Raw genomic sequence first — 288,358 nt, 5'->3', positions numbered from 1 at the left:
GCGGCAGAGCATGAAGCACAGCCTTCCAGATGGATGATATTCCAACTTTGTTCCAAGTTGGCAGTCTGAGCCAGTCCAACACATTTAGGGGCCAAATGTATTTGTGGTAAACAATGGAGGTCCATAAACTGTGTGTTGTCATCAGGGCCCAGCCCATCTTGGCTGCCAGAGCACAGGCGAAAGTGGGAAGATCCTTTAAACCCCAACCACCCCATTTCTTGGGGAGGGCAATCGAATTCCATCTAACCCAAGCGAAGGTGCGCTTTTCTTTGTTGCCAGCCCATAGATATCTGTTACAAAGTCTCTGAAGCTTTGATAAAATGTTTCGGGGTATCCAAGCGAGCGCCATCCAAAAAACCGGTGTTGCTTCCAGCACGGATTTGATCAAGGTTAATCTACCGGCCCTGGATAGATATCTAAAGCTCCAGCAAGAGATCCTTTTCTCCACTTTTGCTACCAGCCACACCCAGTCCGCGATCTTTTGAGAGGTAGGTTTAAGCCAGTATCCCAGGTATTTTAGCCCCCTGTCCAGAGGATGGGTGGAAAAAGGAAAAGCTTGGCTTGCAGCATATGATTCATTTACTGAAGTGCCAACCAGAGTGATAGAAGATTTTGTCCGGTTTACCTCCATCCCTGTTGCTTGAGCGAAGAGCTTTAGAATTCTGTTGAAGGTGGAGGTATCCTGTATGCTGCCATCTAGCATGATAAGCACATCATCGACGAACAGAAGATGAGTAAGAAAACACTCATCTGAGATTTTTAGGCCCCTGATGGATCCATCCCTTTTTGCTGAGATAATTAATCGACTCAGGGCTTCCATCACCAGGAGGAAAAGTAGGGGTGACAGAGGACAGCCCTGGCGAAGACCTCTTTCGGAGTGGAAGAAGTGGGAAGCAGCACCGTTGATAAGGATGCTAAAAGTAGGGGATGTGATGCAAGCCATAATCCAGTTGATGAAGTGGAGGGGAAATCCCAAATGAATGAGGATCATTTTGATAAAGAGCCAGCTTACACGATCAAAAGCCTTTGAGAGGTCAATCTTGAGGAGAATGCATTTGAGTCGCTTGGTCCAGATGGAGTGGATTGCTTCCTGGGCAGATCCAATGGCTTCATGGATCTGTCTGTCTTCCAGGAAAGCAAACTGTTGGGGGGCAATATGCTTGGACAGAATAGGCCGGATCCGGTTGGCGATGATTTTCGAGATGATTTTATAGAGGACATTGCACAAAGAAATGGGCCGGAAGTCATCGAAGGATGAAGGGGAGTCTGATTTGGGGATGAGGGCAATGAAGGTGGAGTTTATAGCATGATAGATTTGTCCCGATATTCTACTCTCCTCAACCACCCTCAGGATATCTCCGCCAAGTATTTCAAAAAAGGCTGAGTAAAACTCAATAGTCCATCCATCTGGTCCAGGGCTCTTTTCCTTCTGAAACCACTTGATGGTGCTCTCCAGTTCTTCCATAGTGACCGGGTCAGTGAGCGGATCTATGTCCTCCTCGTTTACAAATCTGGGAAAATGCGAAGCCACCCTGATGATTTCAGCCAGATTTGTGCCAGCAGGACTTTTATAAATACCTCTGAAATGAGATGTACCTAGATGAGAGAGCTTGTTGAAAGTGTCCGCCACTCCTCCATCAGGCAGGGGAATATTCCATATGGTGTTTGCCAATCTCCTCCCTTTTGCAAAATTGTGAAAAAATCTTGAATTCTCATCCCCTGCTTTGAGCCAGACAGCCCTGCTCCGAAGTCTAAGAGATTCCTCCCTGAGCTTTAGAATGTTCTGCTTTTGGTTCTCTAATTCAATCAAGCGTGTCTTGTCCTCCATAGATCCAAATGCCAGATTTCTGTCATCCTGGAGGGCTTTGAGCTCTTCTTCCACTCTGATGAGATGTTCGTCCTCCCTAATCTTCTTTGCTTTAGCCCATTCTATCACCATGTGCTTGAGTTCTGTCAAATTTTTGACAAACCCCCTTGCCATCGATGATTCCCGGTCAATAGGATGGGATTTCCAGAAATCTGATACAAGATTTGAGAAGCTTTGATCCTTGAGCCAGTGATGATTGAATTTGAATGGAGCTTTCGGCTTTGGGAGGGGGCCCATGATCTCCATTAAGATTGGGGAGTGATCTGAAATGCCTCCGGATCCTACCCATTGTTTGTACCGGTGGAGATTGTGGATCAAAGGTCCTTTTAGCAGGAATCTATCAAGTCTGCGAGCGAGTGCCGCTCGACCTACCCTTCTATTTCTCCACGTAGGTAGGGGCTTCTGCATAGGGATGTCAATATAGTCATATTGCTCCAAGAGGCTTCTCATGAAGTCAGTAATGGAATCTATCTGCGCCATAGAGCCCCATGATTCACGGAAACCCAATGAAAAATTTAGGTCACCTCCCAAGATGATGCGGTCCAGGGACATCAGTCTGCTGCTGAGGAGCTGTCTCCAAAATATCTCCCTCTGATGGCATGGCCCATATGTATTGACAATGCGCAGATTAATCCCTAGTTCAGCTGAGAAGATATCAATCCCCATAAATCCAGGACCACCCCAGGAAGAGTCCAGTCTGATGGTTTTTGGGTTGAAGCCAATTGCCAAACCCCCTGATCTACCATTGGCATCCAGGGCAATGTAGTTCCATCGAGACGAGATGTGGCTGAGAGTGAGGGTGATGGACTCAGCAGGTCCTAGGGTTTCTTGAAGTAGGATAATATCAGGGGTTTCGACCTCAAAAAGTCGCTTGATGGCTAGTTTTTTGGGGGACTAGCCAGACCCCTGCAGTTGAAAGAGAGACACTTCATGAGGGTCCCCGCTTTGGGGGTTTTGATGCTCTAAGGACCCCGTCAATGGTGGACTGTCGCCCTGATGCGACTTCGACACCGGCGCGTTTGATAGCTTTGTTAAGATCAGATTTCCTACCCCTTGTGGAGATTGTTCCCATCCCCGGGGAAACAATACCCAGCCCGATCAGAGGATCAGAATGATCCGCATGAGAAGTCCGAGGGCGAAGGGAATATGAATGGGGAGGAGGTTTCCTGGGGGATGATTCCGATGGGGGAGATGGAGATCGAGTCAAAGAGGGGGGGGCAGTGGAGGATACTAAGGGAGGTGGAGGGATAATGCAATGCGCCATGGAACATGATACTGAATTTAAAAATTCAATTGATTGCTCATTTGAGATAGGGGAAGAGATATGATAAGTACCCGATGCCTGTGCGGCTGCTGCAGCTGCCCGCGCCCGAGTCATGGGAGGGGAGGGCACATCCTTCTTGATCTGCTCAGTTTTTCCGGTGTCGCCCTTTTGTTCAGCTTGCTTCTGGACCGCTTGTGGAGTGAGAGGAGAGTTCCCTCTGGATGCAATGGGCGAGATCTTTGGAGAGCTGACAGGACTATTGACCAGTGGGCAGTCCCTGTAGAGGTGACCCACTTGATGGCACCGATTGCAGCGGAAGGGGACTCCTTCATAGTCCAGAATCTGTGAGCGCCTGTGCTTTCCCGATTTCAGGGTGATTTTCTCTTCCAAACCTTCTCTAGTGTCCAGGTGCACCAGAATTCGAGCCACCGTTTGCTTCCCCGAGTCAATATAGGATCGGTCATGGTCCAGATATGTACCTAAAGCATTACCGATTCTGATAAATGCTTCGTCTCTCCAGAATTGCATAGGTAATCCTGGCAATCGGACCCATAGTGGCCCTGCTGCAATTTGTTCTCGCTCCGGATCGAAGAGCGGACTCCATCGCTTCAATAGGACCGGTGCTGTTTCTATGTGCCAAAATTTTTCGAGTACGGTGTCCGTGTGTTCCTCATGAGCGAAGCGAAGGGAGAACCACCCTCGTGGGAGAACCCGGACTGCTGGCATCTGTGTGAACATGCCTCCCCAAATTTCCTTAACCCATCGCTTCAGCCTTTCCGTCGTGTAAGTGCGCCCCCGCACATGTCCAACCAGCACTGTACGTGCTATAACCATGGTTTCTTCAAAATCCGCAGGGTTGCCGAACTCCACAGTGATGTCCTTCGAGGTTGCTCTTACACACTTTGTTTTCCGTTTCTTCGATCTAGGAGCCGATGGATGTTCAGCAAGCGGATCTGAAACCCTAGGCTGTGTTGAGGGTTTCGGGGGATTTACATTTACCGTGGGGGTGCCGAAGAAACCAGAAGATTTTACCCCTGTATCCGGGCTAGGGTTTGGCGCGATCCCCGCTTGATTCGCTTGTACCTCTGGAGTGCCCGGAAGCGGGGAGGAGATAGGGTCGAAATTCAGAGCATCGGGCGAGAGCGAGGTGAGAAGGAGGGCAGTACCTGGGGAGAGGGGCGGTGCCTCCAAGCCGATTGCTGTGTTTGCGGGTTCCGGCAGAGAAACCACCGGGAAAACATCCTGTGCGCGTGACCCCTCAGAAAACGGTGGAGCGAAACCCGGCGTAGCTAGGCTAGGGTTTTGGAAAACTGTCTGTCCCTCGAACGGATCCTCGGTGAAATCCACGAGGTCCGTTACCTGTTGACCCTCCATGACGGTTAGAGTCTTCTTCCCTGTCGCAAGCTGCAGTCGATCTGTCAACTATTCGCTTGTCCAGCTCCCGATCCGTCGCCTAACTGTGGTCCTGTGCTGCGGTCTGCGACTTAACCCAGTCCTTTTCGAAACGCCGTCAGAGCCTCCATCCCCGCCCTATTATAAATTCTTTCATATCTTTCTATCTAGCATCTATTATTATGCTTTTGAATAAAACAAGGGAACCAAGAAAGATTAGGCCTAACATGAATTAGGAGGGAAATTTGAGTTGATAAATGAACTAGGATCAAGTGGTTTTATGAGGTTTGGTACTACCAATTAGATGGATAACTATACTTGTAATAGCAATGTTGGGTGAAATAATTCACAAAGAATTACTCAACATTTAATTTGTCAATCTAGGATTATATGCTTTGAGACACTACATTATTTGTTAGAGACAGAGACAATAATTATCTTCTACACTAGTTCATTGCCTAAGGAAAGTATCACATAGGAAAGAACATGAAAAACTTGCATTATTATGAGTTTCCATTGCAGGGTCTATCCACAAGACCTCAAGCAATTAGAATACCTTTAGTGGTATTATACCACATGTAACTCAAATAGGAAACCTATCTAAGGACCACTGCGCCTTTACAACTAGGCCCTCCTGGATTGAATTCCCCTCAAGTCTTCAGGTAGTCACAAAGCTCAAGAACTCACTGTAAGTCCAAAACCAACCTTGCATGAAAGGAAGTCAAGGCATTAAAAGGATGACTCCTAAAAACTATCTAGCATTGCTACTACAAGGTTGAAGGAAGAAAAGTGTAAGACTAAATTTCCCCGGGGCATGCAATTGTTATATACTCATTTTGTGATTTAGATATAAAATAAATAAGATCAAGTGTGAAGTATGTAAATAAAAATACCGAACCATATATCAAACCACGAGAATGTTGATCAAATCTACAAATTATTATTCATAAAACGATGTACGTAGATCACTCCTTTAAAAGAGAAGGAACAAAGCATTATCATTTCCCCACACTCAGATATTCAACCCAATCAATTCATGACCTACGAATAACACACAACCTTTGTTAGTCTTTATATATATGTGTGTGTGTTTGTCTGTATGGGGGGGGGGAGGTGGGGGGAGATGAAGGGGGGCACAAGAAGATACCTAACATGCTCAAACTGAGTGATATCTTTTAAGAATAATGAACTCTTTGCATTAATGTTTGCAAAGCATAGACAATAGACATGAATAAAATAGTAAATAGCTAACTAGGTTGATCTCGCACACATAAAATAGAGATATCATGGCATAATAACAATACAAAGTGATAGAGGATATTAAAACATGACCCTATAGTCAATCACTTAGTTTGTGTGTTTTCAAACCAGTGATCCATATGTTAAATAACAAAAAAATGCAAACTTAATTAATTTTTTAAGATATAATATCAAATCTGAGACAGGGGTTCAAATATACTCCAAGTCCAAACCATGTATATAAAACCAACTGTTATTGTATTGTCTGTGATCAAAATGAAGCAATCTATATGCAAATAAATTAGATATCGGTCCTTTATACAAGTGGATTTACTGAAATAGAGCATTAATCAAAATATTCAAACCATAGATACAATAATCTAACATTAGATCACATAGAATGAAGGGGGAAATGCATTGGATTGGTGGGCTCAAACAACCCAGAAATGTTTCCTCCTAGAGAAAACTTAAATCACATTGAAATCAACACCACAAATAACAAAACTTGAGTATCAACAATTTATATTGATAAATCCATAGTTTATTTGAGAGCAGTATGAAAAGGTTCAACCCAGCGGTTGCACAAGTGAGCGGAAGTACAAATCTGAAATGACAAGGAAGCCTATTGATCTTGCTGCTAACCTAGCTTAGGGCCAGAAGTAGGCTTTTATAAGAGAAAATATGTAATATTTCTAATACATGCAATGTCCATGTCCTATTTGGAGCAAAGGTTTGAGAGATTCAATGGCCTCTAAAGGCATCAGATCAATGTAACAACTAGAGCATGTAAAACAAGTGTGATTCAATTGAAGAAACTTGAGCAATGGAACCATGAATCTCGACTTTAACACTAAACATACTTCCATAGTGGAAAACCAACCAGGCGTGCAAAGTTGACCAAAGATCTACTTTGATGGGTGACGAAGCATAATAATATTATGTTCTAGAGAACCTGTGTGCTACTTTTTAATTAGAGGTTGTGCACACAAGCCAAGCTTGTACTCTAGTTACCAGACCCCTTTAAGGTTTGCAAAACCTGCAAAACCTTCATCAATAAACCCTAATAATAATAATTAAGCCTAACAATGCATCCAAAACATAGATTTTTGACATAAATTAAAGATTTACCTTGTAACCCTCTAATTGTCTTAATGTAGCATGATATCCTTTTGTTAAATGTGAAAGAGATTTGTATCAGGGTAAAATTAGGGCTTGGAGGTGTCAAAAAAGGCATTTAACAACAAAAAAAGCTCTTCAATTTCTAGCCTCAACATATCCCCTAGTTCTAAGGCTTTGTGTGTCTTCACATAAAATAAATGAAACTATACATAATATTTTCTAACCTCTACTTGATGCTCTTACACAAAAATGTACAAAACTTACCAAATTTGAAGCACAATCCCCATTAACTTCCAATGTTGATGTCAACACCTTCCCTGCCTATCTTCTAAACATACTTCAATTTATTCTTCAAATTCTTATTACAAACCAAAAAATAGAAGTTTTGCATGTGCCATCTCTAGGTGATCTTGGCATGCTTCTTCCTCTCTTTAGAAAGTCCCTAAATTTCCCCCTGAAGCTCTTAATTTTGGGCCTCCAATACAACATTTTCACTCTTGACACGTCTGTAAAGAATCTTATGTCTTTGATTTTAAGTTGTATCTTCTTAATATTTTTAATCTTCTCCTTTAACTTCTTGCCCGCATATCCATAATGTAGGGATTCATGAAAGTCATAAGAAAACTCAAAGTCCTAGGTTGGTGGATCCATAAAAGTTGTGGCTATAAAAGCATATGACTTTATCTTAGGCCTTTTAAGTGTAGGTCTCTTCTTTTGGATAGAATAATGATCAGTAATAGTAGCGTTTTGAGAATAATTTGCTAACATCGGGGAATTCTCCTATGGGAGAAAGGTCACAAACAACAATTTTATTCTTAGTAAAGAACTTACACATATATGAGATGAAGGTTTTAAGCATGGGACTTGACTCATTCATAGAATGAGAAGGGGATGCAACAGTAGGATAATCCATAGAAACAGAGTGTTTAGGGGAATTTGGAACAATGATACATGCCGCTAGAGAGGATGGGAAACACTTTTTCTCTTTGTCATAGTCCTCATCAGGCTTTATGGTGCAAAAAAATATTGTTTTGATGCCTTCACCTTCTTCGAATCATTCGTGACCATCTTCCGATTGTCATCTACGAAAACATTTTCTTGTTCATTACCACTGGGATTCACAGGTTCCTATTAGCCTTCCACATGGGTTTCTCTAATTTCTTCATCCTTTGATATTATCTTAGGTATAAAATGAGGGTTACCAAACTAATTTACTGCCACAAATTTGTCCCAAGTAATTTTTCTCTTCTTTAACTCCTCAATTATTAACATTTTCATAAGGTTATGGTAATACAACCTACGACTAGCACTCGTCACGCTCCTTTGGATTTCTTGAGCCATACACCCAAGGATTTCACACAGAAAATAAGGAAAATTCATGTATTCATTTGCCTAAAAGTGCATCAGAAACCTAATGTGGTAGAGAAAAGTGATTGTATATTGCCCTTTGCAAGTAACAATTTTATATGGAATGTAGAGTAAATTCCACCAATTCTCCATGATATAGTGCTGAGGTAACCCCTTCTTCAAATCAAGCTCTAAATTGGGTGTGTTAATGAACTTGCTTCACACCCCTTGCTCAACTTGTTTATTTTGGAACCACTTATCCCCATGTTGTGGAAGGCCTATGGCTTGGGCCACAAACTCTTTTGTCATCATCATCACCAAATCACTAATATAAGTTATCTTCCCATCAAACCCTTAGGAAAATTCCATATCCACCTGAGAAATGGAAGCGAGCATGCAACTTTCAAAATAGGCTTGCTAGTGTTAAACTTGGGAGAACCATCCAATTCTACCAATGACTAGGGTTCATGTTTTCTAGGCCCTATCTTCCCCGTTGAAATTATGTCAAGAGCTTGATTTATCGGTATTTTGTAGCCAATTAGGGTAATGGATGCTGAATTTGAGGCAATGGTTATAATGTTGGCATAGGAGCGATATAATACACAATAAAGGCGTGAGAAATATGCAACAGGGAGTGAAATAGGGTGTAAAATTGAAGTCAAGATGGTGTTTGAGTAAACTATTAAATGCCATAAATTCCTCATTAAGCAATGTAATGCCAGAGTGCTCTATAATGTCAGGATATGGGGCGCATACAATCTATTAATAACACACTAGGAAAATTAGAATGAATAGGTTATAATTTGAGGGGAAAGATGGAAAATGTTATCCCCTTGAGGATCTAGCACTTATTCAAATGATTACAACAACAAAAAGGGAAAGCATGCATACTTATATTTAATATTAGAGTTAAAGGTTATAAATGTTGAATAATTTCTAAGTTTGAAATACAATGTAGAACTTATGAAATGATAGGTATTACCTCGGTTACCTTTCACTTGAAAATCCTTGCAAGGCTTTGTGCAACCAAAATTGTTTTTTATCACCATACAAGTGCCATACCAAACTAAAGGAAAACTGAGAACGTAGAACATGGATAGTATTTGAATTTGACCACTATAGAAACTGATTTGACAAATAATACAAAGGTTGATTTCAACTTATAGAACATTTTAAAAGATGAAGAATCAGGACACCAAACCTATTCGACAATGTTTAATCATCCCAAAGCTATAGATTTAATTTTTTGAGCATGTACAGGTAGTTCTATAACCACTATGAATATCCTATAACCACTGCATATAAACCTGAATACTCGGAAAACCATTAAAGTTACCATGCTTTCCTTGAGTGACTTTGAGAGATGTGTTGAATAAACTTTAAGAACTAGGTCGTTATCAAAATCAAAGAAAATTCTAGAGGCCAAGTAATGCAAATGAGATAAAGATACTGAGAAAAACAAGAAACTTGGCCTTCACATATAAACTACTTCACTTGCTAGCACAATTTTCTATTGTTGATGCTAAGGTTGCCATTGTTCATGATGTTAATGTTGAAGCTGATAATGATGATGATGATGCTAATGCTAAAGCTAATGATGATAAAAATGATGATGCTAAAAATATGAGATGGAAATGTTAGTGGTGGAAATGATGGTGATGATGGCGAAGATGATGATGGTAGAAATGATGATGATGATGATGCTGATAATGATGAAGATGGTGAAGATGATGATGAAAGTGAAGATGGTGGAAGTGATAATGAGATTGGACACAATGAACACAGTGATCATACTAAAAGTGATGAGGATGATGAAAATGATGATGGTGAATGTGGTGATATTGATCAAAGTAACTACAAAAAAGGGCGTTGTGCTAACTGTTGTAAATATTTGGCAAGATGGTCACCCCAAGCTCTATAATGAGGAGGTATTCATAGATCTACTTTTATTCCACTAAAAACTAAACGCATAAATACCACCTCTTTTTGGAATCAAATTATTTTTTAAATAATAGTTAACACCCCCATTTTAGTAGAAAATCAAGAGAGAACCTGCCCATCAATTGCCTTGTTTTCAAGCACACCTCATGTCTAATTGCACCAACAAATTGATTTTCACAACTGAACCTTATTTTTCTCTTTAATTTTGATATTTTTTATTAAATATATATCTATATATATATATATATATATATATATATATATATATATATATGTATATATATAGATATATATTTTATTAAATATATATATCTATATATATATATATATATATATATATATATATATATATATATATATATATTTTATTAAATATATATATATATCTATATATATATATATATATATATATATATATATATATATATATATATATATATATATATATATATATATATATATATATATATATATATATATATATATATATATATATATATATATATATATATATATATATATATATATATATATATATATATATATATATATATATATATATTTTATTAAAGATATATATATATATATATATATATATTTTCTTTTTCTTGTTACAATAATTTCAAGATAAGGGACATATTAAGATGAAATTTCAGTAGGTTGGAGGTCCTCCTTGCCTACCATCTCCAACTCGTGTTGTTGCAACACTTGTTGAATGAACTCCTTTGGTTAACAGGCTTATGTTATGGCTTATGTCTACGAATATTAACAAAGAAGGAAGTACCATAATCATTAATAGCCTTGATCGTCAGAAATCCATTATCAAAGGCATCCACGACCTCATATGGACCTAATCATTGTGTATGGAGCTCTCCTTTGAAATGATTGAATTTGGAATCGAAAAGGAAAGCCCAATCACTTAGCTTTAGCTACTTATTTCATATAAGCTTGTCATGTCACTTCTCTGCTACTGGACAATAATAGTTTGTTGAAAAACATCCATCCTTAGTTCATCCAGTTCATTAAGTTGTTGAAGTATCTATTGTCGGGCCTCATAAATCTCTAATCCCAGCTGAACTGCAATTATAAAAGTTTTCACTTAGAACTTAAGAATTTCTTTCCATACACCAACTCATACAAAGTGTGTCTGGTGGTGTTCCTCTATGTGATCTTTTATGCCCAAAATGCCTCTGAAAGTTGATTTGCCCAATCTCTATGATGCGTTTGTACTATATTGGTCAAAATAGCCTCAACAACTTTGTTGGTTGACTCCACCTGAACATTGGCATGTGGATGATATGGCGATGATTTTTGGTACCTGATCTTGTATTGTTCAGTGATGGCCTTCACAAGTCTTGAGGTAAAATGCATCCCCTCAATTGTAACAATTTATCTAGGAACATTAAAATGCGTAAATATGTCCTAAAACAAAAAAATGTACAATTGACTTTTTAGTAGCATGAGAAAGTGATTTTTCTTCTACCCACTTAGTTATGTAATCAATAGAGACTAGGAAATACCTTCTTTTCTGAGATGTTGGAGTGATCAGTTTGACAAAGTCAAGGGCCCATTTTTCAAAGGGCTCTACAAGTACCTATGCTTGTAAAGGAATTTCATCATCCTGCACTGAGTGACCCATCAACTGATAATTATCACATCTATGAACATACTCCTTTACATCCCTAAAAATAGTAGGCTAATAGTAGCCCGAATGAATGACCTTATAAGTAGTCCCTTTATCACCGATGTGACCCCCACATGGTTTGTTATGGGAATCCCTCAATATGTCAAACACTTCATATTCTCGCACACATCTTCGGATGATCAAATCACAACCAGTTTGAAAGAGTTCTCCCTCAACCTAGGAGTAGGAGGCACTAGACTTGATGATTTGTTGCTTCTCTATGGAGGATATATGTGACTATACTTTCCCTATAATAAATAGTTAGCTATATATACAAACCATAGAGAGTTAGTAGATACAAAAAACAAATTCTCATCAGGAAAAATGTCATCTACAGGAACTACTTGACCTTCATTATTCATTCGAGAAAGAAAATCAACTACAAGGTTAGCTTTACTAGGTCTATCTAAAACAGTAATATTGAATTCTTGTAGAAACAATAACCATTTAGTCACTCATCTATTAGTTATTGATCTATTCATTAAGTACTTGATGAAAAAATTATTTGTATGCACAAATACCTCATATCATGTAATGTAGTTTCTAAGCTTATCGACTGCATAAATTACAATTGAAAACTCTTTCTCTGTTACTATATAATTCAACTCAGTACGTGTAATTTTTTTACTAGCAAAATAAATGGCATAAGAAGATTTTCCTTCCTATTGTCCTAAAGGTTCCCCATATTGTCCTAAAGGTTCCCCAACAATTGTATCTGAGGCATCCATAGAAATGTGAAATGGAAGAGATCAATTGGATCCCCTCAAAACAAGTTCCTAAGTAAGTTTATCTTTAAGCTCCTCAAAAGCATGTTGGTAGCCATCATTTGAGGAAAAGTCAATATTCTTAGAAAGAAAACAAAACAAAGGTGCAACTATCATAGAAAAATTCTCAATAAATATCCTATAATGGCTTGCATGGCCTAAGAAACTTCTTACCTCCTTTTTTGACTTTGGTACTGAAAGATGCACAATGACCTCAACTTTTGTAGGATCCACCTATATACTTGCACTAGAAATAAGATGACCAAGCACTATTCTAGATTTTGCATCATATGACATTTAACATTACTCAAAGCAAGGTTAGCCTCTTGACATCTTATCAAAACTTTTTCCAAATTTTCTAAGGCTTCATGAAAATAATTACCATAAATAGAAAAATCATCCATGTATATTTCAACGCGCTCAATGTGATATCCCCTAGCTTGATGTTTTTTTGTAATTAATTGTGCATATGTGTAATTCATTTTTTTAATGTTTAAGTCTAAAAGACATTTGAAGAATTTAATTATCAATAATTTATTACTAATAATGACTGATAAAAAATATGTAATTATGATGGTTTTTTTTTTTATTTTTTATTTTTTAATTTTTTTTATTATAAAGAAATATAGAAAAATAATTGTTGAGTACATGTGGTTGAAAGAGATGAGGCTGCAAAATTATTGCAAAAATTTAATTACCTATCAATAATATAATTCCTAATCATCTAATCTCGATGATTTGATTTATTGAGAAATTATGAAATTTGCCAATTAATTGTTTCCTTAAAAGATAGGAGGTTTCCTTTAGGAGTGGGAAACAAAAGCTCATTAATGAGCTAGTAACTACCTGCCATCTATTGGTGAGGTGGAGGTAGTTACTAACCACCAAAAGGGTGTTAGATGGGTAATTCTTAAAAATCCTTTTGTTTGCATGTTTTTCTTTCATTTTGGAGAAAAAGAAGAGAGATTGAAGAGAAGCAAGAGTGAATAGGACCAAAAGGAATTTGTAGACCCGTTTTTCTCTATGGGATACTAGCTGAATGTAGTATGAAGGTTGGGTGGAACCAAGAACTTATCTATTAATTTTCCAGACTATCAATTTCAAGTTGGTATTCTTACCTACAATGTTTGATTTTCTAAAAAGAAAAGAGCTATCTAAGTTTTCATTTATAGATTTTATACATTGGAAAATGAATAGGATTATCTGTGTTTTCATTTATATATCCTAAACAATAGGAAAACAAATAAAATTTATGATTTCATTTACAAATTTTGTACATCGAAAGGAAAGAGAATATCTTTGTTTTTATTAATATATATATATATATATATATATATAGACACACATACACACATAAGACCAAGCACTGGCCATGTTTAGAGAAGTTCTATGTATGAATAGTAGAATATGTTATACACACACACACACACACATAAGACCAAGCACTGGCCATGTTTAGAGAATTTCTATGTATAAACAGTAGACTATGTGTTAACATATATATAATTATGTTTAATTAAATTGACATGTATATATATGTACTGTGTGTATACAAACTATATAGTATTAATTTAAATTTCATATACAATATTTTTGTACGAAGAAGGGTGAAAAAAAAATAGGGGTATATGTTGGATACTTGGAATGAATAACAAACAATTTTATTTATGAACCTTAATGGTATAATTTCTAAATATTAAAGTTACCCTTTTCTACAATATATGTTTTCATAATAAAGATAAGCATAGAACGAAAGACTAGAATTCTAGAAAGCATAAGTAAAGAGTTAGCACATTAGCTTATAACTAAACATGTGATTCTAGAAATAACAATTTTAGTTAACATATAACAAGTGTAACACTCTCCTCACACATCTACCCAAGTAACTAGCCAACCGGGTAAACATGTGACAAGAGGCTATTATTATTGGATTCGACCTCCTATGTGACCTTAAGGAAGTGGAATCGACGGAACACATCAACCAACCTATCCACATCAACAACAAAACCCTCAAGAGACATGTCAGCCACTCAAACATCCTGTCCATGGGTCCCACTGATGTTTTGGACATCTTAAGCCTCAGTCGCTCTCATGCTATAGGCATGGTAGCGTCTAGAAACCCAAAGTCGCTCTCACAGGATTTCCTACCATCGTGCAAAGACCCATTTTTCGAGTGTTATGCCAGTGACCCTAGAATTTGAGCCATTTTTCAGGCCCAGAGCCTAGGTCATTGCCCAGAATGGAATGATAACTTAATATCAGTCAAAGAACAGGGAAACAATGATGCAAAAGAAATACGTTAAACAACACCTTAATCAGATCCCTATTAGCTATGATAGGCATTTCGTCAAACATATCATCGACATGTAACCTACTAGTGTAAACAACATAATTACGTGTAGGGATCTCATACTTATACGAGAATTGATATGACCCATTGTTCCCTCATGCCATTTGCTGAATTACCATCTACTAGGCCATATATACATTATCCATTCCTTTACAAGCAAAAACATGTTGAGACCCATACATAGACGTTGTCATAAAAAACACATATAACCAACATAATAATAGCAGAAATACTCATGAAAATACGACCATATAAACCACATATAATCCATCAAAATGCTCAGAGAAATACAAGGAGAAATAGCCTTTAATTAATGATGCAAAAACCAAACCCGGGATGGTACTTCCATGTTCCACCTGACCATAGAATGGATGAGCCAAATCTCTCTTCAGCCATTCACCCCCGTTCCATATTCCAAGCATGAATGTGGGACTTAAACCAAAAGAGCCAACTAGGGCATATCGAGGCTAAACCACGTCACCCTAATCAATAGAAACTAGGCTTTACTATAATCCATCCCATATCACTAGGCCAACACAATGAACACATCATAATATGCTTTGTCGTGATCTCCACTCGATCATTAAGCCAAACAAGCATTAATGCCACCAGATTTCTCCACCTACACTATGAGGAATTTTCCTGCCTCCTAGTCTCTCAGGCTTTACCGCAATCCAAATACGGATCACTAGGCCCTAAACTGAGATCCACTCTCTACGCTTTACCACATATCCCAAAACCATGATTACTAGGCCCAACAGAGAGCAATCCACCTCTTGGTTTTACCGTATATCCTGCCATTCACCGAAAAGGATTCCTAGGCTCACCGAGGCAACACAATCTTGGCTTTACTGCAATATAAAGTCTGTCTCAGGGGTCACTAGGCCAGTGGCTTTACCGTGATTCACAGTCCGGTTCAGGGACCATTAGGCCATGTGATCTATCATTTCGATATTCACCCCACTCAGCTTTGAATCCATCCGTAAATCTAGCTCATTGAAAAAATGAGAACCCCATCACACCATGGCTATCTGGAAATGGCAAGGTTAGGCTAAAAACACTATTACACCTGGGAAAACGCATGCCACAACAACAAAAGAACCACATGCAATACCATGCATGCCAAATATAGCAAGGAAAATACACATGCAAGTCAATACATGCAATGAAGCCTATTAGAGCTGCTTGATCCTGCCTTTCCCTGTTTGATCTTTGCTTCCTCTTGCCTTCTTTGCCTTTCTTGATCCAATGCCAAAATTCTCTAAGAAAACTCTAAGTGTCCAAGAATAACAGTGCTACCCATAAGCTTGTACAGATTTCCAATCCGAACTCCCCGCATCAATACCAGGGCTCCCTGAACCATCTTTTAGGTATCTTTCTCGAACACTATTTTTACACTTGCATCATCCATATTGCTTATAGAAATAAGATTTCTGGCTAATGCAGGAATATGCAAAACACCAGAAAGTTTTTTAATCCTTTCACCTTGCAACTTTAGCTTAACTTTTATGCATCTGACGATTCTAGCCTTCTGTCATCCCCTAAGAAGACATAACCACCATCATATTTCTCATACTCGCAGAACCACTCCCTATGGGGAGTGAAGTGAAAGGATGCACCTGAGTCAATCAACCATGCCTCATGATCTACATGTGTACTTGAAGAAGAAGCCAAGTACACATCCCCACCTTCATCTGAGGTGGTTTTCGCCTCTGCATAAGGAGAATGATTAGATCCCTTTCCTTTCACAGGAGCTTTAGATCTACATTCCTTTTTGAAGTGTCATTCCTTTTCGCATTTCCAACATACCTTTACAGGTTTTGCTGGAGATTTAGATATCCCTCTAGATTTAGGTCTCCCAATCGAGGACTTATTTTTGTTTATGTTTTGGGACCGTCCTCATAGAGACAAGGCATCTCTATTTTGGCTCTCCATATTTTTCCATCTCATCTCCTTTGACAACAAGGATGAGACTATCTCATCAAACTTCAAGGTAGTTGTATTACTACCTATAGCAACAACCAGACTATCCCACGAATTTGGTAGAGAACACAACAAACTGATGCATTTATCTTCATCTGGAATTTTTATATCAATTAACAACAACTGGCTTAGCATAGTATTAAAGGAATTCAGATGCTCTGTCACCAAGTCTCCATCCTCCATCCTTAGGTTATACAACTTTTTTCGTAGGAATAGTTTGTTCACCAAAGACTTAGATTGGTACAAATTCCCTAACTTGTCCCAAAAATCCTTCGTCATAGCTTCCCTTGATACATTCAACAATACTGAATCTGAGATACACAACTATATTTTGCTCTTTGCCTTTCGATCCAACTTCGCCCAGTATTCTGCTGACATTGTCGTTGGTTTAGTACTTGGATCCACTGCGATCCACAGATCTTTATCCACTAGTAGATCCTCCATATTCAGCTTCCACAACTAAAAAATATAACCATTAAATTTCTCGATCTCTATCTTTCCACCACTCACCATCTTCTTTCACCGTAAGAATCGATCCTGCAGATGTCCCACTAAACAGGGTCTACCATAGGCCCGAGAAAAACCGCTCAGCAGCAAAGGCATCTCCTTGAAACCAAAACAACTCTAATACTAAATGTAGCTTTTAACCATGTACAAAAATTACCTGCATATGAATTCTAAAAACAAAAAATAAACAATGGCGAGCACATAAAAAAAATACACATAGGATTTCCCCTGGATCCCAAAATCGGGACTACCAGATTGATTTTTCATTATGTTCCTTTCAATGTTACATCTATATATATCCATGTTGAAGCATTCATAAACCCCAATCCATTAACCCTGGATTACAACATAACTGTAGTTCCCTTGACCAGATCTACAAAATACCATGGGCAGAAAACCATCATGCCGAAAACCATGTGCGACACCCATGCACAAAGCCATAGGTAGGTATGCCCCTGTGACACCCCCCATGTGTGTCACTAGTTGTGGAAAGAATATAACACACACCCAAAATGTACCTCCAATTTTCGCATATTTTTTTAGGTTAGAGACGTGTTTCGATGTCTTTAAACCATAGGATCTCTCGTTGAGCAAATAAACCTGCAGATTGGGGAGGGATGCACACAAAAACTACAAGAGGTGGTCATGCTTGTTGGACTCCTTTGTAACCCCCATGGGTACCGCTTCAAGTAGTAGCGCATTAGACAAAACCGTGCATGGACTTCACTTCCATTGATCAAGTGCTCAATATTTAGCTCAAAAATCAAAGTTCTCAGATTGGCTCAAAAACTATACGACTGCGTCTGTCTCATCAAGATGATCACAATGAAATGCGTTTCATCGAAAACTGAGTCCGGATGAAGGAGAAAAGGCCTTGTTGTTCATTTTCCTGAACATCGAAAAAAATTGAAGAATGGGACAAAATGATGACACGCAGTCCAGTCAGCAAGGGGAATCTTCTTCAGTTTTCGCCCAATGGGGCTGTGACAAATGTCGCCTTTGGATTCGCCAATTTGGCTCAGAGAAGGTGGAATTGCCTAATTGGCTCCAAGGTGGAATTCGAATTTGTTTTTATTTAAATATTATTATATATTATATATAGTTATTATTTATATTATATAGTTTTTTAACTATATATATATATATATATTAAACATTATTTATACAAATCTGCATATTCCAAATTTCATATTAATCCAAAGGCATCGAATTACATAAATGGTTCAAATGGAAAATATATATTATGGTAAAAATATATATGGGTTGGGCGGAGGCGGGTTTGAATCCATAACCTCCCCCACCTGAATTAATTGCTTTACTGTTGGACCACTGAAGAAGGATTTGAAATACATAGCCATGAAATGATATTTAAATACTGTAGTTATGTGCGACGACGGGGGTGGTGGGAACCAACCGTGCAGGCCAACCCCCACCCCATTTGACCATGCACTAGAAAACCAAGGGCCAGTGGATAGGCGCTTAGAGTGCTAATCACACTTAGTTTATTTAATTTCGTTTATAATTTAATTAAACCGTTGATTAAGTTAGAGGCGCGCCAAATTAGGCGGAACTACCAGTTTTGGCGGACTTAACTGGAGTCTCTCTAGATTTAGCGGGGATTCCTAGGAAAAATTGAATGCAACATAACTTGAGAAATTTTCGACCAAATTGAGCTCAGAAAGAAGTGTTCTTAGCTAATTTGGACATTCTAAACACATTGGTGCAGGTATCAGGAGCCATAGAGCTTTGTAAACAACATTTTTTCCACATTGAGCTAATATAGAGGCCCAAGCCATGGAAGCTGGACCAAGGAGATGTAGCCTAGGAGGGGTGAACTCCTTCATCAAAATACTGTGTTAATGTGTCTCTTTGATGGTTTGTTGCACTGTACATGTTTGCTGTTCATTATTAGTTTCTGAAGCTATTTTTCTCATGAATGTCTTGTTTAACTTAAGGAAATTTACCTATTTGTAATTACCAACAACTAAGGAAACCTCAACACAAAAGCAAGAAGCAAGCACATGTTTATAAATCTGTAATTGTTATTAGCACAACAAAACTAATCATACGAAACATATCAAGTTGGTATCATAGCACAAGGTTGAATTGCTTGATTGATTGAGCTTGTACAATTAGGATTTTAATGGTTGCAAAATTGTGATGCTTACAAGGTTAAAGTTGCAGAGAGGAGAAGGGAAGCTATTGGTTGCATCTCCTAAGGTAATGCTTAGAAGAAGGAGAGCCACAAGGCCATAGTCTCCACCACTGAAAGTTCCAATTCCAGCTGCACTTGAAGCTCCTCAAGTTTTGCCTTCAATTGAGATTGAAGAGGTACAATCAGTACAAATTTCTGAGCCTGAATCCATAGCCATTATGTATGGAAAAAGAGAGCCTGAAGGTCCCTCTTCAAAAGAGGAAGAATTTAAGAAAATTTTTGATACTTTGACTGAGATGGTTAAAGTTATCTACGAAGAGAGGAACACTAGAATGGTTGGAGAGAGTTATAAACTCCACATGGAGAATGAAGCTCAGAGGACAAAAAATATGAGAATAAGGATTCCAAAGGGAATGGTAGAAAGCTACCTCCATATCCACCATCCTAATCATCTTCCTCATCATCTCCATCACACAACATCATCTTCCACTACCACCACTGAAACTTCCCATACTCATTTCAAAACCACAAAAGGAAAAACTCCATTACTGAAATTGGACATAAAATTTGAACTTCCCATGTACAATGGAGAGGTGAATGCAGAAAATTTGGACAATTGGATTTGACAGTTGGAGGTATACTGCATAATTCAGAACCTTCAAGAAGATGACATAAATATTTAGTTAGCTTCACTAAGGCTAGAAGGCGTTGCACTAGTTTGGTGGGAAGAAAATACTCAAGAGGAAATGAGAATCCATGGTAAGATATCCATCACTTGGGTTGAATTTGTTTCTGCAATTAAAAGACAATTTCATCCTTTAGCATATATGCAAAAATCCATTATGAGTTGGCAGAATTTTAGGCAGCTTAAAGGCCAAACAGTCCAAGATTAAACACATGAGTTTAGAAAAAGGGCTTTGTTATTAGGAGCGAATTTGAATTCCCAAGATACACTGTTGAAATATATTGGGGGTTTACATTCCTATTTGAAACATACTATCCTTATGTTTAACCCAAAAAATTTAGATGAGGTATGTGTGCAAGCCATGCATCTTGAATCTAGAGGGAAGAACACTTATGAATAGAATAGTAATAAAAAGTCACCTAAGGGTAAGGAGAAAGGGAAAGGAGGAAAATGGAAGGGAAAGAAGAATGCAAATGTGAAGAAAGAAGGGGAGAAAATCACATGCAAACACTGTTCCAAAGAGGGGCATGATGAAGTCCACTGCTGGAAATTGCATCCAGAAATGAGACCAAATAAGTTCAACAATAAAGGGAAATATAAAACCACTGCTATCACTCAAGAATATTTAGGTTCTGAATCAGGTGATGAAAATAAAATCACTATCACGGGAATCAAAGGAAAACAAGATATTGCAAGCACCAGTTCATAAAACTGTAACTCTACTACTACTCCAGATGAAAAGAGACGAATTGAGTTATTTCATGTTAGGGTCATATCTAAACACACGAAGATTGACACACTCTTCGATAGTGGGTCATAAGCGAATCTAATCTCTGAGTACTTAGTCAACAGATTGAATCTTGAAACTGTACCTCACCATAAACCATACCCTTTGGGATGGATAACAAGAGACACAATTTTACAGGTTCCAAGAAAATGTTTGTTTAAGTTTTCAATCATTGCAAATTTTGTTGATGAAGTAGAGTGAGATGTGGTACCGCTTGATATTTTAGGTGTGGTGTTGGGTAGTCCATATTTGTATGACCGGAAAGCAATCTTTTACCGCCATGAAAACAAGTATCACTTTTTCAAGGATGGTGTGGAGTACATAGTGAGAGCCCATCGCAAAAAGTTGAACATTTCTTTGGTTAATGCAGGGGAGGCAAAAATACTAGTGAATTCAAGTAAAAGTTTAGTACTTCTCATGTTCAAGCCAAATGATGATATTGTTTATGAAAATTTTGTTGCATGTAATGCAAGTTTCAATTCTGATTTGGTTGGTTCAGTTCATCAGAGTGATGAAGTATTTTAGGTTGTGAAAGAATCGTCCTTCAAGGAGAAAGAAACTTCACATGAAATATCTTTGTAGCAAGAGGTTTCTCTTTGTGATGTTAGCATGCAAGGGTTGACAAAATTGCAAAGTGTAGAGACACCAATGCAATGCAAAAGTTTGTTGAAAAATGGGCTCATTCAATCATCCCTTACGCCATGTTGTGCACCGATGGTTATGGTTCCAAAAAGGAATGGTAAGTATTTCAAGAAAGAGGACAAAAAGAGTAGTTTTCGCCACAACAAAGTTGTAAAAATATGTCAGTGCAAGAATATAGATAACACCAAACAAGAATGGTTTGTATGGCTTTTAATGTTGTATTTTATTTGTAGCACTTCTACTACATACATGTATTTGAGTTATGGCAAAAAAAGTCCTTGTCCACTTGGGTGACATACACATGTTTAGAAAGTTTTCTTATTCACATGTCATCTATGAAGGGAAATTGTTTGATGTTTTGAAGATATCAAAGTACAAGTTGGGTTTCACTTCTTTGATACATTTGGGCCATGATATTGGAGGAGGTAAGTTAAAGGCAAGCCTCTCCAAGTTAGATGCCATTGTTGATTGGTCAACGCCCAAGATGTCATTTTGATAAGAGATTTTTTGGGAGTAGCCCAATGTTGGAGGAGAGTTTTGTTGACATTTATTCTTTCAAAGCTCCTTGGCATGCATTGTAATGTGTGTGCAAAGTCTTCCAGTGGGGAGGCAAACATCAAGATGCATGTGTTGCTTCAAACCAAAAGATCAGTTCAATTCTTTTTTATGCTCTTTCAAACTTGAAAGGTTTGTTTGAGTTTCAGGTTTATGTAAGTAACTTCACCATCTTATTTCATTCAAAATATTTTCATAGTGTAAAGATTAAGTTGCAGTGATCCATGCACTTTCATTGGATGGATACTTGTCAAAAAGTTCACTTGGTTTGAAGGTACAAAGGAGGTATAAGCAACGAGTTTATTGTTATGCCTTTTAGGCCTATTGGTTATCTAGATGTTGTATTCAAGGATCATTATGTTTTACATGAAAGTTATGTTCAAAAGATTTCATACTTTCAAGATGTACAATTGGGCTTGAGTCAAGAAAATCAAATAGTGAAATTTGTCATCCATTTGCATTATATTTTGTTATGTCGTCTTGGTAACAAGGATGTTGCTTTTGATGGCGACATGGACAAAACCATGAGTTTCTATGAACGACTAAAAATGGTGCAACAAAAAATGAAATATCATCTTGAAAAGGGAAAAGACAAGTACAGGTATAGAATGGGGTCCTCAAGGCAAGTGAATGTTGATTTCCTGAGAGAGGATCTCAAGGAAACAAATTTGTTAAAAGAAAATTGGATCGAGCTCGGAAAGGTGAGGGGGTTGTACCCTCATCTACTTGTCAGATAATAGTATCTTTTGGGGTCCAAAAGGCTTCTAGTGGAGAGGAATGATCAGGTGCTCAGTATTTAGCTCAAAAATCAAAGTTCTCAGATTGGCTAAAAAACTGTATGACAACGTCCATCTCATCAAGACGATCGAAACACAATGCGTTTCATAAAAAATGGAGTCCGGATGAAGGAGAAAAGGCCTGTTGTTCATTTTCCTAAACAATTAAAAAAATAATAGAATGGGACAGAAAGATGACATGGCAATCCAGTCAGCAAGGGGAATCTTCTTCAGTTTTCGCCTAATGGGGCTATGACAAGTGTCACCTCCGGATTCGCCAATTTGGCTCAGAGAAGGTGAAATTTCCTAGTTAGCTCCAAGGCCGAATTCAAATTTGTTTTTATTTAAATATTATTATATATTATATATAGTTATTATTTATATTATATAGTTTTTAAACTATATATATATATATATATATATATATATATATATATATATATATATATATATATATATATATATATATATATATATATTAAACATTATTTATACAAATTGGCATATTCCAAATTTTGTATTAATCCAAAGGCATCGAATTAACCTCCCCCACCTGAATTACATGCTCTATCGTTGGACCATCGACTGAGGATTTGAAACACATAGCCATGAAATGATATTTAAATGCCACAGTTATGTCCGATGGTGGGGGTGGTGGGAGCCATCCTTGCGGTCCAGCCCCCACTCCATGTGATCGCGCACCAGAAAACCAAGGGCTAGCAGATATGAGCTTAGCGCGCTTAGTTTAATTAATTTTGTTTAGCATTTAATTAAACTGTTGATTAAGTTGGCGACGGATTTGGTGACTTGAAAAATTAGGCGGAACTTCCAGTTTTGGCGGACTTAACTGGAGTCTCTCCAGATTTAATAGGGATTCTTAGGAAAAATTGAATGTAGCATAACTTGAGAAATTTTCGACCAAATTGAACTCAGAAAGAAGTGTTATTGGCTAATTTGGACATTCTGAACACATTAGTGTAGGTATGAGGAGCGATAGAGCTTTGTAAACAATTTTTTTTGCCACATTGAGCTAATACAAAGACCCAAGCCATGGAAGTTGGACTAAGGAGATGTAGCCCAGGAGGGGTGAACTCCTTCATCAAAATACTGCGTTAATGTGTCTCTTTGATGGTTTGTTGCACTGTACATGTTTGCTATTCATTATTAGTTTCTGAAGCTATTTTTCTCATGAATGTCTTGTCTAACTTAAAGAAATTTACCTGTTTGTAAGCACCAACAACTAAGGAAAACTCAACACAAAAAGCAAGAAGCAAGCACATGTTTATAAATCTGTAATTGTTATTAGCACAACAAAACTAATCATACAAACACAGATCATCCATGTACCCTTGGGTATATCGGAAGGCCCCGGGGTAGCATGAAACCTAACCTTAGATAAGTCATCATTCATCTTACTACTACAATACACTGAGAACAACACTCGGGGAGATTACTCACATGTACATTAGGATAGTCAGGTAGTATGGCTAAGGGTACAGTCTAGCCTCCTTAGTCAGCGTTGTGAAAGATTGGGCCAAGTACTATTGTTGGACCCTTGTGTATATCACGATCTGTAGCACCTGACGCTCCTTTGTGACCATAGTTCACTTAGCTATCTCAAGATCACCCCCTACCTTTCTGTCCATATCAGATCCAACAGTTGTGGTTTGGATGTAGTTGTACAAATCATATCCAACAATTGGGGTTATGTAGCCACAGTACAGATTAGAGTCAACAGTTGGGGTTTTCACAACATAGATCATACTCTTTGTGCAGTGAGGGTTTTGGCCACCATAGTCCAGATCATATTGTTGCAGCAAATTTGGCAGTGCCAAGACTTTGGGGTTTCGGTTACTACAGTCTAGGCAATATTTTCGTAGGATATTGGGCAATATCAAGCATTCTAGATTTTGGCCACCACAATATTTCTCAGCTCGGGGTAAAACTCCTTTCAGAGTATAAAAAAAAAGTTTGGGGCCATCATGGGACGCTTGCAAGATACCTATCTCATAAGATTCAGGATGACAAGTTGATCACAGTGGTACCATTCACCTATAAGCAACAAATTTTCATGTGGTCCCAAATTTTTCTCGACGTGACTTCAAGTGACCCACATCACTAGACTCTTGGGTTTTCCCTCTTTCCAACCATACTAATCTCAAGTAAGCTCAAAAATTTGACCGAAACTAGTTGATGTACGATACCAGGTCTCAAGTTATGGTTGCAGATAAGGCAGTGGAGATAGTCGAAGCCCTCGAGAAAAAAATTGAGGGCTTCCAAACATCCATTGAAAAGTCACAAAAGCATTGACTTCCATGCAGATGTCTCTCGAGCCCATAAGGGAAGAACATAGTGTTGATGCACATGTAGAAGGAAAATCCAACCGTCACATTCATTTCCATAGAGGTCACCAATATTCGAGCCACCAAACACCTAAGTTGGACATGTACAAATTTGATGGCTCTAACACGACAATATGGGTGGCATAAATGGAACAATATCTCCGCCTTAACAATATCTGGGAAGATGATACTAACTACATGTGGGAAATATTTACTTGGACCAAGAGTAGTGGTAGTGGTGGAAGTGGAATTAGAAATGTTATCCAGGGAGGCCAACTTGTAACATGTTCTCAAAAGCCATTTATGACCACTTTGATCGAGAATCTCACTTTCTAGGTCATCTCACTAAGGTTAGGCAAACAGATACAGTACGGAAATACACTGCATCCTTTGAACAATTGGCCATCCGGACTGAGGGACTTGGAGATGCTTCAGGTACACAAATTGGTGTAGTATTAATGCAGGAAGGTAGATAATTAAATTTCATGAGTCAATAAATCAGTGGAAAGCATTTGGGTCAATCTACATATGAGAAATAAATGATGGCTATCTTACATACAGTAGAAACTTGGTGACCATACTCATTGGGGCGTCATTTCCAAATCCACACTGACTAAAAATATTTCCTCGAGTAACATTTATCGTCACCACAACAAAATAAATGGCTTGAAAAAATGTTGGGATATGATTATGAGATAATTTACAAAAGGGGGCATGCCAATGTAGTGGTTGATGCCTTATGGCGCCAATTTGAGGCTGAGGGCACCCTTTTATCCCTCTCTCTACCCATACCATATTGGATTGAAGAAGCTTGTCATGAATGGTTCTCCCATCCCTCTCTGTCCTAACTTATTAATAGATTAAGGGGAAATCCTAATTCCTCAGAGGACTACTCTTGGAAGGATGATTTTCTTTGCTACAAGGACTGGGTAGTGTTGTCCCCGACCTCCGCCCTCAAAACCCACATCTTGGAAGAACTGCACTCCTCTCTGGTCACAGGACATTCAGGCTTTCAAAATCCTTATGCACGAGCATACTGCTATTTTTTTTGGACCAACATGAAGAATGACATTCTTACTTTTTGTAGTTGAATGTGATGTATTCCAGCACAACAATGGGGAAATTATCAAGCTACCAAGAACCTTAAAACCATTTCCGCTCCCTAATTTCGTCTGGAAATATGCTTCCATGGATTTCATTACAATTTTCCCAAAGTTCGGAAACAAATCAGTCATCATGGTGGTTGTTGAAATTTTTTCTAAATATGCTCATTTTTGCACTCTACCACACCCATTTACCCCAACATTGGTGGCTCAAGTTTTCATGGACCAAATCTTCAAACTGCATGGAATGCCGACTTCCATTGTGTTTGATCAATACCTCAATTTCACTAGCAAATTTTGGCAAGAAATTTTCAAGATACAGGGCATGCAACTCCAACTGAGTACAATACATCATCCCCAAACCAATGGTCAAACAAAAGCAGTCAACAAATGTTTGGAAACCTATCTACAGTGCTTCAATTCAAACAAGAAACATCAATGGGTACATTAGTTGCCTTTATTTGAATGGTGTTATAATACTAACTATTATGAAGCCACCAAGATGATGCCATATCAGGCAGTGTATGGCCAATTCCCACCTTCACCAACTTCTTATATCCCCAGATGTTCCAAAGTATAGGAATTTGATCAACTCCTATAGAACCGTGCCACCATGATTGCTGATCTGAAAGATAATCTACATCGAGCTTAGAATAGAATGAAACAACAGGTCGAAGAACATCGTTCTGAGTGGTCATTTCAAGTAGGTGATCAAGTGTTCCTGTGACTCCAACCTTATAAGAAAACTTCTGTCAAAGAATAGGGTTGTTAGAAACCAACACCAAAATTCTATGGTCCTTAAAAGTACTTCAACGCATAGGAGAAGTCATTTACAAACTGGCCCTATTCACTACTTCAAAAATCCACCCAGTCTTCCATGTATCTTGCCTCAAGAAAGTTGTGGGGAACAATTGCAAGGTTGAAACCAGTGTGTCATAATTGGATGAGGAAGGTTCAATTTTTCTTCGACCCGAACAAGTCCTCAATACTCGTGAAAGACATCTCTGTGGCCACACGATCAAGGAGATCATCATCAAGTGATAAGACACCTCTCTAGAAGATGTGACATGGGAACCAACCATAATTCTTCAGCAGTTTCTGCAGCTTCAACCTTGAGGATAGGGCTACTTTTGATGGGGGAGGGCATGTTAGGGTCCAACCCTAACCCTTTTATTTATGTAATAATCCCAAGGGGCCTAGTCAGAGCCATAGTTAGTTAGTTGAGTCAATAAAGCCTGTAAGCAATTATTCACATTAATAATAATTGTAAGTGGTTGACCTTCATTATAGAAAAGGGACCACAATTAGTTATAAACGGAGCATAGTTAATAAATAAAGTGGATAACCTCTATTATGTAAGCAACCACTAGTAGTTAAGGTCTTGGATGTCATAAAGCTATAAATAATCTTAGATAGTAAGGGAAGAATCATCGAATCCTATTGTAATTGAGCTCTGCTCTGTTGGAGGTTACCCCTTGAAAAGGCAAGTGAACATTGTAATTTGCTTCTAAATAATAAAATATCTTTGCAACTTGTCTCAATGCATGTGATATTTCTGTGTTTCTGGCAATATTGTTTCATATTTCTGGCATTTTGTTATTTTCGCAGGTCAAGTGCATAACATATATATATAACTAATATATATATATATATATATATATATATATATATATTAGTTATTGGTTATATATATAACTAATATATATATATATATATATATTAGTTATTGGTTATATATATAGATATATATATAACTATATATATATATATATATATATATATATAACTAATAACTAATATATATATATATATATATATAACTAATAACTAATATATATATAAAACTAATAACTAATAACTAATATATATATATATATATATATATTAGTTATATATATATCTATATATATAACCAATAACTAATATATATATATATATATTAGTTATTGGTTATATATATATATATTAGTTATTGGTTATATATATAGATATATATATAACTAATATATATATATATATTAGTTATTAGTTTTATATATATATATATATATGGTTAATAAAATTTAATTAAATAACAAAAAATATTCGTTTTGGAGTTTTAATTTTGTTAATATTTTTTTAGGTACAATTAATTTTTTATGATTAAAAAATATTTAAATTATAAATCTATTTAAATTTAAAATAAAAAATAAAATAATTTTTTTATTTGATTTAATAGAGGTTCACCATGAGCTAAAGCTACTAATTTATTTATTTATTGGTTATAATTTAATTGTTTTCTGTTTTGAAATTTTATTGGACATATTTCTAGTCTTTTTTTTTTTTTCAATTTAAAATGCATTTTTAATAACAAAAATTCTTTTTTTTTTTTTCACTAAATTCCTAAAAAAAACTTTAAAACCTAAAATAATTAAAAAATAAAATTTTTACCATAGAAAATATTTATAATAAACATGCTACCATTGCAGATAACTTATACAATGAAATTAAAAGAAAAAACCTAAATTATAGTCTTTTTTGGGTGGTTTTCAAGGGTTTTCTTGGTGGTTTTCTGTGGTTTTCGTGATTGTTTTTTGTAGTTTTTGTATGATAGTTTCTTTTCAAATTAATTTATTTTATTTTGCAAAAAAATAAAATAAAACATACATAAATGATAGGAAACCTACCTTGGCTTGAGACTCTAGGTCATTGGCGAGGTTGATGGGCAACTAGATTGAGTTCCTATAGCTTGGTTAAGCTTAGAAATCTTTTGTCGAACTCCTTTTTTTCTCGCAGTCTGAGAAAAATGACTTGGGAAGGTTGCGGCTAAGGTTTTCAATAAGAAATAATGCTTGATCGATCCAAAGTGCTCAATCGAACCATAACTCTTGATCGAGCCTCTAACTCGGGTTAGAAAATGGCTCAATCGAGGATTTGTTTAAACCCTAGATTGAGCTATTTTTAAGCACCTAAATAACTCGATCGAGTGCTTAAAAAATTCTCAATCAAGCGTCCTGTTTTCACCAAAACACGCCCCGCTTTGCCAAAAAGTGTAACCAAGCTCCATGTGCTCACCCCTAACTGAAAGGTATTTCGATGAAAAAGCTAGAGTTTCATGAGTTAATATTGAGAAAATCTACTATGGATGCGTTTGTTAACAATTTTATGAGTTTGTTGAGGTATGTGTCGTACTTGAAGTAGTAAAAGTAAAAAATACAAATATTTTTTAGATGTTTACCTTTCTTATACAAAGAAAGAATTGAGTTTGACAATCCAAAAACCATGGATGAAACTATAATAAAGGATTAATTGGGTTTTGATAAAAATCAAAAGAAAGGTGACAACTCAAAAAGTTGGATGGCTAAAAAGCCTAAGAAGTTTTACACTAAGAAGAAGCGGTTCAAGTAATCGAATTTTCCAAATACTCCGAAAAGTAACCAAGGAGAAAATTATAGCATAAGTATGAATAATCTAAGGAATTTTGGACAGAAAAATGGACAAGGATTTGGAGAAGGGAATAAAAGATTCTTGGAAGAAACCATACCACCAATTAAATGTTGGGGTTGTAGTGAAAATCACATGTGGAGAGACTATCCACAAAATCTAGCAAACAAAAGGGGTATGGTGAAAAAATTGCAGGAAGCTTCAACAATTAATGGCATTTTTTACAATATTTTGTGGATCGTGCAACATTAGATGGAAGACAGGCAGACCTCCAATCTATAATAGTGGAAGTCCATTGAAAAATTTCTGAACAAAATGTTTTTGTATTAATAGACCCTGGATCTACCTTAAGTTACATTTCCCTTGCTATAATTGAGAATTGTGAATTTAGGAAGGAAAAACAAAGCAAACCTTGGTTAGTACAACTAGCCACAGGAACAAAAAGGAAAGTAATTGAAATTAGCAAAAAATGTTTATTGAATTTGAATGGAATGAACACTCAACTGAGTCTAAATGTTTTACCTCTGGGGTCATATGATGTGCTAATTGGAATGGATTGGTTAGAATCTCATAAAGTAATTTTGAATTGCTTAGAGAAATATTTCACATGTGTTAATGATGATGGAGAGAAATACATAGTTAAAGGGGTACCAAGAGTTATTTCAGTGAGGCATATTTCTACCTTACAACTGAAGAAATGTGTTCACAAAGGATGTCAAATGTTTGATGTTCAGGTTGAGGATTTAGTTGAAAATAAACAAAAGCCATCTTTAGAGGAATACCCTATTTTACAACAGTATAAAGATGTCTTTCTAGAGGAGATACCAGGACTTCCTCCAAGGAGAGATATAGATTTCACTATTGATCTCATTCTTGGAGTTGTTTCGGTGTCCAAAGCTCCATATAGGATGAGTATTCCTGAGTTAATGGAACTAAAGATTCAATTGCAAGAGTTGTTGGATAAAAAGTACATAAGGCCTAGTGTGTCTCCTTGGGGTGCACCAGTTTTATTCGTCAAAAAGAAAGATGGGACAATGAGGCTTTGTATTGACTATAGACAGCTGAATAAAATGACCATTAAAAACAAATACCCTTTACCTTAAATTGATGACTTGTTTGATCAAGTTCAAGGAGCATCAATCTTTTCAAAAATTGATCTAAGGTCAAGATATCATCAAATAAGAATCAAGGATGAAGATATACATAAGACAACATTTAGAACAAGATATGGACACTATGAATTTGTAGTGTTTCCATTTGGACTCACTAATGCACCAACAACTTTCATGTGCTTGATGAATAGTGTATTGAGTCCTTTTCTTAACAAATTTTTCATAGTATTTATAGATGATATTTTGGTTTACTCTAAGAGTAAGGAAGAACATGATCAACACTTGTAGATTGTTCTTCAAACACTTAGAGAGAATGAGCTATATGCTAAGTTTAGCAAGTGCTCATTCTATCAAGAACAAATTTAATATTTGGGGCATGTAGTGTCTAAAGAAGGGATTGTTGTGGATCCATAAAAGATTAAATCCATTATTGAGTGGTCAGTGCCTAAAGATGTAGTTGATGTCAGGTCATTTATGGGAATTATAGGTTACTATAGAATATTTATAAAGGGTTTTTCTAAATTGGCCTATCTTATTACTTCTTTGCAAAAGAAGGGGACAAAATTTGAATGGAGTCAAAAGTGTTAGGATAGTTTTGAGAAACTAAAGTAATTATTAACCATTGCCCCCATCCTAAAACTAGTTGACCCCAATAAAGAGTTTATTGTGTGCACAAATCTTGTAAAGAAGGATTGGGAGGTGTTTTAATGCAAGAGGGTCATGTAATCAATTATGAGTCTAGAAAGCTAAAGGACCATGAAAATAATTATGCTACACATGATTTGGAATTGGAAGCCATAATACATGATTTAAAAATGTGGAGACATTACTTAATTGGGAGGAAATTTTAGCTAAGAATGAATAATATTATCCTTAAATATATTTTTGACCAACCAAACCTAAATGCTAGGCAAGCCAGATGGTTAACATTTCTTAGTGAGTATGATTTTGAAATTATACATATTAAAGGCAAGGAGAATAAAATTGTTGATGCTTTGAGCAGAAAACTACATCAAATCTACTCATTTTTAACAACAATTTGGAAGAGAGATTTGATTAGAAGGATAAAAATAACAACATAAATTGATGAATAATACTTATAGATCAAAAAGAAATTGCAGAAAATTGAATAATTAAGTGAATATGAAACTGATTTTTCAGTAAATAATGCATCATTAGAGAAATTTTGAGGTCTAAAATGGGCCTCCTAAGGAAACTATAAAATAATCGCGGAAATAATAAAATAAGATTATATTACATCATCAAATTTTAGAGGGAAAAATAAAAAAACTACTTTTTCAACTCGTATTTTCAACTTATCTCCTTATGGGTTTACTCAAATTTTGAGTGGGAATACTCGTTGGATGTAGAATTTGATTCCTCATTCAAGGAGTACCAATGTTTCATACTTTTGATGGACCCTGCTACACGAAAAATGAGCAATAAATGAAAAATGTATTTCTCATTTTCGTGTAGCAGGGTCCATCAAAAATATGAAACATGGGTACTCCTTAGATGAGGAATTATTTTTTTTATCCAACGAGTACTCCCACTCAAAATTTGAGTAAAACCTTAGTGATATAAGTTGAAAATACGAGTTGAAAAAGTTGTTTTATTATTTTATTATTTTTTAATCTTTTTACTTTTTTACTCCAAAAATGGTGAATCATCCCCATGGTTGAAATCATCATCTTGAATCTTATTTGTTCTTATAAAGTGTATTTTGGTTGTACATTTTTCTTAAGAGGCCCATTTTAGGCCTCAAAATTTCTCTAATGATTTGTTGTTGTTTAAATGAAGAATTTACATGCCTAATTGATCTGAAAATGAGATCTTAGACTAATATTAAGGTATTACAGACTCATGTGCAGGATTTGCCTATATTACTTAGTGCAACGGATCGAAAAGTTTGCGAATAATATAGATAATCAGCAGTTAGAGAAACATAACAGATACACACATAACACAGCAAATAATCAAGGAGTTCACTCAAAACTCTTGGGCTACGTCTCCTGGTCCAGCTTTCAGTGGTGGCCTCTCTATTATGTCTTCAAGAGAAGAGTTTTTACAAATGTGAGCTCAAATTGAGTCTCAACACAACAGGAACAAACAACAGGGGTTTTACTTGAATCCATCAAGCCTTTCTGAGTACACAGATTCTCCCTTTCGCTCTCTGTCTTAGCACTGCTTGCTCCTGTCTCTGTCATTCAGTGGCTTTTAAGCCAATCAACACTTGTCTGTTCGTTTTCCCTTTCGGGCTCTCTGGCTTCCGGTCTCTATCCGTTCAAATCCCCTCTGAGCGTTAACCAATCATGGTGTAACGTCTTCAGGTATGGTGGCCACCTGTTTTGTAACGGAAGGGACTATCGGCGCGTTGAAATCCCAAAAATGTCGTTTCTCTATTTACACAGAGAAATACATAGAAACGCTGTAAAATCCGCCAAACTGCCGTTTATCAGACTTCAAATATTATCAATTTCGCCCTATAATCCTTTCGGATCCGTCTTTGGGTGCTATCGCAAGTCCACCGTTGATCTATATGATCATTGATCCAATGGTTGCTATTCATTTCGGGTGGCTTATGCTCCTGGAGATTACCCGCCCGAAAAGGTGACTTTCTCTCTCCGGTGCCTAACCACGTGTCGGCCAGTGTATGGGCTCAGGCGGAGCCCATCCAATACCGCTTACTGCTTGAGGCCCGCCTAAAATCCCGCTCATTACGGAACTCAAAATATATATCGTTGCATGTATAAACCCTTTCGGGTCCGTTTTATCGCTTTGTTTGCATTTCCTTTGTTTTTCGTTTATTTAATGAAAATGCGAATTTACATAGAAAAACCCTTTTCTTCCAGAACTCAAAATATATATATATTTGCACCCATAAAACCCGTCGGGTCCGGCTTTATCACAAGTCGCATATGTATCGGCCCCGCTCCTCTGTATTGTCACAATGCGATTTTGCGATGCGATATATCGCAATCGCATATCGCATAGTCCTTGGGCCCCGGTAAGTCCTTCTATGTGTGTATTGGTGATGCGATAGCACGAGTAGATCTGGACCGTTGATCTGTGCGCTTGATCAATGACCCTCGTTTAATCGCGTTGATCGCTATTACGATTTCCCATAAGGCTGCGCTCGATTAACTCCGCCTGCTACTGCCGATTGCGATATGCCGATCAGATCTGGACCGTTGATCGGCCAGATCCGACGACTCCTGTGCGATGTTGCTTAAGCCTCCGTTTAACTCTGTTTTCGCCATTTCTTCTTGTTTTTCCTTTGTGATAGTGTTTTCCACCATTTTCTAATGTTTTCCCCTTGCGATAGTTTTTAAGTATATGAAGACTTAGAGGGTTTTAGGATCCATTTTGGATCACGCCTTCCCACTGAAAAAGCTTTTGGACCACCAAAAGTTGGTTTTTAAGCATCGATCAAGTGAGGATACAACTTCCTCACTTGTCCAATCTCTATCCATCGTGCATTGCTTGGTTTTGAACCTTTGAGTTCGATTCTCAGGTACTCAACATCCCCTCTGCGCGTAGTTCTCACCTTCCTGTCCAGAACTGTGTCTTCCTACAACTCATTGAGATATTCAGGCAACAGATCATCAATAGAAGGCAACTGAATTTGCTCTTCGGGATCTTCAATCAATGAAGGTTCATATAGTCTCAAGTTCTCTGCATTAACGACTGAATAGATATGCATATAAGCTAGCAAATCAAGGCGAAAAGAGTTTTCACCAATTTTCTCAAGTATCTTGAAAGGCCCATACCTTATTGGTTTCAGCTTCTTACCTTCGCCTTGCATTCTGTCTTTGCTGCTGTACAGCCAGACTTGATCACCAACTTGGAAGTTATGCTCAATTCGATGCTTGTCATGCCTTGCCTTGTACTTGGCCTGGCTTCTTTCCAACTGTTCTTGCACTGCTTGATGAATTTCTTGGATCTGTTCAATGAACTTGGTTGCTTTGTCCACATCACTGTGTCCATCAACTACTATGTCTTTACTAAAAACAAAATCCAAGGGAGACTTTGGTATAAAACCAAAACAAGTCTCAAAAGGAGATCTCTAAGTAGACGAGTGGTTGGTACGATTGTAAGCATGTTGCACATAACACAAATGTCCATCCCAAAGCTTGGGATGCTTGCTGCAATAGCCTCTGAGCAACTGGATCACTGTCCTATTGACCACCTCTGTTTGGCCATCTATTTGTGGCTGAAATGTTGTGCTCTTCTTCAATCTGGTGTCCATAAACTCCCATAGACTTGACTAAAACTTCCCAACAAATCGGGAATCTCGATCAGATACAATAGAAGTGGGTAACCCAAAATGAACCCATACATGCTGAAAGAACAACTTTGCTATTTGTTCAACTGTAACCTGCTTGTTACAAGGTATCAAAATACACATTTTGCTGAACCTATCCACAATAACATATAAATAATCATGACCTTTTCTAGATTTTGGAAATCCCCCAACAAAGTCCATGGAAACACTTTCCCAAGGACGAGAAGGAACTGGAAGTGGAGTGTACAAGCCTATTTTTCTATTACTGGGCTTGCTTATAGCACACATGGTACACCCTTTAATATATCTAGAAATTGTTTCATGCATTCTTGGCCAATAACAAAATCTTTGCAACTGTGCAACTGTTTTACTTACACCAAAATGACCTGATATAAGAGAAGTATGTGCTTCTCGGATTATGTTAACTCTTTCAGTTTGTGGAATGCATAACTTTCCCAAATGATACAAGAGTTGGTCCTTAACATGATAATCCAATTCTTCTACTTGTTTGCCCTGACTTAAAGTTGCATATACATATTTAAAATCTACATCTTGAGCATAAAGTTCAATGTAGCTTTCATGCAATACTGAGTTATGCTTAAGTATAGTACATGCATTTATGATTGGTCTTGATAGCATATCTGCAACCTTATTGTGTATGCCTTTCTTATATCTGATGACAAGATGAAATTGCTGTAGAAAACCCATCCACCTATAATGTCTTGATTGCTACAATTTAGTTTCTGAGTGTAAATATTGAAGTGGTTGATGATCTGTACATATGATTGTTTCCTTGCCCATTAGGTAATGTTTCCACTTTTTCACACTCTGTACTAATGCATACAATTATTTATCATATGTGGGATAATTAACTATTGCAGAAGTAAATGTCTCAGAATGATAACATATGGGTTTACCGTGTTGCATCAACACTGCTCCCATGGCATAGTCACTGGCATCTGTTTCAATCTCAAATGGCCGTTGAATATTTCGCAGTGCTAGTACTGGTGCTGTACTAATTTTTTCTTTTAAGGTGTCGAAGGCTTTCTGCTGTTTTCCTTTCCACTGAAGCACCTTGTTCAATCCTGTTAAAGCATGTAAGGGGGCTGTAATCAAGGAAAAGTTAGCAATAAACTTTCTCCAATATTGTGCTGCTCCTAGGAAACTCCTAACTTCTGTAGCAGATTTGGGTTTAGGCCAGTTCACAATGACTTCAACCTTAGAGGGATCTATCTTCAATTCACCACCCCCTACAATATGACCCAAATAATTTAAAGATGTTTTGCAAATTCACATTTTGATAACTTCACATAGAGATTTTCTCTTTTCAAAACATCTAAAGTCTTCTTTACATGCTTCAAATGTTCTTCCCATGTTTTACTGAAAACAAGAATGTCATCTAAATATACAATTACAAAATCATCAATAAAAGGTCTGAGTACATCATTCATAACTCTCATGAAAGTGGCAAGAGCATTAGTTAAGCCAAAAGGCATAACCAGCCATTCATACAACCCTTGCTTTGTCTTGAAAGCAGTCTTCCATGCATCTTGTTCTACAACTCTGACTTGATGATAGCCACTACGCAAGTCTAACTTGGAAAAGTAAACTGCTTCTTTCAACTGATCTAATAGATCATCAATGCGAGGAAGAGGATAACGATTCTTGATCATTATTTTATTCAGTGCTCTATAATCAATGCACATCTTCCACGAACCATCTTTCTTTCTCACCAGTATGATTGGAGATCTACATGGTGATGTGCTTGGTCTTATGAACCCTTTATCGAGCAGCTCATACACCTGCTTCTTGATCTCTGCATTCTCTAAAGTGGATAACCTATACATTCTGATGTTAGGTAATGGAGCATCTTGCTGCAAATGAATATCAAGTACTATTTCCAATTGTTTCAGAAATCAAGTTTACTTGTGATCCACTATCAAATAAAGTATCAATCTTTTGGCTCTTGGAAATAACTCTAGTATGAAAAAGCTCATGTCTTTTCCTCTCATTATCTTCATTATCAATATATTGTGTAGAATTACTTGTAGATGCTTCAGAATTTTTACCTTTTATACCTGTGGTTGTGACTGTTGTTTCGTCACCAGAGTCTGAGCCCAAGTCTTTCTGAATAACAACAATAGTATTCTTCTTCTTACCACCGAACTTCTTAGGTTTCAGCTCCGAATGCAAAGACTAGAAATGTTCATCATTGTGTCCATCCTTCTTGCAATGAGTGCATGAAGGTTTGTCTTTCTGTACAACATTTGTCTTCCTCTCCTTCCATTTCAGCTTCTTCTTTTCCTTGTTCTTGCTTGCAGAGGGTTTTGATGATCCCCCAACCTTTGGGTTCACATTCTTGCCTCTAGCTTCTAGATGTGTAGCCTGAACTGATACATCAGCTAGACTAGTGGGATTAAACATGAGAATGGTGTGCTTCAAATAGATATGCAGACCACCTATATACTTCAGCAAAGTTTCAAGTGAGTCTAGAGATATGCCTAGAGTTAAAGCTCCTTTTCTAAATTCCTGGGTATAACTTTGTACACTTTGGCCCTTTAATTGGCGAAGAGTTTGCCAACTCATCATTACTTGCTACATATAAGCTAGAGGATATAATTGTTTTTTGATGGCAGAATCAAATTCATTCCAGGTAGAAAGAATTTTACCATGTCTCTTTAGACCAACTTGTGTCTTACCTTCCCACCACACTAGTGTAGTTCCTCCAAGGCGAAGGCTAGCCAGCTGAATCTTTCTCCTTTCTGAATCAATGTTCTACACCCTGCAATATACATCAATCTGTCTAATCCAGTTATCTAGCTTTTCTGCATTTAATTCTCCATCATAGATTGGCAAATCAAACTTTACATCTAATTTAATCAAAGATGTTTTCTTCTTTTTCTTTTCAGGGTTAGGAGATGAGGATGATGGAGTTGATGGTGGAGGAGATGATGGAGGAGGCTTTTCCCCTTTCCCTTTGACCTCTAGATGGGCATCTATAGAAGGTTCCTCTGCTCCTTTGTCTTGTTTGGGTGTTGAAGTACTTTCACCTCGACCCTTCTTGAATTCCCAATACATCTCTTTGACCATGGCTCGCATGGCCATAAAACTGTCCATGAATTGAGATTCTGATTCCAATGGGACTTCTCCAGCCATTCTCCTCTGAGAGTAGACTCTTCCAATCTCCGGATTAGCCTCAACAAGTTCTCCTTATCCTAGTTTGAGCTTTGACATAGTTTGCATTCAAAAATCCAGCACAAGCTTGTCTAACCTTAGCAAACCTAAAGCTCTGATACCAATTGATCTGAAAATGAGATCTTAGACTAATATTAAGGTATTACAGACTCATGTGCATGATTTTCCTATATTACTTAATGCAATAGATCGAAAAGATTGAGAATAATATAGACAATCAGCAGTTAGAGAAACATAACAAATACACACATAACACAACAAATAATCAAGGAGTTCACTCAAAACTCTTGGGCTACGTCTCTTGGTCTAGATTTCAGTGGTGGCCTTTCTATTATGTCTTCAAGAGCAGAGTTTTTACAAATGTGAGCTCAAATTGAGTCTCAACACAACAAGAATAAACAACAGGGGTTTTACTTGAATCCCTCAAGCCTTTCTGAGTACACAGACTCTCCCTCTCGCTCTCTATCTCTGTCTTCTCTCTGTCTCAACATTGCTTGCTCCTGTCTTTGTCATTTAGTGGCTTTTAAGCCAATCGACGCTTGTCTGTTCATTTTCCCCTTTCAGGATCTCTGGCTTCCAGTCTCTATCCATCCAAATCCCCTCTGAGTGTTAACCAATCATGGTGTAACGTCTTCAAGTATGGTGGCCACCTGTTTTGTAATGGAAGGGATTATCGGCGCGTTGAAATCCTAAAAATGTCGCTTCTCTGTTTACACAGAGAGATACATAGAAACACTACAAAATCCGCCAAACTGCCGTTTATCGGACTTCAAATATTATCAATTCTTCCCTATAATCCTTTCGGATCCGTCTTTGGGTGCTATTGCAAGTCCACTGTTGATTTATATTATCGTTGATCCAACGGTTGCTATTCATTTTGGGTGGCTTATGCGCCTGGAGATTACCCGCCCGAAAAGGCAATTTTCTCTCTCCGGCGCCAAGCCACGTGTCAGCCAGTGTATGGGCTCGAGCGGAGCCCATCCAATACCGCTTACCGCCTGAGGCCCGCCCAAAATCCCACTCATTACGGAACTCAAAATATATATCGCTGCATGTATAAATGCTTTCGGGTCCATTTTATCGCTTCATTAGCATTTCCTTTGTTTTTTGTTTATTTAATGAAAATGCGAATTTACATTGAAAAGCCCTTTTCTTTTGGAACTCAAAATATATATATTTGCACCCATAAAGCCCGTTGGGTCCGGCTTTATCGCAAGTCACATATGAATCAGCCCCGCTCCTCTGTATTGTCACAATGCGATATATCGCAATCGCATAGTCCCCGGGCCCCGGTAAGTCCTTCTATGTGTGTATTGGCGATGCGATAGCATGAGTAGATCTGGGCCATTGATCTATGTGCTTGATCAATGGCCCTCGTTTAATCGCGCTGATCGCTATCGCTATTTCCCATAAGGCCGCGCTCGATTAACTCCACCTACTACCGCCGATTGCGATATGCCGATCAGATCTGGACCGTTGATTGGCCAGATCCGATGGGTCCTGTGCAATGTTGCTTAAGCCTCTATTTAACTCTGTTTTCACCAATTCTTCTTGTTTTTCCTTTACGATATTTTTTTCCACCATTTGCTAATGTTTTCCCCTTGCGATAGTTTTTAAGTATATGAAGACTTAGAGGGTTTTTGGATCCATTTTGGATCACTAATGAACTAGAATTGAAAACATTTGTGTTAGATGAGTTGCATAAGAAACCAATAACAGGTCATCTTGGGTATCAAAGATTGATAACTATACTAAGAAAGGATTATAATTGGCCGTGGCTGGGTGTTTAGAATGCCTAAAAGTCAAGGCTTCCCATCAGTACCTAGTGGGATTGTTACAACCCTTCTCAATTATAGAATGGAAATAGGAAACCATATCCATAGATTCCATTACCATATTTCCAAGGACTAGAAAGTAACATGACTCAATCATGGTAGTGGTAGATAAACTTAGCAAAGATGCACATTTTATCCCTATTAAATATACTTTTAAAGCTATCAACATCGAAAACAAATTATGAAGGAAATATTCAAGCTTCATGGTATGCCCAAAATAGTAATTTCAGACCGTGATGTTAAATTCAATTCAAAATTTTAGAAGGTTCTATTTGAAAGAATGGGGACAAATTTGAATTTTAGTACAACTTATCACCCTCAAACTGATGGAAAAATAGAATGAACTAACTAGATCTTAGAGGATATGTTAAGAATGTATGTTATGGACAAACCAACTAAGTGGGAAGATTACCTTCACCTAGTTGAGTTTGCTTATAACAATGGGTACCAAAATTCTTTAAAGATGAGTCCTTTTGAAGTACTTTATGGTTGAAAATGCAAAGTACCTTTAAGTTGGGACAATGCTAAAATTTAGTTACTGTTGGGGTTAGATATGTTAAAGGAAATGGAAAAAGTGGTTAAAGAGGTTAGACACAATTTAAAAACAACACAAGACCAATAAGAGAATTATGAATATTTGAAAATACTTCAAAAGGAAGTTAACGTGGGATATCATGTGTATTTAAAAGTAAAACCAAAGAAGAGTACACTTAGACTTGGCACCTATGCTAAATTACCACCTAGATATTGTGGACCTTTTGAAGTTTTAGTTAGAATTGGATCAATTGCTTACACCCTAACCCTTCTAACAAACATGAAAGTTCACAATGTATTTCATGTGTCTTTATTAAATAAGTATGTGCATGATCTTGCTCATATAGTTGATTGGAATGTTGTACAGGTGAAACTAGAAGGAGAGTTCCTAGAAAAACCACTATGTATTCTAGACCGTAAGGCAGTCACTCTCCGGAATATAGACATAGCACAATTGAAGTTTCAATGGAAACATTTCAATACAAAAGAAGCAACTTGGGAGCTGGAGTATTAAAAAAAAAAGAATATCCTTCTCTATTTTAACAAACTAGGAAGTGCTTTAGAAAAATTGTGATTAGACACCAAGAGAGTGTCAAATTCAAGAAGGGGAGGATGTGATATCCCCTAGATTCATGTTTTTGTGTAATTAATTGTGCATATGTTTGTTTCCTTTTTTAATGTTTAAGTTTGAAAGACATTTGAATAATTTAATTATTAGTAATTTATTACTGATAATGATTGATTAAAAATCTGTAGTTAGTGAAATTTAATTACCCATTAATATGTCTTATGCATCTAATTTGGATGATTAGATTTATTGGGAAATTATGGAATTGGCCAATTAATTGTTTCCCTAAAAGACATGATATTGTCTTTAAGGGTGGGAAACAAAAGCTCATTAATGAGCTAGTAACTACCTTCCACCTATTGGCGAGGTGGATATAATTACTAACCACAAAAAGAGTTGTAGATGGGTAATTCATAAAAATCATTTTGTGTGCACGTTTTTGTCTCATTATGGAGAAAAATAAGAGATATTGAAGAGAAGCAGGAGTGAAGAAAATAAGAAGGAATTTGCAGACATGTTGGGAGGAGCCAAGTACTTATCTATTAATTTTCTAGACTATCAATTTCAAGTTGATGTTTTTACATATAATGTTTAACTTTTTGAAAGAAAGAAAAAAGAAAACAAAACAATCCAAGTTTTCATTTATAGATTCTATATAACGGAAAAATAATAGGATTATCTATGTTTTCATTTATAGATCCTTAACAAACAAAAAAAAAGGATTATTTATGATTTCATTTATAAATTATGTGCATCGAAAAGAAAGATAATATCTTTGCTTTTATTGATAAATTTGTGTAGAGTGTTGCAAAATAATGAAGAATAAAATATTATGCTAAAGAAAGCAACACATTATGGTGTATATATATATATAAACGGGGCACTTGCTATGCTTAGAGAACTTCTCTGTATGAACAATAGACTATGTGTTAACATATATATAATTATGTTTAATTACATATGTGTGTATGTACAAACTATATAGTAGTAATTTAAATGGTATATAAAGTATTTTTGTACGAAGAAGAGTGAAAAAAATAAGAGTATATGTTGAATACTAATGGCAATGAATAACAAACAGTTTTATTTTTGAACCTTAATGGTAGAATTTGTAAATAGTAAAGTTACCTTTTTCTACACTATATGTTTTCATAACAAGGATAAACATAGAACGAAAGACCAGAATTTTGGAAAGCATGAGTAAATACTCAGTACATTAGCTTATAACTAAATGTTAATTCCAAAAATAACATTTTTAGATAACATATAACATGCGTGTAAACATAAAGATATCCTAGGATTGGACCAAGAAAATTCTACGAGCACATCTAACAAGAAGAGGCCAAATGTTACAAAAATATTCATGTCTATTTTACAAAGACAACACGAATTCGTAAATGTAAACCTTATACAATATTTTTTTTTAAAATTACATCTTGGAAAAGAAGTTTATGTGAGAAATATGTGCTATCCCAAGACATATAAACATGTAAATATAAAATTTCTAATAATCAAAGACTTTATTCGTAAGGAGAGAGAATAATATTATTACATAAAGAGAAATTAAGTCTTTCATCAATTACTTCCACTTAGGAAGAATACCATATCACAAAAATACTAAAGAAAAACTAAACAATAAACACATCAGAATTTTAGAAGATATGGAGGAATGTCTTTGAACATAGTATTCACGCTAGGAGACCAAGGGTTTACAACGTCCAACTTGGAAAGGTGAGGAGCCAATCTTCAATATGCCAAAAGAACATTTCCTAAATATTATTCGGAAACATCGAAGGGAAAAAAATGAGAAATTCCCTTATGTATCAATTATGTACCTGGGAAATTGAAAATATATAAACAAAAATTAATAAATGGCAAACAAACAGTCACAGGAATACAATAAATATATAAAAAATAATATTTTTCTTTTTAAACACATTTAAACAATAATGATCTGTAAAAACTCCATAGCAACTGCATAGTGAAGAAATAAAATCAATATGAATTAAGGAAATTCAAAGGGAATTATATATATATATCTATATATATATATATATATATATATATATATATAATAAAGAAAACAAATACAGTCATTTAAAATATTCGGTACAAAACTATCCACAATGTTTATTTGGGATAAAAAAAAACAAAGGGATATTAATGTACAGAGAGAGAAGATTATCTTTTGTAAATTCAAATGACCGGTCAAGGAGTAAAAATAATTCTAATGAATATACTAAATAAGGTTTGTGTTATGTATCGAATTCCATTATATTACATTTGTTAATAGAGAACTTGCACTTAGTGCTGAAAGTAAGGTCGAAGCCTATGCGAGAGTTTAATTAAATCCCGTGTCATAATAAACTATAAACTCGAGAAATAACACAATATTTTTGAGAAGTTATATTTAATTGTAAGGAACAAAGAGGAAGTTATCGACATTATAACACAATTAGGTGATAGAAAATAACCTTTGTGGAGGTGATAAAAAATAACATGTATACACATATAAGGCTCTAGAAAACATTACACATAGAGCATTATACATCATAGTTAACTATGATGCCAGGACTTAAGATTAATTATACCACATTCAAGTAGCGGATGCAATAAAGGTTGCAATAATATAGAACTATGCTACGTATCATGTAATGAAAAATGATATATATACTATGCTACGTATCATGAAAAATGATATATCTATATATATATATTTCGTACATAATTAAACCCTATTGGGAGGTGGTAACATAAATTTGAAATAAAATCCGAGGAGTATATGTACATAAGCCTAAAAATGGGTAAATGTATATAAAGATCAAGTATGATAGTGGCTAAAGAAACATTATATTTTTTTATTAAAGATCAAGTATGATAGTGGCTAAAGAAACATTATATTTTTTTATTAAGATCAATTATTAAAGATCAAGTATGATAGTGGCTAAAGAAACATTATATTTTTTTATTAAGATCAATTTTTTTTAACCAATATACCTTTTTTAGGTGTAAAACACAATAGATTTATGAGTTTAATAGTAGTAGGTAAAATCTAAATAAGTATGATACAATAAAAGAAAAGACTATCATGATAAGTGATATTATAATCTCTTTTTTGGAATAGAATGCTCAAAGAAGAGGAGAGCCTTTAAAAGATAGTTTCATGTTTTTAGGGAAGAGAATCAAAGGATAGTATTAAAACAATATTAGAAAGGCTTCTAATTCTGATTCAAAAAGAAGCATATCAATAGTGGAAAAGTCATAGAAAGTGGTGAATACAGAAAAGTGAAATGTATGAAGTCTTTATAGTTAAAAGTTCTTTAAAAAACAATTGTTTTGTAAATGAGGCGTATTACATTAAATATCAAAGAAAATAGTTAATACTTCTTATTGAAAAGTGTCAGGGGAGTTACACAAAACAAAGGGAAGAACCCTATAAGGGTACGTTCCATAGGGGCATGTAAAGGTGGTATTTTCTGGATCTTCTAGTGTGACTTGTATCTAGTTGTATCCACTGAAGCCATTGAAAAAGGAAAAGTAATTTTGTCAACCAAGGTGTCTAGTACCTGCTCTATAAATGGGAGGGGAAAATAGTCCTTGAGGGTGGCTTTGTTAAGCTCTCTATAACCTGTGAAGATATTCCATGTACCATCATTTTTTAGGACTATTACAAGAGGTGAAACCCAACGACTATCAAATATAGGGTAAATGAAATTGGCATCAAGGATATTTTGATGTTCTTCTTTAACAATGTTTCTAAGTGTAGGGTTCATCTTCCTTTTGGGATATTGAACAGGTCGGGCTCCCTCCTGAATATATATATATAGATATATGATGCATTCATGTTTGAGGAGGAATACCTTTCACATCCCTCTAACTCCAAGAAAAGGCACTAATATGTTTTTGTCGCATTTTAATAAGCTACTCTTGCTGAGATGGTTCAAGTTGATCGTTTATGTATAGATATTTGCACAGATTGATCTCAATAAAGGAACCATCAGATTTTGATGTATCTATGGCTATCAATAAATTCTACAATAATTATGAGGTCTTAGGACCACAATTCTCCCGAAAAACAAAACTAAAAATACGATTAAATAAACCAAAATTTTGCACAAATCAAGATTAACAGGGAAATAATGGGTATGACTATCTTCAGTACATTCATAAATTAAGATGTTTGATTGATAACAAAAATGGACTGAATGTATTCATCACTATTACCTTCTTCAAACCATAGAGTATTTGCATGTTCTTGAGTGGATTTGGCAAGGGGATATAAAGCTACCTTCTTTCTTAACCCCCCATGTGAAATAAGCATGTCACCATAGCAACAACCAATGTAAGCATCTATCGTGGCAAGCCATGGTCACCCTAGAATCAAGGGATGCCTCCTATATAGGATTCTTAGGTTGCAAGACTATAAAATTTGTGGGGTATTCCAAAGAGTCTAGTGAAATAATCACATCATCCAACACACCCTTTGGTTTGATTTTAGATATCTCTGCTAGTTCCAAAATGGTGGATGCAGGGAAAAGGTGAAACAATTGTAGTTTTTCTATGATTGTCTAGTCATAACATTTATCATGGCCCCCAAATCAATAAAAATATTAGGGAATTGGATTACCAGGGTGTGTATATTTTCTACAGGGGCTCATCCTATCATCAAATCAACTATATTTCGAATGAACTGAATATTCTATGGTTCTTCTCTCTTCCTCCCCATTTTCTTCATGTAAAGTTCCATAAGGGTTTTAGTGTAAATAGGAATATCGTTTATAACATGCAGTAGAGAAACTTTAATGCAAATGCTACTAAGCTCAAAAACCAAGTAAAATTTAGGGTGCGGGTCAGATTTCTCCAAGGTTAACCTCTTTGGATAGGGAGGTGAACTGGAAGATGGTAAAGGCTCTAAATTTTGAAAAGCATGTGTTATTGCAACATTTTTATTTGTATGATCAAGAGTCTCCTTTCATTTCCTCCTCAATAATGATAGGGTAAATTTTTTTTTCAAGGACCCTTCCTGATCTTTGTTAGATGTCATGCACCACAACTTAGTATTAAAAATATATTGAGTTGCCTTATTATTAGGGCTAGGGACTCATTGGAAACATAATTGTGTGGGTCTAGGAGGTTGAGTAGGTGGTAATTAAGGTAGTGAGGGTTGCATTTTCTAAGGGAAAGCAACATGTTCAGACTATTGAGTTTTTGGATATAATGGATAATGCATGGGGTATGATTGTTGGGATGGCATAGGGTAGGAAAAGGATAGGATGTTTCCATAATTGGTACCTCACCACCCTTGTTTCCATTGGTGACTCTAGACCTGTTGTTGAGGATATGCCTGCCAAGGTATATAATAATTCCAATATTGAAAATAATTTTGATGTCCATGAAAATTAGAATAATGAGGTGTAGGTTTAGATTGTATATATGAGCTTCTAGACTACAAAGGATTCATTGTACCCACTGTATGTAGATTCTCTAGTGCTTGACTTCCTGCTTGGTATATTTCTTTCAAGCCAAGAAATAGTGGACAATGCTTTATTGTATGGTTTTTTGCACAAATGGCACACCCATTTGTGACATCTAAAGGAAATTCGTGTAAGGAGTTTGTTTGTCTACATTTAGAACAAAAAATAGAAAGCGTTGTTATATCTTCCTCTTGCTTCTTTTAAAATTTCAACACATTTAGTTGTAAATTAAGGTTTTCAAGCAAGTCACTCTTAAATATTTCTAATAGATGTCCTAATTCATTTTTGGTTACACCATTGGTCATGGAATTGGAATTTTTTGCGAGAAGATCACTAACTTCTTTGCTAGATCTTTCTTGACTACAAGAGTATCTCCTGCACAAATCACAAAATTAATCAAAAGGTAATTGAGGAACATCACTAGATCCTAACAAATTTAACACATTAATAGATCATCTAAAAGACCCCTAAAAAATTTATTCCTAATAGTATCAGGGTCTAGTTTATGCTACTTGGATCATTGAAGATTATTAAAATACCTTTCGATATAATCCTAAAGACTCTCATCTTCTCTCTGTGTCATTTTAAATATTTATTCTCTCAAATCCTAGTCTTTATAATACTCCTAATATTTCTCAAGGAATGTTCGACGCATTCCATCCCATGCCTGGATAGTGCTTCCCCCCAACCCTATGAACCAACGTAATATTTCATCCTTAAGGGTAGTAGGAAATAGTTTAATCTTATGAGAATTATTCGAGTAATAATACCTCCTACACAAAATGTCAAACTTGAATAAAAATGCACCAAGGTCCTCATGAATCTTATCATAAAAATGTAATAGGACTGATGGGGGAATGTTCTTCATTTGCATTGTTGTATTAGGGTCCACGATTGGGAATCCAAATTTTGTTTCATCTTCTGCAATTTTCTCTCCCCATCCTTTACCATGTCCTTTATTAATCACTTCTCTTCATCAATCATATTGTTGTATCCAATCAAATTGTACTCAGTCTCCAGAGGTGTTGGTTGAGTATGATCGGTTTATGCCTTTAGATTTGTCTTCCCTTCCAACTCAGCCAATACATAAGAGTGAACCCCCTTTATCAGTTGTAGGTTTATGTACTTTGGAGATGCTTTCCTCAGGCTCCAAATGCAAGCTTATGGCTTTGTTTATTTGGGTCTTCTTTGACAATCTTCTTATAACCGATCCACATTAGAAAAAGAGATTTCAAAAATATAATATTTACCCTTACCCTTAGCTTTGCACTTATGACATTTTCCCTTATTCATACATATTTAAAAAAATAAAAATTATAGGAGGAAAACAAGGTAAAAAAAGCAAACTAAGTTTATGATCTCTTTGGTAATCATGACCTAGTATGATCAGCAAGATTTTTTCTTGCTAAAAAGGAGAATCTGTTGGGTCCCTATAATACTAGTGATTACCCCATTACTATTGTAGTTATACCCCTTATTTATACTGTTGCGCCCCTATTACCCCCATATTGTTATTTCTGTGCCCCATAGAATCCCTCTATTGTTATTTTTGTGGCTTTATATTATTATTGTTAGGTCGGCTGGATTATATTGTGACTCCTTAGACTCCTATATATAGAAAGGAGGTTTTGTCATTTGTATCATCCAAGAATTGTTCATTTATGTAATGTAAAGGAGGTTGCCCCCTCGAAGAGGCTGAATTCTAAGGCGTTGATCTATCTTTTCTATCTTTTCTTGAGCTGGTTTCATAACATTTGGGATCAGAGCTTTGGATTCTAGGGTTTCGCTGCTCCAAACAGGTCATCGTGAAATTTTCGCTATAATTTTTTTTTCTGTGACGTTTTAGAAGTCGCAAAAAAAACCCATTTGAGAAGAAATCGTGCTGAACCTTGGGTCCGAATTTCAGAGCTTTTCGCGCGATATTTGCGGAGATATGATCTGAGGAAGTTGGTCTTTTTGCAGACTCCTGAATGACATTCAAAATAGGTGACCTGGGGAAAATCGTCATAACTTTCTCTCTGGGGATCGGATTGAAATTTCGTAAGAAGGTACAGAAAGAGGACGAATTCTAGTTTCTTGTGTGTGTGTTTTAGATTCAAAGGTTGAAACAGTGACTCGTGGTATGTCGTACAAGTTCGCTCTATTGAACCAGTCTAAAAGCAAGTCACTGTGGGAGATTTCACATAACTCTTCCTTGGAGAATCCAATTTGGCTCAGACTTGTGGCATTGGAAAGAGGACACAGAAGGCTACTACAGGTAGCCATTTTAGAACTGGATGATCCGAAATTACAGAGATACATCAGATTCAATATCAGGCTTCTATAAAGTGAAAAAAGGTGTGTAGCTTTTTTTTAAATTTTTGTGTAAGCTTGGTTTAACGAAATTCAAAGGGCATAGTAAAGAATTATTATCGGTAACTGATGCCCCGAGGAAATAAAATGAAAACACCTAGTAAGGAACCTGAAATCTCTAGCATGACTCATGAAGAAGAGGAAGAAATGCTACATGATATATCAAAATTACAAGAACAAGTGCAACAAATGTAACGCTCACAAAAGCTAATAGAAGCTAAGATAAGTGGCGTGGAATCTAAGATAAATGGCATGGAATCTAAGATAAAGGGCATGGAAGCTAAGATGGATGATTCGAAGACAGATTTGAAGAGAGACATGGCAGATTTGAAGATAGATTTGAAGACAGACATGGAAGAATTGAAGAAGTTGCTACAAGAAAGGGTCACTAATGGTGAAAAGGTAGTAAAGGAAACTCATGATGAGAACAAAAGAAATGTTAATCATGATTCCATAAACACTAATGTTGGATCAAAGAATCACCATATTCCAAAAATCGATATGAGGAAGTTTGATGGCAAGGATCCCGCCACATGGATATTACAAATGGAGCAATTCTTCGATCTCAATAATGTGCAAAACGCACAAAAGGTACGTATGGCAATTGTATATTTGGAACCAAATCAGTTTGTATGGTATCAATGGCTTTGCTCTCGTAAACAATTTATCACTTGGGCAATTTTTACGGAAGAATTGATAGCACATTATGAAGATACAAAAAGCAACACTTTTTTTAGCCAATTGATAAGTCTCAAACAAAAGGGTTCAGTAATGGAGCACATTGAGGAGTTCCAAAAATTGAACATAAGGGTAAAAGATATTCCAGAGGAGCATAGGATTGATGTGTTCATAGGGTCTTTAAAGGATAATATCCAACATGATGTTCGCCTTTGGGAACCTGATTCATTAGAGAAGGCATTCAGGTTAGCAAGAAAAATGGAAAGCAAAATTATGGAAACCAGGAAGCATACCACTCACAACTATAAAGACGGAAGTGTTGTTGCCCCTAGTCTTCCACAACCTATAAGGTTGACACCACAACAATTGGAAGAAAAAAGAGCAAAAGGGCTTTGTTACAGTTGTGATAGCAAATACACTAAAGGTCATAAGTGTGCTGAGAAGAAATTATTCTACATAGATTGTGAAGAGGAAGAAGAAAAGGAGCAAGAAAGGTCAAAAGAAGAAGATATACTCCAGGAACAAAGCCTAGATGAAGAACAAATATATCCGACCATATCTTGTAATGCATTGGCGGGAATTACCACTCCTTAAACCATCAAGATAAAGGACAAATCAAGAAGAAAAAGGTAATAGTGTTGATTGATTCAGGAAGCACCCACAATTTTATTCATTGTAGGGTAGCAAAAGAATTGAATTGCTTCCTATATCCAGCACCAGAGTGTCAAGTGATGATTGCTAATGGAGGAACAATAAATTGCTCTGGAAAGTGCCATAATATCAAGCTATCCATGGGAGAATATGTATTGACTAGCCCAATGCTTTCCATTCCAATGGGAGGTGCTGATGTTGTACTAGGAGTCCAATGGCTACAATCCTTGGGTACAATAGATTTTAATTTTCAAGAACTTTTCATCAAATTTTCTACGGAAGGAAAGGAAGTTGAATTAAGGGCTTTTGCAAGGAAACCAGGAAAGATAATCAGCTCTAATGGCATGACAAAGCTTCTAAAAAAGGAGCAAAGAGGTGTAATTGCACAATTATGTTCGCTAGATGTTTCCACATTGGAATCATCTATTTCTCCAGATCTCCAAAAAGTCCTGGACAATCATTCCAAGGTATTTGAGACTCCAAAAGGTCTCCCACCTATGCGTGATCATGATCATGCTATTCATCTGATTCCAGGAAGTGTTTCTCCAAATATCAGGCCGTACAGATATCCCTATGTCCAAAAAAGTGAAATTGAACGTATGGTTGCAGAAATGCTAGAGGCTGGTATAATTCAACCTAGTCAAAGTTCTTTCTCAGCTCCAGTAGTATTGGTGCACAAGAAGGATGGATCATGGCGCATGTGTCCGGATTATAGGGAGCTCAACAAGCTCACTATTAAAGATAAGTTCCCCATTCCTGTTATTGATGAATTACTGGATGAATTGCATGGATCAATTTACTTCACCAAGTTGGATCTTCGTTCGGGATATCATCAAATCAGAATGAAGATTGAAGACATTCCGAAAATGGCATTTAGAACTCATGAGGGTCATTATGAATTTTTGGTCATGCCTTTTGGCCTTACCAATGCACCTTCAACATTTCAAGGTTTGATGAATTCAATTTTCAAACCATTCCTTAGAAAATTTGTGTTAGTATTTTTTGTTGATATACTAATCTACAGCAAGTCTTGGAAGGATCATGTTGAACATGTTGACAGGGTGCTACAATTATTGGAGGAGAAACAATTATATGCAAAAAGATCCAAATGTTTCTTTGGAGTCCAGGAGGTGGAATATTTGGGTCATATTGTATCTCATGAAGGAGTTAAGGTAGACCCTAGCAAAATTAAAGCCATTAAGGAATGGAAAATTCCCACATCCATAAAGAATCTGCGAGGATTTCTTGGGTTGATAGGGTATTATCGCAAGTTTGTTAAGAATTATGGGAGAATAGCAGCACCTCTAACAACATTATTGAAGAAAGATTCATTTTCATGGACTCCGGAAGCAACAAAGGCCTTTGAACATCTTAAAGAGGCAATGTGCCAAGCACCAGTCTTAGCTACACCGGACTTCACAAAAACCTTTATTGTGGAATGTGATGCTTCAGGAAATGGAATTGGTGCTGTTCTAATGCAAGATGAAAGACCCATTGCTTTTGAAAGTCGTCCAATCAAGGGAAAGTTTTTAAGCAAAGCTATTTATGAGAAGGAAATGTTGGCAATACTCCATGCACTTAAGAAATGGCGACCCTACCTAATGGGAAGACACTTCAAGGTAAAAATGGATCATGATAGCCTTAAATAATTTTTAGAACAAAGATTATCCTCTGAAGAGCAACAAAAGTGGGTCACAAAGATGTTTGGTTATGACTTTGAAATCATCTACAAAAAAGGGAAGCAAAATGTGGTGGCAGATGCACTCTCAAGAAAGGATGAGGATGTGGAAGCATTGTTGTGTGCCATTTCTATTATCCAACCAGATTGGATAAACGAAGCAAGGGAGGAATGGAAGAATGACAAAGAAGTGTGGGCACTTATTCGAAAGCTACAACAAGATTCTAGTACTTCTGATACATTTAGCTGGCAAAATGATTCGTTATGGTACAAAGATCGCTTATACCTCTGTAAGAATTCCCAGCTAAAACAAAAGATTCTTATGGAATTGCACATTTCTCCCTTAGGAGGGCACTCAGGATTTTTAAAAAATTACCACAGGGTTAAGAAGGAATTTTTTTGGGATGGCCTTAAATCAGATATTCAAAAGTTTGTGGCAGAATGTTTGGTTTGCCAGCAAAATAAAGTTGAAACAATTAAGACACCGGGTATATTACAACCTTTATCCATTCCAAGCCAACGTTGGGAGGAGGTTTCAATGGATTTTATCACAGGTTTACCCAAGTCTGAGGGAAAGAGTGTCATCATGGTGGTAGTTGACAGACTTACCAAGTATGCACACTTTTGTGCATTATCACATCCATTTAAAGCCAGTATAGTTTCTACTGCATTTATGGAAACAATTCAAAAGCTACATGGAAACCCAAAGATTATTGTAAGTGACAGAGATCCCATTTTCACTGGAAATTTTTGGACATAATTATTTTCTTGTCTTGGTACTCAGTTAGCTCATAGCTCATCGTATCATCCTCAATCTGATGGGCAAACTGAGATAGTAAACAAATGCTTGGAAGGATATCTTCGTTGCTTTGTATTTGATAAACAGACACAATGGGTCAAATGGTTGCCTCTGGCTGAATGGTGGTATAACACTTACTTCCATACATCAACAAAAATGACCCCATTTATGGCACTTTATGGGCATCAACCACCATCCATCACATCATATTTAAGAGAAAATTCTAAGGTTCAGGCAGTGGAACATCACATCGAACATCAACAACAAGTCCTCCAACTCTTAAAGGATAACCTCGTGTTGGCACAAAATAGAATGAAACAACAGGCAGATCAACATCGCAGTGAACGAAGTTTTGATGTAGGTGATTGGGTATTCCTACGGCTACAACCATATAAGCAAATGTCCCTAAAGCAAGCTAAGAAGGATAATAAATTATCACCAAAGTATTATGGTCCGTACAAGGTGTTGCAAAAGATTGGTACTATGGCATACAAATTGGAGCTTCCTGCAGCTTCTCGATTGCACCCAGTTTTCCATGTTTCATGTTTAAAGAAGGTTATAGGTGACAAGCTCCCAATTCAAAAAATATTGCCAGAACTTGACGAGGAAGGAAAAATTATATTGGAACCGGAAGCAGTCACAAAAACAAGAACTCGACAGCTACGAAATCGATCAATTTCAGAGTATCTTATCAAGTGGAAGAACTTATCCGCTGAAGATTCCACATGGGAGAATGAGAATTTTATGCAGAAGTATCCAGAACTACTGAAGCGTTGAGGACAACACTTTTTTGAAGGAGAGGGGCATGTTGGGTCCCTATAATACTAGTGATTACCCCATTACTATTGTAGTTATACCCCTTATTTATACTGTTGTGCCCCTATTACCCCCATATTGTTATTTCTGTGCCCCATAGAATCCCTCTATTGTTATTTTTGTGGCTTTATATTATTATTGTTAGGTCGGCTGGATTATATTGTGACTCCTTAGATTCCTATATATAGAAAGGAGGTTTTGTCATTTGTATCATCCAAGAATTGTTCATTTATGTAATGTAAAGGAGGTTGCCCCCTCGAAGAGGCTGAATTCTAAGGCGTTGATCTATCTTTTCTATCTTTTCTTGAGCTGGTTTCATAACAGAATCACAACAAACTGCAAGCTTCTAGCACTACTTGAGATGTGTCTCTTCACCCAGTAAACTTGACAATGGGTAAAAAAAACCTCACTTGAAAGGATAAACAAAACTTGCAATTACCAGTATGATAAGGGTTTGTGGGGCACATGTAAGGTGGTTTTCGAGGTTATTACCTCATGTATTACCTACCCTCATCCTCTTAGTCTTAAGTGATGGGGAATATAATATAGAAAAAAATAGATCACCAATTTTCTATCTCTCAATTGCATCCCCAACAATGATGCCAAAATGTTGGGTGAAATAAATGACAAAGAATTACTCAACATTTAATTGTTAATATAGGATCGTACACTTTGATACCTTGCAATGTTTATGTGAATATGGAGACAATAGTGATATGCTACACTAATTCACTACCTAAGAAAATTCTCACAGGAAGAAGCATCAAAAACTTACATTACATTGAGTTTCCATTGCAGGGTCTATCCACAAGACCTCAGGTAATTAGAATACCTTCAGTGGTAGAACATCACATGTAAACTCAAATAGGAAAATTATCTAAGGACCACTAGGCTCTTGCAATGTGCTTGCAACTAGGACCTCCTGGATTGATGCCCCTTAAGTCTTCAGGTAGTCACCAAGCTCAAGAACTCACTGTGGGTCGAAAACCAATATTGCATGAAAGGAAACCAAGGAATTAAAAGGAAAATTGCTATCAATTATCCAACGCTGCTACTACAAGGTTGAAGGAAGAAAAGAGTAGGCCTAAATTTTCCACAAGGTATACAACTGTTATATACTCATTTTGTGATTTAGATATAAAATAAATAAGATCAAGTGTGAAGTTTGCAAATAAAAAAATGAAACCCTATTTCAAACCACGAGAACAATGATTAGTCTAAAAATTATTAGTCATCAAATAATGCACATAAATCACTACTTTAATAAAGAGAAGGAACATACCATTATTGTTTCCCCAAACTCAAATCTTCAACCCAATCAACTCATGATTTACAAATAACACACAACCACTGTTCATATATATATATATATATATATATAGACACACACACACACATAAGGTACATGAAGAGATCTAACATGCTCGAACCAAGTGATATCTTTCAAGAATGAACCCTCCACGTTAATGTTTGCAAAGCATAGACAATAGACATGGATAAAACATTACATAGATAACCAAGTTGATCTTGCATACACAAAACAAATTTATCATAGGTTAATAATAATACACGAGGACATAATATATTAAAAAACGATCCCACAATCAATCACTTAGTCTGTGCATTTTCGAACTAGTGATCCATATGTTAAATAATAGAAATGTAGAGACTTGAATTAATATTTAATATTTAAGATCTAATATGAGATATGAGACAAGGGTTCAAATATAATCCAGGTCTAAACCATGTATATAAAACCAATCATTAATCTATTGTCTACTATCAAAATGAAGCAATCTTTATGAAAATAACTTAGGTATCCACCAATAAACAACATGATTAGTCCTATATACAAGTGGATCTACTAAAAAAAATAATTAATCAAAATATTCAAAACACACACACACAATAATCTAATATTAAATCACATAGAATGAAGGAGGAAACACTCTGGATTGGTGGGCTCAGGCCAACTAGTAGCATTTCCTCTTGGCGAAAACTAACATCACAATGAAATCAACACAACAAATAAAAAAATTTGAACATCAACAATCTATATTGACAGATCCATAATTTACATGAGAGTAGTATGAAAAGGTTCAATTGATTGGCCGCACTAGTGAGCAGAAGTACAGGTCTGAAATGAAAAAGAAACCTAATGATCCTGCCACTAACCTGGCTCACGGCTATAATTAGGCTTTTATAAGAAATACAATACATAATAGTTTTGATACATTCCATGTTCAGGTCCTACTTTGATCATAGGTTTGAGAGATCCAACGACCTCTCAAGATCTTATATTAGTGCAACAATTATAAAATCTAAAACAAGAGTAAACAAGTGTGATTTGGTTGAAGAAACTCAAGAAATGAAACAATGATCCTTGGCCTTAATGTTGAACTAACTACCAAAGTGGCAAACTAACTAAGTGCACAATGTTGACCAAATATCAACTTTGATGGGTGGCATAACACACTAATATTGTGTTCTAGAGAACTGATCCAGACTTATGCAGGAACACAATAGAATACAGATATAAACATAAACACAGATATGCAGAATAAATAAATCTTCATTTCATTAATATCAACGAACTAAAATATGCTTACAAGTAGAATGGAGATAAACTAGCTCGAGTGATGGTAGATTATTTCTGAGAAGGGATGTGGCGGCTACATGCCTCCAAACTATGTTACAATGAGGCTCAAGGGACTTTTTATTATTGAACAACAAAGAGAAACCCTAAACAAACAAAACCCTTACCCCAGGAGATGGAATGCCAAGAGTTTGTGGGCCTCGTTGGGGTTGGTTGGGCATTCAGCTTCTTGGGCTCGTAACTTGGTCATATGATCTTTGTTTGGAACATACGATATCTTGTTGGAAATATCTCTCCGAGTACTACGATATTTATGGAAGGCTTTTGCCTACTGTGGACCTCAAAAAAATGTCGTTTAAGGGGTCAAAACAACTCTAGAAGTTCAAGACCTAAAAAACTGCTAACAATAGTAAATGCTGCTATAATCAAGGAAACTAATGAAACTGATTAGAGGTCTAGGTGGAATAGGTGGGTGGCCACCAATATCCACCTAGATCAATCTTGCCCCCTTAGGAAGCAATGGACCCCATTGCATGCAAAGCCTACATGAGGTGAGGAAAATTCTATTGAACCTGGTCTCTGGTGAACCACTTGCCCTAGTGAAGGAGTTGGCCTGCTTTGAAAACTTGATATAGTTGAATCCTCTGCTGGAGAGTGTTCTTGACCTTTGTTTCCATAATCATGTCAATTGTGTCTTGTTCAATGCAGCTTGGGTTGAGCTCCATTGGTGTCAGTTGCTCAGCAACGTTGGATGTGTCCAACAACGGGGGAAAGTATGGTCGTAGTCGGCCCACATTAAATACTAGGTGTGGGCCAAGGAACGGTGGAACACTGAGCTTCAAGGAATTCCCCCCTACAGCCTTGGTGATGGTGTACGACCCATATTGTAGTGGGCGAAGCTTGCGGTGGGGCCCAACAAAGCGTTCCTTTTGTAAATGTAACCAAACTTTTTGGCCCACCTGGAACTTGTGTGGCCCTCGATGTTGATCATGACGTTGCTTGTACTTAATGTTGACTTTGTCCAATATGTAATGGGCCTACTAAAGGATGCGTTGAATGTTCTCAATGAAGTTGTTAGCCCCGTCAGTGTCAGACTGGACATTAGCTGAATCTACGTGAGTAGGTGCAAATGGTATGGCCACATCAATGGGATAGTGGTTGGAATCCCAACCCCACCTGAAAGGGGTTACAGCTAGTTTGTTGTAGTTGTGGTGGACATAGGGGAGGCTTTCATCCCATGTGCATGGATGCTTCGAGTTGTACATGTGCAAAATGTGCACGATCATCCTATTGACGACCTCTGCTTGGCCATCAATATGGGGGTGGAAGGTCGTGGACTTAGTGAGCTTGGTATCTAGCATCGACCAGAGGCTTGACAAAAATGTACTCAAGAACCTGTTGTCTCGATCTGAGATAATGGATTGTGGGATCCCAAAGTGTACCCACACTCGTTCAAAGAAGAGCTTAGTAGTGACTTCTGTTGCGATACTTTTCTTGCAGGCTGCCAGAATGGCCATCTTAAAGAATCTATCGATGACCATGAAAACATAGCCATTTTCATGCTTATAGAAGGAAGGCCCAACATGTAATCCATGGAGATGGATTCCCAAGGCCAAACAGGAATAGGCAGAGGAGTATATAGGCCTTGCTTCTTGATTGTCAGTTTGGTAATAACGGAGGCAGTGCAGGATCTGATGTACTTCCCAACATCATGTCAAAGGTTCGTCCAATAAAAATACTTCTACAACACTGCCACTATTTTCTCTACTCCGAAATGCCCAACAAATCGACTGTAGTGCGCCTCCCAAATCAGCTTGGCATGCTCACTTCAAGGAATAAAGAGTTGTCCAAGGTGGCATAAAAGTGTGCCCCAGAGTCGAAAATATGGAATTTGCTTGCCTTCCAGGAGGATCTGGTATGTGTTCCCGAATTCTGGATCACTCTTATAAAGATTCGGCCACCCTGAAGTCTCGTGTCCATAAGAGTAGAGCACAGTGGCCAGCGCCATAACCAGTGGTCGGCTAAGACAATCTGAAACATTATTGGTGCTGCCCTTCTTGTACTTGATGTTCAAATGGAACTGTTGCAGATATGTGGACCATTTATGATGGCGATCATTCTACAACTTTCCTTGTGTTTGTATTAACTGCAGGGATTGGTGGTCTATGTGGATGATTGTTTCCTTCCCTAGAATTTATTGCTTCCATTGAAGGTAGACCTGCACAATCGAATACATCTCTTTGTCATAGGTGGGATACTTTCAGACTGTGTCTGAAAGTGTCTCACTGTGATATGTCATCATATGCCCCTGCTGAGCAAGAACTGTCTTGATAGCATAGTCGGAGGCATCTGTCTCAATCTCAAATGGTTGTTGCAGGTCTGGTAATGTGAGCACTGGTGCAGAGAAGAGGTGATGCTTAAACTTGGAAAATACATTTTGTTGGGATTTAGATCAGGAGAACTTTTCTTTCACTCCGCCCTTGGTGACTTGACTCAAAGGCCAAGTGATATGAGAGAAACAAAACATGAACGTACAGTAGAAATTGGCAAGACCTAGAAAGTTGCGCATCTCTGTTAGAGTGGTTAGGGATGGACAACCTCGAATAATGTGTATCTTGGTTGGGTCCACATTCACACCCCACTCATCAATGATGTACCCCAGATATTGAACTTGGCCTCATGAAGGTTGAAGGGGCATTTGTCAACCTGAAAGGAATGACCAACCATTTGAAAAGGCCCCCCTTGGATTTGAATGCAATCTTCCACACATCGAAGGGTTCGATTGGCACTTAGTGATAATAAAACTTCAAATCAATCTTGCTGAAACATTTTCCCCCCTTGAGATGGTCGAGAAGGTCATCAATCCATGGGATTGGATACCTATTATGGACATTGATCTTATTCAATGCTCAATAGTCAATATGATCCAAGTGGATATTGGTGGCCACCCGCCAATTCCACTTGGACCCCCACCATTGCTTATTTCAGTTTCCTTAATTGTAGCACAATTTACTATTTTTAGCAGTTTTTCGAGTCCTAAACTGTCGGAGCCGTTTTGAGGCCCTAAACGACGTTTTTTTGGAAATCTACCGCCAACGATTACTTACATAAAATCATTTTTTTTTGTCGTAGTCCTCAGAGAGATCTTTCCAACGGGTTATCATGCACGTCAAATGGAGATAATATGACCAAGTCACGACCCCGGGAAGTTGGCTATCCAACTCACCTCAACGAGGCCCATAAACCCTTGGTGTTACATCTCCTCAGGTTAGGGTTTTGGTTGTTTAGGGTTTGATCTTATTGTTCAATAATAAAAAGGCCCTTGAGCCTCATTGTAGTTCAGTTCAGAGGCGTGTAGACGCCACATATCTTCTCTGAGATAAGCTACCATCACCCTAGCTGGTGTATTTCCATTTTTGTTTGTAAGCATATTTCAGTATTTTACATTAATGAAATGAATTATTATTTCCACTTCATCTCTGTGTTTATGGCTATCTTTGTAATTTGTTGCATTCTTGTTTAAATCCGGATCACAATATAGAGTCTCTAGGTGTCATCTTTCTTCTATACCAACACGATCATGATCCCAAAGGGTGATGAACTTGGCCTGATATTCCCTTTCTGCAACAACTCCTCAATTTCCCTCTTAATTTCATCATTCTCCATAACAAAGCATCGGTAGATCATTCCATTGGGTAGCAACATGCCCAGGGTCAGATCGATGGAGTGCTTGACCTAACAGTGTAGGGGTACCCTTATGGGTGAGGTGAAAATGTCCCTGTACTCCTCCATGACCTTGTCCATTTGTTGTTCTCGTGCAGAGGATCCTTGTTTGGAGGCAGTGGATGTAGCCATAGTCTTCTTATTTCCCTGAGTGCGTGTTATCACTCATATTTTCCTTGAAGTTGTTGGGAGGAGGAAAGGGGTCCGAGGTAACCACAAACCAACTTTCAGACGCAGAATCTAGCCAATCTGTGTCCAGAGAGGGCTCTCTCTTTATGATTTAGCTTTGTTTTGAAAGATATTAGGCTAGTTATGAAAGTTTAGGAGTTTTGTTTGAGTTTGGGTGGTGAGATTCAATAGCAGAGATCTAGGACTGAGTAGTTGAGGCCATTGGGCTAATGGAGTAAAAAAGATGGCTTAACTGGATTTGGTTTCTTAACAAAGGATGGTTTCACAGAGCAAGGGAACAAATAAAGACTTAGGATAGATGGAATGGACTCAAATTGGGTGAAAAGCAATTAAGAATTCTTCAACCTATCTGAAAAGAGGGAACTTGAATGATTACTAACAAAGAGCAGTTGAGTATTCTTTACTAAATAATCAAAATGAATGAACTGGAAAACAGGAGCAATTAAGATTTCACTGTTTATCCTAATTCAGAAGAAAACATAGAGAATAATAATGATTGAAAACAAAGTGCAATCAAGCATATTCTGAATTACTCTTTTTCGTTTATCATTCATATATGAAACATAGATGATATAATAAACAAGGAAAACTTTAAAACATAAGGTATAAAGAACTTATTGATCCGGTATTTGATTCGATAAATCTATGGAAAGTCCTTTGCATCAATTCATTATCCAGCAAGCCATACAAAAGTTGGTCCAACAACACTTTATTCCAAAATAATCAATATTACAACAATGTCTAAGAATCCAACATCAATAATCCAATTGAGAGAGTATTTATACAAAAAACTTTACCATGAAATATCTCATAACAAAGTGAGATATAAACTGGGATGACTAATCATATCTTTCAAGAAAATAGGGCCAGAAGACCTCGTAGATGACAGATAAGGCGACCGAATGGTTTGCTGTCCCTTTTCTTGAGAATGTGCTGGAATTAGGCCCTATGATTTGGCCTCTTGCTGTCCTTGGTGTAATTATGTGCTGGCTACTCTGTTTTGATCTTTCTACTGATACACTTTACCTGGATCTGATACTCTTTACCTGTTGATCTCTTTTCATCTTTGTTCATCTCCTTTACCATTATTTACTAAAGTAAATAATCAAAATTTACCTTTTACCTAGAATAAATTACAAAATTTCAAGCATTTCTTCCCACCATTTTGGCTGTGGTATTATGCTTTTATGAAGCTTTCTGAGTGTTTCATCTATTTCTGTATACCTGAAAAATGTAGGCTGAATTAGGAATTGTTATCACTCAGGTTGTCCTTAAGCTTCGGAAAGGATACGACCGAGGTAACCACTAACCAACTTTGGACTGCAGGTTCTAGCCCACCCGCAGTCAGAGAGGGCTCTCTCTTTCAGATTTAGCTTTGTTGATGATGATATTAGGCTAGCTATTGAGTTCAAGGGGTTTTGGTTTGTAATTTGGTGGGAAGGAGGATGCTTTCAAACAGAGAGGCAATGCATAGTGTGGTAAGTTTCAAACCATTGGGCATGGAGTCATGGAGTAAGACTGCTAGTGCGTTTTCTTGGTGACAAGAGGAATATGGAGCGAGATAGCTGCATATGAAACAACTTTCAAGGTAAAAGAGATGGGTTGGAGGCTAAGGAATGAGAGGCAACAAAGAATCTCTCAAACAAGTTAGCAAAGGGAAGATGAATGAACTCTATCTAGGAGCAGCTAATTATTCTTAGACAACAGTCATTCATATGTGAAATAGATTAAACATGAGCCATAAAGGAATTCATATTTATGCCTAAATCAAGGAGAAAACATAAAGAGCCACAGAAACTGAGCATAGAGTGCAGCTAAGCAAATTCTAAGCCAATCTTTCGTTCTGTGACTTGAGCATGTTTGAAATTGAGATAACAGAGGTGAGAGACACTTATTGATCCATATAGCAGCACATGAATTCCATCATCCACTCTTCAACCATTAACAACACATCAAACAGTCCATCCTCCAAGCTTTTAGCAGTCTTTGATTAAAGAAAACATATCAGATACAGAGCGAGTCTCTAGAGGAGTCATACAACCAACCAACCCTTAGAACAGTGCAGAGGGTGGTATATATAGAAGAAATAGCTACAGACTTTCTTTGAACAGGTGTCAAGGGGAAAAATATCCCAAAAAATATCTCTGAAAACAGATCAAAAGAGATCTGTGCAATCACTATCTTTGAACCTAATCTATGCTAGAAATAAATGCATGAAACATCAGAAACAGCTGTGTTGGGGTAGCTGGCATCTCAAGTCATGTAGACCAGGACCGCACATGAGGCAGCAACCTCAAAAATGAGTGGAGAGAGGTCCTCGAGCCGTGTGCTAGCCTCATGGCCATAACTGTGCATGGGCTGAGCAGCGCCACCCCAAAATGTGGCCTCATACAATGTTTTTGCAATAAATCTGCTTTGAAATCCTTTATCTGTGCCTTCAAGTGGTCCTGCTACCTTAAATGGCAAAAATTGCAAGCTGGTGAGCCATTACAGCTCAATGATGCTTTGCTGAATCTTCTGGGGCCCCTTTTCCTTCATCTGCCTTGGAAAATCTTCACTGAAACACTCTGCCGCTTCCTGATATTCTTTGGCACACACCTGGGCTATCTTGGTTTCAAAAATGCACTTAAACTGTCAAATCAACACTTACTGGCCGCTGATCGGCCCAAATATCTGCTGTGAGGCCTTCTGCCGCTTTTGGGTGGTTGTCGGCCCTTGGCCGACTCAAAATGCTTCAGCAACACTTAAAATCACGAACTGGATGAGTAAAGGGTCCTTGAAGGCTTGCTGCGGTGAAAACCTGCTATTTGGGGCAATTTGGGCCTGCAGCGATCCAAGAATGGCCTGAGAAAACCATGATTTCTTTATACCTGGGCGGGCACGGGCGCCGCACACAAAACCTTTGAAAATGGCCCATTTCCGAATAACACAGAAAATGTGCCAAAAACATGAAATTTTAATGAAAAATTGGCTTTTGTCGGGCACTGTAGCAGCCTTTAAATCCTGGCCGTTGGATCCGGCGCGGGCCGATCCAACGACTATCGCTAAATCGCATCGGGGGGGACCAGGGGGCGGCACATAAAAAATCGCCGAAAGCGCGGACCCGATATGCTTATAGGCCCTTTCTTTATTTGAATCGGGTCCGGCCCATCGACGATGTCAATCGGCAGATTTAATAAAAAAGGGTTAGCGGACCCGAAATCGATATATGCTGCAATTTATTATATTTCAGCTCCGCCCCGTCGGAGCCTTCCCTTTTCGCTGTGTAATGCCCCCTTACAGACCCGAAATCCTTTATACACCGCACCTTAATTTTATTTCGGCTCCGCTGGTCGGAGCCATATACTTGGGGTGACCGCCGATTACATATGGGCCGTTGATTTGGGGCCCAAAAATGGATCGCTGTGATTAATTCGGCAATTCGCTATCGGCGGGGTCATGGGGCTGCCACATAGAAACGCCGAAATGCGGCGGACCCGATATGCTTTTACCAGTCCACTTTATATGTTTTCGGGTCCGGCCCATCGGCATTATGCCCCATGCCTTGAGACTTAGCCATTTCGCTTATATATGCCACTGCCCCCTCCCGATAGCAATATCGCATCGGAGGGGTATCAAATAGATCCTTTTCTCATCGGGGCATGCATTTTATTAAAATGCAAAGGAAACATGAATTCGGAGGAGTTATATATGGTGTTTGAACATATGATTGCCCCCTCCTGATAGCGATATCGCATCGGAGGGGGACCCAAAGGACCCATTTCTCATTGGAGCCATTGTTTATTAAAAAATGCAAGTCTTTTGAATTCGGAGGGGGTAACCTTTATGCTTTTGCTTGGATTCTAAGGCATCGGAAGGGGTCCGATAGCCAAAAAAGGGAGGATTTTATCATTTTTTGAAGGTTTTTCATGGATTTGCATGGTTTGCATATTCTTATGCCTTGGAAGGAGTCCAAAGGCACTTAGGAGGAAAGTGATGTGGTTTGAGAGGGGTTTAGTGGCCAAAGAGGGTTTCATGCCTCATAAAGGCAAACCAAGGTCAAAGGGGTGATTTTTTAAACATGTGAAGGGGAATTATGCAAAGGAATGAGTCCTTATGCACTTGGGAGATAGTTAGGGGGGATGAAGGGTTCTATGCATTGGAAAGTGTCCAAAATGCATGAGAAGATGGTTTGAGGTGGCAATGAGGGTTCTTGCTGAGTTTCAGATAAACTTAGCAATCCCCAAGTATGCATATGGTTGTTTTTCAACCAGGGGGAGGGATAAGTATATAGGGGAGTTATATACATAGTTTTAGTAGGGGAAGGGGAAATAGATAGGGAGCTACATAATAAAGTTAGTAGTTAACATGACAAAGATGAGAACAAGCGCTAAGTATGATGTCTTAGGCTATCAATGGGGGAAAATGACTGATAGAAGAAGTGAAAGCATTCCTTGAGTGAAGCAGATCTCCACCAAGGCAAATGATATGGAGAATGATGAATCTAAGAGGTATCAAGTAGATCTTGACCTCTTTGGGGAAAGTTAGTGAGTGATTTGGGGAAAGAGGAAGAAGGGGAGTTAGACATGCCTCGCTTGAAGTCCTCCAACTGAACAACTGCCTTCAACTTGTGATATGATAGATATAACACTTGACAATATGAGATGGATCACAAGCCATGATTCTGCAACCACAAAGCTACCTACTCGACCTACTCACCTAGCATTTTCTCTTCTTTTTGGTTTGGGTGCACTTGAACTAGCATACCCAGCTTTTCATTCTTTCTTCTTGCTGTGCTCCTATCTACTTCTACAGTTATTTCAGCCGGGGGCTAAGATTAAGCTGTTGAGCACCCTTGTTTCTCTACCTATCTACAAATCTGCCAAGATTAAGCTATTTGGACAGATGTTCATTCTCTATATTCTACAACAGGAAATTGAAACCTAGGGAAGCCAAGATTAAGCTGTTTGGCCTTCCCATACTTGAAAACTGATCAAAATGGATTACTCATCAAGACTGGAACAGAGCAGTGGCACTTTAGAATAACACACTCTCAAGCACACTTCTTTAGCCAACTGTAGCAAATATGGAGCATTGCAGCATGCATAGTTCGATATATTTGGCATGTAAAAATATCGATCATGAAAGATGATTAACCTGCTGCAGCAGGAGGCTAACAGTGGCTCCACTTGGGGATGGCTTTTCCTTGTGAAAAGCCAAGAACAGCAGGTCAGACTGCCTTGATCCTCTGTAGTTGCTGTTAACTGAAAACTTCTTCTGTGCTGACTGCTAAATGACAGGAACTTTGAGATCTGAACAACACTCTCCTTCAACTGAAATATTGTGAAAAATAAAGCATCGCCTGCTTTCTTCTGTGTGCTTGATATTGCATACACTTTTGCTTGATAACTGCATTTTGAAGTACACACAAAAAGGGAACCAACTGGAGCAACTCCTCTTAATTTTGTCTTTGAACAGGCTGTAGATGTAACACTAAAAACCGCTCCTCTGTTTGATACCATTGACTGAAGAGCTGGTAACCTGAATGCAACATTTTTAATTGAATTCGCTGTTATAAATAACAGCGCTGCCCCTTTACCATTGAGTGTATTTTAAAATATATCATAACCTGCCTTGTGCACCCTTTGAAGTAAGTTCATAACCGGGGGCAAAATCAATGTGCTTCTCTTTGAAATTCACCTCAAAAGAACAGAGGCTTCGAATATTGCGCTCCTTTGGCTTCTTTTCTTCGGGACTGCACTCTTTTCCCAAAACCAATGCAAAGATAGAGCTTTGAAATGGGGGATTTGCGTGGGCTGCGCCTTCAAGCTTTGTTGTGCTGCTCTGCTGTGGTCAATGCTTATGGTAGGTTTTTAAAACGGAGGACCTGCGCTGCTCTGCCTCCATAACTTCACTGCTTGGTTCCAAGCAATTGGATTGCTTACACAAACATAAAAAGAAAGCGCTTATATGTACATGCATTAATATACAAATATATACATCAGAACCCTGTATCCCTTAGATCACTGGGTCGAGGTAATGCTTCAGCATGCGGCCATTGACAGGGCCCTCTTCAGCTGCGCAGGCATCTAGAGTTTTGAGAAAATATGTATTGTTGCCTTGAATAGCGCTGATGACAAATGGGCCTTTCCACAGAAAGTCAAACTTGGCATGCTTTCCCTTGTCTTCTCGTCGTGAGTCCCACCTTAACACTTTATCGCCAATAAAGAAATCCTCAGCCTTAGTCCTCTTGTCAAACGCCTTCTTCAGCCTTTCTTGTAGCATTTGAGCTCTGTCATACACCTGCTCTCTGGTTTGCTGAAGATGAATGGTCTGATTGATCCTTCGTTGAATATCATTTGGTTTAGCTTGAACCTCTTGCAACAGCTTGATAACAGGAATGCCTAAAGAAGATGGAAATCTGGCCTCCATGCCATATACTAGCTCATAAGGGCTCATCCCAATGGATCTCTTTGTTGAAAGTCTGTCTGCCCATAGGGCATTGGTGAGCTTTTTATGCCAGTTCTTCTTGTTTTCTTCTAAGGTCTTCTTGATAATACTTATCAGGCTCTTGTTGGATGACTCGGCTAAGCCATTACCTTGAGGGTAATAGGCTGTGGAATGGCCCAAGGTGATATGAAATTTGTGGCAAAAACTGATCATCTTTTTGGATTTGAAAGCAGCGGCATTGTCAGTGATGATCTTCTCAGGGCAGCCAAATCTAGAAAGGATATTTCACTCAAGGAATTGGATAATAATGGTGTCATTGGCTTGCCTACATGGGATGGCCTCAATCCACTTAGTGAAATAATCGGTGGCTGTTAAGATCCACTTATGCTGGCCTGAGGAAGAGGGATGGATTTCTCCAATGAAGTCAAGACCCCATTGTTGAAAAGGCTTCTCGGTTGAGATGGGTTTCAGAGGCAAAGGGAGCAGCTTTTTCTTGCCTTCAAAAATTTGGCAATTGTGGCATGAGGTGGCAAACTTCTTTACATCTGCAAACAAAGTGGGCCAATAGAAACCAGCCCTTAAAATTTTATCAGCAGTGGACTTCCAATATAGATGTCCTCCACAGTCCCCTGCATGGAATTCTTTCATGACATCACTAGTTTCATTCTTGGTCAAGCAATTAAGCAATATACCTTCATGATTTTTCCAAAATAATGCACCATCTAAGACACAAAATTTCAAAGCCTTCATTCTTAAAAATCTCTTCTTGGTCCTAGACAATCCTGGGGGAGCACACAGGTTTAACAATACAAAGCAAATATTAGCATACCATGGGGATTGCAAAAAGGTGTCACTGATCTATGGAGTCGCCAGCTCCTGTTCATTGTCCAGTTGGTTGATGTCTAAGGCTTTAAAGTTTGTTTCAGACATCAGTTTGGCTAAACCTTGTCCCTTTATCAGCTTGGTTGGTTTTATCTCTATGTCATACTCAAGAATGTTAGCAATCCACTTGCCTCTTTTGCCTTCTAACCCCTCTTGGGTTAATATGTCTTTTACAATAGCATTTGGCACATAAGCAATCACATGTGAATATAAAATATAAATTCGGAATTCCTTGATTGCTTTAACAAGGGCATAGGCTTGCTTCTCCATGATTAGGTATTTTAGGGGGGGATCTCTTAAGGCTCGGCTGAAAAAAGCAATCAGCTTTTCAGCTCCTCGATCATCCTTTTGCAAAAGGACATCAGCTATAGTATTATCAGATGCGAATGAAAATATGATAAAGTCCCTATCAAATTTTGGACTTGTGAGGACTGGGGCTTGAGTTAAGGCTGATTTGATGCCCTCAAATGCTTGCTTGGCCTCTAGAGACCACTTTACCTTGGCGTCTTTCTTGAGCATGTTGTTTAGCATTCTTATTAGCTCAGCCAAGTTTGGAATAAACCTCCTTAGGAAATTGATTTTCCCAAGGAACGCTTGTAATTCTTTTATATTTCTAGGATATGGGATTTGCAATATGGCTTGGATCCTTTCCGGATCAACCCTAATACCATCCTTTGAGATGATATGTCCAAGTAATTTGCCTTCTTCAAGGCCAAAGAGAGACTTCTTGGGATTCAAGGAAATGCCATATTTCCTACATGTGATGAATATTTGCCTTAGGTGCTTGAGGTGTTCTTCATCAGATTTGGAAAATGGGGTTAAGTCATCAAGGTAGACAACTAGGAAATCATGGATTTCCTTGGCGAATGCAATGTCCATTGCCCGTTGAAATGTAGCACCAACGTTTTTAAGTCCGAATGGCATTTTTACATACTTAAATGTTCCCCACGGTGTGGTAAAGGCTGTCTTGTCTTGGTCATCCGGGTGAACAAGTATTTGGTTAAAACCTGAGAAGCCATCTAGTAAAGAGATTCTAGATGATCCCACTACTCTCTGCAATATGTGGTCCATTTTGGGCAAAGGATAGTGGTCCTTTAGGGAGACTTGATTTAAATTTCTGAGATCTACACAAAGTCTGATCTCGCCTAACTTCTTTCTTGTGGGAACCAAATTGAAAACCCATTCAGAGAATCTGATGGGTGCTGTTATCCCTGCTTCAAACATTCTTTTTACTTCCTTCTCAATCAGTGGGAGAAGGCCAGGGTTTATTATTCTCAGCTTTTGTTTAAATGGTTTCTGATTCGGTTTCAAGGGAATTGTGTGTTGTGTTATAGAGGTATCATAGGATTTTAAATCCTCATAGCTCCAAGCAAAGACATCTTGGAATTCTTTGAACAAATCAATGTACTTGGGCTTCTGATCAGGTGGCAAAGATTGAGATAGTTTGATCATTTTGGGCTTCTCCCCTGTCCCAATGTTGTGTTCTTCTATGGCAGTGTTTATAGGCTGCATTTTTGGCTTTTTGGGCACATCATTTGCATCAAACATGTCTTCTAGTGGAGTGAGGCCAACAGGGAGAAAGTTATCTTTTAGATCAATAATCTCGGCCTCTGTTTTGGCTATTTCCTCCAAATGCATTTGTTTCAATTCCTCTATGTTTTCATTGCCAAAAACTGTTGGGCTTAGGATCTGTCTGGCTGTTACAGCTGTTACAGCCTGCTGATTTTCGTTTAATGCTTGTTGTTGTAGGTCCTCCATGGTATCCTCATCGATGTTTAGGCCTGCAAATTCATGTTGTAAGGTAAGAAAATTGTTTATTTGAGCATCATCCTTGAATACTTGCCAGTCTTTAATGTTTTTCGGGACAGCAGGCCTATGTTTTATTTCAGCAGTGAAATGGTGATTTGGCTCAAAGGGAAGCTTGCATGTACTAGCGAAAGTGGCTAGGCTATGAGCATGAATGTTATGATTTCTTGAAATCTTGGCAAGCTTGGATTTAGAGAATGCATTGAGTATGTTGGTAGCAGCAGTCCTATAGGCTCTCATTCTGTTTTCATTGGTAACAAAGTTACCTTTCATTTGTTGGATTACTAGGTCGGAGTCACCTAGAATAGACACCTTTGCAGCCCCCAAAGCTTTTAGCAATTTAAGGCCTAACAGGAGAGCCTCATACTCTGCCATGTTGTTGGTGCATCTGAAATTCAGTCTATATGCATGACCTTGTGCATGATTGTTATGAGAATTATGAATCCATACACCTGCCCCTGCCCCTAATTTGTTAACCGATTCGTCAAACTCTAAATACCATGTGATTTCTTGCTTGTGGGTAGTCTCAAGAGTTTGAGTCATTTTAGGATTGGGCAGATTTGAAAATTCTGTTTGGGGAAGTTCTTTTTGTATGCTGATTGCATTTGCTGTTGTGACAATTTGTTGAGTATGTGCAACCGATTCTTGATTGATATGTGCTTGCTGCTCTAAAGCCAAAGGCTTATTATCAGTTAGAGGGCAGCTATCATCATTAAACAAAATAAAAGAATCCATGTCGGAGTGGATTGAATAAATGGGAAAATTTTCAGGCTTGCTCTCACTACTTACCACATATTTCATGAGCGTTTCTCTGTACAGTCTCTTTGGTTGCCCAAAGACAGAAATAGTAGCGTAGGAAAGGTCTAATTGAAGGGATCCTTGGAGCTTTGCTCCCCATGATCTTGATAGGAGTATACCATACTTTGGTGGGATATCAGCCACCACTATATCCATGAGAATGGTTTTGTTGGGATATTGGACTAAGGAGACACACAAGTCTTTGATGAGGCCTAGACATTTCACTTGACTTGAGTCAAATGAGTACAGATCTTTGTAAGGTCTTGTAACGTCAAGGTTGAGTTTTTCCATAACTGCTTTGGGCATAAGATTGTGCGAGGCCCCTGAGTCAAACATAGCGTTGTGCAAAACTTTGTCATGTATATGCAGACTGATATAAAAGGGTGGGACAGGTCCATGTGTTGATTTTTCGTTAACTTTTGGACCAAATAGCAGTTCTGGGGAATCATCCAAAACATTTACATCATCTTTGTTTCCCGGGATTTGAAGTGATCTTTGAATTTATTGTCTATATACATTGTGCTTGGCGAGTTCTGAAAGAGGGACAGATATCTTGAGTTTTCCAATCTCTGCCTCTAAGTTAAATGGCTTTTCCAGTGGAGTCTTGCTGTTGATAATGGCAATTTTTTCTTTTTCATTTGCATTCTCGGCAATCTGCTCTTGTTGATCGGCGTTATGGGAAATTTCTGCTTGCGGTTTTACATTTTCAAGAGTGCTTTTTGGGATGCTGTTTGAATTTTCTTTTGAGGAAGGAAGTGGCAGAGGCTGCTCAACAGAAGGCTGAGTGTCTGTTATATCTTCTACAGTCACTTGATGTGGGTTAGGGACAGTTATATCAGCTGGTTCTGTTACAACAGCTTTGTTTTTAATCTTGTTGGGCTGTTTACCTTCTTTTGTCTTGCTAGGCTCAGAGATGTCAATGCTCCTAGTTCTGAGCTTATACTGTTTGTGTACCTCATACACAGCGGTATCATAACCCTGTTTAAAATCAAAAGACTCACCAGATTTAGTTTGAAACTCATTACAGTCATGCTGATTTTGGTCTTCTTGGGACAAGAAAGTTTGGTGTTCACCCTTTAGATCCATCAGGTTCATGTGAGTATCCTCTATGGGTTCACTAGAAGTGGACCCTTCTACATAGTTATCTTGAAAAGGGGGTCTAATGTCATGGTCTGGGGTGGGTCTACCAGCATTTGTGTTCTGGGTTTTCCTAAAATTTGGGTTCCTTATGGGATTGGACTGCTGTCCTTCCCATGATGCTTTTCTCTCGACATTTTCTACTCTTTCTCCCAGTCTTTGCAGGCCATTGATGATAGCATCAAGCTTTTGGTCAAAGGATAAGGGTTCTTCTTTAAAGGTGGTTCTTCTTTCCATTCTTGCTCTGTTTCTCTTGGCAATCAAGTTGGCTTCTACGGTAACAACAACATCTTGTGCGTCTGCAAGAGTTGCAGGGGCTCTTTCTTTCAACTGATATGCCATATCAGGGTCAAAGCCATCTGGAAATTTATACAAAGCAAGGTCAGGTGGAGGTCTTAAGTTCTGTGGTATTGCATTGTAGACATTGTTGAATCTTGCACAGTACTCTAAAACAGTCTCTTGAGGGCCTCTTTTAATTGTATCATATTCAGCTAGTATGTGCAAGGGGTCTTTCTTCTTCTCCCATCTAGTAGTAAAGGATTGGTATAGCTCATCAGGAGTGGTTATGGAATTTGCAGCAAGTGATCTGAACCAAGTTCTTACATCACCGGTTAGACTCTGAACAAAAATTCTCATTCTTACACTATCATCATCGATTTCATAGCTTTCGAAATAGTCTTGCATCTTTTTGGTATGCTGAATAGCTGTGAAAGGACCGGTGGAATCAAAATGTGTGATTTTAGATTGGTAATCTTGAGGTAAAGCCCCAACATTGGCAGGCAGTTGCAGGGGTGCATATCTATTAGCCATATTGATGGGGATAAGTGGAACAACGAGGATAAATGGTACAACTGAAGCGACTGGGATAACAGGGATAACTGGGGTAACTGGAACAGCAGTAGTGGTAGCAGTGAATGAGGGTGTGGAAGGAGTGTTTTGAGATGTGGATGATGAAGAAGGGGAAACAGGGGTTGACCGAAATAAGACCTTGACAGGAGTTGGAACAACACTTGGCCGAGCTGTTTCAGAACTCAAGTCAACAAAATCTTCTTGACTTTCTCGCTTCCTAAGGATCTTCAGGATTAGGTTGGGATTCTCAAAAATAGCTGGAGGGTCCGGATCTGGGTTTGACCTTGTATGTCGTGGGTTCTTTTTAGGAGCCAGCTTCTGAATCCTATTTCTGGTATTTTTATATGGATGTTTCCGTAATAGCAAATGAATAGTCAAAATTCGGGACAACTATCTACAATTTAAACTAGCATGAAGATTGACTGAAGCAGAGTTTATTTACTTCTGTTAATGCAAAGCAAAGAACAGTTTCAAAGGCTTCCTGGCTAGCATTCAGGCTTCATCTGTAGTTTAAAGAGTGGACAGCAATTGGAATTGGAAAGTTTGATTTATGGTCTCAACGAAGCTTTCTTACCTTCTTTGTGAAATCATCTGAGGAAATTCCCCAGTGGAGTCGCCATTATGTTATCACTCAGGTTGTCCTTAAGCTTCAGAAAGGATACGGCCGAGGTAACCACTAACCAACTTTGGACTGCAGGTTCTAGCCCACCCGCAGTCAGAGAGTGCTCTCTCTTTCAGATTTAGCTTTGTTGATGATGATATTAGGCTAGCTATTGAGTTCAAGGGGTTTTGGTTTGTAATTTGGTGGGAAGGAGGATGCTTTCAAACAGAGAGGCAATGCATAGTGTGGTAAGTTTCAAACCATTGGGCATGGAGTCATGGAGTAAGACTGCTGGTGCGTTTTCTTGGTGACAAGAGGAATATGGAGCGAGATAGCTGCATATGAAACAACTTTCAAGGTAAAAGAGATGGGTTGGAGGCTAAGGAATGAGAGGCAACAAAGAATCTCTCAAACAAGTTAGCAAAGGGAAGATGAATGAACTCTATCTAGGAGCAGCTAATTATTCTTAGACAACAGTCATTCATATGTGAAATAGATTAAACATGAGCCATAAAGGAATTCATATTTATGCCTAAATCAAGGAGAAAACATAAAGAGCCACAGAAACTGAGCATAGAGTGCAACTAAGCAAATTCTAAGCCAATCTTTTGTTCTGTGACTTAAGCATGTATGAAATTGAGATAACAGAGGTGAGAGACACTTATTGATCCATATAGGAGCACATGAATTCCATCATCCACTCTTCAACCATTAACAACACATCAAACAGTCCATCCTCCAAGCTTTTAGCAGTCTTTGATTAAAGAAAACATATCAGATACAGAGCGAGTCTCTAGAGGAGTCATACAACCAACCAACCCTTAGAACAGTGCAGAGGGTGGTATATATAGAAGAAATAACTACAGACTTCCCTTGAACAGGTGTCAAGGGGAAAAATATCCCAAAAAATATCTTTGAAAACAGATCAAAAGAGATCTGTGCAATCACTATCTTTGAACCTAATCTATACTGGAAATAAATGCATGAAACATCAGAAACAGCTGCGCTGGGGCAGCTGGCATCTAAAGTCATGTAGACCAGGACTGCGCATGAGGCAGCAGCCTCAAAAATGAGTGGAGAGAGGTCCTCGAGCCGTGTGCTAGCCTCATGGCCATAACTGTGCATGGGCTGAGCAACGCCACCCCAAAATGTGGCCTCATACAATGTTTTTGCAATAAATTTTCTTTGAAATCCTTTATCTATGCCTTCAAGTGGTCCTGCTGCCTTAAATGGCAAAAATTGCAAGCTGGTGAGCCATTACAGCTCAATGATGCTTTGCTGAATCTTCTGGGGCCCCTTTTCCTTCATCTGCCTTGGAAAATCTTCACTGATACACTCTGCCGCTTCCTGATATTCTTTGGCACGCACCTGGGCTATCTTGGTTTCAAAAATGCACTCAAACTGTCAAATCAACACTTACTAGCCGCTGATCAGCCCAAATATCTGCTGTGAGGCCTTCTGTTGCTTTTGGGTGGTTGTCGGCCCTTGGCCGACTCAAAATTCTTTAGCAACACTTAAAATCACGAACTGGATGAGTAAAGGGTCCTTGAAGGCCTGCTGCGGTGAAAACCTGCTATTTGGGGCAATTTGGGCCTGGAGCGATCCAAGAATGGCCTGAGAAAACCATGATTTCTTTATACCTGGGCGGGCACGGGCGCCGCACACAAAACCTTTGAAAATGGCCCATTTTCGAATAACACAGAAAATGTGCCAAAAACATGAAATTTTAATGAAAAATTGGCTTTTGGCGGGCACTGTAGCAGCCTTTAAATCCTGGCCGTTGGATCCAGCGCGGGCCGATCCAACGGCTATCGCTAAATCGCATCGGGGCAGACCAGGGGGCGGCACATAAAAAATCGCCGAAAGCGCGGACCCGATATGCTTATAGACCCTTTCTTTATTTGAATTGGGTCCGGTCCATCGGCGATGTCAATCGGTGGATTTAATAAAAAAGGGTTAGCGGACCCGAAATCGATATATGCTGTAGTTTATTATATTTCGGCTCCGCCCCGTCGGAGCCTTCCCTTTTTGCTGTGCAACGCCCCCTTACGGACCCAAAATCCTTTATACGCCGCGCCTTAATTTCATTTCGGCTCCGCTGGTCGGAGCCATATACTTGGGGTGACCGCCGATTACATATGGGTCGTTTATTTGGGGCCCAAAAATGGATGGCTGTGATTAATTCGGCAATTCGCTATCGGCGGGGTCATGGGGCTGCCACATAGAAACGCCGAAATGTGGCGGACCCGATATGCTTTTATCAGTCCACTTTATATGTTTTCGGGTCCAGCCCATCGGCATTATGCCCCATGCCTTGAGACTTAGCCATTTCGCTTATATATGCCACTGCCCCCTCCCGATAGCGATATCGCATCGGAGGGGGATCAAATAGATCCTTTTCTCATCGGGGCATGCATTTTATTAAAATGCAAAGGAAACATGAATTCGGAGGAGTTATATATGGTGTTTGAACATATGATTGCCCCCTTCCGATAGCGATATCGCATTGGAGGGGGACCCAAAGGACCCATTTCTCATCGGAGCCATTATTTATTAAAAAATGCAAGTCTTTTGAATTCGGAGGGGGTAACCTTTATGCTTTTGCTTGGATTCTAAGGCATCGGAAGGGGTCCGATAGCCAAAAAAGGGAGGATTTTATCATTTTTTGAAGGTTTTTCATGGATTTGCATGGTTTGCATATTCTTATGCCTTGGAAGGAGTCCAAAGGCACTTAGGAGGAAAGTGATGTGGTTTGAGAGGGGTTTAGTGGCCAAAGAGGGTTTCATGCCTCATAAAGGCAAACCAAGGTCAAAGGGGTGATTTTTTAAACATGTGAAGGGGAATTATGCAAAGGAATGAGTCCTTATGCACTTGGGAGATAGTTAGGGGGGATGAAGGGTTCTATGCATTGGAAAGTGTCCAAAATGCATGAGAAGATGGTTTGAGGGGGCAATGAGGGTTCTTGCTGAGTTTCAGATAAACTTAGCAATCCCCAAGGATGCATATGGTTATTTTTCAACCAGGGGGAGGGATAAGTATATAGGGGAGTTATATACATAGTTTTAGTAGGGGAAGGGGAAATAGATAGGGAGCTACATAATAAAGTTAGTAGTTAACATGACAAAGATGAGAACAAGCACTAAGTATGATGTCTTAGGCTATCAATGGGGGAAAATGACTGATAGAAGAAGTGAAAGCATCCCTTGAGTGAAGCAGATCTCCACCAAGGCTAATGATATGGAGAATGATGAATCTAAGAGGTATCAAGTAGATCTTGACCTCTTTGGGGAAAGTTAGTGAGTGATTTGGGGAAAGAGGAAGAAGGGGAGTTAGACATGCCTCGCTTGAAGTCCTCCAACTGAACAACTGCCTTCAACTTGTGATATGATAGATATAACACTTGACAATATGAGATGGATCACAAGCCATGATTCTGCAACCACAAAGCTACCTACCCGACCTACTCACCTAGCATTTTCTCTTCTTTTTGGTTTGGGTGCACTTGAACTAGCATACCCAGCTTTTCATTATTTCTTCTTGCTGTGCTCCTATCTACTTCTACACTTATTTCAGCTGGGGGCTCAGACTAAGCTATTGAGCACCCTTGTTTCTCTACCTATCTACAAATCTGCCAAGATTAAGCTATTTGGACAGATGTTCATTCTCTATATTCTACAACAGGAAATTGAAACCTAGGGAAGCCAAGATTAAGCTGTTTGGCCTTCCCATAATTGAAAACTGATCAAAATGGATTACTCATCAAGACTAGAACAGAGCAGTGGCACTTTAGACTAGCACACTCTCAAGCACACTTCTTTAGCCAACTGTAGCAAATATGGAGCATTGCAGCATGCATAGTTCGACATATTTGGCATGTAAAAATGTCGATCATGAAAGATGATTAACCTGCTGTAGCAGGAGGCTAACAGGAACAAATGCTTCAGTTCATGCTCAACATAGAATAAGTTCTCTAGGCTATCATAGAAAACTCTACCCGTAGGCAATACTTTTATCCATGATGCACTTGTTGATGAACCTGCTTGGTTACGTGCATACTTATTCAATTTCTCCACATAATCTTTATGCCTCATTAATCTGTCATTAATCACTAAAGGACTGGGTAGCCCTTTACCTTGCAAAATATTAAACTTCTCCATAAAAGCATTAATCTCTGCCTGCATGTCATGACATCTTCTTTCTAAATTCTGCATCAAAGTTTTCTTGGTTAATACCCTTTTGATTTCCAAAATGGTTTCTATTTTGTCGTTAATGCCTAATTCTTCTAGCTGTTCTCTATTTCTAGTATTCAAAAAATGTATGAGCCTGTTGGCTTCCTCGGGCATTTTTCCTAATTCTGCTTTTGTTCTTTGGACTTCTTCTTGGGTTGCCTTCACAAGATCAATCTGCTAAAAAATTACTTGGATGGATGGCCAAACATCATTTATAGATTGAGTGATGTTGGCCCAAAGAATTCTCTTGATTTCTGTTAGAGGCTTGTCAAAAGTAAGATCTTTCTCCAATGATTTTACTTTGTTTTCTAACATTTTAATCTCTCTTGTCTTTTCTGCAACATTTATCTTTGAGAGATCATAGCTTTGTTCCATTTTGGCATATTTCTCCTTTACCTTATTTAGTTCTGAAACTTGTAGTTTCAGGTCCTCCATTGATTTTATTAGCTCTTCTGTGCTCAAATTAGCAGTACTGCCCTGTGCTACTCCTGCTATTCCTGTTGTTGCTGTACCTGTAACTACCTCTGCTGTGACTGCTGGAATATTTGGTGCCAATGCTGCTCCAAGAGTTGATGGGACTGCTGTTGATACTACTGGTATTACATTGGGAGGCTGGGAGGTCGACTCTCCCTACTTGTCCTTCAATGCTTTTTCAAGTGCTTGTTCAATATCATTTAGTCGTTCATTGAGCTTTAAGAGTAAATCCATTAGCTCTTCTTCCGATTTTTGCTTTATAATCTTATCAGTCTGTGGATGCCTTGAAGGTGGCAGTTTTAGTTGCTTCCTTAGGGCAACAATATCTTCATCCTTCTTTTTTATCAAGGCTTCTGTAGCCTTTGCATCTTTGGGATCATGGCCCAATCCAATAATTATTTCTTCTAAGGATTTTATTCTGTTATCTTTGGCCTGAGAGGAGGCCTTTTCCAAGTGTAGTTGAGCAGTAGTATTATCCAAAGAATTTTGTAACCTGTGGGCCATCATTTCCTTGCCAGTCAAGGTTGAGTAAATCATTTCTCCTGTTTTCTTATGCAACTCAATTTGATCCAAAGGATGAATATCCTTTGCCATGACTTCAAAATTTGTTTTGAGATAATCTGCTGCTGATCTAGGCTACTGCACCTTTGGCTTAAAATAGCTCATTATCATCTTGCCTTCTTTGATGTCATAGGCTGACATCAATCTCTGTTGATTTGTAGGAGCCATCTTCAAATATTGGTTATAAACCTGCAGCCTCAATGGATCATTCCTGGCTTTTATTTCTGTGAATGTTTTCTTAATGTCTGAGGCATCTGTTCCTGGTGGCTTGAAAGAAGATATCTCTGCACTTCGCTGCCTTTCTAGTTCCTGCCTCTGAGAGCTAGTGGATGTTCCTTCTGTTGGGAAAGTCTGCTGGCTTTCCACTCTTTCTTCCCTCTGACTATCTGTATTTTCTTCAGCAAATTCCTCCTCTGAAAGGGGATTTAGTCTTTGCATTTTTGTTCCAGGCTGTCCTGAAGGTTTATTGGCATGGGTTGTTGTTTCCCTGTCTCTCTTTTTATTTCTTTCCTCATTTAGAGGAGTTTGAAGAACTGGAGGTTCTTCCAAATTGATCTGAGTGGGAGGAGTCTGTATTTGAGCCTATTCTCTGGAAGTTTCAGGCTGCTTGGACATTGTATGCCGTTCAGTGTGTTGAAAGCTGGTCTCTAATTCCTTATCCTTGGATGACCCTGTGGCTGGTGTACTTGTTTCCTATAAAGGTTGTTGAGAGGTTCCAGCACTGGAGGCACCAACTCCTGATCTTTGAGATAACTTAAATGGTACCTGCCCAAAAGAATCCAAGTCAAGTGTTTTCTCAAGATTTCTCATAACTTTCTCAAAATTGACCTGTTCACTATCATGCTCTACTAGGGTTCCTTCCCTCCATTCATCCATATTTTCATATTGTTCAATTTCTGGAATCCTATGGTGAATATATGGGGACAACCTATTCTTCATTCTTCTATCACATATAAAGCTGTTAGGATCATATGGTTTCCACCCAAAACTCTTTTGTAACTTAAGATGCTCTTCTAAAATTTTTTCTGCTTCTTTCCATGCTTCCCTAGTGTTGCAGACAAAAGGGCCTAGTTGGTTCTTGATTCTAAGCTGAGCTTTCTTCTTGGCATTACAAAAATGGACTAGGTCTGCATTTATCATTTTCCTGAAATATTCCAATGCAAAGAGTCTCATTGGAACATACTTTGGTAGCTTAAAAGGGTAGAGTTCACACCCATAAATCTTGATTTCTGTGTGATTCTTATATAGGTACCAGTCACCTATCCTGTACTGCTTGGAGAGATGGAGGATTTTCTTCATATCACCATTTATCCTAGGAGGGGAAACTCCTATTAATAAAGTTGTTGCTAGATGGACAAATAGGTCAATGAACTCATTGTAAGTGTAAGGGGATTCAATGGTATTATGGAAGATGGGACTCCAAAAGATAACAGACCTTGGATTGCCTCTGGTGTCAAGCTTCTTGATTTGGAAAGGGAAGCTGTTTGACTGATAATACAACATAAGATGATAGATGAAAGTAGTGTATTTGAAGACTCCTTCATTGTCTAGTCTTAGGAATTGGTCATGAATTTTGTTGGCAATATAAGAGGCATAATCATATTTAACCGTAGGGGGCTGTCCAAGAGTAAAAATTGACAATAATACTAAGGTTACCTCATCAACATACTCTCTGGAGTTGAATCCCATGATTGAGGCTATCATATCAATAATAAGTTTTCTTGTATCTATAAAGAAAGCCTGCAGATAAGGAGGTGGGCCTTTAGGCTGATGTTTAGGGTCCATGAACATCTGACAGATGCGAGTCAGTTCTAATTGAGACAATTGGGGAGATTTCTCAAGTAAGTATCCCATGGAAAGGGGAGTGAGAGCTTGACTGGAGTGGAATTGCAGCATTTCATTGATGGACTGAGTAGTTATGGGAAAAAGGACTGTTTGACTTGGGGACATGACTGCTCTTTGGTTAGGGTCATAATTGGCACAACAATGATGAATTATATCTGGGAACACATGGACTGAAGGGAGGAAATACATGGGAAGGTTAGATTCCCACAATCCTAAGATGTCAGAGCCATTCAGATAACTATCTCTGGCCTGGCAAAAGATCTTAAGGTGGTTTTCATTACCAGATAAGTCTTGTATCTGAAAATCTTTATTGGCCAGAGGCAGATAATCTAAATCTTTGTGAGGAGCGTTCAAGGGTACAAAATTCAGAGCTACAGGGGTTTCCATCTCTGGTTCTTGTGGATTCAGAAATGGAATTTGGGTTTTCTGTGAAAAATAGTCAAAACAACAGGTTTGGGAACCTATATAATGAAATAAAGACTGAATTTATAGTGAAATTGGTCTTTTTCTGTGGAATATTCAGTGTGAAATCAAAACTTACAGGGTTTTGGTGGAAATGGGTAAATACCTATATTAGGGAAGTGAACAGTGCAATGGCAGGATGGATAATAGGTTCTGGACGACGTCGCTACAAATTTTCTGACCAGGTGGCAGTTGAAAAGCTTCAGTGGTTGACTTGGACGTTGTTTTTCATGGGAACAGAGTTTGTCGTATGAAACAATGAAAATGAAGTTTCATCTGTTTTATTCACAAAATCAGGGTTGGCGGGGGTTTATTTTTATTCGGGGGATGACATCAGCACGACATGACACTTTGTCGTATGTAGAGGGCGGTAAGCGGTATATGATCGTACCGCTTTTGGGATTGAGTGGTATTTGGGTAGGGGACAATGATCCCACTGATTGCACGACGTGTGGCGGAGGTCGGGAGGAAAACTGCCTGGAGATCGCGCGTTAAAGCGCGGTCACCAAGGGGGAAGCCATATCAACTACGATCGTTGGATGATGGAGGAATGATCGGATGATGGACGAGAGGTGTATTATGGTGGGGTTTGACTGTGGCGGGCCCGATTTAATTAACACGTTAATAAATCATATCAGGGTGATTTTGAATGGCGGGGAGGTTCTTAATTAACCTTAGGGGTTAATTAATCCCATTTTGCGGAGCGGGGAGATTAGGTTATTAATGAATCTCAGATTAATCCATTAATCCCTTTTTAACTGTGTTTATGGTTATAATTAACCGGGGTGGGGTATATAATAATTTGGGGATTTATATATATTTTAATAATACGGGAAAGGGTGGAATTTTATTCGGGAGTTATATAATATGTGTTAAAAGTTAATATGACATAAAATGAGAATAAGCGCTAAGTAAAACATTAGAATAAGTATTTAACTTAGGCTTAAGTGAAAAGGGGATTTATGTAATATTGTGTATTTTTCCTAAGTAAAATAGGATTTTACTTAGGAAAAGACTTATGAAAGTGAATGAATGATGATTTTTAAGTACTTAGGCTTTTAGATTATTGGGCCGAGGTTTCGGTCCCTCCAGAAGTCAGAGAAACGCTCTGAGCCCCTTTAATTTTCAAAGACCTTAGAACTTTGGGGGAATTAGTGAAATCTTTAGGGAAAAGTGAGAAGGGAAATTAATTATTTGACCTTGTCTTGCTTGAATTGCATCAAGTGTAATGTCTACCTTGCACTTGTGATAAAAGTGAAAATTTACATATTTAGAGACATTATCCATCACAAGTAATTCTGCAACATCATCTACCTACCCTACCTACTTTAGCCTGACATTTTTTCTTCTTTATTAGGGTGCACTTGGACTGGCAAACCCTTATCAGACTTTTTCTTTTACATATAGAAATCTATCTAAGTCTAACCTTGTTACATCCAAGGGCTCATATTAAACTGTTGAGCTCCTTTTATTCACTCTACCTATCTACTCATCTGCCAAGATTATACTGTTTGGTCAGATATTTATTCTCTATTTCTACAACATGAAATTGAAAAATGAATATGCCAAGTTTAAACATTTTGACTATTCATGAATTGTGGCATAAGTGACAAGCTGCACACAATTTGTTTATTATAGAAAATGAAAAAGTAGTGGCATTTAGGATTGCACACTTTCCTGGTCTATTTTTGTTTGGGGTTCATTTTTCTTTCACTTTTTTGACCATTTTGTTCTTTTCACCCTTTGATTTTTCTTTTAGGGTATACCCTCTTTACATTTTTTTAAAATTTTTTGATTTTTTGACAATATGGAAAACCTTTGCAACAAGTAAAGGCATGAGCATATTACATAGCCCATCAAGTCAATCATGAACTATGACACCTATTGGTATAGGAGCATAACAGGGCGAATGATAATGAAGACAAATTTCTCGGTCTGGGAAATGATCTTACTACATTGCTTCGGAAAGATCAAAGAGATGGTGGTAGGCAGTGCTACCTTTGGTATCATGTGTAACTTATTACCTAAATAAATAATGACAGTGCGAGGCCTAGACTCATACAAAACATGATGCTTCCACAAGTATGGTTGGTCTAATAATACATCACAAACTTCAAGAGGAGCAACATCACACAGTACCTCATATGTGAAGGGCTTGATGTTGTAGGGAAGGTGAAATTATTGGCTGATGCAGAGATCTTGTCCTTGGTGAAGCCACCCGATGGTGTACGACTGCGGGTGTGGTGTGGTTGGTAGGCCCAAACGCTTCACGAACCCTTCACCCACATTTATGAGTGGAAGAGCTGCCCCCCTCCTATGGAACTTAGAGCTAAATATTCTAGATGTTGGTGGTGGAAATGGTGGAACTAGGCTCTACATCAATAACCTACTTCCCTTTTTCATTCCCCTTCTTGGGTTCTGACTCGGAGTTGGAACATGCATTTTATTTGGAAGCCTTCAGCTCGGCCAACAGTGAGTTCTTGGCTCAACACTCACTTGTGTTGTGAGTGGGGCTCCTATGGAACTCACACCATTTACATGTTTCCTTCTTTATCTTCGTGGTGTTTTTCTTTGCTTGCCGCTTTAGCGGGTTTTCCTAGGTCATCTCGCCTTGGATTTGTCCTTTTTTATGCAGTTTGGGGGTGCCTTTCCCTTTCTTAGAATTCATAGATCCAAAGTATCTGTCAAAAACATACATGGTGAAGGCAATATGAAAGATAAACATTAGATTTCTTTTCTTATTCACAATGATACATATTTATAATACATAGGAGTGACCCTTGGTTTCATATTCCAAGTGGTCCCTTGGACTCCCTTTGGTTGTTCAGCTTCCACACCAACCCTTAGAGGATTAGGTGTCCAACATTCCCCCCTTAATTTGAAGGGTTATGTATGAGTCCAAGAAGAGAGTTGTAATACAAATGTGAAAAACATGCATGACAACACTAGGCTGAATGTGCTCTCTGAAATGTTGGTATAAGGGGGGTGGTTTAAGGATGACCACACCCACTGGAACGCTTAGTGTAGTTCCCAGAACTCTTCCAAGTCTGGCATGAAGCTCAGGTCTTCTCCTAGAGGAACTGCTCCTGATATTTTGAAGAGGGAAACCTTCAACCATGAAAGGGAGGTCTCACCCCGCATAAAAAGGGAGAACCTCAACCTAAAAAGGGAGGTATCAACCTGTGATGGTTTAAGGATTACCACCAACTCTGGAATGCTTAATGCAATTCCTAGAACTCTTCCAAAACTGGAAAGAAGCTGAAGTCTTCTGCTAGAGGAAGTGCTCCTGTTTTGAAGAGGCATCACCAACTAAAGGCATGCTCAGGGGCATCTTTATCTCTGGCTACAACTCTGAATCTGGTATGGCAGGTTGTGGCTCAGGCTTGCTTGATGTGGCTTTGAAGCTTGTAGATGACCATCACTTCCCCCTTGTTAGATACAAGGTGAGATGATGGAGAAAACTCAACTGCAAGATTGTTTAATACTCTAGAACAAGTTCTGACATATGACTGAAATATCTTCTTGGCTGTTGAATCCCACTGCCAAGAAGCGATCCATCTAAGATGAATCTTTGCTCTTGCAGGACACTTGTTTTTTAAGCATATGTTTGAAGAATGACTAGTTTTATGATAGTGCTTACCTGGATGAAGATCAAAACAATGATCTTTCATATGGCCAACTTGGTCACAATGTTGGCATTTAACATTCTGTTGTTGCTGCTATGGAAAAGGAACAGAATCTGAAACAGCTGAAGGTGAACTGTCATGAAGAAATCTAGCACTCTGAAACTAGATGGGCTTTGAGTAATCTGGAATATGAAAGGACATGTCCTTTTCATATCTAAGACCAGTTCTATGCTTGTTATGGACAAGCTCTTCCCAAGGTCTGATGACCAACTTGGGAAGTGAAGACTGAATTTTTGCATCTGCATGTACAATTACTCTTGAGAGAGGCTCAATGATCTGATCAATTTCTGGTTGTTGATGGGAGTGTGTCTCAAACAAAGAATTGTCCTGAACAAAGACAAGTTCAGAATCATGACTATACTTCTGTAACTCCTCTTGTTGTAGCTGTGATTCAAGCTGCAAAAAATCAATTTTGTCTTGTGCATTTTGCAGACAAGTCTGAATGTCTGAAAGAGAGGCTTTGCTAATTTTCATTGTGCTATCAGTAGCAGAGTGTATAAGAGTGTTGAGTAACTCTAATACTTCATCAATCCTAGCCATTTTCTTAACAATCCAAGCTCAAGAGATGAAAGATGTACTTCTATTAAAAATGCACCAATGAACTTACCAGAAGGGCTTCTTTGTAGGGTTGTCAACCGAACCAAGTTAAAGTAGGCAGGGAAACAACTGGCCTAGTTTTCTTTGAAGGAAAAATATGTAGGTCGCACTCAATAATTTTTTTCAACCTCTCTTCAAACAAAGAAATACTACCCTTGAGTCATGCAAAGGCTTGAAAATATGAGAAACTCAACTAATGTTTATAGTTGATAAGTTTGCAGCACTGCATACTCCTATTTATCCTCTAAATATGATGCGCAACAAATGGAAATAATATTGGATATTAACACCTAGGAAACCAGTTTCTATTTCGACCTACTCTACCCACACACCATATTCAACCAAACATAATTTTTTTTGCAATGATGGAATGAAGGCCACGATGCAACGTATGACCAGCAGGAACCAAACTGTATTAACATGCATCTATTAACAAAACCGGATGTGGGGGGGGGGGGGGGGGGGGGCAATATTACACACGTGGTTTGGAGGAAACCGAGGTGTGAGGACCGGGGAGTCGATGCATTTGCAGCGTGGAGTATGGAACCGCGTAGGAGGCGGTGGGAGATGTGAACTGCTGGGAGATGAGTACGTTGTGTAGTTGGGAGGATAACGATACATGATACATGTATTGCAACCAAGAGAAGACATGATACTGATACAATGTTCAAGCGCAGTGAACTAGACAATGGTATATCAATGAATGGAGACAACGTTAAACCAGGGCTGTATGAAGACATCAGAGAGCGGATTTGTATGAGAGGGACCCCACAAAGCTTCATAGAACCACGAATACCAACGCTATCAGAGTCGAGAGGGAGAAAGGCTATCATTGCGCCACTCTAAATCATGATCGGTGCAGTTCCTTTGAAGCGGAGGTCCACACAACACCAGATTATCGAAGAATGAAGCAGCATCAAATATGTATACCACACACAACTGGGCCTCTTCAAAAACATTTAATGCACATGCAACATGACCAACGATGCTAGCTCTCGTGTTGAACTGGGTATGATCATCCTCACTGGAATACCATCACTGCGAGCATCCTCCTCATACCACTCCGCTCTATGCCATTCAGTCAGTGGTAACAGTTCTTCACCTCACTCGAAGCCGGAGGCACAAAAGTATGGAGGCCAGAAGCACAGTCGGCTTGGACAATTCGAATTTCTACGACCCTGTGGAAGCGGTGTCGGAGGTGGTATAATGTATGGTGGTATAGTGGATGGTTCTGTAAATGCAACAAATATCTCAAAATTTCAATGTACTTGGATGTGCATCGAAAACATACAACCACAATGACCTTCAACCGCCTCCTTTTACCTTCATCTAAACACTTCACGGTTTTTACGCTCATGTTATAACTACACAACAACATTACTCATCCATCTTGTACCATTATAAGCCAAAGTGCTTCTGAAATCCAAGGCTGGGGGCATCGAAAGCATAATCTTTAAATCTTCAAAAATCACAAAATAAAGTAACTACGTTGCATTCACGCAACATCTCCAGGCAGAATCTCTAAGTAGCAATATTGAGAGAGGTGTTAACCAACAAGCGATGTGGATAGGCTGTTTGGTGGTATGCGGAGAGCAGAGAGCGGAGGATGCAACAACTAGAGTAGAGATATAATGCACAATATGTAGTTATATATGGTACCTGTGTGGTATAACAGCATATACCATCCACAATTTACATAATGCAATAAGAAACTAGTGGTATTAACTTTGCATACACAATGTTTATACACATCATTAAACACTGCATTTCACAACCTAATATCAATCAATATATGAGCAATATTACAAGGCATACCAACTGCAATAACATACCAAATGGCATGCAGTTTTGGTTTCAATGCACAACGTTCAACCTCTAGTACAACACCTCCAACACACATAATTTGATGCACTTCAATGCTCCAGGTAGAAGGTGTCAGTTCTGCAATTGCAGATCTCTGTTTGTAGAATATAGGCAGAATAGGCAGAAGGGAGTTACAAAGGCAGAGAAGCCAAAAATGGAGTTGGAATTTAGTTGAGAAAACATTCATGAAATGCAAAACTGACATGCACAGAGAGGCCACAAAACAAGTGGCTCAAATATGAGCAGGGCAGGATATCACTTGCTCTAATACCATGTTAAACACATACATGGTGGAGGCAATATGAAAGATAAACATTAGATTTCTTTTCTTATTCACAATGATACATATTTATAATACATAGGAGTGACCCTTGATTTCATATTCCAAGTGGTCCCTTGGACTCCCTTTGGCTGTTTAGCTTCCACACTAACCCTTAGAGGATTAGGTGTCCAACAATATCGCGTCTTCTGTTTTAATTTCTGCTTGATCTTAAAAGCGTTTTGATAGGTAGTGTTAAGTGAGGAGATGTCCAAGAAATCCATATCATCCTGGATGTACTTGTGTAGATAGTTGCAGTACTTGAGTACCAAATTCCAATCAAAATCCTTAATACCTAACTTTGTGCAAATGGTATGAAAAATATTTGTGAAATATGGCACATCTTGTTCCCTTCCATGCCGCAACGTGGTTCAATTCATGTGTTTACCTTCATAGCTCCCAACAGGGTAATATTGTTCCTCGATGACATCTTGGAAATAATTCTAAGTGGGTGCAACTGAAAACAATGAGGGTTCCCTCTCGTCCTTTTGTTCACAGTAGGTTTCCCACCAGTCCTTGACATGGGGGGTCGCTTTGAGGAGTGCAAAAGTAATCGTTTCCCAATTGGAAAAGTCATGAACTGAAAAATGTCCTTCCAACAGATTTAACCATCTATCTATGGTGTCTGCATCTATGTATCCTTCAAATATGGGAATGTCAAAGTTGACTTGTACCTTAAAGTTAGTGGCACCTCCAAAGTGGCTGCTGGATGAAGATGTGTCACCTATGGGTAGTCGCTGGAGGATCTTGGAAAGTTATCCATCATCGCGCTCCTCTATCATTCGAGGGCTTCCTCAAAAAAATATTTTGAAAGCATCTCCTACTCCCTCATCTTTCATTTCTTCCATCATGGGAGGTCGTCAGGGTTTGCGAGGATGGTCTTGCAAAGGTTCAAATAGTTCAAGCCCTAACTCCTTATACCCTAACCTCATTGAGGACATGCAAAGAAAAATAGAGAAAGAGCAGACCGCTTTGATACTACTGATTTGGACTTATGCAAGAACATAACAGAATACATATATAAACATAAACATAGAGATGCAACATAAATAAACCTTGATTTAATTAATATCAAAGAACTAAAAGATGATTACAAGTAGAATGGAAATAAACTAGATCGACCAATGGTAGCTTAGATATGAGAAGAGATGTGGCGGCTACATGCCTATGAATTATGTTACAATGAGGTTCAAGGGCCTTTTTATTATTAAACAACAAAGGGAAACCCTAAGTAACGAAAACCCTAAACCCAGGAGATGGAACACCAAGAGTTTGTGGGCCCCATTGGGGTTATTTTGGCATCCAACTTACCGAGGTCGTAACTTGGTCATATGATTTCCGTTTGGTGTGTACAATACCTCATTGGAAATATATCTTCGAGTAATACAAGATTTGTGATAGACACGTAGTCGTAGGCCTGCCACGAAGCTCGAAAAAATGCCATTTAGGGGGTCAAAACAACTCGAGAAGTTCAAGACCCAAAAAATTGCTAACAATAGTAAATGCTGCTATAATCAAGGAAATTGATGAAACCGACTAGAGTTCTATAGGTGGGTGGCCACTAATATCCACCTAGATCAAGAACCCATGTGTTTCTTTTCCAATGGAGGTTGTGCACACAAGACAAACTTGGACTCTAATTATAGGACCTCTTTGATGGTTACAAGATCTATAAAATCGTCATCAGTAAACCCCAATAATAATAAATAATCCTAACAATGCATCTAAAACATAGATTTTCGACATAAATTAAATATTTACCTTGTAAGCCTCTAATTGTCATAATGTAGCATGATATCCATTTGTTGTGTGTGAAAGAGGTCTGTATGAGGTGAAATTAGGGTTTGGAGGGGTCAAAAAGGGTATTTCACAGCAAAAAATAAAACTCTTCAATTTCTAGCCTCAACAAGCAAGGGTTTCATTTCCTCTTAAGACACTACTTTAAATGAATGAGAGAAAAGAGAAATACCCACACATATAAATTGTGAGGCAATAATCAAATGAAAGGAGACATTAACACAATATTTTATTATGCATCATGCCATGATTACCCCCAACCAAAATACATAACCACATAGTGGAATGTTCCTAAAATTCCATCGTCGATAGGATCCTTAACAATCCATCATGTAAACACCATAATTAAAGGAGGAAAAGGACCACACAGAAAGTATGTGGAGAAGGCCCATTGAGGAGAAAACGCAAGTGGTTGGATATACATAGAGCACAATAAACATTTTGATGTTGTAGCATATTTTGGATAATGTGACTTCATTATTCATTTAAGAAATTTAATCAAAGTTTAATTAAAAAATTCCATAACATAATGCCTCTTGGCTTAAGGAAATGCTCTGACGAAATGCACATGCTTAAACAAGTTGGTTAGGAAATTGTTGGATTGGTTGGTAGGGTGCTCTTTTCCTTTTCTTTAAACACCCTAACCTAAATGGAATTCCAAATTAGAGTTGAATAGAAGGAAAATTATATACTAATGTTGTGACTCCTTTATTTGGGCTTTCTAGAAAAATGAATTAGATTTGGTTGTTGGGTAGAAATGATCCATCTATTTTAAAAGTGTTTGTGCAATAAAAGATTATTTTCATTTAAAAGAAGTAGCAATAGGAGAAGTTTACCTTAAACCACCTAGCACTAAACTACTAGACTATTATAAGGCTTGACAACTCCCTCACAAAAGATTAAATAAAAGTTAGGAGCCATCCCCTCCCATTACTTCTCTCATTATGATAATAATGAAGTATTCGTTAACCAATAAGAAGTTTTACCCTACCCATATACATTAATATGATATAGATGATTATATTTCACAAGCACTTATTATTGTTCAAGATTTTGATTTTATTATTCTTCAAGATTTTGATTCTATAAAATTAGACAGGTTAAAGTAATTATGATAAAATGAAACTATATCCTTATGCACATGTTTAAGTATTTCAGATAGATTTTTATTAAACTTATGAAAAGGCTACACATCTGTGTTCACTCATTCCAAAATTTAAAATAATATATAACATCATTTTTTATATATATAAAAACTTTATAAATGATATAAAACTAAATTTAAGATTTTTCATATTATTCATTTTACTTCATATAAATAAATGAAAATAAAAATTAATTTTCAATAATAAATTAAAAAATTACAATAACTAAATTACATAAACCCATGGTATTTAAGCTAAATGTGTTTTAAATGGAAAAAAAAAGAAATATTGATTTTATTGTAAAAAGAAAAGTTAGAAATATATATATGAATTTTATATGGTAAAGATTCTTCCAAAATATTATATAATCAAATAAATGCATGTCTCATTTATGTGGAGGAAAAAAAAAGGTTTTTTTTTTTTTTTAAACTTGAAGGATATCTCACCATCTAGAGCATCTCACTTCTCTAAAGAACGATCAAGACCAGTAACATAAATTCCTCACCTGCCTTGGAAAACACATTGATTATGAAATGACATCGCTAGTACTAGCAAATAAATAATCTTAGTTGCAATTGACATTAAGGAGAATATGGAAATAAACACCCATCCTAAAAGAACCTCAGATTCTCCCTTATAATAATTAACTCCATAGGGATCACTTTCTAAGTTTACCATTGTTGTACGGAGCATCAATACTACACAATACTCACTTGGTAGATATTTCTCGGATATCTCTCGAAAAAATATATCTTTTGGATAGCCTTTTTTAATATTTAATTATTGTTAAATATATCTTTTGGATAGCCTTTTTTAATATTTGATTATTGTTTATTTTTTTTGTTTTGGATAGTTTTTTTTTTTTAATTATTGTTTATTTTTGGTTACATTGTTTATTTTTTGGATTATTTTGAGAATTTCTTATATTGTTTATTTTTTATTTTTATTATTTTAATTATAATTCTCATCCAGAAAACTTGAACCTAGCACTTGGGGACCAATATCTTTGCTCACTGATCATCATCAACTAAACTGCCTCACTAGACTTTTGGATAGTTTTTTTTTTTTTTAATATTTAATTATTGTTTAATTTTTTTGTTACATTGTTTATACTAAACTGCCTCACTAGACTTTTGGAGTTTTTTTTTTTAATATTTAATTATTGTTTAATTTTTTGTTACATTGTTTATTTTTTTAGATTATTTTGAAAATTTGTTACCATGTTTTTTTAATTATTATTTTAATTATAATTCTCATTCAGAAAACTTGAACCCAACACTTTGAGACCAATATCTTTGCTTACTAATCATCACCAACTAAGCTGCTCACTAGACTTTTGGATAGCCAATGAAATTGAAATTGCTTCACTTCAAACATTGGAATTAAAAAAGAGATGTATAACATGCTCTAGATTGTGATTTGGAAATATCTTTCAAAGTCAGGCGTTTCGGTTGACCATTTTGTCCTCCATGCATGAACTAAGTTGCCACCATCAAAACTAATACGATTGAGTGTGATTATACCACCATCAATGAACTTGATTTAATTAAAATAAAGAATTTATATTTATTTTGTTATAATTTATTGAGGTTGAATTAATTAATTAATTTTTATTTTTTATTTTTTAAATTACTTTTTAGTGGTATATATTTTAGTTTATTTAATGATATATATATTTGTCAAAATATAATCTCTTTATAATTGGTTATTTATCTCTTTATAAAAGAAATTGTCATATTGTATTATACATGTAGAGATGATTTTAATATAAGAATCTAAAAATTGGATTTAGAAAAAAGATAATAATTATTAGGTAATATTATGGTGAGAAAGTGGTGATAGTAGTGGGGAAGCAAAGAAGAGGTGACATGCAATACACCATATAAGGTTTTGACCTGAATTTGACAATGTAGTTTATCTTATAAATTTATTTTTTGTTCAAAGGACTGTGATTTGTGGAAATTAAGTGGTATAGCTTATTTATTAATGGGGAAAGAAAATAAGTCAAGAAACCATTTCTGCCTTTTTGACACATCTATTTCATGAGTTTTGGGCCTTCACTAATATGGGAAAGGATGCAAATTTTGGAATCACAATACAAATATAATGCAACATATCTTATCAATTTATTCTTTGTTTGAAGGAGTCTAATATGTGAGAATTAAGTGGTATATCAATTTATTCGTAGTTAGAGGAGTCTAGTCCGTGAAAATTAAGTAGTATAGTGTATCATTAATAGGGAAAGAAAATTTAGTATAGCGTACCCTTAATAGGGAAACAAAAGCAGGCAGGAAATCATTTTTTCCTTTTTACAGATGGCAAATTTTAACTTATTTTAGAAAATTAGGCCCAAAAAAAACCATCTCCTCCTTTTTAAAGATTTGTACCAATACGGGAAATTAGCAAATTTAACTTATAGTGCATTTGTTAAAAGTGATCACTAACAAAATGAACTAATATACTACATTGGAACGAATCAACAATGTGTTTTTTTGAAATACTCCGAGCGGAAGGTGTTACCTAAAATACTCGCGAACATAGGAAGAAATAGAAATAACTTAATTTACTTGTGGACATAGGAAGAAATAGAAATAACATAATTTACTTGAGGACATAAGAAGAAACATAAATAACTTAATTTACTTGCGGACATAGGAAGAAATAGAGATATTTATGCTCTAACCGATAGAAAAGAAAAAATACTAGGACCGAAAGGTGTTAATAGAAATAGAAATAGAAATATACTACATTGGAACGAATCAACAATGCTTTTTTGAAATACTCAAAGCAGAAGGTGTTACCTAAAATACTTGTGGACATAGGAAGAAATAGAAATAACTTATTTTACTTGCGGACATAGGAAGAAATAAAAATAACATAATTTACTTGAGAACATAGGAAGAAATAGAAATAACTTAATTTACTTGCGGACATAGGAAGAAATAGAAATATTTCAGCTCTAACTAATAGAAAGGCTCATATCATTGTAAGAGAACCTCAGCTAAAACATATTTAGAGCTTCCAAAGTTAAAACACATCATTTCCACTAATAGTTTAATTTGTATTAAGTAAATTTTAAATCAATTTTAACAGTTTACCAAATATATAAAAAATTAAAATAAAAAATTATTTTCATCACTATATTTGAAAAAATAAAATAAAAAATCTTTAGCTGCTTAGCCATTGGAAAAGAATTATATACTTAATTAACATTATTATTACACTAACTGTGAAAGTAGTTAAAATCACATAGTTTTAAACATAATAGAAAATCAATTAAAAGTATGTTATACATGGAGTATATTTAAAGTTTTTAATGTTTGTATTCATTTGTTTGTTAGCTTTTTTGTTTTTGTTTTTTTATTTTAATTAGGGGAATTGATAGATCTTCCACTTGTCATCAAAGACACTTGGGTCAAATTGGGACTACCCCTATACTTCTAAGAGTAAAACAACCATCCACAAATACAATAAGAAATTAACTAAGTTTAAACACTTTCCAATATGGGACCTCCACATTTGATTTAACCCAATTCCACAAACACAATAAGAAATTAACTAAGTTTAAACACTTTCCAATATGGGACCTCCACATTTGACTTAACCCAATATATTGAACTTTATATTTTCTGAAGAAAAAATCCTAATTTTATTCAACCTAATTTCAAGAACAAAATTATATTTTGAGATTGCCCAAAAGAATTCAATCACGTTAGCCACAAGGCCTACAAAGAATTGAGCACAAAGCTCCATTAAAACATTCCTACAAAAATGAGAGGTTCACATAAAAAACATAACCAAAGAAAACAACAATGAACTCACTTTTGGGAGATAAGTGTAAAAACACCTAACTACCCTTTTCTACCTTTCTTTTTCTCTACTTTTCGCCATATAATATACAGAACTTACATTTAAAAATGCTCATAATTCAAATGCAACAACATAGAATTGCTACACCATGTTTTGAAAAGGATTATGAAATTAAGATGTGTATATTAGGCCTAGAATTTCAAATTTATTTTTCCTATCATCCAAAACTTGATGACATTTATTTGTTTTCCATACCTATCATTTTACACTTTATATAGATTTATAAGTATTAATTTTTTTTTGTATTCTTACATAAACATTTCACTTTGATAAAATCTCATTTTAATTATATTTCACTATACATTTTTCTATTAGAAAAATATAATCCAAAAAGTATCCAAGCTATACATTCATAATATAACCAACATCCCTTGGAACTTGTATTATCAAAATAAAGTATCAATGAATATTACACGCTCCATATTGAACTAAACATTGTCCAAAATTTTCTTTTAAAATGTTATTACCTCACTATTTTTTTACAAAATAAACATCTTTAATGCAACTCTTACATCCTTAAGGTGAATTCAAAATTGATGACATTGCTAATTATAACATCTAGTGAACAACATGAAATAGCGATCAACCCTTCCTATAGCACAGCGAAATGAAAATTTGTAACAACAACAATGAAGAATGGTTAGATTCTTTATTTAAGAAATTAAAAGATAGACCCTTAAACCATAAAAAGAACAATCTCAATTTTATTAGTGAAAATGTCTTTGTACTTTCATATTCAAAGAATCAAAATGCTTATTATTTGAAGGACAAAAAGCTTACATTTTTTTTCCAACGAACTAGGCACCACTATTACAACTTCCATGACCAATAACAAATGATTGCACAAGAAACTTAAAATTTTCAAAAGTTTGAATTCTCCAAAAAAACCTATTTTAAATTAGAAAAAAGTTATGAGAGGTTCTTTACAATGTTGTGTGTCTAGTATGACAACAATAGTACAATTATAAATTTATACATTCAAATAGTAAAGGTCATAGTTGAAAAATATGACATGAGATTCAATTAAGAATTTTACCTATTTTTGTTCACTCTTTTCATAACTAAGGTTCTTCAATTGCAGATTGTGATTGTACTTCATTGGAACTCAAACCTTCTCAAGTACATTAAATATTTGTAAAAACATCATCAATAAGTACCTCATCAAAAATTCAACATACTAAAAATCTTCTTGTCTTGAATCCTCCATTGAACAAAATCCACAAGATTATATACACATTAAACAAGATTGCAAGATAAAAAAAATTTGTTGCAAAAGATAAAGAAAACTAACATCCTACATCTCAAATTTCAAGAACTCTTCTTGACTTTGTATCTCTCCATACCCCATATACTACACTCTAATCCACATTAAATCATCTAGGCCCATTCAAAGGTAATCTCATTAATGCATCTAGTGTATCTAATCCCAACCTAGATTTTCTAATGTATGTGATGATGTTTTGTTTAGAAAAACCTCTTTCAAAATCCATTATACTTGTAGTGATAGTTAGTATAGCTTGCAATTATTTCATCATATGAATATCAGTTTTGTGCCATTACTTTTTATTACGAAAGATCTTCCATGCTTCCTTCATTGTGAAACCATCACAAGCCAGATTTAATGAATAAAAATAAGGGTGCAACCCTCTTTTAAACATTTTAGCATCAAATAAAAGGAACAAAATCCAACATCCTATAATAAGGTATGCTGCAAATGTTTAAAAAGTTCAAAATGCTAATGTTGTGAATTTTGCTCATGACTACAATGCTCTTTTAGATAATAACAAGGGTTGGACAATTTTGTTGTATTAAAAATATGAAGATATGGGAATCTTTCATTCAAAGAGTATATGAGAGACTCAATATAACTTTTTGTGAGTTGTTGGAAACTTTATTTAGTGCCTTCAATGTGTGGCTTCATAGTTTGTCTCCTTATATCACAATAATATGTCTCCATAGTTGGTAGAAAGATGTATCATAACTCATGTCTATCTATAATTATCCCTTCATTTTTAATTTCACTATATCCATATTGAGAATCACATAGAAAATTGAAACATAAGTTGTACATTTTTCAAATGTTCATTTCTTTAAAAACCATCTAAATTATGTTCTTATAATTACTTCAAGAGAAAACCCAATAGTTGTAATGTCTACATTTTCTTCTTGAAAAGTCCTTGTTCAACCCATTTAATTCACCCAACACAACATCCAACACATGAAAACAAAATGGAATGGAGTACATTTGTGTCTTGTCATATCTTGATAAAGTTTTCTATTCATTTTTGTACATAGTTAAAATTGTTATCATAATCTTAACAAGTCTTATAATAAGTTCTCCCATGGACAACCATCTCACTGAGTGTATTTATAAGACATAAAGAACATTAGTGTGTATGAATTTAAGCAAATATTTGAATTCATCACTTCTCCTTGGTTAGTTTTGAAACAATGAATACACTTTCTTTGCAATTTTTTCAACATATAATAATGTAGCCACTTCCTTAGAAGCATATGTTGTTGCTAAAGTCTCATGATGAACCACACAATTCACTGTAATAAGATTTGGTATTTTTAAAAAAAAATGAAACAACCATTTCCATGTGCAAACATTGTTAAGACTCCAACTGTAGAAATTACTATCCAAGTTTTTTCCTGGAGTCCTCTAATATTTATTAATTCCCTAACACAATCATATATTGTTTTTCTATTTCCATCCATTACATTCTTGAGCTTCATAAACTATGGCATAGGTGGCCCAAGACACTTTTAACCTAAATAGGTTTCATATACAACAAATTGTTGTTCTAATATTTAATAAGTGCTTTCATCAACCATTAATGAAAACAAAGGACTTTCTGTTAATTTTTCTTAAGGTTGTAATGTTCTTTTCTTTAGATAATTGCATTTATTAATTTATTCATCTTCCATATTATATTCACCCCATTACATCATAACTTCATTAGCAATTATGTAGAAAAAAAATATCAACAACAATGTAGCAGAAATAAAGGAACATAAGAAGAAAATCTTTCACACATAGAGACACCAAGATTGGTCGAAAACCAGGGAAAAAGCCCACAAGGTGGAAAACCCGAAATTCAATTCTTCTTCTTTTATTGGATTTCATAATTGTTTAGCCAAGATACAAAGTATCGATATTATGAGGCATAATACACACATAAATATATCTAGGGTCTACTCATGTCTTTTTCACAACTTTGTTTGTGAACAAGATCAATACCGCCCATACAATATAGTGATCAATAATAGCAAAAGCATTGATATCTCAAAACAAGGATATTGTAGCAACATCATTGTGTCACCATTCTTGTATATGATTCCTGATACCATATAACTTGAGCTTTGTAGCCTAATATGTGGTCATAGGGAATCTCACTGCTGTGTATATAATGCCATCTCAATGAATATATGTTGAGAAACAATGTAGATGTGCCATATATATAAAGCAAAGAAGCCATATATATCTATTGCATTGTAGGAGATTGGCATGCACTTATATATATTCATATATTGTACTGAGTCGAGACCATCATACATAGGGATTCCATACTTCTTCATACTACTATATGAGATTATTACATATCTATATCTATATATATATATATATATATATATATATATATATATATATATATATATATATATATATATATATATATATATATATATATATATATATATATATACAATTGTTGGAGTTGAGGTAATGCATATACTGTTGTAACTAGAACATAGCAATACCATATTGGAGCTAATTGTGCAGTGACATTCATACATGACACTGAGTGCATATAGGAATGAAAAAATATGTGCATAAAGGTTGATACCCATCATTTCCAATACTATGAATCCATACCAATGTTTTTCTATACGTGAATTGATAACATACATATGAATGAAGTGAGAGACATTTTGATGTGGAACTCATTGAATTGATACCATACATAACTGTGACAATGTCATAATGCAAAGAATCATATTTTAGTAGGATCATATGCCATTATAGTTTATCATATAACATACTCCATTGCAATGATGCAAATATGCGATTATATGTCATTACCGTTAAATCATACCAAGAGAAAGAGCATAGTTAGATAGCGAATGCCCAATTATTCCAGAGATGCAGTATCAATACTGTAAATATGATCATATGAAAATTACAGAGATGTGTATCCAAAAAATTACCTAGATGTGAATTAATACATATCGTGATGAAGGAGCACACCATTGTGTGAGAGTAGATCTGTGACATATACGAGTGTGCAGACTTAGAGCAAGAATCCTATACCTTCAAGAGTGAGAGTTTTAAGCCATTAGGAGTGAGACTTGAGCCATAGGTTATGTGTGACCTTAAAATTGTAACAATAGTAATACTATGAGGTAATGCGAGAGATCTAATCATGCGAGATTCCTGAGGCCAGAGTGCGAGAGAGAATAAACCTTTTACAATTGAAATTGCAGAACAAATCTAATTTCAGAGAGATCTGAAATTTTTCCATGCCAAAGTGACACACTTGATAGGGTATATAGAGTTGTTTCAAAATGTGATGAGCCCACAATATTTTAATTTAGTTTGACATAAATTTTTTAAATTTTATATTAAATATTTCCCTCTAATAAAATCCAACATGAAGAGAAATCAAATTCCCTTTGACATAAATGACTGCTTTGCTTAATCAAATGAAGGAAGGAGGGAATTTCCCCTTACTTGTCAAACATAACACTCCCTCTTAGCTAGGGAGGAATTCCAAGAGTGTTGGGATACCATAGTCCCAAAGTTATCAAATCAAAGTATCTACAAGATCATCTTATCTCAGTATATCTCATAGCGAGTCATCAAATGGGATCATGTTTCAATATGGGGAGGTCCTTACTTGACACTGTTGCCCTATCTCATCCCATAGACTCAATATCCTTTGATCATCAGTTAATAAACAATCTCAATCCAATAGAAGAAGAAGAATCATACGGGAGTTCTCGCTTCCACCCTGTAATCAATAATCAATACGACCACCTAGAGTAGAATCATCATTGTCATCAAGTCATATCTCATCTCGATACATCTCCATTTGTTAAACAATCTCAAATCTAAAGAAGAATAAGAATATGACATCATAAGGGAGCCCAACTCAACCCATAACAACATAGGAGAGATTAGCTAAACCCAAAACAACATCAGGGAACCATACTTAATATAGAACCATATCAGGGAGCCTAACTCAACCCGAAACATCTGCTAGTGGGGAGCTCAATGCTACTACCTGGGAATATAGTCATCGGGGATCCAATGATACCACTCATAATCTATAGACAATAGGAGGGATTCCACTCACCTTATGAGGTAAGGATAACACTTATCCTACTACCAGATGATAATAGGAGGAATACCACTTACCATGAATGCTAAGGATTATACCTATCCCATTATTTGTTGATCTTCCCAACATGACCCTAAAGATTCAAGTGGTATACAACCTGCATCATAATATGAGCTTGGGTGAGATACCTGACTTACCAAAGGTAAGGCTCACACACCCCCAAGCCTCCTCAACCTATTGTCAAGATGGGGAGGGACAACCCCAACAAGCATGCCTTTTGGGTATGATGCCAACTGGGGTATACTTTGTTAGACCAAGGTAGGGGGAGACACCCAACTTGTTAGAACGGACAAGGATCATGCACACCTTATGGGTGACAATAACAGAGATACATGGACTACTGCATTAGTATGGATAATGCACATCTATTTTCCAGAGTCCCCTCAACACTAGGAGCTCTTCAGCTTAATTCCTCACCCTGGGAGCTCAGATAGGGGGGGAGAGCTAGCTCAGTGTCCTCGATCAGCTCGGACCCTTTCCCAAGAGTGTCACTTCCATCAATCCATGTTGCTCTTTGAAGATCAAAATTATATTAAAGTGATTGTATCCGGTACCATCTCAAACAACTTACTAAAGAGTATTGACTCATACATTACCAAGAGCAGAAGCTCTTTGTTTTCTTGTTCATATAGGACATCAAATGCTAGAGAAAATATATAACATAAAGAAAGGAATACCATATTCATCTTTTCTCCCTCTCATGTAGGGAGGTAGAAATCATAAGCTTAAGCTTGTCTCATATACTAGCATTATCTTAATCCATAAGGATGTCTTTGTTTCAACTATGTAAGTCCATATTTTATATAGATCGAGGAGCATGCAATACGAGGAACCATCTGATATTACGGGATCCACCAAATCTAGCAACAATAATCCACCAATGCAATAAACATTCTCTAAAAATATTTCTTCACAAGAGGTGGATCTTGATACAGCATGGGGTAAACTAGTCTTGTAAGCAAAGAATTAGTTAGAAAAGATGTTGAGCCCCAAACTTGCATCTTTCCTATACACCTTTCTAGACTTTTTCCATTTACCTGGACCTCCTAAGCTGTCAACATCATTGCATATTGAGTTTAAAAGAGCACATAAAGTGGTTTCCTAACTATGTTTTGTGTCTGTTGTTTGAATTAGATTTTTGCTCATTGAGCTGCGGAATCTTGTCACTTTCCGCAGCCAGTTCAACTTTCCGCAGCCTTTTTGTTAAAGTCTATATTGCAGGTGTCTTCAGGCAAATCGAGCCACATGGGCAAGTTGGAAATGACGTGGACATGGACCGAGTCCTATTGGCTCAGTCGAATTCATCAAAGAAGGCCATGGTCAAAGGTGGTCAAGTGGTGGTCAAATATAAGAGTCTTACAGCAACATGACTCCGTTTTTCACCACGTGAAGACTTGCGTGGCCGTTCCTAGATCTCTGGGGACATATCAACACCTGTGGACTGCTCCATAAGGCGAATCCAATAGCCACCCTCAATAGATTTAATCATCACGGCAGCCATGATGCTAGATCCCTGGACGTCATTGTTCACGTGTCCTCTGTCAGCGCAATTTTTAGGAAATCTGTTATGTAAACATCTGCTATAAATAATGTGTTTCCATATGCATAGTAGTTAGTCTTGCTAATGTAATTTTGATATTAAGAAAGCCCACTATGCCGTAACATTATTTCATGGTTATGACTATGTTTTGAATACATGAGAAGAATCTGTTTATAAGCACAATTCGTGGTTGATAGCTGTTGCCCGAGGTTGTGCAGAGGGCCCTTGCACACGCCGAGGTTTTGTTTATTGTTGTATAGTTTCATGTTGTGTTTCCTTACATTCATTATGCCATAATTATTCACGTGTATATATTGCATTTCTTATGGTATTAACGTTTTATTTCTGTCCATAATTTTTCATGCTTTATACTGCTGTTAACTGATCAGTGTCTTTGTTCCAGATTACAGTAGGCAGCGCGGGCATTTGCATATAGTTTCACAATGACTAATGACATGGAATCAATCTTATCTTTCTGCTGATTTATTTTTCTTAGTTTTTTTATTCTAGCACTATTTTGTTTATTTCAGTTCTGTTCATTGGCTTTATTAGTTAGATTAGATATTAAATTACTCATATCATTATCAGTTACCTCCGAAAGCCATAGCGAGACTAATGGTGAGGGATTGAAGTATGAGTGTGTAATTTGATATTAGTTTATGTTTCTGCAAGTTAGATATTAAATTGCTCATGTCATTATCAGTTACCTCCGAAAGCCATAGCGAGACTAATGGTGAGGGATTGAAGTATGAGTGTGTAGTTTGATATTAGTTTATTTTTCTGCAAGTTAGATATTAAATTGCTCATGTCATTATCAGTTACCTCCGAAAGCCATAGCGAGACTAATGGTGAGGGATTGAAGTATGAGTGTGTAGTTTGATATTAGTTTATTTTTCTACAAGTTAGATATTAAATTGCTCATGTCATTATCAGTTACCTCCGAAAACCATAGCGAGACTAATGGTGAGGGATTGAAGTATGAGTGTGTAATTTGATATTAGTTTATTTTTCTGCAAATTAGATATTAGATTGCTCAAGTTGTTTATGATTACCTCCGAAAGCCATAGCGAGACTAATGGTGAGGGGTCAGAATATGAGTTGATGTAATTCGATTTTAGCTTTACTTTGCTTGCAATTTTTGGATTTCTTTGAGTACAGTTTCTTTTGTATTTAGATAGCAGCAAAGGATAATGGTTTCATGATCAATAGTTCACTGTTTGTTTAATTAGAATAGTGGCACATTTTCATTCTATTTTAGGAATTAATTTCATCATTGCATGTTTAAAACCTTTTTGAAAAGTTTGAAGTTTTGGAAATCATTTTAAAGGACATCATTGCCTTGAACATTTATATCCATACTTGTCTTTTAGAATTTCCATCTCACATTATGAAATCAACAGAGATAAACCCAAAAACGAAATAAAAATAAAAAACGACAAAAAGTAAGGAATAGTTTATCTTGTACATATAGTGCGCCGCACTTCAACAGTTTACGACTCCTGGATTGACAATTAATATAGAAATTTAGGACACTCTAACTTGACCAAACATTTTGGCGCCGTTGCCGGGGAAGTGTAACTAGGTAGCCAATTTTAAAAAAAAAAAAAGAAAAATTTTAAGAAGGGAAAAATTGATAACTTCTCAAAGTATTCTCTCCTCTTGCACCTAGTGTGATCTGGAGGATCAAAAAAGAGAGTTATTGGTTTGATAATTTCTTGAGTATGCTCTCTTCTTGCACCTAGTGTGATCTGGAAGATCAGAAAGAGAATTATTAGCCCGACTTGAAGATAAAAAATAAAAATGACATGCATAGAGCAAGAGATTCTAGGGGAAGGTTTATAGCTAGGGCCAAGAGTTCGATTTTTACAACTCCATCTACTTCAAGGCATAGACACGATACACCTCCATCATCTCCAACTCACACTCCCAACCTTAGGATTCCTGGAATTCAAGGGGCAGTAGTTGAATTAGGAGACTCTCCCACACTATCCACCAAATCTGACTTAGGGAAAGAACCTTTATTCACTTATACAGGGGAACATATTGTAATCAAAGAAGTAGAATCACCTGAAGAAGAAGAGGGAGAAATTCTTTGTTCACCATTAGTAGAAGAACCAGAGGACTCTGAAAACTCTGGGGAAACTATCATGACAGAGGAAGTAGTAAACAGATTTGGAGGAGGAGGTAGAGGAGGAGGAAACAATGGAGGAGGTAGAGGTAACAATGGGGGAAATAAGGATGGAGATAACTCGTTTGGATTTCCTGTAGTTGATGAGGAATCTCGTACAATAATGAAAAACATCTCACCATTTGTCCTCCCAAACTTTTATGGGTTGTGAAGTGAGGATCCTGAAACATTTCTATTTGAGTTTGAAGTCGTGTGCCAAACTTATGACTATATGGAAGACTCTCAAAAACTCAAATTGTTTCCTTCAACATTGAGGGGAGATTCTTTGAAATGGTTCATGGGATTAGTCACTCAATCTATTAGGACTTGGAATGATATGAAACAAACATTTTTGGATAGATACCTGGACTATTCAAAATGGTGCAAAAAGAAGATGAAAACTTGGAGGATTTACTTGAAAGATTTCAATACAACCTAAAAAGAGCAAAAATGAGTAACTTAGATGAGGAGACCTCGAAAGCCCTTCTATTAAAAGCCATTAGAGATGAATGGATAGATATTTTAAACATGATGGGAAAGGGAGATATTTCTCAACTTCCACTTCATGACATAGCAGAACTATGTGTCCATCTCTCAAGGGGAAAATCTAAAACTGGAAAAGGGCCTAGAGATCCTTCTTTTATTAGAGCAAACAAATCCGCAACTGGATTAGTAAGTAGGGCAGAGATTGGCAATATGCTTGATGAGTTCAAAACTGATATTTTAGGGAGCCTTAGTGAACAACTAGACACCCTTAAAATACAAAACAAGTAGAAAGCAGAAGCTGAAGCTTTGGCCATCTTTTGTCCAAAATGTAGGAAGAAACATGCTCTAAGGGAATGCCCCTTGGATGCAAAAGTTGTAGAAACATATATGATTTGCTCAGAAAGCCATGAGACCAAGGATTGTCCTTCAATTCTTGGGCTCAAAGCTGTCTTTCAAGAAGATCCAAATTCAGTAGAATCTCTCTGTTTTGTTTCAAGGAGACCTTGGCAAGGGCAAAAAATCAAGGGTTTAACAACCCCATGAACTTTCAACCCCCACCAAATTGGAATCCTTGGCAACAACCTTGGTCCCAACATCAAAATCCATATCAATCATGGGTACAAGGTATGCAAAATCATTATGGGAGATTTGCTCAATTTTATCAATATCCTCCATCTTTTCAAAATCAACAAGCTCCAAAACTTCCAAATCAAAATCCACAACTTTCATTGCCATTTCCACAACCACAACAACCTTCTCAACAAAATCCAAATTCTCAACTCTTGCTTCCATTCCAACAAAAGACAAATCAACTACCATCGCAGCCATTGCCAAATCCCAATAATAAAAATCCTCAGAATGCTTACATGGTAGAAGGTCAACAATCTAAAATGAAAATATAAATATCTATTAATTTTAACCTATTCTCATAATTTTATTCCATTAAAATAAGTAAATGAATTAATAAATTAGTAAATAATTGAATAAATAAATATTTTTATTATATAAAGCAATTCCTTTGGCTAAAACTTAGTATTAATTAAAATAAAATTTGACACCCATTTTAATTTTTACTTTTTCCTTATTAAAATTTTTATGAATATTAATATTCCTAGTTCTACCTTTATTATATAAATAAATTTAAAATGAAAATAGAAATATATATTAATTTTAACCTATTTTCATAAATTATTCCATTAAAATAAGTAAATGAATTATTAATCTAGTAAATAACCGAATAAATAAATATTTCTAATATATAAAACAATTCCATTGATTAAATTAATTGGAATTATGTAACTTAATATAATAATTAAAATAAAATAATTTAACATCCTATGATATAAAAAACCCTTTTTTCATTTATGAATGAGTTAAACTAATAATTTGTTAACTTGGAGAAAGATATTAATATGATAAATCACAAGTAGTTATTTATTCTATAATTTTTATTTATTTTCATCAATCTAGCCGTTTTGGTTAGTTGTTGTTGGTCAACCCAGTCAACCTAGCCATTTGGATGATCTGCTCTTCCTATATAATTGGCAGCTATGATCTGACTCCTCAACTTGTCTTGACGATGAACCACACTAGTTGGTTCGAAATGCGTCGACAAAGGTTCTCTATATGTGATTGACGCCGAAATTCTTCTTAATAATTTCCTACTTATATGATTGTTCCTCTTAATGATGTACAACTCAGATCTGGTAGAGTTTTAGAAAAACCTTCTATAGATGCTCAAAAGAAAAGTATTTCTGAGGAAGATTCTCTTAAAGTCAATAAAGGTTCTGAAGCATCTCTTCAAAACCCAAACACTCAAAAAGAAAAAGAAAAAGAGTCAACCCCCACAACTCTTATAGTTGAGCAACCTGCATATTCATCCACACCTCCTTTTCCTGAAAGATTACAAATTGACAAAGGGGTGGAAAAACAAATCTTGTTGCCTGACTATGATTTCCTAGATGAATTAAATAATGTCTGTATCAAGATTCCCTTGCTACAAGCCATTAGAGAGATTCCTATTCTAGCAAAAACAATAAAGGCGTTGAGTCTCAAAAGACCAGGAAGGAAACCAAGAGATACAAGAAAAATCCACCTGGTAGGAAAAATTGCAGATATCATGATGGGAAAAATTACCATGCAGAAATATGTAGATCCCGGTAGTCCAATTGTCAAAACACATATAAATGGGGTAGAAATTCCAAATACTTTGATTGACTTAGGAGCTTCTATCAACATTATGAGTAGACAGACTATGGAACAGCTAAAACTTCCTAATCTTGTTTTTACATCTACCCTACTGCAACTTGCAGATAGATCAATAATCAAACCAGATGGTGTATTAGAAGATATTTCGGTCTCCTTAGATTCTTGGGAATATCTAGTAGATTTCATGATTTTGACTCCCAAGAGTAATTTAGGAGGGCACCCACTTATCTTAGGAAGACCTTGGCTAACCACAGCTGATGCTTTCATTAGTTTTAGATCTGGAGATATGTACATTTCTGATGGTAGTTCGACAAAGAAATTCAATTTGTATCCTCCAGCAAAAGCAATTACAGAAGTAGGAGATAATGAATGGGTCAATGATGAGGACACTATACAACCTGTCTTTACCATTTCTGAAATCAGTGAAGATAGTCAAATTCTGAACACATTAGAAAATTTTGAAACATCTTCAGAATATGACCACACACAATTTCAGTTAGATTCTAACATTGAGTATCTATCATCTAGACAAATGTCTCTTTACTCTATGGAAGAGTTCGGTAGTTCCGCCATTGAGATTTTTCCAGGTAAAACATTGAATATCAACAAAAACTTGGAAAAATCACAACAGGAAGAGCTAACCAAAATATTGCAAAAACATTCTATTGCGTTTGCATGGGAGTATACTGATATGAAAGGTATTGACCCTAAGACTTGCATCCATCATATCTACATTGAGGAAAATAGTAGACCAATCAGACAACCTCAGAGAACGATGAATCCAAACCTTAGGGAGATAGTGAAAGAAGAGCTCCAAAAACTACGCAATGTAAACTTCATTTATCCAATTTTAGATAGCCGATGGGTTTCTCCTTTGGTTATAGTACCTAAAGCAACTTTAAAGGATCACTTTCCTTTTCCCTTTATCGATCAAGTATTAGATACACTAGCAGGCAAAAAGTACTTTTCATTTTTGGATGGTTTTAGTGGCTATAATCAAATTCAAGTAGCACCTGAAGATCAAGATAAGACCACATTTACTTGTTCGTGGGGAAATTTTGCTTACCGAGTGCTTCCTTTTGGATTATGTAATGCACTTGCGACATTCCAAAGAGTAGTACTAGGAATCTTTTCTGATCTAATCCATAATCGTGTAGAGGTTCATATGGATGATTTTATCATTTGAAGAGGCATTAGAGAATTTGGAAAATGTCCTTATAAGATGTAAAGAAACAAACCTTTCATTGAGTCATGAAAAATGCTTTATGATGTTTACTGAAGGTATTTTTTTGGGACATCACATTTCAGGGGATGGGATTAAAGTTGATAGATCAAAAGTTGAAGTCATCTCCAAGTTACCTATTCCAAATTGTCAAAAAGATGTTAGAAGTTTTCTGGGATTTACTGGGTACTATAGAAGATTTATAGAGAATTTCACTAAAATAGCATCTCCACTCTTCAAATTGCTTACAAAAGACTGTGAATTTAAATGGGATTCTGATTGCCAATCAGCATTTGAAGCTTTGAAGACAAGAATATTTGAAGCACCTATCTTGAGAGGTCCAAATTCGAAACTTCCTTTCCATATTTCTACATATGCTTCAGATACAACTCTAGGAGCTGTGTTGGGACAAAAATATCTAGTTCCTTATGCCATTTACTATACCAGTAAAAATTTGACTCCCACTGAGTTGAACTATACTGTGACTGAAAAAGAGTTCTTAGCTGTTGTTCATGCAATCAATAAGTTTAGACATTATATAACAGGCTATGAAACTTTTGTCCATACTGATCATTCTGCGATTAGATATCTAATGAAAAAACATGTTACTAATGGCAGAGTTACAAGGTAGCTCTTACTTTTACAGGAATTCAATATTACTGTGTTGGACAGACCAGGGAAACAAAACACAGTAGCTGATGTTTTGTCTAGGATTCAGAATATTAAAGAAGATTCTCCTGTAGAGGACAAGTTTCCTGATGAATATTTATTTGCAGTAACTACTAAGAACCCTTGGTATGCAGATATTGCTAACTATTTGGTTACAGGGAAACTACCTCCACATCTATTTCCTAGTGAAAGAAGAAAGATTATTCAGGAGAGTTCAAAATATTCATGGATTTTTAATGAATTGTTTAAAACAGGGCCAGATCTTGTGATCAGAAGATGTGTTAGGGAAGATGAAATGTCTGACATCCTCAAGGCATGTCATGATGAACCATGCGGCAGACACTTTGCTGACAAAAGGACGGCCTATAAAATCCTTTCTTTAGGATATCATTGGCCTTCCCTCTTCAAAGATGCAAAAGAATATGTCAAAAGGTGTGACAACTGCCGAAGAGTAGGGAAATCGACTCTTTCAAATGAAATGCCATTGCAACCACAGGTACTCATCGAACCCTTTGAAAAATGGGCTTTAGATTTCATTGGACCTATTAATCTACCATCTAAACAAAAGAAGTATATATTGGTATCTACTGATTATGTCACTAAATGGGTAGAAGCCAAAGCATTACTTTCTGCTACTGAAAATTCAGTTGTTAATTTTCTTTATGAGGATATTTTTACTCGCTTTGGTGTTCCAAGAGAAATTGTGACAGATCAGGGAAGTCAATTCACATCCAACCTGGTGGAGAAGCTGATGGAAGAATACAAAATCAAGCACAGAAAATCTACTCCTTACCATCCACAAGCAAATGGCCAAGTGGAGTCTACAAACAAAGTTATTGAAGGCATCATCACCAAAACTATTCATCTACATAGAAGAGATTGGGCAGAAAGGCTTCCTGAAGCCTTATGGGCCTACAGACTTACATGGAGGAATACAACAGGACATTCTCCCTATGAACTTGTTTATGGGAAAGAAGTCCTGCTCCCCATTGAGTTTCAAGTCAAAACTTTCAAGATGGCAGTTCAGTTGGGGATGGATCTGTCAGAAGCCCAAAAGCACATAATGGAGTAGTTGAATGAGCTAGATGAGATCAGACAAGAAGCAATCCTAAGAACTAATCTAGTTCAATATCAAAGAGCTAAGTGGCATGACAAATACATCAAAGAGAAAAATTTTCAAGAGGGAGATTGGGCATTACTATTTGATTCCAAGTTTAAAGATTTTAAAGGAAAATTTCAGACTCATTGGCTTGGGCCATATGAGATTGACAAAATCTTTAGCAATGGAGTGGTAAGAATCAAGGCCATTGATGAATTTCAAACTCCTCTTATTGCGAATGGCCACAGATTAAAGATCTATCATAAGCCACTCTCAAAAGATGAATTTGTCAAAATGTTTCAAGATAATTCTGCAATAAGACTGGTAAAGAAGAATCCTTCTTCTCCACCAGCCTAACCTTTGTTCCTTTCTGTTAAAAAATAAAAATAAAAAATTGTATAAGCTTGAAAACCAATCACTGATTGGCAGTCTTATACAGAAAATATAGAGTGAAAATCAGGAACACCTGACACCCTATATTTTCCAAAAAAAAAAAAAAAATCTCTTTCTTTCCCATTTTCATTTCACTTCACCTCATTTTCATTCCACCCCATTTCATTTTCATTCCACTCCACTTCATTTCATTCCACTCCATTTCATCCATTTCATTTCATTTCACCAATAAAAGTTTCTTTCATGACCATTTTCATTTAGTCAATTATCATCTCTCCATCTCCATTCAGTCAAGTGGTTGCTGTGTCAGTTTCCGCAGCTGGAACCAGTTTCCACAGCCAGAAGCAGTTTTCGCAGCCACCACTCTGTTTTTCAAATTGACAGTCAAGATGTTAGTTCAATAATCATGAAAGAAAATGTAGGTATGACCGAGGACAAAACATGGAGCACCTAAAGGCATTAATAAGGAGCAGTTGATCAAGGGTTAATGGACAACAAATGGCAAAAATTCCAAGGTATGAGTAAAAATTTCTTTCAAATAGCAATCAAAGCACATTTTTGCATAGTTATTAAACCATGAGCTCCACTATATGCAATGATTACCGTGATAGTCTCCATAACCATTCCACGACATTCCTCCACGAACCATGTATTTATTTTCCAAACGGTCTTATGTTTAGCCTTAGGATTTAATTTGTGTTGGCTGCATTTTAACACTCCACCTGTAATCATAAGGACGTGGTCAATTTGACTACGACTCTTCTTAGCCGCACAAAATCCGCAACTGTTTCATGAACGTGTTTGCATCTACTCTTCAGCCACCCAATTTAAAATTCCGTCGGATGCACTGTACTCTCCCTACTATTCTATTGACATCACGACTGCATTTCCACCGTGCTCACATAAGCCTTCACCCCATTTCACCAATTCACTTCCGCTACCTGTCCTCTGTTTTCCGATCACAGTCATTGGTTATCTCCATAAACCCTATTCACTCCTATAACCCAGCTGTCTCACTTCCGCTAAACCCTCCTCATGCAGACAAATTTTAAGAACATAAGGAGGGATGGGTTTGTTGTTGAGGGCAGAACCGGAAGGGCCCAAGTTTTTGGAAGGATACCTGTAAGTGAAAGACTTACTGAAGAAGGCAAGATGGCTACATTTCATTCAAAAATTTAAGGGCTACAATAAGGAGATTACAAAGGCTTTTGCGAGGTCTTTTAACGACCAGGTGGTGGAAATTGAGGACCTTAAGTTTACAATCACTGATGCATCCATAACAACTGCTACAGAACTTCCCTAGGAAGGTGAACACTGGTTCAAGAACAAGAGCTTTGACGAGCAGGCTTGGAGAGTCATACTACGCAACCCAAGTATGGACGTAACTATATTCAAACGAGGAATTCTTGTCCATGCTTTAAAAGAGGAGTGGGCCAGTTTATTGTTAATTATTCAAAAGTTCATTACTTGTGAAGGCCGTTTTGGGGCAATGTATATGTATCATACCCGGTTGTTGATGAACTTTTTAGAAAACCAAACCCTCAATCTGCCCTACTTTTTATTGCTGAGCTTGAAAAAGATGTGCACAACAGTCCAAAAGAATATAGAAGACATAGAACCCCATTTGTATCATCATGGGCTTGTGAAAATTCTAATTGAAGACCAATTGAAGAAAAATAGGGACACTTGGGAACGGTTTTTGGTGAGAAACTACTTTCAAGAGCCACCTGAGGTACCTGAGAGTAGTACAGTAAGAAGGAGTAGGAGTAAAGAGACAAGTGCAAGAATTCAAGACCCTCCTATTAGCAAAACCAAAGAAGTTAATCAAGAAGAGAGGCTGGAAAGAACAAAGGATAGAAACCAAAGAAAATCAAAAGGGAAACGAAACATAGAAGCTGTATATCAAACTTCAGAGCCTTCTCAAAAAGAAGACCATCAAACACTATCCGAAAGATTAGCTTATCTCAGAGAACAAGCGGCTGTAGCCAAGAAGAAACGAAAAGGAAAGCAGAGTATGGAGGAAGAAACTAGTCCACAACATGTAAGAAGAAGCTCTAGGCTTAAAGGGAAATTAAATACAGTAAAAACCAAAGGGCCCCTCTTTATTGATTTGGGGGAGGAAACACTAGAAAATCCTCCAGCAACCTCTCCTGACCATATCCCACACCATACTTCCATTTCACAGCCAGATGTTGACATGAGTCCTTCTCGGCCAGAGTTAGAAATCAGTCCCTCTCAACAGGATTTTGGGGTCAGCCCAAGGAAGACAACACCCGAGGTAGACCCAAATCAGCAGGAGATGTATGATTATATAGAATCCTTAGAGAAGACAACTGCAGGTCCAAGAACGTCATCCACTCAGCCTCACACAACACAAGAAGCTCTAGTCCAATCGTTGAAACAAGAAGTCTTTGAATTGGAAGTTTTAAATAGACATATTAAAAATGAAAATGAAGCATCAAAGGAGCAAAGCAGATTGGACAAGATCATTCATGACAACACTATGTTACATCTGGGACTGTGGCAAAAAAAGAACAGGAAATTGAAGAAGAAATGCAAGAGGTTGAATACAACACTTGTCAACCTCAAATTCAGATGCTTGATGAGGAAGCCCAGGATGGTAGTAGTACCAAAGAAGAGGAGAAGAGGGCTAGATGTACTGGCAGAAGTTTCAGGGCACATGGACTAAAGGGAGGATGATCAAAATTTTGGTTGCATGGGGACATGCAACACCTGCACAGTGGGGGTATGTTGAGCCCCAAACTTGCATCTTTCCTATACATCTTTCTAGACTTTTCCATTTACCTGGACCTCCTAAGCTGTCAACATCATTGCATATTGAGTTTAAAAGAGCACATAAAGTGGTTTCCTAACTATGTTTTGTGTCTGCTGTTTGAATTAGATTTTTGCTCATTGAACTGCGGAATCTTGTCACTTTCCGTAGCTAGTTCAACTTTCCGCAGCCTTTTTGTTAAAGTCTATATTACAGGTGTCTTCAGGCAAATCGAGCCACATGGGCAAGTTGGAAATGATGTGGACATGGACTGATTCCTATTGGCTCAGTCGAATTCATCAAAGAAGGCTGTGGTCAAAGGTGGTCAAGCGATGGTCAAATATAAGAGTCTTACAGCAACAGGACTCCGTTTTTCACCACGTGAAGACTTGCGTGGCTGTTCCTAGATCTCTGGGGACATATCAACACCTGTGGACTACTCCATAAGGTGAATCCAACAGCCACCCTCAATAGATTTAATCATCACGACAGCCATGATGCTAGATCCCTGGACGTCGTTGTTCACGTGTCTTCTGTCAGTGCAGTTTTTAGGAAATATGTTATGTAAATGTCTGCTATAAATAATGTGTTTCCATACGCATAGTAGTTAGTCTTGGTAATGTAATTTTGTTGTTAAGAAATCCCACTGTGCCGTAACATTATTTCATGGTTATGACTGCGTTTTGAATACATGAGAAGACTCTGTTTATAAGCACAATTCGTGGTTGATAGCTGTTGCTTGAGGTTGTGCAGAGGGCCCCTGCACATGCCGAGGTTTTGTTTATTGCTGTATAGTTTCATGCTATGTTTCCTTATGTTCATTATGCCATAGTTATTCACGTGTATATATTGCATTTCTTATGGTATTAACATTTTATTTCTGTCCATAATTTTTCATGCTTTATATTGCTGTTAACTGATCAGTGTCTTTGTTCCAGATTACAGTAGGCAGCCTAGGCATTTGCATATAGTTTCACAATGACTAATGACATGGAATTAGTCTTATCTTTCTGCTGATTTATTTTTCTTAGTTTTTTTTATTCCAACACTGTTTTGTTTATTTCAGTTCTGTTCATTGGCTTTATTAGTTAGATTAGATATTAAATTACTCATATCATTATCAGTTACCTCTGAAAGACATAGTGAGACTAATGGTGAGGGATTGAAGTATGAGTGTGTAATTTTATATTAGTTTATGTTTCTGCAAGTTAGATATTAAATTGCTCATGTCATTATTAGTTACCTCCGAAAGCCATAGCGAGACTAATGGTGAGGGATTGAAGTATGAGTGTGTAGTTTGATATTAGTTTATTTTTTCTGCAAGTTAGATATTAAATTGCTCATGTCATTATCAGTTACCTCCGAAAGCCATAGCGAGACTAATGGTGAGGGATTGAAGTATGAGTGTGTAGTTTGATATTAGTTTATTTTTCTGCAAATTAGATATCAGATTGCTCAAGTTATTTATGATTACCTCCGAAAGCCATAGCGAGACTAATGGTGAGGGATTGAAGTATGAGTGTGTAATTTGATATTAGTTTATTTTTCTGCAAATTAGATATCAGATTTCTCAAGTTGTTTATGATTACCTCCGAAAGCCATAGCGAGACTAATGGTGAGGGGTCAGAATATGAGTTGATGTAATTTGATTTTAGCTTTACTTTGCTTGCAATTTTTGGATTTCTTTGAGTACAATTTCTTTTGTATTTATACAATAGCAAAGGATAATGGTTTCATGATCAATAGTTCACTGTTTGTTTAATTAGAATAGTGGCACATTTTCATTCTCTTTTAGGAATTAATTTCATCATTGCATGTTTTAAAACCTTTTTGAAAAGTTTGAAGTTTTGGAAATCATTTTAAAGGACATCATTGCCTTGAACATTTATATCCATACTTGTCTTTTAGAATTTCCATCTCACATTAGGAAATCAACAGAGATAAACCCAAAAACGAAATAAAAATAAAAAACGACAAAAAGTAAGAAATAGGTTATCTTGCACATATAGTGCGCCGCACTTCAACAATTTACGACTCCCGGATTGACAATTAATATAGCAATTTAGGACACTCTAAACTGACCAAACAAAAGACAACGTTAGATGACCATTAGACCAAGTCCAGAAGACTTATTTCAATCTCCAATCAAAAGTATTATATTCATTGACTGCAAATAATAATAGGTGTTGGGATCTCATCAAGGGTTTCTCCCTCTGAATGGGAAGCCTCTTTAATCATCATCTAACAAGGCATCAACTTGTCTATCATATTACTATCATATATCAAATGTCAAATCACAGAGTCAATCTATATCATACTTTCATATATATAACAAGTCATCATTAGTTTCTTTACTATTACATACGAGCATGTCGTCAAACATTCATCAAAAGTTAATGTCATACAATATCAAATCATTATATAATCATCAAAGTCTAACACCATCAGGGCATTCATTTTGTTATATTGTTAAATTTACTATATTGATGAGTCATCATAGAAATTACAACTTATCAAAGCCTTATCAAGATCAATAAGAAGATAGTTAGTAAATCCTAGGTATTAATCTTACAACCACACTAATGCCATAAGGGTTATCATACTAATTACAAGCATTGAAACTAATATCAAGTTACTGTCTATTAGATTCAATGTTTCTAGCTAATCCTTATCTTACACAACAATCAGGATATCCATGAAGGTCGCATGACAAGTATTGTCTAGTTTGATGCTTGCCAAACATGAAAGAGGTCATATTAACTGTTACTATAAAATGTACTAGTATATCACATGTATCAAGAATCAAACTCACTTACATAAGAATGATATTGGAATGCATGAATCAAGTTACTACTGAGGGTTATATTCTTGTCATACTCAAGGCTTATCTTTCCATCCAACATTGTAGCTATACTATACATACCTTGTAATATTTAGATACCTTTATCAACTTGTAGCATTTGGATAGCATATATGCTTTGTCATTGGCAGTAGTAGAGACTGCATATTGATCTAGATTCCTCTTTCTTGTACCATCTTTTATCCTATTCTTGCACCAATTCCTTCTTCCTACACCAACTAGCATCCAAGTGATCCTCAAGAAGGATCAACTAATCACATCTTCATCAGGAGGTTAGAAATACTCAAATATTCATGCAAGAAGGATAAATAACAATCAAAATAAATCTTAAACAAGAGCAGTGTCATAACATAAATCTAGAAGGTAGTTATCTTTAACGAGAGGTGATCAACTCCCTCTTGATCCAACCTCCAAGAGTCATTATGTCAATGTTGCCTTTAATATTCTTCATCAACAACCAAGTCCAATGATCATCATACCATCTCTTGGAGTGAGACTAGTCTACCTAGGGTTATACAAAATTTGCCACAAGTGTTGGATCAACTTCTCATTAAATATGCTAAGGTTGCAATACCTTAAGCCTTTATTATGTCCAAGCTCTTCTTCCAAGCACACTTCAGGGGTCTCTTCCAAACCCTAACCATCAAACATTGACTTCTCTTACTAGAACAAAGTTGTCTCAGTTTACTTCAAACCCTAGCATTCTTTTAGGTCTCTATCATTTTCACTTGCTTCCATCATCGATTTCTTCACAAGGTTGATCTCGATAAATTTTCTTTAGCCCAGCTCTGATACCATGTTAATTTTTGTTAGGGATATATTTTTATTTGCTTAGATAATTGCATTTACCAATTTATTCATATTCCATATTATATTCATAACTTCATTAGCAATTATGTAGAAATAACAATATCAACAATAATGCAACAGAAATAAAGGAACATAAAAAGAAAATATTTCACACATAGAGACTCCAGGACTGGTCAAAGATCAAGGAGAAACCCCACAAGGTGGAAAACCCATAATTCAATTCTTCTTCTTTTGTTAGATTTCATCAATTTTTCAGCTAAGGTACAACGTATCAATATTATGAGGCATAATACACACATTAGGAAACCTAGGGTCGACACGTGTCTCATTCACAACTTCATTTGTGAATAAGATCAATACTACACATATAATACAATGATCAATAATAGCAAAAGCACTGATATCTTAGAATGAGGATATTGGAACAACATCATTGTGTCATCATTCCTATATAGGATCTATGATACCATATAACTGTTAATTTTTCTTAAGTCTATACTGTTATTTTCTCTGATAATTTCATTTACTTATTTACATATTGAATTCACCCCACAACATCATAATATTATTAGCAACATATGAAATTATATAGAAATAACAATATCATCATCAATGCATCGGAACATAAAGGAACAATAGAAGAAAATCATTCACACATAGAGACACCAGTATTGGTCGGAGACCAGGGAAAAACCCCACATGGGGAAAAACCCTTTGAAATTCTTCTTATTATTATATTGTCATAAAATGTTCAGTAAAGAAATATTGCAATATTCTAGTTCTTCAATCACAAAACTATCCATAAAAACCAACCAAACGATATCCAAAATATGGGCCCAACAACAATATTGATTATAGATAAATTTCCCGTTTCATGGTCATTTGTGATCAACTGCAGTAAACTATCACTTGAATTTGTGGTTACCTATTAGAATAAACCCTAAGTCCTGGTCACATGCAAAAAATGATCATGTGTGCGGCTGGAGTGACCCAACCACATGCACAGGCTTGCATGCAAGCAGCTACAATTGAAATTTCTCTATAGCATCCTTGTGGCTACAGAAAAAAACCCCAATTCGTACGTGTGAGCTTCAGACCCTACAATCTCAGACCTGAACGAACCAACTTCAGACTTATGCAAACCAAACCAAAGAAGAGAGAAGAAGAGAATACTTGATGATAATCTCCAAATGAGGGTCACTTGACTTGTATTTATAGCCATCCAAGGGTGTCTAATTTCCTTTTAGGGCCAACCTATCCTTTTGTACACATGTGGGTTTCCATAATAAAATTATATTTTTCCTCAACCAAATTAAATTCTTCTAAGCGAAAGGAGGGGTCTCTCTTTATGAGGAATACTATCTAAATGAGGGAATTTGTCCCTAAGCAGCCAAATTAACACTCCCTCTTAGCTATGGAGAAATTATCGACTGCAACATATGTCCCATCACAAATATCTCGTCATCATCAAATGCAATCATTGTTGATATATACTCATCCCTAGTCATATCTCCTTATTCTTTCTCATTTTTGTTGTGTCTCTTCTCATCTATGCTCTACTTATCTTTGCTCATATGTTGAACACTCTTGAATCTAAAAGAAGAATAATTTGACATTGTAGGGAAGCTTCAAACACCACCCTCTATTCATTGGAGAGCCTACACTACCACTGGAAATCACCAGCGGGGAACTGATGCTACTACCTGGGAATATATGCCAGTGGGGAGCCAATGCTACAACCTGAGAATCTTTGCCAACAAGGAGCCAATGCCATGACCCAAGAATCTCTACTAGCGGGGAGCCAATGCTACGATCCGAGAAACTTTGCCAGCAAGGAGTCAATGCTACAACCCAAGAAACTCTGCTAGTGGGGAGTCAATGCTATAACCTTGGAAACCTATAGATAATAGGAGGGATGCCACTTATCTTATGAGGTAAGGATCATTCCTATCCTACTATTTGGCGATAATAGGAGGGATACCACTCATAATAAATGACAAGGATCACTCTTATCCTACTTCTAGGGATAATAGGAAGGATACCACTCATCATAAATGACAAGGATCACAACTATCCTATTATCATCTGATCTTCCCAACTTGACCCTCAAGAGTCAGTGGTAGAAAACCTAGATCTCTATCTTGAGCAGGATTCCACTTACCATAAATGGTAACGATCGCACCTAACTCAAGCATCCATCACCCAATGGCCAAATGGGTGGGTAATACATATGTAAATTGGGGTATACTCTATCAAATCTAGAGGTCCCTCAACCCCAGGAGCTCTACAGCTTAATTCCTCACCCTAGGAGAACAGACAAGGGGGAAGAGCTAGCTCAGTGTCCTTGATCATCTCAGATCCTTACCCAGGAGAGTAAGATCCATCAATCCATGTTGCTATCTGAATATTAGAAACATATCAAAGTGTTTGATCTGAATTGGACCATTATATTTTTTTTCATTCATCTTGATGCATTTGGAGTGGAAAAAGTGGAGGAATCAACTCACGGGACCATTTTTACTGGTGGGACCCAGTTTGGCAAAAAAGGGTTTGAAACCTTCTGGGAGTGTTTTAAGGCATCAAACGATGTTTTTTGGGGGTAAAATTTATCTCTTAAGTGAAACACCCTTTCATGTTGTTCTACGCACATAGATCTTTCCAACGACGTAATAATCACGTCAGTCAGAGTCTGTATGCGAAAGTTATTCCACTTAGAAGTTGACCTTCCTGTTTTCACGCCTATAGTTAGGGAGGATGCTGCTTCAGCCTCCCATTATTCATGGAAAAGGATCTAGCCACGTGTTTGTGATGTAAAAGAGTCTATTTTGTAACTCTATTTAAGAGTTGATGTAGTCAAACTTAACCACTAGTAGGCTATTGGGCTGTGTTATAACTGGGCCATTAGGAGGAAGAGGCATTCCATTCTTTCAAGAGAATTTTGTTCCATAGTTTAGAAAAGATATCCAGGGGAGATAGGAGGTAGAGAAAATAGAGAGGATCTATGCATTGTATCAGCTTACGGGCCACAAACATTACTTTTTTGTATCTACAACCATATTTCCAGACAGAGAAAGAGAGTGAAGCGGCCTCACCTTCCAGCTGGGTTTTCTCCAAAAAGGGTTTCCTAAAGAGAATATCTTGTGTCTTATGTGTGTGTGAGCTTATTTTTTTGTTATATACTTTTCTACTTGATTTATTTTTACATGCGTGCACTAATTACAGTTAATTTTACAAATCTAGAAATTAAATAAAATTGTAATAATGTAGAATATCAGATTTTTAATGTAATATTATCATATCTGTTATGAAAAACTATCGAGTGGAATATCCATGGAAGTTTACGGATTAGTGCTTGTATCTGATACCGACTTAAACAACTCATTAAAGAGCAACGATCTTATGTTTCCCTATTCATGTAGGATCCAAAATCAAATATTATGTTAGAAAAATATATGTCATAAAAAGATACCTTATTCATCCTTTCTCCCTCTCATGGAGGAAACAACCACAAGCCTAAACTTATCTCATATAGAAACATTGTCTAAATACATGAATATATCTCTGTCCCAGCTATTTACGAGATTCTTTGCCAATGAAATCCCACTCCTGTTGTCATAATATATCATTGTCGTATCCAGAACCTGCTCAAATATATTTCTTCCTTAACCAAACTGCCTCATAGCTAGCCATGACAACAACAATGTACCCAACCTCTGCCATTGCTATAATCTTCTATTTCTTGCTCATCATCGCAAATCCAAAACTAAAGTAGCACCTAAATGTGCTCTTCCAAGGTACTTCTTCTTGAACTCGGAGGTTAGATCCATCTTACACTCGATCATCAGAGGCTCACTACCTGTCAAGAATAGATTGTCAACATATGAACCCAAAAATCAAAGGCATACCTTGAACCACCTTGAAGTAGATAAGTCAGTCAGTGTTGCTTCTTGTGGATCTAAGCTTCATTAGGTAACTATCAATGTGAACATCCAAGCTCAAGGAGATTGCTTCAAACCATATAATGTTTTCTTCAACCCATTAGTTTTTCTTAGGGATATATTGTTCTTTCTTTTGATAATTGAATTTCTTCATTAAAACATTAAATTCACCCCATAACATCATAACATTATTTAACAACATATGCAACTATGTATAAATAACAATATCATCATCATCAATACATAGGAACATAAAGGAGCATTAGAAGAAAAGCCTTCACACATAGAGACACTAAGATTGGTTGGAGACCAGGGCAAAACCCACTATGGGGAAAATCCTTTCAAATTATTCTTCTTATTAGATTGTCATTGAATGATTCAACAAAAGAGAGTACAATGATCCATATCTTCATCCATACAACTATCCCACAAAAAAAACTACTACATCTATGAAAGGAACCCAACAATGGTTATGCTCAAGACCTTGATTTAGAAGCATGTAATGAATTGTCATTGTTTGCGGTCAACGAGAGAAAACTTCTGACAACTAAAAAACCAACATTTAGGTCCTAGTCACATGGAGGAGGAGTCATGCATGCGATTGGGAGGTTCCAGTCACTCCCTTGAGCTTGTAAGCCAATGACTACAGTCAAAATCAACCTTTGGAAACTCTACAACTGTGACTCAAAAACCATAGATGTTAGTCGCATGGACGACAGGTTGTGTATGCGATTGAAAGGCTTCAGTCACATGGATGAGCCAGTCAGCAAGTGTAGCCAATAATTCTTTGTGGTGTGCCTACGATTGAGGTCCAAAACCCTAAAACAAAGTTGCGAGCTTCAGAGCCTGAAATTTCACCTTCATGTGAACTTATTTCTTCGCGGATCTTCCTCAAACCTGTGTGAGCCAAAAATAAGAATGATCCATGATGATGTCCAAATGAGGTAGAGGTCACTTGTATTTATAGCCTTCCAAGGGTGTCCAATTTGCTTTAGGGCCGACCTGATCAAATATGCACATGTGGGCTCATAATTCAAAAATATACTTTCCCTTGTCCAAATTAGATGATATTTAGGTCGATTTTGTTCCTCTCGGAAAGAGGAATTCAATGAAATCATCATCTTCATCAAATGAGCTATCCAAAGTAGAATTTTTCTGTAGTTTCCTATTTTAACACTCCCTCTCAACTAGGGAGAATTCCACCTATCAATATTTAACCATCGGTAAACATGTCATCCTATCATCATATCATATCCAATATCAAGAATCTCATCATCACATATCATCACTATTCATATCGATTCATCTCTTTCTTATTCCTTCTTATCTCTTGATTTTCCCTGTTCATATATTAAACATTCTCGAATCTAAAAGAAGAAGAATTTGACATTGGAGGGAAACCTACGCTACCACCGTCTATTCACCAGGGATCCACTGCTACCACCGGGAATCTCTGCCAGCGGAGAGCCCAATTCTACCACCCTGGAAACATCAGCAAGGAGCCAATTCTACGACCCACATCATCATCAAAGAGAATATCACCAGGGAGAACATCCCAACCTGGAACCACATCAGGGAGCACATCTCAACTCGAAACCTCATGGGGGAGCTAAACATATACAATACCATATCGAGCAGTATGTGATATAGGGGAGCACATCTCAACCCATACTATTGCCTATTGATATTCCTGACAATGACCCTAAAGAGTCATGTGGTAGAACATCTGCATCATAATTCGAGCTTGGGTGAGATACCTGACTTACCGAAAGGTAAGGATCACATGCCACCATGCCTCTTCAATCCATTGGCGAGATAAGGAGGGACAATCCCATCAAAACTAGCTTGTGGGTATGATGCCAACTGGGGTATACTCTGCAAAGACCAATATAAGGGAGTAACATCTCCAACCCTATGGGTAATAGATAGGGGATATAACCCATTTTCCATAGATACCTCAATCCCAGGAACCCTCCATCTCGATTCCATACCCTAGGAGCTCAAACAAGGGGGGAAGAGCTGCCTCAGTGTCCTCGATCAATGATGTTCTCTGTAGACCAGTAATATATCATCGTACTCATATCTAGTAATCATCATGTCTCAATAAAAACTATCCATTTTTCATATACGACATCAAATCAAATATCATATTAGAACGAAAATATATATATCATAAAAAGGATACCATAGTCATCCTCCCTCTCACGGAGTTACAAGCCTAATCTTGTCTTGTAGAGCATCACTATCTCAATATATGAAGGCATCTTAGTCCCAACTATATACAAGGTTTTCTGCCAATCAGATCCCACTCATTATTACTGCAATGTATCCCTGTCATATCTAGAAACGGATTTCTACAAAGCTTCTTCTTCTTGCCTCACAACTATCCATGATAGCAACATCATACTCAATCTCGGTCATGATACAAATCTCTCATCTAAGATATCATGGCAGATCTCATACTAAGGCAACACCCAGATGTGCTCATCAATAATAATCCCAAACATCATCAGTACATTCATGTAGTCACATATCGTGGGATGAATATCTTAGAACAAAAATTGATCGTCCCATGCAAATATCTCGAAATGATGTCAAGTTCCTTCTTATACATAGGCTTTCTAGGGGTACAACTTGTCTCCTTGAGGCTGACTTGATCTCTTGTAGGTCGACTTGGTCTTGGAGGGTCATTTGACACTATTTTGACTCAAATAATTTTTTCTTTACAATATGTAACATGCCCAAAAGGGTCTTCCATACATGATAGTGACTTAATTGACTTGTAGATTCATTGAAAATCCCTATAAGCACTCAATGGGTGCTTGACCTATAAAGCAAATAACTTTGAGCATGAAACTCATGCCTTAAGAATAAAAATAATAGTTTTATTTTTCTCTTTACATCAAATACATAAAATCATGATTACATATGTCATTATGAAGATCAAACATAGTTACATATTTCAAGAGTCTTGGCTGCATACAACAAATGATCATGTGTGTGGTTGGAGTGACCTAGTCGCATGCACATGCTTGCATGTAAGTGGTTGTAGCCGAAATTTCTCTATAGAATCCTTGCAGCTGCATCCGAAATTTCTCTATAACATCTATGTGGCTGCATCTGAAATTTCTCTACAGCATCCTTGTGGTTGTAGACCAATACCTTAATCTAATTGTGCAAGCTTCACACCCTTTAATATCGGATCTGTACGAACCAATCTCCACCAAACAACTTTAGACCTATGTGAGCCAAACCAAAGAAGATGTAGGTTTTAACATCGTATAGAAATTACCTGCATACGAATTCTAAAAATAGAAAATAAACAATGGTGAGAACATAAAATAGATATACATAGAGATTTTCCCCTGGATCCCAAAACCAGGACTACTAGATTAATTTTTCATTATATTCCTTTCAACGTTACAATACATATATATACATGACAAAGTATCCATAAACCCCAATCCATTAATCTTGTATTATAACATAACTGTAGTTCCATTGACCAGATCTACAAAATACCATGGACAAGAAACCATCATGCCCAAAACCATGTGCGAAATCCATGCACAAAACCATAGGTAGGTCTACCCACCTAATATAGGGTCAAAAGAAAAATTTCCCGGGGCGTTGCCCCATGCCTCGTGCAGGGGGGCTACCCCACCCCCCTGCATACCCCCCTACAGGGGGCCAACCGCCCCCCTTGTGACCCCCCTACTGCGCCCAACACAACGTACATGGGGGGCTACTCCCCCCCCGCACGTGGGGTAGTCATGGAAAGAATATAAGACACACCCAATAGAAGAGAGAAGAAGAGAATGCTTGATGATGATATCCAAATGAGGGTCACTTGACTTTTATTTATAGCCATCCAAGGGTGTCCAATTTTAATTTTAGGGCTGTCTTATCCTTTTGTGCACATGTGGATTTACATAATAGAATTATATTTTCCTCAACCAAATTAAATTCTTCCAAGGTCTAGGAGGGGTCTCTCTTGATGCATAAGGCTATCCAAAGGAGGGAATTTGTCCCTAAGCTGCCAAATTAATAATAGCTTGACCTTTGTAGCTTGAATGCATGGTCATAAGGGATCCTATTGCTCTATATACAATGTCAACTCAATGAATATACATTGAGCAACAATGTAGAGGTTCCATACATATAAAACAAAGAATAATACAACCCTAAGAAAAATTAACACTTTCCACCATATTTTTATCTGAATCTACTCAATATATTTTGATATATAATATATAAAATCATTTATAGGCTCACAATTTGTGTATCAAGAGTACTCTTGAGACTTTGGCATATATGTGTTTTTGCTTCAATGAGGAATTTGCAAATATTTTCATACTTAGATAAAGATAAATCTTCTTGGTGAACAAAATATGATATTTTCATTGTAGTAATAATTATTTCCTTATTTTTACCTTCCATCTCCCTAATATGACCTAGAATCGGTTTCATCTCTGTCTAATGCACTAATTCATCTTTCCTTAGCACCTTTATGTACCAATGATTTTTCATGAGTAACAAGATTATCATGTTGTAATGTGGTACAAGCATTCCCTAAACCCCATGGTCCACTCATCCTATACTTCTCACAATAGCTACATTTCATAGTGATTGTATCATCATGGATCACACAATTCAAACTTATCTAACCATTCCATACAAAGTTTTATTTTTGTTTGCACTTTAATTTTTTCTGATGGTTAGCCTTTTCTTCAACATCATTTTTTTCTTCATCTAGATCATCATTAGAAAACTTTGAAAATTTCCATGCAATTATTCTTCCAGTTGAGTATTATAGGTTTCAACACTTGTTTCTAAATTATTTTGAGACTTGGAAGTTTGTGTTTTTGTCCATCCATACATTTATCCAATTCTAGCTTGCATTTTTCTTTTTTTGAGACATTTGTGAGTCTATATCCACCTAAGAATCAACTGAAGCATGTCCCAAAAAATACCATATATAAAACTATATTTGTCCATAAAAAAAAAAAGAAAAAAAAAGAAAAAAAAAAGAAGAAAAAAAAAGAAAAGAAAAGAAAAGAAAGAAGAAGAAGAAGAAGAAGAAATTACTTATAAAATCTATAAAGATAAGAACTAATAGCTATTAAAAGTTATAAGTTCAAATATCTATAATAAAATTGAAATTTATTAATTATAGAGATTGGAAAAAAATTACAAAACACAAGCTAAAGAAAAAACCTACACCATGACATATCCATTAAAATGTTTGTAGTCAATATAGCTAAATTGCTACAAGTCATTATAGTTAATCGAAACCTATAGTATTACAATTCTTAGCATGAGCAATCCACTTGATTCACATGAAAACAATTAAACATGAGAATATCATTTCATTATATAAATAAATTTAAATAAATACTAATTGAACAATATTACAACCCACAAGAAAACATACATTCATATGCAAAGACCCAAGATTATAAATGTGTGAGAATAGTATGACTACAAAGAAATATTATTAAAATATTTATGAAAAAATAAAATAATTCTAATATTATTTATGTAGCAAAATAAATACACATGTATCCATCAATTTCATAAAAATACATAAATTATATGAAATATTTGAAGAGAATCAATAAATTTTAAAATTAATCCCATTTTTTAAGTGAGTGAAAGGGCCTATTATGCGTATATATTTATCAAAGGAACATGCTTTTGAATAGAGACCCATCTCAAAAAAATCACCTTGTAAATGCAATAACATCTCAAGACAAATAAGCATGTAACAATTCTTAGCTCTATAAAATATAGCTAATAATCATGATCCATCCTTTTTATATTTCGTTAAGATCTATTAAATTCTTATCGCCTTAAAATCACATTAAAGCTATCTTTTGAAAGGTACTCCATACAAATTTTATAAAAAAACCAAAGTTATAAATGAGAATGATTATTATGGCATAATGGATGGGTAATTGCAAAAACATCTTGCAATATTAAGTCAACGTAAGATACCTAGAACAAAAGACTCTAAACACGTTGTTGTTTTTTGTTTTTTGTTTTTTTGTTTTTTTTTTTTTTTTTTTCGAAGGTGGCAAAACCTATCAAACTCAGGTGTCAAACCAACAGTGAGGACAGCCATCTCTGGCTGCTATCCGCGAATGTCGGTTTGACTCATCACCGTTATCAAGGAAAACCACGCCACCTGTAATAACCCGCTGGTGGTCCGTAAGGGAGCAGGCTTTCACTCCTGCCAGATGCCTCTGGGTCTTGGGCCGTTAACCTGTTTCCTTACGTCCGAGGAAGACGAGCTCTTAGCCAAGCAGAAGCAGTTTTACGGCATACTCCAGGCCGTCTAAACACGTTGTGTTATATGCAAAGATACGTTGTAATTATATTTAATATCAAATTATTAAAAAGTGAAATTGTGCATTGCTACAAAGACAAAAGGATTTCTAATATGAATATGAGCTACCTGATTTACGAATATAATGCATTTATACTCGTCACCATTACTTGATGAATAAATCAAATTTCAACACCTTTTAAGATGGCTTAATGAGTAGGATAAGGGGGAAAATACTATCAAAGAGTAAAACTTAACCATACAATTGATTGATTAAGGAATGAGTGTCTTCATGCAAATCATATTGTTAAATATTTATGAAGATACAATAATATTGTTAAATATTGTTAAATTCCGATAGCAGTAGGGATTCTCCTCCAATTCTTGTAAGGATAAATCCCATTTCAACTTGCTTCCCTCCAAGGCACTAGTTCTCATCCATTGTATATTTCTCTGACATCTTTGTAGAACTGATTCTCGATGATCCATTAGCAGTGTTTTAGTGGCTAGAAACTTCCATATTTTATTGTATTTATGTATAATAGTTTCAGTTGAACCAGGTTCTCCTCTAATGTACAGTTTTAGCCATCCCTCATTAGTTGTTATAGTATCATAGGAAGATCTATATCCTATATGATTTTGCATAAAAGAAACAAAGGCCTTGATTTGTACATCTCCCACATAGGGTGTCAAATTAAATGATTTCTCTATGAAACAAGCGAGATCATGCAGGTACAACTCGCATAAAAAATGTTGTTCTAATAAATCAACACTTTGGAAGGTTTCCAAGAAGTCTTGTATCTGCCTTGTTTTGTATGGTCATTTTTCCTTAAGGGATGTTGATTGGAAGAGATAACGTTTTCTTGTAAATTTAAAGGGTAAGAAGGAGAAGGAAGCCTACCATGCAATAAACCATTAATGAGCTCATAAATGAGCTCCTTTCCTTGTTGTAATAGTTTAACTTCTCCTTGCAATTCCTTTACCTGCTTCATTGCTTAATTCCTATCCTTTTGAATTTTTACAAAATCTTCAACTCTTAGTTTCTCATCCCACTCTCTCTTAAGCTTATTGACCATTTCCTCATGTTTCTTTAGGGTTATGACTTCATCTTTATGAAATAAAGCTATTTTCTCCTGCTGCTTTTCTACCCTCATTAAATCTTCAAATTTAAAGTAGGTTGTTTCAAATGTTTCAACATCCTCCTTTTGATCCCTCCGCTCCTCCTATTGCTCTATCTCAACTACTAGTTATTGTGTAACAATAACATCATTGATAGTTTCTTGTGGTACAACAATATTTTTATTTTCAGTTCGCTTTGTTTTAGTTGTTGGTTCTTGTGTAACAACAACATCGTCAATAGGTTCTTGTATATTAACATACTGTTTTTCTTCTTCATGCTCTAATTCGACTATTGGTTCTTGTGATACAACAACATCATTAACAAGTTCTTTTAGAATATCAGGTTGAAATCCTGTGTCATGTTCTCCCACTTGCACTCCCACTGAAACAATAATAATTTCCATGATTTCAGCTTCCTCAAGGATATTTTGGCATCCCTTACAAAGTTTTTTATGACTGTAGATGATCTCATTTCTACAGATTATACCAACATCTCTAATCTAGTTTCCCTCTTGAAATGGAGTTATTCTTTAACAAAGGCAAGTTGTTTCTCTAACTCCTCATTTTCCTTTCTTAGGTTTTCAATTTGAACGAGAGGGTCAATTTTTGTCTTACCCAATGAAGTAACAACCTCTTGTTCTTCTATTGGCTCTACTGTTACTAGTTCTTTTGTCTCATGTTGTTTCTTTAGTTCTTATTCAGGCTTTGGTGTAACAATCATGATTTTAGATATAGAGGGATCTTCTGTTGTAGGCTTCTCCTAGTTTTCCTTGTCTTGTTGTTCCTCAATCTCATCAGGTCCAGTTGTATTAGCACATTCCTCCTCAGCTACAACAATAGGTTTTTCAGATGTTTGAGTCTCTTCTTGTGTAACAACTACTGACACCCTCTTCTTGGGGGTTCACCCTCCAGTTGGATTTCTCAATTTCCTCTTTTGCACCTTTAGCTTTTCTGAGACTCTCCCAATCCCTTCATGGGTATTTACTTCCTCAGCTCTAGTTTCAGCCACAACTACTTTTCCAAGAATTTCTTTCTCCAGAACTTCTTCTTCAATCAGGAACCCACCTTGATTTTCCTATGATGACTCACCAGACACCTCCACAGGTTCTTCTATTCGTGCCTTTTCCCTCATGAAGACGAGCTAGGAGCCATTATGATGGAACTATATATTGTAGGGTTCCAACGACTAGTCCTAAGAGGTGTATCAACCATGCTCCACTTAGAGGTTGTGTTGTCTTTCTCCTGGAAGATGTAGCAGTTTCAATAGTGGGTGTTGTCTCAATTCTTTGTGTTGCTTAAGCACTAGGTGTTGCTTCAGCATTGGATGCTTCTTCAACACTCTCTTCATGCTCCTCACTTGTGCCAACACAGGGTCTCATTATCAAACCATCCCCTAAGCTTCCTTGTCTTTGCAGTGAATACATGATGATCAATTTAACGAGTGCATGGTTGGTGAGGAAATTTTCTGGATTTTTTGCCCCTTTCACAGCCTTTGACATGTGTTGTAATGACTTCAATAAGTAGTATGGTAGACTAATCAAAAATCTCGTCCTTAGGTTTGCAAGAAATTTGAAGTGATAATTGAAAATAATCCCAAAAATGCCTTCACAAGTAATGGATTTTTGGTTGAATAGGGCTACATCATCTCAAGGGTGAGTAAGATATGTTCTATCAAAACCCCTACCCTTGGGCCTCAATTCTTCTCCTTCTTGTAAAAGTATAACATTGGCTTTAGGATTGGTTACTTCCCTTGAGAACCATTGTTCTCCTATCCTAGACAGCCTCGTCACTTCTGTAATAGAAATTATGTCACCCCTTACCACAAAGTGTTTTTCAACTAAGGCTAGGGAAAATTCTAAAGTGATCAATTCACTGAAACCCCAATTTTTTTCAAAATAACTCAACCATCCCTATTTTTAGAAGAATTTCCAATGCTTTTGGATGTTGTAACAACACACTAACAGAGTCAGATTTGTGTCTGATTATTTCTCCACCCATAGCTACTCACATCCACACTACCCAACCTGCTAGGAACCTATTACAGAGATACTTCAGTGTGCACAAATGCTTTGCTCGGGGGAGAATTCCAAGGTGTTGGAATTATCAGCAGTTACTCTTCCTTATTACCAAATCGGGACATTTAATTCAAAAAGAATTTTCACATGGTTGCACTAATTTCCAGATGTAACAACAAGAATAATAAAGGAAAAAGTAATAATGATAGATGAATATAGTACTAACAGCGACAGTTACATTGCTCTAATCGTAAAAAGTAATGATGTCATAATTGTCTAATCTTGCAATATTATGGCAAGGTGAGTTGTGTATTGATTGGAGCAATAAGTGTGGGTGAAATCATTATGTGTCGTTTTAATGATGCACTCCTCCCTCCCCAACTAATTGTAATAGTCATCCTCAATGGGTGTACATACTATTATAATGTCTCTTCTTAAGTACCAAACCTACAAATAATTGACAAAAGACACATACCTATCCTTAGCTTACTATTATGATGTCATGTTCCTGTACCATTGAATGTTGTGAAAGTCACTTTGTGGTTCAAATGAAATGATGAAATTTTATTGGTAGACTGTGATGAAGGAGTATTGTCTCAACACTGAGAAGTTGTCTAAGTAGAAATTAATGTGTAGATTCAATACTACTCATGAAATTTACTTAATCACAAGACATGAAGATACTCTACTAATCTACTAAAGTTGATTCACCATCTAGAACAAGAATCATAGACATGCAAAAGGAAACATCACCCATGCACATAAATTTATCTAGGGGAAAGAAACTTCTCAAAACCCCTTACTATATATATTGCATTAATCAGAGAATAGATATGAAATATATATACTTTCTCAAGCTTTAGCATACCCTGCAAGTGTATAGTCTATCCCTCTGCCTGATTGACTAACTTTGGCCAACACTTAGCTAATGTTCAAACGCTCCAAGGTCTTATTTCCTTGTATTGTTCCCTTGGGAATTTTCCCTTATTTTTTAGGAATTTCACACCATGGAATTGCACAATTACCTTAGGTCATTTCTCTGATTACATGCACCACTTGTACACATTGGAATATGATACAATTGATAGTACACTACCTTGGAATCTCCATCTCAACTGGGTAACTCGAATTCTCTACATGCAACAATTATTTTGGGTTGATTGACCAATTAACTGGTTGATCATTAAGTGTGGTTGAAGTTCCACTTCCACAACTTGACTTCCATTATTGCTTCTGACAATTAGAACTAGTTGAACTAACAATAACTCTAATTAACTGAAATAGATTGCTACAAATTAGCAATCAAACATGCAGAACTGAACTCTAACTCCTCCAACTCAAATTTATTGAGTAAACTGGGGGAAACAAGCCATGCCACACAAGTTAACATCATCCAAGTCGTTTGTTGATGTGGAAATTCGAATTTTTTATAGTTTGACCAAGGCAAAGTCAAACTGAGATTTTCTTGCTCCATTTTCAACACTCCCTCTTAGCAAGAAAGGGATTATCAACCATCCCTATCCTAAACCTATGGAACTTGAACTTCCCTCTTGACGAGGCCTTTGTCAAAATATCAACATCTTGTTCTGCTTTCGGAACGTACTACAACAACAGAATCCACCTCTGCACAAAATCTCGTAGATGGTGATACTGGATATCAATATGCTTGGATTGATCATGAAAAACAGAATTCTCAGAGAGTTTGATACAACTCTGTTTAGCACAATAAATCACAATAAGATCCATCATCTAAGCAAAAAATCCAGCAAGTATCTTCCTCATCCAGATCACCTCACATGCTACTTGACTTGCAGCCATGTATTCTACTTTTATTGAGCTTAGTGCCACTAATCTCTGCTTCTTGTTGTACCAAGAAACTGTTGCGGACCCAACACTAAAAATTCCACCGGATGTACTCTTCCAGTTTGATGGACTTCCCTCCCAATCTACATTAGTGAAGCCACACAAATTTACTCCCTCTGTCTGTATGTACTTAAGTCCAAATTGGGTAGTGCCTCTAAGGTACCATAGAACATGCTTAGTTTCCCTCCAAAATAGTTTGGTTGGCCTAACCATAGATTGAATCACCTGGTTGACTTCATAGCACATGTTTGGTCATGTGTTCACAAGATACATGAGTGAATCCACCAACTATCGGTAAACAATCACATCCACTTCCTCACCTAAAGTGGTATCCTATTTCCTCTAGCTGGTCGTTAGAGGAGTCTCCATGGGTTTTCACCTGTCGATGTGGAACCTCTGAAGTATCTCATTGGCATACTTTCCCTAAGAGACAAACTGTTGGGAACGGGTCCCCTATGGTCATTTTTGGGGTTAAAATCCCAAGTTTTGGCGTAGAAAGCCCAAGTTTTGTAGAAGAAATGTAAAGTCTCCACATTTTGTTGCCACGGAGTGTGAAGATGTAAAGAGTCATAAAGGGTTTCCTCCCTTAGCTTATGTAACTTGTGTCAAATTTAAGAGATCCATCCATGGCCCGCGGACTTGTTGACGGTGCTGGACCTACCAACATGTCAAGGGGATCTCCCCGGTAAGAAGTCCCAACTAGACGTCAGACCGTTTGATGTAGGAGTCCCAGAAGTGGGTCATAAGGTAATGCCCTGACCGCGGTGTCACACAGAGGCAAGTAGAATAACTCTGTCAGCAACAAGGGTGTGACTGATGCAGTGAGTTAAGGAAGGTGTATGAGAGGTTCCAACACTTCGAAAGGGGGAGGAGGTGAAGGTGAGTTCCAGGTTGAAAGGGATCAGTCCCAACTCGGCTAGGAACACACAACACAAAGGACATGCACAGCTTCCGGCGGAGCAGTCCACTCGGATGCGACAGTCACATCATACAAGGTAAGATAACACGTACAACACTCACGGATCAGTCCGAGACAAGTGTGACGGTTGTTATAGCAAGGTTCAAGTGAAAGGTCTGTCTAATGTCTGACAGAGCAGTCGACACGGATGGTGACAACATTAACAACATATGCAACACATTAAAAACAAGATTCATAGAATTGCATGTGAATCAGTTCATACACAAGTACGTAGGTTAAAAAACACATATCATTAAAGCAACCAGAGCAGTCCAACTACAATAACAACATATGCATGAAAATGTGTTGGCTCTTATTATATAAAGAAGTGTAAGTCACAATCATACAATACATCCATGTAAACCTGCTAGCCCTAACAGTGGAATGTTACAACCACATCCGCCTACTCCTCCAAAGAGATGTACTAGCTCTGTGCAGTGGAGAAGCCAAGGCGTGTTACAATACTATCCAAGCCTTCTTCAAAATAGTCTTAGTAGAAGCTTGGCTGACCAAAAGCCTATACAATGAGTTATGAGGGACTATTTATAGCAAAGGGTGGGGTGACCCTTGACATTCCCCTTTGTGACCATTCAACTACCCTCATGACTCTTCACCTACTCTATGACTGTTACATCCACTCTTGACACTTGACTTACACTTGACATGACTCAACATTACAATGCACATGTACCCATGTGAACAATGGCTTGGACAAGCCAAACTAGACATCATTCGGACTTAGACAACCATAGAAGTCCAACTGCTCGACATCCTCATGCTGATCAATAGTGACATATTGATGCCAAGATTGGTAGTCCTTGAGAGTGTCCGTGTGTTTTGCTGTGACATTTGTCTAAAACCTGAACCTTGCCTCCATAACATCTGGGTACACTGCTCGGGCTCCTCTGTCCAACTCATTTGTGAGCATGTGCATCATTGTCTTTAGTGTGGCCAGACCAGCAACGTACTTGCGCATGATGTCTACATTGATAGGCAAGTCTAGGTTAGTGGCGGTGCACATCAACTCGTCGAAGTATGAGTCAAGCTCCTGTTGGACCTGCTTCTTGGTCTTCGCCTGGGTGAGGGTCCCAAGTGATGGGATCGCATGAGTGTGCACTATAACCTCCATGCTTTTGAATACTCGTGCATGGGAATCCTGTATGCTAGTGATGAGTTGCGGTAGGTCTTCATAGTTCCGTATTTGACTCCGGATACGTGCTTGCAGCTCGATTGATTGGCCTTCATCATGTTTGGCAAGTAAGCAGGGCTCCCTGTACTTCATCGTCCTTGCTCACATGTTATAAAAAACAGTATGTATGTTCTTCAGGATGCGTACTCTTCTTGCACATCATTGTTGCCATCTGTGGAGATGAGCGACTGCTTAATGGACGGTACCAAACTTTGAGTACAATGCTCACATAACTGTGTCCAAGGACAATACTTCATCTAGTATTGCCTTCTTCAGTTCAGCTCAAGCGGACATTGTCACCAAGTCTCCTCCCTGCTTGGCCACCTATAGTTCCTTTGCCATTCACTCATTCTCAGCTAGTGGCTTCGCCATACACTCTAGTTGCATCGACCAACGTAGTTGGATGCTCGTGCACACCAGTCACAATCACTTGCTCTTCAAATTGTGCAGGGGATGTTTGGTCCTTTGAAGTCGGTACTCTCTGAGACTGCACAACTATGTGATGAGATTCGTCAAAGGATATGTTGTGCATCTATGTTTCTGGTTGACCACTAAGGATATCAGTGCCTCCTTGGTCATCTTAGACTTGCTCATCGTCTGGATGCATTGAAGCAGGTGAGTTGACCTATCTTTGGTGAGGCATGAGGTTAGTGTCCTGTTCCAACTCCTGCTGCTCCATGTCTGCATCCAACTGTTCAAGAGTCTGTTCTATCTCATGAGCAAAGTCTTGCCCTTGTGAGGGTTCACCTTGTTCGCCTGATGCTAACTGTTCAGAAGAATCAACTACTTGTACGGGCACTACTTCGTCTGTTTGCACATTATGTGCCCCCTTTTGAGTCTGCTACTACTATGCTTCCTTCTCATGTTGGCGCATCTCTTGTTCTTTTCGGAGTTTCTCCCTCAGCTCATGCAACTCCCTCTCTGCTTCTTCCATTCTCTTCTTATCCCTCTGCCTTCGCACGATTCGCTTGTCGCGATGCTGCCTCTTCTGTTGAATGGCCATAACTGCTTGTTCTACAAGTGGATCTGCTCGAAAATTATATCTTTTCTCCTCCTTCATGCAGCCGAACATCTTTCTCTTCCCTTTGTCGCGCATAGGTATGCTTAGCTTTGCTGCTGCTGCTACTGTTGGTGTTCTCTATGATGCTGCTTCATGTTGCTATGCTAACCATTCTATGACAAAACTAACCTGTTCATTGGGCCTGGAGGAATTGTAACAGTATCTCCATGGGTCCTCTTCGGCCCAATGAAATTTCCCATGGATCCAATTGAACTGAAATCTCATGCCATGATCCTTCACAATGCAATGTGGGTCATACAGGTTGAAGCTTCGGAGGTCGAACAGGTACTTCTTCATCTATTCAACTTCGACATCTGCTTGCTTGATGATCCAGATCTCGTATAACCCAATCCACAACGGAAGAGTGGGCCAAGGTGCCTTCTTCTTCCGCTACAGCCTAGTTGTCAATCCTGCTGAGATATGATACACTACTTCCTGCATGATAAGCACGTCCAAAGAAAACTTTGGAAGAACATGCAGAGGCTTCTCCGCACTGAACACTCAGATGACCGTGTCGGTCGACGAGGCATACCAATCTACAATTCCTAACAATTCCTTCATCACTTCTTCTAACATGCAGGGTGGATCATGTTCGAATATCAATTGTACACTAGGGTGACAAGATGGTCAGACAATCGTATGATCACTCCTCTGAAGCTGCACTCAGACAATAGCTTGAAATACATGCTCACAACAGTCTCCGCTGATGACCATGCCCACTCTAAGCCCGGGAACTCATGTCGGGCACAAACTGCATCTAGAATGTAGGTAGACATGTAAATCTCTGCATGCATGCCTTCGGGTGACTGTTGAGCCTTCGTGACTTGCTCCTTCAGCTGATGAGCCAGTATGCCGGACCAGTTGCATGGTCTTCCTTCTCTAGCCAGTTGGTCCAGCGCGACCACCCAACTCTGAGGGAAGGTCTCAGTGCTCGCTTGGCCACTTAGTCGACATGCGAATATGACCAAGTATTGGTATGCCTTCCTCAATATCTTTGTCTTATAGATTTGATTGGGGGTCATCCTGAAACGAGCTGACTCCTTTACCCAATCCTTCAGAATGTCTCTGGAGTGGCCTCTGCTGTTGGGCAAGCTGAACGGGGGAGTCATGACAGTCATGGACTTGGTCATCTGATACATCTCATCGTAATATCATGCCCAGAAGGTTGCAAGCTTCGTACCACTAACACTGCTCAAGGTCATCGTCTCAGGGTCAGTGTGAGATACAATCCAGTGAATCATGTCTACGCATGGGAACGCATGGTACCTACATGCAATCTAGTACAATCCAGACTTATGAATGTTCACATACACCTGACAGTATTCAAGGTCTTCCCCAAAAGTACATGTGAATGTTTTATTCACCTCTTGCCACTTTAGTTTGATGTCCTTGTCTAAATACAACTTAGTATCTTCATAGATTGGTAAACCATAGGAAACCTGCCCAAATGCTACTCCAACTGCCATACCATCAGTGTCCTGAGATCCTGTTCTCTCGGAAGCCATCGAGACAGATGAACACATGAAAGACCTGGAAACAACAAGCATGCATGACAAGAAATATGTCAGTGAAAACAAAGAAAATCCGGGGAAGGACACAACACATACCTGGGAAATTGATGAGCAAGATTGCGCAAATTTCACTGGGAGGATGAGTGACTGGATGCCAGAAATAGGCAAAAGGAAGTTTGGGTTGTCTGGGAGGCTGGACTGGCTGCTGGATTTGCGAAATGCGCAATCTAGTTGGGCAGCTGGCTGCTGGGATTGCACAATGTGAAATTCCAACTAAGAAGGACTACTGGCCCAGGGACATATTTTCGCAATTTCCTGGGTTAAGCAGCCACTATCCTCCAGTAATGTGGGAAATAGTCAAGGAGGCTAGTGCTGGGCTAGAATGCACAAATCTGGAGAGGAAGGTGAGCCTTCCTTCCCCAGATTGCGCAAGGCAGCCTTGGTGAAGGTAGAGACCGGGCCAAGGTTGGCCCGTCTCGCTGATGGGAAACTGAAAGCAAGTAAGTTGATGAAATGCATGGTGACACTAAGTGATAGAAGAAGCAATAAATAGTGCATGCAAAACATGAATGGAAGATTCAACAAACAGATAAACATGGATGTGGGTGAGGTCATTCATCGGTTAGATGAACGTCTGTGCAAAACAGTTTCATGTATGCGACAACAATGAGATAGCAACGAAAATTGAAACAGAGCTAAGAAAAGCTAGAATATATGTAAACGATAGCAGGCGTTCAAAGAAATCAAGCAAACAACACACACAAGAGAATACACAAAAAGCAACAGAAACGTTGAAAAAGACAAGTTAAGGCCACTTACCCATGAATAGCTGAGCCGGATACATCGAAGAGTCCTGGATGTGTTGTGGGATGTCAGAGCTCGAATATTGATGTGAATGAATGAGCTCTGATGTGTCGAATAAATAAGTTTGGTCTCATGGTGCGCATGCCAAAAATATAGGAAAAAGCGACACTTGGAGGGAAACTTCTAAAGAAACTTTGCATGTAACCCCCAACTGCTAAAAATAGCTCCATGAATCATGGGATTCCATTGGCATGTTGTCTCTTGATATTCCAAGAAGATCAAGTCATGCATGCATGCAAGTCAAGTTTCCTCATTCCCAGGTGGAACAAGTCAACTAGAATGTTCATGCATGTGAGTGCTCAACTTCTCGGGAAAAATGCGCATTCCTGGCTTGGAGCTGGGCTGACTGCCCAAGGGGATTGAGTAATTTCTAGGCAGAGAAGCTGACTGATGCCCAGATTTGTGCAAATCCTGGGCTGAATAGCCTGCTGCTGGGAAAAATTGTGCAAATCCTACTGGGAGGGTTGGCTGGCAGGATTATGCAATCCTAGAGCCCAACAGGCTATTAGAGAGGATTGCACAATTCCTGGAGGGAAGACTCGTTTCCCTCCAGGAATGTGTAATTTTCAAGGGGAAGATGCTCAACCTGTAGCTGGACCAAGTCCGTGTAAGCAACCGATGAGGGGAATGGATCGACTATGATCGACAAACTTCCTTTGTGCGAGGAGAACATTGAAGCTTGAGTACTTGACGAAGCAAGACAAAGTGCTGTGTAAGGTTGGTAGGGAGGCTCCAAAACAGGCTAAAGAAATTTTTTTGAGGGTGGTTGTAGCCACTACAACACTTGGCGACACACGGGTAGAACTCCAGCTCTCTGCATAGACCTTGTTTGTGAAAAGGAAGTCTAACACCTCCGAAAGTATTGTTTAGTTCTTAGCTCATCTTGGTTTCACACTCACTTGATTGTAATATGTAGCATCTGTCAAGCCCTTGGTCGATTGACACACATTCCAAGCCAAGGCAACACAATTGTTTCGATTGGGGTTGAGGGGTATATAAGTGCACAAGCAGTATAGTCATTAGAGTCTTAGTTTCATCTCTGGTGTTGCTCCATTGCCAACAGGCCTGGACAATACCCCAGTGGAGTCCCATAGGAACACAATCATGGTTCCGCTGCCAGTGAGCCTGGTCAGTACACGGGCGGAGTTACTTTCATCAGCTCCTCGCGTAAGAAGCCTTTCTCTTCTTTCGCCTTATTTATTTCTCATTTTGAATGTTTTGACTTTTCATTTTTCATTTTCACTGTGCATAGTGCTTATTCATTTCAGAGGCAGAAGAGGAATCTTGACTTATTGAGAGCAGAGGAGGTTGTTCCAGCAGAATATTAGTTTATTATATCTCTGACGTGCCTATTGAGGTTTTCTCCCTCACCTTACTCTACTTGACTAAGTTGATAAGGGTTAACCCAAAAGCAATCGACTAGAGAAGGTGACACTAGTTAGCGCGCAAGCGTCGTGTTTACACCAAGGTTCACTTCAAAGAGTACACATTTTCCTTCGATGTATCATGGACTAAGAGTAACAAGCTCATCATACAAAGGCAAGATGACAGATAACCAAGTAGTGATAGTTGCACAAGTCCTCTTGTACTTTAGCCAGCTCGCTTCAAGAGTCATACATGGTTTCATGCAAGGCTAACCTACGAATGAAACAAATGAACCAACAAACATCAAAGAAAAGCAAAATCAGAAGCGAAAGTGAAAGCAAAGCAGGTAAGTAAACAAGCAAGCAAAAAAACACGCAAAGAAAGCATATAAGAAAATAAGCATGCAAGAAAACAACTGAAAGCAAACACTACTCCTACTCCTACACTAACAGTGCATGGGCCTGATCACATGAAGTGATACTTCCAATGCAGCCACCGGCGCATTGGTAGACCCATGTTGGTGAAGGCTTGGTCCGTGAGCAACCCAGTGGTGCGAACCAACAAGCAAGAAAGATATAACAATGAAGACAACCACACTTTGTGTTTCAAAGTGCCCACGTGAAATAAGTGAGTGCAGGAGCATGACGGAAAATTCGTGGACTTCTCATGGTGTTGTGTGACACTACGTTCAACTTTGAAGCATAAGCACACTCTTGACTGTGATATGCAAGCAAATGAAAGAAAAAAAGACAACTTGCATTGCGAATGAGTGCTTGCAATGTAAGACTCCTCCAAAGCATGAGCAATGGGATTGTGTAGTTCGAGTGGCAGAAGTGTGATCTGTGTGTGAGATGGATCTTCAATGCATACATATGAGTGATGAGGAGCCTTGGGCGATTGAACGATTTCATGATCGAAAGTGAGACTAACCTCAAGAGAGAGAGGGCCTGACATAACCATAAACTCGAGTTGAAGTGCCTTGACAATCTTGGGTGTCTCAACTTCATCATCAAGTAGATCATCATACACTGGTGGCTTCGAATGATCAACTGTGATAGATTCGTGATCGTGATCATAATTGGAAGAAAATGGATCACGATTGCCACGATCAGAAAAATCAATGAATTCTTCAGCATCATCATGATGAGATGAATCAAACAGAGGGGTAGATGAAAAGCGAACGAACTCATCCTCTGTGTTTTCGGAAAAGACAGGTGAAGGATCAAGTGGATCTTAAATGGATAACTTATCCTCTCCATTGTTGAATTATGGACTAACATTCGGTGAGTCCTGTGAGTGATCAACAATGGGTGCATCCATGGATGAAGACACACACGCAAAATCATGGATGGAAGGTTCACCAAAGAGGATAGGAAAGAATGGAGGGTGCTCGGACGGAAGGGAGTCATCCTTCGCCAAGTGTTGATGTTCAAGCTCCCACTCATACTCTTCATGAATGACAACGCATGTTGGTTGTGCAACACCAACTCCGTCAGTGGGTTGTTCCTCGTTCACAACAAGTGAAGAGTCTAGAATGGATGAACACAAGACATCATCATCCGGAGGAACACTTGAGTGCGAAGACGAAGGTCGAAGAAAAGAACGCATATGGGAACTCGAAGGAGTCACAACCAAATCTGCGCGAAAATGGAGTGGACTGATGTTGGGAGAGTGTGAAGGATGAACATGTGTGCAAACATGATCCTCAACATCGCTGGGCAATGGTGGAACTATTGAATGAGAGGGAAGCGAACAGTTCGTTGAGACAGTGCCTGCTCCCACATGAGATTGCGCAGTTCCATCAATGAAGAAGGTTGAGCAAGGCTTGATCTCAATATTTCTCTTGGGATGGGTAGATTTCTTAAGACAGTACTCGAATCAGTCCCAGAGATAAGGAAACTTCATCTGGCTCCTCGGAGCTTGAAACTGTAAGTCACGGAAGCACTGCCAAAAATCAATAACGGATTCATGTGGAGCCCTCCGTTGCTGTAATAGTTTCTGGTCAAGATGGTCTGGATCAAAATGATAGAATGTGTCTTCAATAAGATCACAGAAGTGCTCAAATGAGTGCATGGTGTCAGCTGGTAGGCTAAGCACCCAACGAAACAGAGATTCGTAAAGTGTGAATGCAAGCAGAAAACTGACTTGTTCGTCAGTAAACTCATCTTCCCCATGAATCATGGAAAGAAAGTTATGTAAGTACTAAGGCTAGGCCACTTTGCCTTCACCATCATATGTGTGAGTGGACAAGAGATCAAAAAGCTTCCCCGAGATGGAGACATCTTCACGCTTCAAAAAACACCTCGGGGGAAGAAGAATACAAGACTCCATGAAATATATGAAAAGGTTCAAAATTGGATGAGATGACTCTTCTTGTCATCAGGCCCTCCTTCTAGCGCCAGAAATGTTGACTCACTAACATGTCAAGGGGATATCCCTGATAAGAATTCCCAACTAGACCTCAAACCGTTTGGTGTAGGAGTCTCAACAGTGGGTCGTAAGCATGGAAAATTTTAGGGGCGAATTTTCGCCCTTAGGCGAAATTAAGGGGTTTTAAATTTTTAGTGGGCGAATATTTTGTATCATAGTACATTTTTACAAATCGCCTCAAATTTATTTTATAAAAAGTTAGGTATGGAGGTTAGCCCACCGTATTTTAAGGGAGAGGGTAAAAAAGGTAAATTTAGCCCTTGAAATTAGGAGTTACAACTTTCCATTCGCCCTAATTTTCAAGAATAAGTTTTATTTAAGTGAATCCTATGGGCCAAATACCATATTTATAAAAGAGGTATGGTAAATTAATAAAAATATAATTAAATGAGAGGTATAGTAAATAAATAATTTTTTTTTTTTTATATTTACTCCATAAGTCACCTTATATACATGTAATGGTGTAAACAAATAAAAATATAAATAAAGTGGAGGTATGGTAAATAAATAAAACCTCTTTTTAAACTTACTCAAAATGTATGGTAAATAAATAAAAATATAAATAAACTAGAGGTATGGTAAATAAATAAAACCTCTTTTTATATTTAGTCCATAACCTTCATTCTATTTATGAAGGCTCAAAAAAGAGGTTTTATTTAAGTGAATCCTATGGGCCAAATACCATATTTGTAAAAGAGGTATGGTAAATTAATAAAAATATAAATAAACAAGAGGTATGGTAAATAAATAAAACATTTTTTTTATATTTACTCCATAAGTCACCTTATATTTAAGAGCACTCAAAAAATGAGTTATATTTAGGTGAAACCTATGGGCAAAATACTATGGGCCAAATATCATGGGCTAGATTATTATTGATACCATGCAAAAAAAATTATTAACCCTAATATTAGTATTAATAAAAATAAAAATGACACATGGTATTGACCCATGGTATTCACGTGGAATGTAGTCTTAGATCTACTAAGCCCCCAGAGGGATCAAATATCGTGATATGCAAACTAGAATAGAGTGAAAAAAGTATTTGATCCCTCTTGGGGCTTGGTGGATCAAGAGTAAAAATGGATGTTGTAATTTAATGTATGTTAAACATTTTAACTTGGTTAAAATAAAAAATAAAATAAAAATCAATTATTAATTTTTATAAATTACTAATAGTAATTTTTAAGCTCCAGGTTTATGATAACCCATGGTATTCACCCATGGTAATACCATGGTATTCGTGTGAGCATAGACTATTTAAAGGGGAAATTCTATCATCTTAGATCCTTAATTCTGGGTCTACCAAGTGCTCAGAGGGATAAATAGATTTCATCCCTCTAAGAGTGGTAGATGTGGAGTTAAGATGGATATAGGTTGGTTTTTATGATAATGAAGATATTAAATAGACTTAGGAAATTATATTGTAAAAACATCTTAACGTGAATGGTTAAAGCTACATTTAGTCACTTCACAAAATTTAGTAAAAAATACCAATATCTCCATTAATATTGGTTTCACCTTCGTAGAAGATTTCCCACCATTTTTCAAACATTCTCAATATGATATCTTCATGAAAAAGTTTAGGTACTGATGTTGGATTAGTTGTTTGAAAAATACGCTGGTTTGTACAACCTTTCATCTTCTGTGCTATTATTAGTTTGTCCTAATGATCTGTAGGGGTTGGAGCCATTGCACCATATTTTCCTAAAAGGTCGAGATTTTTCACCAAAAAGGAAATTAATCTACATGTTACAACGTTGTTAAAAAATGCGAGACGTATGAGGGTAGTGAATTATGCTAATAAGAAATTTAGAATGGGAGAGACGTAATTAAATTTTATTATTTAATTGAAGATTTCTAATTAAAATAATAATAAATCTACATTTATATATTCAAATATTGATTGGAAGGCTTCTCACAATGGTCACTTCTTTCAATTAGATCCCCTTCAAGCCTTTTTTTTTTTTTTTTTTCTAGGTTAAGACTAAACTAAGTACCCACGAGGAATTGAAGCAGTGACCTATCGCAAGGAGTGCCTTAACAGCGCACCCATTCACCGTCAATCCAAAGCCCCGTGGGCCCCCTTCAAGCCTTTTGGATACCCAATACTTTCTTATATAATATAGTTAGGGCTTGCTACTTGTTGGCGTGTTGGGGTAAACAAACTTGATGTGTTTTTTTATCTCGCAGTTGGAGTCTATGGAATAAGAAAGAAATTTGATAACTTGAAAAAAGTTGTAGCTTGACAAAAGTTGTAGAGAAAAGATTAATCTCTCCTACCTTCACAGAACTCGTGGTCAATATCAACACCTACACGAACTTTGTTGTGGAATATTATCAAAACTAATAGAAGGATATGAAAGAGTGTATTGTAAGAACCTTGACAAACACGACCACTGAAACTTGGAACATTGTTTGTAGGAAGAGAAAATTATGTTTCTTTTTTCCAAACATGTATGTTAGTATATTACAGTTTGATGAATACATTTTCTTATTATCATATATGGTTTCATACTTTAACAAAACATTCGCCAAGACTTCACAATGTTTTATTATTCAGTAAAAGATTTGCCAAGATCTTACAAGATTTTATAATTCAGTGAAAGATTCTCCATCACTGTACAAGATAATATAATTTGGTGAGAGATTCGCCAAAAAAATTATATATACATATTATATTATTGATAAAATCGCCTCCCATTTTTCCTATGTATCATGGGGATTAGCCCATTTAGTATACATATAAATTTAGGGTGGCTCTTAAAATTTTCCCTGATCGTAAGGTCATGCCTTGACCGCGGTGTCGCACAGAGGCAAGTAGAATAACTCTGTCAGCAACAAGGGTGTGACTGATGCAGTGAGTCAAGGAAGGTGTATGAGAGGTTCCAACACTTTGAAAGGGGGAGGAGGTGAAGGTGAGTTACAGGTTGAAAGGGACGAGTCCCAACTCGGTTAGGATCACACAACACAAAGGAAATGCATAGCTTCCAGCGGAGCGGTCCACTTGGATGCGGCATTCACATCATACAAGGTAAGATAACACGTACAACACTCACAGATCAATCCAAAACGAGTGTGACGGTTGTTATAGAAAGGATAAAGTGAAAGGTCTGTTTGATGTCCGGTAGAGCTGTCGACATAGACGGTGAAAGCATTAACAACATGTTCAACACATTAAAAACAAGATTCATATAATTTCATGTTAATCACTTCATACACAAGCACGTAAGTTAAACAACACATATCATTAAAGCAACCAGAGCAGTCCAACTACAATAACAACATATGCATGAAAATGTGTTGGCTCTTATTATATAAAGAAGTGTAATTCAAAATCATACAATACATCCATGTAAACCTGCTAGCCCCAACAATGGAACATTACAACCACATCTGCCTGATCCTCCAAAGAGATGTACTAGCTCCGTGAAGTGGAGAAGCCAAGGCGCGTTACAATACTATCCAAGTCTTCTTCAAAATAGTCTTAGTAGAAGCTTGGCTGACCAAAATCCTATACAATGAGTTATGAGGGATTATTTATGGCAAAGGGTGGGGTGACCCTTAACATTCCCTTTTGTGACCATTCAACTACCCTCATGACTCTTCAACTACTCTATGACTGTTACATCCACTCTTGACACTTGACTTACACTTGACATGACTCAATATTACAATGCACATGTACCCATGTGAACAATGGCTTGGACAAGCCAAACTAGACATCATATGGACTTAGACAACCATAGAAGTCCAACTGCTCGACATCCTCGTGCTGATCAACAATGACTGATTGATGCCAAGATTGGTAGTCCTTGAGAGTGTCTATGTGTTTTTCTGTGACATCATTCTGAAACATGAACCTTGCCTCCGTAGCATCTGGGTACACTGCTCGGGCTCCTCTGTCCAACTCGTCTATGAGCATGCGCATCATTGTATTTAGTGTGGCCGGACCAGCAACGTACTTGCGCATGATGTCTGCACTGATAGGCAAGTCTGGGCTGGTGGTGGTGTGTTGAAAAGAGCAACAAGAAATGCTAAATATAGAAGTGCTAAAAATAACATTGCTATAAATAGCATTTCAGGATACATTCCAATTTTAGTTAGTCTCTGAACTAAAATTGAGAAATAAAATTTGAATTTGATCTTAGCAGTTGTTTGAAAAATAATTAATTAATTCATCTTGAGTTAATTAGTTGGAGAAAATCAAACATGAAGTCTATGTGAAGACATGCAACAATTAATTTGAGTTGTAATTAGTTAGCTCAGTTAACTGAGTTAAGTCTAGTTAGATTAGTTCCAACAGTTTGTGGAACTGATTGTGAGTTCAATTAGTTAATGCATGCATGCATGTAACTACTGTACTTCAGATAACTGAATATTCTCTCATAAATAACTCATGCATGTCAGTTCAGTCAGAGACCCAGTTGAGATCAGATGATGGGACAATGTACTATTAGTTGTAGGAATATTCCATTGAGGATATATCTTGCATGCAGAAGGAATTCATTCCTTGGAGATTGGGTAGTTACTTTTGAGTTTGGTGAGTTGTGTGAGAGGTGAATTCACATAGGTGGCAGCCAAAGGGTCCAGGAGAAACTGCGCAAGAAAATAGGAGGCTTGGAGGACTGAGGGAAGGCATATGTTGTGTCTATTCAGTCTATGAGAAGCATCGAGGGATTGTACTGAGAGCTGGATAGCTTGTGAGCTAAATCTTTGTGTAATCTGGAGATATTTCCACTTGTATGATAATAAAGAGATCAAGGTTTTTAGCTGAGGCTTTCCCAGAGTATTCTTCTGTGTTCATGTGTGATTGATTTCTCATTCTCTGTTATATGTGTTCTATTTGATTTTGCTCAAAATCGATTAAGCTTTCACAAGTTTGTTTGTAGAAGTAGATCAAGTATTTTTCTTTAGTATATTGCATTATCAGGTGATCTACAGTGGGAAATTTCTACATGGTATAAGAGAAAAGGTGATCAAAGCAAAGAAAAATATACAAAGAAGGGAGAAGTTCGAAGTTTGAAGTTCCTGAATATAGAAATCGAATTCTTATCATATCTCAAATTTCACCAATGGCGTTCAACGGTTTGAGACTCGAGTATGCCCTGGATAGCAGCTCGAATTATATAGCCTGGAAGGATCGCATGGAAGCGGTATTAGAGGAAAATGGTTTGAAGGACTTCATTGATCAAGAAGTCTCCAAGCCAGCAGCTGCTAATGCCCAAGAATTGGCGAAATGGAAGAAATGTGTGGCTAGAGCGAGGAGGATTCTTCTGGAGGGAGTTCGAGACCACATAGTCTCGAGTCTCCATGGGAAGGAGACACCATTTTCAATGTGGAAACCATTGAGGGATCTATATTAGAACAAAAACGATCAGAGGAAGCTGGCGCTGAAAGACAAGCTTTGGAAAATCAAGTGTGAAAAGGGCGACACGATCTCTACATATCTGAACAAGCTCACCACCTGCAGGGATGAGCTTGGAAGTGTAGGAATCATGACAACCGATGATGACATGGTGAGTCTTGCTCTCCTCGGTCTTTGTAAGAGCTGGCATAGCTACCAAGACTCAGTAAATGGAAGAGAGAAACTGCCAGATTGGGAACGACTTTGGTCGGATCTGATGCAGGAGGAGATAAGGAGAAGTACGAGAGATGGATCTTCATCAAAGCAAGATGATGAAGAAAATCTAGCCATAGCGAGTAAGGCGAGGAAAGGGAAGGGGAAGGCATCCCATTCCAAATCGAGTTCTTCCCATGGTGGGAAGAAGATTGACAAATCGAAAGTGCGATGCTTTCATTGTCATGAAGTGGGCCATTATGCTACGAATTGTCCACAGAAGAAATCCAAGAAGGGATCCTTGAAAGGATCAGATGGTGAGGCACTGGCCTCATAGTTCGAATTGGATTTCACCCTCATCACATGCATGGTTTCATCGATGGTGGGTTGTGTTTGGTACCTGGACAGTGGAGCCTCATTCCACATGACCGGCGACAAGAGTCTTTGTTAGGCCCCTATACTACTAGTGTAACCCCTTATTGTTATTAGTAAAACCCCCTTATTATATTGATGTACCCATGTAGTGTCCATATTGTTACTATTGTGCCCCATAGAAGCCCACTATTGTTATTATTGTGCCCTTACATTATTATTGTTATGTCGGCTTTGATTATATTATGACCCCTTAGACTCCTATATATAGAAAGGAGGTCTTTTCATTTGTATCATCAAAGAATCATTCATTTGTGTAATGTAAAGGAGGTTTCCCCTCGAAGAGGTTGAATTCTAAGGCGTTGATCTATCTTTTCTATCTTTTTGTGAGCTGGTTTCATAACATTTGGCATCAAAGCTTTGGATTCTAGGGTTTCATTGCTCCAAATAGGTCATCATGGCATTTTCGATATAAATTTTTTCTGCGACGTTTCAGAAGCGAAAAAAAAACCCATTTGAGAAGAAATCACATTGAACCTTGGGTCCGAATTTTAGAGCTTTTCGCGCTATATTTGCGGAGATATGATCTGAGGAAGTTGGTCTTTTTACAGACTCCTGAATTACATTCCAAACATGTGACCTGGGGAAACTCGTCATAACTTTCTCTTTGAGAATCGGATTGAAATTTCGTAAGAAATTACAGAAAGAAGACGGAATGTAGTTTCTTATATATATTTTTCAGAGCCAAAGGTTGAAACAGGGACACGTGGCACTTCGTACAAGTTCGTTCTACTGAAATAGTCTATAATCAGGTCACTGTGGGAGATTTGGCATAACTCTTCCTTGGAGAATCCAATTTGGATTAGACTAGTGGCATTAGAAAGAGGACACAAAGGGCCGCTACAGGTCATAATTTCAGAACTGGATGATCCGAAATTACAGAGATACATCAGAGGAAATATTGAGCTCCTACAAAGTGAAAAAATGTGTGTAGATTTTTTTAAATTTTTGCTTAAGCTTGGTTTGAAAAATTATTTTGAAGGAATTCAAAGGGCATAGTAGAGCATTATTATCGGTAATTGATGCCTCGAGGAAATAAAATGCAAATACCTAGTAAGCAACCTGAAAGCTCTAGCATGACTTATGAAGAAGAGGAAGAAATGCAACATGATATATCAAAATTACGAGACCAAGTGCAACAAATGTCACTCGCACAAAAAGTAACAGAATCTAAGATGGATGGTTTAAAGAATGATGTGGAAGCTAAGATGAATGATGTGGAAGCTAAGATGGACAATTTGAAGATAGATCTGAAGACAGATTTGAAGACAGGCATGGCTAATTTGAAGATAGATTTGACAAATTTTCTACAATAAATACTTACTAATGGTGAAAAGGATTAAGAAACATCAAAAGAAGAGGATATACGCCAGGACCCAACCCCAGAGAAAGAAGAAATGAATTAGACCATATCTTGTAAAGCATTGTTTTGTGCTATTTCTATTATCCAATCAGATTGGATAAACGAAGCAAGGGATGAATGGAAGAAGGACGAAGATGTATGGCCACTTATTCAAAAGTTGCAAAAGATCCCAATTCAAACAATATTTCCAGAAATTGAAGGGAAAGGAAAAATCATATTGGAACTTGGAGAAATCACAGAAACAAGAACCCGATAGCTACGAAATCGATCAATTTCAGAGTACCTCATCAACTGGAGGAACTTACCCGCTGAAGATTCCACATGGGAGGACAAGAATTTTATACAGAAGCATCAAGAACTACTCAAGCGTTGAGGACAACACTTTTTGAAGGAGAGGGGCATGTTAGGCCCCTATACTACTAGTGTAACCCCTTATTGTTATTAGTATAACCCCCTTATTATATTGATGTACCCATGTAGTGCCCATATTGTTACTATTGTGCCCCATAGAAGCCCACTATTGTTATTATTGTGCCCTTACATTATTATTGTTATGTCGGCTCTGATTATATTATGACCCCTTAGACTCCTATATATAGAAAGGTCTTTTCATTTGTATCATCAAAGAATCATTCATTTGTGTGATGTAAAGGAGGTTGCCCCCTCGAAGAGGCTGAATTCTAAGGCGTTGATCTATCTTTTCTATCTTTTTGTGAGCTGGTTTCATAACAGTATTTTCAGTACCTTGGAGGAGAAGGACCTCTAGATGCGCATAGAGATGGGCGATGATGGAAAGTACCATGTTTCAGGTGAAGGTACGGTTGTGTTTCAGAGGGAGCATGGAGCTCCTCTCACCTTGACTGATGTAAAGTATGTGCCTGGTCTGAAGAAGAACCTGGTATCCATCGCTATGTTGGAAGACAAAGGTTATGATGTAGTATTTAGTAAAGGAAAGGCATTCTTGAGGCATATCAACACTGGACAGACCAAGAGGATTGGGATTCGAGTTAAGAATCTCTACAAGATGGAGGTAGATGACTGTGCTGCATTGAGTTGCAAAGCAGAGTTGGAGAAAAGCCAAGATATTGGTGAGCTATGGCATAGAAGATTGGGCCACTTGCACCATGGGGCCTTGAAGATCATGCAAAAGATTTCTACCGGACATCCCAAGGGTAAACTGGAGCAAGTGGATACATTCAAAGGTTGTACCTTGGGTAAGTATGAAAAATCTTCCTTTCAGGATCGAGACAGTCGAGCTGGAGCAATCCTGGAGCGAGTTCATACAGATGTATGTGTACCATTCTCGACAGCCTCCACCGCTAAACAAAGGTATTATGTTATTTTTATTGATGATTTTTCTCGTAGATGTTGGATATACTTCATGTAGAAGAAGGATCAAACCTTCTCAAGGTTTTGTGAGTTCAAAGCCTTGGTTGAGAAAGAATCTGGAAAGAAAATAAGGGCCTTGCAAAGTGACAATGGCGGAGAGTATGTCTCCCAACAGTTTAAGGTCTTCTGTGCAGCAGAAGGAATTAAACAGGAGTTGACAGCACCCCATAATCCACAACAGAATGGGGTGGCTGAAAGGAATAATAGATCAATTGTGGGAGCAGCTTGGGTGATGATGCATGACCAAACCCTACCACTTCATTTGTGGGTTGAGGCATGCAATACAGTAGTATACTTGCAGAATAGAAGCTTGCATTGTATACTGGGGATGAAGACACCAGTGGAGGCCTTTTTCAGGAAGAGACCAGATGTCAGTCACTTCAGGATCTTTAGATCATCGGTTTATTTCCATGTGACCAAAGATGCCCGAAAGAAGCTAGAGCCAACAACTGAGTTGGGGATACTTGTGGGGTACAATGATACACCCCACAACTATCGGGTGTTCTTTCCTACTAGTCAGAGGACAGTAGTGCGCAAAGATATGAAGTTCGACGAGAAGAAGGCCATGCTAGTTTCCCTTGAGAGGGAGCTCAAGTTGCATGCAGAGGAGGAGCTTTTGGTTCCTAAGGAGGAGGAGCCTCAGACTGATGCGGAGCAGCCACATGCAGAGGATCTAGGAGTGGAGACATCCACTCATGCAGAGTCTTCTAGAGATGGGCGGTAACGCTCAAGGGAAGCTAACAGATTGGTGATGGATGTGAGAGAGAATGTGGGATAGCCATCCTCTCAGCGTAGACAGAGGAGATCACCCGAGCGATACAATGGTTACATGGCCCTGGTTGGGGAGTGTGTAGAGACTAAACCATATTCCTTCGAGGAAGCAGTGCAACAACCAGTCTGGGTTGATGCTATGGTGGAGAAGTATGACTCCATAGTTTGGAACAGTGTTTGGGATGTTGTCCCAAGACCAGAAGACAAGTCAGTGGTGAGTTCCCGATGGCTTTACAATGTAAAGCAAGCAGCTGATGGGAGTGTGGAGAAACATAAGGCAAGGTTTGTTGCTTGTGGTTTCTCATAGGTTGAGGGGATTGACTATGATGAGACTTTTGCTCCTATAGCAAGGTACTCATCTATCAGATCGATGTTGGCACTATCAGCACAGATGGGTTAGAAGATCCATCAGATGGATGTGAAGACTACGTTCCTCAATGGCAAGATTGAGGAAGAGGTGTACATTGAGCAGCCAGAAGGATTTGAGACCTTCGATCATGAGTTGCATGTGTGCCGACTCAAGAGAGCTTTGTATGGGCTGAAGCAAGCACCTCGTGCTTGGTACACCAGGATCGATAACTATTTCACCGGGTTGGGCTTCAAAAAGAGTGAAGTAGATGTGAACCTTTACCACATCATGGTAGAAGGTAATCCATTGATCATTGTTCTTTATGTTGGTGATTTGATATTGACAGGTGATGATAAGTTCGAGATGAAGGACATGGGTCTCATGCACTACTTTCTAGGCATGAAAGTGTTGTAGAAGGATGGGGAAGTATTTGTGTCTCAAGGCAAGTATGCCAATGAGATACTCAGGCGATTCCACATGGAGAAGTGCAAGCCCATGAAGACTCCTCTAGCTGGTAACTGGAGGAAGGAGGATGCTACTTCAAGTGAGGTAGTAGCTGCTATTGTTTATCGGCAGCTTGTGGGTTCATTGATGTATCTAGTGAACACACGACCAGATTTGTGCTTTGCGGTGAACCAACTGAGTCAAGCTATGGTTTAGCCTACCAAGCTATTTTGGAAGGCAGCGAAGCATGTGATGAGATACCTCAGAGGCACATCTCAGTATGGATTATGGTACAGACGGACAGAGGGAATGAAGCTTCAGGGATTCACAGATGTAGATTGGGTAGGGAGTCCATCAGACTGGAAGAGAACTTTAGGAGGAATTTTCAACCTTGGTTCAACTGCAGTTTCTTGGTACAACAGGAAACATAGGTCAGTTGCACTTAGCTCAGCAGAGGATGACTACATGGCTGCCAGTCAAGCAACATGTGAGGCCATTTGGATGCGGAAAATTCTAGTTTGATTGTTTGGTCATAGGATGGATCCAACTGTGATCTATTGCGATAATCAGAGTTGTATCAAACTCACTGAGAATCCAGTATTTCATGACAGGTCCAAGCACATCGATATCCGGTATCATCATCTTCAAGACTCTGTGGTGAAGAGGATCATGTTGTTACTGTATGTTTCGATCGAGGAGCATGATGCAGATATTTTGACTAAGGCATTGTCAAAATGCAAGTTTGAGTTCCACAGAGATAGGATTGGGGTGACAGATAATCCCTTTCTTGTTGAGAGGGAGTGTTGAAAATAGCAACAATAGATGCTAAATATAGAAGTGCTAAAAATATCATTGCTATAAATGGCATTTCGGGATACATTCCAATTTTAGTTATTCCGTGAACTAAAATTGGGAATTAAAATTCGAATTTGATCTTAGCAGCTGTTTGAAAAATAATTAATTAATTCATCTTGAGTTAATTAGTTGGAGAAAATCAAACATTAAGTCTATGTGAAGACATGCAATAGTTTTCCCTTTGATTGAGGAAGTTATTCCTTAATTAAAGTGATCAGGATGAGTTGTACTTTGAGTTTTAATTAGTTAGTTCAGTTAATTGAGTTAAGTCCAGTTAGATTAGTTCCAATAGTTTGTGGAACTGATTGTGAGTTCAGTTAGTTAATGCATGTATGCATGTAACTACTGTACTTCAGATAACTAAATATTCTCTCATAAATAACTCATGCATGTCAGTTCAGTCAGAGACCCAGTTGAGATCAGATTATGGGACAATGTACTATTAGTTGCAGGAATATTCCATTGAGGATATCTCTTGCATGCAGAAGGAATTCATTCCTTGGAGATTGTGTAGTTACTTCTGAGTTTGGTGAGTTGTGTGAGAGGTGAATTCACACAGGTGGTAGCTAGAGGACCCAGGAGAAATTGCGTAAGTAAATAGGAGGCTTGGAGGATTGAGGGAAGGCATATGTTGTGTCTATTCAGTCTATGAGCCACATCGAGGGATTGTACTAAGAGTTGGATAGATTGTGAGCTAAATCTTTATGTAATATGGAGATATTTCCACTTATATGATAATATAGAGATCAGGGTTTTTAGCTGAGGCTTTCCCCAGAGTATTCTTCTGTGTTCATGTGTGATTGATTTCTCATTCTCTGTTATATGTGTTCTATTTGATCTTGCTCAAAATCGATTAAGCTTCCGCAAGTTTGTTTGTAGAAGTAGATCAAGTATTTTGCTTTAGTATATTGCATTATTAGGTGATCTACAGAGGGAAATTTCTACACGGTGTGCATCAACTCATCGAAGTACGACTCAAGCTCCTGTTGGACCTGCTTCTTAGTCTTCGCCTGGGTGAGGGTCCCAAGTGATGGGATCACATGAGTGTGCTCTATAACTTCCATGCTTTTGAATACTCATGCATGGGAAGCCTGTATGCCAGTGATGAGTTGTGGTAGGTCTTCATAGTTCCAGATCTGACTTCGGATACGTGCTTGTAGCTTGAACACATTGGTCTTCATCATCTTTAGCAAGTGAAGTGGGGCTCCCTTGTACTTCATCGTCTATGCTCACATGTTATCAAAAACATTATGTATGTTCTTCAGGATGCGTACTCTTCATGCACATCACCGCTGCCATCTATGGAGATGAATGACTTCTTGATGCACAATACCAAAACTTGGAGTACAATGCTCGCATAACTGTGTCCAAGGACAATACTTCATCTAGTATTGCCTTCTTCAGTTCAGCTCAGGAAGACATTGTCACCAAGTCTCCTCCCTGCTTGGCCACCAGTATTTCCTTCTCCATTCGATCATTGTTAGCTATGATAAAATGAACACTTGAGATAATGGCTTTGGCATACACTCTAGTTGCATCGGTCAACACAACTGGATGCTTGTGCACATCAGTCATGATCACTTGCTCTTCAAATTGCGCAGGGGATGTTTGGTCCTCCGGAGTTGGTACTCTCTGAGATTGCACAACTCTGTGATGAGATTCGTTAAAGGAGATGTTGTGCATCTCTGCTTCCGGTTGACCACCAAGGATCTCAGTGCCTCCTTGGTCATCTGAGACTTGCTCATCATCTCGATGCATTGAAGTAGGTGAGTCAACCTCTCTTTGGTGGGGCATGAGGTCAGTGTCCTGTTCCAACTCTTTCTGCTCCATGTCTACATCCAAATATTCAAGAACCTGTTCTATCTCATGAGCAAAGTCTTGCCCCTGTGAGGGTTCACCCTATTCGCCTGATGTCAGCTATTCAGAAGAATCAACTACTTGTACGGGCGTTACTTCATTTATCTGCATATGATGCACCCCCTGCTGAATCTGCTGTTGCTTCACTTCCTTCTCATGTTGGTGCTGCTCTTGTTCTTTCTGGAGTTTCTACCTCAGCTCATGCAACTCCCTCTCTACTTCTTCCATTCTCTTCTTATCGCTCTGCCTTTGCGTTATTCGCTTGTCGCGATGCTGCCTCTTTTGTTGAATAGCCATAGATTCTTGTTCTACAAGTGGATCTTCTTGAAACTTGCAGCTTTGCTCCTCCTCCATGCAGTTGAAAATCTTTCTTTTCCCTTTGTCGCACATAGGTATGCTTGGCTCTGCTACCTTTTCTGCTGCTGCTACTGCTGGCGTTCTCCGTGATGCTGCTTCATGTTGCTACGTAACCATTCTACGACAAAACCGACCTGTTCATTGGGCCTGGAGGAATTGTAACAACGTCTCCATGGGTCCTCTTTGGCCCAATGGAATGCCCCATGGATCCAATTGAACTGAACTCTCATGCAGTGATCCTTCACAATGCAATGTGGGTCATACGGGTTGAAGCTTCTGAGCTCGAACGTGTACTTATTCATTTGTTCAACATCGACATCCACTTGCTTGATGCTTCAAATCTCATATAACCCAATCTGTTATGGAAGAGTGGGCAAAGTTGCCTTCTTCTTCTGTTGCAGCCTAGCTGTCAATCCTGGTGAGATATGATACGCTACTTCCTGCATGATAAGCACGTCCAAATCAAACTTTGGTAGAACATGAAAAGGCTTCTCCACACTGAACACTCAGATGAACATGCTGTCCAGTGAGGCATACCAATCTACAATGCCTAACAATGCCTTCATCGCTTCTTCTAACATGCAGAATGGATCCTGTTTGAATATCAAACTGTACACTGGGGTGACAAGATGGTTAGACAACCGTATGATCACTCCTCTGAAGTTGCACTCAGTCACAACAGTCTCCACCGATGACCATGCCCACTCTAAGCCCAAGAACCCATGTCGGGCACAAACTACATCTAGAATGTAGGCGGACATATAAATCTCTGCATGCATGCCTTTGGGTGACTGTCGAGCCTTCGTGATTTGCTCCTTCTGCTGGTGAGCCAGTATGCTGAACCAGTTACATGGTATTCCTTCTCTAGCCAGTTGGTCCAACGCGACCACCCAACTCTGAGGGCTCGCTTGGCTACTCATTCGACATGCGAATACGACCAAGTATTGGTATGCCTTCCTCAATATATTCGTCTTATAGATTTGATTGGCGGTCATCCTAAAACGAGTCGGCTCTTTTACCCAATCCTTCAGAATGTCTCTCGAGTGTCCTCTGCTGTTGGGCAAGATGAACGGGGGAGTCATGACAGTCATGGGCTTGATCATCTGATACATCTTATCACAATCTCGTGCCCAGAAGGTTGCAAGCTTCGTCCCACTGGGACTGCTCAAGGTCATCATCTCGGGATTAGTGTGAGAGATGATCTAGTGAATCATGTCCGCGCATGGGAACGCGGGGTATCTGCATGCAATTCGGTACAAGCCAGACTTATGAATGTTCATGTACACCTGACAGTCTTCAAGGTCTTCCCCAAAAGTACCTGTGAATGTTTCATTCACCTCTTGCCACTTCAGTTTGATGTCCTTGTCTAGATACAACTTCTTATCTTCATAGATCGGAAAACCAGAGGACACCTGCTTAGTTGCTGCTCCAAATGCCATACCACCAGTGTCCTAAGATCCTATTCTCTTGGAAGCCATTGAGATAGATGAACACTTGAAAGATTTGGAAACAAGCAGCATGCATGGCAAGAAATATGTCAGTGAAAACAAAGAAAATCCAGGGAAGGACACAACACATACTTGGGAAACTAATGAGCAAGATTGCAAAAATTTCATTGGGAGGCTGAGTGACTAGCTGTCAGAACTACGCAAAAGGCAGTGTGGGCTATCTGGGAGGCTGGACTGGCTGCTGGATCTGTGAAATGCGCAATCCAGTTGAGCATCTGGCTACTGGGATTACGCAATGCACAATTCCAGCTAGGAAGGACTGCTCGCCCAAGGACAAATTTGTGCAATTTCGTGGGCCAAGCAACCACTATCCCTTAGGAATGTGCAAAATAGTCCAGGAGGCCAGTGATGGTCTAGAATGCGCAAATTTGGAGAGGAAGGTGAGCCTTCCTTCCCCAGATTGCGCAATGCAACCTTGGTGAAGGTAGAGACCGGGCCAAGGTTGGCGCGACTCGCCAATGGGCAACTGAAAGCAATTAAGTTGATGAAATGCATGGCGAAACTAAGTGATAGCAGAAGCGATAAACAGTGCATGCAAAACATGAATGGAATATTCAGCAAACAGATCAACATGCATGTGGGTGAGGTCGTTCGCCGGTTGGGTGAACGTCCGTGCAAAATAGTTTCATGCATGCGACAACAGTGAGATAGCAATGAAAATTGAAACAAAGCTAGGACAAGCTAGAATATATGTAAACAACAACAGGTGTTCAAAGAAATCAAGCAAACAACACTCACACAAGCGAATACACAAAAAATGACAGAAATGTTGAAAAAGACAAGTTGAGGCCACTTACCTATGAATAGCTGAGCCAGATGTGTCGAAGAGTCCTGGATGTGTTGTGGGATGTTAGAGCTCCAAGATCGATGTGAATGAATGAGCTCTGATGCATTGAATAAATAAGTTTGGTCTCATGACGCGCATGCCACAAATCTAGGAAAAAGCGACACTTGGAGGGAAACTTCTAAAGAAACTTTGCATGTAACCCCCGACTGCTAAAAATAGCTCCATAAAACATGGGATGCCCTTTTCATGTTGTCTCTTACTATTCTGGGAAGATCAAGTCATGCATGCATGCAAGTCAAGTTTCCTCGGTCCCGGGTGGAACTGGTCAACCAGACTGTTCATGCATGCGAGTGCTCAACTGCTCGGGAAAAATGTGCATTCCTCGCTTGGAGCTAGGCTGACATAATAAGGGGATTCCACAATTTCTGGGTAGAGCAGCTGACTGCTACCTAGATTTGCGCAAATCTTGGGCTGAACAACCTACTGCTGGGAAAATTTGCGTAAATCCTGTTGGGAGTGTTGGGTGGCAGGACTGCACAATCCTAGAGCCCAGGAGGCTGTCAGAGAGGATTGCGCAATTCCTGGAGGGAGGGCTAGTTTACCTCTAGGAATGTGCAATTTTCAAGGGGAAACTGCTCAGCTTACAGCTGGACCAAGTCTGGGTAAGCAGCCGGTGAGGGGAATGGATCAACTATGATCGACAGGCTGCCTTTGCGCGAGGAGAACATTGAAGCTTGAGTACTTGATGAAGCAAGAAAATGTGTCGTGTAAGGTTGGTAGGGAGGCCCTAAAACAGAATAAGGAAAAATTTTGGAGGGTGGTTGTAGCCGCTACAATAGGACCATGGGATTGTATAAAAAGGAAGTCTTAGAAGAGTCTAAGTTAAGTTCAATTCAGTGGAGTCTTGATATGTTTTGGGTCTGTGGGAGCTAAGAGAGAAGAGTCTTAGCATAGGAAAGAGGCTTTGCAGATGTGTGCGCAGAGGCCTAGGGTAGAAGTTCATAGCTGATTGCGCGGACCCCTGCAGCTGTGTGCGCAGGGTGATTAGACTCTATAAAGAGGATTTGAACATCAATAAAGAGAATTATTCTGGAATTATCTGTGTATGATCTGTTTTACTTCTGCATATGATTATGTTATGATGAATATTGGGTTTATGTTTTAATGTTGTATTGATGCGCGAATCCATATGGTTTTCTTTGTTATATGAACACAAGTAAGAATATCTGTTTACGCGAGGATCATCTTAATGCATATGAAGTTATTCAATACTTAAGCTAATCTAGGTAAAAACAAAAGTAAGGATAGTTACATAGGCACGTAAGTGTCTGATCCACCTATATGGGGTACACGAAGGACGATTGTAGACCTTCGCGGAGGTCTAAAGGACGAATAAGAGAAGTATATCGATAAGCCCTAAAAGGCTTATCGACCTGCGTGAAGGAAGGTTTAGGGTATAAAATGACATCACTACCATCTCTAGGTGCGGAAACTTGGTTCCTGCATCCCCCCATACTGCTTCGGGTGAGACTTCAGTCCACACTCCGTGGATTGATGCCAAAAGGGCCAGTAGTGTAGGGATTTGCTTGGTTAATTAATACTGAAACTGGGTTAGGGCCCATCAATCCAACAAATGGTTCTATTGCTGAGACCGGGATCTGCATAAAGATATGTGTGATGTCGCATCATTTGAATCCAACTAAGAAGGAGATCAAAGACTAGTTGGATAGAAAGATCCATGAATTCGCGACGCAAGAGAACCAGAATCCACAATTAACGAAAGAACACTGGTTGGACAAATATCTGTACACAATGATAAACAAGATCTTCTTATGTTCCTTCCCGGTCGAATTGTATGAGTGGATCGTGAAATTGGAAGACGACCAAGGAAGGTGGAGACTTGACGATTTGATAGTTTGGACCCCAGAGTTAGTGCGGAGATTGGAAGCCTCTGAAGACAATATCACACATGTTGTCGATCATTTGCTCGATCGTATCATAGGAGGGTTCATGACAGAGTTTGCGATCGATATTTCGGTCAATTACAGTGAAGCAGAGCGCCGCTTCTTCAAGGGACCGTGAGGTAAGTATTTAAGGTCTTTAAATACTTGGATTAAGATGCTCTTATGTGAAAAGTGGGTTATGCAGCTACCTTGATGTTCGAAGCTATGCAAAGTGGAAAGAAATTTAGGAATAGAGGGAAAACAGGCCCTGAATATGGCCCGCTGATTGGACCTCCTCTGAGTGACGACAAGGAAACAACACATGCTTCTCCACGGAGCATTGTTCAATTGATAAGACAAGAGTTCCCGTGAATACCCCACCCACCCACACCACCTCCACCTTCACCTCCACTGCATACGCCTTCACCCTCACCACCTCTGCCACCATCCACTATGGCGAATTCAGTAAAATTGCCTGTGTTCAAGGGGTTGGGAACTGAGGACCCGGACCAGTTTTGGTTCGTCACGAAGGCCATATGGGAAGCTCAGGGTATTACATATGATCAGATGAAGAAATAAATGTTGGTTACTACTTTGCAGGAGCGTGCACTATCATGGTACATTAAGTACTGCATTGATAATCTGACAGCTGCATTAGTAGATATTCAGTCCTCGCTGAATAAGGAATTCAATAGGCCAAAATCTAAAGCTCAATCAATTGTGGGATTCAAGGAGATCATGATGAAGCCTGGTGAGACACCTTGGGATTTGGATCAGAGGTTGAAGTGCATAATCTGTGAAGCTAACATGAATCTTACAGATGGGCAACACTGCGAATGGTTTGTGGCTTCGCTCCTACCTCATCTAAGGGTTTCTTTGTTAGAGTAAAAGATTGGAACCCAGGTAGAATCCCTGGAGATTGCAATGAGATTAGATAAGACACCGATGCAAAAAGCTAATTTAGGGGTTCTGCAGACTCACACGTAGTTGTAGAACTTGTGCCTAGAATTTCAGAGTCTGAAGAAAGATAAAATAGCTCGACCAGAGGTGCACGAAGAAGTTTGGTGCCTGAAGTGCAAAAGTCGTGGGCATGACAAAGATCACTGTCCAATCTTCATGAATTACGTTGCAGCAGGCAGACCAATGCCTTTGAGGTCGGAAGCTCTAGAAGGGCCAAGTACAGGGCCTGCGCTATGGTGTGTTATCTATCAGGTAGCAGGAAAACATGCGACAAACATTTTCCATTTACTGCAAAAATTTGTACAGATACCCTAACAACTCTTCTGCAACTTCTATCAATCGGTGGGTCATGATGAGCGTAATTTCCGTAGTTATAAGCTAATGATGGATAGAACACCCATATATAGGGTGTAGGAAGAAACCCAGCCTCCGGACCAAGGTGCTAGGGGAGCATGAGGCAAGCATTAGAGGCGCAAATGAGGCCGAGGTGGAGGAGGACTTGGTAGAGGTCAAGGATAGGTTATTTGTGACAACTGTAGAGGACCAGGACACTACGCATGAGACTTCATGAACCCGATGCATCTGTCATGATGATATTGTACTCAGTTTGACCACACGACTGAAGATTGTCCATTGTTTCTAGCTAAGATACATGAAAAGGGGGTGCAACCTCCGTAGCTGACTCAGAACCTGCAGATGATGAGGGATGAGCCTCGTGAGGAGGATCCTAAGGTAAATATTGTGCTGCGGAGAAGAATGACGATTGGAAAAGATAAGGGGAAGCATCCTGAAGAAGGAGAATGGGTCTGTAAAGTGCCAGAAAAGGAGATTGGGTTTGATCTAGAGAACGCAAGGGAAACGTTTATGGAAGCAAAGAAAAGCTTCGCTGAGGCCTATACCTCAGGAAGTCAGGATAAGCCAACTGAAGAGATGGACCCTTCCATGCTTACCACTTTCTTGGAGACCTGTATGAAGCTGTTGCACGATAGCAAGGCTGTAAAAGGACTGTAGGGGCTGATAAATAAGTTCGCCAAAAAATAAAACGCTCTTGATGGACCACGCGTAGTCAGGAAGATTGGTAAGCATAAGGCAAGAATGAGGCGTGAGAAGAGGCTCACTGTGCAAATAGGGGAATATGAGATGGATCAAGTTATTCTGGATCTGGGGTCGGATGTGAATGTTTTTCCTAAACAGACATGGGAGAGGATGGGGAGACCTATGCTAAAGTGGTCTTCGATTTAGTTAAGAATGAAAAATTAACAAAAAATCATCCCCATGGGAAGATTTCAGGGAGTGACAGTTGATATTGAGGGCGTGAGCGCATTGGCTGATTTTGAAGTGATAAAGATTGTGTATGACAATAATCCCTATTGGGCTAATAACATGAATGGAGTAATCAATTTGAAGAAGTGGAAGATGATATTTGAGAAGAAAGCTCTTTGCGTAGTAGTGCCCCTAGACCATGTAGAAGGATCACGCTATACTGAACCGGTCTGCGATTTTCAAAGCGATGATGATTTGGACCAGATTTATAAGATAATGGTGCGAGATCAGGATTGGGTGAATTCGAAAGTAGATGGACGCATTGTGTGGGACATCGAAATTTCCTGCACATCAGATTCAGATGAGGAGTTGGAGCTTTAGCAAAATCGACTGCATGAAGTATCTATGCTACGTTGTAATATGATGACCAAGTCGGTGCATTGTGTATCGTTAGAGGTAAGAAACCTGCCTTACTATGATGGTTTAACTGATGTCGATAACTTTTTGGATGCATTTGAAAGGGAAGTGCCAGAGAAGCATCGCTTCCAGGCCTTGGATTGGGCGTTGTGCGCTACGCTTGCGAGATGGTGGGGTACGCACAAAGATAGTTTTGATGATTGACACGTGTGCAAAAAGATGATGAGATTACAGTTTGGTCACCCACAAGTACAACTAATAAAGAAATATGATGAAAGGAATGACCTACGCAATCACCTGGCCAAATGGACTAAGTTTTATGGAGCGGAGTCTTAGCCTGAATGGGTGCATCTGTGTTGTCATAATTTGGATGTAATACCGATGAACTGGTACTTGGAAACAGAGCTCTGCCATGGCACTAATGAGTGGGATGTTTTACAGCAGAGATTCTTGATGACGTTTAGCTTTGAGGATGTGTTTGAAAGTATTAATGAGGCATTGTAGGAAGTTAAGTCAACAATATTCAGAGTACCGCAGGTTCCCTTGGACTTAATTCAACTAGATTGGACCACCCAGTTAAGCCATGCGCTAGAGTGTTACAATGTGACTGCCAAAGAAGAGGACGAGGACCCGAGGAACATTAATATCCCAGAGACTTAAGGTCACTGCAAAGTTGAAGGACCGCAAATTGAAAATCCAGATATCACCTCGCCATTAAAAACAAGACAAGTGAACATTGGGATAGAGGCGGAGCTGAAGTTTGCAAAGATTGGGGACTACTGGGATGACACAACTGTAGATAAGGTTGCTGAATTGCTCCGCGAATACCAGGACTTATTCCCTACGAAGTTCTTAGACCTAAAGGGGATAATAGGGGACCTGGGAGTTATGAAAATTACGTTGAAACTGGACGCGAAGCCGATCAAGAAGAGGCCTTACCACCTCAATCTGAAGTATAAAGAAAGGGTCCACTTAGAGTTGGATAAAATGCTTGCGGCGGGTATTATTGAACCAGTAGAAGAGTCTGATTGGGTGAGCCCAATAGTAGTTCAGGAAAAGAAGCAGAAGGATGAAATAAGGATATGTGTAGATCTCAGGAAGTTGAATGACGCTTGCGTACATGATCCCTTTCCAACTCCGTTCACTGACAAAGTGCTGGATAATGTAGGAGGATAGGAGGCATATTCATTCACAGATGGGTTCTCGGGGTACCATCAGATCAAGATCGCGTTGGAGGATAGAAGTAAGACGACCTTCACCATGGAGTGGGGGTTCTTCCAGTATACCATAATGCCTTTTGGGTTAAAGAATACGCCAACGATCGTTTCTCACGTGGTCATCGCGGTGTTTAAGGACTTCATTCACAAGTTTCTGGAGGTATAATTTGACGATTGGACGGTGTTTGGGTTGGTGAAACGCCATGTAGCCAGCCTACGATTGATGCTGGATACATGCTGGAGGTATCATATTGCGCTCAATTTGAAGAAATGTTTGTTCTGTGTTCCCTTCAGAATCTTGCTGGGCCATGTGGTGTGCAGACAAGGATTAATGGTTAACCCAGCTAAGATAGCAGTTATAATTAATTTAGAAGCACCAAGAAGTGTGAAACAGTTGCGTGCAATATTAGGGTATATGGGATACTATAGAAAATTCATTAAGATTTATGCCCAGATTAACGCGTCGATGGAGAATTTGCTAAAGAAGGATGCTACATTCTGTTGGAATGAAGAATGCTAGCAAAGGTTAGTTGTGTTAAAGGAAAATATGGTCACCGCACCGGTCCTAGTCTTCCCCGACTGGAAGAATGAATTTTATGTGCATGTGGATGCGTCATGTATTGTGCTTGGGGCAGTGCTGACACATGCCGATGAGGGCGAGTTGGATCACCCTATAGAGTTTGCGAGTAGGAAGTTGTCTAAAGCTGAGAAGAATTATTCAACGACAGAGCGTGAAGGTTTGGCTATGGTGCACATGCTCTAGAAGTTCAAACACTACTTGCTAGGTAGACACTTTAAGATGTATACAGACCATTCTACATTGAAGTACTTGGTGAACAAGCCTGTGTTGGGGGGGAAGATATGCAGATGGCTGTTGTTGTTTCAAGAATATGATTTCGAAGTTATTGTGAAGCCATGACAAATGAATGTTGGATCGGATCATCTATCACGCATTGAAACAGGAGAGGAGCCCTTTAATTTGCAATGCCTGGCGTGCAGCTCTTTGCATTGTGTGTTACAGACAATCACTTTGCAGATATCATACACTCCTTGACGACGGGGACGACTTCGGAAGGGTATACTAGTCAACAAAAGAAGGAGCTGGTGGTGTGTGCGGCAGAATTTTCTGTCATTGCAGGGCACTTATATAAAATGGGGTCGGATGAAATACTACGACGTTATGTGCCTAAGTTTGAACAAAGCAGCATCCTCACTAAAGCTCATGGAGGAGCTGCGGGAGGACATTATGTAGGAAAAGCAACAACACAGAAGATTTTACGTGCTAGGTTTTGGTGGCCGATGCTGCATAAGTATTCCAAGGCTTATTGTAAGGCATGTGATGCATGTCATAGGACGGGCAAGCCATCATGGAGGGATGAGCTGCCTTTGAACTCACAACTATCATTACAGCCATTTGAGAAGTGGGCGATTGATTTTGTAGGACCAATTCAGCCTCCAGGAAAGAAGACAGGTGCGCAGTACTTCATCATCGTGACGGAGTATTTGACCAGATGGGCAGAGGCACAACCTGTGAAGGACTGCACTGGGACAAAATCGACAAAATTCGTCTTTGAGTATGTACTAACTAGGTTTGATTGCCCAAATATTTTGATGAGCGATCATGGTATGCATTTCCTTAATGAGAGGATCAACGCATTGACATAGGAATTCCAAGTTTATCACCGAAAGAGTACGTTGCATCACCCGCAGGCTAATGGGATGGTTGAAGCATCAAATAAGTGTTGAGATTGCAACAAGATGATGGAGCTTAGTGAAACAAGTCACCTTCACTGAGTGGGCCCGCAGGCAAATTATGGTGCAAGTTCTATTTTTGGATCACAACAGGGATGATCAAATTGACAGGAGTGACCACAGCAGGGATGATCAAAGTAGGAGTGATCACAGCAGGAGTGATCACAGTAGGAGTGATCACAGCAGGAGTGATCACAACAGGAGTGATCAAAGTCTATTTTTAAACTGGCTGTCAAAAATAGAAAAGTCAAATATTATTGTCTCATAATAATATTTGGACTATAAACTTGATCTTATTCTCTTGGAGCACTTCAGTTTGAGTTACATATGTGGCACATGCAGATGTTAGAAGGAAGTACGATTTCTTTGTGGGTCAGTTGAGTTGTTGCATGCATGACTTCAGTTAGAACTCAATCAGTTGAGTTTGGTGGAGTTTATGGAGTTGTGTTCAGTTTGACTTGGTTAAACTAGTTGTAATTAGTCTAACTACAAATAGACTAATGATGAGTTGTTAAACTAATTATTAACTCATAATGCAACTATAGAATACATCAGTTAACTCAGTTGCATGTCAGTGCATGTTTAGTTCAGCAAGGACAGGTGTTAGAGGATCAGATTGCTATCAGTTGTGACTATAGTTGTGCATGAGGATTTGCACAATCAAGGGATTGAGTATGCCAATGAGTTTGCCCAAGTATTTGCCTAGTATTATAGCCTCTGCTCACGTCTTTCACAGTGTGAGTGATTCTTTGGAGGTAAATACGAGTTTGGTTAATCCATTCTCATTCATTCTTGAGCAGGTATTGAGCAGTGGAGGCAGGCAAGCAGTGGAATAGATTTGGAGATCAGATCTGAGCTGTATTGTGTGTAACAGGTGGAGCTGGTACTGGATTGCTTGTGATAAGCATTGTACTTTGTAATGTTACATGTCCTCAATCATTAATATACAGATAGTGTGGGGTTTTCAGCTGTAAGCTTTCCCTGGGTTACATACTATGTTAATGTGTGAATGCTCTTGATGTTTTATTGTTATTGATGCTGCTAAATTCATGATCAATGTAGAGGAGCTTATGTATTGTGTATGTATTTTGCAATAGTACATGATCAGGGTAATCTCCATTGAATATGTGTTAAATTATTCAAAATTTATACATGGTATCAGAGCTGTTGATCATCAGATCTACTATTCAGGACGTGTTTACATTCTATTTCTTCAGGCAGAGTCTGTAATCGGGTCAGGTAGCCTCTGGATTCATCCTTCCTTTGGAAGGTGAGATATCCGGTGAATGCCCATACAGTCAATCTCTGTAGGAGAAATATTGTGTTCTCGCGAATTTTAGATTGGAAGCAGTTGAGTTTGAGCTGGTGGAAATCGAATTTGTAGCAGTGTTGTTGAAATATCTTTCAACGGATTGCAAATGTTATTCCAAAGCAAGAGCGACCTGGCGCTCAAGGATAAACTCAGAAACAATAAGTGTGAGAATGGATCTTCATCAAAGGTATCTGATGAAGAGAATTGTGCTTTGGCTGCCAAAGCAAAGAAGGGGAAGAAAAAGAAAGCTTCTCATTTCAGTGCGAAAGGCAAGAAGCAGGACATGTCCAAGGTGAAGTGTTTTCACTGTCACCAGCACGGACATTATGCCACAAATTGTCTGCAGAAGAAGAAGAACAAGCAGGCTGCTGGATCTGCAGCAGGAGAGCCTCTAGCCTCGCAGTTTGAGCTTAATTTTTCATTGATCACATGCTTGGTTTCAAGTGTGATGGGATCGGTGTGGTTCTTGGACAGTGGTGCGTCTTTTCACATGACAGGAGATCGAGATTTTTTTTCTGATCTGGAGGAGAAAGATCTTGGAGTGCACATCGAGATGGGCGATGATGGTAGATATAGTGTGACCGGTATTGGTACCATTTCCTTTGAGAGGGAGTTTGGTAAACCCTTTGTATTGAAGGAAGTCATGCATGTTCCAGGATTGAAGAAGAATCTTATCTCTGTGGCGATGTTAGAAGACAAGGGGTATGATGTTGTTTTCAGTGAGGGAAAGGCTTTCCTGCGCAGCAAGACAACTGGCGAGACCCGGAAGATAGGGGTTCGAGTGAGGAACCTTTATCAGTTGCATGTAGATGGATGTGCAACAATGGCAGGCAAAGTAGAAGGATTGGTGAGCTAGGATGATGGTGAGTTGTGGCACAGGAGATTGGGTCACCTTCACTATGGAGCCTTGAAGATACTGCTGCAGATCACTATAGGGATTCCTAAAGGCACTCTTGCGCAGTCAGATCAGTGCAAGGGATGTACTTTGGGGAAGGTTGTGAAAGCCACCTTTCATGAGAATGATAGTCGCGCCACGATGATCCTTGAGAGAATTCACACAGACGTGTGTGGACCTTTCTCAGTTGCTTCGACAACAAAACACAGGTATTATGTGATTTTTGTTGATGATTTCTCTTGTAAGTGTTGGATCTTCTTCATGCAGAAGAAGAACGAGACATATTCAAAGTTTTGTGAATTCAAAGCACTGGTCGAGAAGGAGTTGGGGAAGAAGGTGAAGGCTCTTAGGAGCGATAATGGTGGTGAATACATCTCAGACGAGTTCAAGGATTTCTGCAAGGTAGAAGGGATTCGAAGAGAGCTCATAGCTCCCCATAACCCACAGCAGAACGGGGTAGTTGAGCGGAAGAAAAAAACTATTGTGGGTTCTGCACGGGCAATGTTGCATGATCAGGGCCTACCCCTTCACTTGTGGGCGGAAGCATGCAATACAACAGTTTATGTGCATAACCGTTGTCCTCATAGGATACTTGGCATGAGTACACCCGAGGAGGCTTATTCTGGCAAGAAGCCTGATCTTTCTCATTTGAGGATTTTTGGTGCTAACATTTACATGCATGTGACGAAGGATGCCAGGAAGAAGTTGGAGCCGACCGCAGAGGTTGGGATATTTGTGGGATACACTGATACGCCTCACAACTATCGTGTGTATTTGCCAGACAGTGGTAAAACTGTTGTGCGACGGGATATAAAATTTCAGGAGGAGAAAGCCATGAAGTGTTCGCTTGAGAGGGAGCTACACTTGCATGCAGATGAGGAGCTATTATTTCCTAAGGATGAGCTTCAGGACGTGGATCAGCCATAGGATGAGGTTCATGGAGTGGAAGAGACCACTCATGCAGCGCCAACCATCAGAGGGCGAAAGCGCTTGACAGAAGCTGAGCGACTGGCTCAAGATGCAGAGAAAGTTGTAGGACCACCTATAGCCCAACGCAGGCAGAGACAGTCACCTGATCGGTACACTGGATACATGGCTCTTATGAGCAAGTGTGTTGTGACTGAGCCATCCTCTTTCGAGGAAGCTGTGGAGGATCCCGCATGGGTAGATGCCATGGTGGAAGAGTATGATTCGATTGTCAGAAACATTGCATGGGAGATTGTCCCAAGATCTGAAGGGAAATCAGTGGTGGGTTCGAGATGGATCTACAAAGTGATGCAGATGGGGTGGCACATTCATCAGATGGATGTGAAGACTATGTTCCTTCCTGGAGGTTGGAGGAAGGAGGATACTACTTCAGCGGAGGTAGTGGATGCCACTGTATATCGACAGTTGGTGGGGCCGCTGATGTATTTGGTCAATACACGACCCGATATATGCTATGCAGTTAATCAACTTTCACAAGCTATGGTTAAGCCTACCAAGCTCTTATGGAAGGCGGGTAAGCATGTATTGCATTATTTGAGAGGCACATCGGGATATGGATCTTGGTATAGATAGGAGGATGCAGATTGGGCAGGGAGATCAAGAGGCCGAGTATATGGAAACAAGGACATCAGGTACCATCATATCAGAGATTGTGTGCAGCGGAGGATCATGTTGCTTTCATACATTCAAACAAAGGATCAGGATGCTGATATTCTGATGAAGGCTCTCACCAGGAGCAAATTCGAATACCACCGAGGCAGGATAGGGGTTGCTAATAATCCATATCTTGTTGAGAGGGAGTGTTGAGATTGCAACAAGATGATGGAGCTTAGTGAAAAGAGTCGCCTTCACTAAGTGGGCCCGCAGGCAAATTATGGCGCAAGTTCTATTTTTGGATCACAGCAGGGATGATCACAGCAGGAGTGACCACAGCAGGGATGATCATAGTAGGAGTGATCACAGTAGGAGTGATCACAGTAGGAGTGATCACAGTAGGGGTGATCAAAGTCTATTTTTAGACTAGCTGTCAAAAATAGAAAAGTCAAATATTATTGTCTCATAATAATATTTGGACTATAAACTTGATCTTATTCTCTTGGAGCACTTCAGTTTGAGCTACAGATGTGGCACATGCAGCTGTCAGAAGGAAGTACGCTTTCTTTGTGGGTCAGTTGAGTTGTTGCATGCATGACTTCAGTTAGAACTCAATCAGTTGAGTTTGGTGGAGTTGATGGAGTTGTGTTCAGTTTGACTTGGTTAAACTAGTTGTAATTAGTCTAACTGCAAATAGACTAATGATGAGTTGTTAAACTAATTATTAACTCATAATGAAACTATAGAATATATCAGTTAACTCAGTTGCATGTCAGTGCATGTTTAGTTCAGCAGGGACATGTGTTAGAGGATCAAATTGCTATCAGTTGTGACTATAGTTGTGCATGAGGATTTGCACAATCAAGGGATTGAGTATGCCAATGTGTTTTCCCAAGTATTTGCCCAGTATTATAGCCTCTGCTCACGTCTTTCATAGTGTGAGTGATTCTTTGGAGGTAAAATACGAGTTTGGTTAATCCATTCTCATTCATTCTTGAGAAGGTATTGAGCAGTGGAGGCAGGCAAGTAGTGGAATAGATTTGGAGATCAGATCTGAGCTGTATTGTGTGTAACAGGTGGAGCTGGTACTGGATTGCTTGTGATAAGCATTGTACTTTGTAATGTTACATGTTCTCAATCATTAATATACAGATAGTGTGGGGTTTTTAGCTGTAAGCTTTCCCCGGGTTACATACTGTGTTAATGTGTGAATGCTCGTGATGTTTTATTGTTATTGATGCTGCTAAATTGATGATCAACGTATAGGAGCTTATGTATTGTGTATGTATTCCGCAACAGTACATGATCAAGATAATCTCCATTGAATATGTGTTAAATTATTCAAAATTTCTACAATAAGATATTGGATAACACGTTGATGAAGGTCTATAATGCACAAAGAAATTACTAGGATGTGCATTTACCCGCGGTGCTATGGGCTTACAGGACGACTTGCAAAAAGCTGACTGGACAAACGCCTTTCAGGCTGGTTTATGGCATAGAAGTTGTGATGCTGATGGAGTACATTGTACCTAGTTTGCGTATAGTGACATTTATAGGAATAGAAGATCACGGAGCCCTGGAAGAAAGGCTCGCACAGCTGATAGAGCTAGAAGAAGATATATTTTTGGTTGGATTCCATCAGCAAGTTCAAAAGGAGCGTGAAAAGGCATGGCACGATCGGCACATCAAACTGCACACCTTCAAGGTAAATGATTTAGTGTTATTATATGACAGCAAGTTTGATAAATTTCCAGGAAAGTTTTGGATGCATTGGCTGGGGCCCTATGTCATCAAGGAGATTATCGATGGTGGAGTAGTTCAGCTGGTGAAATTGAATGGAGAGTTATTTCTAGGGAAGGTAAATGGCAGTCGATTGAAGCCATACACCAGGGATCCAGCCATATGACTATATGGTGGAAGCATAGTCTTAGTGCTCCAGGTAGCTAAAAGGAGGTGAAGGACTATAAACTACACTGCCCAGGTTGTAGAGCTACACACTGGGGGACTACGCGGAAAGGAGGAACGTCACAGTATCAACAAAAGCGTGAAGGGAGTTGCGCTATAGGAGGAGAGACCACGCAGGGCAGCCAAAAAGTGACCGTTATGGTCACTGTTCATGAGTTGACAGTGAGAAAATGGCTAAGTGGAGCGGGGGGGGGGGGGGGGGGTGGCATTCAAGTCAGAATTTAAGAGCGAGATCTTTGAAAATCTGCCACCAATCTAGCATTTATGAGCGGATTTTAGGGGGAACGATCATATTCAAATTTGAATTTGCCTATAAATTATAGATGGCCGCCCAACGAAAAACACTTTTCATTCTGAGAATTGAGGTGTTGAGCTATCAGGCATGCATGAACCTTGAGAATTTCGAGGCTTTGGTGGCTAGTTCAGTATTTGACAAGCTGCCTAAAGCAACTGAGGATCTTCTTACTAGACTCATGTCGGCGCCAGTGGAAACCACAAGTGTTGGAGGATTAATGGCATTTGAGGGGTTGCCCCAAAGGTCGTGAGTGTGGAAATGCCCGCAGAAGTGCCGAAGTCGCTAAGGTCACCTAGGCTGAGGCCTACACTGACCAGAGAAGGTCCTAAGACAAAGAAGGACAAGCAGAAAGCGACATAATCGGTGCACGAGTTGCCAAGAAAGCACCATAAGAAAGAGAAACCTACCGCACAGGAGAAGGGCAAGGTAGTAGCCCTAGAGTCTGATGAGGGCATGGAAGACGCTGGTATGGGCACGAAGGATATCGATATTGAGGGGTCAGACCCTATTTCCAAGTTACTAGAATATATTCCTCCGTGTCAAGGCAAGGTGAAGGTCTTGGAGGACCCAGATGAGGGAAAATTATTACTTAACACACAGTTGCTGCCAGACAAGATCACATTCGAAGGTCTGTGCTTGGTGCGCATGCCACATATGAAGTTAGAGGATTGGGACTTGGTGGATACTGAGTGGTTCCCCCACTTGGCGACTGATACGTTTATGACCCACATCTTCTATAAAGACTCTGGTGTGACCGTGCTCGAGTCAAGACAGTGGATAAAAGGGGTGGACAAGGCAGAACTGTTGAACCTGCTATGGGTGCCCAATACAACCGTGCGCCCATAACTTTGATAGTGACCAAACAACTATTATGCTTGGTGCACGATGGGTGCCTATGGTTAGGAGAACCGATATAGATAACCAACATGCTGATCCATAGGATCACACTGCTACCACACTAAGGGCTAAATCTGACCAAAGCATTTGGCAGAAAGATGGGAGAGCACGACCTTGCCGAGAGAATGAAGGACAAGTTTAATCTTGCCAAGAAGCCATGCGGCTACTCAATTTCCAGCATAACCGACCAAGCGGTTAAGGTAGCCACCCAGATCATGGCTAGGAAAATAATGAGGAAGTGTTGCACAGATGAAGTGCTGGCACCGATTGTGTCATTAGTGGCCCAGTGCGCAAAGGGCGTACAATTCAATTGGGCACACTACCTCTATAGTGAGTTCCTCACGAACTGTAGAGAAGCACAAGACTAGAGTAAGACCTTCCATTATGCATGGATTCTGCTATCAATTGTACTGGTCACGTGGGAATTATCGGAGGATAGTCAGTTTCCTCTGATCACATCAGATCTACCAGAAGCAGCGAAGTTCACTTTGCTTTGGGCCACAAAGGACCCTAAAAGGGTCAAGGATAGTAAGATATTTTGGGTACTGATGGAATCGAGCATCCGCACCATGATAAACCGCAAGCCGTGATTATCACCAACTGTCTTTGAGCAGTTGGCAGAATATGTGGAGTTCAAGGCGGACTTCCACTGTGTCTCCATGTGGGCACGGAAGGACCCTGAGCAGAAATGGTATGATCTTCCATACTTGGCAACAGACGATGCAATCACAGTGGTCCTCGATCGCTGGCCATTAGAGTGGCACACAACCTCAGATTTATCTGCGGGATCTAGCAAGTCCAAAGGAAAGCAGAAGAAGGAAGAGGCTCGATTGAAGATGCAACAATTGGCCGACAGGAGGAAAAAGGAGGCTGAGGAAAAAGCTAAAGTAGAGCGCGCTACTAAGGAGCAGGTGGAAGAGAAGGAAGATGAGGAAGAGCATGACTTTGATAGGAGTCAGAAGTCTCCTTCGCTGCAGACGAAGGACGAAGAGCAGCAATCAGGATAGGGTGGTACAGACCCGGAGACTACTTCATTATGGGTTAAGCGCACTTGGGAGGAGTAAAAAGAAGGGTCACGGAAGAAGTCCAAGGCTAGTAAATCATTGCTCGACCCGATCACTTTGATGGAAGGTGATCTTAATGACATCAGGGACACAGTGAGGGACACGACCGTGGAACTGCTGCAGCAATTTGAGCAGCAACAAAAACAAGCATGGGTCGCCATTTAGACGGGTATGTGCGAGCTGCAGATCCAGGCTACTCAGACTAGTGTAGGGCAGGTCAGCGCAACATCGACTAGTTTTGCATTGGGAACCTCAGAAGCAACGGAGATGGTTCTCTCTATGGATCCCTGAGCCATCGCGCTGCCGGATGGAGCATTGACTGCAGAAGCGGAAGCTGACAAGGCCACCGTTAACGCTCTAAAAAGGGTTGGGTTGAACTTGGCCGTTCTTCCAAGTGAAGCCCTTCACACCCTACAGGATGGTGTGATCGCAGAACTTCGGGCCCGAGAACAGCGTGCACTAAATGTGATCAGCGAACAGAAGGTCAACAATGCACAAATGTTTGTAGAGAAGATTTCTATGATTGATCTCCTTAAGAAGATTACAGAGAAGAATGAGTGCACCACAACCGTGGTAGTTGAGGCATGCAGAACAGTTTTAGAGTTGCATATCCCGGAAGATGCACCGGTCGATGCCAAAATTCAGAAGCTCACTACAAGTGTGCGCGATGCCAGGACAGAGCTAGCCAAGGTTCAGTTTGAGTTGAACCTTAAGATCATAGAGCTTGAGTTGAGGGACTAGCCTTCAACTCCACTAGAGGTCAAAGAGCAGCGCACGACTGCTATCAAGGCTGTAATGGCAACAGTAAATGCTGCAGTGAAGGATTGCACTGCGTTCTTCGAGTAGTCGCTTGAAGTAGTTACCAGTTTGCAGGAAGACCCAAACCTACAAAGATAGAGACTAAGGCAAGGGAATTGTAGCAGAAGTACGACAAGGTCAGAGCGACGGTGCACACTGTCGCCATTACATAGAGATTGGCAAAGTTGTAGGAAGCAAAGGCACTGAAGGAACAAGTGGATGCAACACAACGCAGGGAGGAAATACTGAAGGCTAGATTGGGGCCTTGGCTAGATGAAGCCTATGTGCTCATGACCACCATTGAAGGAAAGTTGGTGAACCTGCAGGCAACATAGCAGCAAATCACGACAGATAGTGCAGGACCAACAATGGAGCAACTGGTGGAACATGTTAAGCAGGTGGCGACGCAATGTGCTACTGAAGTTGCAATGGTACAAGTAGATCTAGGAGGTATTCGTGATAAGATCTCTGGCCAGCCGAGTGACTCAGGGGCGAGTCACTGTATTTGTGTTGGGGGCCCATTGGGAACGGGTCCCCTAGGGTCATTTTTGGGGTTAAAAGCCCAAGTTTTGGGTCAGAAATCCCAAGTTTTGTAGAAGAAATGTAAAGTCTCTGCATTTATTGGTTGTGGAGTGCAAATATGTAAAGAGTCATAAAGGGTTTCCGCCCTTAGTTTATGTAACTTGTCTCGGCTTTAAGAGATCCACCCATGGCCCATGGACCATGGGATTGTATAAAAAGGAAGTCTTAGAAGAGTCTAAGTTAAGTTAAGTTTAGTGTAGTCTTGATATGTTTTGGGTCTGTGGGAGCTAAGAGAGAAGAGTCTTAGCATAGGAAAAAGGCTCTACAGCTGTGTGTGCAGAGGCCTAGGGTAGAAGTCCGCAGTTGAGTGTGTGGACCCTTGCAGTTGTGTGTGCAGGGTGGTTAGAGTCTGTAAAGAGGATCTGAACATCAATAAAGAGAATTATTATGGAATTATCTATGTATGATCTGTTTTACTTTTGCATATGATTATGTTACGATGAATACTGGGTTTATGTTTTAATGCTGTATTGATGCGCGAATCCATATGTTTTTCTTTGTTATATGAATGCAAGTAAGAATATATGTTTACATGAGGATCATCTTAATGCATGTGAAGTTATTCAATACTTAAGCTAATCTGGGTAAAAATAGAATTAAGGATAGCTACAGAGGCATGTAAGTGTTTGATCCACCTATCTAGGGTATGCGAAGGATGATTGTAGACCTTCACAGAGGCCTGAAGGACGAATAAGAGAAGTATATCGATAAGCCCTAAAAGGCTTATCAATTTGCGTGAAGGAAGGTTTAGGGTATAAAACGACATCACTACCATCTCTGGGTGCGGAAAATTGGTTCCTGCATCCCCCCATACTGCTTCGGGTGAGACTTCAGTCCGTGCTCCATAGATTGATGTCGAAAGGGCCAATAGTGTAGGGATTTGCTTGGCTAATGAATGTTGAACCTGGGTTAGGGCCCATAGCCCATCAAGCCAATACAAACAGTTCCCCATCACCTTGTCATACTTCCAATCCAAGGAAGTAATGCATGAGGTCCATGCCCTTCATCTCAAACCCTCTTGCGAGGTCCTCCTTGCAAGATTTGATTAACTACTCATCACTAGTCAAGATCAAGTCAACAACATATAAAACAATAATGAATAATTTAACTTCTACCAAAATATGATAGAGGCTTACATCCACTTCACTTTTGGTGAAGCCCAAACCGATGAGATAACTATCAATCTTGGTGTACCAAGCACGGGGTGCTTGCTTGAGACCATAGAATGCTCACTTGAGTTTGCACACATGAGACTCTCGATCAAAAATATTGAAGTTTTTTGGTTGCTTGATATACACCTCCTCCTCAATAACTCCATTGAGGAATGTAGTTTTCACATCCATATGGTGGATCTTCTATCTCATTTTTGTAGTCAAATCAAGGATTATTTTGATGGATGAGTACCTTACTACAGGAGAAAAGGTATCCTCATATTCAATCCCCTCCACCTGAGAGTACCCCTTGGCCACAAATATCACCTTTTACTTTTCTATGGTTCTGTCTCTTGTATGCTTCACCTTGAAGATCCATCTCAAGATCACAACTAATTTGTCTGCTAGTCTTGGGACCACTTCCCAAACACTATTCTTCACAATGTATTCGTACTCCTCCACCATTGCATCAATCCATACTAGTTGCTATAATTATTCCTCGAAAGAGGATGGCTCAGTCTCTACTAGCCAATCATTAGAGCCATGCAACCAGTGTACCAATCTGGTAACCTTCTTTGTCTACGTTGAGTTGAAGGGGCACCCACATTCTCCCTCACATCTTTTGCAAGTCTCTCAGGTTCCCTCGTTATATTTCTTCCTTATCTTGATGATTTTTCTTGAGTGGTTGTCTCCACTCTCTGCTCCTCAACATTTGGTTGCTCCACAACATCCTAAGGTTACTCCTTTGGATCTAAAAGCTCCTCCTCTATTGGGATATGAAGCTCCCTCTCAAGAGAGCACCGCATGGCTTTGTCTTCATCAAATTTTACATCCCATCGCACAACTGTCATTCTGAGGGATGGAAAATATGCATGATAGTTGTGGGGAGTTTTTGTGTAACCCACAAATACCCCCAACTTTGTTGTCGGCTCTAACTCCTTCCTTAATTATTTGGAGACATGGAAATAGATAGAGGCTCCAAATATCTTGAAGTACGATACATCCGACTTCCTTCTTGAGAAAGCCTCCTCTAGTGTGATTATTTCAAGAATTTGATGAGGACTCCTATTCTAAAAATAGAACATTGTGTTGCATGCTTCAACCCACAAGTGCATAGGTAGGCTTTGGTCATGCAACATCACCCATGCTTCTCCCACAATTTTTTATTTCTTCCTCTCAGACACACCATTTTGTTGTGGGTTGTGGGGTGTTTTCAACTCTCATTGAATGCCTTGTTTTGCACAAAAATTCTTGAACTCATTCGACATGTACTCACCTCCATTATTGCTCCTAAGAGCCTTCACCTTCTTTCTGTTTCTTTCTCCACCGGTGCCTTGAACTCTAAGAACTTGGAGAAAGTCTCATCTTTCTTCTGCATGAAGAAGATCCAACACTTCCACAAGTAGTCATCAATAAAGATGAAAATATACTTGTGCCTAACAATGGAGGTTATCGAGAAAGGTCCACAAACATTAGAGTGTATCCTTTCAAGGAATGCATGTTCTTTTCTCTCCCGATCATGGAAAGTGAATTCTGTGTACTTCCCCAAGGTACACCCTTTGCATGTGTCCTAATGCTCTAGTGCTCCTTTGGGGAAGCTTGTGGTTATCTGCTACATGATCTTCAAAGCGCCATGATGAAAATGGCCAAGTATTCTATGCCAAAGTTTGCTGAAATCGCGGCTCTACACCTTCTCTGTCTTTGTGCTCAATGCAACACAATACTCCACATCTATCTTGTAGAGGATCTTCACATGAACTCTAATATTATTCACTTGTCCTGTGGCTATGTGTCTTAGGAATTCCTTTCCTTTACTGAAGATCACATCGTAGCCATGATCTTCCAAAACTGCAATGGAGACAAGATTCTTCTTTAGACCCAGAACAAACATCACATCCTTAAGCTTGAGAGGGGAGCTTGACTCCCTTTGAAAGGTGATTGTACCAATCCCGGTCGTGATGTACATTCCATCATCTCCCATCTTGATGTGAATTTGGAGATATTTCTCCAAATCACTGAAAAAATCTCTATTCCCTATCATATTGAACAAGGCACCATTGTCGAGATACCACACACTTCCCATCATTGTGCTAGACATGCATGCAATGAGAGTAAAATCAAGCTCGAACTATGAAGCCAAGGCTTCACCCATTTCTCCTCCTGCATTCTTCTTGCTTTCCTTCTTGTGTGGACACTTCGAGCATAGTGCCCAAATTCATGACATTGAAATCACTTGATTCTAGACAAGTCTTTCTTCTTGCCCCCTTGACTAGATTTTGCTTTGGATTGGGATTTATGCCCTTTCCCTTTCTTTTCCTTTCCATCCAAGGCACCTCATCCTCACCCTTGGATGAAGTATCATCTCTGGTATTCCGCCTTATTTCCTTCTGTACCAAATCAGACCATAAGCATTCCCAATTTGGTATTTTCTCCCTCCCATTCACTAAATATTTGTTGCTATGCCAGCTATTGGGAAGGCCTAGAAGGGCTAGGCTCACAAAATCATCCTCTACTATAGTAACAAAAACTTGACCATGTTCATCATGACATTGTGTGAACCTTCTCAGGTACTTTTGAATGGTCTTGTTCCTCTGCATCTTAATATTTTGAAGTTTCTCCTTTGAGTGCCAATTTCTTGTGGTCACTACTATTCTGGAATAAATTTGTCATTGCTTTCCACATTGCACACATAGTCTATTTCCTGTGGATATTTGAGACAATATGGTCTCGTACTCCTTCCAATATGATTCTCCTTGCCTTGGTTACACACTTCTTCCATTCTGCTAGATCCCTAACATTAGGTGCTGCTAGTTTTAGAATATCATTATCAATGAATTCCTTCAACCCATTATCGTCCAAACTGCCTCCATTTGGTCCTTTCATGCAACATAATTTGATCTCCCCTCAAGGGCATACTCGAGTCTTAGTCCATTGAAATCCATCTTCTCAGTCCTGAAGAAAACCTGCAACATTGATCTACAAATTTGAACCTCCTGCAATGACACCTTCAAAAACTTTGTTCTACAATGGTTCCAACTTTGATACCATGTAGAAATTAATGTGTAGATTCAATATTTCTCATGAAATTTACTAAATTATAAGACTTGAAGCTACTCTCCTGATCTGCAAAAGTTAATTCACCATCTAGAACAAGAATTATAGACACGCAAAGGAAAACATCACACATGCACATATATTTATCTAGGGGAAATCAACTGCTCAAACCCCTCAATGCCTATACTACATTAATCATAGAATAGAGATGAAATACATATGCTTGCTCAAGCTTGAGCACACCCTACAAGTGTATAGTCTATCCCTCTGCCTGACTGAATGAATTTGGCCAAAACCTAGCCAATTTTCAAGCCCTCCAAGCTCCTATTTCCTTGTGTTGTTCGCTTGGGAAATTGCCCATATTTTTAAGGAATTTCACACCATGTAATTTCCTAATTACCTCAAGTCCTTTCTATGACTGCATGCACCACCTATACACATTGGAATGTGCTACAGCTAATAGTACATTGCCTTGGAATCTCCATCTCAACTGGGTAACTCAAATTCTCTGCATTTAACAGTTATTTTGGGTTGATTGATCAGTTAATTGGTTGATCACTGAGTGTGGTTGAAGTTACACTTCCACAACTTGACCTCCACTAGTTCTTTTTACAATTAGAACTAGTTAAACTAACAATAACTCAAATTAACTAAACTATATTGCTACAAATTAGCAATCAAACATGCATAATTGAACTCTAACTCCAACTCGAATTTACTAAGTAAATTGGGTGACACAAGCCATGTCACACATGTAAAATAGGATAGGTTCATGGCTTTTTCCCTAGTGAACTCTAGGAGGATCTTGGAAACCCTAACTCGATTGCTACATAAGCAGTGAGAAGGCCATTGTGAAAGGGGTCAGAGCATTTGAAAGGATAGCCCATTAAGCTATTGTGAATTGTCATACAATTGAAGAAGTGAGCTGAAAGAGGGAGAGAGAGAGAGGAAGAAGGGACAAGGGAAGGCTGATACAACGGATGGTTGTAATCACTCTTCCATTATAAATACATAACTGCAGTTGTGTTCCCTACTCCATAGTGTCGGTAACATTGTTCATTGATTTTTTCATTTCGATACTTGTCGAGTTGAGTAGTTTAAGTTGTATACAAGTATATGTTCATTGTGCATTCTTATATTAGTTTTCTAGATTGTACGCTGTGATTGTGTTTGCCTTTCCTTTGAGCAGGAATTGTCTTGGAGCCGGCTTTGGAGGAGTTATTCTTGGCTACATTGAGATCTCCAAACGAATCTAGAAGGGGATTTGAGGTAAACACTCTTTCCATACTTGGTCAACTTATATTTGATAGATGAACATGTGTATAACTTGGTAGCTTCTGTAGATAATCTTATAGTCTGTCAAAGGTCTCGGGAAGGCCTTTGAGGGTAGTTTTCATTCTCCATACATCGTGCATTTTACCCCATAGCAACAATGATGTAAACCTTCTGATGAGATGGGGGATTAATTGCTCCCATAAAATATAATGCCCATCTCTCAAAATATTCCAGTACCAATTGAGACTGTAACGAAATTTCATCAGATTGTAGTAGCTGACCCATCCTTTGATAGCTTTTGTAGAGTCCAAGAACTACTTTACTTTGACACCCTTTTTGCCCACATTACTTCCTTTTTCCTATTTATATCATCCAAATAAATGCAATAAATATAAGGTTTTGTTAAGGTAAGCACTCATATGTCCTCTTTTTCATATTTTGTTAATATGCCTTATTGTTTTATTAAAGTTTGCATGCAGCTACAGAATTGACCTGATTCTGCAGCTAATCCATAGATCTGCAACTACTTCCATTTTTGACAGGGTTCGAGTGCGGCAGCTCAGCAAAAGATTATATGGGTAGAACATGGTCAACCATGATAGTCAACCACAAGATAATATGCTGGAACAGAGTCTGAGTTTCAAGAGATATTATCGATTTTCTTTTTCAATAGAAAATCGATGAATAAGCGATATGATTTGGTTTGATAAGGATTGTAGCGAAGATCCTTAGGCTTGAATTTCTCATGTTGTTAATTAAAAACTCTATAAGAACAATGGCCGCTCTGTGTTAAGGGTGCGCCACTGTATGTAATTTTAAAGCATCCTGTAGAAACTATTTTCCGATTAATGCAAAGATCTTGGTTCATACATTTTATGTGTCATTGATTAAAGCTGTTGACTGCCTCGTGGAGGGCCCCTACGTGCAGATCAGGTCTTTGATTCACTGCAATTAGATTTTCCTTTATTTCATATATTTAATTTGTGGATGCTCTATTTTTAGGATGCAGTTCAATAGAGTTCGCGATTAAATTGATCTCTGCATCAGTAATATCGTTTGCTTTATACCTAGCATAACTCAATCATCTCATTTTCTTTCTATCTAGAATTATCTTGATTGCTTTATACCTAGTACAACTCAGTCATTTTGTTTCATTCATAGTTTAGTCATTTCATAGCTTAGTAATCTTGTTTTTGCTTTACTTTTGCATTGAATGAAGTTGTAGTAGTTAAGAGTGACAATCTTTCTTAGCATCTGAATTCAAGAATCTTTCATTTTCCAATTTGATAAAATAGGATCTCCTTTGTATCATTTCATGCTTTCATGATCTGTTTAGCTGCAACATAAAAATCCAAAAACAATTGAAAAGAATTAGCATAGTATATCCATTGAAACGAGTTTAGAACATTATTCAACCATCCTACAAAGCTCAATTCAATTAGAATTAACTTTAGAGATATCATTTAGAATAATAAATTAACAATTCTAAAAAATAACACTCTAGCATAGATAGGAACATCATCTCCATACTGATTCTAGAAGTTTGACACTAATTCATATAATAATAACATAAACACCTGAACGACATAAGTAACTTCTAGCACATACAATGCACTTGTAATTCGTCAGTTTACCTGCCCTGGTCGATAATTTATGCTTACAATTTAAGAACATTAAATTGACTAAACATTTTTGCGTCGTTGCTGGGGAAGTGCAAATAGAAGTTAAAAAAAAAATCATCATTTAAAAACATAATATGTGTAGGGAAAGAGACTCTAGAGGTAGATTTGTAGGACGAGGAAGAAGCTTAATCCCCAGAAATCCACTCACACCACCACGACTTCGAAGTTATACACCACCTACTCAAACCCGAATTCCATTCGTAGGTCAACAAAGACTTCCTGAAGACTTAAGATCAGAAATCCAATCCAAAACTTGTCCTACTTCATATACTGAAGCCATAATTGAAGAAAATCCTACATCCCCAACTACAGGAGTAATTTTTCTATCTTCCACTGGTGAACAAATTCTAGGAGAAGAATTAGAAATTCCCAGTGAAGAAGAGGAACAAGAAACTCATTTTGACTATCCATTGATAGAGGAACCAGAAGAATTAGAAGAACCTTACATTAGTTCTGAAGAATCTATCATGGCTAAAGAAGGAGAAGGGGAGGTACACAATGTCAATGGTGAGCAAAATAGGATTGGAGGAGGTAGAGGTAGAGGAGGAGGTGGAGATAGAAACAGAGGAGGGGTAGAGGTAGAGGAAATCAAGATCCTTTTGGATTTCCTATTTTTGATGAAGATACAACCCTCACAATGAAAAATATTTCACCTTCTATTCTTCCTAATTTCCATGGAAAAAGGAGTGAAGACCCAGAGACATTTCTCTTTGAATTTGAAGTATTATGCAGATCATATGATTATCTGCATGATGCTCAAAAATTGAAATTGTTCCTTGCTACCTTAAAGGATTCAGCATTAAAATGGTTCATGAGTCTAGGAACGAATTCTATAAGGACATGGGCACAAATGAAAGAAGCTTTCTTAGAGAAATATAGAGATTATTGTATGCCTCACAACATTAAAGACGAAGTCTTCAAAATGACACAAAAAGAAGATGAGAATCTTGAAGACTTAGTCGAGAGATTTGTCTATAATCTTAAAAGGGAAAAAATGGATAGTTTGGATGAGGAAACTTTGAAAGCCCTCCTACTCAAAGCTATCAGAGATGAGTGGATCGATCTCCTTAACTTAACAGGAAAAGGAGATATTTCTCAACTACCATTTACAGATATTTGTGATTTATGTGTACATATCTCAAGGGGTAAAGCATGAGTTGGAAAAAGTCCTAGATACCCTCTCTTATCAAGAATCAATAAATCTGCAGCTGGGATAGTTAGTAGGGCAGAATAAGGAAGTTTGCTTGATACTTTGAAGATAGATATTTTAGGGAGTCTAAGTGAACAAATTGACACCCTTAAGCTACAAAACAAGAAAAATTCCAAAAATACTGCATTATCCATTTTCTGTCCTAGGTGTAGAAAGAAGCATGCTCTAAGAGAATGTCCTTTAGGCCTAAAAACCATATAAACTTGTGCCATATGTGCAGATAACCATGATACTAAGGAATGTCCTTCTTTAGCAAGTCTCAAGGTTGTATTTAACAATGAAGGGATACAGAAACAAGTAGACCCTCTTTATTTTATTTCCAAAATACCATGGCAAAACTCTGAAGCAAATCAACCACAAGGCTTTAGATCACAACAATTTTCTCAATCTGCACAAAATAATTGGAATCCATCTTGGTAGCCTTGGGCTTAGCCATAATCACAATCTTGGAATCAAGGATGGCAAAATCCTTATGGGGCCTATGCTCAATATCAACAATATTCACCATCCTATCCTAATTTTCCACCAGAATTCTTACCCCAAACTAATGAAATTCCTCAAGCTAATCAATTACCTCAAGTCCAAATTCAAAATCAAAATCCACAACTCTCCCTACCATTTTCAAAAAAATCAAATCAATTACCCTCTCAACCACTTCCGAATCCTAATAATAAAATGTCACAACCTGTTAACAATATGGAAGGGAAAAATCCTCAAACCTATGTAATAACTCCACTAGATCTAAATAATTTTCAATTAAGGTTTGGAAGAGTATTGCAAAGAAAACCCCCTGTTGTTATTCAGGAAGCAAGGACCAATCTTCAAAAAGATAAAAATCAATCTGAAGAAGGAGAAACCTTTCTTCCTTAGAAAGAAAATAATCAAACAAAAAATGTTCCAATAAATATTCCTATTGTAGAACAACCCTCAGTATCCATTAGACCACCTTTTCCTGAACGGTTGAAAATTGGTGGAGTAGAAAAACAAATCACATTGCCTGATTATAATATGATGGATGAATTAAGAAATGTTTGTATAAAAATTCCTTTATTGCAAGCCATAAAATAAATACCAATCTTTGCAAAAACAATTAAGGAATTAAGTACTCAAAGATCAGGAAGAAAAAGAAAAGACATAAAAAGAATTCAATTAGTCAAGAAAATTGCAGACATCATGATGGGGAAAACAACAATACAAAAATATTTAGATCCAGGGAGCCCCATTGTGAAAATTCACATCAATGGAATTGAAATACCAAACACATTGATTGATCTAGGAGCAGCCATAAACATAATGAGTAAACAAGTTATGGATTCACTTAGGCTTCCTAACCTTCAATACACACCAACACTGTTTCAATTAGCAGATAGGTCTGTAATTAAACCTGATGGTGTGTTAGAAGATGTCTGTGTATCCTTAGATTTTTGGGAGTATCCTGTTGATTTCATGATCTTAACACCTAAGAATAATCTAGGAGGACACCCATTAATCTTAGGAAGACCTTGGTTAGCCATAGCTGATGCTTTCATCAGTTGTAGATCAGGTGACATGTTTATCTCAGATGGAATTCTACAAAGATATACATTGTATCCACCTGAAAAAACAACAATAGAAATAGAGAATGAGGAATGGATAGATCATAATGATGATATACAACCTGTTTTCACTATTGAACAAGTAAGAGAGGAGGACCAATTTTTAAATCTAATGGAAAACAATGAATCTTCCTCACATTATGACCGTAGTTGAAATGAATATCTCTCATCTAGACAAGTATCTTTTCTCTCTATAGGAAAATTTGGAAATTCTTCAATATAATTTTTTCCAGGTAAAACTTTGAACATTAATAAAAACCTGGAAGAATTACAAAAGAATCAATTGGTAGAAATTTTACAAAAACATTCTTCTGCTTATGCATGGGAATACACGAATATGAGAGGAATTAATCCTAAAAATTGCATGCATCATATCTATATTGAACAAAGTGCAAGACTAGTTAGACAACCACAACGAAGAATGAACCCAAATCTAAAAGAAATTGTTAAGGAGGAATTACAAAAACTACTAAATGTAAACTTCATCTACCCAATATCAGACAGTCAGTGGGTTTCACCCCTAGTAATAATTCCTAAGAAAAATGGGAAATTGAGAGTATGTATCGATTACAGGGAATTGAATAAAGAAACATTAAAATACCACTTTCCACTTCCTTTCATAGATCAAGTCTTGGACACATTAGCAGGGAAAAAGTATTTCTCATTTTTGGACGGGTTTAGTGGATATAATCAAATTCAGGTAGCACCTAAGGATCAAGACGAAACCATATTTACCTATCCATGTGTAACTTATGCTTACTTAGTACTTCCGTTTGGATTATGCAATACTCCGACAACATTCCAAAGAGCAGTCCTCAAAATTTTCTCTGATCTTATTCATGATTGTGTGGAAGTGTATATGGATGATTTCACAGTTTATGGAAATTCTTTTAAAGAAGCACTTGTACATTTAGAAAATTTTCTAATAAGATGCAAAGAAACAAATCTTTTGTTAAGTCATGAGAAATGTTTTATGATGTTTAATGAAGGAATTTTTTTAGGTCACCATATTTCAGGAGATGGAATTAAGGTAGACTCATCTAAAGTAGAGGTCATTTCTAAACTATCAGTGCCAAACTGTCAACGAGATCTTAGGAGTTTTCTTGGTTTTACTGGATATTATAGAAGATTTATAGAAAACATCACAAAAATCGCATCTCCACTCTTCAAACTACTTACCAAAGACTGTGAATTCAGTTGGGATCCTGATTGTCAAGCTGCCTTTGAAACTTTGAAAAAGAAAATATATGAAGCACCTATCTTAAAAGGACCTAATTGGAAATTGCCTTTCCATATATCAACTGATGATTCAGATACAGCATTAGGAGTTGTTTTAGGACAAAATTACCTTACTCCTTATACAATCTACTATACCAGTAAAAATTTAACTCCAACAGAGCTAAATTATACTGTAATTGAGAATGTGTTCTTAGTTGTAGTTCATTCCATTAACAAATTCAGACATTATGTAATTGGCTATGAAACTTTCATCCACACAGACCATTATGCCATTAAATACGTAATGAATAAACCAATTACTAATGGAAGAATAACCAGATGAATTTTATTGTTACAGGAATTCAACATCACCATTCTAGATATACCTGGAAAACAAAATACAATTGCTTACTTCTTATCTAGAATTCAGAATGATAATAATGATCAACCTTTAGAGGATAAATTTCTCGATGAATATCTTTTTGCAGTATCTACTAAATCACCTTGGTATGCAGATATTGCTAACTATTTAGCTACAGGGAAATTACCATTTCATTTGTATCCTAGAGAAAAGAGAAGGATAGTTCACAACAACACATATTATTCATGGATAAACGAAGAATTATACAAAACAGGACCAGATCTCATCATCAGAAGATGTGTTCAAGAAGATGAAATACCAAAAATACTTAAAGCATGCCATGATGAACCATGTGGAGGACATTTTTCTGACAGAAGAATTTCTTATAAGGTCCTACTCTTAGGATATTATTGGCCTTCCATTTTCAAGGATACCAAGGAATATGTTAAGAGATGTGACAGTTGTCAGAGAATGGGGAAACCTACTCTTTCAAATAAAATTCCATTACAACCTCAGGTGCTCATTGAACCATTTGAGAAATGGGTGATGAGCACTAATATTGTAGCAAGAATGATGCAACTGTTGGGCTACCAACTTTACTTTATCAACCCGGGGTTCGTACAAACTTGGAGGTGACAATGCTGTATACACAAGTAAAAGTGATGGTTCTTCCTTTTGTCACTATTCAGCTCGCGAGAGACCTGTTAGCTCTGCTATACAAAAGGATCAAAAATGGATTCAAAACACTCTCAAAGTCTACAAACACACTTAAAATCACGCCAAAGGATCCATTTTTGCTGTTGAAATCTTCAAATTTTGATTAAATGCCTTCCAGCGATCGAAATGGTTGCGAAGGAGAAGCCCTTGGGAAAGCAGAAATACACTATCAGGGGGCAAAAAACACTTCAAAACCATGCAAAAACCCAAATAGCAGGCTTAAAGGACCAAATGTGCGACAGCCGTTTGATCTGGCCAATCAACCGTCTAGATCGCATCGGCATTTTGCAATTGGTGCAGGCGGGCAGTGGCAGCGACGTGGGACACCACCGATCAACGATCGCCGATGATTGGATCGGCGGGTCGAAGAGGAGGACTTACAAACATGGGACACTGCCGATCAGTGATCACCGATGGTCGCATCGGCGCATCATAATCGGTGCTTTCAAAAGGTCAGAGGCAAGGGAGATCAACGCTTAAGCGAGGACCGTTGATTGCGTGCACAGATCAACGGCTCACGCTGCATCGGCTTTTTGCTATCGGCAAAATCAAAGGGGCGGGGCTTTTATATAAGGCATGTGTGCGACCCGATGGGTCGAACTCGATGGCATTTAAAAAGATTTCTATAAAATTTCAAGTCTGCGCGCAAGCCTTTTTCAATGTATTTGGCACATTTTCGTCACATAATGAAATACAAAGGAGGCCTTTAGCGAGCGCCGATAGCGATGAAGCCCGAACCCGAAAGGGTCCGGGAGGTGAAATATATATTTTTGAAGTCCGAAAGAAGCAGAAATGGGCGGGATCTAGCAATATTTTAGCGTTTCGCTATTTATAACCTGAACAGACACAATAACAGAAAAGAAACATTCACAGCTATTGTCTGAAAGGGACCAGTGCAGGGATTTCATAGGAACAATAGCCACTCCATTGCAGGTTCAGGCGGTGAGCCATCCTTAAAGGAATCGTACAGTTATGTTACATACCAGAAAAAGGATTCGGTGGAGGAACAACGGCCGAGAAACAGAGCCCGGAAAGGGAAGGAGAAGGGCCGCTACACGCCTCAGCCCAAATCAAATCAAATCACAAAGCATTAATAGTCCGACCATCACAGCAGTCAACCTGACAAACATAATGGGGCATCTTTGGCACGAGGGAGTTCCTAAGCATCACAACAGGCCGCCCTAAGCATCTGAATATGGTTATTCCTCTGTCAGAAGAGGAAAACCTCCGAGCCATGCCTGCCTATTAAGGGAATCAAACGGTTATGGGACAGATCAGACAAGTCTAAGACTCTGAGCCTTCTAGAGAGCTCAGGAGCATTGTAAAGGGCCTATATAGGGCAGAAAACTAAATGTAACAAGGGTTCAACTTTTGGAGACTATTCCTCCCCTATTTTCTTAAGCTTCTCATCTGCAGTCTTTAGTAATACAAGCTTCTTTTGTTGCTACATGTTTAATGTCCATTTCTCTTTTGTTTTATGCTTGCACCTGAACAATTTGTTCAGGTTTTCTGTGTGTTTAAGGCCAGATAACTGTCATCTTATCTATGGTTTGATATACTAGATTTGCAAGCTTCTTTGCTGCCTATGGCTAGCCATTTATATGTGTGATTATGTGTGCACCTGCCAGTATAGTCAGTGAGTTCTTTTACTGCCTGTAGCTAAGCCATTCATATAGGTCCATGTATGCTATCTGCTGGCATAGCCAGTGTTCTCTATCTATCCATTAATCTACAAACTATTGAGCATTAGCAGTCTAAAGCCTTGTGTTGTTGGGGGTGTTCATGCATGTCTTGAGTGTGAATAGAGCGGGAAGGGTTATCTGACTTGATCCAAACCATCTTTCATTCCAATAGTTCAGAGAACAATATTGAAGATTATATGTTACCAGGAATCTCTGATTTACAACCTCAGAGAGTTTCCTGGAGTGATAACATTAATTGGCGCCGTTGCCGGGGAGAGGAGAATCGAAGCTCAGCTTCCCTAGGAGGCGACACAACTTCAAACTTTGATGGCAGACAAGGTTTGAACACAGAATTTGGTTGTAATCATCTGTCTGGCGACTCCACTGGAGAAAGGCCATCCTTTGGTGACTCCACGTTGAAGTTCTGGTCTAGTTCGTGAAGCATGCTCGGAGAAATCTTTAGAAATCACTAGCTAGCCAGTGCCTGATCCTGAGAGGATCGATAAGCAGAAAAAACTTTGTGGAAGGGAGCATCAGGATCAGGTAAGCCTTAAACAATTTTTATGTGTCTCTGTTAGTGAAGTTCACCTTCAGAGATTCATACCGCTCCCGGTTATTCATTTCCCTTTTGGATATCAGTCCAATAAAAGCAGCCCGTGCTGTCCATCATTTTCCTCTGTCTCTCCTATCCTCTTCATTGATTCATATCCCTCCGCCTACCAGTACCCTTTCATTTAGGCTCAGTCATGGCAGGCCAGCAAGCTCTCACAAAGATAGAACGAATAGTTGCTGCCAGGTATGGACCTTTGGTCTTGCCTTCTCCTTTAAATGCCATGCCTGCAGGAGATTATCGAGAATACATGCCTAAGTTTACTGGTGCAGAGGGAATATCAGCTGAAGAACATTTAGAGTCCTTTTATAGCTATGCTGATAACCTGGATATCTATGAAGAGGATGTATGGATGAGGGTTTTTGTTCAAAGCCTAGATGGGGAGGCTAGAAATTGGTTCAGACAAATACCCCCTAGGTCTATTGCACACATTGAGGCTCTAGATGATGTGTTCCTAAAGCACTGGGGGAATAACTCAGTGATCAGTAAGGGAGAGGAAAGCTCTCCATCATCTTTTGTTTCTTTGTATGCTCAGATGACAAGCCCTCATGGTTGCCCACTAAGCCCTGAGGCAGGCTATAACTCAATGCCCAAGGCTGAGATTGATCACCTCAGTCTTAATATTCTGATGCCTGCTCAGGAGGTCTCCACACAGATCGAAGGGGCAGCCTGCCAGATGACAAAGGAAGAGGATGCACAGTTTTGGGATTCCTCCTTGGATGAGGACTGTTCTATGAAAGATGCTGGAGCAGATGATGTCTTTGTGTCCCCTGCAGAAGAACACTGTGGTTCACCATTCATATTAGTTGTGCAGACCACAGATAACACAGACAAGTATACACCAGAAACGAGTATTCAGCTGGTATACAAAGGCTCCCATGAAGAACATCCAAGGAGGAAAATACACAGAAAGGGAGTGAAATTTGATCCCTACCTACCTGTCAAGCTCAAATGTCCTAAACTCTTTGAGGTAGAGGATCAAATCAATCCAGTCCTGTTGATCTATGATGAACCGGGCTGAGAGCAGGAGAAACAGTTTTGGTTGCCCTGAAAATGGGCAAATTTTGAAGTTTAAGTTTTCAGGCTTTTATGTTTGTAATTAAGTTCTTTTACAGTTTTATGTTGTATGCTTAGTTGACTCCATGCCCAATGGACACTAGGCAAGTGTTTTTATAGATGTTTTTGTATGAAGGCATTGGTCTGCAGGTTCTTGAGACCTCACAGGGAAGATCTCATCCCTAGAAGGAGCCAGTGTTAGCTCTGCTATACAAAAGGATAAAAAATGGATTCAAAACACTCTCAAAGTCTGCAAACACACTTAAAATCATGCCAAAGGATCCATTGTTGTTGTTGAAATCTTCAAATTTTGATTAAATGCCTTCCATCAATTGAAATGGTTGCAAAGGAGAAGCCCTTGGGAAAGCAAAAATACACTATCGGGAGGCAAAAAAAACTTCAAAACCATGCAAAAACCCAAATAGCAGGCTTAAAGGACCAAATGCGCGACAGCCGTTTGATCTGGCCAATCAACGGTTCAGATCGCATCGGCATTTTGCAATTGGCGCAGGCGGGCAGTGGCAGTGACGTGGGACACTGCCGATCAATGATTTCCAATGATTGGATCGGCGGGTTGCAGAGGAGGACTTACAAACATGGGACATTGCTGATCAACGATCGCCGATGGTCGCATCGGTGGGTCGCATCGGCGCATTGCAATTGGCGCTTTCAAAAGGTCAGAGGCAAGGGAGATCAGCGCTTAAGCAAGGACCATTGATCGGATGCAAAAATCAACGGCTCACGCTGCATCAGCTTTTCGCTATCGGCAAAACCAAAGGGGAAGGGCTTTTATATAAGGCATGTGTGTGACCTGATGGGTCGGACCCGATGGCATTTAAAAAGATTTCTATAAAATTTCAAGTCCGCGCGCAAGCCTTTTTCAATGTATTTGGCGCATTTTCGTCACATAATGAAATAAAAAGGAGGCCTTTAGCGAGCGTCGATAGTGATGAAGCTCGAACCCTAAAGGGTCCGGGAGGTGAAATATATATTTTTGAAGTCCGAAAGAAGCAGAAATGGGCGGGATCTAGCAATATTGCAGCATTTCGTTGTTTATAACCCGAATAGACATAATAACAGAAAAGAAACATTCACAGCTATTGTCTGAAAGGGACCGGTGCAGGGATTTCATAGGAACAATAGCCACTCCATTGCAGGTTCAGGCAGCAAGCCATCCTTAAAGGAATCGTGCAGTTATGTTGCATACCAGAAAAAGGATTCGGCGGAGGAACAACGGCCGGAAAACAGAGCCTGGAAAGGGAAGGAGAAGGGCTGCTACACACCTAAGCCCAAATCAAATCAAATCACGAAGCATTAACAGTCCGGCCATCACAGGAGTCATCCTGACAAACATAATGGGGCATCTTTGGCACGAGGGAGTTCCTAAGCATCACAATAGGCCGCCCTAAGCATCTGAATATGGTTATTCCTCTGTCGGAAGAGGAAAACCTCTGAGCCATGCCTTCCTATTAAGGGAATCAAACGGTTATGGGACAGATCAGACAAGTCTAAGACTCCGAGCCTTCTAGAGAGCTCAAGAGCATTGTAAAGGGCCTATAAAGGGAAGAAAACTAAATGTAACAAGGGTTCAACTTTTGGAGACTATTCCTCCCTTGTTTTCTCAAGCTTCTTATCTGCAGTCTTTAGTAATACAAGCTTCTTTTGCTTCTACATGTTTAATGTCCATTTCTCTTCTATTTTATGCTTGCACCCGAACAGTTTGTTCAGGTTTTCTGTGTGTTTAAGACCAGATAACTGTCATCTTATCTCTGCTTTGATATACTAGATTTGCAAGCTTCTTTGCTGCCTATGGCTAGCCATTTATATGTGTGATTATATGTGCATATGCCAGTATAGTCAGTGAGTTCTTTTACTGCCTGTAGCTAAGCCATTCATATAGGTCCATGTATGCTATCTGCCGGCATAGCCAGTGTTCTCCATCTATCCATTAATCTACAAACTATTGAGCATTAGCAGTCTAAAGCCTTGTGTTTGGGGGTGTTCATGCATGTCTTGAGTGTGAATAGAGCGGGAATGGTTATCCGACTTGATCCAAACCATCTTTCATTCCAATAGTTTAGAGAACAATATTGAAGATTCTATGTTACCAGACATCTCTGATTTACAACCCCAGAGAGTTTCCTGGAGTGATAACAAGACCACTAGGGTTTTCAATCCAATCTTCTATGGATTCAGAAGAAGCTTGGTTCCTTGATGAAAGAAATAGAAATCTACTCTAAGAGAGAGATGATCTAATGTAATAATGAAAAAGACTGAAATTCAATGCTAAGGCACACCATTTCCTAATTAACTGCTAAGAGTTATGCTTTGCAATAATGCTAAATTAACATGAAAAAAATGATATTGTCCTAAGAATGGAAGTTAAAAACATCAAACATCACTGTTATGCATGTAAAGGACTATAATAAATCTGTTTTGTCTTTTTATGCTTTTCATGAAAAATCAAGTGTGCAAGCTAATCTCTTTTGGTGATGTGGCAGGTGGCTTAGGGATGTTGGTGGATGGCTGGAAGGTTTAGGAGATTGTTGGAAGATTTGGGAGACCCTTGGGTGACCTTGGGTGGCTTCCTAGAGGTTTTCCCTCAATTTGGCCTCAAAACAGGTGACTTCAAGAAAACCTACAGGATACACTAGAAACCTACAGGATTCTCTATATTTCTACAGGATACAACCGAGAGAAAAACGATGGGTGTTGGAGGTGATGGAAGGCTTAGGGAAGGTGGTTGATGGGTGGAATGGAGTGAGAAAAGTCATAAGATCACTCAAAGCCCAAAACCAAGTTTAGGAGATGGTTGGATTTGTTCAACATGCTTGGGGGAATTTCTATGTAAAATGATGAAATTGGTGAAGGTCTTGATGAAAATAAGGAATGAATTATGGTGGATGAAGTTGTAAGGTGGTTGCTTACTATGAGATATCTTTCTACTTTTGAAGCACCTGCTCTGCATCAAACATGTGTAATTTCCAAAAATTCATGTAAACAAGAAGAATTCTCATGAGCTAGAAAAGAAAAATTTAATGAACTAACTGTCTACCTTATGCATGAGGAAATTGCTGAATAAAATGGAATCATGGATGAGATCTACTGCAAGAATGAAGATAGAAGAGATGGAAATGAAATCCTACACTTGCAAAACTGATCAAATGCTGGTTCAAGTACAGTAAACTCTAAATCTTATGAAAGAAATGGAAATCTGTCTTTTTGGGGCTGCATAAGGGTCTTTTCCTCAAATCATGATCCTAGAAGGAAGAAGTGAGGCCAGGAAACCTACTGAAAGATTTTTGGTGCTTCTTTTATCCCTTTTAACCTGCTACTAAAGTAAGGCACAAATGGAAGCAAACTAATAAACAATTAATCAAATCTACACTACTTGCAATGAAATACTTCTAAAGACAGTTTAACCATGAACCTATGAAACTAAGCTAAGAATACATATACAAGAAGAGAAGCCTTTGCTGCTAGTGTTGGGACTTAACCCAAGAGCTTCAGCCTTCTAAGTTTTCTCAGTGTTGGATCAAGAAAAATCTCATTCTTATTACAAAAACAGAAAATTACATCAAAGTCTTCCACAAGTCTAGAGCTAAAAAATAACTAGAGTTTTTACAAAAAAAATAGAATCCTAATGAGGCTCTAGGCCTCTCTACTTATATAACTGAAGTCCCCAACGACTTCCTTAAGTTTAGGGAGGCTTGGCTCCCAAACTCAAGATGAACTAACTCTTTGTCTATCACTTGCTCGGTTGCCTTTTGATCTTCATGACTTGGCTGCTTGCACTCCGAGCTGGTGGGATTAATGGAGGAATATTCGTATGGGGGAGGAGTAAATGAGAAGGATTTACCTCCTACAATCTCTCTCCCTTATCCCATTCAAGTTTCAAACATTAGTCTTGAAAAAATTACTTGATTTTCTCTACCAAGCCTGCATTCAATGCATATTAGTTCACTAGGCATAATATCTCACTTTAACTCATCTCATTAAACAAAATATAATCAAAACATGTAATAAGTTGTGAGAAGAGTTAGTTTGAATAAGTTAGGAGGTGAATTAAGGCCCATATAATTACCCAATGATGAGGCTCATCATCACCCCTCTACTAAAAGTGTTGCTCATCCTCTGAGCAACTCAATCAATATCCATGTCTTTCATAGCTCTAGTGGCCTCCCTGACATCCCATGCCTCTGTTGTGGTTTCCTCTTCTTGTGCATAGAAACCTGCCTTCTTTTCTACCTCCTCCCACTGCCTCCTTTCTTCTTCTTCCTTCCTTCCTTCTAGCATCCCTAAGAGCAGTGGTGGACTGAGTCTCAAGCCAATCCAATTGACTTTGAGCCTTTGAATAGATTGCTTGTACATGGGTGTCATGTTCAGTGCTTCTCTCATTCTTTGAGGAGAGTGGTACTCTCTTATCTTTAAACTGTATGGAAATGTGTTCCATCTCCTCAGGCAAGCTTGCATGCTGTCATCCCCTAACAACCTGAACATGTCCTCAAAATGTGTAATTGCTTGCTCTTGGGCAGCAAGATACCTGGGTGCAAGCTGAGGATCATTTGCAATTAAATTATGTGTACTGATGAGGGCCATTGGATTGGATTGCTCAGCTCTGATCATAAGAGGCTCTATTTGTTCTCTTTCCAATATCTTCTTCATTTCTGTAGCCCTTGCTTCCTCATGGTTCATCCATGATGCCAAAGCCATCAACTGTAAATCTCCTAGCTTGGCATTAGGGTCCCATACATTCATGTATGTTAAGGCCATGTTATGCAAATAAAACTCAAACATCTTGGACCTATCTTCCAATGTACTTTGATCACAAATATAAGTGAACTATCTATTATCCTAAAATGGCATAGAGCATATGATTTAGCTGGCATCCTGCACGGGATTGCTTGCAAAGAGAGACTGACCATGGATGTCAATTGATTCTCTCTTTCTTGCAACTGTCCTTTCAACCATGCATTTTCTGTCTCTAACTGATTTTTCATTATGGCCTCTCTGTCTCTCAAGCTACTTAGTTATTTGCCCATCTCCTTGAACTTATCCTCCATGTGACCAATGTCCTTCACCCCCTTGGACACAAAAATCTGCATCCATCTATGGGTTTTGTCTCTCTCCTTCTCAAGCTCAAAGAATAATGCAATAGCAAATTTTTGTGGAATGACCCTGCCCCCTTCAATAAATCTGTAGTAGGAGTCAAGGTTAGGTTGGGGGCTAGGTTCCCTTAGCTATGGTTCCTCTTCTTTAGTTTGTTGTTGTAGGCTTCCCTCCTTATTCAATTTTTGAGTCTCCTGTAGGTTTAGCAGAGTCTCATGTAGGACTGCTTCTGTTTCCTGTAGGTCCTGTTGTGTATCATGTAGGATTTATTTTCCTTTGGATGAGGTGGATCTAGTTATAGGGCTTCTCACATAGGTGATAGGAGACTTAGGGGAGGTTTGTGCCGAGGATCCTCTTTCTTGAGTTTTTATAGGAGGAGACATTTTCTCTTGCTTTTTAGGTGAGTCCTCAATTACAATGGGAATTTTATTTGGAGTTTGGGGTTTCCCCTGCCTTATCCTTGTGCTTTTCCTTGTTTTGAAATATAAGGGGGTATGCCTCTATCTTTTTCCTTTTTGTTTGATAGGGGTGCTAAGAGCAGTGAGGGAAGCTACTGCTTCTCTCTCAGTGGGTTCTGGAGACACCCTAGGTGACTCCTCCTTGTCTTCTGCCCCCTCTTTCCCATTTCCCTTTTCTCCTATGTCTTTCCCTTCTCCTTCTCCTTGTAGATCCTCATCTTGTTTATCAGTTTCCTCTTTGTCATCTTCTTCTGTTTCTTCATCATCCTCTTTCTCTTCCTCCTCTTCTTCTTCCTCATCTCTCTCCTCATCTATCTCATCTTCATCCTTCTCACTGACAGTAGGACTAACATCATATGTGAGGGCTTTGATATCCTCCTCTATCTGCATGTCTCTGAAAATTGACCATTGGATAGGAATTTTGAGGTTGTGGAGGGAATCTTCTATAATGATTCTAATTAATCCATGGTGAGCTAACTACTGGGGGTTTCCCTCCTGCACCTTTATGCTTGTGTCTATCAGTGATTGCAGAAGGAAGTATGGTATGTTGAGCCTGTGGTGAGGAGGTGTTTCTGCTCCAAACCTCAATTCTTCAAGAAGCCTAAAGTGATATCCATAAACCACACTATACCTACCCTCACATGATATGTATTTGATAAGGTGGTAGCTCACCTCATTCCAGGGATATGGTAGGCTTGTTCTCCTTACTCCATTCTTGTCCTCAATGGGCTCCTCACCCTCTAAAAAGAATTTCTTCTTGGAAGTTTGGCTATCTCCCTTGTCTTCCTTTCTCCAAGGCATTCCTAGGGGAAGTGTGGTAATTATGCTTATGAGTTTAGGGGTGAGCTCTATGGAGAGGCCTCTCACCATAACAATGGCATGGAATCTGGTTATTGGAATGAGGGAGAGAGAAAAATCTCGGGCTACTTCATTATCATACTCTCTTAATTTTTCAAAATAACCAATTATGCCTTGTGAAGATTTCTAATCCCTGAGGGTGTTGGTGGATTCTCACAGTGTTAATGGGATCCCTTCTATTAAACCCCCTGTCATTTTGGTTGGTGAATTTTGAGGAGTTGAGACAGTTGATACAATTTTTAAATGTAGAAGTAAATAATTGAAAGAACTGTGGAGACAATTCCCTTACACAGCTGCCAAATTCACTCAATACTAGGGGATTTTTTGTTCAATTCACTTTGAAAAAGGGAAGTAATTATAGAGCCTACCTCCTCATAGTGTTTGTTGTAGCCAACCCCCATGTTTTCCCCTCTAAAACTCCTCTCAGCCAATCCTGTAGACTGTCTGTCTGTATCCTATAGGATTCCTGTGCGATCTTGTAGGATTTCCTGTGTAATCCTGTAGGAAGTCCTACGCAGGAGAAAGATGGAATTTTCCTCTTCTGTAGGTTGCCTGGGTATGAGAGCGAATTTTCTAGAGTGAGCCTTGAGGAAATGAATGCATGAGTGCATGGGGATTGATGATTATTTCCTCTTATGGTCAAGTTGGGTGAGGTGGTGTGCTAGAAGCCGAGGTACGTTTTCCATTTTTGGACCGTTGGTCCCCACTACCACCTCATCATTCCCCTCTCCTCATAATCAACTCCCACTTCATGCATCCATAGCCTTAACTGCTTTTGTCCTTCTCCTTTATTTTCTTGACTTGACTGTTGCCATGTGTGGGAGGACCAATTGTTTTGTCTTTGTTGACTAAATGAAGGTGGCCAAGTTAACTGGCCACCTTTCGCTTATAAACCAACTTGCTCATAACCTTTACATCTTTTGACTACATTATGCAAATGAGAGAGTGAAGCGAGATACTTACCTGTGGTGCTAATACCTTGCTGCAGTTGTTGAAGACCTGAGGTGCTTGCTGTGTGTTGGCTGCATGCTATTTATCCTTTTTTTTTATGGTTCCCTTGATGTGTAGGTACCTGGTGTTGAAGATGATGGTGTTGTTGCTGCTCTGGAGCTTTTTTTGCCCTTGGATATTCATGCTGGAAGCTTGCTGCAATCATGATTTGTATTCTGTGGGATAGGCTGCTACAAGATTTCCTACAAGATGTCCTGTAGCTGCTTCTCCCTCAGAATTTCTAATCATTTCTTCTACTGCTCCCTTTTGTTCTCTGTTTCATTTTTTCTCTCTGTGTTTTCTCTTGAAGACTAATATATATATATATATATATATATATATATATATATATATATATATATATATATATATATATATATATATATATATATTGAAACTGATTTTTTTAATGGTGAATGCAGGGGTGATGAAAGTGGAGACAAGTATGGTAATGAAGTTGTGATGTAGGGATGTTATTATTTTGACATGGCATGTCAATTGCTCATCCTAGGGTCACTTTCTGTAGGATTCCCGAGCCACTGTAATTCCTACAGGATCATCCTGTAGGTTTTCAGGGGGATCTTATAGGTTTACAGGAGATCCTGTAGAAAACACAGTCCCCTTGTAAACTAAAGCAAATGATAGAAAAAAATGAAATAAATGGTGGAGTGATGAATGACAATGGGTGGAAAAATAAACATGAGAGTGGAACAGGTTCCTTTTTTATTCTCCTCTGTTCTCTGATCGTCCTCCTTGCTGAATTGCAAATATATTTTTTCATGATTTTTTTCTCTTTTTTTTGTTTTTATTGTTGTTTTTCAGACAACTAGTCTGCCTCTAAGAGGTTTTCATCCTAGTTGTTTTCTCTAGGCACCCCAAGAGATGTTTTCACCCAGAGATCTTTCAATTTTCTCTTTTTTGTTTTGTTTTTTTTATTCTCTTTTTTTTTTCGACACCATTGGGCCACCCCAAGAGGTTTTCAACCCAATAGTGGGACTTAGGCGCCTCATGGAGGTTTTCACCTGAGTCTCCTTATTTTTTCTTCTCAGTGACTTGATGAGGCAGGAGCTGAGACTTGCTCCATTACCATCACTGTTTTATTGATACCATCAATGAACTCTTGCTTTGACAATGGTCTTTTGTAAAATTTCAATCTATGTCCATTAACAAGTAAAGGAATGGCCTCTGCATCTATGGTTCTGATCTGCACTGAACCATTATCATGACATCTTTCTATAACATAAGGCCCTAGCCATCTTGTCCTTAACTTGCCCTTAAAGTCTTTATATATGGAATCATATAACAAAGCCCAATCACCTTCTTGAAATTTCTTATCCTTGATGTTCTTATCATGCCAGATCTTCCTCTGAAGTTGGGTTACCTCTGTGTGTAGGAGGGCCTGCATTCTGAACTCATCTAAACCATTCAACTAGAGCAATCTCTCTTTTTGTGCACTATTGAGATCTAGATCTAGTTGGGTTGCCATCCTTAATGTGTTATACTCAAACTCAATGGAAAGCAGGGCCATTTTCCCATAGACCAGCTCATAGGGTGTGAATCTAGTGGTGGTCTTCCAGGTGGTATTATAGGCCCAGGTGGCCTCAACTAGTCTATCTGCCCAATATTTCCTATTGTTGTTAACCACTTTGGTCAAGATTCCATCCAATGCTTTGTTGGTCACCTCCACTTGCCCATTATCTTGTGGGTGATAGGGAGTGGAGGTTCTATGCTTTATCTTATGCTGGATGAGCAAGTCTTCAATCATGTTGGAGGTAAACTGGCTGCCTTGATCAGTGACTAGCTCTCTAGGGTACCCAAATTTGTAAAATACATTCTCCCTTAAGAACTCAACTACCTTCTCCTCTGTTGCTGCCTTAATTGCCTTGGTTTCAGCCCACTTATTCAGATAGTCAGTGCACACAATAATGTATTGTTTTTTCTAGGAAGGAGGGTCAATAGGTCCAATGAAGTCCATGCCCTACTTGTCAAATGGTTAGAAAGTCACTTGAGGCTGCAGAGGAATTTCATCCCTTGGAGTAGGCTTTCCCATCCTTTGGCACCGATCACACTGACTAGTATATCTTTTCCCATCCTGATGAAGAGTGGGCCAATAATAGCCTGCGTGTAACACTTTGAATGATGTCCTCTTTGCTGCAAAGTGACTTCCATAAGGCCCATCATGACAGGTCAAAAGGATGTCAAAGAATTCCTCCTCCCTGACACATCTTCTTAGGATTTGATCTGAGCCAAGTTTGAAGAGATTGCCCTCAATCCAAGTGAAGGGGGCGCTCTTCCTTATAATCTTGCTTTTCTCTTTTGAGGACAAGCTCGGTGGGAACCGTGTAGGTACCAAATAGTTTTCTATGTCAGCAAACCATGGAGAGAGAACTGAAATGGCGAACAAGTTCTCATATGGTAACTATAGGTTTTAACCCCGTACAGAAATTACCTGCATACGAATTCTAAAAAACAGAAAATAAACAAAGGCGAGAGCATAACACATAAAAAATATACACAAAGATTTTCCCCTAGATCCCATAACTGGGATTACCAACTTGATTTTTCATTATTTTCCTTTCAATGTTACAATACATATATATACATGTTGAAGCATCCAATACCATGGACAGAAAAACCATCGCGCCCAAAACCATGTGCAAAAACATGCACAAAACCATAGGTAGGTTCGCCCCACCTAATATAGGGTCCAAAAAAGTTTTCCCTGGGGCGCTACCCTAGAACCCGTAGAGTGGGGCTACCCACCCCCCTTGTGACTCCCCTACTGCGAAATCGGCACAACGAAGGGGGGCCTCCGCCCCCCTTCTAGCCCCCCGGTTAACTAGGCGGGCTAGTCGTGGAAAGAATATAACACGACCCAACAATAACTGGTCATCAACCATTCTCTCCTCACCTGCAAGCAGAGTTAATCTCGACAAAAAGCATGCAACAACATTTTCCTTTGCCAGGCTTATCAACAATAGTTAGATCAAACTATTGTAATAAAAGTAACCATCTTATAATACGAACATTCACATCGAGTTTATTCATTAAATATTTGATTGCAACATGGTCAATATGGACAAATGTTTGATAGCCTATAATATACTGCCTAAATTTGTTCAATGAATGCACAACGGCCAGAAGCTCCTTTTCAGTCAATGTGTAGTTCAATTAGGCCTTTAACATATTATTACTAATAAATTAAATGGCATAAGGAAATTTTTCATCTATTTGACCTAGGGCTGCCCCTATGGCTTTGTGTGAGGCATCAGCATGAATATGAAAAGGAAGGGCCCAATTTGGGCCTCGGAGAATGGGTGCAGTGGTTAAATTGTTCTTTAGGATGTCCAAGGCCTCTTGACATCTTTTTTACCATATAAAATCAGGGTCTTTGGCCAACAATCCAAATAAAGGAGATGCCAACTTGCTGAAGTCATTTATGAACCTTCGGTAGTATCCAGCTAACCCTAGGAAACTTTTGATATCTCTCTGCTTTTGAGGAGGTGGGACCCTTTGGATGATATCTATTTTTTGGGTCCACCTGCAGTCCTTTCTGAGATATTGAATGACCCAACACGGTCCCTATAGTCATCAATAATTCACATTTTTTAGGACTAAGAGACAATGTTATGAAACCAGCTCAAGAAAAGATAGAAAAGATAGATCAACGCCTTAGAATTCAGCCTCTTCGAGGGGGAAACCTCCTTTACATTACATAAATGAACAATTCTTTGATGATTCAAATGACAAAACCTCCTTTCTATATACAGGAGTCTAAGGAGTCACAATATAATCTAGCCGACCTAACAATAATAATATAAAGCCACAAAAATAACAATAGAGGGATTCTATGGGCACATTAATAACAATATGGGGGAAATGGGGGCACAACAATATAAATAAGGGGTATAACTACAATAGTAATGGGGTAATCACTAGTATTATAGGGACCCAACATGCCCCTCTCCTTAAAAAAAGTGTTGTCCTCAACACTTGAGTAGTTCTGGATACTTCTGCATAAAATTCTCATCCTCCCATGTGGAATCTTCAGCGGATAAGTTCTTCCACTTGATATGGTACTCTGAAATTGATCGATTTCGTAGCTGTCGAGTTCTTGTTTCTATAACTGCTTACGGTTCCAATATAATTTTTCCTTCCTCGTCAAGTTTTGGCAATATTGTTTGAACTGGGAGCTTGTCACCTATAACCTTCTTTAAGCATGAAACATGGAAAACTGGGTGCAATTGAGAAGCTGCAGGAAGCTCCAATTTGTATGCCATAGTACCAATATTTTGCAACACCTTGTACAAACTATAATAATTTGGTGATAATTTATTATCCTTCTTAGCTTTCTTGAGGGACTTTTGCTTATATGGTTGTAGCTGTAGGAATACACGATCACCTACATCAAAACTTCTTTCACTGCGATGTTGATCTGCCTGTTGTTTCATTCTATTCTGTGCCAACACGAGGTTATCCTTTAAGAGTTGGAGGACTTGTTGTTGATGTTCGATGTGATGTTCCACTGCCCGAACCTTAGAATTTTCTCTTAAATATGATGTGATGGATGGCGGTTGATACCCATAAAGTGCCATAAATGGGGTCATTTTTGTTGCTGTATGAAAGGAAGTGTTATACCACCATTCAGCCAGAGGCAACCATTTGAACCATTGTGTCTGTTTATCAGATACAAAGCAATGAATATATCCTTCCAAACATTTGTTTACTATCTCATTTTTCCCATCAGATTGAGGATGATAAGATGAGCTATGAGCTAACTGAGTACCAAGACAAGAAAATAATTCTGTCCAAAAATTTCCAGTGAAAATGGGATCTCTGTCACTTACAATAATCTTTGGGTTTCCATGTAGCTTTTGAATTGTTTCCATAAATGTAGTAGAAACTGTACTGGCTTTAAGTGGATGTGATAATGCACAAAAGTGTGCATACTTGGTAAGTCTGTCAACTACCACCATGATGACACTCTTTCCCTCAGACTTGGGTAAACCTGTGATAAAATCCATTGAAACCTCCTCCCAACGTTGGCTTGGAATGGATAAAGGTTGTAATAGACCCGGTGTCTTAATTGTTTCAACTTTATTTTGTTGGCAAACCAAACATTCTGCCACAAAATTTTGAATATCTGATTTAAGGCCATCCCAAAAAAATTCCTTCTTAACCCTGTGGTAAGTTTTTAAAAATCCTGAGTGCCCTCCTAAGGGAGAAGTGTGCAATTCCATAAGAATCTTTTGTTTTAGCTGGGAATTCTTACAGAGGTATAAGCGATCTTTGTACCATAACAAATCATTTTTCCAGCTAAATGTATCAGACATACTGGAATCTTGTTGTAGCTTTCGAATAAGTGCCCACACTTCTTCGTCATTCTTCCATTCCTCCCTTGCTTCATTTATCCAATCTGGTTGGATGATAGAAATAGCGCACAACAATGCTTCCACATCCTCATCCTTTCTTGAGAGTGCATCTGCCACCACATTTTGCTTCCCTTTTTTGTAGATGATTTCAAAGTCATAACCCAACATCTTTGTGACCCACTTTTGTTGCTCTTCAGAGGATAATCTTTGTTCTAAAAAGTATTTAAGGCTATCATGATCCGTTTTTACCTTGAAGTGTCTTCCCATTAGGTAGGGTCGCCATTTCTTAAGTGCATGGAGTATTGCCAACATTTCCTTCTCATAAATAGCTTTGCTTAAAAACTTTCCCTTGATTGGATGACTTTCAAAAGCAATGGGTCTTTCATCTTGCATTAGAACAGCACCAATTCCATTTCCTGAAGCATCACATTCCACAATAAAGGTTTTTGTGAAGTCCGGTGTAGCTAAGACCGGTGCTTGGCACATTGCCTCTTTAAGATGTTCAAAGGCCTTTGTTGCTTCCGGAGTCCATGAAAATGCATCTTTCTTCAATAATGTTGTTAGAGGTGCTGCTATTCTCCCATAATTCTTAACAAACTTGCGATAATACCCTGTCAACCCAAGAAATCCGCGCAAATGCTTTATGGATGTGGGGATTTTCCATTCCTTAATGGCTTTAATTTTGCTAGGGTCTACCTTAACTCCTTCATGAGATACAATATGACCCAAATATTCCACCTCCTGGACTCCAAAGAAACATTTGGATCTTTTTGCATATAATTGTTTCTCCTCCAATAGTTGTAGCACCCTGTCAACATGTTCAACATGATCCTTCCAAGACTTGCTGTAGATTAGTATATCATCAAAAAATACTAACACAAATTTTCTAAGGAATGGTTTGAAAATTGAATTCATCAAACCTTGAAATGTTGAAGGTGCATTGGTAAGGCCAAAAGGCATGACCAAAAATTCATAATGACCCTCATGAGTTCTAAATGCCATTTTCGGAATGTCTTCAATCTTCATTCTGATTTGATGATATCCTGAACGAAGATCCAACTTGGTGAAGTAAATTGATCCATGCAATTCATCCAGTAATTCATCAATGACAGGAATGGGGAACTTATCTTTAATAGTGAGCTTGTTGAGCTCCCTATAATCTAGACACATGCGCCATGATCCATCCTTCTTGTGCACCAATACTACTGGAGCAGAGAAAGAACTTTGACTCGGTTGAATTATACCAGCCTCTAGCATTTCTGCAACCATACGTTCAATTTCACTTTTTTGGACATAGGGATATCTGTACGGCCTGATGTTTGGAGGAACACTTCCTGGAATCAGATGAATAGCATGATCATGATCACGCATAGGTGGGAGACCTTTGGGAGTCTCAAATACCTTGGAATGATTGTCCAGGACTTTTTGGAGATCTGGAGAAATAGATGATTCTAATGTGGAAACATCTAGCGAACATAATTGTGCAATTACACCCTTTGCTCCTTTTTTAGAAGCTTTGTCATACCATTAGAGCTGATTATCTTTCCTGGTTTCCCTGCAATACCCCTTAATTCAACTTCCTTTCCTTCGTAGAAAATTTGATGAAAAGTTCTTGAAAATTAAAAGCTATTGTACCCAAGGATTGTAGCCATTGGACTCCTAGTACAACATCAACACCTCCCATTGGAATGGAAAGCATTGGGCTAGTCAATACATATTCTCCCATGGATAGCTTGATATTATGGCATTTTCCAGAGCAATTTATTGTTCCTCCATTTGCAATCATCACTTGACACTCTGGTGCTGGATATAGGAAGCAATTCAATTCTTTTGCTACCCTACAATGAATAAAATTGTGGGTGCTTCCTGAATCAATCAACACTATCACCTTTTTCTTCTTGATTTGTCCTTCTATCTTGATGGTTTGAGGAGTGGTAATTCCTACCAATGCATTACAAGATATGTTCGGATTTATTTGTTCTTCATCTAGGCTTTGTTCCTGGAGCATATCCTATTCTTTTGACCTTTCTTGCTCCTTTTCTTCTTCCTCTTCACAATCTATGTAGAATAATTTCTTCTCAGCACACTTATGACCTTTAGTGTATTTGCTATCACAACTATAACAAAGCCCTTTTGCTCTTTTTTCTTCCAATTGTTGTGGTGTCAACCTTATAGGTTGTGGAAGACTAGGGGCAACAACACTTCCGTCTTTATAGTTGTGAGTGGTATGCTTCCTGGTTGCCATAATTTTGCTTTCCATTTTTCTTGCTAACCTGAATGCCTTCTCTAATGAATCAGGTTCCCAAAGTCGAACATCATGTTGGATATTATCCTTTAAAGACCCTATGAACACATCAATCCTATGCTCCTCTGGAATATCTTTTACCCTTATGTTCAATTTTTGGAACTCCTCAATGTGCTCCATTATTGAACCCTTTTGTTTGAGACTTATCAATTGGCTAAAAAAAGTGTTGCTTTTTGTATCCTCATAATGTGCTATCAATTCTTCTGTAAAAATTGCCCAAGTGATAAATTGTTTACGAGAGCAAAGCCATTGATACCATACAAACTGATTTGGTTCCAAATATAAAGTTGCCATACGTACCTTTTGTGTGTTTTGCACATTATTGAGATCGAAGAACTGCTCCATCTGTAATATCCATGTGGCGGGATCCTTGCCATCAAACTTCCTCATATCGATTTTTGGAATATGGTGGGTCTTCGATCCAACATTAGAGTCTATGGAATCATGATTAACATTTCTTTTGTTCACATCATGAGTTTCCTTTACAACCTTTTCACCATTAGTAAGTATTTCTTGTAGAAAATTTGTCAAATCTGTCTTCAAATCTGCTATGTCTGTCTTCAAATCTGTCCTCAAATCTGTCTTCAGATCATCCATCTTAGCTTCCATGCCCTTTATCTTAGATTCCACGCCATTTATCTTAGCATCTGTTAGCTTTTGTGAGCGTGACATTTGTTGCACTTGTTCTTGTAATTTTGATATATCATGTAGCATTTCTTCCTCTTCTTCATGAGTCATGCTAGAGCTTTCAGGTTCCTTACTAGGTGTTTGCATTTTCTTTCCTCGGGGCATCAGTTACCGATAATAATGCTTTACTATGCCCTTTGAATTCCTTCAAACCAAGCTTATGCAAAAATTAAAAAAAAAAACTACACACCTTTTTTTACTTTGTAGAAGCCTGATATTGAATCTAATGTATCTCTGTAATTTCGAATGATCCAGTTCTGAAATTGTGACCTGTAGTAGCCTTTTATGTCCTCTTTCCAATGCCACTAGTCTGATCCAAATTGGATTCTCCAAGAAATAGTTATGCACAATCTCCCGCAGTGACCTGATTATAGACTAGTTTAGTAGAGCGAACTTGTATGAAGTGCCTTGTGTCACTGTTTCAACCTTAGACTCTGAAAAATATATAAAAGAAAACTACAGTCTATCCTCTTTCTACACCTTCTTATGAAATTTCAATCCGATGCTCAGAAAGAAAGTTATGACGATTTTCCCCAGGTCACCTGTTTTGAGTGTAATTCAGGAGTCCGCAAAAATACCAACTTCCTCAGATCATATTTCCGCAAATATCGTGGGAAAAGCTCTGAAATTCACACCCGAGGTTCAACATGATTTCTTCTCAAATGGGTTTTTTTTTGAGACTTCTGAAACGTCACAAAAAAAAAATTATAGTGAAAATTCCACAATGACCTGTTTGGAGCAGCGAAACCCTAGAATCCAAAGCTCCGATACCAAATGTTATGAAACCAGCTCAAGAAAAGATAGAAAAGATAGATCAACGCCTTAGAATTCAGCCTCTTCGAGGGGGCAACCTCCTTTACATTACATAAATGAACAATTCTTTGATGATTCAAATGACAAAACCTCCTTTCTATATATAGGAGTCTAAGGAGTCACAATATAATCCAGCCGACCTAACAATAATAATATAAAGCCACAAAAATAACAATAGAGGGATTCTATGGGCACATTAATAACAATATGTGGGCAATGGGGGCACAAAAATATAAATAAGGGGTATAACTACAATAGTAATGGGGTAATCACTAGTATTATAGGGACCCAACAGACAGGTTCATTTCAATGCATTTGTGCAGTACTTTACCTAGGTTGGACAGAGCCTCCTGGAAATCACATCCATAAGGTGTAAAATCATCCATATAAATTTCTACGCATCATGGAATAACTCGAAAAAGATACTCAGGAGTGCTCTCTAGAAAGTGGCATGAGCATTGCATAGGCCAAAAGGAAGGACCCTATAGGAAAAAGTGCCCCAAGGACAAGTGAAGGTGGTTTTATCCTGGTCCTCCGGGCTGATCTGGATTTGATTGTACCCACTGAATCCATCTAGGAAAGTGAAAAACTTTTTCCCTGCCAGGATCTCTAGCACTTGGTCGATGATAGGTAGAGGGAAATGGTCCTTCTTTGTGGCTTTGTTCAATTCCCTATAATCGACACAAATCCTCCACTTACCATTTTTCTTGGGAACTAACACCAAAGGAGAGACCCACTCACTGTCGGAGATAGGATAAATGAATCCTGCATCTAGAAATTTTTGCAGTTCTTCTTTGACTATATATTTAAGAGTTGGATTCATCCTCCTTTGGGGTTGTCAGACTGGCTTGCAACCTTCTTTGATGTAAATGTGGTGAGTACACACTGAGGGGTGTACTCCCTTCATTTCTTTGTAACTCCAAGCGAAGGCATCCAAATGTTCCTTTAGCATGTTGCACAACTTCTCCTCTTGGAGAACAGAAAGAGATGGATTGATTTTCAAAGTTCTCTCAGGGACGAATTCTATGGTTTTGACATGGAGAGGGTTGGAATCAGCCAAGTACAGATCAATTGGATGGTTGTTCTGGGTTTCCTTTACTACTTCTTCTAGGGACAATGTATTGGGAGTTGGACTTTGGAGTAGGTGTTCAATCAAATCATCTTCATCCTGTTGTCCTCCTCCCATGGTTGTTTCTAAGGTATACAGTTGGGCAGAATAAACTTCATCTTCTTCCTCCTCTTCCAGCCATAAAGGTAAATCATGTTCTAGAGATGGCTGAGAAGGAGGGTATAGGACTAACTGCTTGGACATATGCCCATTCTTGATGGTCATATTCCCAGCTCTGCAGTTGATGTAAGCATCGACAGTGGCCAACCAGGGCCTCCCAAGGATGAGAGGGTAACCAGTAAGCTTAGCCTTAGGCTGGAGAACTAGGAAATCTGTAGGGTACTCCCAAGAGTCAATGGAGACCATCACATCCTCCACAATCCCCTCAGGGGTCACTGTGGAGCGGTCTGCAAATTGTAAGACTATTGTGGTCTTTCTCAATGAACCTTGGAGGTTGAGCTTAAGCATGGTGTCCTTGTTCATCACATTAATGGGATCCCCAAGATCGATCAAAGTGTGTGGGACAATGGTGCCATTGATGTGCACATCTAATACAGGGCTCCTAGGGTCAAAATACTTTGGACAAATTGCCTGCCCCAACATTAAGTCGGACAGTTGTTCAATGACATTAATGGTAGGGGAATCTCTTCCTCACCTCTCTAGATGCTCGAAGCACTTCTCCTTAATCAACTTGTTGTAAATAGGTACATCTTTAATGGCTTGGAGAAGTGGAATCTTGACACATAGGTTTTTCAATTCTCCCAGAAGTTCAGGCTCTTCTGGGGTAGGCTAGAGTGGTTGAGTTAATCTCTCAGGAAAGGATGGATTTACTTTAAGAATGCTTTCATCTCTTTGTTCTTCAACCTCCCTAGGTGGAGGTGGAGGTTGGTTATCCAGAAGAACCCTCCAAGATCTCAGGTTAAATTCCTGGATCTCCACAATATATGTTGGATATGATGTCTCTCCACTGTATACTTGTTGTGCATGTATGTTGTTCGGGTTCGGATTTGGCTGGGCAGGCATTTGGGATTGTTTACGTGGAGAAAAGTGTAAAAGCTGTGGTTGGGCAGTTGGTGAAGGCAATAAAGTAGGAACATTGTTGTTTTGGGGCCTCCACCCCTAGGGCGATGCATTCCACTGAGGTTGTGGTGGAGCATATGGTTGAAATGATTGGTTGGCTAGCTGGGAATGATACTGAGATGCAAAGGACCAATAAGGAGGTGTAGACCAGGAAGGAGGAGCAGGGGGTCCCTAAGAAGGTATGGATGTGGTCTAGTTGGGGTTCTAATATGCATGGGATGACCCTTGCATGCCCTGCTGGTATGGACTAGGTCCATGAGGTATCCTTTGGTTTATGTAGCAGAGCTTCTCAGTGACCCCTCTAGCTCCTTGAGATACATCTTTGAGTCCAGGAAAATAAGGGCACTTGTCTGTGGAGTGGTTTTCTTCACACACTGAACAAATTTCAATAAAATTCAATGGACATTCATTCCTAGGGTGCCTCCTGGTGCATCTAGGACAAAAAATGGCCAAGTCTCTCTCTGCTTCCTCCTGCTTTCTCTTAATGTGCATAGTGTCCATCTGTAAGGCAAGGGTTTGCAACATATCAATCTTGAAATCTTCTAGCATGTTTCCAATTTCACCCTTGATGGATGAACTAGAAGAGGATGTACTAACCATAGGTTGACTTCCCCTACCCTTTTTCTTAGCTTCCCTAGAATGGTTTCTAAAGGTAGTCTTGATATCCTCATGGGGTAACTAGTATATATATCCTCCTACTAATAAGTGTAGGGTATCCAAAAGGCCTTCCCTTACTCCTCTAAGCAAGACCAACTTCAGTGACTTAGGGTCAAGTGTGCACTTGACCCTTTTGTAACTAAGCTATAATCTTTCTTCATAATCCTCTAGGGATTCATCATTACGTAAGGTCATCCTAAAAATTTCCTATTTAGTATCTTTAGACCTACAGTAGTCTCAATACTGGTTGTTGAAGGCTTGCTACATCTTAGCCCAAGTTGTGATGCTATCCCTAAGTAAACCCATCAACCAGCGCAAAGCTGCATCCTTGAGGGTAGCTAGAAATAGTTTCAACTTCTACTCATCATTTTTGTAGTCATAGGTTTGGCATATAATAGAAAAATCAAATAGGAAAGTGTCAGGATCTTCTGTGGTCAAGCAATGAAAATGAGGAAGGGAAAAGGGGCTTATATTTTTCATCGTAGTGTCCCCATTGGTTTCCTTGATGGGGAAGGCACCCTCAACTCTCTCTCTATTCCCTCTGTCATTTCTGTTTTCAGCCATTGGCTCAGTAGGAATGGGTTCTTCTTCTTCTTCTTCTTCTTCCCCTGTAGGTTCTTCAAATATGTCTGGTTGCTCACCTAAGGGTTCCTCCAGATCACAACCACTGAAGAAGAGGGAAGGTTGTTTGATGTAGTGGGGGTATTTGGCAAAAATTTCCCTAAGTTATCCTTGTTTCTACGAGGCATGAAAGGAGATGTTTTTGGTTTGGTTTTGTGTTTTTTCAAACTTCGGGAAGTACTTTGCAGAACTGAAATTGCATAAAGAATGAAAACTACCGAATGAATGAAAAACTAATTGCTGAATTGAAATATTACTTGCAAAATGGAAAGGAAAGCAGAGAACGTAGAATGAAAAAGGAAGAAACTAAATTACTTTTGCAGAAATGAAACTAATGGTAGAATATTAGAAACAAGAAATAGAAGAAATAAAGAAGTAATCACATATTACTCAGACACCTCCCCGACAACGGCGCCAAAAAGTGATGAGCACCAATATTGCAGCAAGAATGCTGCAACTCCTGGGCTACCAGCTTTACTTTATCAACTTGGGGTTTGTACAAACTTGGAGGTGACAATGTTGTATACACAAGTAAAAGTGATGGTTCTGCCTTTTGTCATTGTTCAGCTGGCGAGAGACCACTAGGGTTTTCAAGCCAGACTTCTATGGATTCAGAAGAAGCTTGGTTCCTTGATGAAAGAAATAGAAATCTACTCTAAGAGAGAGTTGATCTACTGTAATAATGAAAAAGACTGAAATTCAATGCTAAGGCACACCATTTCCTAATTAACTGCTAAGAGCTATGCTTTGCAATAATGCTAAATTAACATGAACAAAATGCTACTGTCCTAAGCATGGAAGTTAAAAACATCAAACATCACTGTTATGCATGTAAAGGACTGTAATAAATCTGTTTTGTCTTTTTATTCTTTTCATGAAAAATCAAGTGTGCAAGCTAATCTCTTTTGGTGATGTGGCAGGTGGCTTAGGGATGTTGGTGGATGGATGGAAGGTTCAAGAGATGGTTGGAAGGTTTGGGAGACCCTTGGGTGACCTTGGGTGGCTTCCTAGAGGTTTTCCCTCAATTCGGCCTCAAAACAGGCCACTACAGGAAAACCTATAGGATGTACTAGAAACCTACAGGATTCCCTGTATTTCTACAGGATACAGCCGAGAGAAAAATGATGGGTGTTGGAGGTGATGGAAGGCTTAGGGAAGGTGGTTGATGGGTGGAATGGAGTGAGAAAAGGCCTAGGATCACTCAGAACCAAAAACCAAGTTTAGGAGATGGTTGGATTTGTTCAACATGCTTGGGGGAATTTCTATGTAAAATGATGAAATTGGTGAAGGTCTTGATGAAAACAAGGAATTCTTATGGGTGGATGAAGTTGGAAGGTGGTTGTTTGCTATGAGATCTCTTTCTACTTCTAAAGCACCTACTCTGCATCAAACATGTGTAATTTCCAAAAAGTCATGTAAACAAGAAGAATTCTCATGAGCTAGAAAAACATAATTTAATGAACTAATTGTCTACCTTATGCATGAGGAAATTATTGAATAAAATGGAATCATGGATGAGATCTACTACAAGAATGAAGATAGAAGAGATGAAAATGAAATCCTACACTTGCAAAACTGATCAAATTCCAATTCAAGTACAATAAACTCTAAATCTTATGAAAGAAATGAAAATTTGTCTTTTTGGGGCTACATAAGGTTCTTTTCCTCAAATCATGATTCCAGAAGGAAGAAGTGAGGCCAGGACACCTACTGACAACTTTTTGGTGCTTCTTTTATCCCTTCTAACCTGTTACTGAAGTAAGGCATAAATGGAAGCAAACTAATAAACAATTAATCAAATCTACACTACTTGTAATAAAATACTTCTAAAGACAATTTAACCATGAATCTATGAAACTAAGCTAAGCATACAGATACAAGAAGAGGAGCCTTTGCTGCTATGGTTGGGCCCTAACCCAAGAGCTTCAGTCCTTTGAGTTAACTCAATGCTTGATCAAGAAAAAGCTCATTCTTATTACCAAAATAGAAAATTACATCAAAGTTTTCCACAAGTCTGGAGCTCGAAAATAACTAGAGTTTTACAACAAAAATTTGACTCCTAATGAGTCTCTAGGCCTCTCTACTTATACAACTAAAGTCCCCAATGAATTCCTTAAATTTAGGGAGGCTTGGCTCCCAAACTCGAGATGAACTAACTCTTTGTCTATCACTTGCTCGGTTGCCTTCTGATCTTCATGACTTGGCTGCTTGCACTCCGAGCTGGTGGGATTAATGGAGGAATATTCGAATGGGGGAGGAGTAAATGAGGAGGATTTACCTCCTACAATCTCTCTCCCTTGTCCCATTCGAGTTTCAAACCTTAGTCTTGCCAAAATTCCTTGATTTTCTCTTCCAAACCTACATTCAATGCATATTAGTTCACTAGGCATAATATCTCACTTTAACTCATCTCATTAAACAAAATATAATCAAAACATGTAATAAGTTGTGAGAAGAGTTGGTTTGACTAAGCTAGGAGGTGAATTAAGGCCCATATAATTACCCAATGATGAGGCTCATCATTGGGAACTATATTTTGTTGGTCCACTCAATCAACCTTAAAAAAAAAAAAGGTATATTCTGGTATGTGCTGATTATGTCACTAAATGGGTAGAAGCTAAAGCACTTCCTTTTGCTACTGAAAATGTTGTAGTTCATTTCTTTTTGAAGATATCTTCACTCATTTTGGTGTCCCAAGAGAAATTGTAACAAATCAAGGAACACAGTTTACAGCCAGACTAGTGAAAAAGATTGTGGAGCAATACAAAATCAAGCATCAAAAATCCACTCCAGACCAGCGACAAGCCAATGGACAAGTTGAGTCTACAAATAAGGTGATTGAAGCAATTCTTAACAAGATTGTACTCTTGCATAGGAAAGACTAGGTAGGAAAGCTTCCAAAAGATTTGTGGGCTTATAGAACTACATGGAGAAGTACAACGAGACATACTCCCTATGAACTTGTTTATGGGAAGTAGGTCTTACATCCAATAGACACTACAACAAAACAGGCAATTTGCACCAGATTTAGCGCCAAATTTTAGTGCATTTTTTTCTCAATTGGGATGAGCAGCCTAGCGCTAAATCTGGCTCTATTGTACAATTTTTAAAGCGTCATTTTTTGCGCCAAATTTTGCATATTTTTTTACGCGAAATTTTGCATCATTTTTTGCACCAAGATTTGCATTTGGTTTTACAACAAGTTTTGCTTCTAGTTTTGCACCATTTTTCGCATCTGTTTTTGCATCATTTTTTGCTTCTTGTTTTATGCCATGCTTTTCTTCTAGTTCCGTGTCATAATTTGCATTGAATTTTACACCATCTTTTGCATCTGATTTAGTGCCTTTTTTTGCATCCAGTTTGTGCCAGTTTTTGCATCTAGTCTTATGCCATTTTTTGCTTCTAATTTTGTACTTATTTTTACATCTATTTTTGCACAAATTTTTCTACCTCTTTTTTAGACCATTTTTTGCATCCAATTTTGCACCATATGTTGAATCTAATTTAGTGCCAAAATATTCATCCATTTTTTCACCATTTTTTGCATCCACTTTTGCGTTTTATTTGTCCCCCTTTTTTGCATCCTATTTTGCACCATATTTTGCATAATTTGTTGCAACCAATTTAGCATCATTTTTAACACCATTTTTCATCCTATTTTGAACCATGTGTTGTGTCCACCTTTTCATCCCATTTTGTGTCTAATGTTATGTTCAATTTTGAGCCAATTTTTTCATCTACTTTTGCATTTGTTTTTACACCAAGTTTTGAATCATTTGTTGCACCTCATTTTGCATCCAATGTTGCATCTCAATTTGCATCCAAATTTGAGCCATTTTTGTGCTCATTTTTGCACCACGTTTTCTACTTTTGTGTCCAATTTTGCACCATTTTTTATGTCCAATTTTGCATCTTTTTTGGTGTCTAATTTTGCATCCTTTTTGGCATCCAAATTTGCATCCTTTTTCTGTCACATATTGTGTCCACATTTGCATCTCATTTTGCACCTAGATTTTAGTTTGAATTTTCATCTAGTTATGCATCATTTTTGTTATCCTTGGTTTCACCCCTTTTTAGTCCCACTTTTCATCTTGTTTTGTGTATTTTCTTACATCCTTTTTGCACCCAATTTTGCACCCTAATTTTAGACCATTCTTTGCATCCTCATTTTGGTGTCCATTTTTGCATCCTTGTTTGTGCCCAATTTGGTTTCCTTTTGTATGCCCTATTTTGTTCCCTTCTTTGTGTCTAGTGTTGCACCCTCTTTTAATTCTACTTTGAAACCGTTTTTGTATCATTGTTTACATCTTGTTTTGATGGCTATTTTAACTTCCAATTCTACTCCCAATTTTGCATCCATGGTTACGTCCACTTTTGGCTTCTTGTTTAGAGTTTTACTTTTATTTCCATTTATGACCCCCATTTATGGGTTCGTTTTACTAATTTCAATTACATAGTGAAATATATTACAGTTTCTAAATATCATTTTGCTGTAGGATTTAATGCATTGTTAGATGAACATAAAACCCTCTCAATTTATCCTAGAAACCCAAGACAGACTGATTAAGAGAAAGGTTGTTCTAAGGCTCAGGATTCTTAGTAGATCAAGATGCAGAGTATAGATTAAGAAAAAGAGAAGGAATTCCTGTGAGTCCTTGCATGTAGGTCTTGTTGGAGTTTATAGTGTATCTGGGAAGCGCTCCTAGCTAGCTCCAAAGCTTGGTCCTACACATAAGAGAGACAAAAAAGCAACCTTCACATCATAATATCTTGATAATCGAAACTATCAGAAACATATAAATATTACTGAATAAATAAATATAAACCAAAATCCCGTACATTCATTAGTTAAATAGAATAAGTAAAGAATGAATAGTAGCATATGGAAGGAAGAATGACCAATCTATATTAATAAAGGAGTTGGAGGAAAGTTACAACCATTAGATGCAGTTACAACAACACCTCCCCCAACTCCTAGCTCCAAAACTCTCCCTCTCAAGATAGATCTGAGTAACATGACAATACAAGAATTCCCATCATTTTATCGATGGCCAAGCCTCCAATATATAGGAAAGTGAAGGCTATGAAGATTTCCCAAATTCCTCATTATTTGAATTTGGGCAAAATATTTTGGGTGAATAATGTTTCCTCATATAAAAATGGCCCTTTCCGCTTTTTAGATGTTTTTATGCTTAGGAAAAAGCTTCCCCATGCTTTATGGCTCTTTCCCACTTTTTTATGCTTTTATTTTTTTGGAAAAAGCTAAATTTGGGGATAAAGAGATCACATTCCACCATATGAATTTCCGAAAGTGAACAAGAGTGTCAAATTCTAGTTAACTCGAGATGTTTTCCTCGTGACTGAGTGAGAATTTTCGTAGAAAAATTTAGATGAAGGGGGCAAATTGTTATAGAGTATGATAACGTGGTCCTCATGGTACATAACTTGTATTATAGTCTTATATAGTTTAGGAGAAAGGGGTATTTCAACCAAAAACATAGTATTCTCCTCCAAAATGATGAGGAGGTATTTTCATGTATAACACATTTAAGAAGATATCACAACTCAAATTGATAACTTAATATTTTTAAACAAATTTAAGGGAAATTGACAACATTCATCAAAGATAGCAGTATCCTCATATATAACAATTCTCCAATCATTGTCAATTTTCAATATATATATATATATATATATATATATATATATATATATATATATATATATATATATATATATATATATATATATATATATATATATATATATATATATATATATATATATATATATATATATATATATATATGACTACTAAATCAACACTTATCGCAATATCATGATTCCAAGGTAAAGTCACAACATTACATCCAAAAATAGTAATATCATCATACATAATGATTCTCCATAAAAAAGAATTGGCAGTTTTCAACACATATAAAGTAACAAGATAATACTAATAATATCCTCATCATCTTTAATAAAATCATCTGAGATTCAAATATGTGATTATGAGATAAAAATATTCTGTGAACACCATTATTCTAAGGTAAATTCAAAACATCCATCAAAAGGTAGTAATATCATCATACATAATAATTCTCCATCAAAATAATGTTGATAATTTTCAATATATACATAAAATAACAAGATAAAAATGATAATATCATCATCATATTTAATCAAAACAACTAAAAGTCAATGTATGATTTCCAAATAAAAATGTTTCATAGATATCATTATTCTAAAGTAAATTCACAACATCCATAAAAAAATAGGAATCTCAACATACACAATAATTCTTCATAAAAAAAGGTAAACAATTTTCAACATATTCATAAGGTAACAAGATAGTACTGATAGTATCATCATCATTATTCAAATCAACTAGAATCAAATGTATGATTACCATATTAAGACATCCTGATTAAACATAAAAAATAATGCATGGTAGCTAGTAGCACAAAAATCATAGTTAAGATCATCCTCATGATCATTTCCATGATCATCATCCCAACCATCCTGATAATATCATCCACATAATCATGACCAACGCCACCACCATCCTTATCATTATCATATCTGATATATGATGTAATCTAAACATTTGTATCATCATCTTCGTGGTCATTACATGTAGCATTTTGGAAAAAAAATCAATATTACATATTAGTACTAATTCTATAGCATAATGCATATTTTTATTACAATGCTAACCATAAAATAAGCTAGGACATAATAACATTTAATAGTACTAAAAAATAAAATGAAAATATGGTTTAAGATATATTGGAGATCTAACTAAGATTACACTTGTAATTCACATTAAGTAGTAAAAGTATTTTTTAATGCATATGAAGTAGGTACCCATTTGTTATTCATATTATATTGTGAATGTTTCTTATGATGTCCATGTATGATTGGTAAATTAAGAGTTATTGGAAGATTTATTTCAAATTACAATTGTAATTTAGATTAGAAATAGAATTTTTTTTAACAAAAAATGAATGCCACACGAAAAAGTAAATGGTTTTTAATGAAAAATAAGTCGCATACAATATGAATGTCACATGAAATATTGAGTTGTTTTTAATGCATGTAATTTTATCTATGATAAAATGGATCCTAATGTTCGTTCAAGAACAAATGCTCACAAGTAATTACTTCATTTGATCTATTATCACATTTAATCCATTATACCTAGTGACGACAATGATTCCATTCAAATTGTTTTGAACTTCCTAAATATAACGTAAAAGAGAAAACTCCACGACCATGACTGCAACCCCCTCCCTTGCCTCGTCCAACATCAGAGACAATGAACTTGGAGTTATGACCACGATAGCAACCCCTCCCTTGCCTCGTGTCCACCATCAGAGGCATTGAACTTGGAATTAAGAGTACTCATGTTTTCTTTGCTCTAATTAATCTCCAAGGAATCAAAACTTGATCAATATATCAAGGACTCCATCAAGGAATAAATATATCACAGATGAAGCTCAATAGGCTTTGCCAAAAGATTGTGAAATAACACTTATCTATGCTTTATGAAATAACTCGAGTGAGTGGAATGAATGGTGGGAAACACTTACCAGGGAAAGGAAGAGTTTTGGTTCCTTCCTTATTTCTATTATTATTTTTGCTTCTTAGAATGGAGGGAAGTGTTTAAAAAAATTCTAAAAATTATTTTAAATAAAAAAAAAAAATTATTTTCTTATGTTTTAGTTTTTTTTAATATATATTTAGTTTTAGTATTTTTTATTTTCTATATAAATATATATTTAGTTTTTGGTATTTTTTTTTTTATAACAAAAATTATATTTTTTTTTTATAAAAATGGATTTTAAACATTCCATTCATGCTAAATTTGTGATTTTATGATAGAATTTTAAATTATATATAAAAAAGTAACTTAATGCCATGTGTTGTGTCGCTCAGATGGGTATTATACATCTCTTCCTTGCTAAGTTATAGAATGTGCTTGGGTTTTCTTAATGCAATAAAATTAATTCTTCTCTTCATTATATCTTGAGATGTTCAACTTGCACCTAATAAAACAATAAAGTTAAAATAGGTTTTCCTTTGTCCTTTGTAGATCTTTGTCCCCATTAATCTTGGTCTTAATAGATTAGTTGTCTTGTTGTGGCCTTGAGTGGTCACTCCCATTAGTTGCATGCTTTTTAGTTTTTTGTTAGTGAAATTTCTTAGGCTTGATAACATGTTATTTAATTTATGAAATGTCTTATTGTCCATATTATTGTTAAATATTAATATTAAATATGTTGGTTTTGAACATGGTTTATCAAAAAGTTCCCAAAAGGTTAATAGATTGTATTTTATAATGTAATGATTCATTGCTTGATGAAATTGTTTTGGATATTTTTTTTTAATGATTCATTGATTGATGAAATTGTTATGGATATTTTTTTAGTATATTAACATGTATGTGATAAAGTCAAAAGTCACCTATTTTTGAGATTTTCATTGGTTAATTTCCCTTAAAGCCATCAAGTTCACCATTTGGTCCCAGGTGAAGGAAATATTGGAGTCATGAAGTGGCATTGTCCAAGCTCTTAAATCTTGAAACATGTTTTTTTAGTCACATTATACTTCCTTTGTGTGTAAATTATCCATGAAAAAATCTCATGGAACATGAGGGGCCTCAATAGTAAAGGAAAACAAAGAATCCTAAAAGAAAATTGGTACACAAAGCACCCATCAAGAATGTTGATATAAGAAACAAAAATATTAAGTGAGGTTCTACCTCATACAATTAGCAAATGGGGGAGGAATTTCCAAGTAGTAGCGATTGATTCTTAGAGATACTTGGGTGGAATGGTTATTATTTGGAATAATCATGACATTAAGGTTACCAATATGTTTACCTCTTTTCGAATTATGAAAATACAATTTTAGTTAATTGACATCGAGGACTACTATCATGTATCCAATGTCTATGACTCCAATATCGCAAATAGAAAACCTCTATTTCTCAATTCTATTTCCAGCACAAGTAATTTATACTCCCCATCTCCATGGATTATTGGGACTGACTTCAATATTATCAAGTGTCTCGAGGAAAAGAAAGGACGAATCACAATGTTTACCAAAATAGTATCAATTAAAGCTCTCAAGCAATGAGTCTTCAACCCACACATGTGGATCAATGAGATGTAATACATGTGTGTGTGGTGACTAACTTAATACACTGTTCTAATAAATTCACAAACTTAAGTATTTCACTCCGTCACATTAATTGACACTAGTGTGACATAAGTAGACCAAGAGTAGACATGAAACCCTCAGGAAAGAAACATTCCATAGGTCCCCAATTAGGTGCTTAAATGATGAAGTGGAAATGCAAGGGGAAAAGAGGACTTCATGATTTAACCATCACAAACATGTGATCAAGTGTGACTAGGAGTGTATATATTCATATGTTTTACAAAGAGGGGGTGAATACATGAGTTACCATTCATTGGGCCTTATTTTTCTTTCTTTTGTTTTTCTTATATATAGGACTTAGGAAATAAGGTTTTCATAAGCTTGGCACAACTCATAGATATAACATTTACATGAATTTTCACTTCAACCTTAGATTTTAGACTTAGATAAATCATTATAATTTATCTTTAATGATTTTGGCTTTCACCTTTTGATTTCATTTCATCACAAATGACAAAAGGGGAAATATTTTTCCACAAATCTATGAATGCTTAATCATAAAGGTGTTATGCGATGAAAACAAATTAATGATGTTATTCTCTACGAAAATGATGGGTATTCTTGAGAAATGCTTATGCTTGTGGATGTCTCCTCCCTGGTTGAGAGGGAGTGAGGGTGAACACTATATTATACTTGTGTCATGTACTATGGCCAGGACTAACATTCATAAGCCTAGTAAATATACTAGTAGGAAGAATGGTGGATTGGATAAATATCTGGGACCAATATTCTTTGATAATTTGTACTTTGACTAGGAGTAATTGCCATAAGTCAAGTACATTAATCCAAGATAAGAATAGTCATGATTATTGATATTAAAGATTATGAGAGTTGATTAGGAAATGATCATGTGAGGACATACGTAGTGAACATCCTAGTGGGGTATGTGCCTAGAGAGGCAGTGATGTACAAATTTATGCCTCCCAACATTGTGCTTTGATCTAATGGAGAGACAGAACTTGTTAATCAAGGCCTTGTTATTTTTACAATGTTGGCTATGATGCAATCTAGATCCCTTCTTATATGAATATTTCAACTTGAGAGTACTTTTTTGTCTCATTATGAGTACCTCCCTAGTTTAGAGGGAGTGTCATCATCACCACCATCATCATCATCATTATTGTCATCATTGCATTATTGTCATAATCACCATTCATGTCATCGTCATCATCATCATCATCATGATTATGGACATTGTCATCAATTGTTCATAATTATAGGTATCGTAAGAAATATCATCAACCCAAAAAATGTTACGAGTGCTCGAAAAGGGTTGTTAGGACACATGATATATGCAAGAGAAATAACAACTTTATTTTTTAGAGATGATCGATGATCATCATCATCACTACCATTATCATCATCATTATAATTTTCATCATCCCCATCATCATAATTAATGTAATTTCTATAATTGTTGTTGTCATATTTGTCATGAACATCATAATCATCATTCATGACATTATTGTTGTTGATGATGACCAAGATGAAAATAATGAAAATGATGATGGCTTAGAAGACGACGCCAAAGATAATGATTATGATTATGATCATGACAACATTTAAAAATTGGGAAGATTGGCCAAGGTCATTAGCATCGACATTATCATTTTCATTGTAACCCCCATTGTCATTATCATAATTGTCATTATCATAATAACTACACTTCATGTCATCGTCATCATCTTCATTATCATCATCGTCATAATTATTGACATTGTCATCAGTTGTTCATAATTGTCAATGTCATAAGAAATATCATCAATGCAAAAATATGATAGGTGTTGGAAAATGGATGCAAAAGTGAACAAAAAAAATGGGGGCAACAATAGACATAAAATTGGATGAAGAGTGGACACAACATAAGTAGATGCAAAACAACATAGAAAAATTGACACAAAAGTGGATGAAAAAGTAAATGCAATAGTTGATGCAAACATGGATGAAAAAGTGGAAGAAAACTTGGATGCAATAGTAGGCATAAAACTTAGCATGAATTGTGGTGAAACAAATGTGGATACAACAACGAACGCAAAAAAGGACACAAACTTAGATGCAAAAGGAGGCAAATTTGGATGCAAAAAGGGATGTGAAAATGGGCCAAACATGGGTGCAATAGTGGACACAAAATTAGATGCATTAGAAGTGCATGTAAAAGTAGATGCAGAATGGGATGCAAAAAACATAAACAATATTTGATGCAAACTTGGACAAAAAAGAGGATGCAAATGTGGATGAAAAATGGGAAGAAAACGTGGGTTGCAATGATAGGCACAAGATATGGCACAACTTGTGGCACAACAAAAGTGGATGAGAAAGTGGATGTAATAACAAACACAAAAAATATGCAAATTTAGATGCAAGACAAGATGCAATAAGGAATGTAAAAGTCGATGAAAACATGGTTGCAACAGGAGAAACAAAATTGGATGCAATGGAAGTAGATGAAAAAGAAGATACAAAATGAGATACGAAACCCAACACTAAAGTGGATGCAAAAATAGATGCAATATTTGATGCAAAAGAGGATGTGAAGATGGATGCAAAATTGGAAGCAAACGTGGGTACAACAATAATTACAAAACATGGCACAAATTGTGTCACAACAAAAGTGGATGAAATGATAGATGAAAAAAAAGAAGCAAATGAAGATGCAAAAGTGGACGTAAACATGGGTGCAACAATGAACGCAAAATAGGATGCAAAAGTTGATGCAAAAGTAGATGCAATATGAGACATAAAACCTTATGAAAATCTTGACGCAAAAGTGGATACAAAAAGGGATGCAAAAATAGATGTAAACATCATTGAAAACCTAGATGTATATGAGGATGCAATCATGGATGCAAATTTAGAAGCAAAAATGGTTGTAAAGGGAGGTGCCAAACTAGGTACAAATTATGGCACAGAAAAATTGGATGCAATAGTGGACACAGTAACAAATGAAAAATAGGATGTAAATATGGATGCAAAACAAGATGTAAAAGTGGATGCAAAATTAGATGAAAAACTAGACACAAACCTAGATGCAAAACTTGGCATAAAGGGGATGTAAAAATGATGCAAAAATGGATGCAAAAAATGATTTAAAACATGATGCAAAAGAGGATGCAAGAGATGATGCAAAAGTTGATGCAAGTGTAGGCACAAAAAGTGGATACAATAGAGGATGAAAAAGTTGGTGAAACAAAGTTAGGTTCCAAACTTGATGCAAAACATGGTGTAAAGGATGGCATAAAACTTGGCATAAAACCTAGTGTAAAACCTGGTGCAAAATCTATTACAATACCTGATGCTAAACTTGGTGTAAGACTCGGTGCAAAACTCGGTGCAAACTTTGCAGCAATTTTTGCACCATATTTGATAAATGGATACAAACAACACCAAAAATGGCTCTATACGCAAAAAGGGACACTAATAATAGGGTTTTGTTGTAGTGAGAGTTCTAGATCCAGACCTATAAAACAGCAGTCCAGTTGGATCTTGACTTATTAGAAGAAAAAAAGCAAAGGATGGGATAACTCAATGGGCTTGATGAAATAATACAAGAAGCCTTCTAGAATAACACCCTAGTTCAGCAACAAAGATCAAGATGGCATGATAAGTACATTAAAGAAAGAAAATTTCATCCAGGAGATTGGGCATTACTTTTTGATTCAAAGTTCAAAAACTTCCAAGGAAAGTTCCAAACTCACTGGCTTGGGCCTTATGAAGTTGAAAATGTCTTTGACAATGGTGCAGTTAGAATTTGGACTATTGATGAAGAGAAATTTCCTCTTGTAGTGAATGGACATCGACTTAGACTTTATCAGAAGCCATTGACAAAAGAAGAATTTGTCAAAAATTTCCAAGACAATTCAGATTTGAAGGTGGTTGAGAATAATTCTTCTTCTTTTCCACCTTCGAAATTTTTTTTTTTTTCTCTAACAATATAAAAATAAATAAATAATGTATAAACATGAAAACCAACAAGTTGTTGGCATGCTTATATAAAAAATTTAAAGGTGAAAACCAACTCTTATTGGCGCCTTAAATTTTCTCTTCACCTTTTTGTCTAAAAATATTTTAGCTACAAAATTGGTGACTTTTTGCAGCTCAGACAAGTTTCTGCAGCTCTAATAATATTTCTGCAGCCAATCTGACAGGAACACTTAGTGGCTCAAATTGAAGAAATAATTGGCTCCTTTCAAGTGCAAAGTACCTGCAAAAGACATCAAAGGACAAATAAAGGTTAGCAAATCAATCTGATGTATGTGATACTTTAATTTTACAATAGGGGTTAACATATTGCATATATGAATTATGTGGACATAACATTACCGAAATAAAACGAAATCATTGCAGTTCATGGGTGATAGTCGCTTGTCAAATCCATTATAGTCTGCCACCATTTCAACTCCTATCTCGTCCTCATTTCAAATCCATCGATTTGATCATCGAATCATTGAATTGAATGCATTCAAATGGCTAACTCATCTCCACAAACCTTTATTATATTCACTCGTTCTCTCATTCCTCCAATTCATACAACCTCTCCATCTCTCTCCATCACAGAACGAAACCCTACCAAGACCGTTTTCCCTGTCAAGTAAATAGTTCTTGAGATGAAACATCTCTCACCATGGGCGTTATTGTTCGAATAGAACCAATAGGAATAATTTTTTTGGAAGGATACCCTAAGACCAAAGAATTGTTACAGAAAGTTTAGTGGTTAAATTTCATAGAAAAGTTTGATGGTTTCCATAAAGAGGCGACAAAAAATTTTGCACAATCTTTTGATGGAACAGAGGTTGAAATAGGCAATGTCAAGTTCGTAGTAACAAAGTCCTTGATTGTAGAAGCCACCAAATTTCCTAGAACTGGAGAAAAGTGGTTCAAGAACAGGGGAATCGAAGGGGAAGATTGGAAAGGCTTCTTGAAAAAACTAAGCATGGACACTACCATATTCAGAAAATGTATTCCTAGTTCTGCCCTCAAAAGTAAATGGAGAAATTTTCTCCTTGTACTTTAGAAATTTGTTACTTGCGAAAGTCGATTTGGGTGTATGTTTTTCTATCACATTAGGATAATGATGAATTTCCTTGAATAACATCAAATGAATCTCCCATACTTTCTGTTGCATAGCCTTAAGAAAATGTCAGTGAATGTTCAAAAGAAAATCTAGTCTATAGACAATACAATGTACCATCATGAATTGATAAAAATATTGATTGAGTTTCATCTTCAAAGCATAGGTGATAATTGGGAAAATTTTCTAGTAAGAAATAATTTTGAAGATAAAACCCCTAAACAGTCAAGTGGTAGCAGAAACCTGAGGGGAAGAAAGAGAAAAATGGAAACAATAGTAGAATAGGAACCACAGTCCCAACAAGAATTATCAGAGGATGATCTACCCATTGTAGAAATTTTGTAGAAAATGAATAGAGGAAGTCTTAGAAGAAATAAAGCCAACAAGAAAACAAAGGTCCTTCCTCAGAAAGAAAATCCAAAAGCTAAAGAGAAGAAAACTCAAGGATTACCAACCACGGGTTTGAGAAGAAGCACCAGATTGAACACAGTGAAAGAAGCAGCCTCAGGAGTTGTAGAACACATTGATCTTGAGTCATCTGAAGGTCTTGAGGACTCTCCAAGAGAATCACTGAGACTATCACCAAGGGTGTCACCACCACCCTTCAGCTCACCTCCAAGGAGTCAAGTACAAAGTCCAGGTATTGATCCTGTTCAACAATAAATTTATGATTACATAGAATCATTATAAAGAAAGGAAGCATCAACCAAAGGATCAATCCAAAGCCCAGAGGAAGGAAGTAACTAGTTTAATGAGCCACAAGAACCTCCAACATCTAATGTCTTGAAACAAGAAATCTTTGAGCTGGAGACATTAAATGGTTACCTCAAAACTAAAAATCAAACATTGAAGGAACATAATGGAATTCAAATTGCCAAGAGATACAACCTCATTCTTCACTTAAATCTATGGTATAAAAAGAACAAGAAATTGAAGAAAGAAAATAGGGAAATGAAAAGAGAAATCATTAACCTGAAGTATAATATCCTAATGGGGAAACCAAGGGCAGTGGCTGCCAAAAAGAAGAAGAATGTGAAATATGGATGTGATAGCAAGGATATATGGGAGAATGACAATGTTGTGTTCTATTAGGATATACAAAACCTCCAATGTGGGGGAATGTAGAGTCCAAGAAATGTTTTACCTTGACACCCTTTTTTCCCACATTACTTCCTTTTTCCTATTGTTATCATCCAAATAAATGAAATAAATATAAGGTTTTGTTAAGGTAAGCACTCATATGTCCTCTTTTTCATATTTTTTCAATATGCCTTATTGTTTTATTAAAGTTTGCATGTAGCTACAGAATTGACCTGATTCTACAGATAATCCATAGATCACAGCTACTTCCATTGTTGACAGGGTTCGAGTGCGCCAGCTCAGAAAAAGAGTATATGGGTAGATAGAGAATGATCCTCTCATGGATCTCTTCCTGTTTACTTGAGCTAATCCTTCAATATGTTCGCACTACAACACGGTCAACCATGACAGTCAACTGTAAGATAATATGTTGGAACAGAGTCTGAGTTTCTAGAGATATTATCGATTTGTTTTTTCAATAGAAAATCGATGAATAAGAGATATGATTTGGTTTGATAAAGATTGTAGTGAAGATCCTTAGGCTTGAATTTCTCATGTTGTTAATTAAAAACTTTATAAGAACAATGATTACTCTGTGTTAAGGTTGTGCCACCATAAGTAATTTTAAAGCATCATGTAGAAACTATTTTCTAATTAATGCAAAGATCTTGGTTCATACATTTTATGTGTCGTTGATTGAAGCTGTCGACTGCCTCATGGAGGGCCCCTGCATGCAGATCAGGTCTTTGATTCACTACAATTAGATTTTCCTTTATTCCATAGATTTAATTTGTGTATGCTCTATTTTTAGGATGCAGTTCAATGGAGTTCGCAATTAAATTGATCTCTGCATCAGTAATCTTGTTTGCTTTATACCTAGCATAACTCAATCATCTCATTTTCTCTCTATCTAGCATCATCTCGATTGCTTTATACCTATTATAACTCTGTCATTTCGTTTCATTCATAGCTTAGTAATCTTGTTTTTGCTTTACTTCTGCATTGAATGAAGTTGCAGTAGTTAAGAGTGACAACCTTTCTTAGCATATAAAATCAAGCATCTTTCATTTTCCAATTTGATAAAATAGGATATCCTTTCTATCATTTCATGATCTTTTTAGTTGCAACATAAAAATCCAAAAACAATTGAAAACAGATTAACTTAGTATATTCATTGAAACGAGTTTAGATCATTATTCAACCATCCTACAAAGCTCAATTCAATTAGAATTAACTTTAGAGATGTCATTTAGAATAATCAATTAACAAATCTTAAAAATAACACTCTAGCATAGATAGGAACATCATCTCCATACTGATTCTATAAGTTTGACACTAATTTAGATAAAAATAACATAAACACCTTAACGACATAAGTAACTTCTAGCACATACAGTGCACTTGTACTTCGTCAATTTACCTACCCTAGTCGATAATTTATGTTTACAATTTAAGAACATTAAATTGACTAAACATCTTTCACAGCCTTGAACATACCTCCTTGCATCTCAGAATATGGTGGGCCAAAAATAGCCCATCTGCAACACCTTATGACCTATCCTGCTATCTACAAAATGACCTCCACAAGGTCCATCATGACAAGCCCTAAGGATCTCATGGATTTCATCCTCCCTCACACACCTCCTAAATTGTTGATCAAACCCACTCAGTTGTATACTTTTTTTCTTTTCTCTAGGGGAAAGGTGATGATGAAGCTTCCCCACAACAAGATAATTTGCAATATATGCATACCATGGTGAATAAGTGGATACTGCAAATAGATATTCATTTGGAAAAGAATCCTTAACATGCATATCGTTAGTAGCATTAGTTAATATAGAAAGAAAATCTACAACAACATTATCTTTTCCAGACTTATCTATAATAGTAATATCAAATTCTTGGAGTAACAATAGCCACCTAGTAACCCTAACATTTCTAATAGTTTTGTTCATTAAGAACCTGATAGCTAAATGGTTTGTATGAACAAAAGTTTGGTAACCAGTGATATAGTGCCTAAATTTATTAATATCATGTACAACAACAAAAAATTCTCTCTGTAAAAATATAATTTACTTCTACAAGAGCTAAATTCTTATTGATGTTATAGATGGCATATGCTTTGTTTCCCTCCTACTGACCAAGCACAACAACAATGGCTATATCATAGGGATCAGTGGAAATGCGAAATGGAAAGTTTCAGTTTGATCCTCTCAAAACAGGGGTTGTTGTTACATGTTTCTTTAATTCTAAAAAAGCACTGTCACACTTATCAATGCACTCAAAATCTTTATCCTTTGCTATTAGGGAATATAATGGCAATGTGATTTTAGCAAAATTTTCTATAAATTGTCTATAATACCCTGCTTTTCCTAGGAAAGTGTGTACCTCTTTTTGTGTTTTAGGAGTGGGAACTCTTAAGATTACCTCTATCTTTTTCAGATCCACTTGAATACTTGTAGCAGAAAGGTAATCTCCTAGAAAAATACCCTCGGTCATCATCATATGGCATTTTCAGTGCTGAAACATAGGTGGGTCTGAATGCAATGCTCAAGTACTTTTTCAAGGATTTTCAGGGCTTTATAAAAATCACTCCCATAAGGTGTGAAATCATCCATAAATATTTCCAGACAATCATTAAACATGTCAGTAAAAATTCCCAATACTACCCTCTAAAAGATTTTCAGTGCATTACATAATCTAAAAGGTAAAACTTTGTAAGAATAAGTACCCCAAGGGGAAGTAAAGGTAGTTTTATATTGGTCTTCAGCGGCAATTTGAATCTGATTGTAACCAATGAACCCATCAAGAAAAGAAAAGAAATTTTTGTCAGATAAGGTATATAGGACCCGATCAATAAAGGGTAATGAAAAATGGTCATTTTGGGTGGTTTTATTCAACTCCCTGTAATCTACACAAATTATTGACTTCCCATTTTTCTTAGGTACAAAAACTAGAGGAGATACCCACTAACTGTCTGAAATAGGATATATGAAGCTTGCATCTAGAATTTTTTAGAGTTCTTCTTTCGCAACGCCCTTCAAATCTAGATTCATCATTCGTTGAGGTTGTCTGACAGGTCGGGATCCTTCCTTTAAAAAAATATGATATGTACATAGCATAGGATGGATTCCCTTCATGTCTTTATAACCCCATGCAAAGGATTCCTTATATTTCCTGAGTAACAACACCAATTTTTCTTTCTATTTGTTGGGTTGCGTTATATTCTTTCCACGACTAACAGGGGGGTTACAGGGGGGCGGTAGCCCCCCTATTAGGGATTTGGGCGTGATGGTTTTTCAGTCCATGGTATTATGTAGATCTAGCCAAGGGAACTATGGTTATGTTCTAATTCAGGGTTAATGGATTAGGGTTTATGGATGCTTCGACATGTATATATATGTATTGTAACATTAAAAGGAATAAAATGAAAAATCAATCTGGTAGTCCCGTTTTGGGATCCAGGGGGAAATCTCTATGTATATTTGTTTTATGTGTTATGCTCTCGCTATTGTTTATTTTCTGTTTTTTTAGAATTCGTGTGCAGGTAATTTCTGAACGGGGTTAAAACCTACACTATTCGGCAGATAAATTAGGATTGATGTTAAGCATTTTTCCAGGCTCAATTTCTACTGGTACACTTTCAAGGTTGGAAGAAATATGTATATCATATATAACAATTTCATCAAGAGGTTCCTCCCTATCAGATTCATCTATTAAATCATTTAATAAATGGGATGTACAAAGTGTAACATCAAACAGTTCACTGATAAAATTATTAATGACATCATCTTTAGTTTCACTTTTAAATTGTAAAGCTTTACATTTAGTGATTACTGGACGAGCCGCCATTTTGTCTAATTCAAATTTTGATTTCGAAGGGTTTTCAGTTTTAACACTTGGTTTATTAGGAGGATATATGACAAGATTCTTGGTGGTATATCCATCTGAAATAGTCATACATCTAGATTTACATCCTATATAAGTATCATCAATTTCCAACCATGGTATCCCTAATATCAAGGGGTGTCCACCCAAGCATGTTTTAAGTTGAAGCACCATGAAGTCAATTGGGTATTGCCAAGAGTCAACTTCAATGATAACATCTTCTAATATCCCTTTTGGTTGGATGTTAGACCTATCAGCCAATTCTAAAACAATATGATTTGGTCTTAAATTAGACATCCCAAGTGGTTTCATTGTTTCCTTAGTCATTATATTGATGGAAGCTCCTAAACCAATTTAGGTGTTAGGAAGAACCATTCCACCAATAGTTATAGTTACAGTGGGTTCCCAAGATCCTCATACTTGGTAGGCATATTATTTCCTAATATTCATTTAGGTAGTTTTGTAATAACGAGTACAATAGGAGGGTATTGAGGTTTCGTACCTGGATTTTTAACACACAACTCTTTAACTGTCTTACCATAAATAGGGACATTCTGAATTGCTTGAAGAAAAAGAATTTGAACATGCAATTTTTTCAACTCTGTTAAAAGGTCAGACTCAACTTGGAGTGCATCTTTAGCCTCATTCAATCTTTCTAGATAAGGTGGACTCAAAGAAGTTTCTTTTCTAGTAGTTGTTACAAGTTTTACAACGTGAGAAACATCTGTTGTTACAGTGGCTTTTGTTGTTACAGGAGAACTGTTGGATTTTACAGGGGCACTACTAGCTATTACAGTTACATCCACAACTTTAGTACTTTGCACATAATCATATGTTATAACATGTTATTTCCCTATAGAACCTTGAGTCTCATCTCCTTCCCCTGATGAATTTTCTTCGTCATTTTCTATTATAACAGGGGGAGGAGTGGGGGTTACTGTCCTACCTTAGTAAAGTTGGATTTCATTAGATTCAATAGGTTAAATGTAGTAAGTAGGAAAAATTGAAGATTCTACCTATTGTACTTCCTTATTATTACGATTAGGATTGTGTTGTGAAGGACGTTGAGGGTGTAAAGGAGGGACACTCATAGGTGTGAAAATTCCTAGTCTAAGGAACCCCTACTACAACAAAAACTGAATTTACTTCTCCTACTTGATTTTAATATACATTATCAAGTTGTTTTTCTGAACACTGAAGTAAATTACTTCTGCAACCTACACTACTTTAAATTTGATTACATGAAATAGAAAACTAAGAAAATAACAAGATACATAGGACATAATTATTTTTGGACAAAATAGTCCCCGGAAAAACCCAATGCCGGAAAAATGGTGCAACAACTCTGAGGATTTTCTATTATTAAGAAGTAATGCTGAATATAATGTTGGATGCCCTCCTGACAATCTAGTGACAAAGAAAATATATGGCAGAAAAACTGAGTGAGTTTTACCTCAATTTACCCGGAAAATTCCAGCTAATCTGACAACAAACCTAGCTAACCCTAGTCTACTTTTGCACTGGCCCCTGCATAGGCCCTGCGTCAACCTTACAACCTCTGCATTAGCTCCGGGCTATCTTTTCTGCTGACTGCGTCAACCTTCCTGGCTGTTTTGTTATTTCCCGGATCGTTCCGACTTTCTGTGTGGAGGGTAGCTTCTGCTTCTGCTCTGGCCCTTATGGCTCTGCATCAGGCCTGCGTGGGCACAAATTGGCCCAACGTTAGGGCTTCTAGTTGCTACACTGCCTCCACTAGAGGCTCTCCACCTCTCTGTCTAGTATTCCTGAACTATCCCTGCCCCTCTGCTGCAAAATTATCACCTAGTTTGAATTCTCAACTTCCTAGCCCTAGAAATCAAACTCCAGATCAATTCATTCTCTCCGTGTGTGTTTCTAAATGTACCCTAAGCCTCCTTCTTATACTTTTCTCATTGAGACTTTAATGGCCGATATTAAGTCTCTAATCAATGACTAAGATTAAAACTTGACTTGATCCGCCTTCTAGATCATTCTTACCCATATTTTGATTAATACCCATTAATACTTTATTTTTCCCAAGTTTAGACTTAAAACCCCATTAAAAATCTTAATTATTTTAATAAAATACAATCTGAGTGGAATTTCACCAAACGGTTTCTAGGTTCTTTATGTGCCTTGTCCTCTCCACCAATTTTCATGGCTAGAGCACATCTGATGCTACCAAAAACTAACACTCCCTCTTAGTGAAGAAAGTGCTCTAGCAACAGTGTCCAACTGCACGCTACTCTATCTCTAAAGCACCTACTTTCTGCACTCTTGCTACCACCAACACTGTGTTTCTGCTACAACTGTAATACATGACACTGCCACTGCCACTGCTGCATATGTACTACATCTCCCTCTCAAATGTTGCATCTTCTATGTTGCTAGCATTGCCACTGGTAACACTGCATTCGTACTGCAACTTAGTTGCTAAGAGAAGCAACTGAAAAAAATCCAAAATTACAGAACTTAACTGTGTTCAGCATAATACCATGAATGTTGGAATCTGACTGCTACTAGTTTCTAATCCACTGAATCTCCTTCATTGTGCCATCCACACTGTTTCCAACCTTGCTTTGTGCTGATCAGTTTCTGGTCTCAAGCTACTACATTTGTCTCTCCAAACAATCCACTACATCATCTGACACTAAGTCCATCACGCTACTGCTGAATGTTAGCCTCCCATATCAAGGAATTGATCCAAGAGGTGGACTCCTCAAGGATCCTGCCCACATGTAGTCCTCCCGACTACAGCTCAATATCACCCCATTTCCCTCCTGGAGATGTGTGGGCACTCATGGAAAACTCATCTTCATCAATTTTTGTTGGAGAAACCTTAGGATCATGTTTCTTATCCTTATCCTTTTGCTTCAAAGGAAATTGGGATGCAAAGTGGCCCATTTCGCCACATATGAAACATTTCACCTTCGAAATGTCCTTATTCTGATTTTGCTTATGTTGTCCCTTTGATGCTAGAGTTGCATTCTCCTCCTCCTCCTTGGTCTTTGTGCCACTGCCACTACTTCCATTGAGGTTGACCTTAACCAAACCCATACTTAATTCTTCCTATTTAAGAGTGGATGAAGACTTGCCATTCATCCAAGGCTCCATTCAGGGTTGTCCTTACCATCATGGTAGAATGAGGAGTATACCCCATTGCAACAAGCCGGTCTCTGGTGTCTTGAAGATGTTGAAGATAGGAGTTAACCCCTTCTTCCTTCTGCATCAATGTCTACTGCAACTTTTGTGGTAAGTACATCTTTCGTTTTTTGGAAGAGCCTTCATTCAATGAAGACAAAGCTTCCCACATCTCTCCGGTTGTATCTTTTCCCTGCAAGTGTGAGACCAAATGATCTCGAACTCCATCGAGTATGAACCTCTTCGCCTTCCCCTACTCGACCTTGTACTTATTCTTCTAATCGTTGTTTGTTGTTGGCATGTTGGGGTCTGACCTAGGTTCAAAAGTGATTTAGCCAAACAAATCCCGAAACTATTGGCCCTTTCGGCAACAGTCCACGGTGCGCGGACTGAGGTCTCACCCGAGGTAGTATGGGAGGGTGCTGGAACCAGGTTTCCACACCCTAGGGATGTCTTGATGAAATCTAGGAAGTTCGCGAACTGAACCTGCACACTTGCGCTACTCCGTGCAGCCGTCTGTCCTTCGCAACTTGTGCAACTTCTTCTGCACAACTCTGTAAAGAGCACTAAGAGGTGTTGTCTAGATCCTTTATCCTTATTGTGCTATTATTATAGATCTTAACTTAATTGTGTGGGCCCAATATTCTCATTAATCATTCAACATTCATAACAAGTGCGCGCAATCATAAAACTGTAAAGAGATGCATAAATATAACAGAAGCATAGACACACAATATTTTAGAATCAACTTATCTTTTATTAATTCTCTGTCCAAGTACAATCCCAACTCCGCCCTGTGCACTCAGTTGTAGGGATCTGCGCGCTCAGCTGCGGACTCTACTAGGCCTCTACGCGCTCAGCTATAGAGCCTCTACCTATCACTACAACCTAATACCTTCTGATTTACTTCTAACTTCTAACCATGCCTTCGTATCTATTTGTTACTTGTCAAAAACTAAGACTGACTTTACACTTAGAGCCTCGCTCTATTTATACAATCCCATGGTCCGCGGACCATGGGTAGGCCGACACACTTTACATTAAATTACATTATCTTAGGGCGGACAACCCTAGACTCTTGCGCTCCGCCCGCATTTCATGGGGTCTTTACATTACACTTGACCAAAATTCGGGCTTCAAGCCCCAAAAACATGCTATGGGGGGATCCACTGCCCAATAAGCCCCCAACATAATCATCGTGACTCGTCCCGAGTCACTCTGCTGGTGCGACGATTTTTGCGCGAAGTTCTTCCAACTGTGTCTAGGCTGTGTGAAGGTCCGCAACGCACTGCTCTGCCATCTGCAAGATCTACTCTGCTCGCTCAGCTGAATGCTCACTGTCAGGGTCAAATCCCTATCTTAGGTCATGCATCACTTTCATGTGTGTGATTTTTCCTTCGATGTCGGCCGTAATGAGGAAGGCCTCATCGATCCAAGGCTGGACACGTGCTTTAAGTACTACCTCTTTTTGGCACACTGCGTCCACTTGTTCCTTCAATGCCTTCGCCTATTGTAGCCTTGCGAGCCACTGAGTTAGGACTACTATCTACACCATCCCATGCACACTATCATATTGCATTTGAAGCTCCCGCACCTCTGTTTCCAACCACTGTATGGTGGGATCCGCCTGTAAGGTTGTGAGGACCCAGAAGGATTCTTCCAACAAAGTGCTACAACTCTGCACTGCCTGTTCAATTTCTCCCAGCCCTTTTCAGATATCGCTGGTGCGCTGTTCTCAAACTTCTAGGGGCATGGAGGGCTGCGCCTTTAATCGTAGTTCAACAATTTTTAGGTTGAGGTCCCGCTGGATCCTCATAGCTTCCTCCCTTGCCTCATAGAATCCACTAGCCAATTTGTGGATCTGCATTCCTATTGGTAGATCTGTCGCAATTTCTAGTTTTGGGATGCGACGACATGCTTCTTCTACGATCTGCTCCAACTGCTGATTCTGTGCCACCGCTTCATCGCATTGTATGCTAAGCTATTCAATGTTGATTCACTATTCACTTAGCATTTGCACTGCGCATCCCTCCCTAGCATAGAGTTCTGCTATCACTTCGTCCTATAGCTGGTATAAAATATCCCACGGAAGGGCAGCCAGGTTTAGGTTGAGTCCCTTGATTCATCCTACCGTGGCTCTATCCTCCATGTTATCCATTGTCAGTGCTCCTTCCGGCAGCACGACGGTGTTAGCCATTTTGGCCCACAATAGCTGCTCTATTGCCGATGTTCCCGTGGCCCCATAGGTGACTATCGTCCCCTCTTGTGGGGACCGCACCTGAAGTCCCTGGAGTTGCACCATGAGGGCCCCCAACACATTCTACTGCTCCTTCATTGCTTCCTGGAGCACTTCCCTGGTGACCTCACGAACTATGTCACCGATGTCGTATAGATCACCCTCTATCAGTGTAATAGGCTCCCCATCCAGTTTGGACGCCTTGGTCTTCTTTCGTGGCCCTATTCGTTCCATTCCACACGGCCGTTTCAATTATGTTGATGTCATGCTTGGGTCCATGCCTTCCGCTGTGTCCTTTGCCCCCTGTCTTGTGGTCAGATCCGGGCCTCTTTCCTCCTGCGTCGTGGTTGCCCCAGTTGTCAGTGTTGTTGCTGCTTTTTCCGCAGCCTTGGTCTACTCTGCAGTGGCCTTCGCTGCCTCACGGGAAGCCCTTAACTCCTCGGCAAATTGCTCGTTCTGCTTTTGTTGTGCCAGTAGCTTGGCGACATCCTTCTATCTTTGTATTGCTGCCTCATCGCACACTGCCAGATCCAGGGCACGCCACTAGGGTGACCATGAGTCGAGCACCATGAACACTACATCATCAATAGCGATGAAGGGGAGTTTGGTCCATTTCTGCTCCGGGTCCTTCCGCGCCCTGATATACACATTGTGCATATCTGCCTTAAAGTCTGCAAAGCTCAACAGGCTGTCGTATACCGTGGGGGATAGGCACAACCGTTTTTTGATCCACATCCGTACTCTCGCCACCATGAGAATCTAGAAGATCTTGGTCTCGCGGATCCGCATGGCATCCCTTGTCGCCCATAGCGATGCGTACTTCGTTGCCTCTGGAAATTCTTGATCAAGAGGAGGAAACTGACTGTCCTCTGACAATTCCCCTGCGACTAACAAGATGGATAAGAGAAACCACGCGTAGTGGAAGGTCTTACCCTACTCCTGGGCCTCCTTGCAGTTCGTCAGGAACTCCTTGCAGAGGAACTACGCCCAGTTGAACTATACCCCCTCGGCGCATTGCTCGGCTAGCGCGATGACTATTTCTGGTACCTCGTTGCTGCTATATTTTCTCATCACTTTTCCTGCCAACAGTTGGGTGGCTACGCGCACCCTTTTTTCTTGAATGCTAGTAATGACATAACCCCTTTTCTTCTTCTCTAACTTGTATATTTTCTTTGAGCACCAAGTCTCCGCTTTGGCCGTCTATTTCCGTAGGGTCTCTTCCTGTATAGGGAAGCCGAGAAATCCTATGAATAAGCTCTGTCGTGATGGGAATCGACTCCTCTGGCCACAAGGATCCATCATGCACTAGGCAAAGCAGTTGCCTGATGACGAATATTGTGATTGGTGCCCGGTGATAGTGTGGAATCCATAGTAGGTGCAGTAGCCTGGCCTCCTCCACACCGCGCAACCATTTCTGTGGCTTTAGCGCTATAACTGACCCCTCCTTGCTCTGTTTCATGAGTTGGCTGGTTTCCAAATGTGGGAACTTTTCGCTGACCGTGAGGTCCCAATCTTCAAATTTCATCGTGGGCATGTGACCCAGAACTGATCCTTCAAATAGAATTCCATCTGGGAGAAACGGGGTTTGGAGTGTGCTCTTAACGACATCCAAATCTTTGGGCACTTTTACTCTCCCTTTCTGCGGGGGGACATACTTGGGCAGTTTTGCTTTAGTGCACACTGGCTGAATGTCTTCCTCCATTTCTTCATCCCCCTTGATTTCTTCTATGAACGCTTGGAGATCCTCCTCCTTGTCATCTGTCTCAAGATTAATAGTTTTTCCCTTGTCTTCCATAGATAGTTTACTGAACCTCGGGTTTCGTGGGGACATGCGGACTGGTCCCGCTGCCTGTGGATCCATCTTGGGCCTCGGCGTCCGGGGTGATTTTGGAATTTCCGGTCCCACCTGCAGTGAAGGGCTCTGGTTGGCTTCTTCGGCGGTACTTTCGACAAAGCCCACACCTCTCCTAGTAGTTGTCATCTTATTTGAGTTGTCTGTAGTTGTTCGTGACTTTGGAGGTTCATACACCACTTGGTGCTCAACACTTTGGGCCCTCTTTAACAGCTCAAATCTCAAACAAACAAGTGTTGTCTTGTGGCCCACCTTGGTAGTTTATAGCTTCCTTTGAATTTGAATTTGATCGTTCCCCCCATTTTTGAGTCATTAATGCATTCTTAGTGGCAGATCATCCCAAATCTATTTCTGACTCCGTGTCTTAATTGCCTGTTGTCCGCTCCTTGTTGTCTTAACTTGGACATCTTGTCATGAACAGTGACACCAGCGGTCACTTCCTAGCCTACTCGCACAACAGCACAACCGCCTATGCATGGCCACGACCCATGTGTCATACTGATCTTGCGCACAACCTCCTTGTCACGCATCTCCCATACAGACTCCTTTATATTCCCGCGCTCTCTTTCAACTGCTTAGAGTGCTAATACTATGCTCCATACAGATAGTCAGGTCGTCACACTAGTGGTGCCAAGCTTCACTTTGCCTTCCTTCGTTACCCTCGCGCCAGTCAGCGCCTCGCATTCATCCTTATGCGGTGTGCTGCCCTGTTTACTTTGTTTAGTAAGGTGTAGTTGTAGCCATGGTAGCAGGGCCACAAATTCTTCTAATGCAGTAGTATGGCTGGCTATACCTTGTTCCATCGTGCTCAGTTTCTTGGCACAGAAGGCTTGCGTGACTTTGGTTTTCAGTTTGTTGATTTCTTCGTCCAATATCACACTTTTCTTTCTCAGTCGTACCTAATCGTCTTCGAGTTCGTGAAGTTTCAAGTTCCCTCACCAAATGGCTTCTTGTAACTACATAATTCCTTTACTCGGGTCCTCGCGTACTGTCCCAACTATGGGAGCTATTTTAGGGGGATTCTTCTCTGTTCTTATGGTTTCGTCTCTTCTTGTCAGTGTTGGGATCACTTCCGCGCTCCGATTTTTGCTTATGGCCCTATAGGCCCATCGCACCACTGGTACGTGTAGGTCCCAGTCAGTTCGTCTCGCCTGGTGAACTTTGTTCATGATTCTGCATAGCTTTTTGAATGCTTCGATGTGGAATATTTGTGGTGTGTGTCGCTTTTCCTGCTGCCGCGTCTGGTTCTGATTTTCGATCCTTAGTCTGGGATGTGCTTGCATAACACTCGTCTGCACCCATCGACACAGGTGGGTGCGCAAGCTACTTTGTCTTGGCTGCCCAGCTCTCATTCGACGCTGAGGGCTTCCAAATCATAAGCACATCCATCTTCTACATTCACACCAGTTTACAATGGTCTTCTGATGTGTACTCCACCATCATGAGGGTGTTGTGCGCAGTGCCCATCCCAACGCACCGTACCGCTGCTGTTCCAGTACTGCACTTTCAAGTTTCTCTAGGATTTCATCCACCACCGTCACCCCATCGTATGTTGGAAGCTCCCTTTCACCCGTCGTCATGCATAGTAGTGATCTAATCATCATGTTGCAATTCAGCGTTGTCACTTCGGGCAACCGGTTCTGCCAGTGTTCTACTTCTTCATCGGAATCCGAAGTGCAGGAGCTATCGCGCTCCCACGAGATTATCCCATCTACAGTTATCTGGTAAATACAATCCAACACATCGTTGCTTTCATCATTGCGCACTAGTTCAGTGTAGCGCGCTCCTTCGGCTGGGTCTAGTGGGACTACTACATGTAAGGACTTTTTCTCGAATGTCATCTTCCGCTTTTTCAAGTTGATGACTCCATTCATATGAGTGGCCCAATCTATTCCTAGCAACGCGGGATAAGGATTGTTGTTATCAACAATCTCTATTACTTCAAAGTCTGTCTGGGTGCTCGCGCCTTCGATATTGACTGCTACCCCTTGAAACCTCCCCATGGGCAAAATCTTCTGTTGGTTCTCCATTCGTAATTGAATAGGGGACCACTGCAATGCGAGCCTGCCCATGCGTTCCCATGTTTTCTTCAGTAACACATTCACGTCCGATCCCAGATCTAGGATGACTTGATCCATTTCATACTCACCAATCTGCGTAGTCAACCTCATCTCCCTTCCAGTGCGCAATGTATGTTTCCCAATTTCCGGACTATGCGCAGTTCCCCTGACCCTGCGCACCTGGTGATCAATTCCTGTAGTCCCTTAACTACCTTATTGTCACGCAGCAGTTTCATGCATGTCTCCAAAAAGGTAGTAAGCATAGAAGGATCCATCCCTAGCTCTGGTTGATCCTTACTACCTGAAGTAGAGGCCTCCACGAAGCTCTTCTTAGCTTCCATGAACGTCTCCTTTGCATGTTCTAAGTCAAACTCAGGTTCCTTTGTAGGAGCCTTGCGAACCCATGTATCTTCCTCAGGCTGCTTCCCCTTATCCTCCCCTATGGTCGCACCGCTTCTAAGCACCATGTTCACATTTGGGTCTTCTTCGCACGGTTCAGACCTCATCATTTGGATATTCTGAGTCGGAGGAGGCTGGAGTACCCCTTTCTCGCACATCTGTGCGATCAACATAGGACAATCTCTCATTTCATGATCAAACTGAGACAGTACGAACATGATATCCTTGTCGGGTTGGTACAATCATGGGCGTAGTGCCCTGGCCCTCTGTAATTGTAACAAATTAACTGTCTGCGGCCCCTTCCTAGTCCCATTCCTCCTCGTCCTCGACCTCGCCCCTGAAATCTAGTGCACACTATCCCTGCAGCTGGGTCGAGGCCTCGCGTTTCTATCTGCATTCTATAGGCTGGGGTCCGATCCATCATTAACTCGTAGCTACGACAAGTACGCTTGTCATGGCCTACTGACCTACAAAAATTACAAAACAACTGCTGGGGAGTCTGTGTATACTTCTGCAACAAATGACAATTATCCGTCGTGTGTTTTCCTCCTATCTGACAGATCACGCACCATAACGTGGGTGTCACACTTGGCCCTACCTGTGCCTCCAGTCTCAACAGCATTTGCCCCCCTCCTGCCAAGTAGTTCACAAATACTGGACAATGGTCTTTGTCATGGCCCTGGCCTTTGCATTTTATGCATGACACTTCCTCACACGCCTCTAGCTGCGGTACCTTATCCTGCTTCAAGATCTGCATTTCCTAGTAGAAATTCTGTATTTGTGCATGGATTTGTTGAACTCCCAGCCCCTAATCTTGTATTAGTGTCTCATGCAACCTCATCGCCATTTCCAATGCTTCAGCCTGGGCAGAAAGTTTCTATTGTGACATTGTCGTCCTTAGGTGCGGTGTTAGAGATGCCACAAACCATGCGCGATGATGTGCATTTGTGAGTGTCATATTAGCCTCGCGAATCGTACTCTTTAGTCACTGATCCAGATCCCAGGGGGTCTCGCCTGGAAGCATCGCGATATCTTTAAACCTGATGATTGACTGTGTCTCTGATTTCGGCCGGCTAAATTCTTTGTTCAATGCATTCTGGATCTCTGCTATCCCTACATTTGGGTGGTCATTAGAGTGCTTGATATACCATGTCAACGCGCGATCCTGCAGCGTGCTCACCAATGTAGCCTTCTTAATGTTGTTGTTTGTGACCCCTCGCGCTTCCCACACCACTCTTACCACGAACCAGAATTGGTCCGGATCCTCATTGCCTACTCCTCTGAATACGGGTAGCTTGATCACGCTCGCCATGCTGAACTACGAGGTTAGTGGAGATGGAGCTGAAGGAGTTGAAGTGGGTGGTGGCGTGGGCGGAGGTGGTAATTGCAGAATGCGCTGCCTTATCAAACTGACCGCACTTATTAGAGATATTCGAGCGAGCTCTTCCTCACTCTCTCACGAAGGTGAAATTAAGGGAATATCTCCTAATTCCTCGCTACCTTTGTAGATCTTTCCACTCCACGTCGTTCCAAACATTAATGTATTCGCATAACCCACTTTTCACATAACAACATATTAATCCAGGTATTCAAGGATTTAATGTACTTACCTCGCGGTCCCTTGAGAAAACGTTGTTCTGCTTCGTTGTAGCTCACGGTCATGTCTATCGCAAACTTAGTGATAAATCCCCCTATTATCTGGTCGAGCCAATGGTCCACAACTCGCACGATCTTATCTTCTGATGCCTCTAGTCTATGCACTAATTTCGGAGTCCACACTATCGGTTGGTCGAGCTTACACCTTCCTTGGTTGTTGGCTAACCTCGCGATCCACTCATACAGTTCAGAAGGAAAGGATGTAAAGAAGATCTCGTGGATTTCTGTATACACGTAGCGATCCAGCCACCTTTTCTCGGATACCTACGGAGTTCTATTTTCCTGTGTCGCGAACTCGTGAATCTTCTTGTCCAACCACTCTCTAATTTCCTTCTTTTTTGGGTTCCAGTGGCATGACATCATACATCCCTTAGGCAGATCCCGGTTCTAGCAATGAAACCATTTGTTGGCTTGTTGGGGCCTGACCCAGGTTCAGAAGTGATTTAGCCAAACAAATCCCGAAACTATCGGCCCTTTCGGCAACAGTTTGCAGTGCACAGACTGAGGTCTCACCCGAGGTAGTATGGGAGGGTGTTGGAACCAGGTTTCCGCACCCTAGGGATGTCTTGATGAAATCTAGGAAGTTCATGAACTGAACCTGCGCGCTTGCGCTGCTCCACGCAACCGTCTGTCCTTCACAACTTGTGCAACTGCTTTCGCGTAGCTCTATAAAGAGCGCTAAGAGGTGCTGTCTAGATCCTTTATCCTTACTGTGCTATTATTATAGATCTTAACTTAATTGTGTGGGCCCAATATTCTCATTAATCATTCAACATTCATAACAAGTGTGCGCAATCATAAAACTGTAAAGAGATGCATAAATATAATAGAAGCATAGACACACAATATTTTAGAATCAACTTATCTTTTATTAATTCTCTGTCCAAGTACAATCCCAACTCCGCCTTGCGCACTCAGCTGCAGGATCCGCACACTCAATTGTGGACTCTACTAGGCCTCTACGCACTCAGCTGCAGAGCCTCTACCTATCACTATGACCCAATACCTTCTAATCTACTTCTAACTTCTAACCATGCCTTCGCATCTATTTGTTACTTGTCAAAAACTAAGACTGACTTTACACTTAGAGCCTCGCTCTATTTATACAATCCCATGGTCCGCGGACCATGGGTAGGCCGACACACTTTACATTAAATTACATTATCTTAGGGTGGACAACCCTAGACTCTTGCACTCCGTGCCCGCATTTCACGGGGTCTTTACATTACACTTGACCAAAATTCGGGCTTCAAGCCCCAAAAACATGCTATGGGGGGATCCGCTACCCAACATCCGTGGGAATAGCCACAACACTCTTGACGTAGGATTCGAGATCGTACTCCTCCAAAACAACTAATATTATGATATTCCATATGACATATTTGGAAGCTCCTTCCAACTTGTCTTGATCTCTGAGCCCATGCACTGCCATCTCACCCAACTGTCGAACTGACTCCTCTAGTCACTGCTCAACACTACTCAGCTGCCTAGCAAGTGAGAAATTTGAACTTTTGGGAAAAAAGTTCTCTAAGGAGAAAATTCCCCTTATATGTGTCTTCGCTCTTTTTCGGGGGATTTTTTCTCTGGTAGAAACTACGCCCTTCAAGTACTCCACTGAGGCTTTGTGTCACTCCCTCTACCTTTGCAAACTCATGAACTAGAAATCGTACCTCTCTTTTGACTCTCTCAGAGAGAGATTTCCTCGGAATCTTTGCTTCCTGGCAAGGACTTCGTAATCCCTTCAAGGGGATTTGAATTGCTGCCAAGTGCAAATTTTGGCCTCTCTGCTCAGTGCTGGATCTTCTCTTCCTGTTTCAAAATCAATTCTCTTATACCATGTGAAAATTCCTAATCCTCAAGGAACCCATACTACAGCAAAAAACTGAATTTGCTTCTCCTACTTGATTTTAGTATACATTATCAAGTTATTTTTTGAAATATTGAAGTAAATTACTTCTACAGCCTACACTACTTTAAATTTGATTACATGAAACATAAAACTAAGCAAAGAAAAAGATACATAGGACACAATTATTTTTGGACAAAATGGTACCTCGAAAAACCCAATGCCGGAAAACTGGTGCAACAACTCTGAGGGTTTTCTATTATTAATCAATAATTCTAAACACAATGCTAGATGTCCTACTGACAATCTAGTGACATAGAAACTATAATGGCGGAAAAATTGAGTGAGTTTTACCTCACTTTACCTAACAAATTTCGGCTGGTTCGACAGGAAAGCTGGCTAACCCCAGGTACTTCTGTGCTGGCCCCTGCGTAGGCCCGACATCAGCCTTACAGGCTCTACGTCAGCTCTGCATTGTCTCTTCTGCTCACTACGTCAACCTTGCCAGCTTTTCCAGCAGTTCCGCGGCAATTCCGGCTTTCTGTGTGGAGGAAAGATTTTTCTTGTGCACTAGCCCTTCTAGCTTTGCATCGGGCTTGCGTGGGCCCAAATTGGCCCAACGTCAGTCCTTCTAGCTAATGCACTACCTCCACTAGTGACTCTCTGCCTCTCTGTCCAGTATTCCCAAACTATCCCTACCCCTCTACTGCAAAATGATCACCTAGTTCGAATTCTCAGCTTCATAGCCCCAAAAATCAAACTACAGATCAATTCATTATCTCCGTGTGTGTTTCTAAATGAACCCCAAGCCTTGTGGTTGGTCTAAATTCAACCAACCAGAATATGCCACTTGTCAAAACTTGGAAATGCCATGTGTTAGCCAAAACCATGAGCTTGGAAACTTGACTACCGAAACCCTGAGTTGACAGTTGACTTCCGAAACCCTGAGTGTTGACTTTGACTTTGACCTTTGACTTTTTGAACTGTTTGAACCTAAACTTTGACCTTGCATAACTTTTGCATTAGTGAGAGCACTACATATTAAGCTTGGTTTCATCTGCATTTGAGAAATTTAAATTTTGAGCATTATCTGAAACTTTGAGCATCTTTTGGATACTTCATATCAACAAGAAGCAATGTCAAACCAAACCTCTACTTCAAATTTGTACAAGTTATGCCCCTAATTTTGGTTTTATATGTTGATGACTTATTGTTGGCAGGTGGTGAGCCTTTCATTCTCAAGTGAAAGAGGTACCTAGCCTCTGAATTTGAGATGAAATACCCCAGATTGATGCACTATTTCTTGGGATTAGAGGTGTGGCAAAGACACAGTGATATTTTCTTTTCACAAGGGGAATATGTAGTGAAACTGTTGGAAATATTTGGAATGGTATAATGCAAGTCCATGGAAATACCAATGGAGATGAACTTCAAGAAGCTATGTGGAGAAGTTGCAACACTTAACTTGGCAAATCCCTCTGCGTATTGATAGTTTATTGGGGCACTGATGTTCCTTGTGAACACTCGACATTACATATGCTTTGCAGTTAACACTCTGATTCAATTCGTGACCGAGTCTACACATGCACACTCGGTCATTGTTAAGCATGTGCTTAGATATTTACATGGGATGATTATTCTTGGTCTGTGATATATTGTTGGAAATGTATGACTTCATGGTTACTAATCCAAAAATGAAAGTGAAGGTTTTATTGATCAATTTGGAGGTTATTTTGTGTATCTTTGTGTAACATATCGATATTGTGAAAACAAACAAACTTAAATTAATTTACAAAAATTTTAAAGTGTTAAGAGGACAAAAATGCAGCATAAGACAAACACAAGTTGATAAAGGAGTTCACCCATCTTGGGCTATGTCTCTGGGTCCAACTTCCATGGTTAACACTTTATTAAGATTCTTAAATTCTCATTATGTAACACCCTCCTCCCACATCTACCCAAGCAACCAACCAGTCGGGGTAAACATGCGACGACAGGCCACTATGATATGATTTGACCTCCTAAGTCACTTTAAGGAAGTGGAATCGATGGAAACACACCATACAAACATTTAGCATTAGCTTCAGGACCCCTAGGAACCAATCCAACACTTCAGACAGCATGCCCTTGGGTCCCACTAAACTTTTGGACAACTTAAGCCTCAATCGCTCTCATGCTATAGGTATGACAGTGTCCAAAAACCCAAAGTTGCTCTCACAGGCTTGCCTGCTAGCATCCAGAGACTCATTTAGTCAGTGTTATGCTAGTATCCCCGAGATTTGAGCCACTTTTTCAGGCCCATATCCCAGGTCACTGCCCAAAATTGAACCATCTCTTCAAAACAGTAAAATAATATGGAAATGACAGTACTAAAGCAAATACTTGTTTAAGACCTTGACTAGATCCCTAATAGCAATGACAGACATTTCGTCAAACATATCACGAATATGTAAACTACATGTGTAAATAACAGATCTGAGCATAGGGGTCTCATACTTATTTGAGATTCGCCATGAAGCATTGATGCCTTATCACATTAACTTCCATTCCATCCATTAGCCCATAGATACATTGATCATTCAGTTAGAAGTAAAAATGTGGTAAAGCCATACATAATTGTTGTCATAATACATATACATAACCAGCATAATAGGGACAAAATTACTAATGAAAGTACAACCATATAGACCACTTATAATCCATCAGAATACTCATAGAGATAAAAGGAGAAATAAACTTTCATTAATGATGCAAAAGCCAAACCTAAGATGGGACTTCCACGTTCCACCCAACCATAGAATGGTTGAGCCAAATCTCTCTTCAGCCATTCACCCCCTGTGCCATATTCCAAGCATGGATGTGGGACTCAAACCAAAAGAACCAACCAGGGCATACCAAGGCTAAACCAGCTCACCCTCATCAATAGCAACCAGACTTTATTGTAATCCATCCCAAATCACTAGGCCAACACAATGAACACATCATAATAGGCTTTACCATGATCTCCACCCGATCACTAGGCCAAAGGAGCATGGATACCACTAGATTTATCCACCTACACCGTGAGGAATTTTCCTATCTCCTAGTCTCTCAGGCTTTAGCACAATCCAAACCCGGATCCCTAGGCCCTAAAGTGAGATCCACTCTCCAAGGTTACCGCATATCCCAAACCCAGGATTACTAGGCCCAACAGAGAGAAAACCACCTCTTGGATTTACCGTATATCTTGCCATTCATGCAAAAGAATTGCTAGGCCCACTAAGGCAACCCAATTCTGGATTTACCACAACCCACAGTTTGGCTTAGGGGTCACTAGACCTGTGGCTTTACTGTGATCCATAGTCCAGTTTTGGGACCACTAGGGCATGTTCTCTATCATTTGGATATCCACGCCACTCAGATTCAAATCCATCCAACAATCCCTCTCAACCAAAACATGAGAACCCCATCACACCATGGCTATCCAGAAATTTCAATACTAGGCTAAAAACACTGTTACACCTGGCAAAAACCATGCCACAACAACAAAAGAACCACATGCAATACCATGCATGCCAAATATAGCAAGGAAATCACAGATTCAAAGTGATACCTGCAGAGAATCATGATGTAGCTGCTTGATCCTACTCTTCCTTGCGTGCTCCTTCCTTCTTATTGCCTTCTTTGCCTTTATTTATCCCATGCATAACCATAGCAAAATCTTGAGCCAAGAGCTTACACTGACTAAGAGCTTCCCAACTGATCCTCAAAAGCCTTTTTATTATGAGGCCTCTATTTTTTTCATTCTCCATTATTTTCCTTCATTTTTCTCCTCACATGCAACCTGTGACCTTTCAACTTCCTTTTCTCCTATTTTCCATTATTTTCATAAATAAATGCCAATTAATGCCTGATGCCTTTCCAAAGCCTTTCCCATTTCCTTTTCCAATTTCCTTAGCCATAAACAACCAAATGAACACCCCCTAGGATGTCTTGCCCAACATTCAGCTTGTAATACGTGTCCCATCACCGTGGCCTTATATATATTTTTACATGGAATTTTCACCAAGGTTGTTACAGAACCCTCCTCCTTGGGGGAACACTGTCCTCGATGTTCATTGACACCTATAACCAACAAGGTTGTTGAAAACAAAACGTACTTCCCATGGAGCTTTATAACACAACTCGTTGTGGTACTTACCATGGTCATCTGCTAAAACATGACAAACATACCGTTTACTGGAGCTTTATAACACAACTCATTACAGTATTTACAATAACCACATATACACATATGCACATCTGCTAAACCAACAAATAAGAGAATACAATGCCTGTATCAATCAGGAATGGAATCAAGAGGCTCACACCTCCATGATCAATGTAATAATAGGATTCACCTGCTTCCCAAGAAGTCCAGAATCCACTGCAAAGTCAAATCTACATCCAATGTCCAACGCTACAATCCTGCGCCACTTGTCCTTTCAACGAACAATTACTGGCTCATTGTTCCAGGGCGCACTCCCAATGTGCATCTGATTCCATATGCAAATGATAATTACCAAAATAAATATATCCACAACCTTCCCTTCTCTGCTACATAGTCCCTCAGGAATCTAGTCGCCCCTTCTGTGCAGTCACTCACCTTCCAAGTTCCGCTGGCACCCCCATCCTAGGCAATCCATCCCTTAGCAAGGCCTCCTCGTATCAAAAGATACAAAAAAGCAAGGCATATCCCTGCCTCAAAACCATCATACGGTCATAGAATGCTCATGGAAATAAATGGACACTATTGGGTACCAGTGTCCCACAATGGCCCTTCTCCTGAAGTTCTTTACTAGCATACTGTTGCATTTTCCAATTCCTTTTGTTGACACTGCTAATTCTTGCAGTCGATTTCAATCACCCAACCAAGCATGTTCATGATTCCTGTACCAAGCAAATAACTTCCATTAGATTTAAAATAAATTGAAATAAATTCACATCATACCTCATTAGTAGTTCGTCAATAAGGTACACTTGCAATTCTGTTTACTTCATGTCACAACAAGTCAAACTAGCATCTTTGACCAAATCAACAAGTATAAACATATCACATCAAGTTAGCTTGAAACACAACCATCATAGATCAAAATCATAAATCACATGTAACCATCATAAACCAGAATCATAGATCACATGTAATCATCATAGACCGGAATCATAAATCACATGCATAATAAAATTGAAATAAAATACCGATACTTATCCTTTAATCCATCCATAGCTTCTACCTTTGTCTTTATTCTGTACGCACTCTGTATCGGTTGCCACACCCGATAATCACCCTATGCATTCTCCTCAACCATATACATGTACAACCCACGGAGCTTTGGATTGACAGTGAATGGGTGTACTGTTAAGGCACTCCTTGTGATAGGTCACTGGTTCAAATCCCCCCCTGGGTGCTTAGGTAGTATTATATAGAAAAAAAAACCATATACATGTACACATAGTGTGCTTCACACACATACAACCACACACGACATACATCACCATCAAATACATGCACTTAGTACCATGTGCTTTCAACACAACATGTATGGCATGCGCACAATACCACATGTATACCAGTACCATATGTACAAGGAACCACCTATACAATGTGTGCACAACATCACATGTACACGGCACCACCTGCGCAATGTGTACATAACACCATATGTACATTGCACCATTGTACAACGTGTACACAATACACATGTACACAGTACCACACGCATGACATGTACGCGAGACCACATGTACACAACGATACATGCATGAAATTTACACGAGCCACATGTACACAACGATACATGCATGACATGTACACAACACCACCTGCACACAGTGCCACTTGTACAACATGTACACAACACCACTTGTACAATCATGCATACACCGCCATATGTACATTGCACTGCATATCCAAGATGTGAACAACACCATATGCACACAACACCACATATGCAACATGCACAACATATGCACAACAGTAATGCCACACATCCAAAACCACACTGTCTCTACTAGGCAACCTTGCTTCTAGTGTCTCTCTGTCGTCCATGCATATCCTAACATGCTACATACAACATGGATTTCATTTTGTTGATGCATCCCTTGGTATAACCTATCCATAACATAAACATAATATAATCACATAATATCAACTCATAACCACATGATATTGATCTCATAGATGTGTTAGGCTACTCTTCCCACTTGATTCCTCATGAACCAGGAATCTCTTCATGCCATTCACCTACATAAGAAATCATTCCTCCACATGAACGATCCCTGACAACCCTATCAAACAATGGCGTAGATACATACATACATACATATATAATCATTAACATAAAACAATCATCATCCTGTTAGACAACGACATACATAAATACATGTATACATATATAAACATCAGCATAATCATTATCATAAGATAATTACCAAATAACATAAGGTATAGGTTAAGAGAACTTCCTTATTTGTGTGTAGCATGCACAACATTGAGAACCATTGTTCCAAACTTGGTCAAACCATCCGACACATTAGGTCCATTTACTTTACCTTTTATGGTTACCCTTTTCATGTGTGTAGTGCCACTATCCATTTACCACAATGGACCCAACTAGTCCTACTGACTGTCATAGTCTTACCTTCCATTGCACTTACTCATGCATCGAGATTAATTTGAATCTTACATTACCTTTCGGGTACCACACAACTATGCTAGAGCTCCATTAACTTTCCTCTTTCTCAATCAATTCCCAAGGCTCAAACATAAAAGGAAATACCAAGAAACAACCAAGAAGAAAACCATGAAAACCAGTAACAACATGACACCGCAATAAAGTGGCATAACTATGCACCAAACACATGCAAAATCGCAAATCAAGCACAACAATCACAAAACCAAAAGCAAAAGACTAACCACAGACACCATGACTCAATCCCCCAAGTTCCCAAGGAAATATCAACCAAAGCCTTCCTCAAAATTCTTGGCAATTTCTTTGCCATGCAATCCCCTGCATCATACAACCATAAACACATAATTGTCAGTGCATAAATAAATATAACCATACACCAGATACTGGATACCTTATCTTGTTGTGACAAGCATGTTTCCTTATAGTGGAACATGTCCATGCCATCTCTCAAGGGACTGCAATTCCCTTGACAAATCCACCTATAACTAGAGACTAGCTAATATACCTGTCAATTACATGTCCATGAATATAGCACATATCCACATTATTTCAGACAAATCAAGGTTAAGAAGACTTCTCGTATGCAAAGTACTCATTCATTTGGAGTTAGGGTTTCTAAACATAGCCAAAGGAATTCTTGCCATGTTCCTTTCCTTTACCTTTTTACCTTGATGCAATCGAGGTTTACTATGTACTGTCACATCACCCAACTGTTAGTTATATAAACACATCAACTATTACCTTGTCACGCTAATACCAAGAATGTTTCTTACAACTACTCACACATGTCAACCACATGTTCCAAATATTGAGACAGTCATATCTATCAATTTGAAATCAACCTTTACCAAGACTAACAATCATGTCATAATCCAAGGTCAACTCATAGTCATTAGACATAATGCTATAATTGTCAACTACATTCAAGTACATATCAACTGTCTCAACACATATATGTTAGTACAATCATCTTAAAACAAAATCATTTGAACACATACTCATATTATGAAATTCATCAAACGTTCAACCAACTTGAAAACATACCATGTTAAATAAATCAACTAGATGACATAATCAAATCATCAAGCACCAAATATATGACATAAACGAGCTCATACGTCACTGTATCTCAAGGGAGGCTATCTTGTCTACACAATCAATCTAGATTAGCATGATATAACTTCACAACGTATCAACTCAAACACAAGTAAGATCATGCTATCCACAACAATCACTAACTAACATGTTCACATCCTAACCCAAACAATTATCATTTATGAATAGCAATCACATATGTACGATCAGTCTAGATTAGTACCACATAATGCAACATGATAGGTCAACTCATACATGAATGTCATAACCCTAACTGGCTACATAGGCCAATCCAATTTAGCATGATACATATAACATCAAGATCTTAATGTAATAACCTTGATCATGAAGTTACTAGCATATAACAACAACAAGTTAACCTATCATGTTCATCAACAACATATAACATAATCATCAGGTTATCTAATATAAAACAACAATAGGAATGCATACACCTACAGGTTACTATCATTCTTGACTATCTGACACATGTGAATATAACTACATTAATAAACTAATATCTATCATGAATGTAACCATAACATCAAAAGACATGTACATAAACCTAGTCTATATAAACCTAATGCATATAAAAATCCTTGACATACATACTTGCATGCCAAACATACAATACCTATATGACAATCTGCTCTTACCCTAAAATCCAACGCTGCAACTTCATTATGATGATCTACATCTCCTGCTCTATCTCATCCAACACATTAGCATCTTAACATATCAATATCACCCTGATGACCTAAATTCATTAGCATGACTTCCCAAGGCATGTTTGACCTAAATTTAATGCACAACTATAACCAAGACTGTACATGCATGACAAATTTGTATAGACATATAACATATGAGTACCAAAACATATACACCTCATTCTAGCTAGATTCTAGCCATCAATGCATGACCACATCAACTTCACAAACTATGACCTCATGCATGACAAAAACCACATCACTCCATTGTACACAATTCCCCATGCAACCATCAACATGCATAAGCAAGGCTTAATCAACTACACATACATATGAATGCATGTAGTCGAGCATAAGAAATCAATTCTTGTAACCAACCTACAAGACTGACACATGTAATCAAACATACAAGAATGGAACCTAACATACAAGGATGTAATCAAGCGATATATAATCAACATGTAAGTGACATAAAACAATATGTAACTAGTCACATACTCATGACGATGCATTCCAAAAAATCAACATCAAGTCCCTCATGACAATCCTTTTCTACAACCTTAATCAACAAGATGAAATGCAACAAGCACATGGAATGCAAGTGTAAGATACACACATGCAACTGACATTCATGCGTGACTAACACACACCTCCCATCCAATCTGAGGGGTGAACCGTGCTCTGATACTACTCTATAACACCCTCCTCCGACATCTACCCAAGAAACCAGCCATCCAGGGAAAACATGTGACAAGAGGCCACTATGATATGATTCGACCTCCTAAGTCACATTAAGGAAGTGGAACCAATGGAAACAAAACATAAAAACATTCAACATCAGCTTTAGGATCCTCAGGAACCAATCAAACACTTCTGATAGCTTGCCCTTGGGTCCCACTGAACTTTTGGACAACTTAAGCCTTAGTTGCTCTCATGCTATAGACATGACAACGTCCAGAAACCCAGAGTCACTCTCATAGGCTCACCTGCCAGCGTCCAGAGACTCATTTAGTTAGTGCTATGCCAACGTCCCCGAGATTTGAGCCACTTTTTTAGGCCTAGAGCCAGGTCACTGCCCAAAATTGAACCATCTCTTCAGAACAGTAAAATAATATGGAAATGAAAGTACTAAAGAAAATACTTATTTAAGACCTTGATTGGACCCCTACTAGCCATGTTATAGAGTTGACTTGCAAATATATGATAAATGGAAATAAACCCAGAAATAACAAGATCGACCCAATAATATAACATGAAAATACTTCTTTATTGATCAAACCCTTGAGGTAGGGCAACACCATACAATCACTCCTTAAGGAAGGAGAACACTCCACAAGCCATATGCTTGTCCAAACAATATTCCTTGACATCTCTCCATGGGGAGTCTCTAGCCTCTATATAGGCCTTATACATACAATACCATGGGTCATTACCATGGTTCTCTAAATACCATGTATCTAATACAATGAGCTAACTATTTGTGGTCCCTTACATGATGTGGGTTAACCACTTTATTTATTAACTATGGCCCATCCCATTATTACATTATTCCCTTGGGTACGTCCCTCTTTACCCCATACTATCCCCCCTAGGTATACTACAAGCCATGATAGGCATTTCGTCAAACATATCATGAATATGTAAACTACAGGTGTAAATAACATATCTGAGCATAGGGGTCTCATACTTATATGAGATTCACCATGAAGCATTGATGCCTTATCACATTAACTTCCATTCCATCCACTAGTCCATAGATACATTGATCATTCAATTACAAGTAAAAACGTGGTGAAAGTGATACATAATTGTTGTCATAAAACATATACATAACAAGCATAATAGGGATAGAAATACTAATGAAAGTACAACCATATAGACCACATATAATCCATCAAAATACTCATAGAAATACAAGGACAAATAACCTTTCATTAATGATGCAAAAACCAAACTTGGGATGGGACTTCCACATTCCACCCGCCATAGAATGGTTGAGCCAATCCATCTTCAACCATTCACCCCCGTTCCATGTTCTAAGAATGAATGTGGGACTCAAACCAAAAGAACCAACCAATGCATACCGAGGCTAAACCACCTCACCCTCATCAACAGAAAGTAGCCTTTATCGTAATCCATCCCAGATCACTAGGCCAACATAATGAACACATCATAACAATCTTTACCATGATCTCCACCCAATCAATAGGCCAAAGAAGCATGGATGCCACCAGAGTTCTCCACCTACACCGTGAGGAATTTTCCTATATCCTAGTCTCTTAGGCCCTAAGCCGAGACCCACTCTCCAGGATTTACCGCATATCCTAAACCCGAGATTACTAGGCCCAACGGAGAGAAAACCACCTCTTGGCTTTACTATATATCATGCCATTCACCAACAAGGATTCCTAGGCCCACAGAGGAAAGACAATCATGGCTTTACCGCAACCCACAGTTTGGCTTAGGGGTCACTAGGCCAGTAGCTTTACCATGATCCACAGTCCGGTTCAGGGAACATTAGGCCATGTGCTCTATCATTCATAGATCCACCCCACTCAGCTTCGAATCCATCCAGCAATCTGACTCAACCAAAACATGAGAACCCCATCACACCATGGCTATCTAGAAATGGAAAGGCTAGGCTAAAAACACTGTTACACCTGGAAAAACCCATGCCACAATATAAAAACAACCACATGCAATACCATTAATGCGAAATCTAGCAAGGAAATCACACATGCAAAGCGATACCTGCAGAGAACCATGATGTAGTTGCTTGATCCTACTCTTCCTTGCTTGCTCCTTCCTTCTTCTTTCCTTCTTTGACAATCTTGATCGCATGCATAACCATAGAAAAAGCTTGATCCAAGAGCTTACATTGACTAAGAGCTTCCCAACTGATCCTCATAAGCCTTTTTATTAATGAGGACTCTTTTTTTTTCATTTTCCATTATTTTCCTTCATTTTCCTCCTCACATGCAAGCTATGACCTTTCACCTTCCTTTTCTCCTATTTTCCGTTATTTTCATAAATAATTCCAATTAATGCCTCATGCCTTTCTAAATCCTTTTCCATTTCCTTTGCCAATTTCCTTATCCATAAACAACCAAATGAACACCCCCTAGGATGTCTTTCCCAACATTCAGCTTGGAATAGGTGTCCCATCATCGCGGCCTTATATCTATATATATATGGAATTTTTACCAAGGTTGCTACACATTATATCAAAATACAAGCCTCAAACTTGAAAAAATTATGCTCCCATGCTGTCTAGAATTCTCAAAAACCCCTGTCTAGGTTCTTGTGGCACTAAAAAAGGCTAAAAATTGAGCAAAATATCCCCTTTACAAACTATGGTCTATAAACTGCTCTACAAACCCCTCTAGCTCTATAAAATGTTCAACAAAAATGACTTAGCCCAATTGGTCGGGCACTTAGGTTGGCATTTTGGAGGTTAGGGATCCGGTCCTCCCCACCCACTGGTGGTTGCATTATTTGTTTTAAATGTTAAATGGGTCATTGGCCCACCTATCACATTCGTCGCGGTCATATTAAACAAAATAAAACCATGGGTCGGGTCAGTCGGGCTAGCCCATCGGCCCACCCATTTTACTGCCAACTGAACCATTCATAAACTTTAAATATTTTCTTATGTTTAATAAGCGAGTCATGTGGCCCGTTAGTCAGGCGGTGGTTTAGTGTGCCACCAACATCCACCTCGATCATTCCTCCCCCTTTAGGAAGCAATGGTCCCCACTGCGTTGAGTTCCTCCCTGAAATGAGGAAACTTCTGCTGAACTGGGTCCCTAGTGAGCTATTCTACAACCTCTGATGTGTCCAGTAATGGTGGGAAGCATGGTCGAGGGCGGTCTACATTGAGCACTCGGTGTAAGTGAAGGAATGGGGAAATGTTGTGGTCCAAATCATTGTTTCCCATAGCCTTGGTAATGGTGTAAGGACCATGTCAGAGTGGTCTGAGCTTCTGTTGGGCTCTTTTAAGGCGTTCTTTCTGTAGATGAAACCAGACTTTGTCGCCCACTTGAAACTTGTGTGGTACCCCTGTGGGTGAGGAGAAGTTGTTCCTATGTTCTTTCATGACCATATCCCTCTGCTGCTGCTGCTGTGTGGAGGAACCCTTCGCGAGGGTCATGGATGTGGCAATGGTCTTCCCCTTACTTTGGGAGTAGACCAAACATAAAATAAATTTCCTAGTCTGTGAGATGATCTTACTGCATTTCTTAGCAGAGATCAAAGAGGTGGCGGTAGGTGGGGCTACCTCCAGTATCCTATATAATGAATTACCCAAAGAAATAATAACAGAGCGAGGCCTTGACTCATACACATCATGTCACCTCCACAAGTATGACTAGCCTAATAATACATCATAAACATCCAGAGGTGCAACATCACACAATACCTCATCTGTGAAGGGTTTGATGTCTTAGGGAAGGTGGCAATGTTGGCGGACTCGGAGATCTTGTCCTTCATGAAGCCACCCGATACTGTATGATTGCAGGTGTGGTGTAGTCAGTAGGCCCAACTGCCTCATGACCTCTACTGAAATGAGGTTCTTTTGGCTGCCACTGTCGACAATGAATTGCAGTGGTGAACCCTTCACCCACATCTGTGAGTGGAAAAGACGCTCCCCCTCCTCTATATCTTTGGGCTCATTCTTCTGGATTTTGGTGGTGGAAACAATGGCATTGGGCTCCGCGCCAATGATCTACTTCTCTTTGCCATTCCCCTTGTCAGGTTTTGACTCAGGGTTGGAATGTGCATCTGATTCTGAAGCCTTCAACTCGGCCACCAGTGACTGCTTGGTCTGACACTCACTTGTTTTATGAGTGGGGCTCTTACGGAACTCACACCACTTTCCTGTGTCCTTCTTTGACTTCATGGTGTTGTTATTTTCCTGCGGCTACAACGGGTTGTCTTGGGTCACCCCACCTTGGCTTTGCCCTTTTTTCTTCGGATTCGCAGATCCAAAGTCTCGCTTATTTTGTTTAAACTTCTTCTCGATCTTGACGGCATATCGATATGCCGTGCCAAGCGAGGAGATGTTCAGGAACTCCATCTCATCCTGGATGTACCTATGTAGGCAACCGAGGTATTTGAGTACCAAATGCAACTTAGAATCCTTGATACCCAACTGTGTGCGGAGGGTTTGAAAAATGTTTGTGAACTTTAGCACATCTTGGTCCCTTCCCTGTCGCAGCGTGGTCCACTTTATGTATTTTTCCTCATAGCTTTTGATAGGGTAGCACTGCTCCTTGATGGCATCCTGGAATGAATTCCAAGTGGGTGTAGCTGAAAATAGTGAGCCCGTACTTTCATCCTTCTGCTTGCAGTATGTTTCCCACCAGTCCTTGACATGGGGGGCTGCTTTGAGAAGAGCGAAAATAATCTTTTCTCGACTCGAAAAATCATGAACAGAAAAATGTCCTTCTAGCATATTTAACCATTTATCTACGGCATCTACATCTTTCTAACCCTCGAATATGGGGATTTAAAAGTTAACTTGTTCCTTAAAGGGTGTTGCGTTTCCAGAGTAGCTGTTGGAAGCCGATGCGTCGCCTCTAGGTAGTTGCTGAAGGATTTGGGAAAAGCTTTCCATCATCGGGTTCCTTTGTCGCTCAAGGGATTCTTTGAGCAAGATTTTGATAGGATATCTTGCCCCCTCATCTTTATTTTCATCCACCATGGGAGGCCATCAGGATTTTCGAGGCTGATCTTGCAAGGGTTCAACCAGATCGAGCCCTAGCTCCTTATATCCTGACCTCGTTGGGGACATGCAAAGAAAAACAAAGAAAGAACAGACCCCTCTAATACCAATGATCCAGATTTATATAGAAATGCAAGAAAGTATAGAAATAACCATAAATACATAGATGCAGCGGAAATAATACTTAATTTCATTAATGTAAAATATTTAAATATGCTTACAAACAGAAATGGAAATCAACCAGCTAGGGCGATGGTAGCTTATCTCTGAGAAGAGATGTGGCAGCTACATGCCTCTAAACTCTGTTACAATGAGGCTCGAAGGCCTATTTATTGTTGAGAAACAATGGGAAACCCTAAACATCCAAAAACCTAACCCTAGGAGATGAAGCGCCACACTATGGGCCCCGTTTTAGGTAAATTGGTACATCAACTTCCCGGGGTCGTAACTTTGGCATACAATCTCCGTTTGACGCACACCATAGCTCGTTAGAAAGATCTATTTGAGGAATACAACAATGGAAAGAGAAACATCGGTCCGGGAACCCATGTTGCTCCCAGTTTTCCCAGAAAATGTCGTTTAGGGCCTCAAAACAACTCAGGAAGTTCAGGACCCGAAAAAATACTAAAAATAGTAAATTGTGCTACAATTAAGGAAGCTGAAAAACTGAAAGAGACAATTGTGGGGGTCCAAGTGGGATAGGTGGGTGGCCACCAACATCCACCTGGATCAGTTGCGTGTTCGATTCCACTGGGGACTGATTTGTTGTTCCAACAAAATTTTGGCATCGATTCCAAGGCCACTTTGCGACCTCTCATAGGGCCACATGGCACCCTCTGATTGGCCCATGTGGTGGCCTATGATTGGTCCACTCAAACAACCATACACCAAGTCATTGATGACATTAGCTGGCACATGCCTTCACCCAATTCATCCTGCCATCACTAACCTCAAGTTTCCATGTCGCTATAAGGACTTCCATCTCAACAATTGTACCCTGAACAGTCAACCTTGCACGCTGAATTATTATTTTTTACTGTTTGGCCAAAACTTCATAACATCATAACTTTCTCATACAATGTTATATTGATACAATTCAAGCATCATTGGAATCAATGTGATGATCTCTACGACTTGGTGATGGTTTTGAGAGAATTTGAGCATTTTGATTTTTGAGCATTTTATGGATCCCTTGGATCACCCCTCCCCAATGGAAGCTTTTGGACCACCAAAATTATGTTTTTACTCAAAAGTAAGTTAGGGTACAACTTCCTCACTTTCCTGATCTCCATCCACCTTTATTTACTCGGATTGGTACCTTTGAGCCCAACATAAAGATACTCCACATTGCCTCTGTGTGAAGTCCTTATTCTCTTGTCAAGAATAGTGTCTTCTTACAACTCATTCAAGTACTCAAGAGAAAAAATTCTATATATGGAATCTAAACATTCTCCTCTTGATCAACGATCATAAGAGGCTCATACAATCTCAAGTTTTCCACATTAACAACACAGTAAATTTGCATATAAGGTGGCAAATCTAATCGGAAAGAATTATTACCAATCATCTCCAAAACCTTGAAGGGACCATATTTGATTGGTTTGAGCTTCTTACCTTCGCCTTCAATATTTCCTTGTTTATGTACAACCAAACTTGATCTACCACTTGGAAATCATGATCAACCTGATGTTTATGATGCCTTGCTTTGTATTTGGCTTGGCTTTTCTCTAGCTGTTCTTATAACCTTTGATGCACCAATTGGATTTTTTCAATGAAATGCTTGGCTTTGTCCACATCACTATGTCCATCCACTGCAATGTCTTTACCAAAGATAAAATCCAAAGGAGACTTTGGAAAATAACCCAAACAAGCTTCAAATGGAGATACTTGTGTAGATGAATGCTTGGCATGATTGTAGGCATGCTGGATGTAATGCAAATGTTCATCCTAAAGCTTAGGATGCTTACCACAATATCCTCAAAGGATATGCACTACTATTTTGTTCGCTACCTATGTCTGACCATCGGTTAGTGGATGAAATGTTGTTATCTTCTTCAAATTTGTGTCCATGAGTTCCCGTAAACTTGACCAAAACTTCATGATAAATTCAGAATCTCAATAAGAAACAATAGAAGTGGGTAACCCATAGTGAACCCATACATTCTGGAAGAATATCTATGCAGTGTGTTCAGTTGTTACCTGTTTCTTATAGGGAATCAACGCACACATTTTTTTGAATCTATCCACTACAACATACAAATAATCATGACCTTTTCTAAATATAGGTATCCCCCCCTACAAAATCCATAGAAATACTTTCCCAAGGATAAGAAGGAATAGGAAGTGGAGTGTACAAACCCAATTTCCTATTGCTTGGATTACTAGAAGCGCACATAGAACATCCTCTTACATATCTTGATACAGAATCATTCATAAAAGGCCAATAACAATACCTTTGCAGTTAAGCAATTGTTTTTCCGGCACCAAATTGACCAGCAATAAGAGACATATGGGCTTCACCTTGTGTGGAATACACAACTTGCCAAGATGATACAACAAGTTGTTATGAACATGATAATCTGATTCTCAACATGATTTCCTTGACTCAAAGTTGCATAAACATCTTTAAAATCTTTATCTTGAGCATATTATTCAATATACATTTCATGCAAGATTGATTTATGCTTAAGAATGATAGATGCATTTGACTATAGGCCCTGACAACATATCTACAACTTTGTTGTAAATACCTTTCTTATACCTGATGACCAAATGGAATTACTACAAAAATCCCATCCATCTGAAATGTCTAGCTTGTTGTAGCTTAGTTTGTGATTGAAGATATTGCAAAGGTTGATGTTTAGTATGAATAATCATTTCTTTACCCATCAAATAATGCTTCCATTTTTTCACACTTTGCACTAAAGCATACAACTATTTATCATAAGTTGGATAGTTAATTACTGCATTGGAAAAGGTATCAGAGTGATAACATATTGGCTTACCATGTTGCATCAACACTGCTCCCATAGCATATTCACTTGCATCAGTTTGAATTTGTAGGTTTTAAACCTGTACGGAAATTACCTATAGACGAATTCTTAAAACATAAAATAAACAATGAAGAGAATGTAAAACACATACACAGAGATTTCCCCTAGATCCCAAAACCAGGACTTGTTGGAAATAATACTGAGAGGGGGGGGGGGGGGTGAATCAGTATTATCAAGCCAAATATTCCCTTTTTAAAATTCAGAGGATATACGCTACTTCAGTTAGTAAAACCCGTGTATATACGCAACTATGTAGAAGGAAACCCGCGTATACAATGAAAACTTATGATTTACTTTATCTTTCAGATGTTGATTATTAATATGTGTATCTGAGTGAAATAGACAGTAACCAGACTAGTAAAACAGAACAGAAAATAGTCACACACAAGAACACAAGATATAAGGTGGAAACCCAATGTGGGTGAAAACCACCTGCTGCAATTCGTCTCTATATTTCTTTAATTAGAAACTTCCTTTTACAATGTACTGGTGCAGTCCTTTACCAGTACACAGGCTACAACCTGCAGAGAGCTACAACCCTCTCTCATTTTCCAGCTTCTCCTGGAAGGGAGCTACAACCCCCTTAGCTCTTGTACTAGCCAAGATACTAGTTCATAGGTGCTGGCCTACTGAAGGCTACAACCTTCTCTTTCTTCCAAGGGACCACGTTTCATAAATTTTCAGACTGGATCCATGAACATTAATCAATCATCAAGTATATCTGCATCAAACAATCTCCTTTTCCCCTATTAGCACTGAATCAAGTAAACACTTCTCTGACAGCTGTACCCAGAACACAGTAACAGTAACCACACACCAAATTTTGAACCCAGAATAATGTAGCAATAAATAGAGGCAACTAGATCATAATTTAAAAGATATACGCTATTTCAACAACCTGAAACCTGCATGCATACGCTCCTGTGTTTGGACCAACCTGTGTATACGCCGTTTTCATTCACTGAACCAGCGTGTATACACTCTTTCACTTCACTGAACCTACATATAGATCTATAAAGAATAATTCATTCTTTCAAATATTCAGACACTAATTAATCCAGATTGTCAGATTTATAGATCAAGCATGCGCCTCATATAACAGATCAAAATAATACAAAGATACTATTATTCAAGATTAAAGATTATGACCCATCAATAGAACTTATCCTTCTTTATGCGCTACAGTTCCTCCTTCATTCAGATCTAGATCTGCACCATAACCCCAATCACAAATATTTCAGATCTAGCACTTATTAGATATTCAATTCATTCAGATTGATTGCCTTGCCAAATGATCTCCTTCCTCTTTTATAGTCTTAGGCCTTTCACAATACCACGGTCCAAAACCATAATAACACAATACCATGAACCCAATACTTGGGGTCAACACTTTCGGATGCAATACCACGGACCAAAACCATAGGATCAAAAACTGTCAGACTAATACCATGAGCCAACCATGAAAGTGCGTGAACTTTTCTCTTCATGAAAGGAAATTTTCTATGCATGAAAGTGCGTGAACTTTTCTCTATATGAAAGAAACTTTTCTCTGCATGAAAGTGCGTGAAATTTTCTCTACATGAAAGAAAATTTTCTCTGCATGAAAGTGCGTGAACTTTTCTTTACATGAAATAACCTTTTATCTTCATGAAAGTGTGTGAACTTTTCTATACATGAAGGAAACTTTTATCTTGATGAAAGTGCGTGAACTTTTCTCTACATGAAATAAACTTTTATCTTCATGAAAGTGCGTGAACTTTGCTGCACTATAATTTATCATCTGAGATGAGTGGGTTGCCATCAAGTACAACATATGTATCATAATTCCAACAATCTCCCCCTTTGGACTTGATGGCAACAACAACCAATCACTCTCCCCCTTTGTCATCAAGGGCAAAGGGCAGACCAAGATAATCTCTTTCCTAGATAAACTTTCCGCTGCCCATACTCCCCCTGAGTACCTGCTGAAATCTCTGAATGAGCTCCCCCTTTGTATATGCCAAGGTGTACCACTCTATCCATGCTTCCTCTGAGTACATGCTGAAGTCTCTGCTCTGCTGAAGTGTGTTGTTCATGCTCCCCCTGACTATAAGCAAGGTCTGCAAAAAGATGTTTTACAAGAAGAACGATGACTTATACATCATAAAAGACCATCCTATCACCAAAAGACTCAATACATACATCCATCACCCAACCAAGTGGGGATCATCCACCCAACCAAGTGGGGATACATCAGAAATGTACATATGACAACCAAAAACATTACATCTTCATCCCAGGAATAGTGGGGAAACCAAGATAGGCTGTTACATGACCTTGACACCATAGAGACGAAATATCTAGAGCAATACTTATGAAAGACACCAAAAACTGATAGTAGCAGCATCTGTTAATCACCATTCAGATCAGCAACCATGATTTCCTTCTGTTCTTTCTCTGCATTTGTTCCACCTGAAACCAACAACAGCTGTGAACTAGAACCAAAAGCTTCTAAGATAATGCCAACAATGCATCATTAGAAGTTTATCTGCTCCCCCTGAACCTGTGCCAGAAGGTCTCTGTCAGACCCAATTCAGATTATCTCCACCATAACCAGAGCCTGTCCCTACTGATATCCATCAAGAATCCATATACGTGACTATATCTGCACAAACCTGCATATGTACGTGGATCCTCCTCAGGAAACTCGCGTACACCCAATTTTCTCTGAAATAGACAAGATTTAACAGCAAGATGATGCATCAACTACCCCCAGCTTCTGTCTGAGGTATTCAAATGTCTCCCTGGGCAGTGGTTTGGTGAGAATATCAGCAACTTGTTCCTTAGAAGGAACATACTCCAACTTGACCTTTTGTTCCAACACTTGTTCCCAGAGAAAGTGATACTTGATTGGTATGTGCTTAGTTTTTGAATGCATGACTGGGTTCTTAGAAATGCTGATTGCACTTGTATTATCACATAAGATGGAGATAGGTGGTGTACAAGTGATTTGAAAGTCCTACAAGGTTTTCATCATCCAAAGAAGTTGAGTGCAACAAGATGCAACATCCACATACTCCGCTTCAATTGTAGATAAAGCAATCGAACTATGTTTCTTGCTGAACCAAGATACTAATCTGGAACCCATAAAGAATGCTCCACCACTTGTACTCTTTCTATCATCCACGCTTCCAGCCCAATCTGCATCTGTATAAGCATGTAGAGTGAGATCTGTATCTCTAGGATACCATAAGCCATAGTTTTGAGTTCCTTGAAGATACTTGAAAATTCTCTTTACTGCCTGAAGATGGGTTTCTTTAGGATTTTCCTGAAATCTTCCAACTATTCCCACGACATGCATGATGTCTGGTCAAGTACCTGTCAAATAAAGAAGACTTCCAATCATGGATCTATAGGTTGGTTGATGCACTTCTGCAGATTCATCATTTGCACTGAGGCTGCATCCTGTAACCATAGGGGTAAATACTGGTTTTGCATCTTCCATGCCATATTTCTTCAAGATCTGCTTGAGATACTTGGTTTGAGACAAAAAGATACCGCCTTCATTTTGTTGGATTTGCAATCCAAGAAAATATGTCAGTTCTCCAAGCAAAGACATTTCGAATTCTTTCTGCATTACCAAGGCAAAGCTTTGACTCATAACTTCTTCATTGCTGCCAAAGATAATATCATCTACATACACAACAAGTATTAGCAATTTGTCATTTTCAATTTTTATATAAAGATTGTTATCTGCTGATCCTTTTGAAAAACCCTGTTGATGAAGATATTTGTCCAAACGGTAGTACCAAGCCCTTGGAGCCTGTTTAAGACCATAGAGAGCCTTTTTTAGCCTACATACAAGATTTGGATCATTCCCAAGGATGAAGCCATCTGGTGGCTCAATGTACACTTCTTCTTCTAAGTCTCCATTCAGAAAGGTTGATTTCACGTCCATTTGAAATACTTTGAACTTTTGAAAGCTTAAGAGAGCAAGGAACATTCAGATGGCCTCAAGTCTAGCAACGGGAGCAAAAGTTTCTTCAAAGTCTATACCTTCTTGTTGAGCATACCCTTTACAAACAAGTCTGGCCTTGTTTCTAATCACTTCCTCATTTTCATTCAACTTGTTTTTAAAGATCCATTTTGTCCCTATGACATTCTTATCTTTTGGTCTAGGAACCAACTCCCAAGTGTTATTCTTTTTGATCTGCTCAAGTTCTTCATCCATTGCCTTGACCCCGCATTCATCTTTGCATGCCTCTTTTACATTTTGAGGTTCAGTGGAGGAGAGCAATGCCAAATAGCTTGAGGCTTCTGCAATTGTTCTTCTTGTTTTTACACCTGCCTCTTTTTGCCCCAAAATCTGAGATTTTGGATGATTCTTCTGAACGTACCTGGATGGAGTCTTTTCTTCTATGCTTATATGTTCCTCTGGTGCCTCTTGAGGTTCTTCTTCATCATCAGTCTGATTTGGAGAGTAGTCTTCATCCTCTTCGATATTTTCATAATTTACTTGCCTAGGAATGTATCCTTTCTCATCAACCACTACATCAATGCTGTAAACAATTCTTCCAAGTCTTTTATTGTAACACTTATATGCTTTTCTGTGGGGAGAATAACCAAGGAGAATGCCTTCATCTACTCTAGGTTCAAGTTTGCCAAGCTGTTCATCATTATTCTTAATATAGCATTTGCTTCCAAAAATTTTGAAATGCTTTACCGAAGGAGTCTCACCATACCAGAGCTCATGAGGAGTTTGAGTGTTGTTCACTCGGACATTTGTTTTGTTGAGAATAACAACCGCAGCAAATACAGCTTCACCCCAGAAGGTTGCGGGAGTTCTAGACTCATCAAGCATAGAACGAGCCATTTGTTGGACCGTTCTGTTCATCCTTTCCACCACTCGATTTTGCTGAGGAGTCCTAGCTGTAGAGAATTCCCTTCTTATTCCATGTTCTTCACAGAAATCAAAAAATTCATTTGAGGTAAACTCCCCACCTCTGTCGGACCTGAGGCACTTAATTTTGTGATTTGATTCATTTTCAGCCAAGGCTTTGAATTTTTCGAATGCTTCGTCTTTGTGCTTCATAAGTCCTAACCAAACCATCCTGGAGAAGTCGTCAATGAATAATATAAAGTATTCTTCTCCTCGAGGTGACCTTGTCCTAAATGGACCACATACATCTGTATGGACTAGCTCAAGAGGTCTGCTAGCTGATCCTTCCTTCTCAGGGAAGTTAGTTCTGGTTTGCTTACGAAACTGACATGATTTGCATATTATGTTGTCTGGAATTTTGATATCTGGAAGACCACGAACTACCTGGTATTTGCATGCTTTCCTTATTTTTGAAAAGCTTAGATGCCCCAACCTTCGGTGCCATAACCAGTGTTCATCATCCTTGTTCAAATAGCATTGTTGTTGTCCTTCTTCAAATATGTATAAATTATTTGGAGTTCTTCTACCTTTGATCACTGTTTTTCCTGTATCAAGATCACAAACACTACATCCATTTGATCGAAATATTACCTCGGTTCCTTGATCGCACATCTGACTGACACTCAGTAGATTATGCTTCAAGCCATCAACATACAAAATGTTTCCAGCTTTGACCTTTTCTTTCAACTGAGTAGTGCCTCTTCCTTTTATGAATGCAGGGGTATCATTTCCAAAAGAAACTTTCTTTCCTTTTTCTAAAACACTATATGATTCAAGTTTTTCTTTATCACATGTCATATGCTTCGAACATCCACTGTTGATGTACCATAGATTTTCCTATCCTTCTGCATAAAAAACTATCCCACATCTTTCTGGTTGTGGTTCCTTTATTCTCCATGTTCTGGTGCTTGAGGCTTGTTCCTTTGTCTGTCGAAACCTGCTACTGCATTCTGAATCTTCATGACCGAAGTTATTACAAATAGAACATTCAATTTCATTTTCAAGGGTCGAAAAGTTGTTATAGGTCCTTTTCGTAATCCCAGTGATACTTCTTTGTTTTTGAGCTTCTCTAGTCATGATTGTCTTATAGGAAACACATTAAGCTGCTTTGTGACCAAAGTTATGGCAAGAGAAACATTGGCCATTGAAGAAACTTCTACGATTATCAAATCTACCAGCCAAATGATTGTAGTTTCTATTGTCATCCATTCTTGAAGCAAATTGAGAAGTTTTTACCTGTGGCTGGTTGTAGCTTTTGTTCACCCTTAAGATGGATTGCCCCTGGTTTACCTGGTAGTATTTGTTTATTCTTGATGTAATTCGTCCTTATTTTACCTGGTGATCTCCATTGGGATTTTGCTCATTCCTCCTTGCTACATCAAGATAACTCTTTGAGGTGGATGCTTGAGATGCTTCTCCATTATACCCCAAACCTGTCTTGATTAGTGGAGAATGTTGTACATTGATAATCTCATCCAGAGTTTCAGATCCTTTAACAAATTTAAGATTAAGAGCCTTTGTTTTCTCAATTTCTTTTCTAAGGCCAACAATTTCACATTCTAACTTCTCAAGAAATTTTTCTTTTTCATCAAGTTGGAATTGCAGAGTATCAATGATCATATCTTTTTCTTCTAAACATGTTTTGAGTCTAGAAATCTCTTCATAAAAACCATCTACATCTATAAAGTCCATGTAATCATCATCTTCAAAAGCCATTAAAATTTTATAATCATTACCTCGTTCATCTTCGTCACTATTTGATAGGCCATCACTGTCTTCATGAGTGTAGTAACTTTTCTTAGTTGCATTCTGTTTCTTGTTCCATCTAACAGGTTCCTTCCCTTTGTCAATATTATCCTTATGAGGACACTTGGCAGCATAATGACCGACTCTTCCACAAGCAAAGCATTTGAAAGGTAACTTACCTCGGAATCTTCCAGCACCCCGTTGAAGATTCTTGAAAAAATTTGATTCTTCTTCTTCTTCTAACACGTGTCCTGACTCATAGTAGTCTCCTTTGCATGAAGCCTTGAAAGCAGCTTCTCTCTTGTCCGATGGTCCTCCTTTCCTCATTTCATAAGTAGTTAGAATCCCGTGCAGCTGTGACATGGTAAGATTTCATAGATTCTCTTTTTCTTCTATTGCAGAAACTTTAGATTCAAACCTAGGGGACAAAGATCTTAGAACTTTTTCAACCACAATAGCCTCTTTTATTTCTTCACCCAAGTTTTTCATACAATTAACAATCTCATCTACACGAAGGAAATAGTTAGCCACATTTTCATCATTGTGCATTCTGAGATTTTCATACTAAATTCTGAGGGTTTGAAGTTTTGCTCGTTTTAGCTGCTCATCTCCTTCATAGCTCAGAACAATATTGTCCCATATTTCCTTTGCGGATTTATACTGCATAACCTTGACAAATTCTGATTGAGATAGACATCCTAATAGGGTATTGACTGCCTTTGCATTTGTTTCATATTTCTTCTTCTCAGCCGGATCTATAGGAGTTGCCGATGGAAAAGTGTACCCTGTATCGATGATATCCCAGACTTCTATACCAAGAGATTGAAGATAGGCAGTAACTCTTACCTTCCAATATACAAAGTTTGTCCCATCAAAAATCGGTGGCCTGATAGATGCTTCTCTCTCGTAGTTGCTCATGATGATGGATCTTCCTCCAAGCGATCACGCTTCTTCAGAAGGACTTGCTCTGATACCAATTGTTGGAAATAATACTGAGAGGGGGGGGGTGAATCAGTATTATCAAGCCAAATATTCCCTTTTTAAAATTCAGAGGATATACGCTACTTTGGTTAGTAAAACCCACGTATATATGCAACTATGTAGAAGGAAACCCATGTATACAATGAAAACTTATGATTTACTTTATCTTTCATATGTTGATTATTAATCTGTGTATCTAAGTGAAATAGACAGTAACCAGACCAGTAAAACAAAACAGAAAACAATCACACACAAGAACACAAGATATAAGGTGGAAACTCAATGTGGGTGAAAACCACCTGCTGCAATTCGTCTCTATCTTTCTTTAATTAGAAACTTCCTTTTACAATGTACTAGTGCAGTCCTTTACCAGTACGCAGGCTACCCTGCAGAGAGCTACAACCCTCTCTCATTTTCCAGCTTCTTCTGGAAGGGAGCTACAACCCCCTTAGCTCTTGTACTAGCCAAGATACTAGTACGTAGGTGCTGGCCTACTGAAGGCTACAACCTTCTCTTTCTCCCAGGGACCACGTTTCATAAATTTTCAGATTGGATCCATGAACATCAATCAATCATCAAGTATATCTGCATCAAACAATCTCCTTTTCCCCTATTAGCACTGAATCAAGTAAACACTTCTCTGACAGCTGTACCCATAAAAGAGTAACAGTAACCACACCAAATTCTGAACCCAAAATACTGCAGCAATAAACAGAGGCGGCTAGATCATAATTTAAAAGATATACGCTATTTCAACAACCTGAAACCTGCGTGCATACGCTCCTGTGTTTCGACCAACCTGCGTATACGCCATTTTCATTCACTGAACCAGCATGTATATGCTCTTTCACTTCACTGAACCTACGTACAGATCTATAAAGAATAATTCATTCTTTCAAATATTCAGACACTAATTAACCCAGATTGTCAGATTTATAGATCAAGCATGCGCCTCATATAACAGATCAAAATCATACAAAGATACTATTATTCAAGCTTAAAGATTATGACCCATCAATAGAACTTATCCTTCTTTATGCGCTAAGGTTCCTCCTTCATTCAGATCCAGATCTGCACCATAACCCCAATCACAAATATTTTAGATCTAGCACTTATTAGATATTCAATTCATTCAGATTGATTGCCTTGCCAAACGATCTCCTTCCTCTTTTATAGTCTTAAGCCTTTCATAATACCACGGTCCAAAACCATAATAACACAATACCATGAACCCAATACTTGGGGTCAACACATTTGGATGCAATACCACGGACCAAAACCATAGGATAAAAAACTGTCGGACTAATACCATGAACCAACCATGAAAGTGTGTGAACTTTTCTCTGCATGAAAGTGCGTGAACGTTTCTCTATATGAAAGAAACTTTCCTCTGCATGAAAGTGCGTGAACTTTTCTCTACATGAAAGAAACTTTTCTCTGCATGAATGTGCGTGAACTTTTCTTTACATGAAAGAACCTTTTATCTTCATGAAAGTGCGTGAACTTTTCTCTACATGAAGGAAACTTTTATCTTCATGAAAGTGCGTGAACTTTTCTCTACATGAAAGAAAATTTTATCTTCATGAAAGTGCGTGAACTTTGCTACACTATAATTTATCATCTGAGATGAGTGGGTTGCCATCAAGTACAACATATGTATCATAATGCCAACAGGACTACCAGATTGATTTTTCATTATTTTCATTTCAACGTTACAATACATATATATACATGATTAATCGTCCATAAGCCCCAATCCATTAACCCTGGATCAGAACATAATCATAGTTCCCTTGACCGGATCTACAAAATACTATGGGAAGAAAACCATCATGCCTACCGCCCCCCTGAAATTCCCCAACAGGGGGGCGCCCCTCAGCTGTGCCCAACACAACGAACAGGGGGGGCGGGGGGGGGGGGCTGTCCCCCCCCGCACATGTGACTAGTCGTGGAAAGAATATAACACACACCCAACATAATTTCAAATCGCTACTTGAGATATGGAAGTGCTAGAACTCGTGTTGTATTAATATTCTCTTTCAAAGTGTCAAAGGATTTTTATTGTTTGCCTCCCCACTGAAAAACATGCTTCACACTTCTCAAAGCATGTAATGGTGCTGCAATAGATGAGAATTTAGCAATAAACTTTCTCTAATATTGGGTTGCTCCCAAAAATATCCTAACTTTTATTACATTATTAGGTTTAGGCCAATTCACAATAACATCAATTTTGGTGGGATCTATTCTCAATTCACTGCCCCTACAATATGACCTAAATACACTAAATATGTTTTTCCAAATTCACATTTTGACATCTTCAAATATAGTTTTTCCCTTTTCAAAACATCCAAAACTTGCCTTACATTCTCTTCTTGAATCTTACTAAAAATCAGAAAGTCATCTAAGTATACTATGACAAAATCATCAAGGAATGGTCGCAATACATCATTCATAACGCTCATGACTATAGCAAGTGCATTGCAAAGCCCAAAGGGAATTACTAACCATTCAAACAACCCTTGCTTTGTCTTAAAAGAAAATTTTGAAATATCACCTTCAACAATCCTTATCTGATGATAACCACTTCTCAAGTCTGACTTAGTAGAATAAACAACATCCTTTAACTTTCTAGAAAATCATCAATGTGAGGAAGAGGATAGTGATTCTTTACCATGATAATTTTCAAAGCTCATAAATCCACACACATGCACCATGTACCATCTTTCTTTGGAACCAAAACAATAGGAGACCTACAAGGAGATGTACTAGGTCTGATGACCCCTTTGTCAAGCAACTCTTGTACTTGTTTCTTGATATCTGCATTCTCCAATACTAACATTTTGTACATGCCAATATTTGGAAGTGGTTCATCCTACTGAAATTGTATCTCATGTTGGATTCCTCCTTTTGGAGGTAACCCTTCAGGATCCTAATACATTTGTCATAAGTATTAATAACTTCAACCAATTCATGTTTGATTTTAGAATGACATCATGAGAAAGCTTCAAATTCAGTAGTATCTTTATCTTTTATCATCAATAATACAAAATTGTTACTAGCATTCACAAGCCTCTTCATTTGTCCTACACTAACAAGAGATGAGTTCATCTTCTTGTGATGTGCTTTAACAATAAATTCAATTCCATCTTTGAAAATATGATACTTGTTCTCATGATGATAAAATATGGCTTTTCTCATCACATACTTGTTCTCATCACATACCTAACCCAAAGGGTAAGGTTTTGCATGTGTTGTCTCTAAATTAATTTTATTGACAATTGCTTCAAAAATAAGATTTACTTGAGATCCACTATCAAATAGTGTATCAACCTTTGTATGCTTTGTAATGACCCTCATATGAAAAAAATCACTTCTTTCTTTATCATTTTGAGATTCAACAAACTTGTTAGAAGAATTAGTACTTGAGGTAGAAGATCTACCTTTCATTCCCATGGTTGTGATCTTGGTTTCATCACCTTAATTAGGTCCTAGATCTTGTTGAGTTGTAGCAACAATATTTTGTTTCCCCTTGTTATTTAACTTATTTTGTCTCAATTAATGGATGTAATTTCCAACAATGGTTTTCATCATGGCCATATTTTGAGCAAGGCTTGTAGGTGAGTTTCTCTCCCTCTTTCTTAAATGTGGCATTATTTTTTCCTTTACCTTTGGATTTTCCTTTCCCTTTGTCTCCATATTTAAAGGGTTTCTTGCTTGACTCTTGAGGAACATTCTTGCCTCTTGATTCTAAATGAGTAGCTTGAACACCTACTTCATCTATATTGGTGGGGTTAAACATAAGTATAGTATGTCTTAAATAACTATACAATCCACCTATATATTTGAGAAGAGTCTCTTGTGAGGTCAAATCAACAACCAAGATTAAAGCTCTCTTTCTAAATTCTTGAGTGTAACTTTGGACACTTTGACCTTTAGCTTGTCTAAAAATTTTCCAATCCAATATTGCTTTTTGCATGTAAGCTAATAGATAAAATTTCTTCCTTAATGCAACTATAAAATCATTCTAAGAAGAAATAATTTTACTACTTTTATTTAAATCTTCTTGAGTTCTAGCCTCCCACCAAATAAGAGTTGCACCTCCCAATCAAAGAGAAGAAAGTTGGATCTTTGTGACATCATCATCAATCTTTTGGATCATGCAATAAAGATCAATTTGACAAACCCAATTATCCAACTTTTCAACATTTAATTCTCCATCATACATTGACAATTCAAACTTTACATCAAGCTCAAGTAAATGATACTTAGCATGTCCTTTTGGAGATGTTGGAGGAGTTGGTCTATGTGAAGAAGTAGGTGAAGATGGAGGCGAGGAAGGAGGTGAAGTAGGAGGAGGAGGTGGAGGCTTGCTCCTATCACCATCATCACCTTTCGACAGATTAGAAATTTCTGCTTGCAACCATGTTTTTCTTTCATTATACAACACTTTCACCATTTCAGTCATATCATATAAAGATTTTCTGAATGCCCTCTTATCCTCGAACACCAATTATGGTCCTTCTCCTTCTTCACGTGCCATAACTTGTTGAGTATGTGGTATTCTCAAGCCAGCTTGAGGGTTATGTCCTTCAAGTCATCCTTCTCCTCTTCTAAATCTAGTCCTTCTAATCATTCAAAAACCTTGCAAATTCTGTCAAACCTTCACAAAACCATGCTCTGATACCAAACTAATCCAAAAATGAAAGTGAAGATTTTGTTGATCAATTTGCAGGGTAGTTTATGTAACTTTGTGCAACGGATCGATATTGCAAAAACACACAAACTTAATTTAATTTGTAGAAATTTTAAAGTGTTAAGAGGACAAAAATGCAGCATAAGACAAACATAAGTTGATAACAGAGTTCACCCATATTGGGCTACGTCTCTAGGTCCAACTTCCAATGGTGACCACCTTATTAAGATGATCAAGTGCTTATTACATCAAAATACAAGTATCAACTTGCAAAAATAATGCTCCCATGTTATCCAAAATGCTCAAAAACGCTTGCCTAAACTCTTGTGGCGCTAAAATAGGCTAAAAACGAGCATAATCTCCTATTTACAAATTATGGTTTGCAAACTAGTCTACAAACCCCTTTGGCTTTATAAAATGTTCAACAAAAATGACTTAGGCCAATTAGTTGGATGCTTAGATTAGTATTCCCGCAGGTCATTGCATTATTTGTTTTAAATGTTAAATAGGATATTGGCCTGCCCATCGCATTCCCCACGGTTATATAAATACAATGAAACCATGAGTCGACAGGCCCAACCGTTTTATCGTTAACCGAACCATTCATAATTTTTAAATATTGTCATCCCACTATGTTTAACAAGTGATTCTTATGGCTCGTTGGTTGAGCAGTGGTTTAGTGTGCTTGAGGTTGCGTGCTCAATTTCACCAGGATTTGGTCATTCATTCCAACCAAATTTTGGCACTAATTCCAAGGCCATTTGGCAGCCTCTCATAGGGCCACGTGGCACCCTCTAATTGGACCACATGGTGGCCTATGATTGGCCCACCCAAACATCCATGCACCAAGTCATTGATGACGTCAACTGTGACATGCCTTCACCCGATTCATCTTGCCACATCCAACCATAATCTACGAAGCACTGTACAGACTACCATGTCAATAACCATACCCTACACAGTTAACTCTACAAGTTGACTTTTTCTTTTACTATTTGGCCACAGCTTTAGAACGTCGTAAATTTCTCGTACAATGTCGGATTGACGTGGTTCAAGTGTCATTGGAATAAATTTGATGAGCTCTAAGATTTGGTGTTGGTTTTGGGAGAATTTGAGCACTCTAATTTTTTAGCATTTTTGGAACCCCTCAATCAGTTACACTGGTGCTGACTGGGCCAAAAGTGTTATTGAAAGGAAGATCACATTAGGGTTTTGCTTTACTTTGGGTTTTGCCATGATACCTTGGATGAGTAGGAAGTAGAATGATGTTGCTTTAAGCATGACTAAGGCAGAATATATTGCTAATAGAATGGCTAGTTGTGAGGTAGTATGGTTGAGGAACCTCTTTGGAGAGTTGTTTGAGCAGGTTTTGGATACGACAATGATATATTGTGATAACAAGAGTGAGATCCATATGGTGGAGAATCCCATGTTCCACAACAAGTCCAAGCATATTGGGATCAAGTGTCACTATACTCAAGACATGGTGCAAAGAGGAGTCGTAAGACTCCATCACATTTCAACTGATGAGTATACAACATATATTATTACCAAGGATTTCGTGAAAGGGAATTTTGTTTTCTTCAAAGAGAAGCTTGTACTAATGGATGTGACCCTCCCAAGTAAGGCTCACAACTGATCAAGGACATTGAGCCATGCTCTTCCCCCTTGTTTGAGCTCACAGGGAGAGGAATTGAGTCAAGGAGCTCTTTGGGTTGAGGGACCTCTATAAAATAAGTGTGTGTAATTTGTATCTTTCTTATTTTCACTATAGGTTGTGTGTGATCCTTGTCTTTTATGACAAGTTTTATCTCTGCCTGTCAGTTCTTCGACATGACAGAGTATACCCCAGTATGCATCCTACCCTCACATTGGTCTTGTAGAGATTGATACCCATCTAGCCAATGAATGAGAAGACTTGAATGTGTGTGATCCTTACCTTTTATGGTAAGTGGTATCTCTCTCAAGTGATGGGATGCAATTATTCTACCACTTGATTCTTGAGGGTTAATATGAGAAGATCAACGAACAATAAGTGTGTATGATCCTTACCCTTTGTGGTAAGTTGTATCTCTTCTATTATCAAGAAATAGGTGTGCATGATCCTTACCTCTAATGGTAAGTCATATCTCTCCTATTTTCCTTGGATATAGGGTGGAAGTTAGAGATGCCTTATGATGTTTCTTCTTCTTTAGATTCAAGAATGTTCAGTAGATGAGAAGAGATGAGCAACGATGAGACATGATATGATATAGTGATTATGATGACAAGATATTTGAGATGGGATTTATGATGCAGTCAAAAATTTCTCCCTAGCTGAGAGGGAGTGTTAATTTGGAAGCTCAAGGACAATTCCCTCTATTAGAAATCTCTCCTCATGTGAAGAAGCCCCTCTTAGCCCTTTGAAAATTTTAAGTTGGTCAAGGAAAAATATTATTTTAAGGTGAAACCAACATGTGCACAAAAGTACAAGTCGGCCTAGGAAAGCTAATTTGACCCCTTGAGACACATATAAATAAACCACTTGTCACATCACTTTAGAGCATCATCAAAACATCACATCTTCTCTTGGATGGTTCCTATAGCTCTAAAATTGTAGGTTTTTTCTTTCACATGTGAAGGGAAGGAGGAGATCTTTGATTGGTGTGTTGACTTTTTGATTTGACAACATTGACCAAATTTTGTATTGGTTTGACTTGGAAAATCTCTATTTTGGAAGGTTGAATTGATTGGTCAAGAGGCCAATTTTTTTCTGGGCAGCTTGACCAATTTTGACCATAGACCTTGACCATAGTTGACCAGAGAATTTCTGAAGTTTGACCACAGACCTTATCTCTCTTTTGATTGAGCTTTTTGTTTACTATTTTGACTAGACTTTGACCAACAAAGAAAGCCACATATTTTGAATGTTGACCAAATTGATTTGGAGGAGGTTCGATCATTGATCATTGACTAGTTAGGGTTTTAGTTGCTACTATTGAATTTGACCAGAATCATAGATTTGAATTATTTACTAGATTTGACTTTTGAGCTCATCCTTGATTGGATATTGGTTGGTTGTCTTGGATAGTCAAATTTTTGACATTGACTCATTGTTGATGAATTTGAACATTGTATCTCTCTGCTCAACATTTGATGACAATCTAATAGAGGAATAATTTTGAAAGGGTTTCACCCTTATGGGCTTTTCCCCTGGTCTTTGACTAAATATTATGTCTCTATTGTTCTTGGATTTCTTTGATTGTGCATTGGATTTATTTTTCTATCTACAATTGCTTATTTTTATTGGAAGGTTGAATTATATTGAATAAATTTATTGCTAATTGAAGAAGAATCAGTATAATTGATTGTGTTAGGCATATAACACTAGAAAATTAACACCCTTTGGTTTCTAAAGGCCCCCAAAGATCTAGATTTTAGAGTCCAAGGGGCCTTGAAATAGAAAAACCATCCCTTTGCACACCCAAAAAAAAAGGGTGAGGAAGAATTAATGGTTCATCCACATCAAATGATGAAGATGCTCACCTCACAATGGAAGGTGAGGAAGGATGATTCACCCTATATTAAGTTGGTCAAAACCTAGTAAAAGAGATCAACGGGCCTATATTTAGGAGGCTAAATAAAATATTGAGAGCCTAGCTTTCTACTAAAATTACTAGGCCTTTGGATCGCATGCACAATCCTTTCGAGCCAACCAGTGTTAAGAAAGCATCAAGCCAACTACCAAGAAAGGTTATGCCATGAGTTAAGTTAAGCCATCCTTATCTTCTTTATTATCTTCTATAGTGTTTGGTTGATAAAGAAGTCACGTAGTGGATAGCTCCCTTCGATCATACCTTATCCATCCACATTCCTTCCCAACTCCTTAATCCATCCTTTCCCTGCACCTACGAGGTTAAGGTTGTAGATGGGAAGGTTCGTTTAAGAGCTTTGGGTTGATAATCTTCATTCTTCATATTGTCGTACCAAATATTCTCTACATTCATAAGGGCATCCATATGCTCTACCCACCTCCTCTACAATTTCTTTATTTTTATCCAAGAAGGATGTCGGGCCCGAGGAAGGCATAGCTTCCATACATATATTTGTTGACATGAGGCTAACAACCATGAGGCCTAGGGGAAAGAAAATATGTTCTCTAATTGGATTAAATGTTATTAGAGAATCATATTCACCTTTCTTCCTAGAAATCATAATTGATTTTAAAAAATCCCAAATTGCAATTATGATATGCTATCACATTGCATTATATTAATTAGAGTGTAGTAGTAGGTATGTGGTAACAATGGTATTATGGTAAACCATTTTGGGAATGTAAACATATACAATTTAATTTAATGTTTAGTCACTACTTTACCAATCATAAATAATGCAACCACTCTGGTTAAGGAGACTGCAATTTCACTATCCACGTGATGGGATCCATATTTTATAGCACATAATAATTGATTTGTCATATCTAAATATGTGTGTCAAATACATGTTGTAGTAGCAAATACAAGCTACAAGCCATCAAATTCCAAGCATGCATGTGCATTGATTGGTTTCCACATAGACATCAATTTAGAGTTTCTATGTGTGGGATAATGCATGGGCATTTAAAGCACGTACAACACCACTTATCCACACTAAAATGGAAAGCGTAACATGGCTATTGTTGCATCCTTCTTATTCATTGGACTCCTTTCTTCATAATGTCGTTTAACCAAAACACTGCCATGACTAGTATGGTTGTGATTTCCATTCTTAGCTCTGTGATGATTTCATAGGAATTTATTTGTCGTTAGACTTTCCAATAACAAAAAAATGTGGATTTCACTCAATTCGATAGTGTATATGACAATTTATTTGAATTCAACGTGTGTTGTGACTATCGATAGAATTAGTTTCCAAAATGAATTTCTAGAGTAGAATGTTGGAATTGGAAAATTAAGAAATCGTTGGCTATGGGGTGGATAGAGGAGGACAACCTAATGGTGATCCCCTACTTATTGATTACCCCTTATTCACATGTTTTCACAATCAATCATTGGAAATTTAGAGGGGATGCTCTACTAGCAATTCATTCATATAATATGTAGAAGGGATCATTTGTGAGATGGTGTGAACTGATGATGGCGAACAAGGAAATTTTTCATCTGTCAGATTATTTTGAGATGATGATGATAGACCGATGCTAGCCCATGAAATTTTATAATTGTTGATGAGAAATATGGCGAGGACAATTCATACACCCCATCATGGACATGTTGACGGTGTTGGACCCGCCAACATGTTAGGGGATCTCCCCAGTGAGAAGTCCCAACTAGACCTCAGACCATTTGGTGTAGCAGTCTCAGTAATGAGTCGTATGGTATCGTCTTAACCACAGTTGCACGCAGAGGAAAGCAGGATTTCCTTGTTGGTAGCAAGGGTGTGACCAGTACAACAATCTAAGGAAGGTGCATGAAGGCTTCTAACACACGAAAAGTGGAATAAGTGCGCCCCTTGGAAACCTGTGGAAACACGCAAATTGAAAGGCAACACACAAGCAAAGATACATCACCAGCTGGAAGGTAGGTGAAACAACGATCCAAAGTGATGGTTAAAAAAAAAACACATATCAACAAGATTCATACATACATATATAGAAAGAGTCCATACATACATGCGTAAGCAAACAACTATATATATCGTTTAATGTAACCAAGACAACTGAAATACAATAACAACATATGCATGAAATGTGTTGCCTCTGTTATATTAAGAAAGTGAGAGTTCCAATCATACATGCAACCATGACCAACCACTAGTTCCAACAATGGAACGTTAATGTCACTATCTCCTGCTCCTCCAAAGAGATATACTAGCTCTGCACTGTGGAGAAGCCAAGGCTCGTTACAATACACTCCAATCTTTCTCTAAGATACACCTATAGGAAGCTTGGCTCCCAAAAGCCTCTACAATGAGTTATGAGGTTCTATAAATAGCAAAGGGTGGGGTGACCCTTGACATTACCCTTTGTGACTCTTCACCTACCCTCATGACTCTTCAACTACTACATGACTATTACATTCAACCATCGTCACTTGGTCCTTCACTTTTACAAGATGTTACATTACAATCTGCACATGTACCCATGTGAGACAAAATAGGATTGAGAAAGCTATGCAAGCTATTACTAAGACTCGAATAGTTGTGGGAAGAACAACTCTTCGACATCCTCGTGATGATCGACGGTGGCAAACTGATGCCAAGCTTGGTAGTCCGTGATGGTGTCCACATGTTCAATGGTGACATCCTGTTGAAAGTGAACTCTTTCCTCTGTTGCATCCGGGTACACTACTTTGGCTCCTCTATCCAACTCATCTGATAACATGCGCATCATAGAATTGAGTGTAGCTGGACCAACAACATACTGATGCATAGTATCTGCACTGATCTCCAAGTGTGCGTTGTTGGCTATGCACATAAACTCATCAAAGTACATATCCAGCTCCAGTCAGACTTGGTTCTTGTCTTCACCTCAGTGAGTGTGCCAATGGCTAGGATCACATGCATGTGTACAATGACATCCATACTCCTGAACACCCTTACATGCGATCGATAGCACTGCTCACCCTGTATTCTCTGTGCTAGCTGTTGGGATGGGTCTATAACCTGTATGGGTGCAGTTTCATGAGTCTGTGCATGTTGCGCCTCCTGCTATGCCTGTTCCTGTTGCACTTCCTTTTCTTGTCTATGCAACTCCTATTCTTCCCTGAGTTTCTACTTCAACACCTGCAACTCCTTCTCTTTTTCTCTCTCTGCCTTTGCACGATCCTCTTGTCACATTGTTGCCTCATAGCCTCAATCTCCAAAGCTGCTTTTATCACGAGTGGATCTGCTTTGAACTTGCAGCTTTGATCCGCCTCTACACAGTCAACAACCTTCCTCTTGCATTTGTTGCACGCAGGTCTGCTGCCCTCTGCTGCTGCTGATGGCACCGCGATGCTGCTGCCATTTCATCTTGATATTGTTGTCTATGAAAGGATTGGTGTCTTCATAGATAGGCAATATCATAGACACTTGCTCAACTGTATCTTCAGTTGCGCTCTCAACGATGTCCTTTGACTCTGCTCTTCTAGAGGACATTGTACTTGTACTGCTGAGAGGAAGACAAACATATGTGATACCTGAAGACATAGCAACATGAGTAATCTGTCAGTTGAAAACCAAAACAAATTGGAGGGTCATCATGCAACATACCTGTGTGACTAACTGTGAAGATTGTGCAATTTTCACTGGGCGACTAGGAGACTGACTGCCAAAACTATGCAAGGCATTGTCTAGGCTATCAGGAGGCTAACTGACTGCCAAAACTACACAATGCATAGTTCGGTCTGGCCTACTGAGGATTGAAACTGCACAATGCATAATTTTAGTCAGTAGTGACATGCAAGCCCAGGGACTGCATTGCACAATTTTCTGGGTTAGCAGGGCACTACCTCCCAGAATTGCACAGAGAAAACTCAGAGGTCAGTGTTAGCCAGGTTTGTGTAGTTTCTGGAGGGAAGGCTGAGCCTTCACTTCCAGAAATGCGCATTGTTGTTTGGGCAAGGCAAGGTTTGGGTCAAGGTAGCCCAGACCCGCCAACGGGCGACTGAAAACATGAAAAGGTTTGGATGCATGGTGAGACTGAGTGTAAGCAAGGGTGAATGATCATGCATGCAAATAGTGAGTGCAAGATTTATAAAATGGCAAATCAAGCATTTGTGTGAAGCGATCCGTCGTAACTGCGACCGTCATTGTAGAAACACTGTCATGTATGCGACAACAGTGAGATGCAAAGAAAAACTAAAACAATGCTTCGACAAGCTAACATACATAAAACGACAGCAAGCATTCATTGAAATCAAGCAGACAACACTTACACAAAGAAAAAAACAAAAAAGCGACATAAATGCAAGGCAAGACATGAAAAGCAGACTTACACTGAAACAACCGAGTTGAATGTGCCGAAGACTCCTAGATACAATGTGGGATGTTAGAGCTGCAATACCGATGTGAGGAATGAGCTCTACAGCATTCGGTACATACTTTTTGATAAGATCGAGGTTATGACATGCATGCCACGAATCTTGGAGAAAGTGACACTTGGCAGGAGGTTTCTAAAACAATCTTTGCATGTAACCTCCAGCTGCTAAAATAGATCCCTAAAATCTAGGGATGCCTTTTGCATGTTTTCTTTTGCTATTTCAAGGAAAAGAAGCCCATGCATGCAAATCAGGATAGCTCAGTCCTGGAGGGGACCGGTCAACCTGAAGGCACATGCAGCAGTCTGCAAGCCTGGAAAAGGGATTTGTACAGTTTCTAGGCTGAGCAGGGTTGGATGTCCCTCAGGCATTGCGCAATTTCTGGGGTTAGCAAGTCACTGCCTCCCAGAATTGTGCAATTTCTGGGCTGAAGCCCAATGTTGGGCTGGATTGCATAGTTTCTTGAGGGTGGGATACCTGGCTGTATTGCACAATTCTGGAGCTCAGCACCCAACCTAGCAAGATTGTACAATTTCTGGAGGGAAGGTTGGTTCCCCTCCAGAATTACGCAATTTTCAAGGGGAGCATCTCAGCCAGAAAATTTCCCATGTTTGGAATGACAGCCTACGGGTGGAAGACAAACAAGTTGACATGCACAGGCTGTTTAGCCACTGAAACTCAGCTAAAACCTATGTACTTGACAGTGTAAGACATGCTGCTAAGGATGGTTGGTAGGAAGGCTCCAAAACAAAGCTAAGGCAAAATTTTGGAGGGTAGTTGTAGCCACTACAACTACCCTCCAAAATTTTGCCTTAACTTCAACAGGACACTATACACATATTTACTGAAGTTGTCATCATAATCAGAAACGTTTTTCTATTGGAAACTAATATACGCTATAATTTTGTTAAACTAATATAGATTAGGAAATGGCAACCAATACGTGTAAGATTTTTTCTCTATTGTGCATTCTTTGGGATCAAGTATTTGGTGAACTCCAACCATATAGAAACTAGAAATAAAAGATTAGAATTTTGAGCCACTGGCCATACCTTAGACTCAAGTATTTACAATTGAAATGCACACATAATACTTCATAGAAATGACTAATACCTGCACAACATGTGTTGAAAAATGTATTACATTATATCATAGGCCTTTGGATTGGGGCGACTCATCCTTTCTCAAAATCATGGATAAAAACTCCTCTCCCTGTTTGGTGGTTGAAGTCTTATATTACTCTTCATAAACTTGTAGTTAGGGAAAACATATTTCAGAATTTTTGTAGAATGCTAACACCTAATATTAATCTTCCAAAAATAATAATTGTGTTTTTCCCATTTTGTTTTAACAGTTCCCACATTGAAATATAGATAAATTCATGGTTGGAAATAACTATTATTCCATTGTATTTTGTTTATTGTAGGAGATCCCCATTGATTTTGTGAACATAGTGCAATGTGGTGCATGTGAAGATGTAATACTATAGGGCCCAAGTGGGCATTTGTGGCATGTGAATCTTTATTGTGCTAATATGTGGACATTTTTCACATTGGTTGGGAAAGTTTTGTTTTCGAGAAGTTTATTGAAGTTGGAGATATTTTAGTGTTTATATACATGATGGAAATGTACACTTTTTTGTGAAAATATTTGGGCCAAGTGGTCATGAGGAACAAAGTGCCATTTAAAATAATGTAAGAATCGTTACATTCTTTATTTAAAAAATTAAAAGATAACCCTTAAACCATAAAAGCAATAATATCAAATTTATTAGTGAAACTCTCTTTGTATTTTCATATTCAAAGAATAAAAATGCTTATTATTTAAAGAACAAAAGACTTACCCATTCATGTTTCAAGGAATTAGTCACTACTATTGCAATTTCCTTTACGTTTCCTTGACCAATAACAAAGGATTGCACAAGAAACACAAAATTTTCATAACTTTGAATTCTACAAAATAAAAATAAAAAATTAAATCAGAAAAAAGTTATGAGAAGCTATTTACAATTTTTTGTTTCTAATATGACAACAATAGTACAACCATAACTTTATACATTCCAATGGTAAAGATCATAGTTGAAAAAGATGGCAAAATATTAACTTAACATTGTTACATAATTTTGTTAGCTCTCTTCATAACTGAGGTTCTTCAATTGCATATTGCAATTATACTTCATTGGAAGTCAATCCTTCTAAAGTACATTAAATATTTATAGAAACATCATCCATAAGTACCTCATCAAAAATTAACCCATAATATTCCATACACATTACACAAGATGGCAATATAAACAAAATTTGCTACAAAAGATAAATAATACTAACATACTACCTCTCAAAGATTAAGAACTCTTCCTGACTTTGTATCTCTCCATACCCCATATACTACAATCTAGATTAGATAATTTAGGCCCATTCAGAGGTATTCTCATTAACATATCTAGTGTATCTAATCCAATCTTGATTTTATGATGTCAATGATGTTTTGTTTATAAAAATTTCTTTCACAATTCATTGTAATTGCAAGAATACCGAGTATAGCTTGTCGTATTTTCATCATATGAGGATAAGTTTTGTGTCGTTTTTTTTGTGTGGAATACCTTATATGCTTCCTTCATTATGAAAACCTCACAAGTTAGATTCAATGAATCAAAAAAAGGGTGCAACTCTCTTTTACAAGCTTTAACATCAAATAAAGGAACAAACCCAAGATCCTATAATGTGGTATGTTGCAAATGTTGAAGAAGTTTAAAGCTAATGCTCTAACTTGTTCTCACTATTATGACACTCTTTTGGATAATAAAAAGAATTGAAAAATTTTGCTGCATTAAAAAGATGAAGTTTTAGGAACCTTTCATTCAAAGAGTCTATGAGAAACTCAAGATAACTTTTTGTGAGTTGTTGGAAACTCTCTTGTGTGCCTTCAATGTGAAGCTTCATAGTTTGTCTTCTTATATTATTATAATCAGTCTCCATAGTTGGGACATAGATGTATTGTAACTCATGTTTGTCTATAACTATCCCTTCATCTTTAATTTCAATATATCCATATTGGGAATCACTTAGAAATTTTGAAACATAATTTGTACCTTTTGCAAAGTTCATTTTCTCAGAAACCATCTAGATAATGTACTTATAGTTACATTAAGAGCCAACCTAATAGTTGTAATGCCTACATTTTCTTCTTGAAAAGTCTTGTTCAATTTGTTCAATTCACCCAAAACATTAGCCAACACATGAAAACAAAATTGAATGGGGTAAATTCATGTCTTATCATACCATGATGAAGCTTTCTTTTCATTTTTTCACATAGTTAAAATTGCTGACATAAGCTTAACAAGCTTTATAATAAATTTTCCCATGGATAACCATCTCACTAAGTGTATATGTAAGACATCAAGAATATCAATTTGCATGAATTGAAGCAAATGATTAATTTCGTCACTTCTCTTTGGTGAGTTTTCAACCAATGAATACATTTTTTTCGAAAAATTCCCAACATATAATAACTCAAGTACTTTCTTATGTGTCAGGGGATTCATAAATGTTAGAGGAATTTAGGACAAAATTGGATAGTCATTTCTACATGTGTAGCTTTAACAATGTTTGCATATCGAAATGGATTTATCTCATTTTTTTAGAAAAGACACAATGCACTATAACAAGGTTTGGAGTGTCTTTTCCTAAAAATGAGATAAATTCATTTTGATATGCAAACATTGTTAAAGCTACACCTGTATAAATGACTATCCAAATTTTGTTGTAAATTCCTCTAACATTTATGAATCCCCTAACACAATCATATATTATTTTTCCTTTTCCATCCATTATGTTCTTGAGCTTCATAAATTGTGACATAGGTGGCCCAAGACCGTTTGAATCTAACCAGGTCACATGTCCAACAAGGTGTTTTTCTAACCTTTGACCGTGTTTTCATCAACCATTAATGAAAAGGACTTTCCAACATGTTTTTTATTTGAATCTTCTAAATATATCTGGATATACAATCTATAAAATCATTCGCAGACTTACGGTTTTTGTATGAAGAGTACTGTTGAGAATTTGGCAGATATGGTGTTTTTGCTTCCATGAGGAATTTGTAAAGTTTTTCATACTTTGATAAAGATAATTCTTCTTGGGAAACAAATATGATATTTTCATTGTAGTAATGATTATTTCATTATTTTTATCTTCCATCTGCCTAACATGATCCAAAATCGATTTCATTTTTCTATCGAATGCAATACTCCATTTTTCCTTGGCATATTTATGTACCAATTACTTTTAATTAGTAACAAAAGCATTATGTTGTAATGTGGTAGAACCATTCTCTAAACTCCATGGTCGAATCTTCCGATACTTCTCACAATAGCTACATTTCATAGTGATTGTATCATCATGCATCACATAATCCAACCAATCAAACTTATCTAACACTATTACAGAATGGCTAATTAGTTACTAAAAAAATGACTAAAATTTGCATAAATGACTATTTTTCGGTCGGTGACCAATAGTAGCTAATTTACAGTATCTTATAGCACGACCAACTTTTAGTCATTTTTAGCTTAGTCGTTAATTTGTTGTCTCAATTTTTTTGTCTAGTAGTATATTTGGTCATTAATTTAGTCATTTATTTATTCATTGATTCAGTCATTAAATGCCACAATTAATGACCAAATATACAACAAAATATATTATTAAATTATCACCCAAGAAAACCAATTAATGACCAAAGAAATATGACTAAAATATTGGTCATGTTATAAGATATTGTAAATGATCTACTAATAGTCACATATATGCAAATTTTAGTCATCATTTGAAACCAATTAATGACCAAATAAATATGACTAAATTTTGGTCGTGTTATAAGATATTGTAAATTAGCTACTAATAGTCATATATTCGCAAAATTTAGTAGTCATTTGTAATCACAAATTTATCATTTGCAGTAGTCATTTATCGTTTTTTGGTAGTTTCATATTTATTAAATAAATGACTACTTTAGTATTTTATATTCATTTCATTTACTTCCATTAACAATCGTTATAAGCAACTAATTTAGTCGTATATTCATTTTATTTGTGTTCATCATTAATAAACATAAACTACTAATTTAGTAGATTTAAATTGATTTTATGTGTTCATTATTAATCAAAATAAATTAATTAGAATGATTTTGCAACTAAATTTAAAAAAAATGTCATACAATGTACATGTTCATCTAATATGAAAACAAAAAGTTACATATGTTAATTACAATACTAAGTAATATCAAGTGCAACTATAAATAATTCCAACCACATAAATTATATTATATAAAATGTCAAGTATTACAATATGAATTTCCAACTTAATATTTGTTGGAGTACAATTTACACATGAAATATTATTTCTACACTTCAAAACGTTATCATTGTGTTTCCAAGGCATTGCAGGTGAATTAACCAACCCTGAAGACTTGACCATCAGTCTCTATGTGTGTGTCTTGTGTAGGTTATTGGCTCTATGAGTGCCACTAGACCAATTCTATTCTCTGTCTTTTTAATTTGCATTTTGTCGTTCTAATGTTATTTTTCTCCTCTTTCTTCAATCCCTGCTTCTTACCATTTGTTGCACTAAAAATTGTCACCTTGACATTATACAATCGGTGTGAGTCCATTACCACTCATACCTACCTCCTTTGCAAGTCTAAAGCCTCAGTTCTTCATATCAAGCCTTGAAAGTAAGAGAAAAGCCCTAAAAGTCTTTAAAACTTTGGTTCCACACTTTCTCTTTGCATTACCTGCGGTCCCGCACCTAATGGTCATGTCCCCTACGCACCTGACCGCTCTGTCCTTGTGTTATGGGTGTGGACCCCTATAAAAGTTAAAAAGGCGTGAGTACATTCTAAATTCTAAAAAACTCACTTCCAGTCATTTCTAGAAGCTTCTGGAAGGAATCTTGAGGTGGCAAGTTTGCTCTCTTAAGGTTCATGCACTCCATACCTTAAGGAGCTAACCCCTTGATGTGAGGAGCTTATCCCTTTGAAGGAGGATTCTATTCCTTCATAGATGGACTTGTAACCTCCTCCTCTACACTATAAAATGAAGCATTGGGCTGGTTACTAAGGAGGTGGGAAGCTGAATATTTTTGAGGTGAAACACTGTTGGAACTTAGTCTTCTTTAGTTGAGATTTTATGAGGAGAGATTACATACCTCTAAGATCTCATTTGGAAGAGTGCAAGGCTTGTCAGAGTAAAGGAAATTCCTGTTTCGGACCCTAGGAAGAGCTTGTTCAACATCAAGGCTAAAAAGGTTGTAAGGTTCTTCTACTTCAAAGTTAATACAAATAAGTTTGTTTTTCTCAATAAGTTGTTCATTAATGGTTTATTTTATGGATTCCTTGATCACTATAATAGACACGATTTATGATATTTGCTATGTAGGTGGTATTTGATGTTTGCTTGTTTGTGATTGCGGGTCTTTAAAGATAACTCTTTTGGACAATTGAGGGATATCTACAACGAACAAGCGTTGGATCTAAGGTAGGATCATAACACCTCTATAGTTTTTATTTGTAAATTGCATATGTCTAGAGAAAGATAGATTTGTTTGCCTGTTTATTGCTAGATTATCTTTTGATACTAGGGAGATCGGTCTTGTCCGCAAGATCGATTTATCCGGCCAACAAATTGGCAACTCCGCTGGGGAAATGAATTTGGTTTTTGGTTTTCCTTTGTTTTGACTTGAGAAAAGTGTTTTCATTTCTGGTTTTTGATTGATGTATACTGGCTTGGGTAGCTTTTAGAATCTGGAAGTATTTTCGTTTTTTCTAAAGTTTTCAGGGGACCGCACTTTATCTTTACAGACAATGCGGGCATCTCCGCACTTTTCCTTTAGTAAACAGAGCGGGACCGCACCTGTTACTTCTGGAACCTGCGGACCCTGTAAATATTTTTGAAAAACCTAAAATACCTTTTTTCAATTAGGTTTAGGTTTGATTTAGAAGCTTTAGGGTCTACCCAGATCTGTGTTTTTCCTGTCAAAAACCTCTTGTGAGTGAGTTCCGATAGTATTTTTGTTTTAGATGATTTTCTAGAAGTTTTTCATGCTTGGAGTGGTTTTCACTTGGTCTCTGTAGTGACTCAAAGATCAGAAGCTTAAGAAACCTTAGATCACCCTGGTGTCTTTTTGTCTTCTTGATGAGTCTGACTTGGTTGTGAAATCTATCCTTTATGAGAAATAGATTCAGTTTTCTCGTTGCAAATCTTTGAACAAACTTTGTTATAAGTTTTGAATTTCATTTTTACAAAAGAAAACATATTTGGATGTTTTTTGATTGGTTTGTTATTCTAAACAAATGAATCCTTAGTTTACTGAACAACTAAGTAAAATGTCCTAAAAAATAATTGAAGCTTTTATTTAATTAGATTTTTAAAGTTTTTAGATCTCAAAATTAGTTTTGGTAGTTTTGAGTGCTTTTCTAGAACTTGTAGATCTCTTTTGAATCAAATTGTTTTTCTTGTAGTTTCGAGTTTTGAAAAAGGAAAGGGATTTATTGTGAGCATTCATTATTAGTCTCATTATGAGTTCTTATTGAAAAAGACAAAAAGATTTTCTTTTCATTCCCATGTTGAAAGAAAGATTTGTTTCTTAAAGAATTACATTCTCGAACTCTTCCTTTTAGCTAGAATTTCATTGAAAGAAAAACGAATTGCTTATCATTTTAGGTGCATCTTTTAGTGTTTGGAGTCAAGTCTTCACACCATCAAAGTTTCATTTCCATACCTATTGACTTAAGGAACAACCCATAAAAGCAACGCTTAATTAAAATTGATCTAGTAATATTTTTATTTCTAGGGCTCTTATCACCAATATAGCTTAGGCTAATGTCTTGGAGTAGGGAGTAATTAAATCTCCAAGATAGTTAAAACAAACAAGTAGAGATATCTTGCAGTAGGAAATAAATCCAATTGTAATTGATACATTCTGGGAAGCTTCTCTTAAAGGAGTCAATCACGAGATCATGTCCGAACCTTTGAGACAATCAAGTCTGTTTCATTGGGAAAGATAGAAGATTTGCACGTATTATAAATGGTAAACCTCAGATTAACCATTGTCGAGGAGCCTAAGGTCACTTGTTGGTAAACCTCGGATTGATCATGTCGAGGAGCCTTCAAGGGGATTGAGCTTTGTTACTCTGCCCTTGCACGTAGATCAGATCATAGACTGTTCCCCCAGTTGTATTTGTTGTTGTTGGTAACCTTAGTGTCCATAAAATTAAGATTATTTCCTAAGGTGACGGTGAAGGACGGGTCTCACTGTACCTGGAGTAGACGTCAACTAGACTCACTTGGACTCTCTGGGGGGTTCTCTTTGTTGGAAATAATACTGAGAGGGGGGGTAAATCAGTATTAGCAAATCAAACAATTTTTCATTTTCATACTAAGATACATATGCGCTACTTTAGTTAAGGGAACCTGCGTGTACACGCAACTGTGTCTAAAGCAACTAGCGTATATCCAATAAACTTATGATTCAGTTAGTTCATCTTCAATGAGTGCATCAAAACATTATTAACCATATTAACAGTAAACAGGTGCAATAAAACAGAACAGATCATCACACATAAGAAGCACACGTGAACACCATGATATAAGGTGGAAACCCAATGTGGGTGAAAACCACCTGCTGCAATTCATCTCTATCTTCCTTTAATAAGAAACTTATTTTTACAATTTACTGATGCAGTCTTATACCAGTACGCAGGCTTCTACCTGCAGAAGGCTACAACCTTCTCTCGTTCTCCAGTTTCTCCTGGAAGGGAGCTACAACCCCCTTAGCTCTTGTACTAGCTGATCCATTTATTAGTACATAGGCGCCGACTGACTGAAGGCTCCAACCTTCACTCATTTTCCAGCTGCTACTGGAAGGGAGCTACAACCCCCTGGCTTTTGTACTGGCTGATATGTTTACCAATACGTAGGCGCCGGCCTACAATCTTCTTTATTCCTCCAAGGACCACATTTCACACATTTTCAGACTGGATACTCCTGAAGCACAACACCATCACCTAAACACATAACAGACAACAGGACTCTGCAACAATAACTAGATCCACCTACAACTTCAAATATCATATCTCATAATGCATACGCTACTCTGAAGAACTAAACTAGCATACATACGCGCTTTCACCTAAGCCAACCCACGTACATATCTGCAAATATTTAATCATAACTTTGCAGCTATTCCAGACATCAGTCATACCCAGATCATAACATCAATACAATAAAACATGCGTTAATAATTCAGATCTAGTCTATCCATAATCAAACCATATAATGATAAACATTCCAAGCGTTAGGATCCCGATCCATCATTCATCATCATCCACATGAATGCATCCTTGGTTCAGATCAAGCAAAGCATCACCAACCCATAACCAGAATCTAGATCTCTCACTTCATCAAATATTCATCACTTGCACACTTGCTCCTCTTGGCGTAATTATATTCTCCTTATATAGGTTTAGGCTTCCCTCAATACCATGGTCCAAAACCATGTAGAACCAATACCTTGGACCCAATACCTGAGGTCAACACTTCGGACCAAATACCACGAACCAATACCAAAATACAACAGACCAAAACCATGGTTTCCAACATGTACGCGCCTTTCCGTGCTTGAAAGTGCGCATGTATGTATACGCACCTTTTGTTCTGATAACCCACATGTATACGCAATTTAATCAAGGTTAACCTGCGTATACCTTTCTCTTTACCTGCTGCACTAAGATCTGTCCTATGATTGAGTTGCTACCAAAGTCATCACCTGTATCATACCTCTGAGTGAGTTGCCATCAAGGACAACACCTGTATCATAATTCCAACAATCTCCCCCTTTGGACTTGATGGAAACCACCACACCAAGTCACTCTCCCCCTTTGACATCAAGGGCAAAAGG

This window comes from Pinus tabuliformis, chromosome 1_2 (genome assembly GCF_031772625.1).
Source record: "Pinus tabuliformis cultivar Carrire ecotype Pingquan chromosome 1_2, CPIR1, whole genome shotgun sequence".
In the NCBI taxonomy this organism is placed as follows: Eukaryota; Viridiplantae; Streptophyta; class Pinopsida; order Pinales; family Pinaceae; genus Pinus; species Pinus tabuliformis.
Note: the sequence above shows the minus strand (reverse complement) of the source record.